Source organism: Helicoverpa armigera, chromosome 16 (assembly GCF_030705265.1).
Source record: "Helicoverpa armigera isolate CAAS_96S chromosome 16, ASM3070526v1, whole genome shotgun sequence".
In the NCBI taxonomy this organism is placed as follows: Eukaryota; Metazoa; Arthropoda; class Insecta; order Lepidoptera; family Noctuidae; genus Helicoverpa; species Helicoverpa armigera.
Window position 1 is genome coordinate 4,756,074 of NC_087135.1, and position 242,249 is coordinate 4,998,322.

The 242,249-nt window shown below is 36.0% G+C and overlaps 20 protein-coding genes across 34 annotated transcripts; 7 read left to right on the top strand and 13 right to left on the bottom strand.

Moving 5' to 3' along the window:
• Positions 1 to 3,690: 3,690 nt before the first annotated feature.
• On the top strand, positions 3,691 to 24,286 carry LOC110384509 (organic solute transporter alpha-like protein). Its single transcript, XM_064038444.1, has 7 exons — positions 3,691 to 4,201; positions 10,195 to 10,343; positions 15,781 to 15,929; positions 19,085 to 19,171; positions 22,244 to 22,340; positions 23,007 to 23,253; positions 23,616 to 24,286. Exons 1-7 carry the CDS (start codon positions 4,045 to 4,047, stop codon positions 23,831 to 23,833), a joined length of 1,104 nt encoding a protein of 367 aa, XP_063894514.1. The 5' UTR covers positions 3,691 to 4,044; the 3' UTR covers positions 23,834 to 24,286.
• A 44-nt stretch (positions 24,287 to 24,330) lies between these two features.
• On the bottom strand, positions 24,331 to 29,251 carry LOC110384508 (interaptin). Its single transcript, XM_021345816.3, has 6 exons — positions 28,350 to 29,251; positions 27,458 to 27,675; positions 27,227 to 27,371; positions 26,883 to 27,141; positions 26,513 to 26,718; positions 24,331 to 26,250 (listed from the first exon to the last, which is right to left on the bottom strand). Exons 1-6 carry the CDS (start codon positions 28,980 to 28,982, stop codon positions 24,436 to 24,438), a joined length of 3,276 nt encoding a protein of 1,091 aa, XP_021201491.3. The 5' UTR covers positions 28,983 to 29,251; the 3' UTR covers positions 24,331 to 24,435.
• A 1,053-nt stretch (positions 29,252 to 30,304) lies between these two features.
• Positions 30,305 to 38,612, top strand: LOC110384497 (uncharacterized protein). 3 transcript variants are annotated; one of them, XM_064038402.1, is made up of 6 exons: positions 30,305 to 30,713; positions 30,942 to 31,056; positions 32,824 to 33,000; positions 33,376 to 33,550; positions 33,628 to 33,711; positions 33,783 to 38,612. In XM_064038402.1, coding segments are annotated over exons 2-6 (2,907 nt in total). In that variant the 5' UTR covers positions 30,305 to 30,713; positions 30,942 to 31,054; the 3' UTR covers positions 36,252 to 38,612. The 3 variants fall into 3 exon arrangements, with proteins under 3 accessions (XP_063894472.1, XP_021201471.3, XP_021201469.3); XM_021345796.3 differs by lacking the exon at positions 30,942 to 31,056 and having other exon boundaries at positions 30,305 to 30,506; positions 32,825 to 33,000; XM_021345794.3 differs by lacking the exon at positions 30,942 to 31,056 and having other exon boundaries at positions 30,306 to 30,713; positions 32,825 to 33,000.
• Positions 38,613 to 42,566: 3,954 nt separating this feature from the next.
• On the top strand, positions 42,567 to 48,057 carry LOC135117983 (uncharacterized). Of its 2 annotated transcripts, none has more exons than XM_064038687.1 (5): positions 42,567 to 42,725; positions 43,015 to 43,274; positions 43,349 to 43,426; positions 46,868 to 47,034; positions 47,715 to 48,057. In XM_064038687.1, the coding sequence occupies exons 2-5, from the start codon at positions 43,020 to 43,022 to the stop codon at positions 47,812 to 47,814; spliced, it is 600 nt and encodes a 199-aa protein (XP_063894757.1). In that variant the 5' UTR covers positions 42,567 to 42,725; positions 43,015 to 43,019; the 3' UTR covers positions 47,815 to 48,057. The 2 variants fall into 2 exon arrangements, with proteins under 2 accessions (XP_063894757.1, XP_063894758.1); XM_064038688.1 differs by having other exon boundaries at positions 46,868 to 47,022; positions 47,715 to 48,051.
• Positions 48,058 to 48,234: 177 nt separating this feature from the next.
• On the top strand, positions 48,235 to 69,699 carry LOC110384592 (uncharacterized). 3 transcript variants are annotated; one of them, XM_064038686.1, is made up of 13 exons: positions 48,235 to 48,471; positions 54,307 to 54,343; positions 55,209 to 55,358; positions 55,871 to 55,918; positions 60,671 to 60,812; positions 61,618 to 61,701; positions 64,740 to 64,873; positions 65,967 to 66,100; positions 67,011 to 67,165; positions 67,970 to 68,048; positions 68,266 to 68,428; positions 68,831 to 69,011; positions 69,396 to 69,699. In XM_064038686.1, exons 1-13 carry the CDS (start codon positions 48,455 to 48,457, stop codon positions 69,572 to 69,574), a joined length of 1,503 nt encoding a protein of 500 aa, XP_063894756.1. In that variant the 5' UTR covers positions 48,235 to 48,454; the 3' UTR covers positions 69,575 to 69,699. The 3 variants fall into 3 exon arrangements, with proteins under 3 accessions (XP_063894756.1, XP_063894755.1, XP_063894754.1); XM_064038685.1 differs by having other exon boundaries at positions 48,238 to 48,471; positions 65,964 to 66,100; positions 69,399 to 69,699; XM_064038684.1 differs by having other exon boundaries at positions 48,239 to 48,471; positions 65,964 to 66,100.
• A 1,101-nt stretch (positions 69,700 to 70,800) lies between these two features.
• Positions 70,801 to 92,214, bottom strand: LOC110384555 (actin-histidine N-methyltransferase). The gene is made up of 9 exons (XM_021345870.3): positions 91,754 to 92,214; positions 91,311 to 91,532; positions 90,993 to 91,081; positions 90,746 to 90,885; positions 76,080 to 76,188; positions 74,474 to 74,601; positions 73,162 to 73,361; positions 71,712 to 71,895; positions 70,801 to 71,400 (listed from the first exon to the last, which is right to left on the bottom strand). The coding sequence occupies exons 1-9, from the start codon at positions 92,055 to 92,057 to the stop codon at positions 71,289 to 71,291; spliced, it is 1,488 nt and encodes a 495-aa protein (XP_021201545.3). The 5' UTR covers positions 92,058 to 92,214; the 3' UTR covers positions 70,801 to 71,288.
• Positions 80,416 to 90,715, top strand: LOC110384554 (titin). The gene is made up of 5 exons (XM_021345869.3): positions 80,416 to 81,071; positions 86,199 to 86,969; positions 87,654 to 88,854; positions 88,949 to 89,542; positions 89,627 to 90,715. Exons 1-5 carry the CDS (start codon positions 80,919 to 80,921, stop codon positions 90,136 to 90,138), a joined length of 3,231 nt encoding a protein of 1,076 aa, XP_021201544.3. The 5' UTR covers positions 80,416 to 80,918; the 3' UTR covers positions 90,139 to 90,715.
• Positions 92,215 to 118,356: 26,142 nt separating the features above from the next.
• Positions 118,357 to 166,505, top strand: LOC110384581 (transcription factor kayak). 2 transcript variants are annotated; one of them, XM_064038668.1, is made up of 6 exons: positions 118,357 to 118,857; positions 157,030 to 157,525; positions 159,170 to 159,259; positions 160,965 to 161,090; positions 162,577 to 162,735; positions 163,064 to 166,505. In XM_064038668.1, the coding sequence occupies exons 2-6, from the start codon at positions 157,256 to 157,258 to the stop codon at positions 163,607 to 163,609; spliced, it is 1,191 nt and encodes a 396-aa protein (XP_063894738.1). In that variant the 5' UTR covers positions 118,357 to 118,857; positions 157,030 to 157,255; the 3' UTR covers positions 163,610 to 166,505. The 2 variants fall into 2 exon arrangements, with proteins under 2 accessions (XP_063894738.1, XP_021201597.1); XM_021345922.3 differs by having other exon boundaries at positions 118,359 to 118,857; positions 160,932 to 161,090.
• A 150-nt stretch (positions 166,506 to 166,655) lies between these two features.
• Positions 166,656 to 177,042, bottom strand: LOC110384579 (histone acetyltransferase KAT5). 9 transcript variants are annotated; one of them, XM_049844268.2, is made up of 15 exons: positions 176,896 to 177,042; positions 176,690 to 176,816; positions 175,563 to 175,691; positions 174,721 to 174,879; positions 174,301 to 174,384; positions 173,530 to 173,687; positions 172,837 to 173,085; positions 172,433 to 172,516; positions 172,143 to 172,344; positions 171,791 to 171,913; positions 170,615 to 170,777; positions 170,117 to 170,225; positions 169,465 to 169,568; positions 168,924 to 168,979; positions 166,656 to 167,575 (listed from the first exon to the last, which is right to left on the bottom strand). In XM_049844268.2, exons 1-14 carry the CDS (start codon positions 176,938 to 176,940, stop codon positions 168,973 to 168,975), a joined length of 1,743 nt encoding a protein of 580 aa, XP_049700225.2. In that variant the 5' UTR covers positions 176,941 to 177,042; the 3' UTR covers positions 166,656 to 167,575; positions 168,924 to 168,972. The 9 variants fall into 9 exon arrangements, with proteins under 9 accessions (XP_049700225.2, XP_049700226.2, XP_049700223.2 ...); XM_049844269.2 differs by having other exon boundaries at positions 172,837 to 173,037; positions 175,539 to 175,691; XM_049844266.2 differs by having other exon boundaries at positions 172,837 to 173,070; positions 175,539 to 175,691.
• A 5,638-nt stretch (positions 177,043 to 182,680) lies between these two features.
• On the bottom strand, positions 182,681 to 184,164 carry LOC110384479 (brachyurin). Its single transcript, XM_021345778.3, has 5 exons — positions 183,912 to 184,164; positions 183,551 to 183,818; positions 183,239 to 183,337; positions 182,971 to 183,164; positions 182,681 to 182,865 (listed from the first exon to the last, which is right to left on the bottom strand). Exons 1-5 carry the CDS (start codon positions 184,131 to 184,133, stop codon positions 182,761 to 182,763), a joined length of 888 nt encoding a protein of 295 aa, XP_021201453.3. The 5' UTR covers positions 184,134 to 184,164; the 3' UTR covers positions 182,681 to 182,760.
• Positions 184,165 to 187,137: 2,973 nt separating this feature from the next.
• Positions 187,138 to 190,332, bottom strand: LOC110384488 (brachyurin). The gene is made up of 5 exons (XM_049844745.2): positions 190,064 to 190,332; positions 189,607 to 189,874; positions 189,312 to 189,410; positions 187,436 to 187,626; positions 187,138 to 187,277 (listed from the first exon to the last, which is right to left on the bottom strand). The coding sequence occupies exons 1-5, from the start codon at positions 190,289 to 190,291 to the stop codon at positions 187,179 to 187,181; spliced, it is 885 nt and encodes a 294-aa protein (XP_049700702.2). The 5' UTR covers positions 190,292 to 190,332; the 3' UTR covers positions 187,138 to 187,178.
• Positions 190,333 to 208,162: 17,830 nt separating this feature from the next.
• LOC135117938 (brachyurin-like) lies at positions 208,163 to 210,071 on the bottom strand. The gene is made up of 5 exons (XM_064038547.1): positions 209,803 to 210,071; positions 209,343 to 209,610; positions 208,817 to 208,915; positions 208,544 to 208,734; positions 208,163 to 208,386 (listed from the first exon to the last, which is right to left on the bottom strand). Exons 1-5 carry the CDS (start codon positions 210,028 to 210,030, stop codon positions 208,288 to 208,290), a joined length of 885 nt encoding a protein of 294 aa, XP_063894617.1. The 5' UTR covers positions 210,031 to 210,071; the 3' UTR covers positions 208,163 to 208,287.
• Positions 210,072 to 210,438: 367 nt separating this feature from the next.
• On the bottom strand, positions 210,439 to 212,141 carry LOC110384563 (brachyurin). Its single transcript, XM_021345879.3, has 5 exons — positions 211,875 to 212,141; positions 211,423 to 211,690; positions 211,254 to 211,352; positions 210,988 to 211,181; positions 210,439 to 210,586 (listed from the first exon to the last, which is right to left on the bottom strand). Exons 1-5 carry the CDS (start codon positions 212,100 to 212,102, stop codon positions 210,485 to 210,487), a joined length of 891 nt encoding a protein of 296 aa, XP_021201554.3. The 5' UTR covers positions 212,103 to 212,141; the 3' UTR covers positions 210,439 to 210,484.
• A 2,468-nt stretch (positions 212,142 to 214,609) lies between these two features.
• On the bottom strand, positions 214,610 to 224,018 carry LOC126055378 (transmembrane protease serine 3). Its single transcript, XM_049844291.2, has 9 exons — positions 223,757 to 224,018; positions 223,314 to 223,587; positions 223,048 to 223,146; positions 222,723 to 222,936; positions 216,273 to 216,546; positions 215,744 to 216,011; positions 215,558 to 215,656; positions 215,120 to 215,307; positions 214,610 to 214,768 (listed from the first exon to the last, which is right to left on the bottom strand). Exons 1-9 carry the CDS (start codon positions 223,994 to 223,996, stop codon positions 214,667 to 214,669), a joined length of 1,758 nt encoding a protein of 585 aa, XP_049700248.2. The 5' UTR covers positions 223,997 to 224,018; the 3' UTR covers positions 214,610 to 214,666.
• Positions 220,131 to 221,761, bottom strand: LOC110384492 (brachyurin). The gene is made up of 5 exons (XM_021345792.3): positions 221,481 to 221,761; positions 221,102 to 221,369; positions 220,922 to 221,020; positions 220,614 to 220,807; positions 220,131 to 220,309 (listed from the first exon to the last, which is right to left on the bottom strand). Exons 1-5 carry the CDS (start codon positions 221,718 to 221,720, stop codon positions 220,205 to 220,207), a joined length of 906 nt encoding a protein of 301 aa, XP_021201467.3. The 5' UTR covers positions 221,721 to 221,761; the 3' UTR covers positions 220,131 to 220,204.
• A 1,429-nt stretch (positions 224,019 to 225,447) lies between the features above and the next one.
• On the bottom strand, positions 225,448 to 226,849 carry LOC135117940 (collagenase-like). The gene is made up of 5 exons (XM_064038549.1): positions 226,601 to 226,849; positions 226,244 to 226,511; positions 226,006 to 226,104; positions 225,701 to 225,888; positions 225,448 to 225,622 (listed from the first exon to the last, which is right to left on the bottom strand). The coding sequence occupies exons 1-5, from the start codon at positions 226,826 to 226,828 to the stop codon at positions 225,518 to 225,520; spliced, it is 888 nt and encodes a 295-aa protein (XP_063894619.1). The 5' UTR covers positions 226,829 to 226,849; the 3' UTR covers positions 225,448 to 225,517.
• A 1,195-nt stretch (positions 226,850 to 228,044) lies between these two features.
• Positions 228,045 to 229,538, top strand: LOC110384562 (collagenase). The gene is made up of 5 exons (XM_049844289.2): positions 228,045 to 228,307; positions 228,398 to 228,665; positions 228,816 to 228,914; positions 229,042 to 229,229; positions 229,361 to 229,538. Exons 1-5 carry the CDS (start codon positions 228,080 to 228,082, stop codon positions 229,463 to 229,465), a joined length of 888 nt encoding a protein of 295 aa, XP_049700246.2. The 5' UTR covers positions 228,045 to 228,079; the 3' UTR covers positions 229,466 to 229,538.
• A 3,497-nt stretch (positions 229,539 to 233,035) lies between these two features.
• LOC110384483 (collagenase) lies at positions 233,036 to 234,463 on the bottom strand. The gene is made up of 5 exons (XM_021345782.3): positions 234,208 to 234,463; positions 233,836 to 234,103; positions 233,630 to 233,728; positions 233,311 to 233,498; positions 233,036 to 233,189 (listed from the first exon to the last, which is right to left on the bottom strand). Exons 1-5 carry the CDS (start codon positions 234,433 to 234,435, stop codon positions 233,085 to 233,087), a joined length of 888 nt encoding a protein of 295 aa, XP_021201457.2. The 5' UTR covers positions 234,436 to 234,463; the 3' UTR covers positions 233,036 to 233,084.
• A 2,914-nt stretch (positions 234,464 to 237,377) lies between these two features.
• LOC110384486 (collagenase) lies at positions 237,378 to 238,802 on the bottom strand. The gene is made up of 5 exons (XM_021345784.3): positions 238,543 to 238,802; positions 238,185 to 238,452; positions 237,979 to 238,077; positions 237,660 to 237,847; positions 237,378 to 237,538 (listed from the first exon to the last, which is right to left on the bottom strand). The coding sequence occupies exons 1-5, from the start codon at positions 238,768 to 238,770 to the stop codon at positions 237,434 to 237,436; spliced, it is 888 nt and encodes a 295-aa protein (XP_021201459.3). The 5' UTR covers positions 238,771 to 238,802; the 3' UTR covers positions 237,378 to 237,433.
• Positions 238,803 to 239,647: 845 nt separating this feature from the next.
• LOC110384487 (collagenase) lies at positions 239,648 to 241,014 on the bottom strand. Its single transcript, XM_021345785.3, has 5 exons — positions 240,748 to 241,014; positions 240,394 to 240,661; positions 240,207 to 240,305; positions 239,900 to 240,087; positions 239,648 to 239,784 (listed from the first exon to the last, which is right to left on the bottom strand). Exons 1-5 carry the CDS (start codon positions 240,973 to 240,975, stop codon positions 239,680 to 239,682), a joined length of 888 nt encoding a protein of 295 aa, XP_021201460.3. The 5' UTR covers positions 240,976 to 241,014; the 3' UTR covers positions 239,648 to 239,679.
• Between the last annotated feature and the right edge of the window lie 1,235 nt (positions 241,015 to 242,249).

Below are 242,249 nucleotides of genomic sequence, written 5' to 3' on the forward strand. Positions count from 1 at the left end.
TAATCAGTAACTAGTATGTTACTGACTAATCAGTCAATATTATTAAAATTAAAAGGATTTCCTGTTTATTAAACAGAATATATGAAGAAGATAGGTATTTGTTTTGTTTTGATGGCACCTAGATAAGAAGACTGATCGCTCAATTAGATAATTCTTATAAAAACAGTGGAATAGGTAGTAGGTACTACATCAAAAATGTTCCTACGTCGCTTGAACATGCGTTGGCGAATTGATATTAAATATATTATTTATCAGTTACTAATAATAACGTTAAAATTTAATCAGCCAACCCATGTGTAGTAGGCAATGTTTATTTGTATCTCGGCACTATCTACGTGTCTCGTGTGTTTGGGTGAAACAAAACTAAAAACGGGCAATGGCCTCGGCTTTTTCCAGACTACAATCACGTACTTACGTACTGCCTACAACGATTTTATTATAGGTATGACTGTTTAAAAACAGTCTTCATTATTAATAGCAAATTTTAACCTAACAAAATTTGGAGGTATTCAGTTAGTACTGTTTATTTTCATCTTCTGAATAAGGACGCAAGTTTATTTGTGACCCATGGAAGTAATTACCAAAGTAACATTAAACGTCTGCCTCACAAAGTCATTGACTCCTAAATAGTGCGACCGTTGCTTTCTGTAACCACGTTTTTATAACATTGCTTGATGTCATTATAAAAATATTGGCTTACTTGCTTTAAAATCATGAAACATATTTTGTTTATTATGAAAAACAGCAGGATAATATTACAGGTTTTCCTTGATTATGTTTATAACTGTAATAAATACGAGGAAATACGTATTTGTAAATAGTAAAGTAAAAATAAACACGCTTAAAAATGTTCAACATTGGGATATATAGTGACATTGTGTGCCACGTTAATAATTCCTAATTCTTATAGCACAATCCGACGCAAATAAGAAGCAGGCATAATAAAAAATAAGCAAAACAGTATACCGAATCACCTAGTCTTATGTAAATTTATTGGACGACGACAGCCACTAGTTTAACCTTGGAATAAAGATAACGTACTAATGCGTTTAATTTAATTTTGCTTACATACAACGGGATACATGTGGGATAATTTTATCCCAAACCATTTATTACAAAAACATATCAGTCTTTATAGATTTGTATTTGGTTATTACTGTAATTTGCGGTTCATAATAAGATAAAATATTATCATTTAAACAATTTTTATACACATTTATTACAACATTAGTATCTAGTGTGTGTTTGTTATCTTGATAAATTCTAGTCACAATAAGATAACTATAAGAAGTTTTAAATTAGTATTTTCAAGGAAAGAAGATTTTATTTTTGAAAAGAAAGAGAAAATGTGAGATGTAAGTGAGGACTTGAAACTCACATTAGCTTCCTCTTTTGCGGAGAGGTTAGTTAATTGTATGTAGGTAATCACAATTATTATTACGAAGTTATCTATTTATGATCAAAAAACATTACTATATCTAAAGAAAAAAGTAAAAAAAAAATATGTGCATTTTAAATAACATAAGAACTATATAAATTACCCGTATTATAATAGTTAACCTAAACTTTTATGATTTAAAATGATTCTATGTAAGCAAATACATAATTCGTAACTATCAACATTTCGAAATAAACATGTCTAATCGGCAAGGTATGTCCTCGTTTTGTTTTTGATTACATAAGTATATAATATAAACACGTTCAAAACAGTAACCTACATCTTTACGTAAGTACCTATTTAATTCTGAAGTCAGTATAAAATCAATTGAACAGGCTTCATTTGTATTTGCAAAAGTGCTGAATAATCATTATTCATCATAGGTGTACAAAATAGTTGTACCTGTTATTTTAATTTTATACGTTTGCTTTTACATAAAACGTATGTTTGTATTCGTTTTTTTAAACAACCGGTTGTCAAACATGTGCGAAAACTTGTCTTTCTTCTCTCAGTCTATTTAAAATAACATTCTTGTTTATATTTTTCAGTTCACATTTTAAACGAGGAGATATGTTTTAATTTGTTTAATAATAGTTGTTGTTAAAATACCACAGACAAAAAATACAGTTTTATCGAATCTAGCGCCATCTAGTGACTAGTAGCTGAAGTAAATCATAACTCAGTTGGCGCTGCGACCGACTGACGAAATAAATGAATCTATGGAAGGCACTTACTAATCTCGGAAACTGAGTCAAACAAAGTGCAGAATTTGAACTACGGAATTATTAAAAAAAATACTTATAGGTGTTTTTGTTTATGCGAAGATCATTCTTATGAGTCATTATCGAGATTTGTGTACTTAGGTCACTTTCTTACATTATTGCTTTTAAATGAAGTCTCTTAGCTCGATGAGTCTAGATAGTTAGTCTAGCCCAGAAGACAGTTAAAGCGACAAGACGATATAATCCATACGTAAGTATTTCACATAGGTATATGTTTGAGGAGATTGTTTATTCGTTTTTTTTTAATGCTCAATTTACAGAATTAGTTTTCGATCAATGAATTATAATACATGGATTTCTTCATTAAATGATACACATAGAGGAAGTTTAGACGCTACTTTTTATCATAGTAACTACTTACCTACCTACTTATTTTCACACTACTTACGTTGTGGATAGGGTTCCTTACATGAAAAGTGTCCGGGTTTTTCCCGGACACTTCTTGAAATCCCGCCCGGACGGCCCCCGGACGGCCTCCAAACGAGGACAAATCCGGGGAAACCCGGATGGATGGCAGCCCTAGTTGTGGATAAAGTATTCACTTAGGTATATGTAGGTACGCCTGACGATAAATGCAGAGCAAACGAACAAACGCACAACGTTGCAAGCTATATAAACAGTCAATTTGATGTAAAGGAACTTTTTAAAGTTGTTACCTATTTAATAAAAAATGCGAGAAGTTACTAAGATGCGTGGAGAGGGCATTTAGATATAGGTACCTATAGTCTCAGAAAATTATATAAAATTATATTATATACTATAGGTTAAGACGGCCCTGTAGGTAACTATTATGGTACTATAAGAATTTAAAATTAGGCAGCCGCCTGATTTTGCCGCCCCCTGAATTTGCCGCCCGGGGCAGGGGCCCCGGCTTGCCCCCCCCTAGATCCGGGGCTGAGTATCGCAAAATTATATTGTATAATCTGATTTATTATGTAAATATAAATAAATCGGATTATTTTTTTTGGTTATTCCATTGTTTTCAACAGGATGTCTTTAAAATATATTTATTCGGTATAATACCAATAATGTTAGCAATCTTTGCTTTAAGCGGACCATGAAGTTAGTCCGTTGTATGTAACCCAGTGATTTTTAATGTTACTGTGCTATTACCTCATCGGAAAGTAGTGAGGTGCTATGTCGATAGTTATGCTGTCGATAGCAAATAGGAGAAATGTACCTTCGTAGGAGTTCTGAAGTCTTGTGAAGTGCAGTTAGTAAATTATTGATTTTATAATAAATAATCGTGTATGTATGTGTTACCTTTACTAGTTCCCTAAGGACGCAGCCACACCGCGGGTGGAAGCCAGTATAAAACAGGTACAACAATTAAATACAAATATTTGGGTTCCCTGTAGAATATACGCACAGGTGACTTATCTTATCGAAAGTTTGGGTATGTTATCAGTTATCACTATTTACTTTCATTCAATAAACCGATAAATAGGAAACTTGACTGTGTTCGTCCAATATTTACTGGTGACGTGATAGAAAATTTTTATATTCGAAGAAAATAGGAGTTTCGAACGTCACTAGCAAACGCGTTGCGCAGACAAGTCACTAAAATGTCGAAAGAAAGTGAACGCAATATGCGGCGACAGCAGCAAGCTGCCAGTTCGGCTCTGGCAGTATGCTCAGATGCCTTTGCCTTGACGCCCGCATAAAACGTGGGACGCGGATGGCGCGCGAACTTTAATTTTCCACCAGTGAAATACCGTAACTAAATCTAAACAATAATGTTCCTGACTGAAAGTGAGGCTAAATATTAAAAATAAACAAAGTTTAAGTTTTATTTGTAAACGAGATTTAAGTGACTTGGATAAAATGAATTTGTCAGGCGAAGCTAGTAGTGGGCCGCGCATTCTCACAGCTCGTCACATAAGTGCAGACAAATCTTTACCAGAATCGAACAATGCAATTAATACAACGCTTTTGTGCCATAGCTATAGCCAGCATCCCGACTTTGCGTCCTACTTCTCAGGTAATTTAACAATCATTAATTGTAATTAAACCGACTTAAGATAACGTAGACTTTTTAAAGTTTTTTTTCTCAGTAAAATTCAATAGCCCCCCTCATGCTTACAGACATGTTGAAATGTAAAAATAAATAATTCTATCCCTTTTATTTTAAGCTAATTAGAAATAAACATAAATGAGAATCTTACAAGTTTGTTTGATTCATGTATAGTAGTAGTAGTATAGACGTAAGTATTTTTCGATCTTAGTATTAAATATATCTAAAAAATATTGAATAGTTACTTACCTAACTTAGTAAGTATCTATATTATGTTCCTACACCAATTACATATATAAAATAAACCATATCCTGCATTTATACCTTGTTAGTAAAATAGTTAGGTACCTATTTGTTAAAATTATATTTCAATTATTATGCCATGTAAAAATATTCTTAATTGTTTTTAAGAGGTACAGGGTCAAATAATTATTAAAATCTTATTTTCCTGTTTTATTAAATTATTTTAAATTTTAAATGTATCTCATTAAAGGACTGATAAAAACAATATCCTTGAAGATATGATGAAACAAAAGAAAGGATATTTTCTCCACGAAATATATTTATTAATATTGATTAAATTCTAACCTGAAAGAAAAAGCGTAAAGTAGATAAATAAAAAATCAGTTAATATTAATATCCTGGAATAGCTAAAATATATGTACTGTAGCGCGTGGCGCGCTAGTGACCGGGGATCTTCAGGTTATTTCAATTAAAAGATTGGAAAAAACTTTAACTTAGCGTTTATTGACTGACTCGGGGGTGAAGTGACATCCTTCATTATCAAAACTTATTCTATATCTATTTATATCATTGTCCGGCCAGTTATTAAAAATATAATAAATAAAACCTACTTCTAATCTACTTCAGTACTACATCTCTACAGTACCTACCTACCCGTACCTACTGTATATTGGTAGGTACATCCTCAGATCAAAGAAATACATCCAAAACTTTCAATGATTCATTATTCTGAACATAGTTACCATCATCCGATATCTGTTAGGAATCAATATTAGTTTGGTTATCCTTATCAGCTTATCTCAGCAAAACAACTAGGTATATAAGGTAAAATCAACATAATGAAGGTTTACAGGACTTCATTAAAGTAGGTTACTTACTTAAGTAAGTAGTCCTATGTGAATTCAAAACTCATCCGTACAAAAGAGTTTTAAGAGGAACGCCTGAATTCGGATCAATGAAACCGTTTATAAATGAAGTTATTTACACATAGGTACTTAAATACGAACTATATTTATAAACTTGCAATTACCTACCTTCTAATACTTACTAAAATTACAGCATCACCACGTTGAATGGCTAAGCATATCCTATGTTCGGAGAACAGTCAGTATTAAAGTTATTTTGCTTGCTGAGTTAAAAATGATAAAGGATATAACATCTCAGCATTTTCAGAGATCGAGTGAATCAAAAACTGAATGTACGGTCAGCAACAAAAGTCCAATTACACAAACAAAATGAACACTCAAATCTCCCATAAGCTCTTTGCCACAAGTACCATTGCAGCATTGTCACAAGTAACCTGGTCATTAGATATTTACAAAATAACATAGGTTTTCCAATTTTTAAGTTTTTATTCTGTTAATAGTCTTTCGTTACTGACAATACCTATTAAAATAATTATAAAATAAAAAAATGGCAGTGGTCGTACTTCCTGACTTGCAAAGGGTTGACTTAAGTTCAAGGGAATTCAAGCTTGACATTTACGAGATGTATAGTCCCGAGTTTAATGTTTCACTGCAAAACTTGCTCAACAAGATGCTTTCGAGAACATGCAAGAGTCAGCAGACTTATCATTATCCACGTCTATTTAAGTACAAAGAGTTAATTAATCGACTGTGATCGAAAAAAAATATTGTTCATCGATTATTTTAACTCCGAAAGAACATCATAAAGAGATTAATTAAGAACATCATAAAGGAACTAAATACCAATAATAGCGGATACAGCTAAAGCTTCACGACATAATATTACAATAATAAATAATATTTCTAAACATTATAATAGCATAATAAATCTAGAACACGAACGACATTGCGTGTTGTACCTAGTGCAATATAAATTACGGTTGCAATATATAGGTACGCAGATAATGATACTCTATTAAAAATAAGCTGCAAAGGTACTTGACTCATGCAATGTACGCTGCTTTTAGAATGGCGTAAAGTTGCCGGTGCAAAACCCGAACGTGATTAAGCTCTGTTAGTGACTGGCATTACAATCAAAGGCTGCATAGTGCAGGCTTTGTAATGAACGCATACATAATAAAACGCATTCGAGTTCTTCGGTTGCAAAGTCCTTTACAAATTCCAGCCAATAGTCAGTATCACAGTAAGCCCTAACACTCACTCCTCCGAGTTTTCCAATTTTTGCAAAATTAATTAACACATTTTAAAGCTCTCAAATTATACTTGGGGATTAACAAATAAAAACTTAAGAATAGAGGCTAGATACTGGTGGCTTTTTATTTAAATTAACACACACCATTATCATCACATTATTCAGATTTAATTTTGGTTAAAATAATAAGCTATTACCAAGTAATGGTGATAGAAATTATAAATAAAGTCTTTAAAAGAGTCCATCGCTTGCTTAGAATAGCTACACGAGTAACATGAGGTCTTCTTTTTCCTTTTCACTAGTCACAACACGTAGGTACTTATAACAGGCGTAATAACTTTCCATTCAAGTGATGATGGCGGAAATTAATCTCATGGCTATTGCTTCCTGAAGTGCTGCACTATTTACTATCTAGCAACATCATTATGCCATAACTTTTCTACAGAATATACGGCACTATGTGTGTAATTTTATGGTCTGTTTGGGGCGCAATTCCACGTTACACACAAACACATTAGGCATATTAAATTATCGGTACCACAATGATCATGTCTCTATTATGGTTACAATGCTATGGTTTCACCTGAGGATTCTATTTATATGAAATCTGGATAAAAAAGGTGTTCTATAAGGTCTTCCTCAGGCAAAGCGATTTCCATACAATTGTGTTATAATTTTGTTTTATCCTTAAAGAAAACAGACGAAATCATGTTTGCGTTTTATAACTTTGGTATAAATTATCTAGTTTTGTTTGATAATTCCAGTAGTTTATGGGCTAGATGTGAAAGGTGCGTAGAATGTGTTGCCTAAGCCATGGCATGGCTACATATATGAAAACTTGCATAAGATGCATGCACTTACTTACTTGTAATATTGCGTGCCTCTGATTTCTCATGCATACGTAAAAGATCTAAGATAGTTTCAAAGCGTCGCCGTCGAGTCAAAATTAGTGACTACTATGAGATCAGAAAAACTATGTCCTACAAACAAAAAGACAACGAATGCAATTAAGAATGTTATCATCGCGTGTTCCTTTTAATTACTTGTCTACAATAACTCACATCTTATTTTTATTCATAAATAGAACACGCATATCTAATTATTGCTTCAACCTCAGTTATGAATTAAGATTCTTCTCGTTAATTACGTGCCACTGTCATAGTTATTTCCTTCATAGATCCACGTGCCTTGCCCAATTAGACCAATTGTGGTGTTAATTGAGACATGACCAATGCCGAATTAAAAGCAGCACGCACACCCAGTCGAAACATCCCATGTTTCGAGATATTGGAATGAATCTATTGATGGCTTTTAAACAGTAAAAAAGCGATACTTCTTCTTCTTTTGAATAATCCAATTTCCAAGGATCTCTTTAGAAGATTAGTTCAGTCAGCAGTAAAACCACTTTTGGCAGACCGTAAAACATAATGAAACTTTGTATGAGAATTAATTGGGAATATTTTTTTATCAAAAATTATTAAGTATTTACCATACATGAGGGAGTTACCCTAACTCACAAGTTAGCACGTGAAGCAATGAATGAAAATTAATTACAGCTATTATGAACTACATATGAACATGGCGATAGTATAATAATCAAAATGAAATATGGAAGATTAATTCGTTGAAACAATTGGATAACCTAATTGTGTCTCCTCCCAGGGGTATAGTTTCGTGTGATATTCCTAAACTTGTGTTATTGCTACTAACATTTACTGACGCTACCGTATCATATAGATATGACTTTAGAAAATTGGTTATATTCCCCTTATAGACAGAATTCTACCTGAAGCTACAATTTTTGGTTAGATTTTTCTGTAGCAAGCTAGTATGATAGATTTCATAAATCAATTTGTATGGAAATTCCAAATGAATCGCAATGTTCTGTCGTAAATTATTACTCAACTGTACAACATATATTCGTGTTAAATGAAATGAAAGTAAGTAGGCATTACGCATTACGTATTGTGGATTATACGCCTTCAACCCGTTCATGCGTAAACCTAATTTTACGTTTTTTAGTCTTTCTGTAGTTGCATGACACATTGACCTTTGTTTTTGGGCACGCCCCATGATAAATATTATTTTTGTTAATGATACGGTTGTTTACATGAAATTCAGGGGAGTGAACATGGTGTGATCAAATTAATTGTGAATTGTAAGCACCATTTTTACGCCAAATAAATAGATCAAAATTTCCACATGTGCATTGCTCAAAGGGTTAATAAACTTTGAATTTTGGAAACAGGTCTCCGTTAACCTACATTTTAGTTCAAAATAAATTAAGAAAAGTGTGATAGCAATTACTTACGTTATTTTCTTATCTAAAGTCCCCAAATGTACGTAAGAAAGTACACCTAAGACATGCTGAACGTGCACTGCTAAGCGAAAAATTTACTTAGGTACTTAAGTGGTTTTGCATATTAATAAGTATCTAAAGTAAATAGTCGAATAGATTGTTTATTGAATTATGGAAATTTATTGAAGTAAGGCAACTGCTATAAGAAATTCCTTTCGTTTTAGCTAATTATTTTGTCTGTTATCTAAATGGAAATTATTTATTCTCGAATTATGAAAAGGAATCTAAATACTCGGGTTTGAAATAAAGTACCTAATTTATCACTGTATGTACCTAAGTAGCTTGGCTTAACATTCTATGCTATGAAATGAAGACTATTATTTGCTAAACATAGAGTAAATAAAATGGAAATTTTGGAACATGTTTATCTATTTGCGTCTATTGTGCTCGAATTTGTAATTAAGTATTTAAATAACATTCTATTACTGGCGATTAATTAACTTAGGTACCTAACTGTAATGTTATGTGTTTAAAGTAACATATTTTTAGTTGGTCACATTACGTTAAGGCAGTTTTCAGAAAGAAGTAAGAACTGAAAACTCATGGGCATGGGTGTTGGGCAAATACTGTTTTGAATATTTTCAATACTAGTTCTTATTAAAAGATTTTGCTACGTTGTTAATTTTTTGTATCTATATACCAAGAATTGAAAAATATATCTCACGACTACCACTAGTCAATTTAACACGGTATTGCTTTATGCTCTTGTGGAAGATTTTTTCCTTTTTTAGCCCATTACAGACTCTGCACTGGAACAAGTCTGGTTATAAATAGGTTTTGAAACCGCAGTCACGTTTTCTGAGCCTATATTTGTTAAGCTTAAGGCGACGGATGGGTATCATATGAAATAATTCTTTGATAGAACTTACGTTGTTTGTATAGTCTTTATGAAAATATATGTCTACGTTTTATTTGATGTGCCAGTTTCATTTGGCAAGATCTTTATTTGGTTGACGTAAATGAATCGGTTTAAATAATACGCAGATTATTGATCAAAATTATGTTGTTTTGTTAGATATACTTAGGTGTAATTAATATAAAATATTGCTGGCTAGCTGTAAAATATTTTTTACTCAGTGTCAATCATCAAAGGTACTAGGAATAGGGCAAGGTAAAGACGAAATAAATTATGAATAAATGCTCCTAACACCTGTTGTATTGTATAAAAGACCTTTTCAAAGAAGAAAAAATATATAATGTTGAATGAATAGTAATATATATATCCTATTGTTTTTTCCAGCTCTCCACGGATACGCCTGGGTACTCTGGGCCTGCAGTCTAGTGGTGCTTCTCGCAATATGCGCTCTCTACGTAATCACTCTGCGGTCGGCGCTCAGGCACTGGCGCGACAAAATCTCACACGTAGCCGTCTTATTAAGTATTTATCCTGTAAGTACTCATTTCTTGTTCATTGACCTACTAGAAATAGATATTCACACCTCGTCTCATAGCTTAGCTTTATCAAGGTGTATGTAGATGCAACCGTCATTCCCGCAGTCTTACTTGGAAACCTTTATATTCTTGTGAATAAAAAGTGCCTGCTAGTTTTTGTTACAAAATTAGAATTTATTATTACGCATATTTGTATTTATCGCCTTGTATAAATGGCGACCGGCCTGTATGTACTCACCGGAAAAAATCGGTGGCAGCATAACATTTTTTTGTTTAGCCTTGAAGGGCATGGATGCAGGAATTATTTCGAGTAACACGTTCATTCTGCAAGAATGGCTTCTAGCCAGTATGTAAGAAGGTGCATATTCCCCTTTTGGTATGATCGAGATTGGTAATAGAGGTCGTGGGGAGTCTTATAGGGTTGCCAAAGGGGGAGGTTTTTAGCTAACGATCTAACCTTGTGCGTCTGCTGCCTTTGGAGCATAGTAAAACTATGACTTCTCGTGAACGCCGACCATTAGCTTCCAAACATCTTTGGCTCGTGATTCATATTTCTTATTCGACATTCTATTAGTCAAAGGTCTTACAAGACGTGGTTGCGAGTTAACTTAATTTCAGCAAGTCATCGATACCAATTTTCGAAGTAATTTAAAAACGGCAGGTTTTTCGACGAGTAATTATTATTGTAATGTGTTGGGTTATGTCTGGTCAACTGTGACAGTGGAACTTTTTTTATTTGCAGTCACAATATCATTCCCAGAAGTTGCCGAATTTCCAGCTCTATGTCAATGTGAATAATGGCTAGGTTATGGTACCTATTATTGGTAAACCATTTTCGGTTATTCTGGCTGAATCGTGTTATTAATATAAATATGAGGTTAATGTGAACACGAGTTTGCACAAGGCATTCATAAAAATTGAAAGCTTTTTGTCCTTGTGTTACAAATGCAAATTTTTAAAACACTTTTACTTATTTAGTATTCACAAATTATTCTGCATTCAAATTGCCTCATGGAGAGTCGATATTTCAAAAAATATTTTTGGCTTTAGTAAAATAAATTAGAAATATAATACACCTATTCAAAGAAAGGAACTATGTAACTATGTAGCTTATTTCAGAAAAGTATTGATAACAAAATGTCTAGTTATCTTATGTCTACTAAAATTTCCAAGTCAGGAAGAGTTTTACAATTTTACTACCACTACGGGAGTGTTACTGATACGGAAAATGAGTAATAAGCGATAGTACGCACCTTCATTAAGGCTACTCTTAATGAAGAAGTTAAGTGGGTTGACTTACCTCTACCACTCTCGTTAATTAGGAAACTATGGGTTAATTATAATTGAGGGCTTTCATGACCGAACCCTAAGTAAACTGTCCTTCGATCGACTTGGCAAACATATCAATTTATTTACCATTAGACGAAGTCGGTGTAGAAGGTAGTACCTATAGAATTTGAAAGGAAATTGATCTTTTGTTTTGTTAGCTACGCATTTTTTTACTTTGTAATATTTCATATGTTAGAAATTTTTAAATCTTGTATATTACATACAATTTCTAAGAAACGTGTGTAATAATGTTAGCTTTAAAATAACTTGACTTCAGATTTTAAAAACTAACGTTACGTTACGTTACGAGAACTTTGGGTAAACATAATTTATCGATATTCTGCTGTGCCTAGAACAAATAATAGGTGTTAGGGAAAAACAAGGTCTATCCTCCTTCAACAAAATGATTGAATAAATCAGTCTCTACGTAAATATCCTTTGATTTACCTACTTATACAACCTTGCTATAACAATAAATATTGTGTACTTGACCGTTAAAATGTTATACTTGAACTTAATTCAATTTTACTCAGTTTTATTTAACAGTTTAAGTAAATATGTAGGTACTTATGAACAAATGTAATTTCATAAAATTCTGTAAAAAACATTTATTTTTTCCAGTTATTAAAACAGTTGCGTCTTTGCGTGGGAATGGGAACTCTTGCAAGACAAAACCGTTATATTTCCAAAAGGTTTTTTATATCTTGCTTTTCAGTGACTTGGTCCAAAATGAGCCTATGCTCGTTTCACACTTCATACCCTTAACGGCTGACATTACTTTTCCTTTCTCAACATTTCCACCTTCAGAGCCGATCAGTGGAAGTAATTGCAACGTATCAGAACCCTTGGCAAAAAAAGATACTAGTACAAATAGGTAAGTAGGTAAATGACGGAGCTACGTGCAAACAAATATAGAAAAAACCCCACACGAATATTGGAATTGTCCTTCTTTCAAAAGGCACTAAAATATAACTGCCTACAGTTCCTGTTTTAAACAATGAACACCATTATTTGTTTAACTCTCTGTAAAATGATAAAGTTATGAGTAAACAGGATTTATTTTACAAGGAAGAAGTACTTAATTACTATATTAAAACTTCATAAACACGTACCTAGGTAGTCATGTTCATAATAATAAATAACGCGATCTAATTAGCGATGTACCAACAAGTTTCATGGGACTTGTTATACGAGTATTATGGGAATAGATTTCTGATATATTGTGCCATATATCATGAAATCATTCCCATAATAGTCGTATAACAAGTCCCTTGAAATATAAATAGAAATTAATTAATACTATTGTGCATATATAATAGTAATTTCCTTATTCATATAATGGAAGTGTGGTTGTAATGTCTGACTGAATTGAATTAATGGTTGATAATTGTGGTTATCCATTTTATATCAAAACAATTAATATTAGGGATAGAAATATGTAGGTATATCTAATGAGTCTAATATAAAGACTTTCCCGCGGTTTTACACGCGTCCCGGGGGAACTGCTTTCTGTGCCCAGATAAAATACTTATAATCTATGTTACACGTTATTAGTGTAGGAAAGCTTCCCAGAAGTGAGAAAATTTTTCAAATCAGTTCAGCAGAAGAGCCTTTAGGGTACAAACAAACTAACAAAAAAAGTTTCCTTGTCATTATTTTATTATTAGTAAGTATAAGTATAGATAGATAAGTTTAAAATACTGTTAATCGATCCTTGTGGCAAGTAGGGTACGATTTGTTCGCGCGGCCCGTGGGTCATTATTGCGTAAAGTGGCTGTTGTTTTGCAATGCTCAAGCGACGAATACCGCTCTCTGATGACCGCCACAGACGAAACACTAACTTTCTTAGAAACGATTTTATTATATCTGACTCAGCTCATAATAGAAGGAAGAAATAACCTATACTTTTGGGTCAAAATCAAAATCTCTGTAGGTACTCGCATTTCAATAATTAAGTAAGCGTGTTTACCTAAAGCATTTAAAAAACTTGAAAGTCCTTGTCAATGATTCAGAATAAATGGAGTTGGTACGGAACTGCATCATTTTTTAATTATTTCTTTCAACAACAAAGATGTCGGCACTTAATAAGCGATATCAGTTAACTCTTGAGAAAAACAAAACAGTAATAATCTTAAAACTGCATGCTATTACGTTTTTATTTATAAAATAAATAGGGTTGTTGAATTTTTAATAAACTGAAGCGTTTAGATAATAGCATATAAATAGTTAATTCACACGAAAACAAAGGAATAGAAGAACTATTATGCAACTAAGTTTTTGTACATACCTAAACCTTTAATATTCATTACTTTAAACTTTAAATTACTTTTAAAATAGCATGACCAACTGATCATGGGAGTAGCAGTAAGTGAATAACGTCAGATATGAAAAAGATAATGCATAGTCAATGATAAATTATTGTGGAAGGCAGGCATGCTAAGACGCAAAGGTATCGCAATTGTCTAAGCCGCAAAAGAGGTTTAGCGTGTTGGCTTCGGCCCCACATTCACCTTCCAAAAAACTGGGACTCTATCGTTCAGTGGTGGAGACATACGAATTTCGGTTTTAAACTTGACTTCAATTAACAAAATTAATGCTTGTTTCATGAACATCCCAATAATAACAAGATTGCACAATCACTTGTAAAGAAAAGATAATATTTGTCAATTTACATAACAACAGTGACCCCGGAAAAATAACACAGATAGGGGATTCAAATACTCCTCCTGCTGTATAGGTATTCCGTATTGCTATGACGTATATACTGTGATAAAAATAGAAACTTTTCGGCTGTCGTATTGAAGTAGATTTGGAGTAGATAATAGCATACATTTAACCAGTTGAATAACTCACTGATAAGAAAGTGACAAATGGTTGACGCACGCAAGCAAGGAAATTACACCCTGACTTGATTATAGGACATTGTAAACCACCTCAGTAGGAGTAACTGTCAGTGCCCTGTAAAACTGTTTGTCAGACTTTCTATCTCCACACTTCCTGTAACGACTAGCAAAGGCAAAAAATAAATTAAATGACAGCCAGGACCCACCAATTAAGCGTGCCTATTGAACACTGAACTCTTTATGATATAGATAGTTGCTTAACCTTATGATCGATCAACACTTGAGGTTGTCACTTCGCCACGGTTTCGTTACGTAACATAAATAATGTCGTATTTCTGTTTACAAACAAGTCAAATAAAAGTAAGCACCTAATGTTTAAGTTAAAGGGGTGTTGTAGTGCCATCCTATCGTTACAGTATTTTCCATCAATTTGACATCAATGTTCAAATTCACTCGCTTGTTAAAAGTTTATTGGATATTGAAACCTTAATTGCTTGACAATCACTGTGGTTATGAATTAATGATTTGCGATGCTTTGTCACTTGTACTTGACCGATTTTTAATACTTTAGCAGTTTGCCGTGAGCTGTGGGAAAGACTTGCATAAAGTAATTGTAATTAAGAATACATTCAATTGTTGATGTTAATGGAGATTTAAGAAGAAAAAAATAAATAAAAGCTGTATTTAATTTAAAAGAAATTAAATTCAATAATTGTGAATGTATTTAGGGAAATTGGAAATTAAAAAAATTGGCATTGAATAAGTTACATCTATACTTCCTCCAGCAACCCACTTAATGAATATTATTGTGGTTGCTTTTTATTATAATAAAATAACATGTTTAATTTAATTGTTTCATAAATAATTAATTACTTAAACTTTGATGTTGAGGTTTCAGTTAGGTATACGAGTGATTCATGTAAGTTCTCACACTGTTGACGTAGTTTGGCATTTTATGTTATGTAGAAAATTCTGTTTTTTTTTTTTAAGTATAAATGTATGTACTAAGCTTTGACTAAACTGTTCATGAAAACCGGATGCCAAAAAGAACGTTATTTACGTATGGAGGTAAACTATCGTGGAAATTTAATTTTGATACCAACAAGATGATAAATTACTTGATAACGAATTATGTAATGAAAATTGCTGCAATATTTACGTAAGATTCACGTACCTAATTAAGTTTTTCTTCCCAAATTAATTTCTTACGTATGACTCGTCGTTTGTTTTAATTCTATCTATTTTTTTTTAACTTTTTCCAGATCGTGGCAGCGACATCGTTCGTCACACTAATAGTGCCGAGATCCAGGGTACCGACGGAGGCTATTGCACAAGAGACCGTCATGATAGCTTTGTACCAGTTATTCTGCTTAATCGTAGCCGAATGCGGTGGCATCGAACAGTTTGTCAGGTTCGTATTCAATTCCAGTTTCTAAAATAACCCTGAAAGCGATTTCGCAGCTCGGAGCCTGGAAGTTGGTGATGGATTCACCTGTGCATCGGAGATCACGTTAATGTTGATCCTGCGCCTGATCTCTCTTCGGTCGTGTCGGATTGCCGTCCCATCGGGCTATGAGAGTGAAGGAATAGAGAGTGCACCTGTGTCTGCGCAAATACTTGTGCACTAAATGTCCTGCGAAGCTGGCTAATTTCTTTAGTGAGAACAGCTGTTGACGTGGCCAACAATCGGCTAGGACGTCATTATTATTCAATCAATCAATCAATACAAAATCAACTTTTGTGTGTTGTTTTTTTTTGCACCAAATAAGGAAGCAATTTAATATCTTTAACAATAATAGCTCTGGCATTTGGAAATAGGTTTTGCTATTTCGAGTGCGTGGTTAATAATTTTAATTAAGTAAATTGTTATTTTATAAAAACTACTCGTATGGTATGAAATCGAAGTCGTTGTAGGCAGATCTGTAATTTAATATTTTTTTATTTGCACTGTGATGTCATTTACTTTGACATACTATTTTTAAATATTTAATTGAATAAAGAGCCTATTTTGGCCACCACCATCTTCAGTGTGACGCCGGAATATTGGCTATCAAAATAAATTGTCCAATCGCAAACATAAATGTAGGTATGGATAGCTAGATTAAATTGGTTAATAATTGGTGTCTATTTATAGAAAATATTCGATGAGTTATAAAATTTATTAAGCACTGGCATTTGCAGTTAAGGAGCCAATTATTGTATTCTATCTTTGGAAAACTAGTTTTCGTTCATATTAGAACCTAATTAGTGTACACTTATGATGGGCCTTACCTTAGAACAAAACTTAAACTGAATCTAGGAATAAACTTGCTAACAGAAGAAATTAATTCAATCCTTCTAAGCTTAACGGTGTCATTTATGCGTTTAGTGATGCTGGCATTCGATTTCTCTCGCCTATCTGTTACGATTTACGCAAGCAGATAACTAAAACGCTAAAACCATGTAAAAACTATAGCTGCTATATTATACTATAGGCGTTCGTTTATCTCGCGCTATTTCAATTTGCATTGATAACGAATAGGAAGCTTATGTAATTGTTTAATTGGTATAGTAAATAAAGCTTAGTAGATAAGAATTGCGCCGCAGTACACCGAAGAGATTAGTTATGTTACCTATTGCAAAGTTCTTAGGTAACATGAACTCTTGCATGTAGAGGCGTCCGCCACTTTATCCACGAAGGTTCGTGTTGAAAGAGGTGAAATTACTGAGTAACCACTCTTGAAGTAAGAGCATACTGCAGACTAAAAAGTAGGCCGACAGTTGACCCGACGTTTATAATTTTCTTTTAAATGAGTATCTTGATTCCTATCAAAGTTTTCATTCGGGGTAAAGTGCGTACTACCATTCATCTGCATACTGTTTTTATGAGTCCAAACGAACTATCGGCAGACTAAAAGTTTGCAGTGTGTGGGTCTCAAGAGGATGTGGTTACAAGTTAATGTTTACAGAATCTTTACGCAACATCCATGGGAAGATAAATATATTTTTTGTTTAAATACGTAGGTACCTACGCAGTTTTTTACTGTTTAGCCAGATTTGCTATGAAAACAAAGTACCTACAGCTTTTAACACATAGGTACGGCTAGTTATGTTATTTATGCACTGTGAATGTGAAAATTAAAACACCACTTGTAACACGCGCAGTTATTGATTTGCATAGCGCATGTTAAAGCGGGTTATGGTTATCGAATAATTATAAGCTGGGTGCATAAAATACGCGTTAATAGCTATTTGATATACATCAACAATCATTCTATTTCGGTTGCTGATAACCGAACTGACAATGACATTGTAGTTGACCAACAATGTACGTGTCATTTTAGGAAATATGCGGAAAATAACAACTTTTTTATAAACATTGATCCACAACTTCACGCTACAATGATTTTCTGGGTCGGTGCAAACAAACGTCTCAAATGCACTGACAAGTATTGAAGTTGTTTATAGATATTTATATGGATTATGTCACGATTTTATTATGAGTAATAAATCTACAATGATCAATATCGTTGTGATTGTTATAAAATAAATAATAGGTAGGTAGTTAAGTGTAGGAACTAATACAATGTATAACTATAGGCTACAAATTGGTATATTACCTTATTAACTAACATTACCTATATTGGGTTTGTCCCGCGATGGAAAGTACAGGCAAAAATGAGTTTACTACGAATCAGGGTGGCCTTCGCCAAAAGCGCAACAACAAACTTTCATGAGTCAGCATATCGTAATAAGTAATTTTAAGCACATTGTATTTGTGTAAAAATTACGCTTATGACTTGTTCTTGCGTCATGTCATGTACCTATGTGCTGGAGAGAAAAAAATATGGATTTAATTACAATATAATGGATTTAATTTTCAGGAATTTTGATGTTATATTTCCTACTTATTGTTATACTGATACCTATCATAAATATGGAACTTTCCGGTAACCGTTAAAGGTTCCACGATTATTTACCTATTTAATTGTATGTTATATTTAAATCCGGAAAGTTACCAAGTTTAAGCTCTATTATAGGTTTTATCCGCATGGGGCAGGCAGTATCGTCGTTGTAGAAATAACTAGCAATTCTCCGCGGTTCTAGCTTACTGCTTCCCGCCCCTGGATAAAATGTAAGTCTTCATCTATTTTCAGGCTAAACATATTTATGTGCCTCATTAGTAGGTACTACTCAATAGCCTATCGTACTCGTCTACTACTTGTTTGTTAAGTCGTCCTCCCATGTTTGTTATCGGTGTACAATAAAGAATATTCTATCTAACTACTACAACTAGTCTAGTGATCTGGCGCAGGACCGACATTAACGTGCCCTAGGCTCCGATGCACGGGCGAATCGCGCTTCTCTCCGGTCGTGTCGGATTGCCGTCCCATCGGGCTATGAGAGTTAAGGAATAGTGAGTGCACCTGTGTCTGCGCAATTGCTTGTGCATAATATGTCCTGCGCAGCTGGCTGACCTCTTTATATGAGAACAGCCGCAGTGGTCGAAATCTGCCATGGACGCCGTTATTAGTCAAGTAACTTGACAGAAAAATTCTAAAGATTACCTACTATGTTTATTTACAGAAGCGGAGGTGGAGCCGACCTAGAGACGAGGGTATTGCCATGCTGTTGCTGGCCGTGTTGCGTTATACCAAGGCCGAAGTTATGCAAGTTAGTTGTACTACTCATCATTATAATACTAATTTGTCCTATAGTCACTTCCAGGTTTTGCAATACTTAACAAGGTTGAGAATTCGTCTTCTTTATGTTGAAGAAAAAAAAACTTGGTTTCGCACCCCACAAGGCATATTGTCAGTAATGATAATGAACTTTAGTTGCAGTTGCTGAAACAAATATCTTATAATATTCTCTGTTTATTCTATTGATTTATTATTGAAATTCTTATTGATATTCTTGGTACCTTAAGAGTCTCAATAAAATAATAATAGGTATATGATACTTAATACGATTCGTATTACGTACCTTTATAATTGATCTTAGTTAGGTCATAAATTGAGCAGTTATTATGACTAGATACTGCGTGATAGAATATTAATCAATTATTCATGTTTTTTTATTGAAAACACGACAATCGTTATGTAGGTAATTAAAGCTGTTTACAATAAATCTAGATGTTCTATGTAGGTAGGGCTGCCATCCGTCCGGGTTTCCCCGGATTTGTCCTCGTTTGGAGGCCGTCCGGGGGACGTCCGGTCGGGGTTTCAAGAAGTGTCCGGGGAAAACCCGGACATTTTTCACGGGGCCGTCTTAACCTATGGTGCAGGGTATGCGAATAACCCGGGCGCCGCGGGCTCAGAGGCGCCGCAGAGCGCCCACGCCAACGCCATACAGGACTAGGGCCAGCAGATTTAAGAGGACGATCACTCGATTTGAGAGGTTAAGAAGTCAAACAGGCTTTTCAATAACAATCGTTAAATCCACCAACCAAGCCAATTCCTAGCCTGCCTCGCCTTCAACAACTACTAACTATAGGTACATGAGATTGCTTGCTTTGTATGGAAGTTTAACCTTGTAAAATTACAAATATTTGCTGAAAGCATTTGCTGCAGAAGTTGAAGTGTCCCAAAACTCAAAAATTTTCGCGCTCGCTTCGCTCGCGGCTTCTTTTCTTGACACGATTTTTTTTTCCTTTAGCTAATTTAATATCCCAATATTCTAAACATTTTGCGCTCGCTTCGCTTGCGGCTTCTTCACTTTGCGGGTTTTTTTTATTATACAAATTTAGGTGCTTTAGTGACCCAAAACTCAAAAGTTTTCGCACTCGCTACGCTCGCGGTAACTTCACTTTACAGTTGTTTGTGTTTTACAAAAAAAAATTGTCTAACCTATCAACAAGGTAGCGCCGTTTTAAAGTCCTATTACTAAAAAGAAGGCAACTCCTAGTTTAAATATGAGCTTTCTTATTTATGACCTTCGAAATACATTAAGTCACAATCTTTCAATACTAGGTACTACATGAGCTAGAGACTTTTCATGTAAGGAAGCACCTCATTTAAGGGTAATATTAAAAATTAGGTCCTGTTTTGTTTAAAAAAAATCGGACTCGTCCGGGGAAAAAATGCGATTTACGCCAAATGTCCGGGTTTTTTAAATGTTTTTCCGGGTTTGGCGAAATTCGAAATGGCAGCCCTATGCGTACCTACTACTACTTTAAGAAATAAAATGTAAACTATTAATAATTTGTAATTTGAACGAATATTTAAACACTACCAAAATAACTAATAGGTACCAACCTATTTTATAAAATAACAACAAAAGAAAGTTAAAAATAAATTATTTAAAACCTAAAAGTCGCGCAATAAGGTTGAACACTCTGAACGCCTATTCGCATCAATCGCACCAAGAGCCAAATATTGTATGAAACTCGCGCAGCCACCGCGCCGCGAGCCGCGTCGAGCGCGGCGACAGATGCACAAAAATGATCCTTATAGCGTGATTCAGTATTCACGCGCGATGGCTTATCCGTTTTTCGTGAATAACTTTGGTGTTTCTTCACCGATTTACATGAATCTTTTTTCAATGAATAGGTAATACTATTAACTATTTTTAATTCGTGTGAGTGAGAGTGTTATAAACGTAATAGTAGACAAATATAATCAGAAAACTCCGAACTGCTAAGCTACCGAGAGAGTTTTACGTGTTATTGTGAGTCAACCATAAAAGATAGATATATACTGTCATGGGACATTTTTTACATAATTTTATGAAGAACATTTCCGTCATACATGGTTTCTGTGTAGCTGTAACCATTAGGGTTGCACACGCGACGGAATCTTAAAAAATGGAGTAACTTCTCCCGTTTTCCCAACATTTACCTTCACTGCTCTGCTCCTATTGATCGTAGCGTGATGCAAAGTATCCTATAACCTGCCCAGGAGTATGAAGAATCATTGTACCAAGTTTCATTGAAATCCGTCGAGTAGTTTTTGTTTCCATAACGAACATACAGACTGACAGACAGACAGACAGAAAGACAAAAAATTTTCTGATTGCATTTTTGGCATCAGTATCGATCACTAATCACCCCCTAATAGTTATTTTGGAAATATATTCAATGTACAGAATTGACCTCTCTACAGATTTATTATAAGTATAGATTTGCGTATAACTTCAAATGTCATTTACTAAGCCGATAAATGAATGACCAAGTACTAAACGGAAAATGTGTCATTGTAATTGCTAAATAATTGGCCATTTTTGGAACATATGTATTGGGGTCACTGACCCTAATTACTTTTTAGGAAGCTACAATTATTATCCGCACTTTTATTATCTACAATGAATGAGAAATGTAGATAGAGAGGTAGGTACTTTTCCAAGTTAACAACTTGAAAAGGCCAATAAAAAGCAATTAAGTTATTTACAAAGCGCACTTAGGTTATCTATTTCGAGTAGATATGTTGAATTGTAGTCTATTAATTTATAAAAGTGCTAACAAGGACATTTCTTATATTTCTTAGTAAGTTATGGGAGTGGCTAAGTATTTAATTGCTTAAGAAATTATGGTAGAAAGCTGTTAGTTTATCTATTAAGTACCTACTAAGGAATTCCCAGCACATTTAAAACTTTCTCTGCACGCGAGTGCAATGCGATATGTTTTGATCTTTATACCTTTACCTTTATACCTACGTAAATATTTTTTTTGAGATTTTTCCATTTCCGAGGTGAAAAGAAAACAGTTTTCCCACGAGTTTGCTTTTAATATTGTGTTCCTTTTTGCAGGAAAAGTCTCACGTGGTTGCGGTATTTAATTCTTCAGGTGCCAATAGTTCAAGGAGTTATTTACTTCATCATCATTATTATTTGGGCAGAAGATTTCGTAAGTAAACTATCAATATTTAACAACAAATGTACAATTATGAACCTATTCTACAATAAAATTTTCAGGACTTACGTCATCCTCATCCTCATCCTCCGAGCCTTTTCCCAATCATGTTGGGGTCGGCTTCCAGTCTAACCGGATTCAGCTGAGTACCAGTGCTTTACAAGAAGCGACTGCCTATCTGACCTCCTCAACCCAGTTACCCGGGCAACCCGATACCCCTTGGTTAGACTGGTGTCAGACTTACTGGCTTCTGACTACCCGTAACGACTGCCAAGGATGTTCAATGACAGCCGGGACCTACAGTTTAACGTGCCATCCGAAACACACAAAAGAATCAAATATGTGGCGAAAACATTCGTAAGATAATTTGTTGGGCCAGAGACATTCATTTGAAAGACCCTTAGGAGGGCAAAGACATTGGTGTCAAAACCTTATATTATTATGCATCCTCTTAAGTTGAATATAGTGTACACTGCCACTATTTGGCATTATGGGCTAGCAAATCTCCCAGCTTTGTCTATCAGTAGACGTTTTTGTCTGTGATGATGACGACTAAAACATATAACAAACTAACAAAATATATATAAGTTTTTCCACCAGCAACAGTTCCTCCTGCGAAGTTTTTCTCACGTCTTACATTCTATTTATCTTTAATTCCAGATGCTATACCACCGTAACTTCGGTTACTTCCAACCCTTCGTAGCTGCTTCGATCCTGTCAGGCATGTGGGGTGTAGTGATGACCGTGAGGGCGGCGGCCGGCGTGGGTCACATGGCGCGGCCGCGGTTCTTCCTCGTACAACTCGTGCTCATCATTGTGAAGCTGCAGTGTGGACTCGCCAAGTCCCTGCCTGATATCGCCAACCTTCCCTGTGTGCTGAATTTGCACCCCGCTGTTTATGTTTATAGTGAGTTTTGATTGTAATGTAAAATGTACAAAATGGTTGGTTTATAGTTTGGGTGTAAATGAGGAAGTGGCTTAAAATCGGGGCTACGGACTCTAGGGAACAGAAAATTTGAAAATAAAATGAAATGCAGAATACGTTCTTGTAAAATAGATTTCTACCGATCTTAAGCCTGTATGAGAAACCCGAATGGTCATATTCTGACATCGTTCTTTTGTCAGATTTTTTGTATGTAGAAAATCACAAAGAAGTCCTTAGAAGACTTTATATTGAATCTTCAATTAATTTCTTTCTACTCTCTTCATTGCAGGACTAAAATGACCTACAGGTGGCAATGATATTAAAAGATTTATCTTTTGTTTCAGTGATACATAACATCATAATGATGTTAGAGATGCTATTGCTATCATTGTGGGCATATCGCGTCTACAGTTCGCCTCCAGGGAAGGACTTGGAGAAAGTGCAGAGAAACAGGGTCGTCGTCGCAGTATTAGAGGATAGCATTCGCTCTGCTGAAATAAAGAGCGTCAAAGACGGCATAGATAACAAATCCTTCAACAATAATGTTGTAGTTGATGATTGAGTATCCTCTCTTAATATAAGTTGATGTGTAAATGGTGTATTTTAAAGTATAATTGATGTACACGCATATCAAGAGACAGAAATTGATAAAGATGAAGTTTTCTTGAAAATGAAACTAGATGTTGCACGATATTTAGATTAGTTAGGTGTCGTGTCTGTGTTTTAGACAAACACGCTTTTTTGTAATTGTGATCTGTTTTCTCAGTATCGTAGGATCTAGGAAATAATGTACCTGATTGGGCTTGTGAAAACTGTCTATTATGCATCTTTTATATTTTGATGTCTATCTAGTACCCAAGATACGGAAAGTTAGTGTTAACTTCGGAGTGTTCGTAATCTCAATTTCTGGAATTTATTATGCTACTTTTGTATCCTCAATCAAGCCCATAGGTGTATAAAATTAATGTGATATTTAACACACTCGAATTAGTTTTAAATATACATTTATTATCGATTTGTGTTTTTTTTTTTTTAATTTTACATTTAGATACTTACATGAACACATTTTACAATTTTCATTCCAATAACATCAAAATTTATAGGTGCATGCAAAAATACATTTAGACACTTAACTGTGTGACAATACGAACTTAAAATTATTGTTTATTCCTCGGGGGATTCATTGTCACCATTGCTCCTATCTTCATTGTCTTCAGAAGGTGTACCTGCCCGAGAACTTTCTGACCCATAAATGTTATGCAATTCTTCCAATTTGTAATGTATTTTCACGCCTTTAGAATTTGTTTTGTTCACTTTATTCACGAGTGACTTGGTTTGTTCCTCTAATCTTTTCAATCGTAAATCACGCGCAGCAAATCGGGCTTCATGATCGATTTCATTGGATGTTGATGCCACAGAATCTTCTTTGTCAGAACTAGAATTATCATCTTTTGGTTCGTCAGCAGTTTCTGCACGGCTGCTACTGGGATTCTGATCGTTATGTAGAGTTTCAAGTCTCTCAATCATTTTGTCTCCTGTGTTTAGTGTGTTACTAATAGCCTTTACTACTTCAGAACAACTACTTTCTAAGTTATGCAGTCTTTCATCTTTTTTTGCAAGTCTTTCATTTTGTAGTCTAACATTTTCTAGTATAGTTTTAAAATCGGTGGTTGTACTTGTTCCTTGTGTATCACAACTTGGCCCATCCTTTGGAATATCATTGGATGATAATTTTTTATGTTCATCAGTAGTTTTAGCAAAATCGTCACATTCATTCTGTTGATCGTTGGTTTCTTTTCGCGTAGCGGTTAAATCTTCAGAATTATCAGTATATTTTGGGACCTTGGACACTTCATCTGAAGTTATCGGATCCTCGCTATCTACATCACCTTTAAGTTCATTGTCAACGACATTTTCAGATTCATCATAATTTTCGGTAGGAACACTTGTGGTGGGCCGATTAATAAGATGGTCTAAGGTGTTATTTATTTGCTCACTAATCCTTGCGGTAGTTTGCACCTTTTTTAGCAACGCGGCACTGTTTGCTTCAAGATTATTCATTTTTTTGTCCTTTTTAGCTAATCTTTCGTTTTGGAGTCGGACATTTCTCAAAATTTCAGCAGGATCAATTAGTGGCCTACTTGATGAAGATTCTTCTATAGTAGATGGTGCTGCACGTAATTTGCTTTGTTTATCATTGCCATCGTCAGGGATGGTTGGCTGAATGTTACAGATATCTTCTTCTATATTCGTTTCTTCAGGGCAAGAGTCATCATGTGTAATATCTCCAGCTTCATCTTCTGTTTCTTCACAAATGACTCCGTTTTTCGGAAACGGTTCACTTCGACTGGGTTCCGATATAAGGTCATGATTTTCCTCATTTTCTTGAGTGTCTAATGGTAAATCAGCGACATCCAACATATCACTAGCAGGATCTTCTCGTTCAGCATTATTAAAATCAGTGCTGGAGTCCAAAATAGTTTCGAATGATTTCTTTTGTTTCCTCTTGCATCTCATATGAGTCTCAGCTACATATTCACTTTCATCATTCGATTCAGATGATTCATCTGACGGTCTTTCGTCACTGTATCCGCTTTCTCCGGAATTATTAAATGACGGTGAAAATGACTTTGCTTTTCTACTGGAAAATTCCGCCCTAAGTGTTTTCCAGTCTCTTTCCGACTGTGTGTTCTTTTCACGGGCTTGTTCCCACTTTTCACGACAGTATTCAAGCTCTTCTTTAAGCTCGTTTAGTAGCTTTCTCTTTTGTTGCAATTCGTATTTAAGTATCTTTTCGTGAGTATGCAATTGATGATGATGTCTTCTCAACCGACCAACAACATGCCATGTTTTGCTCAATTCATTTGTAACAAGACATAGTCGCCGTTCTTGTTCTTCTAAACGTGTTTCTAAGTGCCCATTCAACTGTTTCATTCGATTGACCTCTTTTATAAGACCCAATTTTTCTAAGATTAGATCCTGAAAACAAACATTTGGCGTAAGTATAATAACAAGGAAAATAAAATATCTAGGTTCAAATTCAGAGAAAACATTATAACTGTTTTTGTTTTCGAATATTACCCAAAAAATTGGCTCTGTACCAAAATTAAAGCTGCGCATTTTTGAGTACTTACTGTAAAATAATGATCGCGAGTTGTTTATTTTTAAATTGTTGACTTCTGACCATGACTCAGTTTATCTAGAAAATTACAATAGCTGGTGCAATGATATAATCAATTACCTTTAATCTGATGTACGTCTGACTAACGCTTGGCACTAACACAGGTCCTGATTTTGTCTCAACAGATTTATAACAAGTGGTAACTTTTTCTGGAGAGTTCCCATCAGGTGCATTTTGATGACTGAGAAGTTCTATAAGTACTTTCCAAACTTTCGGTAGGTTTTCCACTATTTCTTCGGCGGTGGTGCTTGAAGGTTTTTGAGGTTCTGTAAAATCAAATTATATAAATATTAACCGGTGTATCAACGCGACGATGCCCAGCTACTATGTCTATGTGTAGGCTATTAAAACATTAATCAAATTGCAATAACTAAATCTAATCACCCAACTATCAGACTTATATCTAAATCAAAACTACAATGTTCGTTACCTGACTCTTGTTCTGTTGTCTCTACTGTCTCTTTTGATGATTCTTCTCCGTCCTTGGTAGTTTCAGCGTTGTATTTTTCTTCATTATCATCGACCTGACTGACTAGTTCCAGCAAAAGTTTGGGTAAAGCAGAGGAGACCTCTGATCCATTTTCTTTTTCCGCCATCTGTGTCAGTAGTCCATGATTTTCCTCAAGCCTTTGAACCAATGTATCCAAATCTTGTTTGGTTTTGTCTCCCAGCAATACTTGAGAGAAAAGCTGTAATTCAAACAGAGTATACACTGTAGGCAGCCCTAATATGTTTACACCAAATTCCTAAGTATCGTGCAGACGATAAACTTACCTTGTTAACGACTGCCATTTCGGCCTTCAATACGTTTGTTTCGATTTGGCATGAAGATATTTGTGAATTTTTGTTATCAATGGTTTCTATCAATGAATCTATTTTTGTTTCAAGTTCCTCAACTTTAGTATTGAGATCTTTGCACCTGAAATATAACAGTAAATTCGTGAGTAAATCGCAAAATATCTGAAATCTGTTGATAGTCGCTGTAGTAACTTAGTTGTATCTTACTTTTTGTTTTCCGTCTGATATAGTACTTTGTGCTCATCCAGCTCTCGCACCAGCCGTTGTCTAGAGACTTCAGCAAGTCGAGCTCGCTCTTCATAAAGTCCTCTTAATGTGCGGATGTTTTGTAATTGTCTCTCGTATTCTTGTCTCAGATCGGCAGACAGCAGATTAGTCTCTCTATCGGCTAGAGTACGTTCTATTTCGTTTAACTTATCTTTTAGCTGTAATGCAAATGAATTTCATGAGAAGGCAGCAAGTATAAAAATATATTTATCGTTTTTATAATGCATTTGTATTGTGTAACATATTTGCAGACACCTACATGTTAAATTCTTATGTTTCGACTTAGCAACAGAAATGTAGATATCCAACAATTTGCGTCAGTAAAAATATATTCATAATAATTAATAGCTCTATCAAATGTGTTATCAAGGATGGTTTGTAGCTACTATGGGAGTATATTGTAGAGTTGGCATTTTGTCAAAACGTAAGACGCCAAGTAGCAGATGATGCGTTTGGATCGCATGCCGTACATCGGCGGTCCCTGACCGGTGCAGCCATGCTGCCTCCAGGTCGTTGGCACTGGACTTGGTTCATCGTTTATTATTTCATTATGAAGCCCTAGGAAATGACTGGAGACAGTTACAGGATGAGAGGTCTCTAACTTAATTGTGTTGGTAAGTCTTAATATGTCTGCAACGCCTTATGAAATTTTAACAATTTCTATGAACGCGACATACGTAAGTATACTTTTCTTCTGAAGAAGATTGTTGGGGACACTAGTTAATTTATTATTGAGAAGACACTATTATATCATAAAGGAAAATAAGCAAAACATCACAGTATCCAACTTATTTATTCTATGGGTAGGTACATACTATAAGTGGGTACTCACATCATTTAATTGTTGTTCTCGTAGACTGATCATTGTTTTGCTGACTGATACTACTTCCTTCAGAGCACGGATCTGTTTAATGGATTCTGTGTTTTGAACATTCAAATCTGCAATATCCGAGTAGGCTTCCTGCAACGCTCGATTTGTTCCAGAGAGATCCTTTCTTAGTTTCAAATTGTTGGCTTTTAATTCATCAAATTCATCATTCATTTTTGCTAAAGCGTCTGAGAGTTCACTATTTCCCTTTAAATGCAAGAGATTATCAGGAATTTCAATGTTATTCCTCGATAACAATTCACAAAGTAACTTATTACTTTCATACAATTCCAGCTTTTCCGCCTTTTCATTTTGCAACGCCTTTTCTAATTCTTCTTTCTCGTTTCTGTGTCGAGCCAATATCTGTCTTCTTTGTTCACGTTTTATATCAAGCTGCTTTCTGAACTCGTTCATTTCTTCTTCTTTTGCCTTGGCTCGAGCTTCATTTTCGTCCTTGGTGGTACTACCGTCAAGTTCAACACTCATATTTCCTTCTTGTACACTAGAAATATTTGTGTTGTTCATTATTTCACTTTCACTTGTGACGTTACCAGTTTCTTGTTCCCTTGTTGGGGCACTACTGGCAATATTTCCCATTTTGGAATACTTTTATAAACAGATCGCACTTTCATCCGCGCAAAAACAGCGCGAGGATGCGTGTTTTTAAATAGGTAACGACCAATATGATTTTAATCAGACAAAGGACTGTCGAGTCGGTGTACTCACGCGTATGTTCGACGAAGCAGTCGTATCCCGAAATAGCTGCCTCGTCAGCTCCAGACGTGCGTCGGCACACACATATAGCACGCTTCATACTGCTGCTCACAGTTTAGTTAGTAAACGTGAATGTCTTTCTATGAAATTTCGACAACATTTTATTTTTACCAAGTATTTCAAACGACTGCGCAATAGTGTGCATTTTTGGGAACTTCGTTGGGAATGAATACCTACCTACGATAACTGGGTTGATGTATCGAGAGCTTTATTAAATAGGTACCTACCGTCCTTCCATACTATTTAAAGCTACACAATATTTATTTTACATTGCCCGTCGATGTAGACTGAACTCCGAGAAAGAATAAACTGGTTTGTTGTACATTATTGTATAGGCATTAAGCATTTTGGATTTAAGGGGAGGGTTTATAAGGTGATCGAGATGTTTGTGAAACTGCAGGACAAAGTGAAAAATAATAATTACACTTATTAATATTTTTATTGTAGATACTGTTGAGTATGGGTACAGAAAATTCGAAGTTTCTGAGTATCTAAAAATGAATCTAGATAGATCTCTCAATCTCATCAAACCCAACAGCACGCAAAGAAATTTGTCGCTGGGGCTCGGTCACCCGCTGATACCTAAATATGGTTTCTGCGCAACGACTTGCAGGTATGAATGTTAATTTAACAGATGTTTAGGTTTGCTGAAAGTGCAACTGTAAAACTGAATTGATTTCCTACCCACTATATTTTTCTGAATAAACTGAACTAAGTATTGCAATTATACAGGTCTAAAACATTTATCTTGACAAACGCTACAACTTGTTTAACTATAAGGGGCCAAAGTTGGAGCAATGGTTCAAAAATATTCCAGTATATTTTCAGATTATCTTTTAACATCGCAATATTTAATTCTTTTGTAACATATGCCTACATACCACCTGCCTATCTCTTAATGAAAAAGAAAAATCATTATAATTTCACGCATTTCTCACTTCTCTCAATGTTGATTGCTGTGTGGTATGTTTCAAGAAGAAAGAATAAATAAAACACGATGGACATCATCATCCTCCTGCCCTTATCCCACAACACGGTGAACATTGTAATGAAATTTAATTTTTGGGCAAAGACAATACAACGACCACAACGTGTACGTCAAAAGCCTAGGTTCCAAACGCTTAGTTATCACGAAAGAAAATTGCCAACTGTCAATCAAACGTCAGTTGAACTAGTTGGTTAATCAGCCACATAATCGAAATTCACATCATAGGACGAATTTTCTTTTGGGAAAACCCAATTTTAAGTCATATTCATATGTATATAACATTTCCAGTAATCTGTTTAGTCTAACTTGTTCATATGACTCATTAAAACATTGGCAGCTGGCAAAAGCGTAAAAAATAAGTAAATATTTCACGTTGTGTGTCAAGATTGATTTTATTTTATTTTGTTTTAACAGTGGCTTATTGGTAATAATAGCTAATAAATTCACTTTGTGTGTGACGTTGTACAATTTATTCGACAAATTGGACGTACCATAATCTGAAATGTGAAGTAGAGTTATAAGCTTGTTAAGCAATGGATGAGAGTACTAAGAATTCCCCTTGTAAGGTAAAAATTTACCAATGTTTTGCTGTTTAATCCTCTTCTGACTGTAGACAGTTCTAAGCTGACTTTTCTTGTGGTTGATAATTAAGTATTAATTCATTTTGCTTTAATTAGATATGCCATTAGTGCATACAGTTGTTTTAGATTGTGACAATGGCTATATATTTTTGTCTTCCAAATAGATAATTGTTTTTATTCTGATGTGTGTAAATACTACTGTTTGGAATTCAGATATCAAGGGGACAAACCGTTATCAAACTGTGTCATATTACTTTAGAGCATTTTGCTTGCTGATCTGGTAGTCTGTACCAATTTGGTGTGCAAGATTAATTTAGTTTGATAAAATGGGAAAAAACTTAAATTATCTATTTTTTATAAATAATATAATTAAAACTTACATCTATAATACTTCAGTAATTAAGATAGAATGCACATTGCTTTTCTTTTCTAATTTGCATTTACCTATTACACTTTATTGGAATTTTTCACTTATAGAATTAGTTTTGGTCTAATTTAGTATAGTAAGTTCAACTCAGTTGCGCGCCCTTGTACATATACAGTAACTTTGTGTGCGTGACAAGAGGTACAGTCGGGTACAATACAGTTATTTAGGGGTTGTATACGGGGGTTTAAAGAAAAACAGTTATTACGTAATTTAATGTTTATTTATTTATAATGATTATGAATCGCTATTTGAAAAATCAATTGATGAATTTTCGGATTCGCTACTCTCCAAGAAGAATTATAAATTCTGACTCCGATGTCAAAATGTCTATAGTATTCTTCTTTTTTCTTTTCTACATGTCGACAAGTATTACGCCACATCCCTTCATCAATTTGACTTAAACGTTCATTTATGAGTTTCATTATTTTGTTATTTTGGTCGACATTATACGAAGCAATATAACTTTTTAAAATTCCCCACACATTTTGTTTACATTATTATACTAGATTATACCTCTTTTTACATTCTTAGTCCACACTTTTATTTATTGTCCACGTACCCCGAGCTAGAAAATATGTACTTAAGGAGTATTCAATTCTTAGATACTGTCAATGTCAATTTGAAAAGACGTATGAAAAATAATGAAAACTATATTTAATAATAAAAGCTTTGAATGTCGTTTTATTTTTTGAAACGCTTTATCTGACTCCTTAATAATTTCTCCGCGAATAACTAGTATTTTCGTAAACGACTGTACCCATAAGAAAAAGTGATAAGAACACGTCATGCTCGGACGACGTCACTGTCACACGAATGAAAGTTGTATATTTACAAGCCGACGCACACATAGGGCCGCGCGCAAATCTGAGTTGAACTATCTATACAATTTTAAATTGACTGTTACAATCTGTGCAATTAGAGAAACATAAATGTGTTGATAAAATTTCATAGAAAGTGAGAGTTTAATGGATGTTCATAAAACACAGTTTTTACGACATTCCCTCATTATTTCTGTGTTATTGTTATTAAGATTGTGTTATTTCTTAGTATCCTATTTAATGTTGTTTACTCTCCACTTGCAAACATACAACTATATAAATCTTCATTGTTGTAGTTCTATTGAAATCCACCAGCTGTTCAGAATAATACTGTTTACCACACATATTGCACAATTGAATGTTTAGTATTCACATAGACAATTATTGTATGAAGTTATGGGTTTTATGGTGATCTACCACCTGTCTTTATATAAGGGCATTTTATAAAAAGGTGGCGTTCTAATCAATCAGAATCAAAATAAATAAGAATGATAGAAATTGCTTTAGTTCCTTTTGACTGAAAAATACAGAAACGCATATTTCATTAGTGTACATAAGAACTTATACAAGAACTCCTGTCCTGCCAATAATAAAAAAAAAATCAAGGTACAGTTGTTCCGAGTGGTGCACATACAACATAGCTGACAACTTTAACAAAAAACAAAACACAATTATAATTTGAATTATAATGAACTATATGTACATATTTACATGACCTAAAAATAAACTTATATATGTACAACTAAAAACAATTATAAAACACAATTTATGTTTCTCTAAATGAAACAAAGCACATATCCTCCAACATGTGGACACTCGCTTGTTTGTTTTGATGTTGCACAAATTGCTAGGAGTGTGACGGTGATGCGGACGATCTTCAGCTGCACGCTGAGGTGGAGCACTTGAGGCAGCACCTGGCGGAGCGGGACAGCCACATTGTAGCTCTTGAGGGGGAGTTCATCAAGTGTACAACCAGAGCTAACGATTTAGAAGAACAAGTCAGCACTTGGAGGGAGAAGTATGAAAGGTAAGTTGGGAAAGCTGATATTAGTCAGACGAAATGATTTATCGTAGGCACAAGTTCACGGATAACACGAACATCTGTTTTTTTTAAACAATTGTTTACTTTGCAACTTGAGAAGGAAAGTTTGTAGTTAATATTTGTTTTAAGAAAACTGATGTTTATTTGGTTGATGAACTTGAGCCATAGTCTGATTAATAAAATAAAATAATAAATAAATGGTACTTCACTTTGTACATAATTTAAAATATTTTGCTTATTTCTAAAGTTAGCTGATGTTTGATTTTATACATATAATGTTAGATAATTGATCCTATTGTGTACTGATTCTGGTTTCATAATAAAAATGTGTCCATACCTAAACATTTTCATTATTGCCAGGTTATATGATTCACATAAGAGGGTACAGAAACTGAATCAAGTGCTGGAAGATAAGCTTCTGCAAATGGTTGACAAAATGAAGGGAGAGAAAAGTCAACTTACCAAAGATATTGCCACTTTGTCTGTACGACTTGCCGAGTCTAAGCACAACTACAGTATGTTACAAAAGGAGAATGTATGTCTTTTTTTATATGTGCATAATTATTTTTTTTGGGTTATTCGGTTATTTTAAAGATCATATTTTGTTTTCAGGAGAGATATAAGAATGATATGAATCTAGCAATACAGTTGCTACAATGCAAACCTGATAACTTTGTGTCTCAAAAATTGGACAATGTAAGCTACAGTTTCTTATTACTATTGGTAGTTAGTTTAAAATATATTAAATTGAAATTATTTTTTCACAGCTTCCTGTAGATACGCAGGCGAGAGTGTCTCAGTACGTTATGTCCAAGACATCTTCGAAACCGTCAAGCTCAACTCAATCTAAAAACGGTAACGATATTGATACTTTTGATGCCAGTGAATACGAATTCAATATTTCCGCTTCCCTGATGTCAAAAATACTTGAAGACAGTATTCAAGATACTGTTACTAAACACTGTGATACTTGCACATGCAACAAATCTCAAAACAAACCGTTCTGCTACAATGAAAGCTATTATTCTGTAGCCACGCAAACTATGACGAGTGGAGAAATGAAAAATTCGCTTTGTCTCAATTGCAATGCTGATGTCAAGTCGCTACATTCCAACCTCAGTATTAGAAGTATATCGCCACACCCTGTCAAACTGATTAATGAGAAATCAATGAATAATGTAGTCACTCCTTTGTACATACTACCACAAAACACTGAACCTATCAAAGACATTCCACCACCAGCAGTACCACCAGTTATTGAGAGGCCAAAAAATAATGGTATAGTTATTGATACCATCAAAATCAATGATAAAAGCGTTTTAGAACCCATTGTACAAATGGACGCTAAAGTGGATGCTGTTGCTAAAGTCGACGACTTGAAACAGTATAGGAAGACTAATAGTGTGTCTATGGAACCTGCAGTACATCATAAACTGTGTGATCGCACAAAAAGTTCAATTTCAAGCAAGAAAAGTAGTATTCATAGTGCAGGGAATGGGAATGAAGAACCGCTCATTCCAAAAGAATTGCCTCATAAGGATGTACTAAACAAAGATATCCTAAATAAGGACATTCTCAACAAAGATTTGATGAATAAAGATATTCTTAACAAGGATATACTTAACAAAGACATTCTCAACAAGGATTTACTGAACAGTAAGGAAGCTAAATCCATAGCCGATAACATCAGTAAAACAGGTGATAATATCAGCCTCAGAAAGAATTCTCATAGTTCGATGGGTGCCGTGAGTCGGACATCGTCAATCGCCAAATCAACAGTAAGTACACACAAGTCTAATACTCAGGTCGGCCCGGGGCCTAGGTTCTGTCATTTACGTATGCAAGCGGGATCCAAAAATATCCTCCTTGACAATGCCGAACCCGATGTACCTCCTGTTCTATATAGGCGGCAAAGTAAATGCAATGAAAACTCCATCTTCAAAGATCTCGCAGATGATGTAGATAACTTTATCGATTTAGAGAAAACCGAAGATGATCTTACAATAAAAGAAGATATAAAAAATGACAACATCGTTGTTGAGAGCACGCTTATCGATGTCCACGTTGACAACAATAACAAAGATACTAATATTGCTGCAAAGAATACCACTATTAACCCCATCTTACTAAACGTTTCTTCTTCTCCACTGCAACCTCTGAAGACGCACACATTTTCTAACAGTTCAGAAAATAACAATAACAAATCGCAAAGCATTGCAAGTCAGCAAAACACAACTGAAATTGATAACCTGCTTAACGATTTCAATATTGATAATAACAATATTCAAAATCATAAAGAGCAAACTAACGACGACACCAAAACAGCTGATGTTTTCACTCCCACCGATAATCATGATGTAAAAATATTTAACTTTGATCGCTATGAACAAAACAAATTAACTAATCAATACAATAAACCTTTAAGGAAAATCGACATGTCGCAACTTCACTCCCTTGAAAATACTAAGATTTCTAAGGATCTGCCACCACAAGGTGACTTAGCGGTAACAGAGAAAAAGCCAGAGGTAGTGAAGCCATCGTTGCCGCCCATTGTAAATGTTTATCCAAACCTTACGCAAACCCATTTGAAAGTAAATGACAACAAAGTTTTTACTAATGAGCAGAGTACCAGTTCTTTGTCTAGTGACGATAGTGCGGCTATATTGCAAAAGCAGCAACTGCTTAGGGTCGCAGAGTGGGTAGAGAAGAACTTGGAGCAACAGAATAATTTTAACGATCCTCTGGAGGAGGATGTTAATTTTACCAATAGAACGCTGAGGCGAGACAGTAAACTGTCGAGGCTCACAGAAACTCTGAACGAGTTGGCGCTGAATATGCCTCATCCTGTTAGCAAGTATTCCAAGTCATATGGTCGTGATGGGCATAACTCGTGGGTTCACAATAACGTGACGGCGCAGAGTCAGGAGAAAATGCCAAAGCACCCGATTGGAATCGCGAAACTTGCTGGTCACGTGGTCAAAGAAACAATCTTTCCAGTAGAAAGTGGTGACGCGACCGTGACTGAAATAAGCGACACGACCAAAAATAGAGAAACAGTTGCCGATTTGGTGGCCGAAGGACTCAGAGCTAAAGGCAACAAAGAGATAACACCGGAAGATTTGGCGCGAATGGAATACAACGTGAAGAAGTTTTTGTTGAGTGGACCACATTGGGTGAACCCGGGGTCCGTGGGCAGGAGCCGGCGCACAAGCAGTAAGACTGAGACTGATGTATAATTCCACAGTAGGTAGCCACGGTAGAGATTCAACATGCATTCCATGTTAGGTCGGAAAGCGGTATGGCAGTCTTGCACTAACGATGTTTAAGCAGCTCTAGTGTAGCTACTTATTTAAATTGACAGTTTTATTTGTAAAAATATTTATCAATTTTTAAGTTGTTCTTGATCGTTCGTGTATGTTCGTTTTGCAAGATGTTCCTAATTGTAGATATTTGGCATCTAGTTAATCAAACTATCGGAGATTGTTTACCGCTCTTATAAACGGATTTATTCAAACTAGTCTTTCGTACGTGTGTTTATTATTGTGCTTAAGATATTTTTAATATAGGGTTTGTATTGTGTATTGTACGCGATTTTAAAGGCATTTATGTTATGAAAGTTAATCAGAAGTAATGTGTGTAAGAATGAAGTTGTAATGGTAACGAGTCGGGCGTAGGTACCTACGGAATGGTATAAGAAAGGCACAAATCATAAGTTTTGGAAGTTTTATAGCTTTTTGATTTGTTTTTATTAGATGGAAGTTCTAAAATTTCAATGTTAGTGTTGAAAGATCGATATTAATTAAAAAAGGCTGTCGTTTGCTAGAATAGCTTAGAATAGGGAAAAGCATCGCCAATATTAAAATAAGACAAGTGAAGAGATCTATTTGTAAACGTCATCACATAGCAAGCGCAGATATCAGAGCCACTTACTAGTTCACTATAGTTACTATGTCTTAAATAGTGTTTTTTGTTGTATTTTTATCTCAGACTTTTACTATCACAATATTAGTACGCTTTCGAATAAATGTGATAAATGCAAAGTATATGATAGTGGTTAAATTCGCCTAACGTACAAAATATTCTAGCAATGAATTAACTCAAATTATATCTAAAACAGGCGCAGAAATTATTTTCTTATAAACTGACATTGATGTTACCTTATAATGATGTATTTAGAAATACCTATGTGTTGTGTACTCTGGATCCTTTGTCGATATTGTGTACCCAATGATTCCAGTGTTGAGCAGTTGTGACAAATTCGAGTTTTGTGAATCGATTCATTATTATCAATTCGTATTGTCGACTTGCTTGGTTTTTGTGATTGGCTGTCTTTTGTGTTTCATGAAACCAAAAGTATTACACTTATTTTACTGAAGTGTGTGTTTGTGATAATATTTCGTCTTATACTAGTTTTTTAATAATGTATATGTGTGTAGGTATAATTTACGGCTGTTTTCACTTCGTCATTCACCTTCTTATTCATACTTTAATATATCAATAGAGTTAATCAAATATAAGAAATTCATGGTATGCATTATTACTATTTAGTTCAAAAATATTCATAATGCAGACCTTGAGAATATATTACCCTCATATTCCCTACATACACAATGTATCATGCCTCCGCTTACACGACATGTACAAGTTTTATAATGTAATAAAAAAGTATGTTAATAGATATCAAAATGGGTGTGTTTATGCATATTTTCCTATATCAATGGAATATATTTTTTAAATATTAGTTATGGTGGATCTGTATACAGTAGTTAGGAAAAGAAATGTTAGGATGTAGATCTTACCTGTTGGTATGATGTTTATGGATGGTGTTATGCGTATGAGCACAAGTTAGTGTCGTTCGTGTTAGTGATCGTCTACCCGACTAGCCAGCGCATTCCCTCGGCACTCCAATGTTTATCATTTGGACTGTAACATTTTGTATTCAGCTAGGTCATGTTTGAAAAAGATCTGTGATTTTTTGCTATGATCAATTGATCAGGGGTGTTGTGTATTTTCGCCAATGCAATGTTATTTTAAGTGAAAGAAAATGCAAATGTTATACGTAGTTTAACAATCAACTAATATTTTTTAAAGGAATATTTTCTGAATCGTTACTAAATTCAAACATAACAGTACAAATGCGTAGATAACTATTATTCTTGCCAAATTTTTGCATACACGTGACCCCTGATCTGATCGTTATTTATTTTAAGGGTCTTATTACTTGATACACTCCATTGATCACGAAGCTTGTCGCTGACCCTAGTAGTTAAATTAGATGTAGATGTGCCACAGTCTAACTTCGTGCAGTAGGTCAACACGAATTATGTTGTGCAATCATACTGAAAAAATATGCCGATTGAACTAGTTTATTTTGGAGATAATTAAAAATCAATTTATAGGTTTTATTTAAACATTGTTTTGTAACAAAGTGATCTCGATTATATTAAAAGTCGCGTTGTCTTACTGTATGAAGTGGATAGTCAAACTGTGGCTATGCTTTCGAAACAATATTCACACGAGGGCTACGGCTACTCTCACTGACTAGCTTCAGCAGCGTTAATGTAATATGTGTTTATTTATTAAACATTATTGTAAACTATACGAGTTTTATTGAGAAACCATAAAAAGCATTGAAACTTAACCACATTTCTGACAGATGTGTCGAAAAAAAATAATTCTTCCATGTAGAATTCAACAGCACAAACTTCGCAAAAAAAATACAAAACTTATAGCTACAGCAACAGAATTGAAATCAAAACAATTGAATGTAATAAGTCGAACTTATCAACTTTTTTACATGATGTAAACATAGGGTTGAGCGTGATCACAGTAGCGTGAAATAGGTTATCGTTGCTAACAAGGAGGAAGGGCTTATCGTGGATCGCGACACAGCTGACCTTCGCATTTTCAAAATACTTAACGCACCTCTATTGTATACATGACCTTGTATACCTCAGGCTATTGTTCATACCGTCTTCAATTTTCGCTTTAACATACAATTTCACCTTGGGTGATTAACAAGCGTAATTGTGTATTTTTATCTCGGGATGTTTGTTTATGTAAGCGACCCAGATGACTTGGCTATCAATTTAATGCTCCACTGTTTTTGTTGCCACTGGATTGAAAATAGTTGTATGACGGGACGTATAAAAATCTTGACTTTATAGACGCTGTCATCTGCGTTTGTCAGTGGCAAGTAGGCGGTAGGTACAATTAAGACTTTAGATCGACTCATTTCCCAACAATTCAGATTATCAGTGAGCTACAGTAAAGTACGCACATTATCAAAAGTCTTTAGCACAAAAAGCTTTGCTATTCGCACAAGGAACAACAGACAGACGTAATGGTAGCGATCATAACACTGGCAGGTGCGAGAGTGAACGACCGTTCGATTCGCCACCCACCGGGCGGTAAGCCCTACCCGAGACGGACATTACAACCTTACAAAGGCTCGCCATTCTATGGAGCCTCTTCCTGAAACGTCCTTTTGATTGATTGATTTGTGTACACGGATATAAGGAACTTAGCTTATGTGCTATGCTCTGACAATGTAAAAGAAACTAAGCTATTGATCCTTCCTTTTATTCTGTTAAGTATAAAGTGCCAAGTGTTCCGCGTGGCTTCACTTAAATGAAAGTTATTTCATTGCACCATTACACCCTCAGAGACTTTGTACCTCTTCTATTCTGAAAGGTCATTATTTCTTTACTACCAGACCGTGACCACGGTTTAGGTTTACGATCGATCTAAATGGAATCCGAATTTTCATCGAAAGCAATTTATTTAAACCAAAAGCTTCACGAACAACCTAGCACACGGAAGATTATTTTCTTGTGTTGGGAATTTTGCAATGTTTGCGAAGTGAACTTTTAATTTTATTGGCGTTATCCATATAAAGACAAGTGTAGCAAGATATTTCCTCCTATCTACAGTACAGATATAGGAAATTATGTACCTACTTTTAGAATGTTTTAATACTAATAACATCCATCTCAACATTTTGTGCTACCAGATAAGTGATTTTTTATTTACAAGGAAATCATCCAAATATGACTCATGTGCAGCGTGAGGAAGTGTAAGACTCATTCCAATTATGTTCCCTCTGGAGCCGTTTTCCAGGGTAACCCTTTCGAACAATATAGGTACATATTTCAGCGAAAATAAATGGTCAAGTGGCGATAGCGTCTAACATAGATATTCGAATATCACGGCTACGTGTTACACATAGTTACACGAATTTCGCACAGCTATCAATTCGTGTGCTCACGTTATTACAACAGTTATGTCAGAAATGCTCATAAAATCCGGTAACTTTGACACGACGTATCGCAAATGTCGTCACTATAACCGTCTTTTCGGCCTTCTCACGGTCGCGTAATGTGTTTTGCAGTGACAATGAGGGAAATGTATAGAATTATGATACACCGTTATGCCACATATAACTGTCTACGGAAATATGAATTAGCTGGGTTCACAGTGTCGGAAACACGCACGCGGGTAAACGCTTTAATTTGGTTGTGAGTGTGCATGCCCATTGACGAGAACTGTAAAGAACGAGATGGCTACGGAAAAGTTTGGATTTTATCGACTTATTTGGAGATTGTTTTATACTTTAAGGTCGGTTAAGATGCAGCTGTATTTAGTTAAAATGGAATGGAAGTAGTAGCCCACCTAATTTCCGAAGTTTCTGTATTTTGCAAAATTCCTGATTACTGAAATCCACGATCTTCTCAAGAGAATACATATATCTACTTAAAGTCCAAGTTTAAACGTTTATTTTACTTTAATTAGAATTGATGTGTTCAGTTAACGTTGTACCTGCGACTAAATGGAGATTCAGAGTTAACGGTAAACCACGGCAATCCCTAACATAAGCCTAATTATTCGGGCTGGACATAGCAGGTGCTTCTACGAGTGGCATCAATTTATTAACGTAAGTAGCTACTTAGGTGTATAAAAGAACCGGAGGGGCGGTTTAAAGTGCTGTATCTATAGAAGTAGTAACTAATAGGTAAAAGTTTGTAATTTGATTATTAATGAGGTATTTTTTATCAAATATGTAATATTATTAGTTAAGTATGTAACCGATAAGGCACGCCAGCATTGGGCAAATGTTTATTGAAAGATAACGTCTTACAATGAAAACCCACACATTACAAAGGCGCACATAGCTTGAATATCCATAAGAGCGCTAACAATAGCAGAACGGTTAAGCCACAGGTATGGCACCGCAGTAAATTAGGGCCATTTGACATCGGCTATTATCTCCGATATTCAATTAGTCTGCAATTAGGATGCATTAGCAAGTCTGTGGTCGTGGGCTTGTAGGTACGCTAATTAATAGATGGAATAGGATTATTGCGATAATAAGCTGGTAAAAGTATTCCTGTTCTTTTAAGTTTTTCATTACATAGGTCTAATATGTGTAGGTACCTAGATTTAGCATGTCAATACCCGTAGACGTAGCACCTGACATTTGACGAACTCCGAGGTATCTGACATAACATTCTAACAACTCCGACCGAAGACTAAAAGTGGTGAGAACTTCGTAAACTGCAGTCGCGTTTGTGCTTACCTGTACCAGTTACACGTTAGTATAAGATGCATGTTGGTGCTGCCCCGGAGTTATAGTAGGTATGGGCACTTTTGGGCAGGTAAAAATCTGGTAAAAATCTGGCAGGTAAGACTCTATGTACACTATATCTAGTATGCAACTTGCATACTTAGATATAGTAGTAGAAAACTTTAACTGTAGTTAGTCAGTCAAATCATCATCACTACATCATCATCACAAGCAGCACAAGCATCTCCAGAGTTTTTCAAGTAAGTACTAACTAAGGTAATCCAATTAAGGTAGTTTACTTATCCACATCCAATGAATTTTGTCTCCGTCGACTATGTAGGATAAGAGACATCGATGTTTGACATTCATAGATGAACTATGTTTGACATTCACTTCCTCCACAAACCACCTTACCCTTATCTTCTCACCTTTTACTAACGTCTTGTTTACAAATAAAGGTAAGTACAGTAAACAACGATAATTGGGTCAAAATTGAGTGTGAAATAATGTCTGTGTTGTTTCGCACGGCGGCTGCTACGTGCTCTGTCAACGTCGGTTAGTCGGCCAGGCGCAAGCAAACGCTATTCCGCGAAATGCATTTTTAGATCACAACGTTAATAGACTGTAAATTGAATTTCGCAGTTGTAAAATTGTTTTTTCACGTAATATAAAGAAAACTGTGTAGGTGTATTTTTGTCTGTTTAATTCTGAAAAACTATTCTGTTGACAAAGCAAGCGTAGAAATCGACTTCCCCTTTCTTTATTTGCAGATGTCAGAGAGAATCTCTATAAACATAATAATGTACCTACATATGTACTTCCCCCTACCAAAAGCTTGCTTGGCAGATCGTGCTGGTAAAAATACCTACCTACAATTTTCAGTGAAAATACAATTTTATACAGGAGTATGAATCAATGAAGGTAGAATATTATCTGAAATGAGAACTTAATGCGTATACTTCGTACCATAAAATTTATGATTAAAAAAATAAGTCATTTTGTAAAATTGCTCGGTACCCGTCAGATTGTATTTATGTCATATTTGTTGTTATATGTTGGTTTTATTTGTGTTACATTCAAAATCTCCAGTGCTATGTGAACTAATTGGTATATTCAATATTATATCATCAATTTTATATAAGAGAAGGTACGCATAATTGTTTGTACCTATCTTATACATAGAATTTTTCAGCTTTACCAGAATTGATTGATAAGAATGCAGGTTGACTTACCAAGTCGCAAACTATTTTCAGTGTTCTGAAAAACTAAGTTATAAGTACTTGCATATTTGATACATATAAAATTCTGCAGTATATTATTATCCAGAAAAGTATAACGATTTCAAGCCCTTCATTGCAGAAGTACATTTTCTGTTCCTCAATATTAGTATAATTTCTCTCTCATTTGACATGTAGGTAATTAACGTTCCATTACAGGCTTAATGTGTTCCACATGTTTGTCCGGACACGCAGCCGCAATGGCTGACAAAACTTGCGACCATGCGCGTATTCTCGTGCAAGATCCCAATACCCACGTTTGGAAGGGCCCAATACCACCTGGGTCCGGGATAGAAGAACTCAAGGATATTACCACTTGGCGAAGGAAATGTGGATGTATTCGCACCAGTGAGAAGCTTAAGAACATCTTATCTTCATTCCCTAATGCCCCACCTCCTACGCCCTCACCTTTGTTTGTGGTAAGATGACGTTCCTTTTTTCACTTCATAAACTCGCATTCTACCACCTAAAAAACTGCTATGATTGTTTTTAGGCAAACTGTTACAACGGCCGTGTCGACAAATCATATATGCAGTCGATTGAAAACTGTTGTACCTGGGGTGACAAACGGGTGAGTAATTTATAGTTTTTGAAAATTCTTTGAATATCTCTATTGTCTTAAAAACTGCAACAGGAAAAAACATAGTTTATAAATCAAGCATATTAAAACGAGTTGGTAAAAAAATTGACAATTGCTAAATGACTGTTTAGTTTAAAAAATACATAGGTAAGTAACTTCTGTTCTAAGAGACCACTCCAGATTTCCACACAGCAATATATCTTGCTATAGTGACGCGCTGCCTAATTAGTTGTCCGATATAATCGTCATAAGTAGTTTGGCGTTGGCGTCGGTTGGCGTCGTGAGCTCTGGTTGCTTCGTGCGCCCTCTATCGGCCATCGCTCTTGCTCGATGCATCGCCTGTCGTTATTCAGGAATGTCTTGCTCTTGTCTTGTAACAACACGGACACGCTGCGACCTGCCCTTTGACTAGCCGCGAGGAACCAGGAAACTGTGTAAATTGGATCTTGGTGTTCGTCCTTTTTGTGTATTTAGTTGTTCGAGGGATCCTGTTGGGGGTATTGTGTTTGTTGGTTCAAATGACTTTGCATTTTCAATTTTCTTTCAATGATGAAAAATATTCCCCTTTGAGAATTTACCAATGATTTCCTTATTACGCTTCAACATAATTGGATGCCCAAAATGCTCTCACCAAGATTTCCGCAGTAACTTGCAAACACATGTAGCTTTAACATCGAGCACCTTAACCCTTAAGTAGGCAAGGATTTATCCTGTAGTATCAAGTACGATCAGTGTAGTGATAACAATATACATAAACGTAGCGATTCGGTCAGCGTCGGCGTAGGAGTGTTGGTACGCGGTAATGGGTGCTCGTGCGCATAGATAGCATCGAGACTAGGATCGTGAGGCGGCGCGCCATGCGACACAGCCGCTTCCCACTACGAGGTGAAATGTTTTAAATCTTAGTTTTTAATGCTAACGTAATAAATAATTTTGTGGAATTTTAATTTTTATGTCTTTAGAAGTGACGTCACAGGTTACGGCGATAGCAATGGCCGAGTTTTAGGTTGCGTCTGTCATTTTGTCTTTTCAGCTTTCAGCAGAGGTTTTGTTGCTCGTTGTTATTACGTTCTGGATCTGTCAGAATTGAAACTCAAAATTTTCATGAACTTGATCGCTGATAACTGAAGATTTTATATCATAAGACGTGTTAATTAGTGAATTAATATTAATTACTGTATCCTACAATGCCGAATTTTTCTTCTGAAAAATCAAAAATATGCAAAGACTTGAAAGAACGTAATAACACAAGGAAGGAATTCAAAATATTATGATTAACATAAGAAACAAGTTAATTAGTATAAAACAATATATTGATAGACATTTACCGGATGGTGAAGCGGATGGGCCGAAGGTTTCCGACGTTTATATTACGTACCTACTATTAAATCTTATCTTTTCCACCAAAGTTTGTTTGTATTCGGGGACAGTACATTATATTGCACATTGTTTGGAAATAACGTGAATGTACTTTTGCTGTAGTTTTTTTTGGTTGTTGTTGGTCTTTTTATATTCAAGGTTAACCTTTGGATGTTTTTCCGTGAAAAGTACTTATAGGTTAAATGAAGGTTCATAAGGTTCAAGTGCCAAATCAAAAATCTCTTCTATTGAAGAGATTCTTTTTGAAGATTGTGATTCTTAAGCAGGTATATCATTCTTTTAATGAGAAAAAGACAGATTGAAGATAGGAGTATCAGACGTAAAACTGTTGTTTGCAAAATTTCATCATCACTTTCTATTTAGGCAAAAAATAATTTAACTAACTTTCGACTTCATTATTTGCGGTACACACGCGACTAATAAATCTACATTCACAAGAGGAAAAAGGAAGCACGTAGTTAATAGTTTTATTTACTTTACGTACTAAATGAAACCTTGTTTGATGAACCCAATTGAGGTTGCAGGCGGGTAATGTTTGTTTTAGTATAATTAATGCGCCTGATAGCGATCTCTCTAGGTTAAGACCAAGTACAGTAAAGTGTTCGTCTGTCGACCGCTAAATTGGGCTGGTCCGGCCATTCATTCACCCGATACGTTAGTGTAGGTAAAACATCTTTACACGAACTTCAAGTCTCTTAATGCAAATCGGAGCTACAGCTAATCGTTTGATCTGCTAACTGTTATGCCTAACAAAGTCAGGCCAAAGAAAAGAATTTAAGTGGTTATGCTATGGAGAATCATTTACATTTTAGATAAACTTTGAAAATCAGGTTTAAGGAAAATTCTAAACTTACTAGATGTTTTCGTATTTTTTACGTTCGCGGTGTTTATCTCAATGACCACGATTACAGTGGTTTCTTCCATTATTGTAACCGAACACAAAATGCTGTAAATATTTAAAATTCTAAATTGACTCGTGTGTTGGAATGTTGTATTTTTCGGTTATTTTTTATAGACATTGGTTTAAATTAGGATGTTCTAGATCATGCTATTTAGGATATACCTAATCTCCAAACTTTCTTTTAAATTAGAACACTTTAAAGACATTAGATAGTATTGAGGCTTGTCGATACTCAATGCGTTCAAATCCATGAAATTGAGTTTCCTTTCTTAATTTTAATTGCAGTGATCAGAAAGTTCGTAACAGCCTAAAAACAATTTAAACTAAACTAAACTCAAAGGTATGAAATCTCATCTAAATATATGAAAATGATGAAGTTATTGTGAAAACTTTTTTAAACAAAAAAAAAAAGAAAAACAGAAATCGACTGCACATTAAAAAATTTTGGCATGGCTCTATACCTAAGTTGGTACATTGACTGACTTTTTTTATTTTTCTTCTTGTTATTATTTCTTTTGTAATCTTCTTGAGTATTTTAAATTGTTGATAAAGAAAGCTGGATTAAAGAAAAAAAGCGAACGTGTGAGGAAAGGGGCGCGAGCGGCGCGACCGCGACGTACAAAGGGACATAGGGATGTAGGGATAGAAAAAGCGACTTTGTTTAATACTATGTAGAGATTTATGTATAACTAGCTGGTGCCCGCGACTTCGTCTGCGCAGGTTTAGTATTTCGAACAATATGTTTACAAATTGTAGCCTATGTGTTATTCTGATGTATAAGCTATATTATTGTAAAGTTTCATTAAAATCCATTCGGTAGTTTTTGCGTGAAAGAGTAACAAACATCCATACATCCATACATACAAACTTTCGCGTTTATAATATTAGTAGGATGTGACTTTATTAAATACTAGCCGTTTTCCCGCGGTTTCACCCGCGTCCCGTGGCAGCTACTGCCCGCACCGGGATAAAATATAGCCTATGTTACTCGCAGATAATATAGCTTTCTAATGGTGAAAGAATATTTAAAATCAAAAAGGTTTGAGTTTAGTTTATCCATTACAACCAAACAAACAAAGTTTTCCTCTTTATAATGTAAGTATAAATACATTTATAAAGTGACTTTATTAAATATGGTTGTCACTTGTCAGGTGAGCCGGTCGTGGCAGGTGATCGGCGAGCTGGTGCAACTGGTGCAGCTATCGGTGACGGCGACGGCGCTGGCTCTCTACTACCTCATCTACTGCTACATGCAGCTCGTGTACTACACGCTCAGGAGCGCCCTCTACTTCCACAACGCTGATGGGTATACCTTGAGGTTCCTTTACTCAGCTACCATTAATAATGGCGTCCAAGTCCGATTTCCACCACAACGGCTGTTCTCATGTAAGGAGATCAGCCAGCTTCGCAGGACATATTACAGTGCACAAGCATTTGCGCAAACACAAGTGCTCTCACTATTCCTTAGCCCGATGGAACGGAAATTCTGACACGACGAAAGAAATAAGGAATTAATTTCTTATAGATCAAACATGCTAATGAGCGAATTATTAACTGCCACATACATAGTGTGTATCTACACTGAAAAATTTCCTTTAGTAATTAATTAGATAATATAAGAAAACAAAACGCAAAACATCGTCGTTGTTTTTGACTGAACTGGTTGCCAAATAATGTTGGATGTCTGCCACAATGGTTCGTCTATGACTGATGTTTCCGTACTCACCGCGACTGACAGATTGATTTGTAGCCTTACGCGTCTAATTTCAAGACGTATGATAACACTTGACCAAGATTCGCCAGACATAGCTTTGGGGTTCTATGCATATTTAGCGTTCCCTTCCAGATATTCTAATGTTCTATGCCCTGTTTGTTTTTTTCGATCCAGTATTCTGTATTCAATGACCCCAGGCAAATTAATCAGGTTGATCATATTAGGCGTAGCTTAATTTCTGTCACACACATTTTACAGGAATAATGTTTAATTTTCCGTTGCAGGGCTATGAAAATTACGATTGGAGTGGTAACAGTGACGTCTTTGATAGTCGGGTTCAACTTGATGTTACGGATGGAGAGAATACTCGGAATAATATACTAAACTACTATTGTATATAGCAATTAATTCATCACAAATGTAAACTAAATATTGACTTAATACATAAAAGTAACGAAACAGAGTAAAGACAGTTGGTGATAAAAAAAGAAGTGAATATTTATTGAAACCGACGTTTAAAGTTAAAAAGTTTTGTACTAAACTATTAAGTCAAAACTGCTATTTTTAAATCCATTGTGTTGTAAATTAAATATGTCACAAAAATAAACCTAATGTATTAAACCGAGCTTTGAGTGACTTCATTAGTAGAGAGTAATTGCCTTTGAACTTAGTCATTAGTCGGGTCGGATTGAGCGTGACTGAGTTTGCACCTGGACGTTGTTTCTTCAAATGGTTTTGGAAGTGATTAAGGCCCCCCTCGCGCTTTTGTGCGGACTCACCGCAGCGGGAAGCATTATTCGGATGAGGAGGCACGCTGGAGGCTGAGCGACGACCAACACTTGATGGTCAGACGCCGCGAGAGGCAGCCGCGCAACACCTCCACAGTTCCTCTGTACCGCGAACTTACGCACGCAACACTCGCGCGAGTGATTCGATCAACTCGATTATCGATTGCAGCTGAATCGTAGTGCCAGTGTTATAGAATCGAATGAACCAGTGTGAAGCGTGAATCGCTTAGTGCAAAATGGTGCTAAGTGTCAGGTAAATAGAGTATGGAAATATGAACTTGACATGTTTTCTTATTGTTTATTGGGAATTATTGTTTTTTTGTAACTTTTAATTATGATGAGTGTAACTAAACACGGCAGGACTCCTACTTGAAAATTTCCCCTCGGCAAAAAAAAGTTCTATTTAGGGTGCTAATTCTACGATAACTATTAACTAACTATTGAAATAATAGAGAATTTTCCCAATTTTCCCTGAAGAAAAGCTTGTCAGACGGGTACTTTATAGTTAAATTCAAATACCAACGGCCAACAATGAATTTCATTGCCAAAGAATGTACAGTTGGTCAAATAAATCAATTGAAATAAGTAAATTCGCGACGCTACAACAAAATTATATTTGTACTAGTTCTGTGACCCGGCTACGCTTGAACGGAATAAAAGGCATAGCTTATTTGCATCGGAGCTTCTAAAGTAACAACTTAGCAGCTGCTGCAGGTTTAAGGCCGACATTTTTACCTATAGATTCGGCAGTTTACCGCAAGATAATTTATTGTGCTATTGTTCTCATTTCTAGTTAAGTCGCATTATTCAGGGCCTGTGTTACTTTTCAAACGCAACGGATTTATGCTTGTTTGATGTTTTGAAGAGGTTTTTTTTGAAGATGTTTTCAATTAAATTTTTGTACGGATAGCAAGAAACTGGACCGGTTTACATATTCCTGAAATGTTTATTTCAATTCTTAAGTTAAAGCTAAATAATTTTTGCGAACTACCTCTACATCGTGAGTAGGTATGATGATAGATTTTACCATCAAACAAGATTTAGCGAAGAATCAAGATTGGTCCTGCTAAAACGTCAGTCGTGTAGTCAGTAGAGGAATTTATCCTATCTGATACTAGCATTGTCGTGATGTGTCAATCTGATGATCTGATAGTTGGTTCAGTCATAAATGGGTATTTCTAAACTTTTTTTTCTATCTGTACAGTTTAAATGTAAACAACGATCAAGTTATTTACCCTTCATTTATCAATCGAATATTGAAATTTCTTTGCTGCTTGTATATAGGTAATAGTATGTTTCCCTGTGCTTGAAATGCTCAGGGATTCAGATCTACTCACATCATAGGAAATGAAAAGAATCCTAGGCTAAAGAGGTTACTCCTCGTGCGATACGAGAAGGAATGTTATTACTTGTACCACTGATTTAAATTTTAATAAACCACTTTGAAAAATGCTGAACTAAAATTTCTTCCATCAGTTTTCAAGTACACAAATCCTACGCGCAGGCACTGATGCACTCTCTATTTCCTCACCCTCACAGACATATGATGTGACGAGAATCCTCGGTACAACTAGAAATATACACGAATATGTATAACCGCAGGCAGGACTGACAGTTCTTATAGGTTTTAACTCGTAATTGGCAATCTTCAATTCTAGAATGATAGGATATTTCTATGCAAGCTTTTCGATCAGAGCAATGGAATCTAGTAAATATTACCTGCTGTCCTAACATTGAACCTCTCAGCATAGGAAGTGAAGTACATAATGTGTGACAGCTCAGGTCACGGCGCCTGATGGTGACGAGGTGTGGGCCGTATGTCACGCCAGCCGTACAGTAACGGTGCGTTCCGGACGCCGCCCTCACTTAGCACTCTCATGTGTTACCTTGTGTGCTACCCTTGGTTTCGTCTGCTTGGAAAAGATGTCGGTTGTATAGTAGCCGGCGCCTAAACCAAAAAGCGGCTGGTGCGAGTATATCGACTACGATAAACTGTAGTACAAACAATTATTGACAGTGTTGTTTCCATGCAATTGTCGGTGTACATGTCGACTCCTCGTTTTACAATTTCTTTATATTAGTTAGGTTTGGTTTTCAATAAGTACTGTAGGAACTGGACATAGTGCTGAAAATTGTTGTGATCGAGCATATAATGTTCAGCTTTTAGGAGTTTTAACCCTTATGCCTGCTTATGATTATTAAAAGTCTATTTCGTTAATAAACAATCTGAATAAGGAATTTATCTAAACGTTTAATTCTACAAAGTGATGATGTCAAAATTGCTCAATCCAGTAAAGCGGGATCATGAAGTAATTGCCATGCTAATTTAATGTAAAAAATCTCTCGCATGACAAAATGTAATCAAATTATCGAACGATTGCATCTGCATAATTTACTACCAAAGTAACAATTGACAAAACAATTTAGCATAAAATCAAGTAATCAGAAAGAGCATCAAAAGAAAATCGACTGAAATCATCCATGAAAGTCTGCTTTAAAATCAATCGTCTGAAATTACCTGAAAGCTATGCCTGAAACGGTTCGTCTTTAGATTCTGTAGCTGTATAGAGTTATTCAGGTACAAAAATGCAAAAATATTTAAATATTATTGATATTCGAGTTACTACACTAATTGACGAAATCTGAAGACCATAGGTAAAGCCTGGAAAAAAATTATAAGATCAGACTTTTTAATCTTTTTATAAGAAAGTGCGTCAATTAGGGTGAGTGTGTGTTTAAAGTCAGTTTGTAGAAAAACTAAGGCTAATAGCTAAGGGTTGAAGAACGTCCTTGAGCGCACATTATGACCTAGTTACCATATTAACTGCGCATGTTACTTAGGAAGAGGAAATGAGGCCATTACGATAGGAGATGGACGAGGAAGCCGACGAAGGCCGAACACTTCCGAACGGTTCCGACCGCCGCCGAACCGACGAGATTATGATGCGCGCGCGCTTACTTACTGAGGAAATTATGCAATAATTGAATTAATTTGATTCAGGAACTGACTTTGTTATGATGTAATACGAGTAGCATCCGTTTATGTTTTGTTATGGCCGTCACCTTTTGTTTGTATGTTTTAGTTTTGAGGTTTTGTTTATATTAACGAGTAGTCTATGTGAAAAGGTTTTTACATCTATCTGTTAAAGATTTTTTAAAGTGAAGCTCTTAAAGTAGGTACATGAAAAGGAATTTACAAAATATTGTTAAATCATCAACCTTATCGATATGTTATAAATATAAATATGCCACAATCGCACTTTTAGTTAAGTAAAACCGTAGCAATGTGTTATGCGAATGGCGCGTGAACAAAAGACATCAACGCTTGAAAGTGCTACGAACTCTGCGGTCTACGCGGTTCATGGGATTTTAATATAACTTACGCACGCTTGTGACGAACTTTATGGATACTTTCATCAAGATCGTAAGGTTATCTCAATTTCAAGTGTTCCATTTTTCCTTCTAGTTTGTATAAAAAATGCGAAAGTAACTCTGTCGGGATTTAACGTTAAAATTAATGAACCGATTTTAAGGAAATTAAGTACTAGAGCCAGAAAAAGGACTTTGAAGCTTCTTTTTACCGAGATGCGAAAAGACGTGTATGGCGCAACTCTAACTCGCAACATATACTATTAATAAATAGCTACGTCACAAAAACAATTATTCGTTGAATTACTAAAGCCCGCCCTAACAAAGCAGAGCGGTCTCCAACTAAATCAAATCAAATCAGTAGCGATCTCCGAGCCTAGTAGTGATCTCAAACCTGCAGGGCTTCATACAAAATGGACTGTTAAGCCATGTCGCCCCCTGGATGTGCACGAATAACTGACTCGATTATGATGATTTATATTACTTTAAAGAAATAGCTACGTAATAAAAACAATACTTTAAGTTGCCTTCACAAAGTAGTGGTCTCCAACTCGATTGCACTCGATCCCGCTATTCTTAACCCCGGGATCGAGTGACCCTTCGTGTCTCTCGAACTCAAACCTGCAGGGCTTCATACAAAACGGACTATTAAGCCATGTCGCCCCCTGGATGTGCACGAATAACGGACCCGATTCTCGATCACGAAATCAAGCGATTATGACGATTATAACTCGAGTAACGATGATCGGTTCGGTTATCGATTAATTGCGAGTGGAATCACGAACTGGTGGAATTTATGCGAATGAAATGGTATGGTTGTGATGTAATGCGATTGGGCATCGAGTGGTTTTTGTAATGCTGGGGATGTTGTTGTATGTACTAATGCAGGTTCCCTTTAATGTCTTTATTTGGTGTAGCGGTTCCTCGTTTGATTTTGTATGGTTGGTTTTCTTGTGAAAGAAAATTTTGCTATGTTTTTCGAGTCAACAATTTTCTCTAGTTTCAACAATATTTAACGTAGTTTTACAAACTATTGAAAGCTTCAGTGCATAGCCTGATTAAATACATTAAATGATTCAATCTAAGAGCTTATGTATGTATAAGTTACCCAATCAACAAGCATGCAGAATCATTTACTTAAAATACGATATAGTATGTACGAATTCCGTAAAAGCTACATATTTTACAAAAAATCATAGTAGGTACTCGGAGTTTTTGTTTCTAATTGAATTAAGTCATCAAAACTGGATTGAACCGGCCACAGTTTTTCTCATCGCTGATGACTATCAAGATATCACAGCATGATGTGCACAATCATTGGTTTTCCACTACTCTATCGAATCTGAAGGACACTTGAGGTCACGGTTGGATGCTGGGGTCACTGACCTCGGCACATTACCCCTAACATTATTAGAACTGTAACCATTTGGAAAACAATACGTATCAAAGAATGAAATAATTCTGTGAGACGAACTTACAATGTAACTGTTTATCTATCATTATAACTGAATTATTTATTAAAGTTATTTTTGGTAATTTAATTTGAGGTAGTTGAATGGTGAATACTCGGAACGCTGCTGTGGGTTTGTTGGTAATAATGACCCCATCTTATTTTGGCTAATCTTTAGGGAACATAGGTGCATTTTCGATCAACTCTGTAATGAGATTAAACTTAGAAGGAATAAGGAAGAAGGAAAATATTTTTTTTGCGAGAAAATGAGGCATAGCCAACATAAATATTAAATAAGATCAAGTAGGTAACGAAAAACGATGATTTGACACAAGAGAGAAGAAAAGCTTAGCCTAATGCAGTGACCGCCTACAAAAGACAAAGTCTTATTCCAGATTTATAGTGCCAAGCGCTGATTTTTCAGCGAGGTACATTCCTTTATCATTTTAAATTATTAAAGAAAAATAATCTCAGCATTAATTAATTTTCCCTATTTTTATATGAAACTACATAATAACCATCAAAATATTTCATTCCGTCCAGACAGGCAGTTATTTTATTTTTAGACTTAAAATACTAAAAGACTGCTAATGTTGCTTCTATTAATAATTCCACCAACAAAGACGATAATTTATGTAGGCTAGACTTGCAAAAAACTGCACTCGCGTCTATTGAATAACATGTCATTTAGTTAATGACGCAATAGCATAGTTTAGCTAAAATACACTAGATACTGACTAAGATTCGATGAAAGAAATTTGTTTTTCAATGAACTCGAATTTACAGTTTTCCGTTTAATAGAATTCTTACGCAGATTGTACCGCAAACATCACGAAAGGCGTTCACCTTTAACTTTTTAAAGCAATTCACAATACAAAGTGAAACGAAAATTGAAATTGTGTAATATATAATATTTACAAACAGTACGTGATTCAACAATTTTGTTGGCGAACTACGTAATTGATATTGATTCTCCGGGATCAATCCAATCCCGCGGTCTGTCATTACCCCGCCGTGTCTTTTGACCCGTCATTAGGCAGTAGCATTACCCGCACAATGCGCCCGCGCACACAATATAAGCGTATCACGAAACTAAGTTTAGCCGCGTTTAGTTACATTTGTTTGCGAATATAAGTGATCATTAGAATGTATCACGATTCAATTCCGACTGCGTACATACATGTTATTGAATACATTTCTTTATTTAATCTAGTGTTCGTAACATATTGAACTGAACATGTAAGGGTATAATTTTTAATTTTATTCCAGATTCCTGGTCGTGTGCAGTTATCTTATTATCTCCGCGGTAAGTTTTATTGTGTTTCTCTTATTGTAAAGCCATTCAATTTCAATAATCATGCCTAATGGATTTTTAAAATCACCGACCTTATTTCTTTTCTAAGAATACTTTGTTCAAGATTAACTGGATTTAGTTAACGGAGAGAATTTCTGCAAATTGAAATCTTCATTGTATATTTAGCTGCTGAGAAATTACCATCTCTTTAATGTCGTAAGGTTAAAGCAATCGTAATTGTATTACCTATGTAGTTAAGTCTGACTAATCTTAATTTTCTTTTATGTAACCTGAAATATTCTTTTATTTACTCTAACTGTATTTAACGAGTTTTCTCTCACTTTTTTATTAACTACCATTGATGACCACTAAGTTTTATAAATATTAACATGTCGGAAACTTTAGATAGGTGCTAAGAAGTGTATTTCGAGATACACTATGTGAACAATAATGTAACTTAATATTGCTGCCTTAAAGCTGTCGATATTTTGATGTTAGTTATCAGGGATGAGATTAGAAAGACAGTGGCGATCGTATGTCGACTTTCGATATTCAGATTACAGTAAAGTGCGCCAACTCATTTTTTGCATTAGAACGATAATTACACTACCAATTCACGCCTCTTAGCTTCACATGAAATATGGATCATTATTCTACTCCTTTTATCCCAATTCATTATTTGGGGTAGGCGCAGCATGTCTTCTCTTTTCATACCTTCTTATGTAATGTCATCTCCCAAGCAACACATTTATCAGTCATATCGTCATTCATAAGATCCGACCATCATTTCTTTGGTCATCCTCTTCTTCTGTGTCAAGCAATCGATAATATACATGTCGTTCAAAATCTTTTAATAACCGTATATTATTTCTACCAGGTAAATTCATCACCACAACACCTGGAGTCAGCAGAGTACTCAGAGTCCACGGAAGTTTCAGTGGTGTCAGTGTCATCATCAGCGTCCTCAGAGCTTCACGAGGGGTCGGGGGAAGATCCACCTGATCCTGTACTTCCTAATAATATTAAGGTTTGTAACTACATGAATCAAATTACTTCTACAGACTTTGAAGCGACAGTGAGAATGTACATATAATTTGAGATTTGTTTTTGTTCATCCTTTAGGAACAGTTTGTTTGTATGAACTCGCTTTTGCTTTTCTACTAGACTGATTTTAAAATATTTATAGCCTATTTATCGAGGAAGGTTATATGCTACTTTTATCTACTTTTATCCAGGTGCGCATTAGAGGTCCTATGAGACGTGGAATAAGCTAGATTTGTATATGAGATACTTGATTAAATAACCCGACATTTGGCAACTGATGTCACGTCTAGCGCATTTGCATTGTGTTTGGTTGAATGAACGCTTTTTGTGGTATGTCTGTTGCTTCATCAGACATCAATGGGATAGTCAGGCTGTCTAGTGCTATTTTTGGAAAAGTCTACTATGATAGTTAGACAACAAAAGGTTGCTTCGGATGATAGGAGTTTAAAGTCATACTTAGTTCATTTTGTAACAGAAACATTTTTCTTTTTTCAGAATGAAACGAGAGAGGCACTCAAAAGTGATGGCAGTGAACAAGATCCGGTGAGTAATGCACTTTATAAGCATTAACAACTCGTTCTTTTAATGCATGCTGATATTTGAAGTCTTTAGCCTATGTTATGACAGTACGTAGGTTCTGATAATGTTAACATAATTTTTTAAGAGCTACAAGCTTAAAAACCCTGTATCTGAATATGTAATGGGTGTATGTATATGTATCTGCATATACACATATCAGTTTCACTTTTTCACTTCCACTATTCGGCCTTGAAGTAGTAATATTTAATACATGAGAACGAGTACAGAAGTTATGTAGATTCCGCGAACAATGAGCTATTTCTTGATATAAAAGAATACGATGCACCAGTCAGCCCTGTCTCTTTCATCGTGCTTAATGGCTCCGAAAATAGCCAGATTTGTTAACTACGATTTATAACTCAATTATTTGCTAGATTTTTAGATTGCTGATTCTTTTTGTCTGCCAGAGTTGAATTGTGGCCAGTCGATGCGATTGTGTTTCTGTCTAACAAACGTCTTTGTCAATCTAAATGATGCGTACAATGATGATGGAAATGTACCTCATAAAATTGGTAGTCGAACTTTCTTTCACGGATATCGCAAAAAAAGTTTTCGCAAGTTAAATATTTTAACAGCGGGCGACTGAAAAAGAATTGCTTCCATCCATTGAGACGCACCATTCCATTATCTGTTTAATTATTTATTTTCACTTTTATATCTACATTGGCTGTCATCATGTTATTGACAATAGTTTGATAATGGGACGCAAAATAAAAGAGTGACTGTTCAAATAATCGTCACAGCCTTCGCCCAATTACCCGCGACTTGAACAGAAATGGGTGAAAGGTACGCCTTAATAGTCACCAATTTATACCCATTTGAACGACTATTGATGGATTGATTGAAAGAATTCTTCTAAGAATACACGATCCGACACGGTCTCTCTTTTCCTTTCGTTTTGCAGAATTGCTGCACTTATTTGTGACATTGGTTTTACGGTCAATTTGTATAGAACGCAGGAATGGTATGACGTTGCGCTGACATGTAGGCGGACCTACTTTAGAGGAGTGCAATTAAAATACAACAATGTGTATGCAACGGTTGCAGATTTAAGTTGTCAATTTGGTTTTTTTCACAGTTAAATTGTAACTGATTGTACCAAGTAATTCTTATAGTTATTTAGTTTTATGCGTGAAATGAATGTTTGTTGTGATGAAAGAGTGGATTGAAAGATCAAATAGAGTGGTTAGAGGAGCCATTATTTCTGTTTCACGCGTGAGTTCTCGTGCACTACGCGTACGGTGGCAGTGTTCGTTGCTCAACGCACTCGTACTCTAGTGACCAACTGAATGGAGGAGGCCAGGCCGCAGCCTCTGACGACTTGTGCAATATACAATATTCACGTTGCGAAGGGCTCCTCTAATCTGATTAGGTTATCATCTGTAGTTCCGCTCCCGATTTATGGAGTTTCACTCGCGTATTAAAATTATATACATACGTATACACTAACGATGGTTATCTTTAACAATATCAGCGTAATTAGGTTTTCCTGTAAAAAAAAAACTAAAAATCACGCTTTTTATAGAAAACCAAACTAAAAAAAATAGAAAATAAATTTTAATGAATTTAAATTAAGAAAATAGTGTTAAAAATTTCAATGAATATAAATTAATAATAGTGTGAATAAAAAAAATATTTAAAAAAGCGTGGGTTGCATCGTGTCAATAGTTATAAATATTTTATTGACGGATATGAGTAGAGTGTTATCATTTCGAGGATATCTTAAAAAGCACCCCACGCTTTTTTAAATATTTTTTTTTATTCACACTATCATTAATTTATATTCATTGAAATTTTTAACACTATTTTCTTAATTTAAATTCATTAAAATTTATTTTCTATTTTTTTAGTTTGGTTTTCTATAAAAAGCGTGATTTTTAGTTTTTTTAAAACTATTATTTATTTTCTACTTTTTAGTTTGGATTATTTATAATAGCTTTTTAATTTTAAACCTGCCTAACCTAGCCTTGTTAGTTAAAGGAATCAAGATATTTTGCATACTATTGTCGAGATAATTTAACGGAGATTAATTCTATACTTGCTAAAAATTAATTTAGTGCAATAGAAACGGAAATAACATGCGTAAAACATAAAACTTATTCAACTACGGGTAAAATACATATTTTGGATGTTGGTCTCTTGATGGTTGAGGATTTGGTGCGTAACGTGACGACACGGGTGATATTACGAATAGTTGTCAATATCCATACAAGTGGGAAGTTCTCATCAATACAAAGAATATAAGTCCAAACGAGGTATTTTACATATTCAGTTGTCGAGTTCCCTCGACTTTCTCTGGTCTCCATCATCAGGTCAGCTCCAAACCTTCACTGTTGCATAGGTCTTGTCAATACAAATAATTTAAGCCCAAACACGAGGTAATTTACATATTCAGTTGTCGAGTTCCCTGGACCCTCTCTGGTCTCCATCATCAGCTCAGCTCCAAATCTTCACAGTTGAATAGTGCTTTTAGGCGTACACCTGAGTGTCAAGTTTTTACCCTATGTATGCCTACAACTTTCGAAGGTTGCCCTCGATTTCTCAGGGTTTCCATCATCAGATTCTGACCTGATGACTATGGGACCAACTGGCAGCTATTCCGAGTCGAACAAAAAAAGAATCACGTAAATCGGTCTATAAACCTCGGAGTAATCGATGTGTATGTGTAACCTCCTCCTTTTTGGGAAGTCGGTTAAAAATGGAATAATTTTATCAAATTAGTGTATTGTCATCGGTCCTCAATAAATCTACAAAGTTTGAACGAAATCTGGCCGTTTAAAGTGGGTCAAAATCGCGCCCAAAGAAGTCGGTTACAAACATACAAACATACAGGTGAAGCTAATAAAAAGCGTGTAAAAATGGTTTGAACTTAATCATGGAAATCCTTATTACCTAAGTTATGTTCATTATCGCGTTGCTGCTATCCAAAAAGTCATCTCATTGAGAATACATCATTAACAAGCTACCAAGCTCTCATGTGCAGATTTAACCAGATAAACCCATTACACTTTCCAGTAAAAGCTTGAACCAATTGTCATCTCACCTCTTAAACAGACAAACAAATTAACATAATCGAATTAGCCGTGAGAAGCCGAGTCCGCTAGAGTTACGCGCATTGTCGACGTAGTAAGAAGGTCGCATATGTGTAGTTTCGCGATAGCCATCTCTGACCTGCCAGTGAGTGTCGGGGTAGCTGTAGTTTGACTCACATTGCATCTAAACCATGAACACTCACACACCGAGTGACCTACAAAGGAACATCCCTTGGAAGCGCGTTATTAATAGACTAACTAAAGGTATATTTTTTATGAAATAATTGTAATTAAATGAGCGTGTTCGTCGCTTTAATTAAATCATTGATCATACCTACTCAGTCTGAAATACATAGCTGTCTAAGCTGAACGACATCTAGTTAGTGGTGCCACTATTTTCAGGAAAATTAAGTAATTTTTCCATGAAAAAAAACTAGAAAAATCTGTGGTTGGAAATTTTTTTGTATGCTTGCCGGAATAGGAAGTCCGTTAGATTTGCTGGTAAGTAAATAAACTTAGAGGCTACTAAGCTTATCTGCGTAAACGCATCGGTAGCGATCGCGATGCTTGATCGTTAATATTTATTTTTAATTGTAATTGTGCCGTGAAATACAAACTTGTTACGGCCCGACCGACATTATTTAAATTGGATAACAGTTACGGAGATTCATCGAATTCTTTGTAACTTTGTACAATTGCGGACTTATTGACAGAGTTATAATCGAAAAACCATATAGCACTAACAAATCATGTGAAAACGGAATGAAAGTGTTCCCATTTCTTAGCTTTTCTATTTCTACGGATAATCTATGCTTTGATGCAGTATGATGTGGCCCCAATAGTTTTATTTGTTGTTTTATATTGGAATCAATTTGTCAAAGTGATGTGGCGTCGGCGCTTAGTCGGCCACTCCACTGGCCTAATTTTATAATGCGTAGGTACTGGCTGCGGCGTGCGAACTGCCCTGACACACTTACTGCCATTTACGCCTTTTTTGTGCAAAACCATCGAGGGGTCGTGACTGTGAAATGGTGAATTACCGGCGAGGCGCCATAATCCGATAGTTTGTTTTGAATTTTTTCTTTGGATAATGGTTGCAATCTAGTCGCAGTGCTCGATAAAGCTGCTAACGGTTTTACTTTCGTGAGTATTCTGTAGGTGCTTCAAACGTTAACAGGCGTTTAAGTTGCTAATTAGCGGAGGTTGTGTTATTTGTTGAAGGCAGTCAAAAGTCGCGTGTGCCGGAAGGTGGTAGTTAGGCTTATGTTATCTCAGGGCTATCAGATTGCAAAACCTCCACGGAGTGCTACCTCCTCAAATGCAACGCTCTTCATGTAAGGAATGTAACAAGTACAAAATGAGTCACTTCAATTAAATATTAAAACAATGTAAAGTACAGCATAACTATTGCGCCAGTTTAAACGTTTAAGGGTCAATTTCGTAACTTCCCAGCGATGATCAGCGATCTATGAACTATGAAATAGAATAATAGTGTTATTTAAACTAGCTTACGTTAAATAAACATTAAAACTAAGGCTTGTGAATTGAACCATGAAATTAATGAATACGAGAACACGAATCAGGACTCCAGGCTTTTTGAAATTATTCGCTCCATTCCTCAACTTACGTCTCATCTTATCACCTGCTTTTAAATTTTAAAGTAAAAATATTTCTGGTTGTCCAGGTGGTGTTCCTATCAGACAAGAACAGCTACATCCCGGTGAGCATCAAGCCGCGCTCGCCTGCAGTGGACACGACGTGGAGGGAGCCACCGGCCTGGGAGCGCGAGTACAGAAGACATCGCACCAATGGCAGTAGGGTGCAGTGTGAGTATATATGAATAAGAATAGGCTTTAATTAATGATCCTTTGGGAATAGGGTGGGTGGATGATGAATCCTTCTGTCTGATATAATACGTCCAAGGTCGATTTCGGTCACGGCGGCTGTGCTTATATAAGGAGATCAGCTTGAGGATTGTCTGTCCTGTAATAGGAAAGACTCAAGTGCTACTGAAAATTTTGTTAGATCATACCAATGAACGCTGCATATGTTGGCGAATACCTGTTCAATAATACTAAACCAGTGAATGCTAGCTATATAACAAAATATGTCATTTTCAACACAATTCCATTTAAACCGCTTTAGCAACTTTCCTGAGATAATGTAACAGACGGATTTATCTCCAGATCCGGACTATTTTTCCGGATAAGGATGCAGCTATAACACAGATTACATACAGCAATTGGAGGTTTAAATGGTGTTTCCTTCATAAAAGTATCATATACAACAAACATTGTCTATTAAATGTTGCGAAACAAGGCAAATTGAGATGGTATCACTCGGAGCGCGTGGCGCCGCGCTTGAGCAACCCTTTGTGTATTATATTAGTTTTTACTGAACCATTCATACTCTCATATATGCACAGGATACTGGCATTGTAATGGTTATGTGTCAAGATACCATCGTCCTTATAGAGTGAGATAGTTTTAGTTCTTTTGTTTGTTTCTAAAATTCAGTTGCTGTGTAGTTCCCAGCTTAGAAAAATATAAGGCCCATTCAACTACGCAATATTTTTTTTACAAGTGACAGAAGACGATCTATTTTCGAATTTCTTTTGTTTGTGATTACCAGATATTGAGGCGGAGTGTCAAGATGACTTCATGAAGATAAGGGTCGGGTTCAACGGATCTTTTGCTGGACTGGTGTATTCTGCAGGTAAACAATCACAAACTATAACTACAATATAAGCTTATTTAAGTACTGTATGACCTAGACATCAGAAAGGTAACGAACCGTTACTTCAGTTACCTAGGAAGCTCAAGTAATGTAATCAGTCATCGTCTAACCGTGGTATTGTGTAGATAGTCTAACAATTAGGCGTGTAGGCTAGACGAGTGTCATTACTACGTCTTTGTTACTACGTCTTGTCACCGTCAGTACTCCCACATTGTTTGAACAAGCACCCTTTTGTTCAGAAATATCGAATGAGGAGAATATAAAATCCTTGTCCCTAAAAGTTTCATTCATTATTTGATCAAAATGTTAAAGCTTTTACCAAAAATATATAAAGAGGTCACATCTAATCATTATCATCATAACTTTCATCACCATCGTGATCATCGGTTACCTACATCTCTTAATACATACCAGAGCACGTTCTTCTGTCAAAGTGACTAATGGAGAGTTTAATATAAATTTATACTCCAAATTATTCACTTAGCTGAGTAAGCACGTCTCAGCGTCGCACTACTTAAGCTCTTTCCCACATTAGCACTCCATTTGTTCATTACTCTGTGTTTGTGCTACATTCTTATCGTAGCTGTCAAAGGGCAGTGCGTTGGATGTGGGATTTGATAATTTCGCGAGTTGTGATGTTATTAGCTTTAATCAAGTGCACAGTTATGATGAGTTCTCATACCCTTCAACTGTTATATAAACTCATAGCCCTTTTAACTAAATCTTTGTCTTCTGTATGTGAGAACCTTATTCTATATACGACTTCGTTGATGTCGAAGTTTCAGTTACTTCATTCAAATAGGGTTTAAGTACAGTGGCGGCGTAGCATCGGATGGCACCCGGGGCGGCTACCTATAGAGCACCCCAAAATTGTTTGTATGGATTAATTTTAAATGCATACTACATATTCCTGCCATCAGGGCCGTGTGCAATATTTTTCAAGTTTTTGGGACACAAAAATACCCAAACAAATTCAAAGAAACCAGCGTACAGCGCAAAAGCCGCGAGCGCGAAACTTTTTGAGTTTAGGGCCACAAAAGTACCCTAGGCAGTTAAAAGAAAGCACTGCAAATGTAGGAAAGCCGCGAGCGTAGCGAGCGCGAAATTTTTCGAGTTTTGGGTTACAAAAATACCCAAAGCAGTTAAAAGAAAACATTGCAAATTTTGGAAAAGCCGCGAGCGTAGCGAGCGCGAAATTTTCTGAGTTACGGGACCCAAAGCAGTTCAAAGGAAGAACCGTAAAGTGGAGAAGTCGCGAGCGTAGCGAGCGCGAAAATTTTGAGTTTTGGGTCACAAAAGTAATCAGTCAATTTATTGTGATTTTGGCGCGAGTCGGGTGCGCCAAGGATGTGAGTGGAAAAGAGAGGGGTGACACTCGGACTGTGTCACCCCTCTCAGTCCCGTGGCGATGTCTCGGGCCGGGCTTGCACTCTGTGAACCTAGGCTTTGCAGATTACAAAAGCCCTCCGTGGATGGTCCCTTTTGCCCGCGCCATCCTGGTCATGCAGATATGTGCCGACCGAGATGGCACCCCCCCAGACGTGGTACCCGGGGCGGACCGCCCCCTCCGCCCCCCCCTTACGCCGCTACTGTTTAAGTAGTTAAATTGTCTTTTTTGGAGCTGTGCTCTAACTAGGACTTAAGATTCATCCCAATAAGATTGCAAGCTTTTTTTCATTCCTACATAGTTAGTTTAAAGTGAAGCTAATAGGTATAAGCGTGTTAAAAATTAACTAAATATTTCTCTGCTGATATGCACAACTACTTGGAATATATAAACAAGGACATAACAAAATCTAGTTTACGCAAAGTGATTAAAGTGTACAAAACCTAAGTGTATCACAAAGTCGCGGGAAAACGCTTACCATAAACCCATACTACGCTCCATTAGAAGATTACTAGATATTAAAATGTACAGTACGATAAGATTATACCATGTTCCCTCTTAGTGAGAGATTAGAGGCATTGTGTCGCTTTCGTGGGACACTTGAACTACCGTTAGCCGCTTGGGGGAGTCAAATTGACACCTTTTATCTAACCATGCAGAACTAAAGGGCTGTCAAGGAAAATTATTTTGTTTAAGTATATTGTAGACGTAAAAGGCAGTCTGAGTATTGCAAGTACTAACTGCAATGGCTAAGTCAACTTACATATAGGTAATACGCTATTTACGATATACCTACATTAAAATGAGATTCATGAAATTATTTTCCAAATTTTTGAAAGATTAAGGTATATCCATGCCAATATTTTATATGGATGACAGCCAGTCAGGACCTGATTTTGGGCGATCTGATATTTTGTAATACTAATCTGATCTGATATGATATAGTTAGTTCTCTAATATATATTCTTAACGTTGACCTGATACTACCCATATAGTCTGACATCATTGTACTATCAGACCCTTAATTTGTACTTGTGTATAATATCTCAAGTATTCTCTAGAAATAAGCCCGTTATTTAGAACGAACTACGAAGAATGTTAAGGGTAATTAAGTCATGCTAATGGCATAGTTTAGTTTCGGTGAACTATGTCACCCTTTTACCTAGATATTATTTGCATTTAGGAGTAATGGCGGTTATTTGACTGTTTGTGGCTAACCACTTTCTTTTTAACGAGGTTAGGTCAATTGTGCGATGTTATGTTTTATTTTGTCAATTACTATTTTGTTCATGGCAAGTGGGTACGTAGAGTACTTTATTTTCGCTTTAGGTACTCTTTTTACATACTTATAAAGTAGAGCAAATATTTAACTAAGTACTTAGTTCTAATTTCGGAGTCTAGCTAACTCCGATAAGCTAATTATTAATTAATATTTTAATGTTAATTGTTATTTGTGTATTGTATTTTCTATGGGCCCTAGTTGCCTGAATTAAAGGAATAAATAAATAAAATAATTACCTATTATGATGATGTAAAGGACGCTTTACTATTGCAAATATAAAAATAGTAACATCATTATAAAAAAAAAATGGTCAAAGTCAGCAGAAATGACATGTGTCTATATTTACAGGTTACTCATACGACCCGGACTGCATGTACATCAACGGCACGGGACGAGACTACTACGAGTTCTACATCCAGCTGAACAGATGCGGTACCCTCGGGAGGAACGGACAGCATGATGATAGCAGGAAACATCCCACTGTGAGTTGTTTGAAATTGTTTTTTTTTTCATTCCAGTCAGAAGAAATAAATATCTCACACTCGCCAAGCGTGGTGTGTCTGAACATAGCCCCCCAGCCTTTGTCATTTCGTCTTTTGAGGACTTGTTCAGCAGCGGTCGTTTTTCGATGACTTCGGGGGCGGGTTAAAACTTTGATATCTGGTGAAAAAATCCTGTACAGCATGTGAGAGGAACAACAAGAAGAGATGCACGGGAGTAATTTTAAAAGTACCTACTCCCGTGCGTTCTGAATGAAAAATCTTCCAAGTTCCAATATTCTTCCAAGTTTAAAACAGTATTCCTTAGTAGATAATTTGCCACCATACAAGCACATTTACCTACTGCTTATTGTCACCACGGAACATAAAGCTCCTTTATAGACCACTAAGAAATGATCCTAGGATGATATTAACTTTAAGTACACTATGTAAGATGGTCTGAGAACAGACGATTACAGGTCATCGTCAGGAGTATAAATAAGAGCAACTAGGTCTAGTACAGAACATTACCATATTATGAATATTATTGTTATGATAACATCTGCAGACTCCATAAGGCATCCTGTGATATTAAGATTCATAGATATTCGCATGACAGTTGCAATTTATCTTCATGTATGAATATTTCAAGGCAATTGACATTCTAAGTTTGAAAATAAGGGCTTATCTTAACTTTGTTTACGTAGCAAGCACCGAGGCTCTACGATTTTCATATCATTACAAGTCGCCATATCTTTCTTTTTTCCAACTATGTTGGGGTCGGCTTCCAGTCTAATCTGATGCCGCTGAGTACCAGTGTTTTACAATTAGCGGCTGTGTTCTTGACCCTGTGTTGTGTACCCGGGCAAACCAATACCCCTTAGTAGGATATAATGTGGTATTTTGTGGATTTAAATCTATTCTACATAAAGAAGAATCATTACCACTCATATAGAAAAAGTCGTACCATTCAATATCTAAGAGGATTTTTTCTGCAAAAAGTCTTTAGTAGCGTAGAAACACATTTGTCGAGAGGCCAATAAGATCTTTATATATAACAGGCACTTGATGTTGTTAACTATTTGTGTGACAGAAGAACCTGATGTGGAACACGATCACGGTGCAGTACAACTCACTGATTGAGGAGGAGCTGGACGAGCACTTCAAGGTCACCTGCGAGTATGGATACGACTTCTGGAAGACTGTCACCTTCCCTTTTTTAGACGTAGAGTGAGTATGATACTTTTTGATTAAGAAAAGGAATAACATTATTTGAATTGAATGCCTATTAGCTAACAAGCATAGGTATGTAATGGGCGTGATGTTCCATATATATGATGATTGTACCTAGTCGTGGAAGTTGTTACATCTAAATAGGCACCTGGTTAAATGGTGTCTTACTTATGAAGTTATGCGAAAACAAAACCACCTTTTATGTAGCACAGCTGTGGTTTGCTACAACTTTTGTTCTACTTTAAATCGATAAAATGCGTGAGATATTCTCAGAATTTTGTTTTCAGTTCAGTTCTTGACGAAAAGTGAAACTCCAAACATTTACTTATTTTGTTTTGCAAACCACAAAATATTCGCAAACCGTTGCTGATCGGATTTTCTGTCACAGAGGCGTCGCGCACGCATGATCTTGTTGACACAAATACAGAAGCGATTAGCTGTGACGATCGATGATAATCGCATTATCTTAACCATAACTGCATGTAATCGGGAAACTAGAATGCTTACCGGGCTCTAGATAATGCAAATGTACTTACATCTTGATTTTTTATATTTTGCATACGATTACGAGCAGGCAAGATCAAATGCAATCTAAAAACGTGATTCTTCGCATGTAGTTTAACCACCGTTTTTTTCTGTTTTTCTTGCTTAAGGCTTTTTTGCAGGATTTAGAAGTTTCTTAATGGTTATCATCCTCTCATCTACTTTCTGTGTAACACAGAAAAGGGTTAGAAAGGAGATGGTTTTTTGGAGATTTTTTTTGACGTATCACGGGAATCGGTACCTAAAATTTTACATAGGCGAGGAAGAAGGCTTTTCCAGTAGGCATATTTCGGTGTCATATTTTTCAGCCCATTCCACTATACCTACTTGTTATTTACTTACTCCTTATGTCTTTGTCCTTCAGAGTGGCCACAGGCAACCCGGTGGTGTTTACGCTGCAGCCCCCCGAGTGCTACATGGAGATTCGCTCGGGGTACGGCGCAAATGGAGCGCGGGTATCAGGCCCGGTGCGCGTAGGGGACCCACTTACGTTGCTCATTTATATGAGAAGCGCTTATGGTAAGATTTCTTACTGTTTTATATAAATTACTAGTACTAGTACTATTTATTCGATTGTAACATAAAAAAAAAAATATTCTGGGTGTGTCATACTTTTTGATTTAGTCACTATGGGTCAATTTTGACAAACATGTGTACCTTTTAATCACATGGACTGTTATCGTAATTATCTAAAATAAAAATTAAAAAAGCTAGTCGAAACACATATGTATCTGAAGACGTATCAAATGTATTATGAAATTCCAAATATCCACGTCCAACGCAAACCGCACCGTTTTCGTAACATGGGAAAAAACAAAAACAAAACAGTTACGAATAATTTAATTAAAACCTCCAATGATCCGGATTTGTCACAATGTAATTAATCCGCAGTTATTTTTACCGTAGTACAACTGAACTAAATATACCCATAACAATTAAATACCGTAAGTTTAAGGGCGAAAACGTAACGGTTGGACCGATCGCATGTCTACGAGCAATGGCGCTCCAGAAATATTTAAAATCAATTTTTACCTTATCACGGTCTAGCGTTTTTTGGTAAATTTTATTATATGGAACGGTATGGGAGCAATGACGTTGGATTAAGAATGTACAATGTACATGTTATGGAAGGTATGGTTGAGGAAATAGCAATTCAATGAAGTGGGTGCAAGGTAAAAACGCCGGCGTTTTAACCTAAGGCACAATAGTTAAGCCATTCCAGTACCTACCTACAACTAAATGTAACTATGCTTAGACAAGGTGCTATAGGAAGTATGAGCTCAGAGGAAAGTTAACTTACCAATGCAATGATATGTATTTCAGATGGTTTCGACATTGTCGTGAACGATTGCTTCGCACATAATGGTGCTACGAAAAGGATACAGCTTATTGATGAATATGGGTAAGCAAGCTTCTGTAGTCACACATACACAAACTTCATTTATAACTGGCATTTACCGAGTTAATATACTATCTTCATGATAAAGTTCATTTACAGAACTTTGCGTTCTGAGGTCGACTCCCAGGTCGGGAACAGCCTCTCTTTCTTCACTGTTGTCATCAATAACTTCAACCTTATTTCTACAATATAAGACTCATTTTCCTTTAACACGTTCCAGGTGTCCCGTAGATGACAAGCTGATATCGCGGTTCCGCGGCTCCTGGTCGGAGTCAGGCGTGTTCGAGACGCAAGTGTACGCGTATATGAAGACCTTCCGATTTACTGGATCCCCTGCGCTTTATATCGAGTGTGACGTCAGAATGTGCCATGGACGATGTCCGGTGAGTAGAAATAAGATTATTTATTAGAATTTCAATCATAGCTATATGTATAATGTTGGTGAAATGCAGTGCTTATCTGGAGTTGTGACATAAAGAAACCAAAAGTACATACGTCTACTGCGTACCTGACAATTACTAAAAGAAGTAAGAATCATCACCTCTGGGGTCATTTCATGGTATCTTACCATCAAAAGTGGGGTTTAACAAAAAGACTAAGACCTGGAGTCGATTTTCAGCAGATCTAAAAATCGAAGCTTCATGTTAAGATTAGTGGAAATGGTCTAATCAAATTATGTACCTTTATCCTAATAGGTACATTCATATTGTTTTCCGGTCTATACTTGATGCTACATATTTCTAATATCCGACGCCAACTATTAATATCTAAATATCCTTTCACAGTCGCAACCCTGCCACTGGCGCAACATGAAAAGCGTGAAGCGTCGTTCGATAGACTCGAAGCCGGGACTGGACCCCGCGTCTAGCGTGGCGCCGCGGCTCTCGGAGAACATCTCGCTGTTCCAGTCGCTGAGGGTGCTGCAGGAAGGCGAAGAGGATTCGGAGTTAGCTGCCAGTACTGGCGGTTAGTACCAATGTGTTTATTATATCACTATAACTCCCTGTTAGAAAAGATGCCAAGTCAGGTGCAGGTACAAGGAAGATTGAAAAAAAGTCGCAACTTTTGAGATGTGACTTTTTTTGCGAATGCTTTTAAATACGTGGGTAACAAAGTTTTTTGTTTTCGATATTAGTATCCCCAAAGGATACGACCAGTCTTGCACATGTATCAATGCCCTCGCTAAGCTTCCCTTCTACTTTTGTAAACCGTGCTGTTTGTTACATCTAGGACGAAGTTTTTAGAGACTTAAGGATACAAAAATCTCTCACAAGGCTAAAGAACTTGCCAAGCTTGTTTATCATGAATTTAACTGTCGTAATGTATAATATCTTTCACCTACATTTCCAGTAGCACCAGAAGGTCAAACCTGTATGAAGACATCAGCCCTATCAGCCATCATGGTCTCCTGCGGGGTGCTGATAGCAGCACTTTGTGGCGGAGTGTTAGCGGCCGCGAGAGGCTTCCGACGAGGGGAGGCGAGAACACCCCATCACGCTTACGTACCCCATAAAGGACGAATCAAATAAAGGATCAAGAAAATGCCTTTATTTTGTAAGTTGTGAAATGACTGTGTTTCCATAAGATATAGGTACCAATGATGGTCATCGCTAGAAGTAGTTACTCCTAGCATAGGATTAGTTGGATACGCTGATAGTGTCTGTAATGTTAGATTTTTTTATATAAGCCAATCTCGTGATTTTTACATGAGCAATCGCATCGACCGTCCAGAGAAGTTTTTTTTTTATCGAAGTCCAGACACAATTGTTGAAAAGTTCGGACTGTTATCAGATGAGCCTGATGCTGTTATTTTAAGAATACAATTTTTCAAGCTTACTAAATATTTTTTTTAAGAACACAATTTTTTTAAGCGGTACTCAGTAAATTAATTGAAAATGTTTATTCTATTATGACTAGACTCTGATTTCAAAGAATACCAAATCGCAAGGAAGTTTGTAATACTTCATCAAAAGTAAATTAAGATTGATATTACTCAGCTAAATACTTAGATGTATAAATTAGACTAAGTAGTTATTTAATTAATTTATGCTCGTTACAATACTGGGACAAATTGTGAGGATTTATATTTTTATACGAAAACAAAATATACCTCCTCCGTTTGTCTGTTATTTGATATTTGTGTATGCAGTTCTCAAAGTTGTGATAAAATAAGTATTAAATAGAATTAGCTACATGATAAATTAGTATTACAACGATGCTTATTTTTTTAAAAGTGATTTTAATTTATTTGTGCTTGCTTTAAATAAGCATTTTTTTGTAAACTCAAGACACATTCAAGAATAAACCATATCATAAGTGAATCACGTAACAATTGAAATAAGTTGTATTTCGTTAATTTATTTGCAGAATTACTTATTTCTAATGATGTAAATATTAATGTAAAGTCTATTTAATGTTCTTATTTAAGTAGTGTATGTTTAGTGTAATTATTTTCCTACTATTTATACCTACGGCGAATGAAATGTATCATATGAGTATTTTGGAAAGGTACATTTTGAAAGGAAAAATAAATAATTTTATAAACTGAAACTTGTTTATTTTAAGTATCCCTTTTTCCTCGAAATCAATTTTACCACGAATAAGTTATTGGAATACTTTAAGACTACCCTAATCCAGAGTTATCTGTCAGGAATGCGCCTTAATATCTATATTCTTTGCTATCACTTTGTACAAAGGTACCTTTTTAATACCACGAAATAAATATTGGAGAAAGGCGATCAAGAAAAAAAACGTATTAAAAGAACACATTAAGTATATTAAATAATAATAATTGCACACAAATCGTAAGTACATTACAACTAAAAAACAAGAATAAACACACGAACAATATAGTATAACAAAATCCCAGCAATTAAAATTCGATGTGTATTTAAAATAATTAAGTAAATTGTCGTTTACATGATATTATCGACGAGGTTATGCGAATACTGTCATGATTTGTTCTATATATTACTTATGCTTATTTACTTACATTATTTACACCTGAAGAAATATCCGTGTAGAGTCAGTCAGTGACTCGAGGTGTTAAAGTTCTATATACATACTTAACTCATTATCTCATTCAACTCGCCTTTTCCCAACTATGTTGTGGTCGGCTTCCAGTCTCACTAATACAGATGAGTACCAGTGTTTTATAGGGAACTATCTTTTGTCTACCTTTGCATTCCATGGCATCCTTTAGGTCGAATCGCGGATATTTCAATCAGATCGTACCCTTATGGTTTATTTAGATTTCTCCTCAACGGCGGGTAGTTTACGTAAAGTTTCTTCTAGATACTTCATGGCACCCTCTAAGATTTGTACTTCGCATTTCTTTAACAGCTTCACATTTTTCCTAAAAAAATAAGAATAATAAGTATTCATAAACAGCATATACATTAATTCTTCTTGTTTTTAAAGAGATTTAATAATGTTCATTTGTTGGGGTTCCCTTCAAAACTTGAATTTTGGGTTAACCCAGCCAGTCCCCAATTGTTACACTGTGTAGACCGAACCTAAGATTAAGAATCAAAGATATTAACTATGCTAGTTGTTATTAAAATTTAAGTAAGTCTAAGTCAAGAAGGGCTTTGAATTACCCGTAGTTTTTCCCTTTTCATCAATCAACTTCACTATCACGAGGTCAATAGACTACTCAATACATACCTATGCAGTGAATCATCAGCGTTATCAACAATGTCCTTATACGAGGCCGCAATAAGCTTACACCGTGTCAGCAAGTAAGTGTACGCGCGACGATCTATGTCAGCACCCACGGCTTCGGCACTAGATGCGTCAGATGATACCAGGTCCCCGGGCAAACCCTGACTTGACCATTTTGTTAGCTCCTCTGTAAAATAGAAAATAATATGTCCACATTACTTGTTTCTTTAGTACAAATAGTAGAGAGCACAACAATATTAAGGCCAGGCAATGCTCAGGGGCGTAGCTTTCGCCGTATCGATGATAGGTATGGATGGAGACTCGAGTTATAAAGGCCCCAAAGTGATAATTAAACACATGAATGGCAGGGGACGGCGCAGCTGCAGCCCAGCGATTAACTTGTCATTTGTATATTATAATAACATACAATATAAACATTTTATAACGTCAATATAAAAAGCCAACGACGGGGTGGTAGCGAGCTCACTTCTAGCTAACAAAAGCGTCATGCCGTTCCGTTCGTATGTGCTAAGACCTTTATACTGTGACTAGCTGAGATTTTTTGTCAACCAGTCACAGGCTTATTCAAGAGTTGTTTAATTTTAAGTTATTTAATATTCGAACAAAAGATAGCTATGAATGATTTTCTATATCTGATAAACAGCTCAAATTAAAATAAATAAACACTAAAAATACAGCAAAAATATTTACATGTATTGTGATCAAGTGAATATTTGATTGTCTAATTGAGATTCACGAATCGCATAATGCACGCAAAATTATAATGCGTATTGTTACTGGACCGAATAAATGCAATTTCAAAGGCAGTGAGCGTAATAATTTTAGATATCAATCGCCCATTGTGAATTTAGGTAAGTAGGTTTCCTTTGAGGTGTCGAAGGAAAAAGCAGTTTCCCACTGCATTAATTAAATATTCAGATAAAAGATAATGTCTTAGTTGGTAACTAGATCAGTAGAGACCAGAGTTAACAGGTTCCACGAATCAATGACTTTTCTGTACGAGTGCGTATAAATCTGATTATACCGCAAGAAAACGCCCATGGGCACTTTCGCATCGTAATGCTTTTTTATACAATTTCTATTGCAGCTTGTACTTTTTAGATCTTGTCATTGTTTTGCGTTTTTGACTGAACCGCAAGAAACACCTGGTCTTATGAAGTTGTACAGAACCACTCTTGAGCTTTGTATGGTGGATGATCAAAGAGGCTAGGGCTGTCACATACGTTGCTAGTCACTGGACCGAAGGACATAAGAAACCTACAGCGTCGAGAAAGATGTGAAAACAAAAATAGGCGACTGGACAACTTGGCTTGAATTTTCTGGTCGCCAATCCACTTCCAGAAAATATAGCACTTTTTACTTCTTCTCTATGAGAAGAAACCTGTGCCGTGTAGTAGTACAATGAAAAGGCTGACGATCATGATTTTCTTACCTTTATTCATATTGAATATCCTAATAAACGCCAGCAGTTCAGCACTGACAGGGTTTTCTCCTTGGTACAAAGAGAAGTGTGTCACTCCGGCTAGACCTAGCTTCGTGAGTAGTTCAATCTTGGTCTCCCGAAGCGGATCGCTTGAACTGACACCGAGAGTTAGGGATAGGCTGTCGTGTTGATTCTTGGGATAGACGAATCTGGAAATGAAGACGAGAAGAAAAATATAAAGTAAGCGTAATACGCTCTTTTGAATAAATAAAATATACATTTGAATAGAAAAAAACCTTGTTACTCAAATAGATAATTTTAATTGCATTTTCTTTTCGAATGAATCCTGTATGATCTGGGAATCTGTAAATGAATTATGGGAAAATGAAGATTTTGAAAAGAACTTAAGTATGGCATATGATGTCGCAAGCAAAAGCTCGTAGTCATACACAATAATTCACGCAACGCTCACATAGTGACCGATTATAATTATTTGAACAGAACATGTAAAGTCATGTCGATTTCAAACAACCTGACATTTGGACACAAACAAAATGGCATATTACGGGCGTTTCTTTTGAGATAGACACATATGTGATGTCTCTCTTAAACTCGGTCGAGTAAGTGCAAGTCACACTATAAGTAGCACAGTTCTGTGATATAACTTCAGGCGTAATGAGTGACGTAAGAGTTATGAATCAGGAACATCGGATAGCGTTGCATGCAGATTTGTTACTATTTCATTACAAATGCATGTAACACCTACGGTATTTCTTTGTGAATGAAATAACTTGTTTGCTTTTCCGTACATTTCGTATTTCCTTTTTTATGTTGCGACACGAAAATTAAACGATTAAGAATTCTACAGCTACAAATAGACATGTTGACAAATAAATAGAGGTATGAATGAACTTAGTCATCGGCACGCTGCGTACAACGCAAGTACAATTCTGGCACGGGAATATTGTGAATCTGGATCATAATTAAATACAAAGGTTTTTTTAATAATATAGAAGTGTAGAAAATAATTGGAAGCTACCTATGAGATTTTTTCACAATCTTTTTACTGCGCCGTTCTGCGTCATTGCACCCTATCTTTAAAACAAACACAGTCATGCAACAACTCTGTTTCACTAACGCATTTTCTGCTTGGATTTCTCACCCGGCAATACGCATGTACATAAGCATGACAGCAGTGCAACTGCGTTATAGGACATATTGTATCGTGTCGACAAAAATCCAGTACTTAGTGTAAAAGCGGTCTTAACAAACTAAAGCTTGTACGTCACAAGACACATATATCAAACGTTTACCAAATTACCCATTGTGCAGGAAGAGGTCAGCGTTGGGCCGCGCGCCGTAGAATATGAAGATCTGCTCTCCCGCCTTGAAGTCGCGCAGCGCGAAGCACTCTCCCTGGTTCAGGTCCTTGTTGAAGTCTGTTGTTATCTGGAAATGGGTATTAATATATAATTATAATATTGCCAACTTATATGCGTTGACCGTGTCACCGTGACCTTACTGTTATATAAGTAGCTCTTTCCCGACCGGAATTCCTTCCCGTACTCAGACAAACTATAGCCTATGTCACACGAGAACAGTGTAGCTTCCCAGCGGTGTATATTTTTTCTAATTGGTTGTCTCTCTGTGTAATATTTGTTTGACAATAATATATCTAGGTTTAAAGCCAACAGCACAGTCATAATAACTCGTGTTCCACAAAATGTCATCGTGGAGCCAAGACACCCAGTTTAAATTTTATTTTTTAATTTTTTTTATTTTATTGGGAAGAGACAACAAACAGTTACATTGTAAATAGTGAACACAGGCATTATAAACTAAAATAGAGGTAACAATGCAACCCACAACGTTATCTACAAATTAATAAAAATATATAGAGACATAAAAAATTAAGCTAAAGTTAGAAGACTAAAAAAAAATACAAAGACTAACTATACATACAAAAACATATCTGGGAATAAACTACGTGTTGATGTTAATATTATTACTAAGTGATTTACAAATAAGACTCTTGAACTGGCCCATGGTACAAGTAAATATGTATAATTTCACAAACCTAAGAATATTTTTTGTGTATGCTAAATGAATTACTTACCCTATTCTGTCTATTACTTATTTATTTACTTATAGTAGGTATTTACATTCTACTCATTTACGAATTCCTGCAACGAAAGCAGAGCCGCCAGTAGAAACTCCAGAAAACATATTTTCTTTCATTAGCAAAATGGCCAATTATTTTAAAAACATATCCAGTAATTAGTATTATCGATTCTTCTACGGCACATAAACCACGGGCTGGTAGATTGCCTTTGCTTATAGAATTTGTAACCAGCACTTGAGAATAGAAAGTCCATGTAATTTTAACTTTCAATCAATAATTTATTTATTACATAGTGTTGGTATTAACTTGACATGAATAATGAAAGGTGGATAAATAAGCGTGTTCAGCTTTGACGGGTGAGCAACAAATTATACGTTACATCTTAACTATGTGATTTATTACATGTTATACATAGCTTTTAATAATATGCTCTTGCTCATATGTAAGGATTTATAATTGAATATTTTGTCTAAAGAGCATGCCAAAATAGATGTGAAAATAAATGTAGAATGATTACACTGGTCAACAAATTATTATTATTTTTTTTGGTGCAAAGGTGAAATATACAATTTCTTGTAGAATATTTGATACGTAATCGAAGTCCAGAACATAAAGTTGCACTTTCACGTAGGGATTTAGAGATATACCCCTCTTAAAGTTGTAGCGGCTCAGTATTTGTTGTAGCGGCAAGGCATCTGTGACAACTGGCTAGATTACAGCCTGGTGAAAGATGGGCCCTTGGGCATGTAACCCTCAAAAACACCTTGCGCTTTTAATCATTTTGAAAATGCATTGCTGACTTTACCTTGCCATGCTCGTGGTTGCACATATCCCAGAGCGGGATGAAAGCTGTGACGTCATTACCAGCCAGTTGAATGTTGTTCTGTCTCGTCATCACAGTGGACACAGCCCATCTGGAACAACGTTGTTATTGCATAAAGATAACTTACAATACAGGGAGAAAATGTGGACAGAACTTCTACATAAAAAGTGAAAAATTCTCATTTGGCTCGAATACGTTCCGATGCTCCTTTTGTCTCAAGACAGACAGTAAATCTAGCTAAGTTTTACGTAATCAACACAAGCTAAATACATGAAACAAAACACCAATTAAGAGTTCCAGAGCTAGTGTCGAACAAATAAATCTTCATTAAAAATTCTTGCGACCAACATAACACTGCTGTTGCTAAAGACATTTGTTAGGGAAAAAGTGAAGAATTCCTTTGTAATTGCGGTATAGCTGCTGCGCCGGACTGAAAGATGCTATTTGTGATATTATCAGAACAAATCACGCGACATTGTTCGCGTTTGTAAATCACGCGCATTTCACCGGACTTGTCTTTGCAGATTTACAAATAAGGATACTGACTTGGTTGTCAATCAAATAGACCAATTTTTTTAAGATCGTATACATCATAAGAAAATACAGGACTTATTATTTTGTATGAGCACCACACATATTATTTGTTAAGTGCAACAAGATGTAAATAAAAAATAACGCCTATTTAATTTACATAATGATATCAGCCTGGCCTACGACCACCATATGCACGGTGTCGGACGTATACGGAAATGACGTTCATCAAGACCGGTACAAGCGACCTACTAATTGAAATTAAAATATGCATCCGATGACTAAAAGATTAGAAATAATTTTCATAAATTTTCCCCAGCTAGCATACTCCTCCTCATCTACAAATACGTAACAATTATTTACATATGCTTTACAAGTGTGACTACAAACAATAGTTGCTGATTGAAACTGACTCTTACTTTCAAACAATTACAATTTTCACTCTTACAGCAGCTGCCTACCTATTGTCTTACTCTTCGCAGTCTATGAGAAAAGACTTTCGGGTTATCTAACAACATCTCCACTTACTTCATTATGCCTGTGTATTTTCACATAGAATTATATTTATTATGGGTTTATTAGCGGACGGATAGACGCTCGCTACTTTCACAATACAACATTGTTAGTAGCGAAATATTTACAAACAAGCCGAATGCTCGCCGCAGAACAATGTGGAAGTCGTAATAAAACATCCACTGTAAATGCCTAATTGTTATTTAGAGAACGTGACGTTAAGTTTGTTTGTGACATGCTAGTTCAGAGGCTGAGAAAATATCGTATTTTCTTTTGACGTGGAATGTTATAAGTCCTATACTAAAAGTACAACTGGCAACATACATATTTATATACCTTCATCATACATAATGCAAGCTATTGAGTTAACTTTTTCAAAAAAGTAAAATGTTTTACGAACTTTCTAATTTATAAAATAAATTATTAATGACAAATTCTTAAATCAGAAAAGCATTAAGCTATTATATAATAGCTAGAATAAAAAATCAATAAGTAAATAAAACTTCTTGAACATCAATTCCTAAGCGCATATCAAAACATTAGCAAATTATTTTCGCAATATTATACCTAATGGAATGTTTTGCGGTTTACAAATAATAGGAAAACGTACGCAAAATGAAAGTGCCATCTTCCATCCAAGCTGAGATAATGTCATCAATTTATTATTTCGTCAAACAATCATTTTAAACTAATAGAATTAATGGCTTTGTGCTAATATTTAGTTCTTATGTAACTGGGCCTAAAGTCTGTCAAATTAAAGAAGGAATTAAAATGCTTGACAAAAAGCTAAAATATGAAAACTAAGTATTAGACGATGCAAGTATTGTATGGACGTTTAAACCTGAAAACAGGGTCATTGTTGGTCACTCAAGAAAAAGTTGGAAATGGGAGCAATCTTTATAGTGCGTGATTTATAAAAACGTTTGAAATACATTGCCCATTAGATGTCGTACTCGTTTGTGCACGTGAGTGAACGTTTAGCATATGATCATCATATAAACGCGTATGATGATCTGCACAGATCGCTCGACTTATCAGATGTAACGAGCTTTTTGTGTCGTCCCAACGATCTCACTAAATCAACGATATTATACGACTCATATGGAAAGTAAGAGCGGCGCGTGAGAAATCTTGTGACGTTAACAATGACCCATACAGCGGGTAATGAGATGAGATTATGTTGATCGATAAGCTTCGGATATTAATGATAAGCGTGATGTCAAATTAATTAACATCCTTGTTTGACTAATCGCTATTGTGACTATTGAAAATTCGTTCTTATTCACTGAAAACTTTTTAGATTACTCTATATTTCGATGTAAGCCCTTTATAAGTTTGGATTTTTGAACTTCATCGAAATTAATTAACTTCATAATAAAATGTAATAACGGATTAATTTAAGTACATAAACAATACTGTAATTATATTTTCAACTTAAATACTATCTAGGACTTTTCCCAAAATTTTACATTTTACCTGCATACCTGAAATCACAAGCTAACAACCATACTCTAACACAACACACACAGCTAACAACCATACACTAGAGAAACATAATTACGTGGAAAACGCAGAGGTGCAAAAACCAACCGCAACTCATCACTTTATCAAGAGTAGTTACGTAAACTGTGTCATTTATCTTTTATTTGCTATTACACAACCTTTGGTTTAGCAGATTATTGCTACAAAAGAGAACGAGAGAAATGCAGGCGTGCAAGTGGGCGTAAAACATCAAATTCTTTGTCACGACGGAAGGTACGCTAAAGTACGTAACAACATTGTATGAGTTGTAAAGTATAAAGCTAAAACGTTCGTTAAAGAAAACAGGTAAACAACGACATTTTCGTACGACACGGAAGTTTTCAACGGTCGATAAAGTGTGGACGGTAATCACTTTACACGTTTTTAACTAGCGTAGGCAGTTTTCTAAAATGGGTAGGTGTGGAGCGTGAGATATGTAAACTGTTAAAGATGAGTTAAAATGCAATTAAGTGTTATGCAGCGATTTATGTAACTATGTATATGCTTGTACAAATGTATATGAGCGTGTTAAAGATCACCGGATTGTAGACTTAACTCATTAAGCCGTTACGGTTGTTATGTTACTAGATCACGATCTTTTACTGCCGACAAGAGAGCTTTTAAGTTTAAGTATATGGGTGTTATGAGAGTGATCAAAGGTGATTGATGAGTAAATAACACGAGTGAAATACCTGTTGTAAGCACTAAGCATAAGTATGTAGAATTACCATAAAACACACAGCCAATTTCTTGGCAAACTATTCGTGTTTTGGCAGCAGTAAATACCCGACAGGCCACCGAACCCTAATTAGGCATACTTGAACACGATTTCAAGAATGAGTGAACAATAATTAAGAAGAATGTGATGAAGACCACGTGTAGCTAGATGACTAGGTATAATTAGTAGCTTTCAATAAGGCTGTAAATCAAAGTTGTAATTTATTTAAAAAAACAAGAAAACCATTAAAAGAAATGCCAACAATTTTAATACACATGCATATTATTAGATGCAAGTAATTGATTAACACACGACGCTAATTCGCGCATGTGATCGTCACGGGCTGCGCGCGCATTCCGCCGGGGAGGCGGCGCGGCGCGTGCGCACATTCCGTTTCACATAATACTGTGATTTGCCATCTTTGCCGCATGGAAATAAAGGGAGCTTGGAATCTGTTAGATGCTGGATACTCGAATTTTCTTTTAATTTATTGGACTTTTGGCATTTCAACAGGCAGCGGCAGATGAAGTTGTATTCCTTCATGAGCTTTCATTCCAAGAATTGTCAGTAATAGCGTCTTGAGGTAAGGACGTAAATGGTACTAATGGCAACCAAAAGATACATGTTTTAATGTCTCCGTATCTTTTTCGGTTGGATCAGTTCAGAGGTTTATGATGGAGTATTCAGTTTCAGCATTAACAGGTTCTTTACCTTTTGAGTAAAAGAATCCGCTAACGACCATTACCGGAATAGTGAAAATCTGTGGCAGGTGTAAACTATTGCTCGTTCTGTGGCAAAAAGAGGAGACAAATGGATATCAATCTTATGCAATATGCATACACGCATGCTGCAGAATGCTGCTTCATGGTAAAAATAACGGCGACACGCCTGAACAGGTTTTATCATTGTTTGATCGAACATTGCAAATGCGAATGAACAATGCTGAAAAAACACAAAATGGTGTTGTTATTGAAATACAAAAGAAAAGTAAAAATTGTAGGAGTGCAATGCCGGAGCGCTGCATGCTCGCCAAGCTGCGGAGCCACCACTTGAACGCGCCGAGCCGCCGCGGGCTAACGTGTACCGCCAACATCACTTTCACGTTTACAAATAAAAAAAGCGCGGGAAACTTATACGAGAAATCTCATAATTTTAAATAAGAAACCATCATTTAATAGCCTGCTTAAGATTCAAACAGCCGCGAGATCGAATTGTTTACAAATACAACCATGATGTGAAAATAAGTCAAATTCGAACGTCGAAATTACCGGAGCAACTGAGCAAACGTTTTTGAAAATCGAGAACCACCGCACGTGATCTTCGCGGACTTCTTTTTCTATTATTTCTCTTTCTTTATCTTTGACTCTTCTCGCTGGTTTCTGAGTCTCGAATTTCATTCGTTTGTCAATTGTGCCGTGACAATTGCGTGAGTTGACACTAAGTTTGGAACTTGTTATTAGTGCAGTGTGAGTGCATCAATACGTGTGGACGTACGGCTTCAGTGCGTTCGGAGCTTGCAGTTGCGATTTTGATATAATATGGGTATTATTTGGAAATCCGCCATGCCTTTATTGACCACGTTGGCCGCTTTGGTGATAATAGTACATTCGGCAGAAGAGGACTTGGAGGCGGAGTATCGACATGATTTGAGGCCTAGGATATTGGATACAGGAACACCTAGCTACGATCAGGTAAAATTATTATTTTGGATTTATTTCCAAATAACATTTAGGTGTATCCGGATCATTTTCTTGGTATTAATGTTTATTTAACAGAAACCTTTGCGAATTAAAAAATATATAATAGGATATAGAGGTAAAATATTATTGTATCGTTGTGTGTGTAAAATTGACACATGTACAAAATTCTTCTTCTAAATAAAGAGCAATTTTTTTTCAATGGTGTTCAATTTAAGTCTCGGGGAAAGAAACACGAACGAATATCAGGAAATTGATTTGTTTAAAACTACGCATTCTTTTTGCGGTGGTTTCATAACAATGGCAGTGTTCTTTCATCTAAGGTTTCTATTTTCACTCTTTTCACTTCACTTCAAGGTGTAAAATTGTATGCAAAACAAGGGTTTAGTAAACTGTTCGTTGTAAACATTTACGTTTTGATAGGTAAAATAAATGCCTTACATGAATATCCTAAGGACAGGTATTTTGTCTCTGAATATGTAATGTGCTTAGTCCTAGTCAGACTAAAAAAGGAAATAAAAATATGTCCAAATGCCAATTTTATAAACATTTATGTGGGCGTAGTCTCTGTCTGCATAATTTTGATGTAATATGTATAATTAACGATTTTTGAGAAAGTTGATAATGCCATAGTTGTGATTAGTTAATCGTAGATGTGACTAAAAATCGCCGCTACTTTCTGATTCAGGAAATTTGTATTCAAGATTCTTTAGTCAATAATTTGAAAGATGGAAGGAATCTGTAGGATTATGATCTATACAGTCTATAAACATAACGTAAGTACCTAATATCCTTTTATTAAAACCAAAGCGATCGCGAAAACAACACTTATCATTAAATCTGCAATTCGAACAATCCGATCTAATCATAAAGAGAAAACTCGCTACAAAGGGACAGGAAGCAAACGTAGTCTAGATCTACAGTAGGCAAGTCTAGAAACTGGTCTAGAAATCCGAGGGTGGTGCCTAGAGTAAGTGGAGCGTGGTCGGCTGTCCGCGCATCAATTAGACAATTGACGTGTACAGATGGCCACCTAGCTACCGAGAGACCACCTTCAAGCGTAAAAAGCATAGAAAATACATAACAAGCGGAGATGTCTTAACGGAAAATCTCCTTAGAAACTAGCGAGGCCAAAAGGCGTATGTTCAGGGGAACCTTATAAAATCTAAACATGGGTCATGGTATCTCCGCTCATCATTCCTTCCTCCGAGGTAACAAGACATACTGATTGATCGTCCAATGTATTGAAGCGATTGTGGCGTGTCGTCTGTACTTTTTTACTGAAGATTTAGAATTGGAAACGATGCAAGTCACTGGCTTGTTTTTGCTGTAGTTTCGTTTATGTTCGAAACTTTTCTAACCATATAAGGATGCGCAATTGTTTAGTGAAAAGCCTAACGTACCAGCAGACAGGTACCGTTTCATTTCTTACATGCCGCATTCAGACAAATAATTTTAAAATGTTACCAAATAGAAAAGTAACGTTCTCCAGAAAAATAAGTAATTTGGCTAATAAATCTTATTTAAAATGAAGATACTTTCGAATGCAAACCAAAAAAAATCCTTAATTGGACACTATTTAACAGACCTGAGTAAATTCTCATTTCGAGTTTCGTGCTTGCTTTATTCGTGTTCTAGAACACGAACCCGAGTCTAAACTAAAATTCATGAACATTATGTTATTGTAAGGTCCAGTGGGTACGGTACGTACCGGACCGTGATATTATGAGATCATAATTAAAATTCAACTTTTTTAAGAACTCTAACGTCACTGCTAATGTAATTTGTCTGATTAATAACAAGTAAGACCACAGTCAAACAAAAGAATGTCTGCTAAAAAGTATTTGGTCTTTATTATTATCCGATGACAGAGTGGCGGTCTGACAGTTTATGGGAACTTATGTCTCAAAAGGTAAACGACTTATGGTTTAGAGGTCACGAGGTCAAACGCAATGAACTATTGCGGTGAACCTACATCGGACCAGAACCAGTTTGCTCGTTATTTTATACTGAATAAGTCGCTTCATCAGCATTTAATAATGATGATTGTCCAACCGAAAAAGAAAGACTAAAATAACTTTAGTTTTTTGCTAAATTGAAAATTCATAACTCTACTTCCGTAGTTATGAAACAAGAATAATCTTTTATTTTATCTTCACAGTCATTAATTCAGCGCAAATAAAATAAAACCCACGGTTAAAACTCAAAAACCGACGTTACATCACCGATATCCTTAAACATTCCATATTTCGCAGCTTTCTAGTTTACATTATTACATACAGATTCATAATATCTTACGTATTGACGACCTGCATTAACATAAGTCACAGAGTCCGTAGCTGTGATTCAAGTTCGTGGACCGGTACCACGCGGCTTTCAACTTTCCTTGCTTACCTCGGTTATAACATCGTTTTGTAACCGCTTTCTTTATTCAAAGATGAGATAACTAAATCATATTTGAACAGATGTAGCTCGCGATGACTCGAAATTTTTTCGATATTTACGATTTATTTGTATTATGAATTGTTTGATTGATTCTTTATTTGTTGTTACTGGATGTCAAATTCGGTTTTATAATTTGCAAAATACGTAATATGTCTTGATCTGACGGTACATACAAAGACGTCTTTGTGAATTAATACATCATTCTGAATAATTGAAATGACTTCCTTTCATTCTAAGCTAGACGTAATATATTTAGTAAAACGTGACTCAGATGTTTAAATTGATCTATTGTAGCATAGGAAACTTATTCATATCGTGCCGGCACATCCTTATTTTATCTTGAAACAAATGAGTAATTTTCCCAAAGAAGGAATAACGGGACATCTATAATTCTTTTACATCGCTTTTCTATAAATCAGAAACAGTTATAGAGACAAGCTTAATTGTAATCGATTACTTAATATGGGCTTTATTACACGAGCTTTCCATATTAGGAAACTGGTGAAAAAGGCATAGCTACAGCATAGTACTTATCAATTATTCTTTAGCTTCCTTTCAAGGAATTATGTGTCGAATAACGGGCAGCTCTCATGAAAATGTATTTGAGTTTGCTGTCTGAAATACATCATTATCAATCCCATATAGGATTATATGGTACCATTAGGAAAAAATAAGGTGTATAATAATGATATTCGATAGATCAATGATGTGGAAAACGATTCTCACAAAAATGGGATAAAGTATTGGTGCATCCAGTCCAGCTACTCACGTAAAAAAAAAATTAAATACCATTTCCTAGCTAGAGCATACTTATGCAATTTTGGAACGATACGTCACTCTAGAAAATCTGTGAAAGAAATGCTAATTATGAACCTATTCTTTTTTTTTTGAGTCGTTTAAGTTGTTGATGTTGCGCATACCAAAACTGGGAGTTAGGTGTAGCATGAACTGGATTTAAGACGAGTTTTCCATTCTTGGTAAATGCTGCACCCATCGTAATTAAATTAAATGCACTTATCATGCTACCAAACTTAATCGTATGTGGACGCAAAAAGGAAAATTAAAGAAAAATCTACAGTAACTTAAACATACATATGAAAAATGTTAAGACTTAACTTATCTACTTTTTACGTGTGCAAAGATTGACGCCCAAATAGCTACTTCTCGTGTTCAAAACAAACATAATAGGAAATTAATGCTTAAATTGCAGTTGTACAACAATTTACGAATCAAACGTTATTTGATTATGCATTAGGTATATTCCCACGCCAGATTTCTCATTTTGGGATAATTACCCATATTGTTATGTAAGTATTACGCTCATGTTTAGTAGTATCCACTTTCTGAGAATATTTATTCTCATGTGAAATACACATACAAGAGTTCAAGTAAGCTCGTTTGTTTTTGTGTAACCATATCCCTGTGTGAACAAATAAAAGTGATTTTATAAGCCAAATATTTTTTGCAATATGGAACTAAATATAAATATCATTATACTTTTAATATTTTACATCTTTATTTATTCAGTCTAACCACAAATATTTTATAACTTTCGTAATATATCGCATTATCGTAACATGGTAGCATTTTTTCTGCATTTGGTTTTTATTTCCTATCAACACGGAAGAGTATTATGTAAAAAGATAAATAAACAAAACGTTAGAGTAAAACATAATTCACGCCTGTCTACTACGGAACCAAACATTTAATCAATTAAAGCGGAAAATTGCCCACAGTTTCAGTAAATTGATGTCTTAGGAGTCGATAGGCAACTAACTGCGCGATTACGGGGCAATCAAAAGACACTTTCTACGTACGTTCGGCGCGCACGCAACGCATCACCGTCTAGTCGACATCGATGGCTCAAAATAAACAATTACTTAACAACACGTTTGTTTTTAGCGAATATTCCAGTATTGTTCTTCAGTTTCACACGAGAATCGCGAATTTGTAAACATTTTTTTCGTTTTAATTCACCGGCGCGTTATTTAGAGCACGAAGAGTCGCATCTTGGATTTACGTAATGCGTGTGAGCATTCACAAGACAAACGTGTTAAAAACATGGTGAAAATAACTTCACGGTGTTTTGATTTTATATAACGTACGCGGTAATTATATTACAAGAATTAACCTAATTTCGTAGGGTTAACAACTTTAATGACTATGTAGCATTTATTGTTGTACTACAAGACATAAAAATATTACTTCATAATTATACTGATGTTAAGAGATTAGGATATGAGGACAATTATTACTTTTGCAAGTAAAATTGAAATACTAATTGCTTATGTCAATTCCGTAAGATCTGAGATAAGTAAAAGCTGCTTTGTTTTATGTTTACGAAGACAGTTGAATGAGTGAGATTTAAAAGTCAAGTCATTCACCTCTTCACTGACCTTTCACTATTTCAATTTCCAATCGCAGACGCAACCACCAATTAGTCTGGTTGAACAATAGTAATTAAAAAACAACCGCATTAGTAATTGTAAATTGAATTCATAGAATCATGAATAAACAGTTATGAAGATAAAACTTGGTCAGTCTTGCGATACTAGAATTTTTTTTACTGTAAAAATAGCTGAAACCAATATTATCAGTGCATTATTGAAAACAAACATTAAATTAATAAGTGATTTTAATATTTTTCCTCTAAAAATAATTAATTATGTTTTTCAGCCATGGAGAGCAATAGAAGCAGACCCACTAGTGCAAGAACCAAGAAATACGGAAAATTGGAATAACGAATCACCTGACGAGCCCCCAAAACGTCGCAGACCGGGACGTAAACGAAAACGTCGCCCACAAACTAGCTCAGCAGAAGATCTCGAACCACAAGACAGAATTGTATATCCTGACGAACCACCTCGACCCTACTTTGAGGTAGATTTCGAAAACATACACAAAACAACAGAAATGCCTAAAAGAAGACGAAAGATACCAGAAAATAGACCAATCCGTTGGACAGACGACGTTGTCGAGATTGAGAGACCGGTTAGAAGAAGAGGTCAGAGAAGGAAGCGACCTTCACTGGAGGCTTGGCCTGAATTAAACGAATTTAAAAACATCGAGCCCGCCAGCGAAGCTAAAGCAAAAACAGAAACACTTGACCAAGTAAACATCGACGATATTAGAGTGGAAATTCCACAAGCAGAGTTTGTACAAATGAATGAAAATATACAGGAAAAACCTGAACAAAAGCCTTCTAAACTGAAATTAGAACTGAAACAGCTGGCAACCGACGTCATAATTCCGCTACCAGTAGACGATTCTGATGGTATCCTTGCTCCTCAAAGAGTTCATGCAGCCGAAGATAAATCCTTGTCCGAGTTTTCTTCAGAATTTTTCATGACAGAACCAAGACCTACAAAACGAAGCAATAGTCTAAATAAACTAGAACATCAAAACAATAACAAATCTGAAATAAACGAAGGATTTGCTAAAGCACAGGTATGTTAAAAGTTTATAGTTCTTCCATTAAAAATATCTTAAAAATAATTTACCTCATTTTTTTTATTGATCTTTGAATTCTAATAATAAAGGAGTTTTAGTTTCACTTCTTTCTTTTTTAATTATTATTATTTTATAGGATACATACTCGGACCGTTACCGCAGAACAAACATACAGATAAGATATTTGCCATCCCTATTTTTCATAAACGATACACAAAACGCTGCTTTGTTAAGCTTACTTGAAAATCAAAAAGCGATCGAGAAAGTTCATGAGTCGAGTAACATAGTTACACTAGTTAAATTAAAGGGCCCTAAAAAGAAAGTTGAAAAGCCTATTGTAGGAAAGTGTAAAGATAAGCTGCGTCTAGTTAAAAGACGTACTTTTGAAGGATTACAGCCAGTTATGTGGATGGATAAGATTATAATGGTATTCGAAGGCACGATGACATTATTTATAAACGTGTCTAACCGCTCCTAGAATGAGTAGAATCGAATAATGTAACAACCGTGTTGAATAGATTATTGTCTCGTGAACTAATCAAAAGCAGCAAAATGTACGGTTTAATACTCGTGTAACGTTGTGCCAGTAGCTATTAGTATAACAATATCGTATTATGGTAACCATCAGTTTTACGTCTAACTTGTCACTAGAAAATTAAGGCGTTGTAATTATTTTTTCAGGATAGTTATCTAATGGATCCATTAACGTTAAAAGATATATTGAAGAGATCCAACGGTACAAGTTTAAGTGAAATCCTGCAACAACATAATCTATCGTTGACTGACTTGCTTCATGGAAAGCAACACGCAGTGTCAATATTTAAATCTCGTGACTCGATAGAAGTCCAAAATAGAAATCCGACGGAAACAAGAAATGAATTAGACACAAGACAGGAGTTACAAGATAAAGATAGATCAGAAGAGCAAACTCTAATTAATTTAGAAACAAAATATGAACCTGCTTCGGACCTTACACCTGAAACGCAAACAGAAGATGGCAAAAAAGATGAAGACCCAGTTACAACAACTATGAAACCTGTGGAAAAGACTCCGAAGATTTCTACAAGACGTCGGTTTCCGCAAGGCGTGCGTAAAAAGTTACGCATGAGACCGATGATGAACGATACATACAAGGGCCAACTGAGTAGGGATTTGGTAACATTAAATTCAAGAAAGTATTCACATTATAGGAGGAACATGACTAAGTCTAAAGAATGGAGGGATGTCTTACCGGCTATGATGCAGAACAATAGACCTGGCGAGAAAAATCCCACTGTTAAGGTAGAAACTACTACAATGGCGATTATACCAGAAGAAACTACCATAACATTTGAAGTTGCTTTTAATAACATTTCATCTGAAGAAATAAACTTACAAGATGATTTGAACATCAAACTTGATGACATCGATATGGAAACGACGGAGGCTGCCACAATACCGACGGAAGAAATAATTACCGAAACTCCAAAGCCGATAACAGAAAAGCCGATGGTTGTACCTATGATTAGACAATCAGTAAATTCATCGGGTTTACGAAGACAGGCATTTAACAATAGACTTAAAAGGAAACGCCTAAAGCATAAAAACGCCACGACCGAACCACCGCAAGATGACATTATAAAACACTTATTCGGACTGGGTACGTTAGTTTCATCTTCTGAGTTTATAGCAAGAACGGAAGATACGAAATCGGTAGAAAATGATGACAATGATCTGACTACATTGGAAGACTTTATTACAACCGAAAGCACGCACATGACTGAAAATGGTGCATTTAAATCTAGAACGACAGTGTCGATTGCCGAGACACCAATTCCAATATCCAGTACAACAGAAGAAACTGCCAAAATAGAGATTGAAGAAATTCTTAATGACACTCGAAGTAAGTCAATTGAAAAATGTGTTCATATCAAATCCTGTGCATACCATTTTATTTCTGACATTTCATTGAATAACTTATGTTTTTTTTCTTTCAGCGAGTGCCAAACTATCTAAGATATTGATGGAAAGAAATATGACACTAAGCGAACTTGTAGAACACAGGGAACGTGGATCCAGCCATGTGCATTTGGCTGACATATTCCACAACGCATCTCGAGAACCAAACCCACCAGAGCCGTTCTTATCTAAGTCTCTTTTAGAACCTATATCAAAAGAGACTTACCCATTGAGAGCTCTTTTAGATGCTAATTTGCATGATCCAAATGCAAGAACTACAACAGATGAGCCAGGTATGATAAGCAATGTAAATATTCCTGTTGTAATGGACTTCAGAAACAACGTGAATGAAAATGCAGAAAATATGGGTATCATGTCCTTATTCCATAATTTTACCAAGCTCGCAAATACAACTATACTGACTGACTCAGAGGGGAAAGCGTACAAGACGTCGATAGAGCCAGTTAATGTAACAAATGTAAATAACGTAAATAACGCTTCTGAACCTACCCGAGAGAGCCGAGTTTTAAGCGAAGGCCACGACATAGTCGATGATATAGTCAGCTGGAATGAAATATTTTCACTGATGGGAAGGAATCACAATAACGATACACCATCAAACTCTATAGAAGGTACGGATATATTTAGTTTATTATATCTTTGTGAAATCTTCACATTGTTGGTACTGAATACCAAATATGCTTATTTCTTTTCAGGGCTATCATTGCAACCATTTAAGAAAATCAGACTGGACGAGGACGCGGATGGCGACGGTTTAATAGTATTAGAGGACCTCCAACACCTTAAAGATTTTGAAAACAACATTGCTTCTGATTCTGATGAAAAAATAGAAGTCAACGGCTATGACAATAAAGAGGATTCACATAAAGCAGGTATTCTCGATACAATACCTGCCCAAACCAAATCCGTGACAGTGGCTACGGCTAGCATTGCCGGTTTGGCAATGGTATTATTCTTACTGACTTACGCAACATTCAAATGGAGGCAGCAGAGATCAGTGATAAGAAAGAAACGTAGTTTCGCCGACGAACGAATTCCAACACCTGTGTTCGAAAATAGAAAAGGTCATAAGCATAACAGCAGTACACGCAGTATTAGTCCCATGTTGCAGACATCTAATATTTACACACTGAATACATTAGATTCACAAAATGGTAAAGATTCACCTGACTACATGTGGGATACTTTAAGAAAACCATTCCAGTAGGCAATATTTAAGTTATGAACTAATTTCTGGACGAATTGGTTATATTAGATTAATTACTATGTAATATAAATAGTTAATATAAATAATGAGTGTTTTCTACAATACTGAAGTGTATAGATATTTGAAATCGATAATTGTGGAAAAGGCCTCATAATTTAAACTAGTGACCTGATATTGATTAAGATTTTTATAAAATAGATCAATATTAATTAAAGCACAAATAAATTACCACAATACTGTTCGTCTGCTGTTTCAGATATATTTCCTAGGTCTTAGCAAAATATTGCTCTTCAGAAGCAATATACATAGGTACCTACAATCTACATGTACTTTCTATGATTGTTTCTGGTACAATACAATTATTATATTTGCACCAACCCGCAAAACTTTTTATCTGTACATTAACTAAATTATGTCCTGCTTTAAAAATTGATATTGTAACAAATATCAATATGTTAAATATAATATTAATTTATTTGTTTCATTTCAGTATTATGCTTTAAGTGCAATGTGACATATCAAAGACATTTTTGAGTGTTTCTTATTTTTTATAGAGTTATCCTTAAAAAATAAAATAATGAGATTAATATTTTTTTATTTATCTTACCTGTAGCTGTCAAAAGTAAATATATCTTGAAGTTTCTTTAAGACAGGCAAATCCAGTGTGTGTATTTTGTTATAAAAGTATGCATACTGTCTTGCAATACTCCTATAGAGCTTTAGTGCTGACTCAAAAACTGGTGATGGCTGGAAAATAGAAGAAAATATGGTATATAAACTCATCATCAAACAATGGGGCAGAATAAACACTCATTTATTGATTACAGAACATAACCTTTTTTTTTATTAATTACCTTGAGTTCAGCCAGCTCTTCCAAGGAGAAATATAAAATGGTAGAATATTTCTCTGGCAATATATCAATGTACGGCTTCCAAAATGATTCTGAAAATAGTTAATGAAAATATGAATGTGGGGTAAATATAGTAATAATTTATTAATTAATGGTTCATTATTTACTACAATGCAACTTATAAATTTTAGGTAATGTACTGTATTGTACATAGTCAATATAGTCTAATGTAATCACCTATCCAGTACTTTAAACTTTTTTTTAAGCCGGCAGTTACGAAACAATAGAACATCAATAGTATCTACAAAAAAAGTTTCTTACCAGGATTATTTTTTTCTAGCAACAGGAACAAAGCTAATGTTATATTTGGCATGTTTTGCAACAGTGGGTCTACCGTTATAAAGCTTGCTAGCTCCGATTCTTTTGCATTCTGCTCCGTCATCATCACCTTTGAGGGAACAGTGAGGATAAGAGATCCTTCTTTGAACTCTTTGGTTGATTTGAGACCAAGCTCGTACCCTTCAAACTCCGAGATTTCAATACCTGTAATTTTCATTTGTTCATTAAGTACTAACACAATATTGGTGATGTAAACATTTTACACTAAGAGCATGAAATATTAAGTTGTGTCCGTAGTTACTGAACTCAGTTGTTTATAAGAGAACAATTTTCAAACATTGCATTGTATGAACTGCCACTGCAGGGCACACCTACTTTTCACTCAAGATATTTCTAAACAAAATTTACATGATTGTTCCACTTACCATCAAGTTGAACCTCATTTCCACTAAGCCACTTTAAATACTTATCAATATTCAATTGCCTTTGGTTCTGGCCACTTTTATGCTGAAAGCCTTCAAGATTCAATATTTCTTTAATCAATGCATCTATTTCTAAGTGATGTTCCCAACTTTTTATCACGCTATTAGAAGCCTGGAATATACTCGTCAGCCTCAACACTTTGTCCACTAGAACTGCTAGTTCTTTTCTTTTTTGCTGTATAAACTTGTTGTTTTCCTTGCCTGCATTCTTCTTAGAATTCTGTTTTGATTGTGATTTGCGGCCCATTTCGTATAAAAAAGTAGCACTTCGAAAGTAACTAACTAAAAATAATATGTAAAGTAACTTAATCTAAAACGTGGGAATAATATGCGCTAAAAATAGAACTTCAAAATTTTGAAATGTTTTCCTTCCTTTCAAAAGTGAAAGATGAAATGACATAAAGTCAGCTTTACACTATTCAGTTTTATCAGTTCATTAGTTCAATGAATAATATTATTTTGGCAAGTTAGAAATGTTTTTTGGATAACGATGTAAAGTAGAATATTGAAAATTTCCGATCGTGCCTATAATAATGTGAATAGTAATACATTTTCGATAATGACTTAAGTGTAGCCTGTGATTTCATTGTATGCTAATTACTTATTATAATCGAGCATACTTGCATGTTTAGATTGATGGTTGACAAAGTCTTGACAAAGTTGGAATCTATACATCGATTTACTATTTGCTCTTTAAATACTTATAAAAACACTATGTTTTTTATGTTGATCAATGCTAATCACGTAACAGATCAGAGATCAGATCTCTCTATTAAATACTCTATTTATCGTATTTTTGAAGTTAAAACATATTTTATTTTGATAATAGAGAAAATGAGATACCAAACCTATATATTTGTAACTGAAATGAATTACAGTAAAAACTTTTTGTTCAATACTAATGTTCTTTAGACGGATAAATGTACACTCTGCTTTATATTTGCGTTCCATAGCCACAAAAGTTATTTGTTTAATCTACATTTGAAGCATGACTTGTAAACCTTAATTACTAAAAAAATATCAATATAAATAAAACCTACAACAAGGAAAGTTTTCAAAATTAAGAATTTATTATTTTTAGTGTAGAAATAGATTAATAAAGTTAAGTCTTAAGACGTCCTCAACAAAACTGACCATGCTAAATTCAATTGTTTTTCACGATGGAACGCGCTTATTGGCGGGAATTTTAAAAGTTTGCATTATTGATGGCGGATTAAAAAAAAGTGTTTTGTGTTAATTTTAAGAGCAAAACTTTTGTTAAAAAATGTTAACATAAAAAGAATTTAGTAAGTTTAAGCAATAATTCTTGTGAACATAAAATTGTGTGTAAAGAAAACATCTGGATAGACAGATATTGGTAAGGACTCAAACTCAATAGATATTAAAATTGTCTGTTCACAACATGGGAAGTTAGTTGTACAAATGGAGATTAGAATGACGATTGTATATCAATAGGGAATAATTTATGTACCTAGTAATTTTTACACCGAAGTCGCACACGACTATGATATTAATTGGCAAATTGAGTTTTACCCGACGCACTCCCATGAAAGACGTGGCACTCATAAATCATACTTTCAGAAGCAGAGCAAAAAATATTGCCATCGATCGAGGGACCCTTGGGAAGTAGTACATAGAGGTACGTATGTAACTGTACCTTAGATTTTTACAGGGCTCTATGGATTATCGTCAACTGCTCAGAACGCTTTATTATTGTATGTCGTGTACGTACAAGCATTTGTACTGACTCAAGTGTACTATCCTCTCACAGGCAAGAAATCAGGGCGCAGGACCAATGTTATGCTCTCCGAGGGTCGGGTGTATCACCACTGAAGTCCAGACCCTGGGCTGCTTTGTTCAAGTTTTCGGCCCTTTCGGGAATTGTGACCAGACGCCCCATGCAAAGCAGTTGCACTTCGCGGCCATTAGATCAATGGTGCAATTTTTTAATATAAAGGTAAAAAGTAATTAAGTACCTACCTAATACCTACCTAAGAAATAAATATGCGGGTAGGTACCAACGTAAGTTTAAAAAACCTTCTGACTTTATCCTTTGCCTCGTCGGTTTATTTTTACACATAATTTCTAGAGGTACTTAAGCAAGTGCGAGATACCTAAAACCTACCTATATTTTTTACAACATTTTCTTAGGTACCGCCATATACTTAGGTATGTAGGTACCTCGTACTAACAAAAGCGTTTAATTGAAAGACAAAAATAAATACAACGAAAAGGTAGGTATCTTGTACAAAACAACATGTAGTAAAAAATATATGAAAATTCCAACAAAACGCCACGGTCGATTAGGCATTGATAACTAAACTTTGTCTGGCAATGACAGTGGTGCAGCGGGCACTTGGCAACGGACCGGCCAGTTCCCAGAAAAGTTATTTGAAACCGCCCCACTTTTGGGGCCAGAGAAAGAATTGTTCTGCATATTAATTGCGCTGCAGAATGTGGCATACTTGCAGTAAATTAAATACATAGCTCTAGTTGACACATGCGAGTGTTCCAAAATAATTCTATCAAAGGCAACAGCACCTGTTGGATTGTGCTATGGAAATCCGACATATTTTGCCTGCATACATAAGCAACCAGAATTTCTATGACGTTATGGATGCTCCAATAAATCATTTGCTTGGGATGAGGCACTCCACTTCCAGTGCTTACCTCAGGTTGAGATGTGGTCATTTAAGTATGATAAATTATCGTGAGTTTTGATTTCATTCTTTGACTATGGTCAATTGTCAACTGGAAATAGACTGATGATCTAGCGACGTTATCTACAGAATATTAAGGAGTGTTCTTAAAGAGAATTAGAATATATTCAATGCTGCAAGAATTGAAATGAAACTTTATTGTTTACTGATATTTGCCTGCTTCCTAGTGCGGCTCCTTTACAAACCACCGATCTATCAGTGAGCCATCATCTGGCATAACGCTATCGGAAATTAATATAAGCATCTACACCTCACCTATATTGTGTATTTGTAAATGAATCATTGCTGTAGCCTTCTAGCTATATGTATTAGTTATTCAAGAACTAAGATCAACGATATTTATGAGATGCTTGGAAATCTGTTGAATCTACACAAACAGACATGATGAATTACCTCCGAACCTGATGCTAAAGCTCATAATAGTACCTATGGTCTGTTTATAGTTCCGTAGCTAATAGATATGATGTTTATCAAAAATAAATAAAAATTTCTCTTGCACCTTTCCTTTGGTAGATGGGAAATCATCAAATAACTAATTCGTCTGGGGATGAAGCAAGGGGAGTGAAAAACTTGTACTGACATAATAGGTTTTTTATGTACTTCCATCTTCACAAATGCATTATTTGTATTGATAAAAAAAAAACCATATCGCAAGTTGTTTTCCAAGTACCAAGAATGGCCAAGATAACGAAGTAAGTAGACACTACATAGCTAATTGTTATCAATTGATCATATCCTGAAACTGAAAAGATGAAAATTCATTTACCTAACCCATACATATCTAATAGAATCATTTCTCACCTACCAAAATCAAAGATAAATTTATGTAAAAAAAGCAGTTCTTATAACGTGAAGATTATCTTGGTACTAATCTGAAGCCGAAATCGCAGGAAGGCATTGCAATTCATTAACCAGTACTTATCAAATCTTCCCACATTAGAATATAATCTTATAACTACATATAGGCATTGTAACATTCAATAACGCAGTTACTTAGCTTTCTAGAGTTAAATATTTTCAAAATAGTTTCAGTAGATCCAGAAATTTCCGCCAACACCTTCCAACAAACTACCACTAATTAAATGAATCGAAATACATTAAACTTATATTTCAATATATTATCCGAGTGACCCATTAACTTGTAGGTAATGAAAAACAACTTCAATTATGGCTTAATTTTTTGCTATAAATGTTACAATAAATACATAATTGCTATTTATAAAATTTTGACATCATACTCATATCTATTTATCATAAAAACAGTATGTATACCTAAGAACAATTTATCAAATGTTAAATGTTCATGAATTGTTTATACATACTATGTATACAGCTTACGTATCTACATATGTTTGTATTCATTGAAGATAATGAATCATTTTATATTAACTGGCATAATTATTAGGAATAATTATCTCCTTATAGGTATATAAATTAAGCTCTCTTGGTCGGAATGGTATAATTATTGTCAATATGTCTTTATCTTAATTGCGATAGGAATAAATTGTGACTATTTAAGGCAATAACGTAGGCTGATGGATCATTAACGGACGCTTTTTTTAAGATGCATTCATTTTAACTTATTTTATTAGGTATAGTGAGAAGAAAAGTTTAGTTTACGCCTACCTTAGCAAAAGTTTATTCGAAGGAAAATCTGTACGGGTTAACATCACACTCCTAGTAGGCCTGATTTCATATACCTAATATATTACCTAGGTACATTCCATGGATTTAAACAGACATGCTTAGTTAACAATAGGAATCAGATTCTAACGAACTCTCTAGAATCGAATGCCTAACCCCAGGCCCAGTGGACGTGAATAACGATGTAAGTAATTTAAAGATCGATACCTTACCTATAATAATGCCTGTCTTAGAATAGACTACAGGCAATAATAAATGCAGTTTAATTAGGAACATGACATCAGATTATCTAATTTACAACAGTTCTAACATAACAATGAAATTATTATTTATGACCTACAAATATTTCTAAGAACGCATTGTTTATCATGTTAAGTTATTCTAATCTATTCCTTCATGGAGTTATTAAACAACAACTGTCAACCGAAGCTAATATAGGTACTCCATGTCTAAGATCTTAGAGATGACCATAAATTATTTGAAAGGCTCGTTGTTATTGCTGTAACTTTATGTAAGTAAGTATTTAAAATCATCTATTGTGCAGGTATTCTGTACTATTATTTAGGTTCATAAATAGATTGATGTTTTGTAGTATGTAGATAAAGGGATAGGTACTACAAAGGTATGCCAAGAGGACTTCACAAATGCGTTGGTTCGTACTTGTTTACAAGCAGAAATATGTTACTTTAATCGTAGCACATTGGCTTATATTAGTCATGCCATACTTACATCCTTGTCTTAGCAAAAAATAAAGAACACGAACTTGACAAAAGTTAGATCATCTATTGCGTTAATATTTAGGTTCCACATGATCCTTTTATTTAGATTTATATGTCAGGTGACGTCCAAATGTCGTGTTAGTCATAAACCCCAGGCAACTATACAGCTAGGCTGTAGGAAGAAACGATATGATTCGAGACCATTATAAACGGTTAGTCGGGTCCAATCAGTTTCATAAGGCAACGTTACATTTGGGCAAAATTTATTCTTCGAAGGGAATAGGCAAATAAAATAAGCTCTGCCCTACGAGAAGGTGGTTATCAATAAGTCGAAAAAACAACACGGACGTTTAAAGCTATTTCTAGTATTTCAAGGGTAACAGTTTTCAAGAACGCTTGCAAAAATTACCATCGTGGTATCTATGTGGCAAGGATATCTTTGCATACAATCAGCACAGAAATGTTGCCAAGTCCGTTGTAACGGAACCTGGACATGTTTATTGTTTGAAGCATAAAATCATAGCTGTTTTTACGTATAAACTTTCAAAAACCTGACACCGAATCCTGATCAAATGTCGCAGAGCCGCGCCCTGAAGTAGCCGTTACAAGGAAATCTGGTACATCCAGTTTAAGCGAAGTCGTATACTAGTTTTACACCTAAGTGTACTCCGATAATAAATTTCAATTTTATGCACTAAAGTCAATTCCCTAATTTTGCGTAAAATAATTTATAAATAAGTGTCTGAACAACACTAAACTTTACATTTAACCACAGATTACAAGCCAAAGGTTAGCATAATGAAACTAATTATGTCCATCAGGATTGAGGAGCCACTTTTTGTATCTTAATGAAATTTTGTACTTATTTAGTAGTAAGTTAAAAAGTATTGTAGGCTCAATCTTGGAATTTGTAGTATAATAGTTCAAAAGTTATATGAACACAAAGGTGGCTCCTCAATCTAAATATTTGGACTGAGGAGCCACGTTGGAACACAGAAAGTATACGATGTACATTCTTGAAAATTTTGTATGATTTAGTAGTAATTGAGCGCAATGAGTACTAAAAATGTAATTCCAGTACCTTTAATATTTAAGAAGATACAATACTTTTAATGTGGCACCTTAACCCATACAATGAAAGTGTGAATTCCCATGAGTCGTAAGTGGCAAATTCAAATTACACCCCATAAACATTTAGTAGTAAGTGTGTCTGAATTTGTAGTACATAAACAAAGTAGTAAAACTGAGTGAATTTTGTAAAAAAAGGTATTTTAAGTGGCTCCTCAATCCTGACGTTTCTGAAATGAGAAAATGCTTGAGTTACCTGAAATCGAAACGGAATAAAAAAAATAAAGACACTAACATTTAGTATAAATTTCTACTAAATATACATGCACAAATGAAAATTGTATGTATTCAATATCTGATAAAAAATCATCTTTTCCATATTCCTTAGGACGTCGCCATTAAGGGTGACCATGTTATATGAATAAAAATCAGGATAAATAGGTAGTTCTCAGCTTTGCCGCCGATTTTTTATTAAACCTCTGTAGGCAAACACATTTATGGCTATTCCGCCTCTTGAATGACAAAATATTATTAAATACAAAAGTATTTAATAACCTCACTTAATAAAGTATTTGATAAACGTGCTTTGTCATTCAACATTAGTATTTCGTAGTGGCAATGGATTTGATTTTCATTGTCCGTAAATTCGATACTTCGCATTTTCAAGTCACTTGTTATTTTCTTTGTTACTCGCTATCTCGAAGACGCCTGGACCGATATAATCTTTTTTTCTTTCTACTCGCAGTTTTGTCCCATAGCTAACAGGTTATTCGTGATATGACTATGAAGGTTTGGATCTTACCTGATGATGGAGGCGACAGAAAATCAAGGGAAGTCCATATCGCTATATAGCAACTGCCAAGTGTTTGGGCTCATTGGCTTCGTATTGACGAGATCTTTACATCGAAATATGTTATGAGTACCATATCAGACCTGACAATGAAGACAAAGTGCGGTTAGGGAACTCCTTAACGGTTGATGGCAGCTACCTTGTGTTAGGCCATATTTTATTTATATTGGTAAAGAGTTTCCACAACTGCCACTAAGGTTACTTAAAATACACTCTTTTGCATAAAAAAATGTTAAATCTTGGTTTTAAGGACTTTATGTGTATTTCAAAAGTTTTAATGCCTGCGATATATTACTAGCATTAAAAGGTTTTGCCAAGCATGCTTATCTATTCTTAATTTTAATTTTGGAGTATTGCTAAGTAAGTTGTTAAAACCTTGTTCTGGACTAATTCCTAGTAGAAACTTTGTCGGTGTTTTGAATAGCAAGTTTTCCAAGTGATGTTCAGGAAACTGATACCGCAGTTTTAATAACTTATTGATGAACATTTTTGCTACATCAAAACATTTTTGAAAAATTATGCACATTTAGTAAAATTGACAGCTGTACTGAATGATAATAAGATCATACAGAGGAACTCAGCACGACGATTGACGACAAATTATTAGAGATAAAAAATAATAAAGAATATAAAAAAAATTGGCGGCAAAGCGTCTTCTTCTTTCATGTCGATGACATGTCATATATTGAGACTACACTATGTCAGCCCAATATGCCACCACAGCGAGAGCACGGCGGCAAAGCTGAGAACTATTTATCCTGACGTTATTCATATAACATGGTCACCCTTAATGGCGACGTCCTAAGGAATATGGAAAAGATGATTTTTTATCAGATATTGAATACATACAATTTTCATTTGTGCATGTATATTTAGTAGAAATTTATACTAAATGTTAGTGTCTTTATTTTTTTTATTCCGTTTCGATTTCAGGTAACTCAAGCATTTTCTCATTTCAGAAACGTCAGGATTGAGGAGCCACTTAAAATACCTTTTTTTACAAAATTCACTCAGTTTTACTACTTTGTTTATGTACTACAAATTCAGACACACTTACTACTAAATGTTTATGGGGTGTAATTTGAATTTGCCACTTACGACTCATGGGAATTCACACTTTCATTGTATGGGTTAAGGTGCCACATTAAAAGTATTGTATCTTCTTAAATATTAAAGGTACTGGAATTACATTTTTAGTACTCATTGCGCTCAATTACTACTAAATCATACAAAATTTTCAAGAATGTACATCGTATACTTTCTGTGTTCCAACGTGGCTCCTCAGTCCAAATATTTAGATTGAGGAGCCACCTTTGTGTTCATATAACTTTTGAACTATTATACTACAAATTCCAAGATTGAGCCTACAATACTTTTTAACTTACTACTAAATAAGTACAAAATTTCATTAAGATACAAAAAGTGGCTCCTCAATCCTGATGGACATAACTAATTCACACTTTAAATTCAAATTACACGTTTGCATAGGTTGACGCGTAAAATAATTGTAGAGTTTCTACTGGAATTCCTGAGCGACACACCTTTCATTACGAAGTCAGCGCTAGCCCTAGGTTCTGTTCGAAAGTTTCTCGCTCTTGTCTAATGTGTATAATACAGTCGAAACATTTATGTTGATTGAGAATTCTAATAAAGGCTATGAGCTCAGCGATCGTGGAATACATTAGCGAAGCGTGAACTTTATGCAAAGCTCGGTGCGTACCGTTTAACGCAGGAACGGCTTTAACTATTTAATTTATAATAGCTATCCTGATTTTCAATTAAGCTTAATATCCACCTTATCATGCACTTATTATCTAAGCAAATTGAATTTTGTCGAGTGACTAGCCTAACTATCGCTTGGGGCGCAGTAAGTATCTATAGTGTTTAGGGTCCTAGTATATATTTAGACATGATGTCAGACGTTGAACAATATGCTAAATATTGAACAACTGGTGGGTACGGGTTTTTTTCTGGATTAGTATACAAATACTCGAACGATGTAAGCATTTCACAAGTACCTAAGTAGGTAGGTACTAAATCTTCACGTTATAAAATGTGATAGGAGAAGTAGGTAATAACTGATTTCCCGGATATTAAGACCTGAAAAACGATTTCCTTGAAACTTAAAGACTAGTCGTGACCGATTACCAAAGTACCTATGTGCTTTGAACTATCAGAAGAAGTTGGAAAAGCCAAGCAGATTACTTACTGCGGAGGAAATTCCTACCTACAACTGAATATAAAAATGTAGGACACTGTTTTCTACCCACCTAGATTTTCTTGCAGATTCAGTTGAATTTTGAGGAAAATGCTTCTTGAATGTCTCATTAAAACACATAGGTAGGTATCTATGATAATAGAGGCAAGGAAGTGATTGTTTTAGTTTGTGGGCACCTAGCGTAAAAATATAACCAACGAATGTAATGGAAGCTATAAACAGGTACAGGTATTTAGGTACCTAGTCATTTACAAATTGAAAAACTTATATGCTGGTATAAGATAAATATTAGGTATCGTTTCCCAAATATTCAATAAATCAATTGAAATAATCACGCACTTTGAAGAAACCTCCAATTTCTGATTCGGAAGACTAAACAGTTAATTAGCGTACCTTGGCATTTTACAAAGATGTCCCTAGCATCATATTTATTATCCAATAGACGGACGCGGAACTTCTAAAAACATAATGACGCGCATTCTCAACGCGAATAAAATGACAAACATCATTTATTTATACGCTCAACATATGCAAATTATGCGTATTTGTAAGGAAGCTAAATTTCATTATTTAATCGATCGACTGATTCATTTCAGCCTTATTAATTACAGCTGCAGTTTGATTGGATGTTATCTTTATTAAATCTTCCTTCTGTTCCCTCCTTCTATGTCTAAGTAAGAGCACTTAGGTGTATCGTATAAGGGTGCGAAACAATAACTCATGTGGCAAGTTGCACAACGTGTGCGCTGCATAGTAATCATGAGTGACATTGTATTTTTGTTTTGTGCAATTCAACGTTTCGTTTCAGCTGTTTCATGTTATATAACTGACCTGTATCACCAAGGCCGTGTCGTCCATAAATAAAATGTTCTGTTAGGGAAGTAAATACAGGGTAACCCTACACCAAAATACGATATTAGCAAGTGCAATCCATACTTTCCTTTGTAGCTTTACTTATGTTATTGTATCAAGTTCCAGTTTAGCGCGTCAGTGAGGATTCATACATTTCTGTCGAGTGAACTTACGCATTACGATGTACCTACGTATTTAATATAACTCACTTTCCATGTCGTCTTCATTCGGTAACAGTCGTGATGTCATGAGTGACGAAGACACTCATTACTCCTGACGTGCTAACTGCGGTTAGCGATAAAGTGTTGTACCACGGTTTTATTGTATGTCGATATCGAGTTTCTCGTATGTTCTATGCGCAGGAGTCATAAACGTATGATGTGACTCAAAGTGCACTCTACGTAATTGATGTTAGTAATCACTTGTTTCATTCAATCTTTTCTAGTCTTCTTAACGATGTGTTCTCGGGTTTCAGGTGAGTCGATTTATCAGTTATATCTGAATTCCCGGGTAAAGGTTTAACGAGCGTGGGCCACAATATCTCACTGGTATATTTTATTTTCAACTAACAAAAAATTCCTTTGAATGTGCTTCGTACAACATGCGTTGTAATACAAACATAATGGAGAGGAGAATTTCATACCATTTCATACCGTCCAAGATATTTATAAATTTTGCATATGTATGATGGTTCCAAAAGCTTGTCACGCACATTTAATAACTTGTGGCGAAATCCCATGAATGAAGGACTATTTGCACACATGACCTAGTTTAAGACCTAGGAGGGCCAAAAGTCACAATAACGATAAAATCTTGTGTATAGTAAATCTGTGCGTTAATCTTGTGGACAATCAAATTGTTCACGTATTGAGTTACACAATCGTGAGCGTGCACCTACTCTCCTGTCAACAATAACTGAGATTGATGGAAACTTTGACAAATGAAAATAGCTTAAGTCCTATTGGCTATGCCTTACCTACATTTGACTAATAGGTAGTGATGCAACAGTCGTAATTAGCTAGGACATGAAGCCACAACATAGATTTTGATAAAGTAGCATCAAAAAAAGTGAAGGAGAAACTTTTGTATCGTCTTCTGATATTGACTTTGATCGGTAGCCAGCAAAACTTATGAAGCCAATTAATGTTTCTATCTAGGTTTGGTGATATGATAACCAAATCAACTCTGGGAAATAATTTTTTTATCTTATATCTTTCCTAGAAGGTATTATTTGAATGCCAGAAGTTTACCAAGACATTCAGCTTATAAAAATTGCTTGCAACTTCTGATGATCTGATAAAAACCAAATGCACAACTTTGTAGACTGTCATTCTATCGATAGATTGTAAAGCGACGTCCAAGCACTAAGCATGCGAATCATCGAATCAATTACGAAGAATTACATCATCGAAGGATTGAGTCACGGTCACGACCTGTTCCGACCAGGTCCTTTTGTCCGTGGGTTGGGTCCTTAGTCATCACGTGACTATCCACTACTGACCGCAATGTTGTAAACAATCATGTCGTTAGTGCGCTCTGACGTCCACTCTGATATTATAAGCGTTAAAGTTGAACTGCATTTGTGATGTCGACGTGCTGCCTCCGCAATTCTGGGAGATAATGTGTCGCTCACGATGTGGAGTAGTGTTAAAACTAATTTTAGCATTCGGCTTTATTGTAGCGCCATTTACATAGGTATTATGATTTCCGCCCGTATACTTACAACTTAATTTGAATCAGAAGAGGATCGGAAGAGGGGTTCTCTTCCTTTCAGTTGTAAGTATACAATTTAAGTAGAATTGTTCTGGAATCTTCCAGAATTTTTATCTCGATAATCCATATATCCAAAGGTTTACCTAAGATTTTATTGTTTTTATATCTAGAGAAGTACCTAACATCCAAGAGCGATCAAGTGATGTGATAACACATAACCTGGATCTTTGTAAACATACAGGTATTTAGTCCTCAATTGTATAGAGTAAATACTTTATTGAAGGCTTTTACTGCATGCTTAGCATTGAAGATGGCACGAAGTGTTTCTCGCGATTAATTTTTACGCTTAGGAAAACGACTAAGGTCTGTTATAGTATTAAATTATCATCATTTATACTTAGGTGCTTAGATATTGCGTTGTTTTGATAGGATAATTACAGTAGGAGATGGTTTACTTGATTTATGGCCTATGTCATGTTGTACTATCTGTTCGTATCGTTGTATCTCTATATATGGTTAAAATGCTTGTTAGGTAGGTGATGTCCTCCTAGCCGATTATCGGCTACAGCGGCTGTTCTCATGTAAGGAGATTAGCCAACTACGCAGGACATATTATAGTGCACGAGCATTTGCGCAGACACAGGTGCACTCACTATTCCTTAACTCTCATAGCCCGATGGGACGGTAATACGACACGACCGGAGAGAGATCAGGCGCAGGACCGACATTTACGTGCTCTCCGATGCACGGGTGTATCAATCACCAGCTTCCAGGCTCCGGGCTGCTTTGTGAAAGTCTTCTAAAACCCACAAAGCGATTTCGGCCCGACTCGGGAATCGAACCCGAGACCTCGTGCTCAGCAGCCGCACTTGCGACAGCTAGACCAACGAGGCAGTTAGGTAGGTACTGCGTATATGAAAGCGTAAGTGAGAGGATTATGTATGTATTTTCTGGAATAAGAAGCTGTAATTATCACGAATCAAGAAAACAATAGGTAGAATAAGCTAAAATCCTGAGTATTTTCTTTAATTTGAAACTTGATCAATAATTTTGTCAAACTTGTCGGAGCTTTAGAAATTATGTCAAAATGATATTTGTGAGTGGTCAATCATTCTCTATGTAAGATATAAAACGACGATAAACTGTAGAACCGTCTACGTATTTAAGTTTCTCTTGAATCGGCGTCCATTTTATACTGGTTTATTCCCTTCCAAAAGGCAGTTCATTCTACAATTAAATTGGTAGTCATAAAGTAGTCAACTTCAACTTAAATTAGAAACTAAGTAGAGCATTTACATAATTATGTAGGTATAATATTATTTATTGAACTGTCGATCTCTCTGAGGTCTATAAATAAATATGACATCACTATATTATCGTGTTTTGTATTGTGCAGATTTTATTATAACTAATCTTTCAAGTGTTGGAGCCTCTAATGATATCATCTCCTTAAAAGCACCAATGGTTCGTGCTGAAAAACAATCGAATTCCAGATTTCTCAAAAATATAAGTGAAAACATAATAAATATTGTAAGTTAAAAGGCTTTCTCAATAGGATTGTACTTACCAACTTTTTTTATTTTTATGTTATTTTATAGGACCCATGCAAAAAATGTTGAAATTATATTTTAAATGTCAATTACTTATCTAATATGATTAAACGGAACGAAAATAACAAAAACTCGTTAAATCATATTTTCGCCATCGCGTAGCCGCTGCTACGACGCTGGCTACGAATAACTTAAAAAGCCCATAAAACTAACAAATGTTAATGAAAGATAATTTCACTTTATTTAAATTATGTTAATTTTCTAGAACCTTCAAAAATGCTATATCTTTTATGAGTAAGTATAAATAATGTTCGCCTTTAGATAACATTGCGATTGCAGGCTACGAACACGATTTAATCCCTTTTAGGATATAGGAGTTGACTATTAATGCACGAATATAACGTAAGACTCAACACACATGAAATAAATTCGACTCATACAGTGTTGATACAAATTTCTATTTATAGAAACTTGGCAGCAAAATTAATTCTTAATAACCCTTCTATTGCCTCTTCTAAGCACCTGTTTTCAAATTTATAATAAATTAAAAGTAGCTGTTTAAAGGACACAAAACGCGTACACGTTTAACATAATTTGATAGGCCATTCATCTTTTTGTTGGTCAAAAACATTATTATTAAATTAGCAGTCGGATCCGGCTTATTCGTGTAAACTTACTTACGCTTATACATACTTAGCTCAAGTGCCTTACATTTACCAACGTTCGACGTTTATTTATGAATTTATTTCGTTTCGTAATTCTTAAATGGCTTATTGGCTTACAATTATTGCTTTTAACAGACGTTATAATCCTGTTTAGCCGTGCCTACCGCAGACCTAATGTGTCGTATCTTCATTCACTTTTAAATGCCAAGGCTTAACGCGTTGAAAAATCGTTTACAAGGTAATGCTAACTGAAAGTAAAAGTTTAGTTCCTTAATTTATGTTATTTTGGGATGCCGACATTTGGAATTGGTAATAGAAAAATATATAGGTATTTTACTGTCACTGGGATAGGTCCACCATTTTACGATTTCCAGGGATCAGTGGATGCATGGAAGTCGTAGTAATCGTACTGTTTGGGTAAGTATTTTTATTTCTTATTATTTATCTGAACGACGAAATAAAATGTAAGTACTAGTAAAATTATCAGCCATAGTAAAAAGATGCTTAAAACATTGTAGTACCTACCGAGCACAAAACTTCCTTGATGCAATAAAAGGCACGATTTAATTTATTTTTTCGATAAGCTTTTGCAAAGCTCCGAGCTTATACTTAACTGTTGCATTCATTTATAAGTCGAATAAATTCTTTGATTTGTATGTTAAAGGAATCTTAATGATGTAATTTATTTTTCTTAAGAGCAACCTTCTAAGTAGGTACCTACCTACTTGAAAATCATATTGACCTTATGATTCATAAAAGGATTTTTACTTAAATATTCTGACGAGTGATGGCACTTAAAACAAATTCAAAGAACAAGAAATTTAAGCAGTAGTTGTTTTCTGGTGTTAGTTTAATTAGATTCGTGATAAATGTAAATGAAATAATTAGTAATCAATCACTTTATTTGTAAGATATGGCAGTTTAAACACGATGTAGTATTTTACCCTTGCGTTTAGGTGTTTAACATTTTCCAAATAAGTCAAGTGACTACAGGTACCTACACTTAACATTTTACATTAAACTCTTGATTTCCTATTGACCACAACATTCCATTGTTGCATAGGTACATACAAATACGATGTAGGTATATGGCGTATGTATTAATCTACAAAGATAAAGTATAAAGCGCATAGATCTGTTAGCTCTTCAGGGGCGGTCGCTTTGATCAGTGAATAAGCACTGCGATACAAATCCAAGGCGATTCAATAATAACGTAACTATCTTAACTTTATTACGAGTGAAGCTAAGTGCTTAGGATTAATTATGATACTTTATAGTCTATTCGGTGTATTTTACTATCGCTACTAATTGATTTGCTCTTAGTGGATATTAGGTTAACAGTTTATTGATTTGTTAATGAAATTTTACTGATAGCCTCGTTCGTGTTCGTGGTCGCCAGTTCAATTACAGACACGATCGATTCGTGCTTCCTTTGACGCCTAAAAAGTACGTACTTGTAATAAGATCTTTTACTTCGGATAAGTGTTGTCTTGTTGTCTAAAAGAACCAGAACCTGTTTTTAGGTTTCTTCTGAATCTTACGATTTAGTCTTGAACCGTAAGTGGGTCACAACACTACATGGTTGAGGTAGATCACCTTTTAGGTACAGCACCTTATTTATTTATTTATTTATTGCAAAAATGTATACAGTTACAGAAATACATCCTTATCCTAGGTATACATTACCCTGTTAGGGCGCAGCAAATTAACTTAAAACTATCTCAACACAACATATATATACTGTTTAATTCTTAACTAGACTTACGTGCCTTTAAGCGTCGTATAAGTATTAACAACCCTTTTCTACTACATACAAGATCTCTTTATGATTTTTTCTTTGTCAATGTTTAGGAAAAATAAGAAACAAAACGTAAAATTTTCTTTACCATAAGTGTTTGTTCCATAAGTGGAGATCTAAGGGGAAGGCCTATGTTCAGCAGTGGACGTCCTATGGCTGAGATGATGATGATGATGATGAAGTGTTTGTTCCTAACAAGGTTGGTGGTTTGAATGATCCCTTTGAGACAAGGAATGGATAGAATTTTTGTTTCATACTGTCATCAGCCAGGATGTGAACTATGAGCTCACGAACACCTACCCAAGTACCTAAATAGCTAATACCTAAAGATATATAATTTGAATACCTACATGCGCACATGTGTGTCTCACATGGTCACGCCCATTGTGTCGTAAACACGCAAGATGTACGAATGTGTGCGTGCAACATGTTTGTGTGTGATTTAATTGTTTTGACGTTATTATTTTGTTAAGGTTATATCTTTAATGCGTCTTCATTTTTATCAATCTTTACAGGCTATAAATACATAAAAACTCTTTAAAACTATATAGACATTAGGTATACCAATAGTTTCAGCTGAAAAGCGCTGACATAGTAATATTAATTACATTTATCGGTAACGTCATTTACCTAAGTCCTTTACTGTTGGGTGATCACACCAAACAGTTCTTAGGTAGCAGTTAATTTACAATCATATAAATTAGTACTCGAACTCCTTGCAAGGCTACTAGATAGATTAGCCTATCAAAACAAAGTTTTACTTCAAATCAATCTTTACTTAGGTCAAGGCGTTAAGCATCATTCCAAATGTCACGCACCCGAAAAGTTTCCTCTCAATCAATAAAGTGTTAATTTCCTTACGATTACTAAATACGAACGTAAATAAATTTCAAATTAATCAAAGAAACTAGTCCAGTGTTTGTTGATCTATCACATCAAAAAGAAGTTTACTGGCAGAAGTTAAAATAATCTGGTCATTGAAGACACACCTTCTTACACAGTTTAAAGAATTAACACCTCCGTAAGATACTTGGGACATTTTGTCATAACTTGTTTACATACACATAAGGTGTGATGTGATTAGGCGATTAGCCAGAAAGTACAATGCTACTATCAGATTACGAGTATCAATTAATCATTGCATTATCAATTCATCGTGTCCAATTTCATTTTATGGGGCAATTCATTGACGTGGATATGAAATAGAAATTAGCTGAACAGAATCGGCTTACCTTTGCCTAATAAAATTTTGTCTTATCAAAGATGGCGTCGAAGAAGCCAAATGTGATTACATGTTTTGTTCTCTAAGTAGAAACATAATAAACAAGGATATACAGTGAAGTTATTGAAATAAAGTAAGAAATATTAATAATCAAAATACTTCACTGAGGTACCTAATAAGGTAATTTTAAATGAAGTGAAACAACAACGTCAAAAGCATGCATGAAGCAATGCCTTAAAATAACACACTGTTGTTTTATATTCATTTTCGTTGTTGTAGATAGAGCTACGGTATATCTAAGGTACCTACTTTGTTGTCCAGATGGACTTGAATTATAATATATCCAAAGTACAGGTTAACATTAATCTACGAAAATTTATAAATACTGATAAGCTATTCGCAGCTCATAGTGCACAATAGGTACCAAAAACTTTAATTTGTTACTTCTACTTGCGCAAATAGCTGAACGGATATTGATGAAACTTAGCAGTCCCTAAGGAAGCGGGCGAAACCGCTGGCGGAAGCGAGTATTTATGTTACTATATAAAATAACTAGGTAAACATACCTTATTTATAATATTTGATTTGCGTATTTTAGTAAGGATAATGTGTTGATCATATTATTAATAATGGTACCTACTTACGAAATAGAGGAATATACGCACATCCTTAATTTATGTCGTAAGTAGGAAGGAAGTTTTAGCTTTATGTGGCTTCTAAAATTAGTTATGGCAGGTACATAAACAGGTGATGAAGAACAATCATATTTTTTAGACACCTGCTTCTTCCGAGATCATCGATAAAGTAATGATACTCCAAAAATGTAAGTAATTTGGTATTTCAATGTTTGAAACCATAGGGAACACTGCCATTCAATTATCCTTTTTACTGAACAATTTACCTATATTTGATTTCCATCATTTTATATGGCTGTTAGGTACTCAATACAGCCTACGTGAATTATTATTGCACCTCCATACAGGTTTTACTTGTAAACATTTTGTTTTCATCAATACATTCATCCTGAAATAACTTAAGTGCACATAGTTTATACCTGTGTCTCAATATAACTTTTCCTTATAAATCGGTATGTCATTTTTATGTTGTGTGAATACTTAAAAAATATGCTTTTCAGCGTTAACTTTACCTTCTAAGTATTGTATCATAGCAACAATGAACTGTTAAATTGATTAATTGATTGTGAAAAACAATCAACTTTTACCTTATTTATCTGAAAATCAGCACATACCTACGTATGCAATTACTTACGTCAATTTATGCATATTGTTTACGCTAGGTGATATAATTTATTCATAAAAAGCAGTAATATATGAATGAACATTGTGCTTACTAAGTAGATATCTCTCTCCTTATATCTAAGTAGCCAACTTATCTTCTATGTAGAATGATGAAACATGCTCATTTCTTAGAACACATTTCATCTTCCACCAAATAAATTAAATACACAGTTGTTTCAGAAAACTTCATTACAAAAATCATTTATTAGTCTCACAGCTTGGTGGCGTCGTTACTCTAAAATGGCAGCTACTCATTAATATTTTCAAAGAGCATATAATCTTAATGTCTTCCCATTATCAATGGCGCAGCACGTGTTACGGTTCCAGTGAGAAATTCCCGACGTTTGTTAATGATAGTCGCAGTCTCAACCCTCTGTCTGCGCCAGATTTACTACTACAGAACAAAGGACATCAATTTTAATAGTGACATGTGAACTATGGGGTTTCAGTGATGTACTTTGTGAAAACAAAGCTTCAACGATGGAATAGAGTGAACATTACCTATAGAAAAGGTACCTAGCTACTAATTTGGTAGTTTGTACTAATTAATTAGTGCATAGGTTTTAGTCAACATTCATTTTGTATATCAATTTGGTTAGTTTACAGGTAAATAAATTGCATCAATATAGTATGTATTGATGAACTTTATTCATTTAAATTGTGCCTTAGGGATAAAGTTAATTATTTGCATAATAATTGAAGTTAGTTTGTCGAATTCATAACTCATGATCATGACCTTTAGAAGATATGTAGTTAGCTATAATAAGTCATTATTTTCCTCAGCTGACACATATTTCAGGTTGATAACTTATATTTCTTGCTTTGTTTATTTTATTCTGTCGAAATGGGAATACCAAATTACATATTTGTTTAATTTTAAGTTGTCAAAATAATAGGATCTGTTTTAAAACGTATAAAACGTTTTATCTATGTATTTATGAATGAATTAATTTGTGGCAAATGTTGACCACGTTGGGACTTATCTTAGAACAAACGAATTACATAATATACAGATAAAAAATTTTTCGTGATAAAATAATGTTCTTTAATGAGTTAGCAACATGATAGCGTGAAATAATTTATTAATTCTGACATACATAAAGGTTAGAGGCGTGGTCCAAGAGAAAACCTGCTTATGTTCTTAGTTAGATATATTATTCATTTATTATCTTTATAAAAGGAATATTAATTGTAAGTACTTGCTTTATTGTATGAATATGTATTTTTTCGTAGTAATCAAAAAAACTATCGCTGGATCAGTTCTTCTTCTTCTTCTTAGCGTTTATCCCGTCTTGTGACGGGGTCCGCTTTCCGTATCTTCTTCTTCCACTTCGCTCTATCCTGGACATCTTCCTCTTTGAGTTCGCAGATTTCCATGTCTTTCTTTACGACACTCAACCACCGCAGTTTTGGCCTGCCTCTGCGCCTTTGACCGGGTATATCGAGATTGAGTGTCGCATTGCCGATGTACTCAGGTGGTCTCCTTTTAACATGTCCGTACCATCGCAGCCGTTTTTCTTGTATTTTGTCGGCGACATCGCGTACTCCAAGGCTACCGCGTACGTACTCGTTACGGATCTTATCGAGCCTCGTTACTCCGCACATCCACCGCAACATCTTCATCTCGGCAACTTGGATGGTACTGACATGCTTTTTTGTTACGGCCCACGTCTCGCTTCCATAAATGAGAACTGGTCTTATCACAGACTTGTAAATAATCCCTTTCAGTTTAATGGGCATTCGACTGTCGCAGGTAACTCCTGTAAGCTCGCGCCACTTAAGCCAGGCGGCTGATATTCGGTTCTGAATGTTATTTTCCAGGCTTCCGGATTTGGCAATTATGCTACCCAGGTATTTATACTCTTCGCACTGTTGAACTACTTGTCCATCAACCACTATAGGGTCAGTACGGGGGATAGGCACATTGCACTCCATATACTGGGTCTTCGAAACGCTCAGAACTAGGCCACCTGCCTGCAACTGCCTCTTCCATGCCTCCAGAGCGTCTTCCAGAGCCTCACGAGTCGTTGTACAAATTGCTACATCATCCGCGTATACAAAAGTCCACGATGCTTTCTGTTGAGCGTCCTCGGTGAGCGTGTCCAGCACGAGGCTGAATAAGAATGGGCTCAAAACCGAACCTTGATGAACCCCTTCTGTGACAGGGATGGATTTTGTCACTCCTACATTAGTTCTTATGAACGAACGAACATTCCTGTACATGTCGGCAATTACTGAGACGTATGCTTCTGGGACATATCGCTGGATCAGTTATCATTTAAATTATTTTGTTTTCTCAGATTTTAGATTACTTACACCAGATTATATTACTTTCATCAATTAGCAAATATTATCTGTGTTTATTATAGATTATATAATTACTGATTACCAATTCAAGTATCACAAAGTACCTACATTATTATGGTGTGAGTTACCATAACACTTGACATTGTCCACCCACATGTACACAGAACTCAGAGAGGAATACCTTCACTATTCTCACGTTGCTTGGCGGCGGTAGATAAATTATGGACATGCGCCATCTCTTTGTCCTGTCAATATGTCAAGTGTGGGCCTCCTCACATCTAAAGGCGCTGACATAATAATACCTTTTACTCTGAGCTTTAATTACGACACAGGAATTTGGTCATTGGCATTCTTGTTTGTATGTAAAGGGTGATTTGTTGTTGCCCACGAATAGCGAAAGAGTTGATATTATATTACTATTTACAGATCTTGTGATGAGAGAGTATTGCATTGCATACTAAATTACGCCATAAAGAGTTATAAGAATATAAGAGCATATTGTTCAATGAGCTGAGGATTTGATAAAATATGACGCAACCAGTGCAGTGCAGGGTTTACGGTGACCCCATCTATACCAAGAATTATCATAGTACTATTTTCCTACTTATTTCTATAGAAATCAAATGCACTGAAAGGAAAATGTTAATATGTGAATGCGAGTTAATTGTGCATATTGCATAATTGTAATTTTTGTTGTTAGCTAGAACAAAAACTTGTGAAGTTGGTCACGAAGGATCAGTTAATCAGCTAACATGGATTAGTTCAAGACATTATCATGATATGAAACATGACATTTCCGTCGTCGAGAACAAAAGTTTGCTCACTAAAGCACTACACATAATCGAAGGTTAGACAAATTTAAACACGACACTACTAAATGAATCATCTAATGCAGTTATTGTTGGCAAAAACTAATGTACCTACTAACAACTTCTTTTGATTCTTGACATCTGTTGTGCGAATGACAAATGTGATGGGAAATATTTTATTTGGATGAAGTGGTTGGACCGCTTGATTTATTAACAAAGATACCTGTCTATTTGCGATTACATGACTGTATTATCAAAAGTGGATTCTCTCAGTTATTTCATTTTGGTTTGCCAATTTGCCATCGATTGTTCTAAGATATGACTACGAGTACTATAAAAAATCTTTCATTCAACTTTAAAATCGAGGTGATGTCATGTTCCCAAGTCAAACAGAGAAAACTATTTAAAAGATTAACTAAATAGCAAATAAAAATTCTAGAGAGAGTATATGGTCTCTACATATTTTGTATTCTTTCTGTGTTCATAAAATATGCTGTATCATTTAAATAGTTAGGATGTTTTGACTTGTGCTTTTACATGTACAACAACGATGAGTATTTTTTTCTTCTATTGTTCATAAAGCTCACATGATGTTTTACAAAGATCAGATAAGAATAAATTGTTTATTGAGATATGAAAACGAATCCTCTTACTATGGACTTTAATATCCTGTCTATTTGTTGATTTGGTTACTAAAGATAGGAACTTGACGTTATTCCGTAAGCAAATCCAGAAGTAAATACATTGAAATCCGTAGTTAGTTGACTTAAAAAAATGTTGAACAGGATATAAATCATCATGTAGCCATAATCTTACAACTAAAAGGTTTAGGTGCAAAAGATCACTCATCGGACAAAACGTGAATCAATGGGCGCTCAAGCCTTTGAACATAATGATTCATCTAATACAGAACTGAACAATTAGAAGTTCATAATTTTCCTATATTGAAATACCTGGAAAATACCATAATTCGTGTACCTACAGAAGTATTGTCAGACTTTGTGACTATATTTCCGTGTCATTTATGGGTAAGTAGATTTATGAATATGATGCTTTAGTAAGTACGGTACGTAGTAGCGTAGTGGCGTAGCAATATCGTAAATGTAGGTGAGTGTACTGAATGTCATAATAATTTACTTTTACTCGTAGTACTTTAGTAATTAGTGCTTATATTTAGATTTAAAGGGGTAATTCTTACGTAGGAAATTAAAAATGTTTTCAATTATATTTTAGGTAAGTTGATAGGTACAGTCTCACTTCTTGTAGTTTAAATACACTTTTAATTTATGCAACATGTTTAAATTTCGTTTTTGACAAAAAATAATAATTAAAAAGTCAATTATTATTAATAACGTAAATACACCAGTTTCAGTATTAAATAACAAAATAAGTACATAGTCTACACTTGCCTACAACTTATGTTAATCAAACGATACTTCAAACAGTATCTTGTCAAACTTGAACTTATTGATATTGTGGCTAGTAATTAATCATTCTATATCTAGCTTTATAACATACTACGTAAGTCTAAATCATCTTAATCAGCCATTTATTGCACAAGTTAAAGAAACATATGTATAGTCTCTACAAAATAAAGATTTTATTTTTTGATAAAAGTAGGTATACTGAATAAGGAGTCTTAAATGCAATAGGTACTTATTTTATTCAATAAAATGGTTGCTGTTTTTAGTTATTAAAAAAACGTATAATACTTACGCTTAAGCACATTTTTAATTTAACGATATATTTATTATTATACGGTCACTATGTACGTAATAAATACTAAACATTATGCAAGAACAAAGTATAATTAAAGTAAGACGATTTTCAGTGACATAAGCACCAAGTGAATCCAATTCAGTTAAACCACACACAAATTAACCACGCGTCATAATAGAAGGTATTCGATAAGAATATTATAACTTACGTTTTTACGTAAGTAATCAAATCTACGTCGAATTCAGTAAAAACACATATAAAAAACCGGCAAAGTGCGGACTCGCGCACGAAGGGTTCCGTACCGTTATTTATAAAACGGACAAAAAAATCACGTTTGTTCTGTGGGAGCCCCCCCAAAATACTTATTTAATTATAGTTTTCAGTATTTGTTGTGATAGCGGCAACAAAAATACAACTTCTGTGAAAATTTCAGCTCCCTAATTATCACGGTTCATGAGATACAGCCTGGTGACAGACGGACGGACGGACGGACAGAGGAGCGAAAACAATGGGGTCGCGTTTTACCCTTTGGGTACGAAACCCTAAAACGAAACTTTGTTTGGTTGATCGATGAAGTAATTATATACCTCTATTAAAAATATCTTCAGATTTTGAAGCGGATACATAAAGGTATTATGGCATTAAACATTAGATAGTTTCGGGTATTAGATCATGTAATAGATATGATTAGAATCTAGATAGGACAGTACAGATATAAGAGAATACGTAAAGAATAATAAATATCCGTAAATATTAATTAAAGACGAGGCTGTCAGGTCCCTATTGGCCGTTAGGTTGTATGATTGACTAGCTGTTTTCCCGCGGTTTCACTCGCGTCCCGGTGGAATTTCTGCCCGTACCTGGATAAAATATAGCATATGTTACTCGGAAATTGTGTAGCCTTCCAACAAGATTTTTTTTAAATTGGTTCAGTAGTTACGGAGCCTTTTACCCCAAAGCCACACAAACAAACTAAAACTGGTTTCTGTGTATTACGTTAGTATAGATAACAATTAATCGAATCCGGAAGCCTTATCAGAATTTATTGTTTTACGTATTACATTAAAGACTATACATTATATCATTTCATTAAGAACTTAGATACTGTGGTATCTTTAAAGTATGGGCGGGTTTGAAGTAATTTTGATTACATATTTTCTGAAACATGTAGTGCTAGCGTCCTTTCAGGCGAAGCGTAGTGAGAGAAAATATTTTCCCACTACCAAACTTCAGCCCACGCATAATTAAATGGTGACAGCATCCTCCGAGCCTTTTCCCCAACTATGTTGGGGTCGGCTTCCAGTCTAACCGGATGTAGCTGAGTACCAGTGCTTTACAAGAAGCGACTTCCCCGCCTGACCTCCTCAACCCAGTTACCCGGGCAACCCAATACCCCTTGGTTAGACTGGTATCATACTTACTGGCTTCTGACTACCTGTAACGACTGCCAATGATGTTCCAAGGATGTTCAATGACAGCCGGGACCTACTGGTGATAATACTAAAGTGGTGACACCATGACAGTAAATTAAACTAGTTTGATTAGAAATGTAACTAAGTATCAGAGTTTCTTTGGATACTAATATTAGTTAGGATAAAACGGATAAAATCCTATTGGTATGCGGCAATGCATGCGCGACCAACATCGGCGTAGGACGGCTGGCCTTACTTTTCCTACATTTATGTTATTAAGAAAAGGTAACTACGATAGACAATCAAGATTCTGATCAAGGATGTAAATTCCATGCATAATTATAATGTACCTAATTTTTTAAAGTAGAATTTAGCGTGATTATTTACAAATATACACCTAGTTCATTAATTGTCCAGGATTAGGAATCAATTAATTCTTGAGAGAGGATTCTTAGAGGAAATGCCATTTAGTATCTACGTCAGAAAAAGGCTTGATTTAGGCACAGAATTCGAAGAAGTCTACCTAATAGAAAAGTTGCCGTTAAGAGTAGATAGGTAGATACTTATCTAACAATACATTTAGATGCAACTGTTACGGAAATAACATTCAAAAAACAAATTTTATTTATAGACTTGTACCTAGTTTTAAAATTAGATCCTTTCTTTTTTCTAACTTTTGACTCTAACAATAGTGCATGACATCGCCGAAATAGTAGTAGATAGGTACAACATTCAAGTTTTTTACTGCTGTTAGGAAGAATAACTTAGGCAGTTTTATCTGGAAAAAGCTGTTACGTATTAGAAAAAGTTTCTATAGCATTTTTTGCAGTGTGTACCAAACAAATTGCTGTGAAGAGAAGTCCAAGTACTTACACGTGTACCTTAAACGTGTTGCGAATCCTATTCAGTTTTTGCCTTCGTTTTTAGGATTCTTAATAATCGACTGCATCGAAATGTGCACGAATGTTTAGTTAAGTCACGGACGAGACATTTGAGGAAAATGGAATGTCAATTGTTTCAATAAGTACAAACAATTTTAAACTTCGAATTAAAACGACTTTAAAAGCTCACGGAACCGAGTTAATAATCCTTCAACATTCAAAGCTGCGCACACATACACACACAATAGTCATAATAGTCTATTAGCCACCACACCATTACATAAGATTTTTAAATATTCTGACGTTTAAATGTCAACTCTATCTACTACAAGATAAAGATTGTTTTTCATTACCAAGGCCTAGTAAAGACGGGTGATCGTGACCCCTGATTTCAATATACAAGCAAAACACTGTTTCTACGTGTGTATTGCTCGAAACTTGATTCAAAACTACCTAAATTAGTGAAATAAAACGTCATAAACTTTTATTTGATTTTATAATTGAAACGGTATTATGAATGGATGAACTTGAAATTTTACAGCACTGGAAATATTGAACTTCCTGGAAGTGGAAGTTATTGCAATTTTTTATTAAATTGTCTCGTGACACGAAGAAGTTTAAACGCCGAAAATGCATTTTTTCATGAAGATTTTTTTCAGATACGTTATCATTAGGTAACAAACAAATCTCAACATAAACACGGAACAAACTCTCTTTGCTTTAGGTACATTCGCGCCAAAAATTAATACGATGAGCATTTCCGCGCAGGTGCTAAGATCTCTATATCTCTACTATCATCCAAGTGCACCAAAACATTTTTATGATTTCAAAGATTACGTCGATAATTCCAACCGTTAAGATTTCATATCACTTAAGTTTTATCAAAAACTTTCAGTTAATCGCGAATTGAAACGCCTTGTGGTAGCCAATCTATCAATGGAGCCTCAACCGATCACAAGTCGTTATGGCGTGATAGAGCACGCTCGTGATTGGTCGAAGTTGACGTGATATCTATTTCGGTCTCAAGCCAGAATGCGCGCGCTGTAGCCGCTGCGCATGTGTGCGAGCGATACGTGCGGCGTCGATGTGTGCGTGTGTTGTTGAGGCGCGCTCTCTGTTTACAGCGCGGTGGTGTGCCCGGCGAGCGCACGCATTCGACACTGTTTAACGTGCGAAATCGAGTTTTCCGGCGGCTCTCGAGCTGCAATCGCGTCTATGGTGTTTTCCTCACAGTTTATTGGTGCTAATACATGTCGGACGTAAAGAAAACATTCGGGATACGAGTCAACACTCAGTTCCGAGCGTACTTTCGGTGCAGCTCATAAAAATTATACGTGTTTTCGGCGGATGCGATGAATAAATTTTGCAAATCGAGTCTGTGTGTCGAAAAGGTTCGTGAGAGCTATGTTTTGATCGGTCGGCGTGTAGTGGAAGTGCCGGGCGGTGCGGACGCGATACGGCTTGCTGTCCTCATCCTGATCTCAGTGAGACTGAGGCTGTGCTGCAAGTTGTTCTCGCTACGAGCCCTGGGACTGGGAGCAGTGGCGGCCAGGGACATCCCGAAGGAGCTCCTGGAGTACACGGTGCCCGGCACGTGCTGAGGTAGGAAGAACAACGCGTGACCTTGGCTTTTTCGCTTTGCTTTTAAAACGTCAAAGTGGTACAAGATCCAGATGCTAATGTGTTGGATTTTCTTTTTATGTTGTATTCTCGCGTTGTATCTGCTAACCGCTTTAAAGCTATCCTCTTCTGATTAGCACCGCTGCCGCTGCGGTTCACCACAGACATGCTCCTTCGCACGTAGCCGCTAATCTTTGATATTTGTTGATCATTAAAGCATACTTGTATTCCAGTTTGAACATTATATTTCACTTTTCAGGAAAATGGTTACATAATTAAACTTTGAGCATAGACTGTAACTATTCGAGTTATTAGCTTTACCTAATGCAACTTCTCTAGATCATCTCTACATCTCTTAGTAGTTAGGTACCTTGCTGTAATATCAATTTCAGTTTCCAAATCCTTAAACAAAGTACTAACATTAACTAGGTAGATATTTAAAATTTGAGGAACTATCCCAATTTTCTAAATCTAAGCATTCTTCCAAAAAGTGGTCCAAAATCCGAAAAAAAAATCGCTTGTATTGAGGGATTTCCCGAAACGGCTGAGTGCTGAAATAAAATGCATTGGACAACTTCAGTTTCAGCTGATAACGACAAACACGTATAGGTATCTAGATTTGTATTAGATAAGCAAATTGTCACATTCCATAGATTTTTGCGTCCACATGGCACACCATTGATATCGAATGGAATGTTTGAATTGCATGCAATTAAATGTTTTTCTAACAACATGTTTCATTGTAGTTAGCACCTCATTGTTGATAAGGTTTTTCAACGCTCGCTATCGCACCTGTAACATTTAAACTTTTTCCTGCGTTTTTCCCTATTTTTTATATTTAAGTACTAAAATGTACGTTTCTAAACTTTTAAAACCTATCTACTCTGGAAGTTTAATATGACCATTGTACTTCGTACAAAAGTTGATGATTCAGGATTCCTTAAATAAAATAAAATCTTTAAACCACATTATCCACTAAGGATCTTTTTAGGATATAATGAATTGCCCAAAATGAAATAGGGTCCAGGACCCAAATAAACTGAGAGTAAGACTTTTTTTTTTTTAATTAGCCTATGCTGTCCCACTGCTGGGCAAAGGCCTCCCCCAAAGCCTTCCACTTTTCTTTATCCATCGCTGCTTGAGGCCAGTCCGAGAGGAAGCTGTCCAAGTCTTCCCTCCAGCGTTTCCTTGGTCTCCCTCTCGGTCGCCTTCCATCCTCCGGGATCCACTTTGTGGTAATATTGGCCCACTTGTCCGGGTGCATTCGACAGATGTGACCCGCCCAATCCCACTTCAACTTTGCAGACTTATTGCCCACATCGAGTATGCCCGTCTTGGACCGGATAATGGTGTTGCGTATCCGGTCGCTAAGCCGTATGTTGAGCAGGCTACGCTCCATGCTTCTTTGGCATACTTTTAGCCTGGACTTCTGAGATTCGGTCAAAGACCAAGTCTGAGCGCCGTAGGTTAGGATGGGCAGAATACACATGTCGACTAGTTTTCGCTTCAGCGATAAAGGGAGCTCACCCTTCATGAGCGACTTCATGGACCAGTAGCTCTTCCAGGCGTTTTCGATCCGTCGATCGATTTCCTTGTCTTGCCTGTTTTCGAAGGACACTAACTGGCCCAAGTAGATGTATTCGTCGACATGTTGTATTTCTTGCCCATCTACCTCGACCCTACGTTTCGCGCTATTAGTCATTACTTTAGTCTTTGACCGGTTCATCACAAGCCCGACTTTGAGGCTGGCGGAGCTCAGCTCTTGGAGCATCTGTTGCAGCTGTTCTGCCGACGGTGCGAATAGGACAATATCATCTGCAAGCGAAGGTTAGTGAGTGTTTTACTGCCGACTCGGATACCCTGCGATATCCAGGGGTCGGCCAGTTCCTTAAACACCTCTTCAAGCGTGCTGGTGAAAAGTTTTGGAGAGAGCGGATCACCCTGTTTGACTCCTTTGTTTATGTGGAATTTGGTGCCTGATGAATCTAGTTTTATGTTTGCGGTGCTATTGCTGTATATTGTTTTTAAGATGTCTATGTAGGTTTTTTCTATGCCTTGGTCTTGCAATGCTGAGAATATCGCTGGATGTTTAATGCTATCAAATGCTTTTGTGTAGTCTACGAATGCCAAGTACAATGGTTTCTGAAACTCAACGTATTTTTCGATAATTTGGTTAAGTGACTGGAGATGGTCTGTTGTGGAGAAATTAGGGCGGAATCCGGCTTGCTCGGGTGGTTGATGGGAGTCTAATTTGACATCGATCCGGTTGTGAAGAATTTTTATAAAAGCTTTGTAAATATGCGAGACTAAGCTAATGGGCCTGTAGTTGTTTATGTCAGATTTGTCTCCTTTTTTGTGAAGTAGTATGATGTTAGAGTGGCACATCGTATCTGGGATCTTGCCTGTTTTCAAGATGTTATTGAAAAGACTAGTAAGGTGTGGAACAAGTGTGGCTGAACCAAGTTTTAAGGCTTCAGTAGTAATACCATCCTCTCCAGGGCTTCTGCCATAATGCATACTCTTGAGGACTCTATGGACTTCGTAACTAGAGATAGGTGTAATGTCTTCTGGGTAGTGGTATGTAAGGTCATTACTTGTTTGTCCAGTATCGGAATATAGTGAACTATAAAACTTTGTACATATCTCTATAATTTTTGGTCTGCTATGTTGTTTTGTGCCAGTTTCGTCCCGTAGACTATTGATCCAGGGTTTGCTTTTCGAGATACCTTGTTTGGCAACTCTCAAGGATCGGTGTTTCTCTAGAGCGACCTTGACTAGTTGTGTATTTAGATTTCTAAGGTCTTTTCTAATGGCTCTTTTTACTTGTTTATCTAGAAGTCTATGTTGTTCTGTTCCTATTTCGTAAGCGTTTCTTTGTTCTATCAGTGTATTTGTATGTACACTGAATTTAGTATCCTTCTTTCTATTTATTGTCATGCTGTTGCAAGTTTTATTGATACGTGAAACTATGTTGCGATATTGTTCTTCTACGTCGGCGACATTTAGATCTAGGCTTTCAAAGTTATTTGTCAATGTGAGGTTAAATTGTTCGCTGCAGTTTGTTAGCATTTCTTTATTCAGTTTCTTAATGTTCTGTGCTTTAAATATTCTTGCCCTATGAATTTTAAAATTAAATTTGATCTTAGTACGAAGTGGTCTATGGTCCGAGCTATATTTTATCTTGTTGATAACACTTACATCTGTTAATATTTGTCTATCGGATGTTAATATATAGTCAATTTCATTTTTTGTACGGTTATTTGGTGATGTCCATGTCCAACGTCGCTGGTCTTTTTTAGGAAATAATGTATTAGCAATGATAAGATTTTGGCCGAAGGCAAATTGAATGAGTCGGGTTCCCCTATCGTTACGCATGCCTAAACCATGTGGTCCTAAAACGGTTTCGTTGTCGGATTCTTGTCTTGTGCCGATTTTTGCATTATAATCGCCCAGGATGATATTCCATGTCCCTCGGTTTTCTTCACAAGCTTTGTTAAGTAGGTCGTAAAAATTCTCCACTTCCTCGTCTGTATAAGTACTAGTAGGTGCATAAACTTGAATGATTGTGAGTGAAGACTACAATACTAAAATAATTTTCCAGTATATAAGTGCTCCAAATGATTTAAACTTACTGAAATCTTCAAACTTTAAGTTTTTTAAATAGTCTGGAAAAGAATAATAAAGATGTTAGGTATAATGCCGTCGGCAATGATGAGCCTAAAGAAACATAAGAAAAATGTTTTCCATGTTTCAATCGCAAATAAACTAATGTACCTACCTACTATAAATTCATGACTTGAACGTAGCTCATTCAATTTTAAAATTAACACTAATTAAACACTATTATTATAACTCTGAAATGTAATGAAAAGTTATTATACTATAAGTACTGACTGAGAAAAGCAGATAATAATGAAATTGATTAAAGCCAAAAGCATTTAAGTATAGAAAAAAAGTCATATCTATCCAAGTAAATATACTTACATATAGGTTTCTGTATAGTCCAAAATATAAAATGATTATTTTCCTATAAGAAAAAAAAAAAAAAAATTTACATAATACCTAAGATGCGCTAAATTCTATAGCTTGCTGAAATTGATTAGTTTTGCCTAATCTGGAAGATTTAAATATCACCAGAACACAAGTCAAAGTCAAAACGGTATAATATTTTCGCAGTATTTGGTTGCGTAAAATTCTTAAAAACCAAGATTGTATCACATACTGAAAAGGATAATAACATTAAATTAACTCCACTTTATAATTTCCAAATGTGGGCATAACCTTATTCTGTGAATTTGTTTCGTAGTTAAATTATATTTATTGATCGTTATGTAAAGTTAACCTAATATCAAGTTGCGTCGCGTGATTATTGGCGCCCGGCGGGCGACGAACAATACTCCACAGAACAATGAAGGAATAAACGAATTTTCATACTCATGATGAATTACATGAGCACGTGGTAACGTATGTAGCACGTCTCAAATATTCTATAGCCATACATCAGTCGTGTCGCCTGCATTTCAGATGTAGGTAATGTAACGCTTTGAACTAACTCCTTGGCACGCAAAACGTTTTGTATTTCTAAGAAATCATATTTTAAAGATATTAAATCAAATCATGATTTGTATTGTGCAGTTTATAATTTATTATCAATTTTATGCCGTCTTTAAGTGGTGTGGTAACGATTCGACCATATTGTACTAACATGATATTAAATATGAAATTAACTGTTGAAGCGGTATGATCAAACAATTTTAATAGCATTGCCATCAAATAGCAAATAAACGGTCTAATGAATAAAAGATGAATGTTCAAGTAAATGCCTTATTACAGTATTACATAAAAACTTGATAATATTATGGCATACAGTATTGTAAATAATAAATTATGAATTTAAAGTATCTGCATTGCAAAACTTTGCCATTTAAAATGTTTTTGACATTGAAGGTTGGCGTATGAATGTATGAATGAACACAGCATAAGGAGTGGAACGAAAGCTTAAAAGGGTCAGTTAAAAATAACTCGAATTACTTATTTATAAGTTGATTAATTATGTGAATTATGTTGATAATGTATGAAATGCATTAAATATAGTGGGAGGATTTATTAATGATACAATCCCAAATTAAGCTCACAATAAAAGACTGCCATAAAAATAGAAGACGTATTGACGCATTTAACAGAAAGAAGTATCGTTTCTCCTTATAAAGGCGATGAAGCACGGCATCATAAAATTATAATCCAATACGGAAATAATAACGTTTAGCTTTAAAAAGAAAACGCCAAATATGAACCCCCAGAAATTAACTTGGGAACCGAAGAAATAATGTTATTGGGGCGCGATAACAGCGTTTGTATTCGACTTGCAAAGCAATTTACAAGATAATGTGGAGAGTCCTCGAGATATACCACAAGAGTGTTATAAAGACGTTGCACAACGTCCACGCTTAAATATTATTTCTCACGTATGAAGCCTGGTAACCGTTGCTCGTTGGGATCATAAATCCAAACACTTGATCCATACACGGTATCCCATTTCGTAGATAGCTCAATTAAAACATGTTCCCTTTTCTTCCAGAAAAATCTAAACATCTGCTTTTGAGCTCCTTTACCGCAGCTTTACAATATCGCTTGCCACATTATGTAAAGTTTTCAGGCACTATTGTATAACATGATTTAATCATTATCTCTTTTTACCACAGTTATAACATACACACATAATATAGACGCATAAGTGCTATTACAAAACTGGACACTCATGAATGGTCCGCCCACGCGGCCAATGTTTTTTGTAGCGACGGTACATCGAAAATAATCGTTTTAACAATGCCCCAGCCTCTAAAGAGGTCACTAGATCTATTTTATCTTCCACTTCATTGTACAATGCACAAGACAAGTTTAATAAGAGAGCGCTACCAAATACACATTTATCCTAAATGCTATATCCAAAAACAAGATTGTTGTGACACAATTTCGGAACAAAGGAAAACATACCAACGTAGTTAGAATGGAATATTCGATGTTAAAACTTATTTCTAAGCAACAATACGGTGACTTGAATACCATATTGCACTTAACGCTAAGAGTGCACACATCCGTGATAAGAACATTCAAGCAGCACACATGAATCAACTTGGCCTCCACACATCTGAATGGATGTTAATTAGTACGTTTGTTTTAACACTTCAATATTCAAAGCGCACACATACATACGCTAGCACTGTACTCGCATCTACATAATGAACCTTCACAGTTAACTGCCGTTGATTGGAAAATACGTAAACAAATTAGACAGCCGAACGACCAAAAATATTTCTCTTAATACGTTGGGTAAATGTGCATCTAGCTGAGCTACCATACGTCGCACAAGATCAGTAGGTAGAGTAAACAAACGGGCAATGTGCAACAAATATTGATCAACACTTACCTATTAAGTTTATTTTACCTTCACACATCTATTTGGTTACTGCTGTTTGATCGTGAGAATATAATGTTCAAACTTTTGTAGGTTTTTTATATCGAAACAGTACTTAATCACTTCCTACAGCTCAAAGGGCGGAAGTCATGCGTTTACAGAAATAATAAATTAACACTTTTGTGTTTCAATTTGATGTTTCTTTAGGTTGCCCTTGATAGAAGGTCGATTCGGTTTCTACGCATGGGAGGAGCACTGTTGCGACACTCGCATTAAAAATTTAACATGAGCGAGTCTGTTTGTTTTTGTTTTGTGTATTCGGTAATTTTCGAGTGGACGTCGATCACTTGAAGTGGGCATCGAAGGACGAGCGTCGACACCCACGCATATTAATACATCAACAACGTCAAAATCTTTGATTGAAGTGTCTGACCCTACTAGTAGTTATCATTCTGTGAACATTTAATGAATGTTGATGTTATTACCGAGCTTCAACATTTTTTGTACAATCTAAGTACTTATTGAGAACAGACGTCTTAAGCATAATTATGGTTAAACCTGTCCAAGTTGCAACTCAAACAAAGTTACCATAACTCACGATTCCTTTTACCAATGCTGTATAAAAACGATGTAGCATTAAACATAATTAAGTATAAAAATAATACCAGGTTTCTTCTTAAGGAAAAATTGTGATCGTCTTAGACATAAAGGCTACTCATCCTGATGAACTTGAAAAAAATATTAATGATGCTTGGATTAAGCCCTTATAAAGCGAATTCAATAAACAATCGCGGCGTGACGCGTACATAAAGTTAATCGTTGTTAAAGTTTATCTTATAGCTATTCATTTTCATTACGGACTACAATTTATAGTTATTCGTTTTGAGTAACTATTAAATCAATAAATAATGTACTTGGAATAATTTTAAGCGTGGGCAGCGAAATCGATATCAAGCCTTCAGATTTTTATCGATGAATTTAATTCATTGATCTCTGTAGACAAGTTAACGAAAATAAATATTTGATTTGTAAATAGAATTATTCATATGCAGGTCGAAGGGCTGCCTACATCGTTACTTTTTATGGTGGCTCTATTATAAAATTTACATTATTTATTGGTTTATTAGATGTTGCCCAACGTTTTATCTGAATCTTTTGTGATCATGAAGGTCTCATACAAATCATTTTATTAGAGGTATATTTAAAGCAATATGTTATAACCAATTCCTTCAATCCCAGGTTCCTGAAAAGAGATATCATATTAATTAAATTTATAGGTAATAAACTTGACTGACAAGCCATTACCTTCTGCTACTTTTAAATCGAATTGATAAATTAATTCTTTTTAATACGGATATTGCATATCTTCTCACGTTTTGAAAGCCTTGAGACTCGCTATTCTAAGATCACTTTTCTTTAAACACTTTGATAAACTTCTTGCTGATCAAACAAAATTCAATACGCCTTTTAATTAACGTCCGGCAGTGTACATATACATAGCTAGTGATTCCACATACCCTATATGTAGAGCCAAGTAAACGGACGCACGGATAAGATTGTTTGCATCAAGCAAATATTTGACATCTCACAAACGGGTCAGGCGGAGACGACTCGGACGGCCATTTGCAATTGCAAATTTTCCGAGATAAAAATAATCTAGGAGGGCTTAATTAAGATTAAGTGATAAAGATACGACCAATAAATTAACTGCTTCGTGCAAGCTGGAGGTTTTATGTACGTACTTAAGTACTTAATGGTATATTACATGTAAAGTGATACTTATTGGAAAACAGATTCGAAATTGATGTCATTCGATAGATAAATCGGTTTAATCTTTGAATAATGATAAGATTTTTATCGTGATATTTGGTAATCCTGTAATGATTGGGCTAATTCCTGAAACAACAATTTACAACTTTGATTTTGTTATTAATTTTACAAGGTATCAATGCTATACAATACCGCTGCGCTTTTCTATACTCTACGTAAAATATTGTTTGCCAAAATTCCAAAGAAAATGCATTTTCGTTTTACTGCCGCAGAACAAGCTATCTAGTAACTACAGCACATTAACCGAAGAAAACACTTTTCCAAACTCCATTAATCATTATTTACGTTTACAACCTGCGTGCGTTATTTCCACCATTACACCGCGGAACGTTTCTGGTTCGCCGGCAGTAGCGACCGGCGCGCAAACAAACAATACCACTTTAATTTTACCACTGGCACGTAACACAGTGTTCGTGTTCCCTCAGATGATAATAATATGTTCAATTTGTTAATACCACTCCTTTATCCAAACTTATTTGCATTTTATGGTAATTTGATTAAACGAGCTAGCTTGTATGGTGATCTGTTTCAATTTACTTACCAGGCTAACGCACCGAGCCTCTCGCATTACTCTTCGGCAAATTATATTGCTGAACATTGCTTTGCAAATAAATTGAAATGCACCTACGAAGTTAAATCAGTACTGTTTGTATTAAGTGTGAGTATGATCAAAGACGCCGCATAGATAAAAAAAGGAGTGTCATTGCCACACGAGCCGAGACTGTGTCCAGTAATCAGGTTACAGGTCGCTCTAGGAATGTCAGCTTCTTATTGACGCCTTTAATATACTGCAACACATTAACCTTGCGTGCTATTTAGGCGTTCCATTTTTGCCTCGCAGATTACATCCAACTGTTTCTAATGAAAAACGAGGCTCTATTTGCTAAGTGGATATTTGCAACGTAAATAAAAAACAGGGCGAACTGAAGGTCCAATTAGAGTGATTAATGCCGCTTATGGATATCTGGAGCGGACGGACTCCATACGTTCACTTACTTTAGTTAGATCCTATTATCATTCAAAAGTGGATTTGGAATAAGAACGATAAAAAAATATACGTAGGTACCGTAGCTGTCTAATAAAAACTAATAAGTAATCCAGTAGCAAAGGATCATGCAGGAGTTGCAAAAAGTCTACGTAGCTCTTAATTAAATCAAATCTCGGTTTACTTTAAATGTCATTGTGGCAGTAAAACTTATATTAAAATAAAAAGTGGTGACAGCACATCGGAGATTGTGCGATTTTAGATTGCATTAGATTTATCTAAGCACAGTAATTTGCTTAGAGTTCTCTCGAAGGTTGGATAGTAGTGAATTAGTGCAGCGTTGTGGAGCGCAACTGGGTCGATCGATAGCGCACTCTTAATTGCGATAAAAACTGCTTCTCTGTATCAGGCCATTAATTCTGTAATTATCGCGCCGTCCGCACATCAAACGCGCCGGCGACGCGTGACGCCGCGCCGCGACAAATTTGTACAGGCTCTTGAAGAATGTAGCTAATGAGGTGAATATTGTACTCTAGTTCACTCTTATACATATTACCACCTCCACCCAGGGCGTTTTGTTTGCAGAACACTGCTTTATTTCAGTGCGTGAACTGAATTGTTTATTGCAAGTGTTATCAGAAATGTTTTATTTTTTTGCCCCTTGATAATTTTAACGACGGAGTTAACACTATCGTTCCAGTTCAGCCTAGTATTAAAAACTTAAGATACTTTTTGTGTCGTGTAGAAATAGTGTGTGCATTATGTATCGTAAAATGTAGGTCAGTGGAAGCAACGTCAAAGCGTCCATTGTTTTACAGCGGGTCATGTCCATTAAGCTTTGTGTTGACTCTGAGAGTCAAATGGGTTTTAATTGGAAAGTTAACGGGTAGGTATATTTGGGACGATAAGAAAGCTCCTTGTGTTGACCGTGGGGTCGCGGTATCGCGTCGGGTACAACTCAATAACAATTTGTCGACGAACGTCGGCCACCGGTGACTGATAGCGATAACGACGTCGTTTCCAACTAAACTCGAGTCGAAGGAAACTGTTTGAACCTGCTAACCTTCTGATACAGATACGATTTGTCAGGATGTCGGGTTTGCAGTCGCTTGAATTATTGTCATGAAGTACAAGAGCCATTCTTGAAAGAAAGAATATAGTGCGACAAATACAAGACTTGACTTCAAAACCTTTAACTTATCTCACAATTATTTAGAGCTGTACTTTTAAACTTTCATACAATGCCAGATAAGTTTCGACCACAAAAAATATACAATTTCAGCAACATTATTGTCTTAATAAACGCTTCAAAAACTGCAAGCTTTCCAAATCTTAAAAAAACACTGCACCGTCGTTTTTTGCATCCGTTTTAACAAGATATAAATAGTCGCGTTTTTATGTGTACTACGTTTTCTTACATTAATGTTACGCATAGCAGAACAAATTTTTAACAACGAAGAACGGAACGAATACCATTTATCTATTGTTAACGATCATTAGAACAAAGTGACGTGAAGACGTCACTCAAGAATGGTGTAAAAACTGTAAGATTAGACACTTCAAGTTAACGAGCAAAACTTTAAACTGTCAGTTCTTCGCGTGAGGTCGGAAATCTTCAGCTGATTGATAACTACTCACACTATTAAGTAATATAAAAATAAGAGGCTCATAAATTAGGAATATATTCATAAAAAGTTGACTGCTGTCCTCAACCTCTTGCGCAGGTGCGGCCAATCACGAGCTTGGCCTCATTTGTTAAGGCATACACATGTGTTATTACATGAACCGTTTAATTTGCTAACGTATATCTTGCAGCGATTTATGATATCCTGGTATCAATTTTATTATTTCTATGATTTCTGATTATGATAAGAAATCAGGATTTTTGAATGCCAAATAGAAATCAAGAGCATCAACACATGTACTTAATTGTTCAGATTAATTGCAACTTAAAAGCGGATTAATTTCAAAAAAGGCTAACTCTTGCACCCTGAATCAAAAAGTAAATATGAAACAACAACCGAGGCATGGAAAATTTACTGAAATTCAGTCGCATCTGGCTGAAAGCCGATTGCAGTAGTCGGCTTGCAAAAAAGTTAACGATGATGATAATTTGAGGGATAATGTTATACATAACTACCTACCTTTGACTTTCATAAACATCTGTCAGGCATAATTTGACATGCGTATAATTTCAGTTCCAGCTGATTTACGAAGGTTATTAGGCACACGTTTCTATTCAGTTTGAAAGTGCGAGCTGGTCTAGCTAATAGAAATGAAGGTTGCGAGTGGGCAGACATTGTTTTTGTTTTTATGATTCTTCTCATGTTGCTGTTGATTCAACGAGACGGGAGGAAAAGGTGGCCGCCGAAAATACGAATTGCATTTTAATTTCTTATTTCATTTGTTTTAGAATAGATACAATATTCTGTAGAACACATTTTCATAAAATTATTTTATATATTCGTAACATTTTTCATTTGAGGATATCTGATCAGAATATATGGGCCTGATGCACATAAGTATTATAAAGTTAATTTTGTTATAAAAAATACTGAAGCATCGGTAACTGTAACCCACAGTCAGATTCTATTGGATCTTAAATCAACCGAGTCATAAATTTTCTATAATCCTCATAATCCTTGATGCAGCTATAAAACATTTTTGACAACTCTATCTCTGCTATATCCATTTGATTAGCTTTCCTTCAAACTATAATAATAATTCGGTGAATGATGATTGAATTCTACAAATCTATTGAAAATGTGTGTGTCGTCGTTCCGTGGCGATATAAAACTAGCCGCGCCCTAAAGCCCATTATATTTTATATTTGGTCCGTAACTGTACCATTAGGATGAAAATAATGACCATAATGTGGGTATTCGAGAGTATAAGTTATTTTTATAGTCACTTTTGATATAAAATATGCAAATTCCTTCGTGTATTGAGCTGTTTTTCTTGAGTTATGATGTGTGGAACACGTCTATTAATTTAAAGGGACATATTTCAATTTAGAGCCGTAGATAGTTGAGAAATAATGTATGAGTTGGGAAATGTTATAGGTTTTGCGTCTTAGTGAAAATAAATTGAATATACCTTGGTACTTAGAAAATGTTATACCTATTAGAAGTTTCCTGAAGAACTTATTCATTGAGGTCAAGATAGCATTTGGCAGATTCTTATCGATATGCGTCAATGGAGATTAGGCTTAGTTTTTTACACTGCCAATTCATGGTGATAATAAAATGTAAAAGTTTATAGTTTTATCTAATTCGGAGCCATATTAAATGTTAATTGCTTATTCGACGTCGGTGTATTATTTGATTGGACAAAAAATATATTTAAACTGATAGTTAATATCTATGTCAAGATGGCAGATTTGTTATTTTCTATTTTTTTCAATAAAGTAGTGTTTACGTGACAACTAATAGCTGGTGTAGCTATGGTTAGCTGAAAAATGTGTGCCCTCGCAAAAAAATACAATCCAATCGCTCAAATCTAAAATTCACTGAAAAACATGCTTCTCAAAGCAAGCAAGTCTTCGTAGGCGTTAAAAAAATTGAGCAGTAAAATATGAAATTAGGTCGATTTTATTAAAAACGTATTTCAGCCTTAGTTATGACAGCTAACGAGCCCAATTCATTACCATCGGCCGTCTCTAGGGAGAGCCGGCGGCCTTTCACTAAGTACACACAAACACGCAATTATTTGCTATACTAATTATTACTCGTCATTAATTTCCATTTGTTTATAGGGAACTTTATTTGCAAATATACTGGGCCCTGAATTTTCATGGAGTCGAATCATGATAGGTACTGCGGTATCACTTTCTTCAAAACTTGTAGTAAAATAAATAAATGATTTTTTCATCATATTATCGCAGCAATGTTAGACTATCACTACATTATCAACACGAGATAATTTAAAGTAAACTAGGATAATGACTTGGAACAACATGTTGGTATTTCCTACATTTACTGGAGACTTGACAAGAATTAGTTAATAAGAGAAAATATGGTGAAACTTTTTCGTAAGATTGGTATACGTAGTTTGAAATCTGAGGATTTATAGGATAGTAAGTACATGGTTAGCCCGATATTGTACCATGAAACTGTTCGTGGAATCAACAAAATAAGCCATAAAGCACACGACACTGGTACACAGATTTTATTGCTCCAAATTACATGTTCCGAAACGTTGAACTCATTAACTAAATGTTACGTAATCATAGACCGCCCACAACACGTTCTGAAAAACTTCAATAGAATAAATGTTTCAATGAATGAATTCAAATTGGAGCATTCGTAAAATATAATACTGTTGAACCATGTCATAACATGTCAGCATATACCTACGCCGAACAATTTACGCGACGAATTAAAAATCTAGCGCCAATGAAAACGCCATCCCAATTTAAATTATTTTCGTTCAGATGAGAATAATTGTACATTCTGTTTATTTTGTGCACGTTCATGTTTATTGCTACGACCTCTACGCTGGCTGCAAAAAGAACAAAAAACCGTGTTTTTCAAAAACACATAAGAGTCAAGATTCGTCACATTGTATCTTAGGTCATTGTTTAAAATATTTAGAACATGACAGGCATATCCTGTGGCGTATAAATTCATTGCAAGAAAATTGGCCCAAATACATTGAAATAAACTTAAATAACAGATCTAATGTAATTTTTGTGGCAATTAATGTCTGGGCTGAAAAATATAATTGATTATTCAAAGATTAATTCTGACAGAACTAAGCCCAGGGTTCTTCTCTTTAAATTAATCATTGATACAATCTCTCAAGACTTCGTAGTTAGACAATGCGACTGTGAGATGAGTGTAGAATCCTTATACCAGCAGATGTTGCGTATGGCAAGTTGCCGGCTGATGTGAATAAAAATTGTGATCAACACCGCGTGGCGGAAAGCTGCTGTTGTATTAAAACGAAAATAACAGTAGGCCTTGAGCTATTATTTAATTTTAATGTGTATATTGGGTGTGAACGTTACCCGTGACACGCACGTGCGCCCATACACTAGTTATTGCTTATGTACACAGAAATAGCGAAAATTTTGCTAAATTGTGGCTTTGCCAGTGCTGGTTAAGCATGTCTAAAAATAAGTAATAAATATTTCGATGTTAGCAAATAAATTTGGCTGCCATGACTGTGAATCTATGATTGCAACTTGAGGCTAGAATTATTTATATCCTGTTTCACACGGTGCTGCAATTTTGATGATATGAGTAAATAATATTACTTACATCAGACATAAATAAATATCTTACCTGACAAGCTCGTTCCTAGTTTTCAAGGAGACGTCAGGATCGTTAAAAATCTATTTTTCTTTCGCTACTAATTCATCATTTTCTATACTGTTGTACTACGTAATCCTCCTCTTCAAGGTGTTAGAGTTTCTTACTTACCAAAACATTGGCTTTTGGCAACCAGCCAAGTGTCAAGCTCAGGTTGATTTAAAACTATCTATGCGATATGTACTTGCTATATATTGCTATAATATACAGTTTCATTTGTTTATTTTTTAGTACACTATACTAACCTATAAAGATTGATTAATTTCGGCTTGCTTTAATATTTTGCTGATATACGGGATATTGCTGCATATCTATTTTTAGATCGGTTCTACTTGATCGTTAATATTGGTTTAATTATCATAAACACTCTTAGGGTTTTATTATTTCTTAGACAAAATACAAAAAAAAAAACAGTATAGATATTACAGTACAGATATTTCCCTAAGCCAGTGGTAAGTATGTATTAGTGATTGTTCAGTTCAATAAAGGATTTGATTTGTTATATAGGCTTAAATATTTAGATCAACGTTTATGAAAAAACTCTCTAAATATTTACGTATCGCTACCGAAACTCGTAACTGTCTTAATAAATACTCGACAAATTGTTCTACAAATTTTAATTTCGAAATTCATTTGATGATGTACTTAAAGAAAATAACAATTTGGGTGGAATGTGCAAGAAAAACTCATATTTTAAGGATTTTGTCTTGATATTTTTAGGAAAATTCTGAATTTCTTGATTGTATTTCCACGAATTTTATCTAGTTCAGCTTTGTAACTGCAGACTTGCTCAATTAACTACAACCTTGCAGTATGTTCATTGGACTGTCAAAAATCTATGAAAATCAGTCATCAGTAAAGATATATCTTTACGTAGGTATCGTTTCTCCAAAGGCTTTTAAACTCGGGAAATATAAAATCATATGCTTTTTTTATTCGAAACAAAAATGTTTAAAATTGTTAACGATAGGAAAATGTTGGCTTAATCCTGTCACAAATACAAACTCAAGATTCGCTTCTAATCAGATTTTTCATATTGAATACAGATGTATCCGATCATAAATTATCGGCTTTTGGCAGTGTCCCATAATCAACAACGTAATAGCAAATGTGTATAAAATTATAATAAATTTATATAAACGGGGGACCCGTCGAGAAGAACAAGACGATTCTTATGAAACATACATACACACACGTGGACTATATTAGCATTATATCAGAAGTTCAATGATCATAGAGCGTCATATAGTTTGGGTGGTCCTGTTTGGCGCTCGTCCAATTAGTTAAGGTGCGAATGAGCAAAGCGTTCGAATTTGAAGAATTGAGACGCCAGCTAGACAGATTGATATAATATTTATTCCTGAGGTGGACAAATGAGAAATGAACAACATGACATAGATAAATAAAGGACAGAATTCTTGCTTGTGAGGTCACACCACTCAGATAGTACGGAGCGACACGAAAAATAGCAACAACACAACATGATTTGGCAAAGTAAACAAAAGTCGGCTTCATTATGAAAGGACGAAACACAAATATCCTACGTATAGGTCGGAGTCAGACGCAACGGAAACATTTGTTAAGTAAAGAATAGCAATGTATCAGTTTAAATCAGGTCAGATATAACAGATGAATTTGAAATTCTAAGAATAAAAGACAACATCATAAACCACTGAGTATCGCAGAAACTACAAAGGGACAATAAAATTGAAGTGAAAAGAACAATAATAAAATAGGTCGCGACGCAGAATGGATAAAAGTCGTTGAAGCGGGCGTTCCGAACGTTTGGGGGATGCGCAGTTACTGACAAAGCGTAGTTAGACGCAATGAATGTCCCCGACATCCTGAACAAATGGCTACTGTGAACAACTAACTAGGTCAATATTTATGCAATTCTCTTGAGATTTTTATTACCAACTTAACGTTAATGGTCTTATTGTTAGCGTGTTTGGTTCACGGAGACTTCATCAATGGTAAATGTAAACATGTAACTTTATCGTGAGCCATCAATTAAGAAATAATGATATTAAGTATCTACATCTAAAGCAATCTGAATAATTATTGTGCATGGAAAAAATAAATGACTGTATATTGAATGCTTGGAAGGTTTTACGGGTAGAACAAGCGAGGAGAATAACTTTGGCTAAAATTATGTAATTAAATTAACGTTACAGTTTTACAAATCCATTAACAAGAAATGGCTTCTGTTTTCGTTTGAGAACATAATAGGTACCCGGGCAATATGCCAAGCCCGAACACTACAAATAAATTGTAAAATATTGCCGTTAACACAGAATTTGTTTTTATTTACATTTGTTTTTTTTATGTATTTAAGTTTGCAAGTTAATCATTCTGTCACATTAATAGGTTATCTACACGTTGAGTTGATCAATGGGAATTCTCGAATCTTTTATGTAACTTTCGTTTTCTGTTGCTGTGCAAAATTGATTATATTTATCTCTTGTATACTTACCTCATATTTCTATTTATATCTTCACAGAGACAACATAAAATGTTGCACACACATTGTGCATCATTGTAAAGCAAAGCTATCGTATGTTTATGTAAAAGTGCACGCGTAATACCGTTTCAACTATTCTAAAAGTGGCAGGTCTGCATAATCTTGGAGAGGGTGAATGACCTGACGAGTCATCAAAATATAATATTTTGTTTAGTTCGCTGGTCAGGTAGTCATGTGCTGAGAATGCGTCCATATGCAGCTGCGGTTCGCCTTGTTTAGATTTCTATGGACGTTCTCAAGTTTCTCTGCATTGCTGAAAGTAAAGTTTCACGTAGCCTGAAGAATTCGCTGTGTCAATAAAACGTTTGTAAATAATATTTAATGTTGTGTCTCGTCGGTGAATTCGACGCTGTAGGTTTGATTTTATTCTGAGTACTTACAGGGAACAGCCTTGTAAGTAAATACACAGAAGTTTCAGTAGAAATGCTGAATAGCGAAAAGGAAATCTGGGGCGTAACCGAACAACGGTTGAACGGTCCAAGACTAAACGGTCCACGTTAGGTCTTTGAGGATGGCAAAGTCCTAAAATATGTAAATTAAAAGTAAATGGTTACCCTTGTTGGCAGCTTGGCAGGGGTATCGAACATAAATGTCATTGTCGTGAATCGGGCGTGAACCGGGCATGTTTTTCAAACGTGTGTGCATAATTTAGAAGCAACGAGCAAAAGGTGAAGGAAAATATTGTAAGGACATTATTGTTGGAGAATAATATTTTATAGTCAGTTTCATTTTGAATCTTACTTTTGCAGCTGCTAGGTTTATTGTTTTCAAAGTTATCAGTTGATTTTTGGTTGCCACATTATGTATATGTATCTTGTGATTGATATGGCGACTCCGTCGTTGGTTTGGTCCTTAGATACATCCTATCAGTGCCATAACACCTACCTCCTACAGGTAATCTTATCATCATAACGATGCAATTCATACAATAACTCATAAGTGTTTTTCTTCGTAATCAATCTAATCCATCGCAGTCTGGTTGTCATAAGCCCCTACAGCGAAAGTCAAAACAAATCAGTCGTTTGCTATATGTTTCAGGCTGCAAGGACTGACGTTTTTCTATGAAATCTTTAGAGGTGACGACGCGAAAATGAAGCAGATTTTTTTGCAATTAACGCTAGCGGTCATCATATCGCCATTAGTACAGCATTGCACGACTGCATATCGATTTACGTTTTCCAAGGTCACGTATAACAAATTCAGGGTCCTCTGCTGATATAAAAACTTGATAGGCATACAATGTTTACCTGCTAATGTGTTGATCACAAGTAACGATTGAACAAAGCATTAATAGCGTCATCTCGCGACTTTGTTGGTTTCTTAGTTGAGTAACAATTCACAACATTTGTTTAATCTATGTTTAATAACAGTTAATTATTTATGTCCTGCTTTGTTTATGCTTGGAGGTTTAATTTGTAAGTCGTTGAGTGATTTCCGTCAATGCGAAATGTACTTATGAAAATTGTAGTATCTCGGTGTACCTTTATACAATGTCGGTACAAATATTGAGGATGTCGAAGATTAGTCCCTAGTACCTAGTTGCTTGGCGAGCGATTCATATTTTAGCTGCGGCTACCGTTACATTAACTTTTCCTGTAACTGATTCCAAGACCAATTCATTTGCATATTTTGGAAATAACAAACATATCATCAGACAATTTTCCTACTAGGAAAACAACAAATACGAACCACATGATCTTTTTTTTATTGTAATTACGATTATCATCGGAACCTAAATAAAGCTCAATCCGTTGCCGACTAAAGGAAAAAAGGGAGGTTGTTTTAAAATAACACCATTCTAACTATACATGGGTGCTTGTCAATCGCAAGAGACCGTTGTTTAGACACGACTGAAAATATTCATAGCGAGTGTTTGTTTTGAATTTATTCTATTCTATTCTCTATTGAAACCCTTTGTTCTAGTCGTTTGTCTATGATTTGTCTCATTGTCAACCGAAAACATTGCTCTTGTATTTTTGTCGCCGCTCCGAACGTATTATATGTGGCCGTTGTTGTTATTTAGGCTTGTTAACCAAGGATCTATTCAGCAAGGTCCTCAGATATTATTTGTCATACCATTTTGAGCTCCCTCACGATTACAGTGCATTTATTATTATCTTTCTAACTTGTACATATCTCATCTTATATCTTATGCAGCGATAACATCTATAGAATATCCGTATTCTCTTGGTTGAGAATAGGTCATTTTAATTAGCGGTTTACAAGAAATATTGGCGTAATCAAAAAGTAAACATATGTAGGTCACGGTGTATAATTAGTGCATGGGGCGTTGCTGAAGTCCATCATTTAGTTCTAACCACAGTTTGAAAAATAAAAGAAGTAATACCATCAAAAGATTCTTCGTCAAAGTTAGAGTTGAAAGAGGTTAAAAGAGAATTAATACTAATATTAAACAAGTATGTTGAACGAGAGTGTTTTGCACGTGCTAGACTTCAGCGCTGTTTATAAAACCTTTCATGTAGTTATATAATTTCAGCTGCATTTTTTAGGGTTCCGTAGCCAAAATGGCAAAAACGGAACCCTTATAGTTTCGTCATGTCCGTCTGTCCGTCTGTCCGTCTGTCCGTCTGTCACAGCCGATTTACTCGGAAACTATAAGTACTACAGTGATGAAATTTGATGGGAATATGTGTTGTATGAACCGCTACAAAAATATGACACTAAATAGTAAAAAAAAGAATTGGGGGTGGGGCCCCCCATACATGTAACTGAGGGATGAATTTTTTTTTTTCGATGTACATACCCGTGTGGGGTATCAATGGAAAGGTCTTTTAAAATGATATAAAGTTTTCTAAAAAACATTTTTCTTAAAGTGAACGGTTTTTGAGATATCAGCTCTCAAAGTCGTAAAAAGTATGTCCCCCCCCCTCTATTTTTATAACTACGGGGTATAAAATTCTAAAAAAAATAGAGGTGATGCATGCTAATTAACTCTTTCAACGATTTTTGGTTTGATCAAAGTATCTCTTATAGTTTTTGAGATAGGTTGATTTAACTGTAATTTACGGAACCCTTCGTGCACGAGTCCGACTCGCACTTGGCCGGTTTTTCATTATACTGAAACCGTTAGGTGCGAACGGTAAATCTGTGCTGAGTATATTGCAGTGGCTTGAAACAGGATATTTGATTGAACGTCAGAAGAATCAATTTTCCTGGATTACACAATAATAATATACCTATGTAGTTTTAATTGCGTCAACTCCGTACGTGTGTACTTACGTCAATTATTTTGTGTATCTAATGTACCTACAATATTTTTGCTGTCAATGAATTGATAAGAACTGTATGTAGAGATTATAATCAAAGATAGTGACGGTCATTTTAAACACACTTAATAGATATGAGGATAGGTAAAATCATGCGTTCAAGCTTTGCAGATTACATAGATTATTCTGGTTAATAATTCCTTTATCATGTTTAATACATCTTTACGGATGAATCCATTGGTGTCTATAGATTTAGATTAGGTATAGATTTAGGTATGCCCCAAAGGGTTTAATTAATGTTAAAAAAAGTTGTTTGTATATGTTACCTACTTCTTATATGAAATGTATTAGTTATGTGAAATCAATTAAGTATAGTCATTCTCTTGTCTTCTAAAATGATCAGTACAAAGGTTAATTACTTAAGCTTTTGTGCTTTAATTAGACATGTTTTACGTTATTGCCCGCCCCTTTGATATGATAACAATCGAAGATTGCCAAGAATACGTCATGGATGATCTGGCTGACGTTTTCTCAGCTTGCCAATATTTGTATTGGTAGTTTTCAGTAGTGCGGAACCCGTACTAAAGTATGGAATAATAAATGTCTACGCCTTGATGATAGTTACGATAACGTGTGAATAAAATGTTACAACACCAGCTCGAAACTTATTCGATCAAAGAGATGGACGTAGGTACTTAATTTTTATTACCCTGATGAATTAGATTGGACCATATCTTTTATTGCTTATTCCTGTTCCGTTATGACTTTTCTAATAGTCAGATATACTAAATATTTAGTTATGTTTTCGATATAATACAGTATACTTAATTAAAGAGATATGATTGAAATCAGGACGAGGAAACCGACTTCTGCATGTGATATAGTTTTATCTCTCTCATTATTTCCAAAGCTTTGAAATCGCGTTGAAAATTCAGGTTTCGCAATAATAAGCGATGCACTAAACATGCTAATATTCGCGCAAAACGCATTATTTAACGAGCTATGCGTAATTCGAAAAATTAGCCTTTTAATTAGCATTCAGAACAAGTACGAAGTGAAATGCAACTGCCTTTTATGTTCCGCCAATCACAGAGCTAGTTCGCGAACCGAGGCCACGCCTACACTGGATGTGCACTGACCACGGCCACAGACTAGCACACGTTTAGAGGTAACGATCTAAACCTATGCCAGCGCGCTTATTACGTAACTGAATATCTATGAGTCTGTGCACTGAAGGCAAGCCGCCCGTCACGATCTATCAAAGCGGATTCGATTTTCACACGCATCCGCGATTTCTGTGTAAACGAAACTACTCAGCTACCACTAATTTATTTTTTAAATTTAATTTTATAGATACAAAAGGTCTCCGGAAGGTTTTCACACCAAGCCTATTAATTAGTGTCGAAGTTAATGCAAACACATTTTTAATGATATCAGAATCGTGAGCAATGTATTAGAACTTCCCATTAATCAATATCAGGCGAGGTGACTGCGGTGACCTTGTTGATTATTATTTTATCTGCGATTGCGTGGAGATGAAATAAGAACTTGTCGAATAATGTACAGCGTGGTGTTAAAAGATCATAAACATTGTTGATGTTTCCTGCGAGCGGGTTGTTTTATCTTTATGGTCGCAGTCGTGCGACCAAGACCGGTAGACCGCGACCAATTTCTGAACGAACGCACAGGAACTGTTGCAAAAACTTGAATACACGTGGCAATTCCTTATCCGACTCACAACGCGTTTAAATACTGCGCTAGAATTACTGCAAAAAACAATATAAAAGAGCTTACACCGCTCATGCTTTTGTAATTTTTTGTGCTTATTTTCACGCGAAATTGATCAGCGCTACACCTTATTTATTTCTCTGTTTATGCGTACAGTTAAGGTCACTCAATTAAATTCGCATTCCCCAATGATCACTTAACAGCGCCGAAACAATTATGTGCCATAAAATTAACGAGATTAACAAACCCTGTGCAATATGTCCGTGAATTTATTAAAGTCAAGTTACATAATGGAGCGTTTGACCCACATCCTCCTCGTGTAACGTGCCCTATATAAATCTGTAGACGACGTCGTGGGCGTGCGTTAATGGATTTCCATTACAATAAGCAAATATTACGAATTCATGGATAATAATTTTGTCATAAAAAGGGACATTGACAAAGTGGTATAAAAAAAAGAATGCCAACACCTACGCCTTGTGGGACCAAGATTATGTTGCATTTGCGTGGGTTTATTTGTAACGTAAAATATTGTATTGGATGATCATTTTTGTAAGCAAAAATAAACATATATTCTTACAAAAATATAATAAAACAAAGGAACTGGGAACTTTTGTAATTCTACCACGCCCATATTTGTATAAAAGAACAATTTCGAAATTCCATCATTGTAATGATACGCTTTTGCATGATCAAATGGAGATTATAATGTAAATCGTGTCACATTAAGGGTAACTTGAGTACCACTAAACTGTTTATGTATTTCATACAAGGTATCTAACTGGGAACATAAAGAAACATTGTTGCTAAAGTTTTATGGACCAGTATTGAATTTCAAGCTAATAACTTACAATGCAATGATCTGGTCTCTCGTATAGTTTTATTATGTAGGAATAATGCGTCTAAACGTAAAATGTTGTACTACCATGCAGGTTTTATACAGGAATATAAACTGTGCTTTAATCATCTTCATGAATAAGTAGGTAGGTAATATAAATTGAGTTTGTCTGTGTCTGTATTAATCGAAGACATTTTACATTCAGCTCCATGCCTCTTATCTTGTCTATATTCGGGGAAATCCTCGATCGTATTATAGAATCGAAACAGGTTTTCAATTAACAATTATCAGTCAAATTAAAGATATTCCTTACTGTATGATGTATATGTATGCTAAGTAAAACAGTATCAATAATACACTCTGACATAATGGTTACTTTAGGAAAAACATTTTCTTTCACTTAAATTAGAAAACTTAACACATCTCAATAATTTTTAATGAAATCAGTGAAACACTGTAATTAATAATATCGCATTTCAAGTACACAGATTCAGACCTACAGATTCCCCAAGGAATTTCCAATGTAGGTGTGAATAACCCACATAGCAGATTGAGTTGCTTTCAAGAGTCGACGGGAACTTAATACCGAGAGTGTGGTGGCCTATAAATCTTTGGGAACACATCATGGCGACGTAGACGGTCGTAAAGAGCCTTAATCGGGCTCTCGCAATTACTGTGTCTTCGCCGAGGCCACTTTATACTGTAAATATCCTAGTTTGTTAATACAATATACGGCGACCTCGAAAACTCTGATGCTACTTTATAATCCAAACAGATTTGTCTGCTGTGAGTCAAATTTTCTGGATAATATTTACATGGTACACAATTCTTTCCTAACATTAACAAAAGTTGTATGTATGAAAATATTAACCGGATATAAATTGCAAATTCGTAAATTTTCCACAAACGAAAGTTAGTCATCTATTTGCAACAAGTACCTTCTGGTTTGTCACAAAATCACATGACCATATAGATAAATAATCTACAACTTCATTCAATGTTCATATCGCATTTTCCCGGGGGAGCAGAACAATGCAAATATCATACAAGCATGCTAAATATGGTTCCTGCAACTATTCATCTATATATATTGATATCATTCATCATTCCTAGTTTATTCTTAAGAAATTGAAATCAAATTGACTTTGAAGTCTAAAATAAATAGGTGCCTTGTATTTGTTTTGGTTAAGCTTTGTAGGATAGCACAAGGTGAAACTGCGGTTTCATGCATAGGTACTTCACTATTATCCTGTATAAGAATAGGTAGACCTCTTTTATTTACAACGTTTAAATAAAAACACGCGCTAGATATCATTCTGAGCTCTATTTAAAACACTAGTTTCCTACAACGGTCACTGTTTTACCTATATTGAAAAATAAGGAAACAATAATTTTATCACAAACACAATAAATACGTTTGTCTGAATGCAAAGAGCCATGAAATTGCTGAATTCAATAACCAAATAGATTAGTACGTGAGTATTTCTGTCGAGGTTTCCTCAAGTTATCAAGCACTGACATTGGAGCACGCACTGCCAGTGGGCGCATAGATTAGGACTCGCAGCTATATGGGTCACAGTTTAGTGCCGCTACGTGAATACCGGATTCACAGCAAAACGAGTATTCAACCTATAATAAGAATATTTGAATAAAAGAGGAAAATTATCTATATGCGCTCGCAATTAATTATTAACAAATAATTAATCATGAAGATACAAGAAAAACAAGTTTTCATTTCTATTTACACATTTTATAAATTCCAACTTCAACATTGTTCTTCAGATTGTCGGTAGATATTCTTTTTTTCTATAATCTGATGAAATAACGGAAGCTCGCTAAAGATTATCATGCGCATGCTTTACAAGCGAAGTGGGAAGCGATGTTCGAGTTCTGTTTGATCTAATGCAAAATATTTACATAATTATTTATGTCAGAGTATTACTTTTCCATAATACTGAGTTTGTTTGAGCCATTATTTGGGATGAGCGATATGACTCAAGCCACATTTAAGAGGATTATGCTTCATCTTCTCTCAGATGTATTGATCTTTCCTTATGATATAGGTCAGTTTAATAATTGCTATACATAAATATCGAACATATACGTAATATCGAAACCGGGTGTTCCGCAAGAGAAAACATTGCAAGTTAAATAATCCATAAATCATGAGCTTAAAGCAATATTTACATTATACGAATCCTAAAATATCGGGCGACAGAATACCGAAACGAGGCGATCTGCCGGTCACGATTTTCTGTCTTATTTTTTCTTTTGTGACAACGAAACCGGTTGCACACCCACAAATTCTCGAGACATGAAGCTATATTCGCGAAAGTTTAAAGCTTCTCATATCTTTTCACTCGTATCTTAGATCATGGCGATTAACATGGATTAGCTTTGCAAAAGCAATATTTGTGCATAAATTGTAAATCAACTGCGCATTATGACACTTATTTAGGAAATAAATACGAATTTATATGGTAATGTTGTGTGAAACTTTTGGAAAGTTGATGATGATTGAAAAGTTTGTTATAAAAACATATTTCCGTTGCAAATTAATTTGTCGAAAATGCACTAATTTATTATGCACCAACTTTTACAAGCTCTTTATTAGGTAGGTAATCATTTTACCTTTGAGTCGTTGAAGGGCCATATTCAAAAAAATTGTATATTAAAACGTCCAACAGAGTTATTCTTTTTTAAAGAATAGCTACTAGCTAATTACTCTTAAAACAGAATAAACATTTATTTCAGCATTATGAAAAACAAAAATAACGCCCCATAATCCTCAATGAATGATTAATTTTAAAAGAAAACTACAACGTAGAACATTTGTTTTCATGTAAGCAATGCGTGTCCACATTCTTGGCGCGACATTTAGAAAACATTTTATTATTCAATATTAGTATTTTAACTGACAAATAATTGATTTCTTAGCAGAGCATTGTGGAACCTGAAGGAATTTGCTAAAATTATCATGAAATATAACACGCAGAATTCAGGAATAATTAATTAAAGCAAGTCTTGATTTCACTTCATTTCTGTTATTCCTGTCTGTTACATTAGTAATTTTAATATTTTTGTAGTAGTTATCAAAATTATTTTACCTAAAACATTAGCAACTGAACTGTCAAAAGAATCGACGAATCAAAAATGTTCGGTAATTTTGTTAAGCGCAACAAGCACGAAATATTGTGGTGCAGTGATTATTCGACAGTTAAAAGTTACTTATTACTGTGAGACTTTTAAAGTATCGGTAAGTACTTTTACTGTTTTATAACTCAGCTTAGAATAAATGTATATTGACACTATCACTGTACTATACAAGTTTCGTATAAAGTAAGAATTAGCATTGAAAAAGAGATTTTTTTAGATTAGACACAAGCAATTTATTCATATCGGTTATCATATCGATTACTTTTTTCTGTGACGTAACAGATATGAACGGTTAAGGTTTGTTCACAGTGTACGTACCGAGATAAAAACGTATTTAATCAAACCTACCACTTTTCTTTTTATTTTATAATTTTATAAAGATATCTTTACGAAAAGTCTACATGAACAGAGTAAATAAAAATCAATCCACTAATAAAATATAAAACTCAAAAATGTTTTCTATCGATATACATTTTTACAATTGATATTTGCAGGTAACATCATGTATTATAATGGGATAAGTTTGGGATAGTTACCTACCTACGAATGGCTTTAGTTCGGGTATAAGAATTGCTGTGGGGTTTGTTTTAGAATATTTAAAATTTATGTATTAAGGTTTTCTTTTCTTCACAGGCAATATGCCACTAACACCAGGTGGACGACAGCGAAATTATAGAGAACAATTCGAATACTACTATCTACTTATTTTCTTTTAAAAGTGCGTCGTTATATACTGACCCTAATAATTCGTCTCTGTTACTTTTCCGTTATAACAATATAGCTTTCCTATCTGTTTCATATCTGTTTTTTACAATTTTTTTGAAAACGACCCTGAATTCAATTCACAACAAAATTGAGGTTCGCTTTTTACGTTTCCCTTCAATAAAAGACAGTCATTTTTGTAAATTGTCTGGTTTAAAAGCTATTGTGGTCAGATGTGACCTACTCTAGAGTTTCTGCGGTTACAAACAAGTAATTTCAGAGCATTTCTTGAAATTATTCGTAGAAATATCATGTAGGTTATATCCTTTATGCTTAAACCTGAATTATAAATAAATAAAGTCGGCTCAAACAAGTAAACCAGAAACCAAGCTTGCGGCTAGCAAGAACCAATTAATTTGAAGCGTTTCAAGACTTAGGTACCCTGAATGTGCAGGTACTAATTTTCCATGCCAGTTACAACAAAAACAACAATGCACCCAAATTAAATGTCCATAAGTAAGTATTTGTTTTTGGCGATCCCAACGGGACACGGCCAAAAATGTTTTTCGAAAAGAAACATCAGTGCATCTGGGTCTCGTAAACATGGCATAATAATGACTCCCGCGCAGTTGGCGTCCTACATGGCGGAGCCTTACAAGTCCGTCCCGTTAGAGGACATTATGCGTTGCCTTCTACAATTCACATATTTAGAACTTGTTTACTTGTCTAGACTAGTGTTTTCACACTTAGCATTTGTGTAGTATGTAAGGTGATGAGTAGAGATCTCGTAGCCGACGCGAAGATGTCGCGTAGACGAAGCGTAGCCGCTGCGTAGCGGGTGCTGCGTAGGCTTCGAACTTTTAAGTTTGATATTTAAGGTACTTGCAATATAATCTTATGATGTAGAACCTAACACAGTAATTATTTCACAGCGGGTTTACATTTTGTTTATACAGATATCACATTTCACTTAATTCTGTGTCATTTTAAAATATTAAGCGGAATTGTAATAAATACGAGATTTCATTAAGATAGCTCTATTAAAACATGTTTTAAGCAGACACATAAAAGGAAGATTATTTCATTAAAAAAAAAACAGTCGTGATAATAACTCACATTCCCAGGTATTTAGACCTTATCAGCTGTTTCGTGTATAATTAAAATGAGTGTTGAGGTTTCGAAGAAGAAGTTAAGTACTTACCTGATGTTGAATATTAATACGTACAAAGACATTCGCTTTGTCTGTCTGTTTGCGATGAACCTAAAAACAGCTGAACAGATTTTCATGTGATTTTACATAGAGTGATTCATAGAGAAGGTGTACTTGGTAGATACATATATAATTAGCAATATATATTAAGCCGGGCGGGGTCGGCAAAGTTATAAAACTGATTACCATGGTGTGGAACGGCCTTCACAAGATGATGATGATTAACTTTAGTTGTGTTCCTCTAACAATAACGTACGGTCATAGGTAAGTAGCTGTATCTACTGTAGGCTGTCCATGAATTCAACAGGAAAGTCCTGCATTGCAACACTACCTACGATCCATGTTAATACTTCTCACGTGAATTTCTATACTTTTTTATGCCTCGAGCAAGTGTGGTTTTTACAAAAAATTGCAACTTTTTGGCACACTACCAGGCTTATGATTAACGAAGGTTTTGCTCACGTAGTGTCGGTTCTGTGGCTGAATTATATGCTCTGGTGAATTTACATTTAGATAAGACGTTTGAGAAACCCATCCCTTGCTTTGCTTCTATTTGGAATTTATTTATGGTGAAGCGGTGTTGAACATGTTATTTGGTTTAACCAAATTGTTTTTAACATCTTTGTATAGGTGGATTATAATCCAGAAGTACAACCACACTAGAGAAATAGATCACATGGGTAAATAATACGATGGATGATTGATGCATGTGCAAAGGCTTTCTTTTCCACAATAAAACCTACAAGTATTTTTTTCTCTTTGTCGCTATGTCCTGTAAAAACATCAACACATATTCACCACTTCGACATAATTAGCCTATGCTTTGTCAGTGTCCAAGCATTATCATTTTATTGGTTTCCTGTCGTAAAATGTTCGAGGTCGCGTAACAAAGTGCACCTCATAGTGCTCAATGTTGCAGTTTTCCGCATACAAATCGTGCGAGGGTGTAGCTTTGCTAGACCTTCCGATACAAGGCATTGCTTTTCGATTCGATACAATCGTTTACGTGGTTTATAAATAGTTTCAATATCAAATGCCACTTATTTAACATTGCTATTTATGCTAGTGGAATTTCAATTTAGAGATATTTTTATATGCCTAACAATTAATTTGGAAGAACAAAAAACTTCTTCAACTAAGAGGATGGTATCAACTAACTTAGTTTTAGGTGTCAATGAACGTTATGATAATCTATATTTTATTTCGATAATCATGAGCATCCTTCGTCAAGCTTTTAATACTGTAACTTAAATACGTTATTCAAGAGAGGCCTATATAGACTGCAAGAGGTTAAATTGATTGATTGACCTCATTTACATAAACAAAAATCCACCAAACATTGATTTAATGTGAATATAAATAATTTATATTATGTCAAATTAGATACATCAATCGTGAGTGAATACACGCGTATAAAATGTTAATATTAATGTGGTACAGCAAGGTATACAATATACATCGGTATATATAAAAAATAAATAAGTCGGTGAAGGTTATTTTGTGTGTTATATCTATGTATCTGCACGACACGAAGATGGATCACTTCTTGAAGATATATGAGGAAAATATTAATGTGTGAATTTAACAGCGCTGTTTGCTGCTTTATTTTATTAATTTAGGTGTGAAGTTTTATGTTAGGATTGCTCGAAAGTAATTTTTTTAAGTTGTTTTTTGATTTGGGTTGGGTAATAGTTAACTTTACTCAGGAAATCTTGGAGATAAAATTAAATATAAATAGAGATTAATGAAACCCGAGCCCAAGTACTATTTAGTTATCTATCTATGAACATAAAATTTAATATATGCCATTCATGTATCAGGTAGATTTAATAATATTATTTACAATTATATAAATCCTGTTTTTGCCGGAATGTTTCATAAATGATAATAAATACCCGCATTTACCTGTATAAACCATAAAATTACAGTAGGTATGCAATATTATATTGTAATGTGCATTTTAAGTAGGATTTATATACGTTTTATGCTTGTTTCTAATAAGTATAAATAAAATTAGCCTATTTATTTACCGACTGATTTGCATAGACTGTTCAATGCATCTTCTTTCTAAGGATCTACGGCTTGGCATCTAATTTAACAAAGCCATATAAATAATAACTCAAAAGCTACTAAATTAATGCAATTGGAATCGACAATCAACTTAGGTAGGTATTTTGTGCTTACCTATCTACATAGTATGCGCTCGTGACAAATGACACGAGATAAGAATAAAAAACCTTTCAATCGCGTTTACAAAAAATGTAATTCAACAAAGAATTTCAAGAACTTACGATCCATCGATTTTTAACATGTGGGCGTCAAAATGTGCCTACAGATGTTTGAATTGCAAATTTTCGTCTCCTGATCGCCAGACACGAAAACTGTATGAACAATACGTTGCCAAACTTCCTTTGTTCCTTATACGTGGACATACATGAGTAAGTAAGATGGCGCCGATGATGTAGTAGACGATAGCGCATAGACAGAACCGACAGTCCTTTCTATTCCCTTTTCCTCATAGAGGCTCGACAATAACATAAATCATTAATTTTCATAAATCTACACAGTTTGTACAACGAACAGCTGTTTGTAATCAATATTTATATTTCGTAGTAATGCGTGACTTTCAAATCAAGCATGAAGGATTTTATTAGCAATGTATGTCTACTTAGGCACGTTAAAATATATTGCTGTAAAATCAGTTTTTATTTAGGCAGGTGCTTAGTTCGTGTTTGCTGACGTTGCATTGAAATATTGATACTTAATTGACATGATGATAAAATTACAAATGATATGAATAGGCAGCCATTAAATGTTAAGCATTCGATCATTCACAATCAGTCACGCAGATGTATGCTACCTTATTTATTAAAAGCTCGGATGATGGGTGTGTGATAATTTTATTCAAGGCTCTTGCGTGTACGGTAATAGATGGTTTAACATAAACAAGAAGTTATGTTTTGACTAAATTGACGCTATTTTTTCTGTTATGGACGTAGAACGAATGTAAATTTTCCACGTTTATCTTTAAATTAGTAATATGTCAATAAGAATTTAATATTCATCGTAATTTAATTAAGTATTGCTGTTATGATGACACAATAAGTAATGAATACGCATTAGCTCTTCATACTGCTTATTTCTAAATACTAAATCATTCTACAATACTGGTACAGCAATGGACCATAATGTGTTAAAACGGCCAAGCAAAAGTCATAAAAAACAAATAAGGAACATTTCTTTTCTCAGCAAAAAATAAAGATGATTGAAAACACACACACACACACACGTCTACAAAGTATATCGTGGCTGGTTAAAAAAGGCGCGTCGATACAATTATAATCTATGGCATGGGATTAGGCTGAGCGTGTGTGCGTCGGATGGAACACACCCACTGGCCGACGCGCCGAAATTACGACCGATAGTTTTTGCCCGCGCCGTCGAGTGTCAAGGACGAAGTTCTGTTGCTACACGATGCCGACGAACACTTTGGACTAACTTTGCATTTGACTTTGTGCGAAAAAAGAAATACATAATTTGAATTTTAAGTCTGAGGGGTTTTGCACTTTGCGGTTAATGTTTTTTTTTTTTGTGTTTTTAGTCGCCTTTTGGTATTATTTGGGCATGAGTACCTAGGAGGTAGCTAATCATTTGCTATTGGAAGCGGAAAACGTTTTCCTTTTTCTTGTAGGAATTAGATAAGATTATTAGACTTTTTTGGTAAGTATTGAGAATAACAAAAAGCCTTTTTAAAGTGCAGTAGCCCTTTTGATATTAGTTATTTAGGTACTTACATGTTACTTGTGTATTATAATTGTATTCTAGTATTGTTGTTAATTGATTCACTAGTTCGCGTTAAGTCGGTGATAACTTCTCTGTTAATCGCTTCATATCTAAGGGCTATTTACAATTTTATTAGAGAATTTAGTTGAACGGATATTATAAGACAATACGAATATAATAGTCTGCATTTAATTTCCATGTCGTGAATAACTTTACAATCAAATGGCTTTTATTAACTCGTGGAATTAATTTTCTGTCTAACGAATTTTAATAATTAGACGATAATTATTATAAGTGGCATTGACCTTAATCAAGTCAAATTGTTCGGCCGGACATTACGTACAATTGGCAATTAAACCTTTAAAGGAATCGAAACCAAAATCAATTTATATTCAGTTGAGGATTACCATAACTAATCTTTAATTGCCGATATACTTTCTTGTTTTTTTGAACGTAGGCACAGTTATCTTCTTAAGGTTATATTTATGAGTTCTTAATTGGGCAGATATTTTTTATTTATTGATAGGTAGGTAAATGTTTATTTATTTTTATTACATAGATATTCAACGCTAAAGTATTGAGGCTAATGTAACCAATAACATTTAATTTAATTAGGTAGTTGTGTGCGTGCTTGTCTTACTTAAGTTGAATTACTAAATATTTATACGAAAATATGTTGTTGCTGTGTGTAAAAGAAACCTGCCAGGCTAAAGATTAATATCTTGTGTTAATAAACCATTGTTACTTTTTCTCCCTGTTTTAGCTCAAGTAATTAATTCCGGCAGCTATATAAAACATTAGTGCCGTAGGTAATTAAAGAGAGTATACCTACCTCATTAAATGCCTTCAAATGGCAGAAAAATTTTACCATTAAAGGATAAAATATAAATAAGTACTTATTACTTAATAGAACAGCTTTCAACTCGGTCCAAGAGCACAGCCACTTAGCCGATAACGTTATGATAAATGAATGAACATTACTTAATAAATAACAGCACATTATACAATACTGACAAGAAATATGACGCGGGTCCAGGCAGCCCATATGCTACCTATCTGAGGCATAAAGTAAATCAAAATTGATCGACTCATTCATTCTCGACAGTTGATAATATGCTCATTAAATTACGAAATAATGTGAGGTTCACTTATAACTAGAGGCAGACAGCTTTTGAAACAAAAGATGACGTTACTGCATTGATCAACAAGTTTAACTAAGGCCCTACCCTGATCATAGATTGAAAGCAATAACAATTCCGTTGCCCTCTTCTAAACAATGACAATAGAAACAGTTGATGGCACCGTCTTGGCGACAACAAACATTTATGGGAACATGGCTCTTAATTTATTTAAGAGGTGCTCAGTTAAACACTTCACATAAAACTAAGGTTTGTGAAATCTCTATTGTGCAAGCGGCATTAAGTTTCTGAAAAACCTTTAAACACGACATTAACATTTATTAAGATAGTTACGCCTGACCAATTTAGATAAACATCCGTAATTTAGTAGGTTAATTTTGATCAAACCATGAGATATCATTGAATTCTACAAATGTCCTTAGCCTACATAACGAGTCCCATCAAATAGAAAAACGTTGTTCCTACAATGAATTAAAATCATTAACATAATCATTGATATTCCAAGTCTATCCGCCATTGGATTCGATCGTCTATTCGATACAGTGTAGGTCTATTGTGTCTCTGTGGTAGATACATTCTACGTCCCGAACTATTTGACGGAGAGTTAAGAGGATAAAGACTCTCATATATTTATTATATTTAGATGGAGGTACCTAATTCACACTTAAGAGGTTTTTTATTATGGCAGTTTTACGATTCATAGTTACTTTCCTGTAGGATTCAAACACCTAAGAAAAGGGAAAAGCCATTATCGGTATTTTCTTCTTATGTCGAGATTATTATAAACCATAATGTTGCACAAGGTTCGCAGGTCACCCTAGAAATGTAATTACCACTAGATTATCACAGCTGGCACAGGTTTATATGCGTTATCAATATATTGACAAAGGCTCGGGCGAGCTGTTTGACAGTATAATTGATGAACGTGCTCAGTCGCCTTCGAGCCGACATTGTCCAACTAATCGTAGCTGGAACAAAGGCGCCACTTGTCTCGGATTAGGGTTCAGCCTTATATGTTACTGAATTAATGTATGTCTGTTTTTTTTTTCAATTTTTCGTTTGGGATTGAACGCTAGTTATTTGTACAATTATACAAGTACTTTTTGACTGTAACAGAGAATAAGATTATGCAGAAAGATTTTAAAAACGATAATTTAGTTACGGATTTTAAAACATATATGTACATATGAACCTACCTGAAGAGTAAAAGATAGGGTTTAAATAAACTTGATTTACCTTAACTAAGCTATTAAGAAGTCACTAGCGCAAAAAAGCACAGGACACGATTTATACATTATGTAAAAAGATTCATATAAAAGTAGAGAACCACAACGATTTCTGCATATTACGGGATAATTCATCCAATTAAAGTGTGCTTTGAACTCAATAAGTGTGAATAATTAGCGCGAAGCCACTATCACGTGTTCTAGTTGCACGTGACTTCTGCGGTTAATGCAAAAATGTGGACCATCTAGCTGCAACTATGCTCCAATGGTGTTAACGAATAAATACTACACATTCATACCATATGTAGAAATAAATATAGCATTTGCCTTTTGAATTTGACCTACATACAAGCATATCGTACCTATATCGGAGTGATATTATTACCTACACGCTTTTTTTTCCCATAACCTTACCAAAATTTCAATGTCATGCTATCGCTAGAAATACGGAACCACCATTAAAATTTTCCTACCAACCCGACGTATCTACTAATTTTAGTATGTGTACGTTAAAATTTGTTGTTTCCGCCTCACAGTTAAATGTAACTTGCATTGTTTTGTTACCTACCGCGATGGTAAAAAATAGCGTCCTCTACACTTGAATAACAATGAACTCAAAACATTGCAGACGGATTTATTTTATTACTTTATTGTACGTAGTATCATCAGTTACGCTTGTCAAAATTGTTGTACCTACCTATGTTAATCAAGTATTTCCTATACAAAGTACTCGTGTATTTTTTGTTCGATAATGATCAAGCCACAATAGCAACATCATATTCTAGCAGTGTTAATTTTTTTTCGGCAATTTTTTCGTAAGAATGAAATATGAAAGCCTACTTACAAATAGAGTAGCTAATAAAGAATCTTTTAGTAGATAATATGCCTCAGTAAGGCAATCTTTTAAATATTAGTCACATAGAGATATCATTTGTTAGTAAGTAGGTAAAACTAAGACGATTAAACAAACACGTACAAAGAATTGATAAATAAATTAATGATTTATGACGCGCACAATAAATATGCCTTATTTACAACTTATTAAAACAAGCACAAAGTGTACTTTACAGAAAGATAAAGTTCATATCAGTTGCATGCTGTGTGTCACACAGGTGTTTAGGTTAGTGGTCACTGAATAATATATGGGTGCATATTATCTCGACATCAACGTAAGTCATCCCACTTATTGACTAGTAGGTCATATAACTTGTCTTGTTCTTAGTATCTTAAGAATGGTCCTTGTTGCTTGCTTATGCCCTATATTTCTCTTTCTTTCTCAACTCTTTGTTATCAATCCATTTCGAAAAAAATATATATCCGGTGATGCTTCACCCCTGTATAAACCCATCATCTACTAGCTGGTAAATCAATTTGACAGTCGCACTTCCCTTGGCCAATATTAGTCTACCTTGCTCCAATTTTGCTGTAATTTTATTTATATTACTTAAGTAGTGACCAACGTTTTGCCACTACAAAGTAGGAACGTAATTGGAAACATCGTAAAAGTCCACAGAGAAGGACCGGTTAGACAGTTGCCAGTGTTCCAATGAGTTAGATTCATGTAGGTCGGTATATTGTCCGGCTGATACTTGGACATCCGATCCCAAAATAGGACAATGAGGATAGAACAGCTTGCTCTAAAAATAACTAATCGGATAAAACAAAGTGACATTGTTCTGTATGTAAATTATCAGTTTTTTTAATGAACACCTATTTGTTTTGATACTCATTAATTATGAGATGCATGTTTGTTTCAATTAAGCTGGCGTTTTTTCCAATAACACTATTCATAGGGAAGAGTTACTACAAAACCAGTTCTAATTAAAAATATGCTCGGAGAAATGCAATTAAGTTGACAGACATTAACGTAGTACGCAGCGGGTGCGGCCGAAACTAGGTTACCCATTTCTCGTTAAGTCAGTAGCACCCGGGACAAAGAGTCGTAACGACCCCGCCTTTATTGCTCTCCAACGATGTTTTAAACATATAGAACTCGACCCCTTTGCTTGCAAACCCATGGCAATATGATCCCCTCTCTCCTTTATCCGTATTTATGTCACTAGCGTAAGAAAGAGCGAGAATTTAAGTGCCCCCATACTTATAAAACTTTCGAGACGACAACGCGTTAAATGACGCTGAATTTGCGCAGTTATTTTTCTTTATGCGTAAAAAAATATAAGAAAACGATAAAAAAGTGATCGTAAAAATGTCTTTGGGTGTATAACATTATATGCGTTTTCAAAAACAAAGGGTGTGTATGTGTTGACAAAAGAATTTGAATACACGGCACGGCGGCTGATAAAACCACAAAACGTTCCTGGCGACACTATATAACACGCAACAAGCTAATCCGAAGCCTACGCAGCTCGGAGCGGATACATTTATATTATATTTCTTTCCCCTTTTCGGGTACGGACGTCCTACTACCTACCTAATGTAATTTGCATATTCACTTTGAAGCAGATATTGAAACCCACGCATAGGCACCTAGCTCGGCGACATTATGCAGCTGAGTACCAGTGACCCTTTGTTGGAAGTGTGTTTTACATAGCAATTGCAATTTCGCTCGTAAAGTTTTCCTTCAACTTTTCCGTGTTGTCGCTTTCTCCATTAGATTTGTATGTTTATTGTGTGAGCGTAAAATCTTTGGCAAGTAGCGTGCTCGTGTTTGCACAGATGTGTTCGTTTACTCATTAAACACAGTCATTGCTACTGATACATCCAAGATATTACGTAAAACATTCGATTTCGTCCCATTTTTTGCATCGAGTACTCAAGTTTGTGTTTGTTTTGTACAGCACTCATTATGGACAAGTGTTTTTGTTGGATTGTTAACTGAGGAGTTATGACGTTTTCCATAGACTGTTGCATAATATATTAAGAAATAAACAAATATTATATTTATAAATTAATTTTAATATCGATTCATAACTTTGACAGCTAAATTCAAGTATAACAAGACAAATACAGTTCACCTGTAGACCGCCAACCGCGAAGTCTCCACTCTTCTAGAGCTCAGACATCCGAATGATTCATCTGAAACAATATAAATTGAATTGGTACAATTATACAAATGGAAACATATTTCAACCCGAAAACAATACACGGTTGCGGTTACATGTTATTTTCCGAGAATGCCCGACGACCTTGGGGATGTCTGTCCATATCTGGCACCTCAATATTTCTGGCGTCGCGGCACATTTTCCTCTACTCCGCGAGTGGAATAAGCAAAACCGCCACAACTAGGTTACACAGACTCCGTGCTTTATTGTGTTTACGTGCCACAGATATGAGATATACAGATAGACGGTCCAGGTCAAGGCGCCAGACAGCTTTCGAGTCGACTAGCTATATATGGACTATCGTATTTAGCTTCTGTTTTGATCGTAGCACTGGTCCGAGTGTCACGATGCGTGTCCTAATTATGCGCTACACCCTAATCTCCACATAATGTAGGACTTACATGATACCAGCTCGTTAATTGCTTAATCCATGCATGTCCTTGCATTAGGTGGCCGGCGACTAATCCCCGCAGACGCCGGTACTGGCTACTCCACAGTTTGTTGAGCTACGAAACGAACAATAGGCGACACGCGGAAGAGCATTAAAATACGTCGTAAAAAGTGCGCGTAGTTTTAAATTTTATGGCTAGCGTTCAATTGGGGCCTGTAAAAACGCGTTTTATTGGAGTCGCATCCTGGCTGCGAGGTCGCGATGTTCAGATAGGTCTAATTAAAAACCCGCCGCGTGCACTCTTGCGAAAGCGGTGCCTCTCCGAATTGCCTCTTGCGAAACTCTTGCCCTTCAGACTACCAGATTTTTAGAACAGGATTTACAGGCTCTAGGCGTCTCGTTTAAGTGTTACACAACGCTATGTTACTGGAGATATATGCCTAATAATTACACCTTTACTCAGAAACGATTTGTCTGTGTAATTTAATTCATTTAATGACCCCCTTTTATTGAAATGATAATGTTTACCAACGGGTCATGGTTCAAGATCCGGTTTAATCGAAGTTATCTTTAAGTAATTTAAAATAATACTACATCATGAATTAATAGTTCCTCTTTTTTGTTCACAGATTGCACGAACAGTGAAACGAACGTTACCCGTGAAGACTTCTTGTTAAGAAGACTTAAGTGCCATTCATAACAAGTTTACCACTCGCAGTGATATTTAGTTATATGTTAGTGATAGTGTGTAACCGTGATATAGTCATACTTAATTTAGGTGCTAACCGCTATCGGTAGTTTTTAGTGCAGAAACGTTACCAAAAAGTTACGAAACTGGCTCCTTACAAGGATATAATGAATTCGACGAGCATGAGCTCTGCGGTGCCTACGATCAAGTGTGAGGACACGTCGCCGTCGCCGGCGGCGGCCGTGGCCACGGACGGCGACACCGCGAGCACCTACAACCTGAGCGTCAACGTGAACCTCAGCGCCGCCATGATCAACATGCTGACGGCCGAGACCGCGGGCCCGACCACCCTGCGGACCCCCGAGATCGTCAACGACGTCATCACCATGACCAACCCTCTAGACCAGTACAACTACGACAAGAATTCCAGTTTCAAGGTGAGCAACAAATTCAGTTTTTTCTTTTGTTCTCACATGTTATGGTAGCTCATTTTTTAGTACACGTTGTTTTAGGCACGTGCATGATTAATTACATTAATCCAATGAAAAATGAAATGTTGTATCTGAAGTTAATTAGATTATGTGCGTGCATGAAATCGTGTTGATGAAGTATCTAATAAGAGACGTCCTCCAGTCACTGCCTATTGTTCTACTTCGTCTAACTGCTCCAGGATCTAAGGCCTCCTTGCACAAATGAGTGAATACATAACGTGCAAAATACTGTACTTGAAGCTCTCATTGTTATTCGTGCTTTCACGAAGCGCCTGGACGCTCACAATGCACGTAGGATCCTTCCAGTACTTAGGTCACATCCATGCATGCTCGTTAGAATGTAAAATAAGTGTTACAAGTATTTTGAACGGTTGCCAAGTGTTAGGTGGCACGTAACTATGGCCACGTGACCGGCCATCACTCCCCCATTATAAACATTGGATAACACTGGCAACATGCAGTGAGGTCATGCACCTTATGCAGACTCCTTATTTACTGTGTTTAGCAGCAGACTCGATGGCGCCATGGTAACACTTCATATCGGGTTATCTATATTTAGTTATCGTGTTGTTTGGTATAGCTAGGCATTATTTGCAGTGTTGATTATCTCGACTCGTGCGCTGCCGTTTCATGAATGAGTTTCATTACACTGAATTATGTGAATGGCGGACAATTTAGAGCGTAAAAACAATGTGACGGCCGGACAATTATTTGATGCTAACCGCTTGATAAAACAATTTGGTAGCATGTGTCATTCAGTTCACATAGAATACGCACGTACGCACACATAAAAGCTACTGAAAATAAGCATTTTAAAATAGTCATTATTCTAGAAGTTTGTTTTTTCTTACAAAGATTGTCCCAAATGGTAAAGAAGCACAATATTCAGTTATTATAAATGGTGGCCAGTTCGAAATAAACCAAACACTGTTGTGTAAGCACAGTTTTGACTACTAATAACTTTGTTTAAATAGTTCCTATGTACCTTCTCAGTGTTGTCGACAAGCACACAATTTATTTTTTACTTCATACGTAATCTATTGGTACAAAGAATAATAACAGGAAAATTATATTTAAACTTTGCCTTTCTACAGAGAATATAAAAGTTCAGATAGAATATAAATAAAACGCTAACTATAACATTCAACCTATGGAAAGACTAGAGGCAGTTCTCAATACTGAGGTACCTACCCGGTCTTCTTCAAGGAATAATCCTAGGTCATACTAGCCTTACTGAGGGTCTATTAGCTATGAAGTAAGTAGCGTAGGGTCATATCTAATGAACTTAATTTGCCAGAGAAGCATGTTAAAGACCATATACTTGAACTAAGTACGGTAACGATGACACTTACAAGTAATTAAAAAAATATATAAATATGCAGGTTTGTATATATGTAGATCAAAATAAAAAAAGATAAACAAGGAACTTTCGTGACGGCCAACGTAGGTACTAATGGCTTTTGCGTGCAAACTGTCCCATTTAGTGTAGCGTCGACCTCTGACAAAAGGCATCGAGGTGGAAAATGTAACATTAGCGGTGTTCGGTCACCGTGCAACGATATGAGGTCTCACTTCCCCGTGTCGTTTCAGAATGCCAGCAATAATGACTCCAACTCTTCAATGTCCAACGGCTCGTCGGCCACCTCACCAGCTTCAAGCACCACACCGAGTATACAGAAGGTAAATATCATTTTAGTTAATTAATGCAAATGTTCTAAGAGATTTAAAGAGTCAATGACCAGAAATTGGTAAAATCTTAAAATGGTCAGACAAAAAGTTAAATTTTTTACAAAATTAATTCTAGATAGATTTTTATTGAGCAAATGAATACATAAAAATCTGTGCCCATTACAATTATTTATAATAACTCAATCTTATAAAATAACATTTTATGCATAGCACTAATTGCATATTCGTGTTTATCTCGAAAGCTCTCACGAAGTCGTTAAGTGTTAATTTATGAATAAGTGTTATTTTTTATCCTTGCACTTTTGATGTATTAAAAAGCAAACAAAAACAGTTTCACGGTCATTATCATTTTATTTTGGGCCCGCACTTATAGCGTACACATGCCTTAGCAGCCTCTTGTGGAATTCTAAGTTGCAAATCACTTTGTCTTGCTCACTCCTTACCAAGACATAACGACTTGTTAGGGCATTCTCGGTAGGTAAGGCACCTAATGCCTACCCAGAAACGGGTCTGGATGCCATTTAACAGCTATATTTAGACTAACGTCTCTAGTCCCAAATGCAGTCCTTATTCAAAAGTTTTGAAGGTTATAGCTGAGCATACAAAACGAAGCTCAGGATAGTTTGTAGATTTCCTTTGACCTCGTAATTATTCAAATTAACGTTATTAGTAACTACCTATTAAACGAATCGACCAGTTTTTTTCTTGCCTACGTCATTTATGTAGGCACAGTTCCAAAGGCTAGCTGAGCCCAGTCTAGACAATGGGCGGACGTTGAAAATGTGAGAAAAACAAACCACCTTGATAATTAATAATCGTAATATCAATCGTGTGTTTATTTTTTTCTCACAGTTCAATTGGAATTGCACAATTGTATAAAATCGTAATTGCACTTCAACATTCTCGTAATACTCAGGTATTGAGAATACATCTTCAATATTGACCTTGGGCTCGTAAAGAGTCGTGAATCATTTGTTGAACAGGTGATGCACATGACATATATTACAATTTACCACATGGTACACAATAACTCCTACCTTTAAATAACCTTCTATAAAACAAAATTGTAATTGTAAAGTCCTTGGAGTTCGTTAAGCTCCAGCAAAGTCGTTTCGGTCAAATTATTCGTTAAATAGTAGGAGTCTCCCCCTCTGGTAAAGTTAAGCGATTATAAATGTAAATTATCCACGTCTCCATTTAAGTAAACTTGTTACAATCTTGATGATAGATAAGTACGTTTGATAAATATAGTAAACCCGGTGGGTACATAACATTTAATCCATGCTAAAGTTCTTCAACCGTAAAAACGGTATTAATCCAATAGAACAATAGTTTTTTACACAAATACGATGATAACTCTGACCGAGCTAAAGGATAAATCGAGGACCTATTATTTTTATCTCGGCAGGAAAATGAGCATTTCCTTTGCATAATACAATAGAGAGACTAGAGGAATGCAAGTTTACTGCAAATTGCAGTATTATTGAAGTTTCGATTCATAAGCTCTTTACCTGAAAAGTAAGGTTGAACTATAATGGGCTTTACGCCTCACTACAGGTTTTGTTGCAAAACTGCAATCATAGCCTTGTAACCCTTTCTGTTTCACCATATCGAACGTTTATAGCCCTTCAAGATGTTTGAAAGAATAATTTTAATTTTCCAGACTTGTTCAGAACTAATAAAGGCTGGTCTGAAGTTGTCGATAGAGTCAAAACGGAAGATGTCTGGGAGCGACACGGATGCTGGAATGAAGAGGATGAAGAAAGAGGAGAGCGACGATGATTACGACAGCAGTCACACACTCACAAATAAATCTGATGGGGTAAGCGAATTTCCATTGCCTAAACTCTATAGTTTGATACAAATCATATCATCAAGACGATAAAGGCAGGTATTAGTAGATAGAAGATTTTTACTGACTTGTGGTAAAAGAAGAGGCTCAAGAATATTTTGAGCTTTAATTCAAGACGCTTACGAACAAAAAAAAGGTCACTTTATGCACCATACCTAATGTAGGATTTCTGAAAAAAAAAACCTGAGTTAATCCAAGATAATAAATTATACGAATAAGTAAATAATATAACGAATAGGTAAATAAGTAGTAAAACAATAAGACACGTCAAATAAAGTTAAATCCTACATAGATAGGCAAAGAAAACGTGAATCCCCGAATACTAAAGGGGGTAAAAACCCTAACACATTTCTAGAAGATTCTGAAAAGATAAATAAAATTCATTAAAAGGAAAACTGTTCTCCAAAGTCACGACCACTGCCGTCGAAGATTTAGATTTCCAAAGCGTGTATTATTTATGGTATTAGCGGTAATACTACTAACCGCAATGATACAGCGAAGTCGGATCCTAAGGAAACTGTATGTACCTACCTACCATTCAGTCACGTAGACACTCGCTAAGGAAAATGACGGATTCACGTGCTTCAGCACCATTAAGATTCATAATACTTAATTCAAATTTAGTTATTTAAAAAATATTGATTGTGTTATTCTTGTATGTATTTTTGCACAATGCGTACGCTGTTATGCATAATTATTTATTTATATTCGAATAAAAATATGAGTGCCACTCCTTGAACGGATTCTAGCGTTCAAGGGTCAAGCCATTACATTCGCAAACGTGATTCGACGTATCGTTAGATGCATTATTTTTATGATCGAATTTACGAGCGAGCCGCCCAACGGCTGCACTTCCCATGTACCAGCAATAAATAAAGATGTGTGCGGAAGATTGCAAATCGTATCTAAACTAACTTTTATTGCGACTGCGCAGCATTGTAATTCAACGGCTTCATTGAAGTTTTATGAGCTTACGAAGAAGGCATCGCAAATGCGGCGGCAGTCGTGACTTCACTTCCTGATTTTGAAAGGTAGCGTTATGGCAATGAGAAATGATCGGCGTATCGAGTAGCCTTACTTAATGGACCGGGCTTTGGATTGATTATTCTTTTGTTTAGCCATTGTAATATGCAGATTTTAGGGTACGTGGGCAGTATATCAGAATCAACTTACTTTGTTACCTTCATTATCTCCAGTTTGAAAGTCGCGATTAGGTATTTACATTATTTTGAAGCATAGAACTTAAAATATGTATGTTCAAGTTTAGCACTAAGATATCGGACATTGGACTTTTCTGGCAATTTCTTTTACCATAAGATCTGCTTAACTTGAAAATACAAACAAATAGAGTCCTCAATAGTTACTCCAGTTGATCATCCATTTCAGTCTTATTTATTTGGAGAAGTTAAGACTATGTCTGAATAACCAGAAGCTAACAAAACATCTTAATTTCCAGCTGACGCCAGAGGACGAGGAGCGCCGGCGGCGTAGGAGAGAGCGGAATAAAATCGCAGCGACTAAATGTCGGATGAAGAAACGCGAGAGAACCGTCAACCTGGTCACCGAGAGCGAAGTGTTGGAGAGCCAGAACATAGACCTTAAAGCTCAACTTAAGGTAAGTAAAGTGATCAAACTCAAAGAAAAGGGGCTTTAGATGATACCAGCAGAAAAAATATGGCAAAATTCACGAGGACACTATTGGGATTAGGAATAAGTGTGAAAAATAAATTAAGATAGGTGTAGTAGGATTAAAAGTTAATTACATTGTAAAAACCCATTTCTGTAAAGATGTCATTATCGGTTATGACTTCTCATGAGGATCGTAAGAGACGATAACGAAAGGACCCAGACAGCTATTAGTGTCAATTTGTAATGGCGACAAAAAGTATCAGCTAAGCTTTCAAAATACATAGGTGACCTCACATGGTGTTCTTTATTTCCAGGACTTGGAAGTTCAGAAGCGTCGGTTGATGGATATGTTGACAATCCACGCAGCATCGTGTGTGAAGTCGAACAATTCCAACACGAGACAGTCTCCAACAACGCCGTACAACATGATCGGGCCTTACGACTCTCCGTCAACATTCCCCGTGTCGTTCGACGCGCACTCGCCCTACATCCGACCCGAGTCCGCCAACATACTCACGTCCAGCTATACCTGCGTCACCCCGCTCAACGGGGACTCGTCCATCGACACGATATCGTCGCTCGACACCATCTATGTAGCCCCACAGCTCACCGACGCGGAGTACCCCCGAGCCGACAGTGTACTCAGCCTACCACCTACTTCGGAGCGCAGTTACGTCACCACAGACGGCTATCTCCCCAAGTCCACGAATCTTCTCGTCCCGATCGACTCCGAGCAGGACTACTATGACCCGGAGGCGAACTACAACCTGGGCAACCAACAGTGCCACACGTATCCCAACACCATGCCCGAGTCCTCGACCAAACTCAATAACGGTCTAAACGACGGCTGCCTCGTGTAGTTAGGAACGTCCACGTTATCAGTAACCATTTTTTGTCGGGTCCAAATTTATTTTCGACATGTATACGTATAATTTAAGCATTGGAGTTATTAAAATTCGAAATAGAATGTCACCGTTTATTATAATTATCTTTATTCATACCATCTTCCAGACTTAGCTTCCATTTTACATAAATGCTTACTCTTTTGAATGTTGTTATAAAAAAAACGTAAATTTTCAATTCGGTGGCAATTAAAACCAATATTTTTATAGTGTACGAATTACAAAAAACATAACAAAAAATATTTAAAAAATTATTCAATCATCTTCCATGAACCAAGTTTTGCCTATACAATTTGCAGTTGTGATAAAATATAATATTTTAAAATGACCTTTTGTATCTCATGATAAAGCTTCTTAAAGTGCCAGAAAATCAACAAAGGGCGGGGAAATTTATTTCGAAACGAAATCATATGTCTACTGTGTAGAACAACAACGTAGAGATAGTTTGGTGCCTGTATAACGTAGCTAGTATGTATGTATAAGAGATGGAGTGACATTACCATTCAGCAATGAGCAGGAAAAACATTTTAATACAAAACTTTATGCATTCTGACCTCCAGCACAAAAAAAAACGTTCTTTTACCACGAAAACAAAAAAAGGTTACATTTTCTTTTAGATATTGTGAATTTAGAATCCCCAATTTGATTGTATAATAATGACTACGTTAACACGAAACAGTAACTGTAAAACAGTTCTTTAGGTAGGTATTTCACATAATATTTTATTTTATCTAAGTGTCTAATTCTAACAATTACCATTCGTTTTAATTTTTTAAGTTCTATGATTTTGCTTTGATCTGTTTAAAATATTTATTTATTAAGATCTGATTTTACGGTGCAATGAGAAATGATTTGGTATTTACCGTTGGTGTCTAGTCTACATCGGTAAGTCCAAAATATGAAGAGTCCCAAATACATCACATAGCCTTTAACTTCCAGTACAATGATAGATATAGTAATACAGTAGATACCTCCTGTTGAAAATCCAAAATTATATATTTTTTGTTACAAAAGTATATTCACAGATTCTAATGAGATATATTCCACATAATATACCATGCGTTACAATTTGTCTAAGGTAATATTAGTTATAAGGTGCTTTAACTCAGAGTAAGTCGTGATATACCTAATATTATTGTTAAGTGCAACAAGCGTTACTTGTTACAGACGATAATCAATTAATTTTAAGTATTTGACATTTCTATAATTAAGAATGTACATGTAACGAATTGTATGTGCACACAAAGCAACATGACGAATTCTACCATTTGTCAAGTTCACGTGTCATGCAACTAAAAACCTTATTGCATATAACACAAAGACAAAATTAATAAAAAATAATGTCAGCATGTGACTTTGACAAATGGACCAAATGTATTTCGTGTACAAAGTCGCTTGAAGCGTTCACAAAACACCATTGTAAAGTGCCTCTGTATTTTAATTCCGGACTAAAGCGATTTTGTTATTCTGTTAATATTTTTATATGGAGTTAGTAAGCTATGATAGGAATAGACGTCTGGGCGAAATATTTGTAAAACTACAGCTGGAGTGGAATAGAAGCACAATTATAATATATTACGTAACAACCGGAGTTGTACTGTTGCATAATAATAGAATAATGTGCAGTTTCCGAAGCTGTGTGAAGCCCAGACATACGCAGATCTATGTAAAGACAGTGCCTTCTGCATACCAGTGATCCTAGTCTATGTGGCTGCCTTACCCAGCAGTCAGTCGCGTGAGCATTTATTTTTATATTGTTGGTAATATTGTGATAGCAAAAATCTATTTATTAACACAGAGCACAATTTGAACTAATGTTCATTGTTATTTCTTGTCTAACAAGAATGTAAAGTGTCCACATCGTAGTTTCTAGAAAAGCCGTCATTGTGCGAAATGTAATGAACTTTCTCTTAGATTTGTAGTTTTCTATACTTCTTTATATTTGGTCAATGTTAAATTATGAATTTGATTGTTTGAAAGTCTGTAGTCTTTTGTATTTCGCTTTCGTAGTGTGATGGTACCGTCGTAGTAATCTTGCTTATAAGATTAACTTTAGAAGGTATAGAGTAGTTATTGTGAATGGCCTGGTTGTCACGTTGAGATTGATCATCAATTTATTACATCTGCTAACGAGAGGAGTTCTCGCCAGCACATTATTGGAGATTTTTGTAATTAGACAAACCAGTTACAACGCCAGTTTCAATTATATCAAATTTCACCTCAGAGACTTTCTAAAGATTAAAATAATCAATAAATTATGATCACCGGTTCTGTTTTCGCATGGATGTAATAAAGTTGCTTGATCAATCGGTGACGTCATCTACTTCTTACTTTATAACTCAGTATCTCTGCTGATCACCCGCGTGGTCAGTTGTGATAGTACATTACTATTGCATAACATTCGGTTGTAAGTTATAAAACGACTAGTATTACATTTGTTTAACGATTTATTGTTGTTACAAAATAAGATTTAACTTTATAATTTATATATGAGTATTCGAATCAACTTTAAATCCGTTGTTATATCTCTTGCTATTTAAGTCTGCTATGTACTAATGCTTTGATATTCAAGTTTTATTAAATTTTCTATAGATTTACAAATAATTTGAACACTCATATTCGTTGAAAACTAAAATTTTAATTAAGTCACAAAGTGATTAAAATGTAATCATATTGTACCATATTCATTAAGGAACCGTTGTTTGTTATAATATCAAAAATAATAATTCGTACTAGTTTTTGTAAGTGTTGTAAACATCACTTGTACCTGCTTCATAAATATTAATATTTTGACAGTCAAAGCAAAATTATTGCGCTTATATATTGAAGAATAAATCATTATATTGCATACAAATATGTTTTGATTTCTTGCCTTCCATCTTCCTACACAACCTTCACATAATAGTAAAATTTTGAAAAGTTAGGCAATTTATTTGTCTGAGATCTACTACGCTATTTAAAAGGGGATATAGAAATCCGAATGAAATCAATAAAACAAATGATCTAAAACAATGATATTATTTAATATCACAATAAAGCTTACATTTCGAAATGTATTGAATATCTTACTTGGCTATTGTAGCGAGCATTTTGAACAATATTTCAATCATACCACACAATCTCACAGTTTTATTTCATTGAACATGAACCGGTCTTAACAGAGACTAGAAAATATTTATCTATTGCAGATCTCAAAAAGTGTACCCTCATGCGGGTGAAAAATTAAGCTTTGTAATTTTTTAAAGTTCTCAAACCGTCTAACTAGATTTTTTTAAACGATGTCTTGATCTACCACAATGAAATCGAATTATCAGTTCATTTTGAGACATTATTCAGGAATGATGTAAGATGTGCCCCATGTAATATTTAATTTGAAGATTTTTTTTAATTTCTTAAAGACCAAAAGAAATTAGATGCCTGAAGTTTGACTGCAACGTAACTTTTTGATTGAATTGGTTTTTGTTGCCAAGCTGTAATGGTAGAAAAGTCATGACAGTAGTAGAAAATAAAGTTCAGAGCTCTGAATTCAAAATATCAGTTTAGAAGTATTGGCCGAGCGAAATATTTTACTACAACGGCATGAGATCGAAACTTTGTTAAAACAAAGACAAAAGGTTTTTAGATCCTTAATCTATTGAGACCTATCCTGAAGCGTCTAGAAACGAAAATGATTGCTAGAAGCGTCATTAGGAAAAAAGTACAATTTGCTAAATGAAAGGCTTACTACTACACTACGAACGAGGTAGAATACAATACTTCAATACATTTGTACTACACTAATCATACAATTTATTCTAAAACATACACTTTTTGAGAAATGCCGAATGATTAATTTTATAAGATAACTACAGAGGACATACGTAGTATAACGATGCGTTGCCATTGTACGTAGGTCTTGATGCAGCGAACATAACTGGCCACTACCTAGAATTGTAGAAATAAATAATTAGAAAACAATCATCATTTAAAGCGTCTGTTTTAAGGATTGTATTATACAGGTGTGATAGCGTTTTGGATATGTGTAATAGCAATCATATGTAAATAGTAAATTGGTAATGGGATTGAAACGGAAAATGATTAAGGGTTTATCATTCTGCAAAAAATATGGGTGGGTATGGCAAAGCAACTCGGCGAACTTCGGTATAAGTCATAGCGAAGGTAAGAAGGTAAGTCTCAATAATAGATAACAGATTTTCGTCAAATTACAAATCTTGTGTAAAGATCTGTGTTAAACCGTCAAATGACTTTATTTTGTACTGATTTATTTTTGTGGTTCTGTATGAGTGAATGTGAAGTCTATGTTTGTGTAGTTAATTGAAATTTTAGTTTGTGCTTCCTATGTATATGATGATATTAAAGTGCGTGCGTGATAACTTGGTAAGTATGATGACAGTCTGTATACTTATAAAGATAAATTAAAAGGTTTTAGGAGTATAAAGAATGATAAGAATAATTACAAGTGTATGCTAGTCATAAAAAAAATCATACTTTGGAAAAACATATTTAACGCAGATATTGTGCAAGTTACATGCAATTTAGAATTCTATAAAAACACACATAAAAAAATTGCGTATTTATATCGTTTTTACAGTGTATCATTTTCTGATTCCAATCCCATTAATCTCAATTAACGTGTAAAGCATGAATGTAACGTTAAAGCTTTAATAATATTGAGCCAAAGCGTTGTAATACACCATGGTTAGTAATCCTCGCCAATTTCCCATTAATTCAATTCATTATTAAACGTAAAGTAATAATCGATTCTTCAAAACCTCCGATTCATTTACAAATTGAAATCAATCTCACGTCTAATCTTCATGTTACTTTTGATCAAATAACTTGAAGACTTTCAAAAGAACGCATACTTTTTGAGGTTAATTTCATAATTATTATGTTACAAAATAGTTTGTTAGTGTGCATCACTAGTTATAATAGTAAATAATATTTCGCACAAGCACCTTTGTTAATTTGTATCACCTCAACCTAAAAAATTATCTTTATGGAGACCACTCAAAAATGCAGTCAGGGCGTCAATGTAAGCAATAATTCCGCAAGGGTAATTTCAACACCCGTGTTAAAAGATGTTGTGTTCCTTAAACTTAAAGCCGTAAATGTAGCATGCAAAATTATGTCTAACATTACATAATGATGACGAATAATCTAAAAATGGATGATGATGTATGATACCCAAGCCTGTTAGCTGATGACTGACTAGAATGAATAAATGCGAGTATTAAAGTAATGTTAGGTACAAAATTAACAAACTGCGTACGTTTCAGAAGCCAGAGTTAGATAGCTCGCGTCTTCGTTACTCTATGCCTTCAAACGCTGGTGACAAAAGAAAATATATTCAGTTTCACTTCACATCAGAACCTCCTTTTTGGGAAGTCGGTTAAATATGGCGGTGATGGCAGTGAAGGTTCTTCTTAAAAACCTGAATGTTATTTATTAATGATGATATGATAAAGTGAGCTTACAGTGTATTTATGTTTAGTACCATACAGTCGTCAATGTAAGACCCAAGTTCTAACAGATCATGCCATTTTAATCAAATAACTTTGCTTCTCTGAAGAAAGTATTCGATCACACACACACATTCTTCTTCGTACATTTTTTTTTGTCTTTTTGGAAGGGCAAAGTTATTTTTCGCGAGCTGTTACGTCACAATATATACTATGACGATAAAAAAAATGATTTTGACTTGCTAATAAATAATGATAAATTGGTTTCCATAGATAGTAAAGATTGATCTACTGTATGGAGTACATAGATACACTGCGTTGATTAGCAACACCAGAAAAACATACGCTTACCATTTCGCGCGTTTCGACCAATCTTTGGGCGTCCAATGCAAGCACTTGGGGTCGATTCGCAAATTCCTCTTTTCCATAGCCTTTTCGTGTTGCTGCAATATTTCCTGTCATCGGTAAAAAAATATCAAATTCGGGAAGAAAACACTTTTTTATTCATGGCTGTTCCCAATATTCAAACATTGACTTGCTTACTACAGAATTACAGATGCTAGCCCCACATAGATAATTTCAAAGGAGCAGGGGCACTTTTGTCTAAACACTATATCTACCCAAAATTGCTCAACAGTCATAAGACCTAAGTCATATAAAAGCTCTTGACGACCACTTTATTTCATTCTATAGCAGACAAATCCGAATTCAGCGCGAAAAGGGGTTTTTCGACCATTTAAAACATGTTAGTTCAGTACAACGTGAACCATGTTCCCTCAATGGTGAAAAACCCACGTTCACGCTGGATTCAAACGTGGCTGCCATAGAATGAAATAAAGTGCTCAACAAGAGCTTTCAAATAACGTAAGTTTCATCACTGATGAACAATGTTAAAAAAATGGGTACAAATTGACGCATGGTCTTTCTATCGTTAGTAAGCAGAACAACCACGGATTGAATATTGGGAACAGCCGTAAGACTATGTATTTGAGTGATAGATCACCTCATTAACCGATATGATGTATTGTCCTTTGTAGTAGTTGATTAAGTTTAAGTTCTGCAGTGTGCTGATCACGTCTTCTTTCTTTATGCTGGTTAGCTCGCAGATTTCGCTGGAAAATACAGTGATTTTTATGTATATTATGGAATATTTATTATGTATAATTCAAGCGACTTTTTATATTAGCCGATTAGCATTTTCTATAATCAGATTATTTATTTATTTTAATTTTGAAAAAAAAAAAAAACAGATACATTACACCAAAGATGCAGTTGAGTATCAGTATTTACATGGAACGAGTTTTTATACAGGGCTTAGGGCGTAATAAGAGACTGCATCGCAACAGATATTTATGATGCAATTCTATTTTACTTGTCTTTTAAGCTAAAACCATCGCCTGTCTCGTAAGAAATTTAAAACTGTGATTCAAGTCCGAGTTGACTTGGCTTCTATATTATTCGTATATTATATTACTACAGTACCTAGTAATTAAAATCTTACTTGATAGTAATAATAGGTTTCTCATTATCCCCGACGGGTTTGATGTGCGTAAGTATGTCCAATATAGTCTGTGCCCAGTAACTTCGGTACGATAGAAGTCCGAGGTCCGATAGGGGTTTCTCCGGCGACCCTGTTTTGCCTTCAAACTTTGATAATTCGTAACCTGAAATATAAAAAATAATAATTTAGTATCTGAATAGCAAGGCGTCTCAGAATAATATTTAGGGCAAGGGTAAGCTAAAAACGTACACTTGAAAAGCATCTACTACGAAAGAAGAAAATATAATAAGACCACGACTGGTAGCTACCGAAAATAAGAGTGTGTTATTCTTTTCATTTTTATTAACCCTACTCAAAAAGAGGTTGTTAAAGTTCTATGTGGTCTTTTTGGCTGTCTGTGACACTATTGCTCTTATACGGATGAACCAATTTGGAATGAAAAGCTGCGGGTTTCCAGTGATAGTACTTAAACTTTTTTTTATAAAATCTATACCTCATCCTCCGAGCCTTTTTCCCAATCATGTTGGGGTCGGCTGCCAGTCTAACCGGATTCAGCTGAGTACCAGTGCTTTACAAGAAGCGACTGCCTATCTGACCTCCTCAACCCAGTTACCCGGGCAACCCGATAACCCCTTGGTTAGACTGGTGTCAGACTTACTGGCTTCTGACTACCGACGTAACGACTGCCAAGGATGTTCAATGACAGCCGGGACCTACAGTTTAACGTGCCATCCGAAACACAGTCAATGGTGTCTAAGATATACTTAGAAAGTACATACAAACTTAGAAAAGTTGTACTTTTATAAAATCTATACCATATAATAAAATGATAGGAAAGTCAAAACTGTACCTACACTGAATATTCTTTTAAAAGAATACTTGGGGGGTTATCCATAATCGATTCTGAACCCAAATATGTAGTTTTTAGATTTTTTTTCTGTATGTCTGTATGTTTGTCCCGGATAAACTCAAAAAGTACTGCATGGATGTAAATTCAAATTTTGCATGACTATTACCTAGAGGCCGGTTCAACACATAGGCTATATATTATCACGCTATCACCTACGGGGGATGAGCAATGAACGAAATTGGAAAATTGGAAATTCTATATTGCCCACGCAGACGAAGTCGCGGGCAACAGCTAGTAATAAATAACAGTATATGTGCTATACTTACTAAATTCTATAAGAAGTTTTCCATATCCTTTTCTTTGGTATGGAGGTAGTGTCAATATACATGCTACGTTGTAGTCTTCTGTACTCTCTTTCTCCTTTGAAAAGTATCCTACTATGTGAAATCCTGGAAAAATAGATGATGAAAAATATGAATGACTATTTAACCGACTTCAAAAAAAGGAGGTCATCAGTTTGACCTGTATGTATTTATGTATGTTTGTGCGCGATTATCTCACGTTTGGCCGAACCGACGTTGATGTGGTTTTCAGCAGATTGTTTTTTTTTGTTAAAAATATATAATTCAGAATATCCGAAACAGCCAAAATCGTATTTATATTAGAAAATGATCTTACCTCTGGCATCAAATTCGGTCATAACATAAAACAAAAAGGGGTCAGTATCGTAGTACAAAGTTTTGTGGTCTAAGAACAGTTTGGCTAGCAGGCACAGGTTTTGTGCGTAACATTTGTTTTTCCGTCCGTCTATCTCGAAGAACGATATGCTTCCTTTTCTGTATATTTCATTACCAGGCGGGTGTTTTAGTTTGCATTTGATCTGGAATTGAAAAATAAATAAACAATTAATAATTTCTCAATAAAAACTATGAATATTGTTTAAAAAAGTGTGTGGTTGGCCTACTTACCAAATGTCTTTCTAGGCACTTTTTACTCTTTCTGTACTTTAAACAGAATTCACAAATGTAAATACATGGTAGATTGACCATTTCCTGAAATTAAAAAATTGTTAAAATTAATATGACTTTACAAACTTGGGATGGCGCTTATGGACAATGGAGGAGAAAAAAAAATTGGGGGGTTTTATGGTATTCTATGGTTAAAAAAGAATAAAATCTGGGAGGATTTTGTTTGTAAATTCAAAAGTTTTTGGTTGTAGTCATTACATTAAGATATAATGTTGCTATTGCTTTACTGAAACTTAAAATTATCTATTATCTCCCAGTTAATTATACTATTTGGCAAAAAAATAAATGTCAAAAGAACAAAATCAATTCATCTAAAATCCAAGCACATCATTAAAATAACCCACCTGCGGATAAGGCGCAAAATACCACGGTCGTATCCTATTCCTTCCCAGTTCTATCATTTCTATATTCTTCATTCTAGTGACCAAGTCATCATGGCCATGTGCGACCATGCTCCCCGACTGTCGAGGCCTGGTCGTAGGCGTCGCCGTCCCACTAACATTGGTCTCACTGCCTTCGGTTTCAAGAGACGGAATACCTTCCGCCTGAAACGTTTTAGAATGTTTTTGCTTGGGTTCCTGTAATGAATTGTTCTGGAATATGATTATTTTGTTTAGGTATTCGCCGGTTGTGACGGTCAGCTCCTGAAATTTGTTGCTGAATTGGGAAGGTTAAGCTGAGTGCCTCCAGTATTTCAACTGATATGTTCGTTGGTAAATTGCTAATTGCGGTCATTTTAGCTGTGAGAAAGTAAATAAACAAAGCTGGTAAAAATCCTGAAGAAATAAATCAATCAAACTGTTGTCCAATTTTTCCTGATTGTCGAACTATTTATATCTTTTGAGAAGCACGTATGTGTAGTGTATTTATGTTTCAGGTAACTGTATCCTCTTATGCCGATATATTGGGGAAATATGTTGCTTGTCTGCATTTAAAATACAATTGGGGTACATGGAAGTACAGGACCCAGTTTTTACTAGGTTTGTCTGTATTTGAAATCCTTATTTTCTAATCTAAAAAAATCTACAAGAACATACTTCATTGTCTATAGAGGGTGCTTTCCGTTTCCTATTCATTTTCTTCTGCAAGGCGGCAGCCAGCACCGCGCCTCCGTTGACGAGCGATGACGAATCATTGCCGAGTGTCGGGCTCGCGGGACGGGAGACCAGTTGACGGGGCTCTCCGGCAATAACACCTTGTATCGAGTTTATATATAATGAGATGTGCACAAATATTTGTAGGGGAACAGAACCAGAATATTATGACCCTCTGGTCAATAAGGAATATTATAAGGATCTTAAAAAAGGTGTTAAGCGTTTGCAGCATAAATAATAGCTTCCAATGTCAATATGATGCTATTGATATTTCGAAAGGGTATTTTATTTTGATATTGTTCACAAACACATACTAAGGCATGCTAAACGGTGGGTACTGCGGAATAACTTTAAAACCAGCACCCGATTAATTTAATTTTGATTGCAAGCTGACGGTATCAATTTAAAATTCTACACAAAATTAAATATAGTCGACACTGAAACATGAGTCTTAAGCATTGAAATAAGGATTTAAAATGTGAACTTACAATCCTTGGCCAAAGTGTACCGAGTGAGAGCCAAACCTTCTAGAATAATAGTTACTACCTGTCATTATTGTAAAATCAGACATGGCACATGTGACAGATTTTTAATTGAACTTCGGTTACCTACCCCATGCACTGTCCTTGATACACACATTTCAAATAATCAGTATGTAGGTATCACATATACATACGATACATGGGACAGTCAACATGTTAAAACTAGTCATACCTGTGGTCACGCCTCTGCCTTTATCCACACCACCCTTGCCTGTTCGCAAGTCCTGAACGTTCACGTTCAGAGGTTTGAGGTAACCTGTTTGAATTGCATTGGGAACATAATCAGATACACAATCACTATAAGCATGCTTTGCTTCAAAAACTCATACTTTGGACATAACATGTTGCTTGATCCAGCTAATCCAACTAAGCATGGCATGTCAGCAGCAAAAATATGCATCTAAACATAAATCTTGCTATTTTCCACACACATGGTTCTAATTTTGTAAATACTATGTCAGAACAAGTGGTAAAACAAACAAGTCATTTTCTATTTCTAAACACATTTGCTATTCTATGCCAAATATTTGTATGAGGCTGGAAAACTGTAATGCGAAGCACACAAACAATTGTATCATAAGTTAGAACGTACCAAGTGAATTTTTTGGTGTGGAACCATTGAGTGCATTAAAGTGGGCTTTCTCATGAACTTTAGGTTGGGGTGGCTGAGTTGGCTGAACTTGTTGGTTCACAATAGTGGGTCTACTCGGAATCGTACTAGACTTCTGACTTTCATTGCAGACAGTATCATCTGCAGACAAAATGTTATAATTTTAATGGCCAATTGTGGTGATTATGAGTTTTAGTACATGTTATTACGATGGTACATTGTGTAGATGAAATTTTGTTAGTCAGCACACAGTTTTTTAATGAATGAAAAAGTTAATGAAGTATAGAATATTCTAAAGTTATCAACAATCAATACACATGCATTAATATTATTTCTACTTGTAACGAAAAGAAGAGCAGTAGAACAATCTACCATCATAACTAAAATAATTTTGAATCTTGGTAAGCCAATTGCAGTCAAAAGGCTAGTAAATGCATTCTTTAAATTGATGAACATTGAAAAATATAGTTTTTGAAATTACTCAAATTAAATTTACTCAGGACCAAAGACATAACTTGCCCATGAACCTAAAAGGAATTTCTGAAAAAAAAAAATTCTAAAGTGATGAACAAGTGATCACATTGAGATGATAGTCTACACACACAGTTCAACAGATTACTAATTAATTTCATAATAATTTAAAAAATGATGAATAATATACATATTTAGAATCATTTACTTATATGGCAACTGTTAAAACAATTGAACAATGTTTGTTAACTTAGTAATCTGTTGAAAAAGTTCAATGACAGTGATTTAAAAAATGAACATACGACTTCTAAAACATCAAAAACACATACTAATAAAATTAGGCATGACGCCACCTCCTGATCCAATATGTGTCTTCTTCGGCGTGGTTGTTCCTCCCGTTGAAACTCCATCTCTTCTTGGAAACTGTACCTTTCTGGTGTCCAGCCATGATTCTCCCACCCACTCGTCCAGACGCTTATTGACTGGATACAGAAATATAAAAAATATAGTAGGAATCAGCCATGTGTAGTTTAAAAACTCAAAACCATTTATTGAAACTTGGCTGTTAAACAGCACATTTGAATGTCAGAATATACAAAAGATAGTCCCCAAAATGTTTGTGCCCCGTTAGTTATTTGAATAGCACTAATATTCCAAATGCAAAAGTTTGTATGTATATTGTTACTTATACATGGATGGAACATAGCTCATATATCGGGTTCACATATTATGGGCTACTTGCAATTGGTGTACTTGAAGTGGTTCCATCGACAAGAGGGTGAAACCACCAGTGGAAGCTAGCATGACTTAATGTAATGATTTTTGTTCGGCAAAAATTGAATTGTGTGGCACAGCATTGTAAAAACAATGAATATCCTATCAATAACATAGACGAATATGAATAGTGAATACATTCAATTCCTGTGCACTCAGCTGTCAAAGTAATATCCAACATCCTAACTCTCGCAAACAAGCAGAAATTATTAAGTATACTGACTTCATTACAGCTCCATATATACAGTTAAATTGTAATATATAACGCACAAAAGTATTTTGTATACATATTGATACCAAATACCGATACCGAATTTTTTAATTAAGTACTGCACATCCACCAAGAACTGTAAATCAGTTTCAGTAGCAATTTTAAGGTTTAAACAGTCCCTAAATTACACTTATGCTGTATTTAATAGTAAATCAGCACCCAAATATACCATACAGGTCTAGTTTTAATACAAGAAGTTTACTTCAACACTTCTATTTCACTAGTTATGTTGTCCGGTTAACTACAAAAGTTTATTTCAGAGCTTTAAAAGTTTTAAATGTGGGATAAATTGCATTAAATAGTGTCCTTGTCTAGTGCTTTAATCTTTTTGAGTGAAGGAGTTCAAAAACCACAACATGTTTGGTGAATTTTGATGAATGTTAACAAACAAGGTCCGCTCCAACTTCTCAATTTGTTTTTATTTGTCATACTTACAATCAACATAGTGCACATAATATCCTCTTTGTCCACGTATTTCTTTTATACTAATAATTTCAGCTAGTGGCCAGTCATCTCCTCCTTGCATCCGCACTGGCAGGCGACATCCTTCGACAAGAGATGCCTAAAAAATACCACAATACCTTGTAAAAATTTTCGTCCCTTTTTATGGATTTTATAGTTTCAGCAGAAAATATAATTACCGCCGAGTCACAAAATGTGGTCAGCTCATCATCGTTGTCGTTCATTTTCTAGAAAAACGCAAATAAGTTTCCAGAAAATAGAAGCTTGTTTCTTGATCTGTCAATGTCAAAATGACTGCTGCTATGAAAGAAAACGACGCCATTGCTTGCGGTCCATAGAAGCAAAATAACATCTTTCGCCTAAGTCCGTGTGCTTCATCACTTTCTTTTACGATTTGGATGAGAGAGAAAGAAGATCGTAGGTGTTGCAATAAATAAAAAATGTTGGTTAGAATGATAATAGAATTTTATTATAAAAAACGTAACGTGTAATAAATAGTTTTTTTTTTTAAGTTATTGAGATAAAAATAGTTGTTTCTTTTTTTTTTTTTCTTGTCTTTTGGGTTGTAGGTCCACTTCTTCTTCTTCGCGAGTCGAGGCAAACTTAAATTTTTGTGGCCCAATATTTCCCTACGCATACGGCATTGTCAGTAGCGTTATACAGGTCATCCACTATGCAGCTGTCGGGGTATAGTGGGCAGCATAGAAGGTGCCGCATGGTTTGTGGTATGGAACCACACCCGCAGCTATTGTCGTCAGTGTAGCCCCACTTACATAGGTTTTCCCTGCACCTGCCAGGTCCACTGGCAGTGGTCAATTTTGGAAAGATATTTACGTAAGAGATTAGGTACATAATGATATAATACGCTTAACGTACCTATTATTATCGAAATATCAACGTCAACCATCAATCACCTTAATCACCTTATTTTAGACGTCTATCATTTTTATAAATAAATGTTTAGCCTAAACAGTTTAGGTAATTGCAGCTATAAGATCTATCTAATTGATATGACGTCATTAATTAGAAGGTAGACTAGATAACCGACAAAGATCACTGAACCTTGGATTTGAGTAGTCAGGTAAACCAATAGGTATACTTAGGTGCCTACTATTGGGAGAGAATGTACCTATGTAACGGGTGATTTTTTAAGAGGTATAGGATTTGATTTTCAAAAAAAGCACAAAAAACTTGAAAAATTTGATGAAATCTTTATTGGAATCGATGGAACGATCAATATAATTTAATTTTTGAAGATGATTTCATGCAAATGCTGGCCGCGGCTCCGGTTTAGATGGCCCATTCGCAAGGCCCAATTTCGGCACTCTCCAACATATCAGCCGGTATATTACGAATAAATGCTTCAATATTGGCTCCCAGTGCGTCAATCGTTGCTGGCTCCACAAGAAATAGTCCAAAGGCGTTAGATCACACGATCTAGGCGGCCAATTGACGGGCCCAAAACGTGAGTTAAACTGTTCACCGAAGCCTGCTCTCAATTAGGCCATTGTTTCGCGTGCCGTGTGGCATGTGGCACCGTCTTGTTGGTACCACATGTCAGGCATGTCCAATTCTTAAATTTTGGGCAAAAAAAAAATCGCCAATCATCACACGGTAACGCCCGCCATTCACAGTAACGTTTCGGCCATTGTCGTCTTTGATAGTAAAATTCAATAATTTGCAAGCGTTGTTCGTTCGTAAGTTGATTCATGGTTAAATTATAGACCATACTGAACAAGTTTTACAATGACACAAGACACGATTCACGCGTGATCTACCAAAAACAGTGTTGCCAAAAAGATACCAGCAAAAAAATCACCCTTTATATTGTAGGCACTCCTTTTATGTACCTATCTCACACTCCGCTATAGTAGGTAAATGGCTATGGCTAACCTTACCATGCAGGTAGTAGGTAAATGGCAGTCCATATAAAATAAATCAATAGATCGTAGGGTTGCCTAAGGTTTGAACCGCACGAAAAAATAAAGTCCCTGAATAATAGGTACATTAGAAGCAATGTGTACAAACTTCTTGGTCACTCCCTACTTTTTTTTTTTTTTGATGTCATAATAAAAACTTCTTGCCACGATGTTTCTGTCAAATATTCTTGTCGCCCGCGCGCGCGGTCCTCAAAAAATCCCCTAAAATGTCGCTAGAAGATAGCTCTCCGCTAGTGCCGTGGAATCAAAGACTTTACCAGCACGCGAGTGAAAGTGCGGAGGAAGCTTCCCGCGCGCTGGCAGGCCGGCATCGAGTGCCCCATCGTTGGCGGATTCTTCCCCGTCCAGTTCCCACTTCCCAGGTAAGTTTGCCTTTTTCACTCATTTAACACGGGATTTCAACGGGGAACTTCTCCAGAGAGAACTGTTCACGATGTGTTTCGATTAGTTATGTAAAGAAAGTTACAAGAGGTGAGACTATTTTTAAATTTTTTCCATAATTGTAAGTAATTGTTAATGGTTGTTAGTTGTATCATAGATTATCTAGGTACTTATTAGTTGCTTCGTGTTGTATCGTTGTATCACACGTCATAATAATTTTGACGATATTGATTTTCATAAATTTTATCAATACCAATCCATTCGTGATTACCTACTTATCTATGATAGAATTAGGCGCTTTGATGACGTTTTTTTTCGCGTCATGCATAAAGCATTCTTTGATGCCTAGGTATATACTTAGGTACCTACCCAACTACTATTCCTTTTAAACCATATAGGACACTATTAAACTTACCTCAGCTCACGCTTGAAAGGGAACGTAGCTAGGTAGGTACTGCAACCTGTAGCCCAAGCTAGATTATGAAAATCAGTTCAATGCCATAAAAGACTGATACGCAACAAATCAGCATAGTAGGTATAGGTAAGTAGATAATGTGGCTATTTACGTCAAACTAAATTTAGTGAACAATTGATACTGATTATAACTGAAAAACAAACAGAATGCCGTACCACTATATAATCTGTGGTACCACATAGAGTGCTTTTTAATAGGTATATGTAGTACCTATTCTTTGATTCACTTTATGGCTCCATGCTATATAATACATACATACAAGAGAAATAAAGTCGTTCAAAGGAATTAATGGCCTGCTTCAGGACGGTCTGAACTTGGTAGGTACGAGCACTTTGCAGAACTTAACTCCCTAACATAGCCACAAGTAGAACAACAACAAAGAGGTTTAAATGTATGGATACTACTTAGGTACTTGACTAAAGCTTGTAAAAATCCAAAAATAAAAACGCACTAAACTCAATAACTTATCTATCTATCCACGTCTCAGGATAGGCAGTACAGAAAATTTAATAAAGTAACGTTATTAAATAATGTTAAAGGAAGTCTAGAGTTCGTCTATTTCAGTCGCACTTATTGAAATTCCATATTGTTTCATCTCAATTTTCTACAGAACGCTAGTCGGAGCCGCATGCTACTGACATTTAATAAACTTGCACGCCGGATTATGGAGTTTACGGTGATACGTTTTTGTAGACTACGACTGAAGCGTTTTGGTACTTTAAGTTATAGTCCACACATGGTCCACACTAATCGGTTGTCTTGGTAAAAATATAAGGATATTAGGATTAGATATCTACATATACAACATATCTAAGCACTTGCCAGAAGACTGGTAGGTAGGTACTATTAATGCGCTTGCTCTGTAGATAATGCAATTATGGATACTTATACCATATTATTTTTAATTATGATGCTTGCATTATGTAATTATCGTATATTTATCATAATCCATTTGCTTTAGTTGCAATCTAAAAAGCGTTAAAGAATAATCCCTGATATTAAAGAGTATTAATGTGTACGTGATATCGTATTAGTATCACCATTCAATCCTGTTTGATATAAATAATTGTGCAATTAGACGTAAATCAATCGTATCCTATAATACCTACACTTTTAAGTATAAAATTAATCAGCCTTCATTTACGGTCTCGGACAGTAGTTTTTAATTATTCTGTGACACAATTTTGATTGTTCAGTGTTTCAGGAAAGAGTTGCAATCATATCGACCCATTTCCATTTATTTCTGCATTTATTATACCTTTCACTATTGTTATGCGACTTGATATTTTTTTTTGTCAAAATATTCACTTAGTACCTATCTGCCTGCAAGTATCAAGTAATTTCCACCAGCATCTAGTTGAACGCGTATGCGTCAAGTTCATGGGCGGGCGCGAAGGCTTTCGTTGTCTACAATTTACTTAGGTACAACACGACGCGCCCTGGCTGTTTGAAGTTTGACAAATAACTTGGTCATGATGAAATGACAACATACTATGAAAACTAAAAAAAAATGGATGTTAAAATCGTTTTGGTACGTAATACGAATTAATCTGATTGGGTTTTTACTCGTACATATATTTCAGAACTGAAATCCAATTACTTAAGATAAGAATAATTATTTTACAGGTGGTGAGCTAGCCTATTATGATCACAATCTTCTACATAACGATCACATTTATAAATTTTAAATGTGTCAGGATCGCCTCAGGCCCAAACTACAAAATATTGATAAGGGGGGATAGGTTCGACAACTGAGCAGTTCAAATAACAAATGAAAACCTGTTAAATCTACTCTATAAAGCACAAGAATAGCAACCAACTAAATCTCATTTCTGTATGCGCTAATGTGCATAAAGGCATAATACTAAAGACAGTGTGCGACGTGGGTAATCAATTTAATCTAGTCCAATGATTTTCTTTGAGAGGCTCCGACATCGACTCGGCATTAGTTGGCGATTAACCCCGGTGCGGCAATTATCACGGTAATTAAATTTACGCTGTGTTATGACTAATTTATTCCATAACAACAGCTCTCGACTCTACTAGACTTACTAGACTAAGAGTGCGCTTTTGGCAATCGCATTTTAATGTATTTGTAATCGTGATGGATATTTAATGATTAAAAATATATTAATCACATACATTATAAGATAAAGTGTAGTATCGGCTTACGATATAATTACTTAAATAGTCACCTATATGCGATATGATTGACGTTTTCCGTAGGTAGGTACCTACCTAAATCGTCATCATATTCTAGATTCCTCGCGTAACTCAAGTTCCATCACTACATTGGTATTATAAAAACAAAGCCGCATTTTCTGTCCCTATATCCGTGTGTACGCTTAAATCTTCAAAAATACGCAACCGCTTTTCATGCGTTTTAAATATATGAGTGATTGAAGAGGAAGGTTTACATGAATACTTAATAACATTCATTAAGTTGTGGGGAAATACTGATATTCCGTGCGAAGCCAGGGCGGGTCGCTAGTCTAGAATAAATAAAATTAAAGTGAATTCGATATTGGCACAATTTTAGCGGCCCAGGAAGTGTGACGTGGCAATGATGACGCCACGTCATACGCTGATTCTAATTGGCGTCGGTGTTCGGCGGCGTCGGGCCATGACTCGATTTGAGTTTCCCGAGTGCTAACGAACGCGCTCACGAGGACTTTGTTTACAGCCTTCAGGTGTGTAACGCACGCCAAATTATTTATAGTTTTTAGGTCTAAAGGTCCGGATTTGAAAACATTTTGTAGAAGAATAAGAAGTCAACGCGATGTAAATTGATAAGTTGGTCAATAATCATGTATCCACGTACCTATGCACGAGGACCTTCGTGGAGGAGAATCGCTCTGGTAAACTACACAAATATACAAGCAACGCTTAACTACGTATTCAAAACCATTACGTTGATGTATAGATAGGTATCTACATATTTTATCAAAGGATGTAGTATTCATATTACTCACTATTTTGGCACCTATTTATTTTATATAAGTTATTGCGTTTCTGTCTGATAGCGACTAATTAGCTGCTTTTATTGAGAACCGAATAAATTCATCAAAATAATCTTTCGTTATTAAGATAATGACAAAATATTGGAGTTTTTACAAATATTCATTGAGAACGATCTATCAAGTAAAAAGTAAGTAGAAAGAAAGTAACTTTAAATAAATAAAACATTTATTTAAATTAACGGATTTTAAAAATAGCTCTGTAGGTATGGCAAAATATTCTGCTGATATTTAGAGCTGGCCGTTGATCCAGCTGATGTAAGAGGTGACTCTGGCGAAGGCAGCGGGAGATCCAACCTGGCAACCACGGGCAGATCCGAAGGAGGTGATACCGATCTGTAGGAAAGAAAGAAATAGATGAGGAACAGAAAATACGAACAATGTAACTTGATTAAGTAGCTGCAGTTGGAATAATAATGAAGATCTTAAGCATCGTCTTACCAAGAGTGGTCTGCTGTTCCTGGTGACGACGAGAGGACCGCCGGAGTCACCGCGGCAAGTGCTCCTGCCGTTGGCACCGCTTGTGCAAATGTTGGAGTCCTGGATCAGGAGGGGGAATGAGGATCTGCACACAGCGTTGGTGATCACTGGCAGGTTGACGTGGCTCAGAGCCTGGTTGCTGGAGATGCTGCCGCCTATTAAAAAATAAGTGTTTTGAAATTGGAACTAAAGCTTTATGAATTAAAAGGCAATAAGAGGGATTCCTTACTGTCACTGGTGAGACCGAAGCCGGAGGCGAGGGCAGTTTCACCGGCGAAGTTCTCGTTGATCTGGCTGCCACTGGGCAGAGCGATGATGGCAATGGTGTCTGTGAAACAAAATTAATTAAACTCAGTATGAAGTGCCAAGACATTAGACAGTCAAGGCATTAGTGGGTATTGAATGCAATCATTAATAATGACTTACAAAAATAAAGTTTTATCACAAGATGAAAGTTGAAGTTCTATTCTATCAACGCTTAAATCAAAATTGTAAGTGCATATTCAACCTTAAATTCATCGGCTAAAATGTAGGTACTTACTTGAGGTGCCAACGTTGGTGCCCAATCTGATCACGGCAACATCGTTACGGATAAGGCTAGGAGTCCAGCTACCGTGCATAACAACATTGGATGTAGCGATTCTGGTACCGCCGGAGAACAATGTGGTGGAACCAAGAACAACGGTGAATCTCCAGGCCTGGTTTTGGCCGTCGAACCAGCAGTGAGCAGCGGTCAGTACACGGGAAGCGCTGATCAGGGAGCCTCCGCAGACAGCCTGGCCACCTGACAAGTCAATGACGAGACCAGCCTATACAGAAGGAAAATCAAAATTATTAACGTCAAAGTTTAAGAATCAATTTACGAATAAGTATTTGAGTTGACAGAGTAAAGCAAATCTTACCTGGTAAGGGATCTGTCCGAGACTGGACAATGAACCACCGACGATCCTGCTAGCAGAGCTAGCTTCTTCAGCGCTGCGGATTTTCTCAGCCTCTGGAATACCGAATTTGGTGAGGTATCCCCAAGCGGTAATATCTTCCAGATCAATAGAATCCTCGAGGTGGACGTTCCTTGCGGAGGCCACCGCCGCGAGCGCCAGGAGTGTCAGTGCCACGAACTTCATTTTGCCGATATTGAAGAACTATTAAGTTAACAAACTCTCGCTCTCTACGTATTTATAGTACAGATTTCCGATTATTTTTAAGATTAAATCGTTAATAATGTGATATCATTTGTTTTATCAACAAAGACCTGGTACTTCAAATCCTGAGATTACAGATTAGGTGACTTTTATGTACATGCATTGTACATAAAAATTGATTGATTCCTTCCATTCATAGCCTAGATTTTGGACAACATCGTTGAAATCAGCTACTCAATACCTTAATGTGTTTTTATAACAAAAGGGAAATCAATAGTTTATAATTATTCATTTAACTGGCCTGTCGTTGTCCACCAAACCGTTTTTTAGCTATTACTCCCGCACGATCTGTCGCCAAGCTCGCATGATGGGGGAAAATCAAGGTACCTTATTAAAATAGAATTTTCACATATTAAGTACTGTGTTTTAACTAATCCAAGCTCGTGATGAATAAATGGAGAAATGACCCAATCTCATTTTTACCTTTTATTACATATTCATTACATATTTCTTTAACACATTTCATTGCGGATGTTGAAATAGTTAAATTGTGTTTAAGTAGTAAGTGATAAGTTTGACCAACGAAAATATGTTTAAGTAAGGTATGCTAGGTTAAGGGTTAAAGGTATCTTTCGTTTATAGGTACTTACGGAATTTTCATATTTTGATTAAGTGGAATTTGAATATCGGTATACCTACATTCAGAATAGGTGATTCTATTAGCGAAGGTGAGTTGCTATGCCTAAAATGTAACAAATTAGGTAGTTATGTACATACATACGCAAGTGCAAAGTTTGGCATAGCATGAATATACAAACATTAACGATAAGAGCTTACCTATTTCAAAACATGAGTGTTAATTCGCTGATAAACCCAATACGAAAAGGTTTTTCCTAAATACTGATAAATACAGTGAAAGGTACCTATTATTGATCAATGAAAATGTATTGATTAATTATATATTAACTACTAGCTGTTCTCCGCGGATTGACCTGTGTTTGTGTCTAACAGGAACTAAATCCTGCATCTGGCTATAAAGCCATGGTTTCTGCCAGTGAAAGTGCCGTTAAAATCGGTCCAGCCATGACATAAATGAAGTAGTTGAATCAAATAGATAGACAGTCAAAAATAAAATTGTTTTGATACATAAAATAGTAGGTAGCTCTTTGCAAGGTTTCACTCGCACTATAAGGGATAATTTAGCTTCCCAACAGAGTAAGAATTTTTTTAAGAAATCGGATCATGGTTTTCAGTTTTGAGGATAGATACAAAAAAAGTTTCCTCTTTATTGTATGAGTAAGAGGATGATGTCCGTATTAACAACTAAGCCCTAATGCATCATTTCAAGCGGATTTTTTTATTTACAGCAAACAGACGCACCCATGTTATTTATATAATAATATCTTTAAACACTTTTACACGATGACTAGCACTTCAATGTAATAGCTTGGATTAATATGTAATTAATTGTTAGATAGGCAAATAAAGATAAATTATTTCCTGTACTTGTTTTTTATGGTCCTGGCTAAGTAACAGCCGCACGGTTCGACCGATCATAAGGTCAAGAAACGTTTGGCGAGGTCAATCCGTGGATGGGTGCCCAGTACCCATCTTGTCATGACCTGCTGTCATTTGGACATCTTTGGCAGTTGCTAAGGGTAGTCAGGAGCCAGAAAGTCTGACAACTAACCTTGCTAAGTGGTATCGGATAACCTGTCTACTGGGTTTGGGGTTGTTGTGGAGGTTAGATAGGCAGTGACTCCATGTAAAACAAACTTAGCTTCCTCTCAGCTGAAAGCCGATCCTAACACGGGAAAAGGCTAGGCAGATTATAATGATGTTGATGTATTTTATTACAGTGTTGCTTTGCGTTTACTTCTTCAAGATTGGAAAGAATGAAAACCTTTGATATACGAGAAAAATCGGATATTTTATATACGATCGGAAAACTTAAAAGTTTGTCATAGTTAACATTAATTACTTGAAGGGAGGATACACTCTAAGAACTCCCCTATGTATTTCCTTATGTACACTCTATGAACTCTATGTATTTCCTTATGTACACTCTATGAACTCTATGTATTTCCTTATGTACACTCTGTGAACTCCCCTATGATTTGCCTTATATACACTCTATGAACTCCCCTATGTATTTCCTTATGTACACTCTATGAACACCCCTATGTATTTCCTTATGTACACTCTATGAATTCCCCTTTTTATTTCCTTATGTACATTTTATGAATTCTCCTATGTATTTCGGCGGCTGAAACCGAGTGGAACATTCAGTAATAATAAGACCTAAATTTGATGTTTATCTGTTCTGGTTTCTTTGTACCTACCTGTATGACTATTCTTATCGTTAAAATTATATTCTAAAACCAAAGACTGTTATTGGGTCCCTATAATTATGATTAGCACTAATAGGTAGCATCATTTTCTATCTACCTAATCATGACTAATATTGCACACTGTTTATCATGAACCATCAGGTGCTATTATTGAGTTCAAATTCAGTAACGACTTTTGTAATTATTTTGATGAATTCTACGAAACTTTGTACATCTGCTAAACCGCATCATCCTAATGATTGCGCTAAGGACATTCGACGCTTGGCCCCAATACATGTGCGTTCACTATATGCGATTAGTCTACAAAAACAATGTCCAGGGGAGCAATGTAGGCAGTAACTGTAGGACCGGTAAAACTACCTTCTACTCAAATGAAAAATGTTATAATTTAAGTTGTTTATTGGATGGGCTCGTTGGCAGGACTGACAATTTATTGTAAAACACCTACTCTGTCTTAATTAAAAGAAAATAATTTCAATTGTAATCGTCGGATTACAATTGAAATTACAGTATTAAATAATATAACCAATAAATAAAAACTATTATTATACAGCCTCTACAGCACCAATTGAAAGTTGAAATTAATGACAATTGCTAAATTATTGATTTAATGAACGGAATAATAAAAATGTTAATGTATTTACAGTTTTAATAGATATTTATTACATTAAACAGTTCAAAGGCGGTTGTTGATCCAGGTCATGAAAGAAGTTACTCTGGCGAATCCAGAGGGACTACTGCTTCCACACCCTCCTCCAAACGATGAAATACCAATCTGTAAAAAAAGGGAGAAATTAGAAAATCATTACTCTGTATTTGATGTTTGTCTCAACTGCTTCACTAGATAGCTTTTCGAGGTAATCTAACTCTCCCCATTGCGGAAAGTATACAAAATAGATAAATACTGGTACTGGTGCATTAGGTCCTACTTACCAAGAGTGGTCTGTTGTTTCGGACAACAATAAGAGGACCACCGGAGTCACCACTGCAGATGCCCTTGTTACCAGCACCGCTGGTGCATACGTTAGATGGTTGGATGATAGTGGGCCAGAGCGCGGCACACTCAGCATTGGGGATCACAGGTACGGCCACGAAGCTCAGCTGTTGATTAGCGGTTACTCCAGCTGTTTCGTCATAGACATATACACTCTTTTGCAAAAAAAACGGGCACCTATGTGAAATCTTAGTTTTAAGGACTTTAAGTGTATTTCAAAGGGTTTTAATGATTGTAATATGTTTCTAGCATCAAAAGAGTTAGCCGAGCATGCGTGTGAGTGTATTCTAAATTTGAATTTTGTACAATTGCTAAGAAATTGATTAAACCTTGTTTTGGACGAATTGCTGGCAGAAAGTTCGTCGGTGTTTTGAAATGTTTTTGAAGTGATTTTCAGGAAAATGATAATGCAGTTTTAATTAATGATTAATGTACTTTTTTGTTACATCAAAACATTTTTGAAAAACTATGCGTATTTGATAAAATGTTCACCCGCTTTAAATGGGCTAAACTGATGGTTGATGGCAATGTTAAGAGTTTCGGTATTTTAGTGTAAAGCGTTCTATTGTTTAGATATTGTACCCACGTGTTTTAAAATATCGCTTTTTCATAATTAAACACTATTTAGAAGAGTATCAGTACCTTTGGCTGCGACAAAACCAATTTAAAGTTAGCAGTGCCGATCACAACTCGTCTCCTATCGGACTTTAACATTTTTAAAAGTCTTGAAATTCTACAAAATACAGAAAATAGCGCATAGACTGTGAGCACGAGGTCTTAAGGTCTCGTAATCACTGATTTTTAAACAACCTCGTCTCTTGGGAAACTCCGTAGATCACTGAAGACCTATGAGTCTGAGCGTTCAAATAGCGTATCTTCATCCCATGGACATTTTAATAAATAAACTTGCCTACAATGAGATTTTCTGGCATCTACAGCACTTTCCTGATTAAATCATAACAATAATTGGCTATCTGCTCATTTCTTAAGAAACATACGTTTGGCCAATAATTTTGAATTTTTGACTCCCTTTCAGCTAAATCGTCGTTTAGTAAACCGATACCTATGGAGTTATAGAGAGCTTCAACGCGGCAATAATTTGACTTTTCAGATAGCTTCAACCCTCCGCACCATTTTTCATGTGGTTAATTTTAACATTTATCACAAAATTTTGTATTTTTAAATGTCAAAGTCCGATAGGAGGCGAGTTGTGATCGGCACTGCTTACTTTAAATTGGTTTTGTCGCAGCCAAAGGTACTGATACTCTTCTAAATAGTGTTTAATTATGAAAAAGCGATATTTTAAAATACGTGGGTACAATATCTAAACAATAGAACGCTTTACACTAAAATACCGAAACTCTTAACATTGCCATCAACCATCAGTATAGCACATTTAGAGCGGGTGAACATTTTATCAAATACGCATAGTTTTTCAAAAATGTTTTGATCTAACAAAAAGTACATTAATCATTAATTAAAACTGCATTATCATTTTCCTGAAAATCATTCCAAAAACTTTTCAAAACACCGACGAACTTTCTGCCAGCAATTAGTCCAAAACAAGGTTTAACCAATTTCATAGCAATTGTACAAAATTCAAATTTAGAATACACTCTCACGCATGCTCGGCTAACTCTTTTGATGCTAGAAACATATTACAATCATTAAAACCCTTTGAAATACACGTAAAGTCCTTAAAACTAAGATTTCGCATAGGTGCCCGCTTTTTTTGCAAAAGAGTTTATTTTAATTTGTAAACCCAAACTCTATTAAGTAAGAAATATAATACAATTATGAATAAAAATCACTTACACGACGGGGTAAACCCAAAACCTGATACAATCGCTGTGTCACCAACAAAGTTTTCATTGAGCTGATTTCCAGAAGGTAGAGCGATAGGAGCGAGGATGCCTGGTGACAAATTGTTAGAAAATTAATGTGAGTCACAATCATGAAAGCTTTTGCACGTAACACGGTAAAAAAAAAGCTGTTAATTATGTAGCTTAACAATTACAGATATAAATTTTTAACACAAAGCTAAGGGATTTTTGGGTTAAAGAAGTATTTTTCGAAATTTAAACTTTTGTAATTTGTTTCCAATACTCACTGGAACTGCTTACGGCCGATGGTAAGTTGATCATAGCTACGTCATTTAAGATGATAGAGGGTGTCCAATTCTCATGCAGAACGAAGTTAGAGGTAACAATTCTAGTGCCACCGGTGAAAATAGTGATTGACCCAAGCACGACATTAATTCTTGTCACGAATGCAACGCCATCATCCAAGTTGTGAGCCGCGGTAAGTACTCTCGTTGGAGATACTAGAACAGCACTCGACAAAGAGACACGATTTGGCAGCTCAACGAGAAGACCAACCTAAAAATTTAAAATATTATGAAAAATGTTTTTCAAAACCAACGTAAATATATGAAACATGACAATAACAATGCAGGTTCTGTAATAGACTTGAGATACATGAATAATTACACCACGCAAAGATAAAGGAAGAAGCGTAAGTGAATCAGAAAATGATTAAAACTTCAAAATATCTTTGTAAACTCATACCTGATATGGGAATTGTCCAAGAAAAGCAAGAGAACCTCCGGCGATTCTGCTGGGATTACGTTGAGCTTCTTCCTCAGCTTTACGTACTTTCTCAGCTAAAGGAACCCCGATTCTGTCAATGTATCCATACGCGGTGTTCTTTTCTAAATCGATGACATCTTCGAGGGTGATATGCCTCGCGCAGGCAACCGCTAGAAGACAGAACAGAGACAATGCCGAGAACTTCATGTTGTCACTGCTCGTAAACTAATAGTTAGAAAAATTAAGGATGACACGTTTATATTGGTTATTCCATATAAGATGTGAATCCATGATAAGATTAATTGATTTGATAATGGTTTTAGAATATCCCAGGGTTTTCTGTAATCGTTAGGTATCTGAAATGTAGACAACATAAAAATAATTTCTTCAGTTACTTGAAGAATGATGATATCCTAACGATGATGCAAATGATCTTAGGGGTTAAAGTATGAAATTTCCGTTTTATTCTAGCAGGTTTTTGAATTGCCATAGAGTCTTCATGGTTTGAGGTTTTCGAATGAAACTTGGTTTCTGTGATGTTCTTCTTTTAAAAAACGTGAAACATTTGATTATCGATGTTCAATTGTTTTTGTTATTCAACTTAAACAGGAAAGATGGATACTGCAAAAAGGACATTGTTCCGGTTCCATACATGTTCTGCCTAAGAACCGTTCGAATGGAAAGTGACTTCTATAAACTCTTTAAATTATATGGAATCCTATGAAATAAGTTTTCACGAACGGACACTTCAGGAAACTAAAATAATTACGAAAAAAGTTAATATTTTGAGGTTATAAATAAAAAATAACCAAGCTTGCGTGAAATATCAGAGTAGTATTAATTAAAAATCAAACTACACTATACAAAATATCAACAATACTATGTACAGCTCGATATGTTCTCTTCTAGATCTAGGGAAAGACTACTCTACTAGATACTAGGAAAAGAGATAGTACCTAGTCAAGTTTAAGATAATTCTTTGACAATGATCATTTTATAAAGTTGCATTTTCTGTCTGTCCCTATGAATGCTTTAGATCTTTAAAACTACGCAATGAATTTGGGTGCGATTTTTTTAAATAGATAGAGTAGGTCAAGAGGAAGGTTTACACCAAGGTTTTACATTGCCACCGTGCGAAGACGGGGCGTGTGACTAGTTTTCATAAATGCTTAGAATTTGTATGAAAAACAACTACCTAAACGCTTTTGCTTTCAACGTTACGTTTCTTAATTTATAGTGAATCCACTTTGGATTTGTGATAAAACGCATAAGTATCCAAAATGGAAGAGTTCCATTCACCACAATTCATAAAATATCGATGTTATTACGATGGAGAATTATTTATTTAAATGATTGTTACTACTTTTATATTAGACAGTTACCTAGCTATCTACATGCCATAAGGCGGGAATCGAACCCGCGGTCTATTACCAAAAAGGCACAGACCATACTAAAAATGTCATTGTAGTGTACTGTATTATCACCGATATCTGTCGTCTCGTTGTCGCATAGACGCGGAGAGTGCACACTATACTCTATGGCCAGTTGGCGGGAAACGGGGAGAGTGTGTGGCACGGGAGTAAGACGTTGTGTGGGCAAGCGGGCCGATATCCTAATTGTCGGATGGTAATTGCGGAGACACAGGTAGGGCGAACACTACATTTGGCGACGAGTGAAAGTGTGATATTGGCGGCGTGTCTGTAAGTAGCGAACAATATTTCTTTTGAATTGAAAAGAAAGGAAGGGGCAGGTATGGTAAGTTCGGTTTGCGGATTAGAAGTCCCCCTAAACGGCCGAAGTCTGAACGGATTGGCCGTCTGTCCAGGGAACGTGCAAGTTAAAGTTTCTGGTAAGGATGCTAGTATGGTATCCAGTCACCGACTCGACTACAAATTATTGTATGAGACTTTGAGGAGTCTCACACCAATGCTCATGTCTGGGTTTTGCTTGGAAGGTTTGATTGTGTGTTCTTTGAAGCATATGAGTGTTAGACTAATATTATCCTGTGTTGTTCTGTATGTTATATTCTCTTTTCATACATTAAGGAACTATACTATATTTACCGAAGTATACTAAATCATTTTAGTTTTATACGGACAACACTACCTCTACTGTGAGGACAACACTAAAAAGAGATTTTGACAGTTAGAGCGCGCGCTTCCCTTGCGCTTCCTTCGTGGACTGATAAACTATGTTTTCTTACGATTGATATTAAATTGTGTTTTAAAAGTGAATACAAGAAGTTATTGTGATACGAATTGACGTTTTATTTCTGATTAAGGCTAGGAGATCATACCCTAGCTTATATCAGAAGCGGGAAGAACAGAAAACGCCTAATTACCAATGGGGCGCGAATGCTCCGAATACAATAAAATTAATGATCACGCCACACTATGCGAAACACTTAAACGAAGACGAGATGACCACAGCACTGATTGCTCAACCGCAATAATGTATCAAGGACTTATCTACTCAAGGAAAACAAAGCGACATGGTCAACAACTTGTGGAGCCTATAATGACGACGACCAGACAAGATTCTTGTGTGTAGATTACTGCTTGACACACACTACGCCTGATGGCGATTAGACACCTTCTCCGCCGCGATGCAACAGGTACCCAAGACATTGGACAATCAGGTATAAGCATTAATATATTTTTTTTTCTCATTCCAATTAATCCATGGAATAGAAAACAATCATTTAATTGCCCAAACATGTGTATACATGCATACACACGCAGGTGCATGCATGTAGGATAATACAATTATTAAAGGTATGTGCTTAAAACATGTTTGCCACTTGTCATGGCATACAAATATAAAACCAGAAACATAAATCATAAATCATTTATTTTGCTTGAAATATGGTTTTACATAAGGTGTTAACAATTATGTAAGTTGTGTACAAAACATATTTCACCCGTATTACGGGTATGCAAAATATGGTTCTTTAAAGCTAATAGAATTATACAATTATCTGTTTAATTAATATATTAATCAATTAAATTAATTTTTAAATTGAATTATTGGTTAAAAAAAAAGGTACGGCATTTAGTGCTCAACATTTATCTCTATATACTAAAAACTATTTGAGCTGACATTTCAGAGCTTCGGTACTGAGTTTTCTCTAGGTTATAGATATTTTGTTGTACATAATGGGTGCCATTCAAAATATAATTTAGCACATAAGTGCAGTTTTACATGGATGTGAACAGAGTTTGCTATTGATCCATTTGATGCATACATTTTTAAGGTGAGTAAATGTACAACAATATATTTCATTAGACATCCATAAACCAGCTGGGAACATGACAGATACTCTGAGGTAAACATTTATACCCTGAGTAATTATGTATGGTGTTATTTTTGCTACACATTGAATACATAAAATATTCATGAGAAAAGAGTAAATAAAGCAAGTAAAGCTAATTGCATAGTTCATGGGGATGATGGCCAAACGATTTGGTGTTAATGCATTATTTACATACATTACTGAAATAGACAAAGGAAGTACCTATAAAAATAAGTAAATAGGATATAACAATAGGATATTCATGATATAAAGCCAATATTACAATAATCAAAATTGAAATAATCACTTACAAATAGAGGTAGAAAATAAAGTGGTTAATTGACAACCAACAAAAACCGTGCGACACAGCTCTTGACTATTCTATGTACATCCAAAGCGGTGATAACAGGTATTAATAATGGATAATCAAATACTTTAAAGTGCTATAAACACTAAACTGGTTTTTATTAATAAAGTAACTATGAAACTAAATGCTTCAAGCCAGTATGTTTCAGACAGTAAGTATGTTTTACCAATATCTTGGTACTGCCAATAGCATACATCATTGTTAAGTAAAACTTCATTCCAAGCAAATATCATTGCTTGTTATTATTTTAAAGAGTATCTAAAGTGAAAATTATAAAAATGGTAATCTTTTTAAATGATCTTTTCCATATTATTAACTGTAAATTGCCTCACCTAGAAAAAGTTAAACTGCTTATTCTATCTGAATGTTGGATGATTTATTTATTTATTTTATTTTATTTTTATTTATTTATTCATCTACATACATTTACCATTACAGGTTACCCCAATGCGATAAATGCGCCTTAATTACATATAAATTATTTATACTTAAAACTACAGTCTTTACTATCTATAACTAATAATAAATAATGCATTCCTTGTGAATTCACTCCGAGAACAATAAAATAGGTCCGTTTCACTCGCTATGAGGTTGAGCATGCGGAGTGCACGCGTCAGCGGCGCCTCCCTTAACAAGTTAGTCCGAGCGCGCGGCACCACCAGCAGTGGCGGCCGCCGCCGGCGCCACACGTACCTGTCCGGCACACACAGACCCAACTGGCCGAGAACGACTGCATTATGCACCTTGCCTCTCAATAATTGAAATAAATATGAGGTCAGTGCCAGATCTCTCCTCACCCTTAACTCGTTGTATCCCACCATACCCAGAATAAATAGGGTGGGATACATCAATGGGTAAAAGGGATATACTCCATAGTACCGCATATATAAATATCTAATAAATTTATTTTGAACCTTCTCCAGCATGAGACTATATTTAGCTTCATGTGGGGCCCAGATGACTGCATTACACTCTAACTGGCTCCTCACCAATGCATTATATAGTGCTATAATGGCTTTCACATTTGTGAATCCTCGGACCGTACGAAGTACAAACCCCAAATTTCTATAAGCCCTTTTACAGCTACGCATGATGTGGTCACGAAAAGTCAGACTTGTGTTAAATTCCACCCCTAAATCTTTAACTACAGCGACCCGTTCCAAAGGTAGCCCGTCAATGTAGTAGGTATGCAAGATGGGCTTGTGTGCGCGGGAAAAGGTGATGGTCACACACTTTGAGCTATTGAATTGTAGTACGTTATCCTTGCTCCAGCTCACCACCCTATCAATGTCATCCTGTAGCCTGACACAGTCATCCTTGCTTTTAACCGTGAGGGACAATTTGAGGTCGTCAGCGAACAACAGACAATACGCGTCTTGAACTACTTCTGGCAGGTCGTTTACCACCAGAAGGAAGCATAAAGGGCCAAGATTACTCCCTTGACTTACCCCAGACCTCGTGAAATATGGATCTGACACGTGACCCGCATATTCTACATATTGTTGCCGATCCCTCAAATAACTGGCAAAAAAGTGGAGAGTGTGTGGGGTAAAACCAACACCTGCTAATTTTCTAAGCAACATGTCTTTGTCGACTAAATCAAATGCCTTTCGAAAGTCAAAATACGCAGAATCAGTTTGTCCCCCACTATCCACCGTCGGCACCAGATGGGTCATATGGCAGAGCAGATTACTGGTGGTGCTTCTTCCTGGTCGAAACCCATGCTGAGCATCTGATAGATGTGCTTTAACCTGAAGGTAAATGCTCCTATGTATAGCCGTTTCCAATACCTTTGCCGGCGTCGATAATACTGCCACTGGTCTGTACCCATCTACTGACCCTGCTAACCCCGCCTTCGGAACTGGGACAACGCGGGTCACTCTCCACCTCTCTGGAAAGACGGCAGCTTTAATACATTGGTTAAAAATGTGGAGCAGTGGCTTGGATAACGCTACTCGACAGTCCTTAAATATGTACGGTGGAATGCCGTCAGGCCCTGCGGACCGTTTCGGTTTAAGTTCTTTTAGTGCCCGACACACGTCTACCAATTGTAATTGGTCCAAGTGCACTCGCGCCGCTCCATTTCGACTACCTGCGCTAGCTATGGCTGAGTCCACATCCAACTCCGGTCGCTCCTCCCTATATACCGAATAAAAATACTTCGCAAACTCTTCTACAGACTGCTGATTGGATAATGCCACTCCCCCTTTCATGATCACTTGTGGAGTTCTTCTACCTCTCTTGGACTTGACGTAACTCCAAAAAGATTTCGGATCACTCAACAGTTGACCCTGAACGCGGTTCCTATAGTGTTCCTGTGCCACTTCTAACTTATTTTTTATGTCGGTTCTACACCTAGCAAAAGCTTCGTAATCGACCCTTGACCCGGTTGCCTTGTACTTTTTATGCAAAAAAGCCTTCAACCTTATGTCGCGAATTACTTCAACAGTGTACCACTCAGGATAACTATATCTTGAGTTTACACTACTTCGCTTTTTTTTCGGTACACAGTCATCTATAATAGAATTAATAATATTATAAAAATAATTTAAAGAAATTAATTTAAGATATTACAGCTAACAGGTACATTATAGGACTGTAACACATTAAGGATAGTTTAATCACAGTAAAGATGCAGCAATTGTAGTAAATATTATTTACTTAAAGGATTTTACAGACTGAAGCATAATAAATAAATATAAATCAGTAGTGTCAATTAATCAGAAGAAAATATAACTCAGTAGTGTCAGTAATCTGAGTAGCCAGATCAGATATGTTCTTTTTGAAAGATGTCATTTTAATTTGGAATCCACCACTTGATGCTGAGACCAGTTTTCTCAACCATTAAAAATAACCCGAAGTGCTTAAAGATATGTATACTAGAATCAAATAAATACAAAATAAAGAAATTTCGGCTTTGAAATCTGAATCGAAAGCAGTCTAGATATTATTAACTTAATAAATGAATATGGCAATTGGGTCAATAAGAGATAGGTTTGAGTTGGAACAAAACAACATTAGTTATACATAAAATTGTCTGATACTACACAGGAGCTATACCATCAGAATACATTATACCATACTGAAAAAGAAGTATGTGAGACAGTTAAAGAATAAAAGACTAGGCAATTAATAAGTAATTTGTCCTAGCCCATTAAAAAGTTGAATGCATACCAGGGCACTCAGTAAAACATATAGATTATTATAAATAAACTGAACCTGAACTTTTATGGATGGTAACGATACGAGTTAACATTTCTCTCTATACTCTCTTTATGACAGGAAATCTTGTAATTTCCTGAGAGGTAAGACATTTTATTCTGAGACTAAATTTCAGCACATATTGTATGTTAGACCTTCTCTCACAGAAAATTACATGTACAGTTTATGATGATTTTCTTGATTGATGTTGTGAGTCTATTCTGACCACTTATAAAATAGGAACCAAGATTGTGGAGGATCAGAGGAGTGAATTCAGTGGGGTGTCAACAACATCTTTAACAAGTCAGTAAGTACAACCACAAGTGTTTTACAGTCAACAACTAAGAAAGAGCATTGCTTAGTATTTATTAGTTTTGAACCATTAATTGAAAAAAAAAAAAACTGACTGATAAAGAACAATTTATATGGTGATTGGAACTTATATTTAAAGATGATGACATCTGGTTATGTTTATATTCATATATATTTATTTGCATTCCATAATGTTACAATAGATGTTGAAGAGGCTTAAAACTAAGTAGGTACCATTATAGGCCCTGTTAGGGCACAGCTAAAGAATCCCTCGTATCCCTCATCAGGGATATAGTTCCGAAGGAGCAGAAAGCTTTTCCACTCACGCTTTACAACTTGTAGAGTTATAATTTGATTAAATGGTATTAACTAAAAAGAAAAAAGCTTAAATTGAGAAGTGTAGTGATTTTAATGAATTGTTAATTAATAAAACAATACCAGACGAAGAAAATTGAATGAATAAATTAAAGATTTGTACAATTTTTACCTTGATTATCTGTTATTAATTCTTACGAGCCTCTGTATTGAGATGTGAAATGTATTGAAAGATTCATACTAATTCAGTTTGGTTGTATTGTTGAATTATTGAAATAAGACTACATAAATAAACTTTTGATAAGTTCATAGGTTGGAAGGTTGGCACGATCGTGAAGCCTTGTTGGTGGACATCCTCTTGGCTTTGCGGTGAGGGGTCAAATGCAGATGTCGTGAGTTGAGATTGGCTGGAAGGCGTGGATGGCTCCAGTTGGAGTGAAGGCCACGATGCAGTCCGTCCTAGTTAAAGATACGACTCTGGAAGGTTGGCACGATCGTGAAGCCTTGTTGGTGGACATCCTCTTGGCTTTGCGGTGAGGGGTCAAATGCAGATGTCGTGAGTTGAGATTGGCTGGAAGGCGTGGATGGCTCTAGTTGGAGTGAAGGCCACGATGCAGTCCGTCCTAGTTAAAGATACGACTCTGGAAGGTTGGCACGATCGTGAAGCCTTGTTGGTGGACATCCTCTTGGCTTTGCGGTGAGGGGTCAAATGCAGATGTCGTGAGTTGAGATTGGCTGGAAGGCGTGGATGGCTCCAGTTGGAGTGAAGGCCACGATGCAGTCCGTCCTAGTTAAAGATACGACTCTGGAAGGTTGGCACGATCGCGAAGCCTTGTTGGTGGACATCCTCTTGGCTTTGCGGTGAGGGGTCAAATGCAGATGTCGTGAGTTTAGATTGGCTGGAAGGCGTGGATGGCTCCAGTTGGAGTGAAGGCCACGATGCAGTCCGTCCTAGTTAAAGATACGACTCTGGAAGGTTGGCACGATCGTGAAGCCTTGTTGGTGGACATCCTCTTGGCTTTGCGGTGAGGGGTCAAATGCAGATGTCGTGAGTTGAGATTGGCTGGAAGGCGTGGATGGCTCCAGTTGGAGTGAAGGCCACGATGCAGTCCGTCCTAGTTAAAGATACGACTCTGGAAGGTTGGCACGATCGCGAAGCCTTGTTGGTGGACATCCTCTTGGCTTTGCGGTGAGGGGTCAAATGCAGATGTCGTGAGTTGAGATTGGCTGGAAGGCGTGGATGGCTCCAGTTGGAGTGAAGGCCACGATGCAGTCCGTCCTAGTTAAAGATACGACTCTGGAAGGTTGGCACGATCGTGAAGCCTTGTTGGTGGACATCCTCTTGGCTTTGCGGTGAGGGGTCAAATGCAGATGTCGTGAGTTGAGATTGGCTGGAAGGCGTGGATGGCTCCAGTTGGAGTGAAGGCCACGATGCAGTCCGTCCTAGTTAAAGATACGACTCTGGAAGGTTGGCACGATCGTGAAGCCTTGTTGGTGGACATCCTCTTGGCTTTGCGGTGAGGGGTCAAATGCAGATGTCGTGAGTTGAGATTGGCTGGAAGGCGTGGATGGCTCCAGTTGGAGTGAAGGCCACGATGCAGTCCGTCCTAGTTAAAGATACGACTCTGGAAGGTTGGCACGATCGTGAAGCCTTGTTGGTGGACATCCTCTTGGCTTTGCGGTGAGGGGTCAAATGCAGATGTCGTGAGTTGAGATTGGCTGGAAGGCGTGGATGGCTCCAGTTGGAGTGAAGGCCACGATGCAGTCCGTCCTAGTTAAAGATACGACTCTGGAAGGTTGGCACGATCGTGAAGCCTTGTTGGTGGACATCCTCTTGGCTTTGCGGTGAGGGGTCAAATGCAGATGTCGTGAGTTTAGATTGGCTGGAAGGCGTGGATGGCTCCAGTAAGAGTGAAGGCCTCGAGGCAGTCCTAGGAACGCAGCTCTGTAAAGGTGGCACAGTCATGAATTCTTGCTGGCGAATAACCTCTTGACTTTGACCTTTAACTTTGTACCAAAATATAAACCAATTTGTAAATGTGAACACCATGTAGCATTTTAATTGTCACTTTACTCTCATTTATCTTTGCGATTCTACATGATCTTCGCATGCTTTTACTGTATGTATCAATACATACAAATTGTAATACTATATTATTTTTAAAAAGAGTAACCATGGAGTTTCTTGCCCGTTCTTCTCCATAGGAAGCTACTTTTGGAATGGGCAACTAGAATCAAACTTAGTTATAATTTTGACGTCCATAAGTGCTTGTAAAGGCCTAAATGAAATAAATGATTTGACTTTGACTTTGAGAAGTTTGAGGACAAACTTAGTGGTCAGAATGGCCGAATGTTAGACTAATATTATCCTGTGTTGTTCTGTATGTTATATTCTCTTTTCATACATTAAGGAACTATACTATATTTACCGAAGTATACTAAATCATTTTAGTTTTATACGGACAACACTACCTCTACTGTGAGGACAACACTAAAAAGAGATTTTGACAGTTAGAGCGCGCGCTTCCCTTGCGCTTCCTTCGTGGACTGATAAACTATGTTTTCTTACGATTGATATTAAATTGTGTTTTAAAAGTGAATACAAGAAGTTATTGTGATACGAATTGACGTTTTATTTCTGATTAAGGCTAGGAGATCATACCCTAGCTTATATGAGTAAGTTGTACGTTGGTGATTGTACTGTATATTCATCACATAAGGGTTTTCCAGAAAGCCTGTATCATAATATCGCATTGCGTATGAAATTCATGTATTTTTCACCAATTGAACATGGAACATTCGTTTGTTTTGAGATTGGTGCGAATCAGTAAATCGTTTTAATGCTGTGATGCTACATGATGGCTATGATTGCAGCATACAGTCAAACATCTGTTGTGGGAGTAATTTCCTTTATGAAAGATAAGTTACATTGTGTTCCTAGTTCCTATCATAAAGTAAATAATCTTTGGTTCCCATTGACTATAAAAGTGTGAAAGGTAATCAAATCAAATCAAATCATTTATTTCATGTAGGCCTTTACAAGCACTTATGAACGTCAAAATTATAAATGGGTTTGCTTCTAGTTGCCCATTCCAAAAGTAGCTTCCTATGGAGAAGAACGGGCAAGAAACTCCATGGTTGCTCTTTTTAAAAACATAATAGGTGTTACAATTTGTATGTATTGATACATACGATAATAACATGAAAAAGAAATGTTTACAATATTTTTTGGGTTGACTTTGAGAAAGTTATACAATGCAAGTTGAACTAGGAAGTTATAAGAGAAAATTATTATACAAACTATTTTAAGAAGTTAATAAATTAAACAAACCAAGTTATATAAAGCAAAAGAAATGCAATTATGACTGAAAGTTTCAAATTAATTTGTAACTTGTAATATAGTGAAATATTTGGTGAACTGAGTGCATAATATTATAAGTACCTTGAGTTTGTAAGCGACTCCCTACTACAATAATTAAGTAGTTATTTCTACTAAATAATCTGTTTTGAATTGAGTAATTTTAAGTATTTGAAAGTTAATCTGGACGAGTACCTTCTTTAAATCTTGATTAATTTCAGATTTTCTGTGCTGGTGGTTTGGATAATATAAGCTTCCAAACCTAGCTTCCCTCCCAGAGTCTAGTTAACTACTTACTTGCTACATTGTTCTGGTACCAACTTACTTCAAGAGACTTGCTTACAATATAGTGGATATTACAAGAACAAACTGGTAGTTTTGTACCTTTAGTCAATTGTTCTATAAATGACAAACATGTGCTAGGTATTTAGTTAAACAAATAGCACACTGAAGGACCATTGTAAGTTGGACTATGTATGTTGAAGTACTTACCCAGCTATACTGGTATGTATGCACATATGTACAACATTCCAACCCGTCAACGCTTCCAGTGGGTTGCCTATCTAGTTAATGTTAATTATAACGGTTGCTCAGTCACCCTGAATATAATTCTAATCCTTTTAATTTAGTTTGTTTTGCAGTATTGAAGAGGTTGTTATGTTACAACAGAGATATCTCAGAAGATGTAGAACAGGAAAACAGTACCAAACAGCAATATTAGATGGAAAATGTGGATCAAAACTTTTGGTATTCAATAGATAGAATCTTTGGTAAATATCCTAACTCATAATCCTAATTTGAGTATTTTAGGTGAATATGAAACTCTTAGACCAAAAGTTTAAGGAACTAAGCAATGGAGCATTTTTGTACTTTAATTAATTCCCATTAAGATTTGTTGGGACAATGCTGCTTTATTTACCTAACTGGGGTTTCACATCTGTGACAAAATCTTATAAGAATGAAACATGGAAGGAGTTTCAATATAGATACTTACTCTGGTAAAGGTACTGTCTAATGATTTAGATTTCATAATTTGGTGATTGCTTGTGCTTCTAAAATATAACCTTCCAGATTCAGGCTTGAGTGGATTTTAATTGGTATCACAATTGACTGACATTGGTGCAGTTTAACAGAGTAGCCCTCATTGTAATATTGCTATTTATTTGTAAATTATACTTTACAGTATTGCAGTGCCCAACAAGAATTATAAGTGTAAACTAAATAAACTTACATAGAAAGTTGTTGGGAGAATAACATAACCAAGACATGAAAAAGAATCCATTTATTGATTTGAGATTAATACATCTATATTTTGAAGTAGGTACAATGTGTAGCCTTCTCAGTTGTTGGCTACAAATGTTCTTGGCATACTAATTGTTGTTGTTGCTTTGCCACCCACTTGTGAAACCTGGAGATGCCTGCTGACCGAACAGTTTCTTGAAATTTTCAAAGCAGCGGCACCGAGCTGCCTGGGTCCTGTGGCATCTGCATTTTATCTGCGGCGCTTGGTTGTTCACTAAGTAGGTACCTACTTCATAGGTTCTAGGTTTCTATTCGGCGTTGGTGGGCGCATGAATTGGGAATCCTGCGGCCAATCTATAGGTGGACGGACGTTGTAGAGGGGTCGGCGATCGTTTCTACAGGGGGAATCGTGCATCGACGGGAGCGCTGTTTGTGAGTTGCTGTTCACTTTGATGAAAGGAGGAGGAACAGTAGTTGAGAGTCTCTATTGATGGATTCTATTCTATGTTAAGGTGTTTGTTTGTGTTTTGTAGTTTCACTGAATGTCACAGCTACAGATTACCAAGCCGATGACACCTGTCAAAGCGCGTTTCGTTGCACGACGTAGTTGTTAACTAAAATCCTAAAATCTGATAAGTTAAACGTAACTATAAAGCAACGGCTTTATAGGTGCCTACGTTATAATCGTAACGTACACATAGCACTAAAGTTAAAGGAGATGGCCAAATTTTCATAGAAAAAAAACCCAGAATCGACAGCAACGAAATGGGTACCAATGGGTTCATTATTATTGACCTTTGATGGTGCCAAAAAATGCAGCCTGAAATCCATGGGGTATGGGAGCTATATCATATTTGCACAAAAATAAGTTCTGTTGAATTTATGTTGATTTATAAGATTATTGACATCAAGGCATATAAAAAACAAGGTACACTAACATTATACAAGCCAATGGTAATATCCCCATAGTTACAGAGTTTGCCTGGAGATTAAAAGGTCTTGTATTTAATCATTCCAGATACGATTAAGCACCGACCTTACCTACTTGGAGAGGTTTCGCAGTTACATGCAACCTTCACAACTGGCTATGAAATGTTTTTGGAGAAATTGTCTTTGAAAATCGCGCCATGTGACATTGTCAAATATAACAAATGTCTTAGCAATGCAAAACGGTCCAATCACGAGTCTGCATTCAACTTCTAACGTACATCAAATAGTAAAAGGAAACTTTTTTGTGGACTAAAATCTTGATCGAAAAAACGTTATAAAAAGAGAACCCCATGGTTTTTAGATGATTTGAAATACTTTTTAAAATCCAAAAATTATACTGAATCCAATCATACATATGAAGTTCCTGTCGATTCTGGGTGTTTTTTTGGCCATCTCCTTTGTAGAATTGCGCCCCTGGACACTCATTGATGTAGAACGCTCGAAGCTTAGGTATATCAGAATTCTTTTAGAGAGTGTATCTGCAGAAGCATGCAAGTGCCAGCGCTGATCCATACGGTTGAAAACCAGATTACTTGTTGCAATGCTGAGATAAGGAATTAAGCTTTGAAATATTCCACTCTCAATTAATAAAAGGAAACTGTTACCAAAATTAGTTGAGTTTGATTCATATTATGCTTTAAGCATTTGCTATTAATTTCATTTGTAATAATTTAAATAATTTTGCAATGGGGTGTCAAATTAGATGTGAACGGTGGCTGGTCCAAGCGATCTGTAACTATGTAAACATGATTGCTAGGTAGGTTGGTTCCGAGTCTAATAGGAATACCTACCTTTACTTAACACATTAGTAATGCACTAAACTGTTAGTGCTCTGTTGTCATCCAGATTAAATGTAATTCCCCTAGTAGTACAATTTTTAGAATAGTTAACGATACAACATGAGTAAACGAGATATCTTTTCCGTCAGGAGAGCTGCGTTTCGACCGTTTAAGTTTTGAACATTGTACCTATAATAGGTATACTGGCACCTAGACACTTTGAAAAGCAGATTGGAAATACAAAGGTATTTCATTTGTAGACACAATTTACCACTTAGGTACAACCGTATAAATTATTGTGTTATGTTGTTATCAATAAAAAAAAACTTCTGAACTATAATTCTACTTTTAGTCATTATGTATGTGTAGGTACTGGCAGAAATCTGCTAGTTCACGGGCCCACTGCGGAAGTCAACCGGGTACGTACGTTTGTGTGATCATAATTACTATGTATTTATGTACATGTTTGAAAAACTAGAGATCGTACGGCAGTTCTAAATAGTAGAACTATTATATTTATATTCGTAAAGCTTTGCGAGGCACGTTCCACAGTTGCTAACAGTAAGGTCCGTGAGAAATCGTAAAGTTGCGCGAAAGTATTAAATAGTAGAACTATTATATTTATATTCGTAAAGCTTTGCGAGGCACGTTCCACTGTTGCTAACAGTAAGGTCCGTGAGAAATCGTAAGGTTGCGCGAAAGTATTAGATAGTAGAACTATCATATGTACCTATAGACCTATATGCCTGAGAGGCGAGAACTTGTACAGCTTTACGAGGTGTGAACAGCTAGGTTCGCGAGGATTCGTATATGTCGTGTGCAAGTCTTGTACAGCTTTACGAGGTGTGAACAGCTAGGTTCGCGAGGATTCGTATATGTTGTGTGCAAGTCTTGTACAGCTTTACGAGGTGTGACCAGCAAGGTTCGCGAGGATTCGTATATGTTGTGTGCAAGTCTTGTACAGCTTTACGAGGTGCGACCAGCAAGGTTCGCGAGGATTCGTATATGTTGTGTGCAAGTCTTGTACAGCTTTACGAGGTGCGACCAGCAAGGTTCGCGAGGATTCGTATATGTTGTGTGCAAGTATAAAATGGCAGGGCCTGGCATGGACTTGAAAGTCACGTTCCACTGTCGTGGAGTCCTTGAGTAACACTCAAAGGTTTGCTTTAAACGGCGCGGCGGTAACTTGTTGGTAAGGTTATTGAAAGTGGTAATGGTAAGGTAATGTGTGAGTAAAAGGTAAAGGTAATAATTTCCATAAATCGTCAGTGTAAAACGATTCGACTGTAATAACATTTCAAAGTTGTTCGGTTGTTTATAAAACACTAGCAAACGCTACGCTAGTAAAAGGCACGTAAAAGTCATTACGGGGCTTTAATCGCAAGTACGAAGCGTCAGGAAAAACTTCATTTCATCATTATTGTTTCAACTCTGAAGCTAGAAATAAAATTCTTACATTGGGACAATGCATTCTGAAACTGTTTTTCAAGTAAGTGAAGTAAAATTATTCAGTCAAAGCCCGACAAGGGCAAAGGCAATACTTGGTCATTTGAAGGAAAAGGGAAAGGAGTAGGTAACTAGAGTAAAATGTGAGGTAACCACTGGGAGTATGAAGATTTATTATATTCCATTAATAGGCAGGTACAGTTTGGTTTTATCTATTTTTATATTCATTTTGATTTTGCCGCTAGTGGATCTCAAGTGTTCGTAATTGTTTCGAGCATGAGATACCTACCTGAATATGTCATTGCCTAGATATATAAGTAGGTAGATGATTTCGATAATAAACTGTTTGAATCGGACCAAGCAAGATGAGTGCTCGTTGGCTGAACGTGCAGCAATATTTGAGACTGTTTGATTCCACATGGACTAACAGGCAGGATATCGGTGTCCATCGACTGATCACCAGACTTGTTATTGATGTCGGCAAAGTGACCGGAGTTTAATTTGTTTTTACTAAACAAAGGAAGGGATGTAGTGTACTGTATTATCACCGATATCTGTCGTCTCGTTGTCGCATAGACGCGGAGAGTGCACACTATACTCTATGGCCAGTTGGCGGGAAACGGGGAGAGTGTGTGGCACGGGAGTAAGACGTTGTGTGGGCAAGCGGGCCGATATCCTAATTGTCGGATGGTAATTGCGGAGACACAGGTAGGGCGAACACTACAGTCATTACCACACAAAATAATTTAACAGTTAAAGTAAGGTTTACCAATAACAATGAAAGAGGTTTTCGAGGATGTGCAATAAAAACAATATTTATATTCAATTAAAGGTTTTTAATCATCAATATTTCTCAATAATATATTATCTAAGAACTGAGCAGGGGGTTCAATTGAATTTTGGTATCTCGCCCAGCTTAAATACCAAATTATAGTCATTATGTGGGCACAACAGCCCACTGTTCTACGCCCAAAGATACAATTGCAACAGTAATGCCTGATGGTAGGAGCTTCTTACAAAGTACACAATTGCGTCCAACAGTGCATTGCATCTTATTATGCTCGACTGCTTCAGACCAACACGTCGTACATATAAGGTCATGAGCTTCAACCTGTAATAAATAAATACAATAAACATTAGTATTAGTATAAAATGTCAAGTAACTTGCAATTGTGGCAATTAATTTGAAAACCGAGAAATTGTGTGCTTATGAAAACATAAGTAGGTAGTAACATTCTTATCGAAATTAGAAAAACACTTTCGTAGACCACTTACCATACGGGGAACAGTCCATTGTTGTATGCAACGAAGTATATCTTCGTTTTCTAATACCAAAGAACCTCCAGCAGATCCACAATTTATACAATATACTATATTCTGCATCCATTGTTGTAATTATAATACAACTAAATTCGATCACAGACAGAGCAATATCCGAAAATGCCAGGAAAATCCAGTCCTTTACACACAGCCGAGTCTACCAAGTACGCAATCTAATCGGAGTCCGTAATCAAGCCAAAGTTGTTAGAATAAAACCATGAAACGCATAGAAAATCACAAAAGAAACGATAGTCGCAAAGCAATCAAACCGTTGACATTTATTCTAATCAAACTGACTTCTAGCAAACTGACTGAAGTACACCAGTGTTGCCAATTACGAAAACTATAATCCTACTCGAATGCCAAGCTAGAAATTCGCGATTTCGCTTAAAACATATAGAATACTAGTTTTTTTCTAGCTAGTCAATTTAGGTATACAAATGAATAAAGTGTTAGCAACTAATTTTAATAACCGACTTCGGAAAGGAGGTTCTCAATTCGGTCCGTATTTACTGAAATCGCGAAAACTTCCGAAACTGGCAGCACTGGCTGACGGAAACATTTTATAAGGCATCAATAATTGTGACCCAACTTTTTATTTGGAATTTATTTATTTGAAGTGTCCGTGGAAAACTAAAATATGTTTCAAACAATAAAAAATCAAATGAAAATTATAGTATAATTTATATTCACATCGGTTCTTAGGCCAAAATTGAACAATGTCCTTTGAGTAATCTTTGAATATGAGTTCCGACGCGGAAGTAAACGGCAGAAACAACCCGCAATATCCATGCTGCATTTGAAGAGGTGTCTGCTAATGAACGCACCGTGCGATTTTGGATTAAATGCTTTCGTGGTGGAATCTTCGATTTGAAGAACGAGCCACGAGCTCAGTGTTCTATTGTAAAGGCATAAAATATGACCTTCCTATTAGATGGCCGCAATGTATAGATAATAATGGGAACTATTTTGATTAAATTTGTAAAAAATTTAAAAAAAGTACAATTTAGATTTTCAGTACAAATCGGCAATTTCATACTTCAACGCCTATTATTTTTAATCAAAAATTCGTGTAAAAATCAACGCAACGAGAACAAAACTAATGTCTTCTCCTACCTTACCTTACTCCTGCATATTGTTATTAGTGTTGCTGAATTCTCGACTAATTTACTTTACTCGCTGTCGGTTAGGCTGTAGAAAATGCCAATAGGTAATACTTAGTAGTAAAATAAACCCATATGTGACTGAATTCAGTGATCCATGCAACAAAACGGTTACACGGATAGCATGATGTGAAACCTGTGAAAGCTTTGTTATGAGAAAAACTAAATATGTTACTTTCAGACAGCTTTATTCGTTTTTCGATGAGCATTCATTTTAAGGTGGTTGCTGATCACAGGCAAGTCAAATAAATGTGCGTTTATTGAAAGCAAACAATCCAAAAAAAAAATAATTGCATTATATCCATAACAGTATATCTATTGAAAGTATGACAACAGTTCCAGTATCTATTTAACAAAAAGAATAAAATATAAAATATTTACAGGTTGACATGATCGTTTAATATGTAAACAGATCATTTCAAAGGTGGTTATTGATCCAGTTCATGAAATAAGTAACTCTGGCGAATCCAGAAGGACTATTGCTTCCACACGCTGCAAAAAACGAAGTAATACCAATCTGTAAAAAAGGCAAAAATTAGAAAATGATTAGTCTGTATTTGATGTTTGTTTCGACTGCTTTGCTAGATAGCTTTTCGAGGTAAACTAACTCTCCCCTATGTGGAAAGTTAAGCAAATTGGTAAATATTAGTACTGGTGCATTAGGTCCTACTTACCAAGAGTGGACGGTTGTTTCTGACAACAACAAGAGGACCACCGGAGTCACCACTGCAGATGCCCTTGTTACCAGCACCGCTGGTGCATACGTTAGAAGGTTGGATGGTCGAGCCGAACATCTGAGCACACTCAGCATTGGGGATCACAGGCACATCCACGAAGCTCAGCTGGTGATTAGCGGTTATGCCAGCTGTTTCATCATATACATATATTTTAATTTATAAACCCAAATTCTATTGAGTAAAAATATAATTATGACTAAAATCACTTACATGTTGGGGTTAATCCAAAACCTGATACAATTGCTGTGTCACCAACAAAGTTTTCATTGAGCTGATTTCCAGAAGGCAGAGCGATAGGAGCGAGGATGCCTGGTGATAAATTATTAGAAAATTAATGTGAGTCTAACAGCCAGTTTCTTCATCAAAAGTTAAAGCCAAAGTAAATGTCAAAGTAATGTCTAAAGTAAAAGTTACGGTCAAATTCAATTTTTCTATTAGTTTTGCTGTCACTTTAGCCTTGAAAAAACGTATTTGACCGTTACTTTTACTTTAGACATTACTTTAACTTTTACTTTTGATGAAGAAACTGGCCGATAATCATAAAAGCTTTTGCATGTGACACGGTAGAAACAGGTCTTAATTTTGTCGATTCATAATTACAGATATAAAAAATGTTAATAAAAATCTAAGGGACTTTTGGGTTAAAGCTTGGTGGTTTGGCTTCATCTACAGTGAAGCTACATTAGCTTTTCATTTTTCATAATTTAAAATATTGCAATTGGTTTTCAATACTCACTGGAAGTGCTTACGGCTAATGGTAAGTTGATCATAGCTACGTCATTTAAAATGATGGAGGGTGTCCAATTCTCATGCAGAACGAAGTTATAGGTAACAATTCTAGTACCACCGGTGAAAATAGTGACTGAGCCAAGCACGACATTAATTCTTGTCACGAATACAATGCCGTCATCCAAGTTATGAGCCGCGGTAAGTACTCTCGTTGGAGATACTAGAACAGCACTCGACAAAGAGACGCGATTTGGCAGCTCAACGAGAAGACCAACCTAAAAATTTAAAATATTATGATTTTTTTTTCAAAACCAACGTAAATATATGAAACATGACAATAACAATGCAGGTACTGTACCTCTATAGACTTGAGATACATGAATAATTATACCACGCAAAGATAAAGGAAGAAACGTAAGTGAATCAGAAAATGATTAACACTTCAATATATCTTTGTAAACTCATACCTGATATGGGAATTGTCCAAGAAAAGCAAGAGAACCTCCGGCGATTCTGCTGGGATTACGTTGAGCTTCTTCCTCAGCTTTACGTACTCTTTCAGCCAACGGAACCCCGATTCTGTCAATGTATCCATACGCGGTGTTCTTTTCTAAATCGATGACATCTTCGAGGGTGATATGCCTCGCGCAGGCAACCGCTAGAAGACAGAACAGAGACAATGCCGAGAACTTCATGTTGTCACTGCTCGTAAACTAATACAATAGAAAATTTATGGATGACACGTTTATATTGGTTATTCCATATAAGATGTGAAACTAGGATAAGATTTATTAATTTGATAATGCTTTTAGAATATCCCAGGGTTTTCTGAAATTGTTATCTGAAATGTAGACAGCATAAAAGTGCTTTCGACAGCTACCTGAAGAATGAAGATATCCTACCGACGATGCAAATTATCTTAATGTTTAATAAGAAAGCTACATGTAAAATCAACACAACGAAAATAAAAATAATAACCTCTCCTACCTATTACGTATCTAGCTCTTGCATATTGCTATAGGCGTTGCTGAATACTCGACATCGGCACGGAATTGTGTGGGAGTGAAAGGGTAAATTAATTACATTCGTAAAAAAACTCAAAATATATTATATTTAAACTGTTTATTTGTTTAACCATAGGCGTTTATTTTAGAGATGGTTGTTGATCCAGTCCATATAGTAGGTGACTCTGGCAAAACCAGCGGGCATACTGCTCTCACAACTGAATGCTCCGAATGAAGTGATACCGATCTGTAGAGAAAGTAAATCGACAATTTAGAAATGTTAAAAATTTACCTCAATCTACTGTGTGTCGACCCCCCGCAAACGGCAAACTTATGCGGCTGATAGTTTAATCGGGTTCTTGATCAGAATGACGATGGATGATAATTATTATAATTGCGTTCACATTACAAATATTAGATAACCAATATCTTTAATCCGTCATAAAATATTTTGGTCAGCCGATACCCAATCCTTGTATACTTAGAGGTTTAGAAAGTAGAAAATAATAATTCTTCTGATGAAACATAAGTTTGCGAGTAGCAGTACTTAGTTGTAGTACAAGAATGTGTATTCAATATCGCGTTACTTCCACGTTGCAGCAGGTGAAAATTGTAGACAAAATGAGACACAGTTTGTTAAATACTCACTAAGAGTGGGCTATTGTTCCTGACCACGGCCAGAGGGCCACCGGAGTCACCGGTGCAGATATTCTTGTTTCCAACGCCGCTAGTGCATACGTTAGATTCGTGGATGATAGTGGGCCAGACAGCAGCACACTCAGCGTTGGTCATCACAGGCAAGTCCACAAAGCTCAACTGTTGATTAGCAGGGATACCGCCAACTGTGTGATTATAACCAAAATGTAATGAAGTGAGTAGTCATAAGAACTTCAATAGTAAACAATATTACTTACAGTCTGAAGTAAGTCCGTAGCCAGATGCAATCGCTATGTCTCCAGCGAAATCTTCATTGAGTTGATTACCAGAAGGTAAAGCGATTGGAGCGAGGATATCTGGTGATAAATTGATAAAATAAATAAAATGCATTTAAGGTAAAAGCAAAACCGTTACATTAATACTCACTAGAAATACTGACTGCAGACGGTAAGTTGATCATAGCTACATCGTTTCTGATGATAGAAGGTGTCCAATTTTCGTGTAAAATGAAATCAGATGAGACTAGTCTAGTGCCACCAGTGAATATAGTGATTGAGCCAAGCACGACATTGATTCTTGTCACGAACACTATGCCATCGTTCAAGTTGTGAGCCGCTGTAAGTACCCTTGTTGGAGACACTAGAACTGCACTGGACAACGAAGTACCCGTCGGCAGCTCAGTGAGAAGACCAACCTATGGGATCCACAAATCAATTTTCAGTTAATGTTTTATATAGAAAATATTCATAGACGAAGACCGTTACTTCATGTTAACTTGATTATTGGTGAGATTAGGTTAAAGATAAAGCAACATAAGGAGGTTATCTACTCATATTTGTTAACCATGGTCACAGAGTTTTGGAAAGAGTGTTACTTACCTGGTACGGGAATTGTCCGAGAATAGCGTGAGAACCGCCAATGATCCTACTGGGATTACGGTGAGCTTCCTCCTCAGCTTTACGTACTTTCTCAGCTAACGGAATTCCGATTTTGCTGATGTATCCATAAGCAGTGTTCTTTTCTAAATCGATGACATCTTCGAGGGTGATATGCCTCGCACAGGCAGCCGCTACTAGACACAACAGAGACAATGCCGAGAACTTCATGTTGTCGCTGCTCGTAAACCAATGATTAGAAAATTGGTGAATATCATATTTATATTCATATTAAATGTGATGTGAAATCATGATAAGATTCAATTAATCTGATAATGGATATGGAAGACCCTAGGGTTTGCTGTGATCGCTTTACAAAATGTAGGTACCACAAAAATGTTTTCGCCAGTACTCTGTAGGTACTTATGCGGCAAATTTTATATTTATATCCGTAGGCAATACACATGTTTGTATTGGGTTAATTCTTGATAAGATTTAATTAACTTGATAATGTCATATTTAAAAATCTAAAACTGTGAGAGTTTTAGATTATTGCTCATAAATGTTATTTGATGGTATCAGTGAAATATGCTACTAACCTAAGTGGTAAATCCGGTTACCTCTATGATTGCAAACAATTGGAATAGGTAGCAATCATTTATCTAAGTTTTAACGAATAAGCTTAATGGCACAATTTCATTAGTCGATAGAGCCCGCATGCCGGGTGCGAGAGATTTCTGGAACGCGTGCCACAGAGTTCGCATTCGGGGAACCGTTTTCATTAGTTAATAGGGCCCGCATACCAGGTGCGAGAGATTTCTGGAACGCATGCCACAGGGCCCACATTCGGGGAACCGTTTTCATTAGTCGATAGGGTCCGCGTGCGGGGTATAGGAGAACCTCTACGTTCGTCGCCAGTTATTAACAAAGGTGGCACTGAAACAGACGTTCTTGTCATGGATCAACAATTAATGTTATGTGGAGCAATTTTGAATGTCTGTGTCTTATTGAAGAAGAAACTATTAGCCTATTAGAAAACGTATTGACTCACGAGTCACGACCCGCAAGCTGTATATCGACCGATGAATTTCAGCGGTCGATATCACGATCGGTACAAAGCAAGCGGGGAATCCCTGCAGACTCATAACAACTTACTTTCATAGATTGTTATGATGCCTGCGGGGACTCCCCGTATGCTGTATACCGAACGAGTTAACGACCAATGAAATTTCGCCATAATGCCTATTGCTATACAATAACATCTCCTCTGATAACTACCACTAATTCTTTCAAATTATGGCCTATGTCATGGTCAACCGTGATCAAGGGTGTAAGAAAAGTTCATAGTTAATGTTCATAGAAAAGTTAAATAAACTACTGATTAATTGTTCAGTGTAACCTATTTTGAAGTGTTTAGTTTTCATTCGTAATAAAGAATGTTAGTAAGATTATTACTCAAATATTGTTATCAGGGAAATATACATACAACTAACTTAGTCGTATATCCGGAAACCTGTAATAATACCTATAACCTGTATTAATGAGAATAGGTATTTTTTATCATAATTTTAAGATTAAGCGCTATCCGGTAACATCTCTGTTAATGCAATAATAAGCAACCCTTTTTATTCTGGCCAGTAGGAACCAGTGACCTACTCGCAAGTACATATACTGATATTGCAGTCATATACTACTTGCAAGAACATAATACTGAGGTTTGGGCCTGGTGGGTCCCGCTGGAGTTTGCTGACCTCTTGCATCAACATTTATGAAGCCTCTTGCAAACTTCCACTGTCTATTTCTAAGGAATTCGGTTTATGGATTAAAGTCCTTATTTATAGAATTTATTTTCTTGTTTATCTGGCTAGTAAAAGCCTTTGATTATATAAATGTCTAGTTGTAGCGTCAAGTGCGCGCAAGTGGTCAGATAGGCAGTCGCTTCGTGTAAAGCACTGGTACTCAGCTGAATCCGGTTACACTGCAAGCCGACCCTAACATAGTTGGGAAAAAGGTTCGGAGGATGATGATGATTTCATTTGTAAATTATAGTCGTCAACGTAACATCTTAGTTTTTTAGAATTCCAAGTAATCTTAGATTTTTTTTACTCCTAGATTAACTGAGTCGATTTAGCTACAACATACTAAGTACCGCCTGACTCTTATTTAATTAGGGTTTTTTATGTATTAAAAATAGTAACAACTAAATGAAGAGACACTAAAACCGAATAATACTACGTACACATATAAACGTTTTTATTTAATTAGTCTATTTTTACATTATGTATGCGACCTGGTAGCATTATTTACGTCGACGCGCAGTATAAAATTGCACCTACGCACACATGCATAACATTTTTGCCTCATTGTCTTTGTTGTGATAGTAAGGCGACGCTCTATCTAGACATTCATACAATCAAAGGTAAAAGACTTAATGAGCGCATCCGGCCGTGCTCTCGCTGAGGCGGCATATTGGGCTGACATAGTGTAGTCTCAATAAATGACATGTCATCGACACGAAAGAAGAAGAAGAAGAAAGGTAAAAGCTTATGAAAGCAAAAATTGTAGACTACCGAAGTGCATCGAGGAAAGGTAAGTGTCGTATAAAGTCTCGACTGATTTAGTTTGGGTTATGGAAGAAAGAATATACGTATTTTGGGCATCGCAGTACTCCAAATATGACACAAGTCTTATATTCTACATCCAAAGCAGTTTACCCCACGTTATAAAGAAAAACTAAATTACTTATTAATTTATTTATTTACAGTCAATATATGGCCTGATGTTAATGATGAATTTTACAGGTGGCTGTTTATCCAGTTCATGAAGTAAGTGACTCGTGCATATCCTGAGGGAAATCCGCTTTCGCAACTGCCGGCCCCGAATGAAGTAATTCCAATCTGAAAAAGCAATTAAACATAAAGTTAGAAAAAATTGAATATTTGCCCAATCTCTAAGTATTTTAGGAAGTCTTTTTGATGTTTTTTGGGATGATTGTTTATTCTCTGTTTGGAGAACTTGATTGATGTCCAACTGATGTCCAACTGCGGTCCCTGTATGTGTCACCATCTTGTTATGACGAGAGGTAATCGAAGTAAGAAAGACTGACAAACAGCCTTACGAAGGGGGCAGTCGCTCCATGAGAACACTGGTTTTTAGATGAATCAGGTTAAACTGGAAGCCGACCCCAAAAGGCTGGGCAAATGATGACTAGCATGCGAGTTCATCTTAGAGAACAAAGATATACTTACTAAGAGTGGGCTGTTGTTCCTTACAACAGCGAGAGGACCGCCAGAGTCACCAGTGCAGATGCCCTTGTTACCAGCGCCGCTGGTGCAAACGTTAGAAGGTTGGACGAACGAGCCGAAGACCTGAGCGCAATCATCATTGCTGATCACAGGCAAGTCCACGTAGAGCAAATTTTCACTCGGGAACCCAACTACATAATCATAAAAAAATATTCCTTTACTATTGCAATCAAAATAAACGCAATCAAACAAACCTAATAAATATGAAATAATGTCAGCATTTGGCATCGAGAGAGGAAGATCAATATTGTCCATCAATATTATACCCCATGGAGGCTACAGACGGAATTGGCCCCGCATGAGTTTTGGTGACGAAATGAGAAGGCTTTTGTCGAGCAATACCAGTAGCAGTTTGGGTAAGGAAAAAAAATAAGTTCTTACCATCTGCAATTTTGCCATAACCAGATGCAATAGCTATGTCACCAGCGAAGTCTTCATTCAGCTGCTCACCAGTTGGCAGAGCGATTGGAGCGAGGATACCTGAAAATCGAAAGAAGAACAGTTTTAGAGATCTACTCGATAAATTATTTACATTAAAATGTTTTTGGATTTGAATCTAATACTCACTTGAAGTAGTGACGGCAGAAGGTAAGTTGATCATAGCTACGTCATTTCTGATGGTAGCTGCTATGTAATTTTCATGGAGAACAAAGTCACTGCTAACCACTCGGGTGCCACCACTGAATAACGTGACAGAGCCAAGAACAACGTTGATCCTCGTCACGACTGCTACAGCATCAGCCAAGTTGTGAGCTGCAGTGAGTACTCTCGTTGGAGATACTAGAACTGCACTGGCCACAGACATACCCATCGGTACTTCTGTTATTAGACCAACCTGGGGAAATAAAAATACTTATTATAATAGCTTATTTGTGATAGCTTAAGGCATGTTTTTTGAAAAATAAGTTTAAGGATATTATGTTCTTAGGGACCGTTTGTATTAAAATAAGTCCATTTAGATATTATTCTTTAAACTCGTATTATTATTGTTTCGTTACATATTGAAACCTAAATAGATACTAACAACAACAATTTTATTGCATGTAAGTACACTTAGAGTGTCATTAGTAGTTAATTATAAAATATAAAAAGGTACCTGGTATGGGAATTGTCCAAGAATAGCGTGAGATCCGCCAATGATCCTGCTTGGGTTACGTTGAGCTTCCTCCTCAGCTTTGCGGATCTTCTCAGCTAACGGAATTCCGACTCTTCCAATGTATCCATACGCTGTTCTTTGCTCAAAATCGATGACATCTTCGAGGGTGATATGCCTCGCGCAGGCAGCCGCTACTAGACACAACAGAGTCAATGCCGAGAACTTCATGTTGTCACTGCTAAGTAAAATAAAATCTGTGATATCGATGTTTATAATTTATATAATAGAACTGTTACACGATAAGACATTTCATTGATAATAATGTTTATAATAAGACTGCAGGGTTTTCCTATACATTATCTTTATCCATTTAATGTGTTATAAAAATCTCGGTAGGATGGACGATAACTTATTCGAACGTGTTGTTTGTAGTAATGTTCCCAGATTGCTGAAAAGAAGAGTTTGTCGTATTAATAGAGCATTTCTAAAAACTTGATTAACTTGTTTAATAGTAATCCCATTAGTGATATTTATAACACTTTTAATTTAAGGCTTGATAATGACACAATAATTGATGATTCAATTACCTACTGAAAGCTGATTCATTAGTCCTCGTAACATATTTTTTAATTTAACCGATATTTGATGAGTACATAGATTATAAACACTCAGATAATGTTTATTATTTATTTAATTATATGTATTCTATAGCCTGTAATAGTTGTAAAAAAGGCTCTAGCTTAGCTATAGAGACAATGAAACTTTCAGTAGGGACATATTCAGAGTATTATTCAACAAGATTACCTTATTTTAAAAAAATATTTCCAAAATGATTGGCGAATAAGATACCACATGAAATACAGTAAAAGCTAACTTAGCCTTTATCTTACATAGTAGCTAAAAGCCAGCTTAGTTAACTAAAATTATGCCGTCGCGTTGCGAATAAAATAGAAGTTTATTCGGTGCAGTTAAAAACCTGCGTCTGCATAGTAATCCTTAGGGACGAAATAGGACTTTTTTCAATCATATCTTAGTAAGGTTACCTACATTTATTAAACAAGTATTACTAATAATTATCGATAAAAAGATAAGCACTAGATTAAAACCCTTGACAATCCGGAGTCGGATTGATGCTTTTAAGGTTCCGTATATTAAACCGACTTCCAGAAAAAGAGGTACTCGATTTGGTTGGTGATGAAAAAAATAAATGCAAGTAATTATATTATCGATGACGGCTAATCCGGTTGAAATTATTAAGAAGATTTTTTTGATGTTCCTAAAGGTGTTGCTTGTACCTATAAAAATTGTGGTCCATTTCAAAAATCAAGATCTATCTAGGAAAATCAAAGTCACCTGAAATACATCACTCTTTGAACGTCAAAATTACATTACTCATTTAGACAGCCCCCAAAAACGCCCACCCTTAACTACTTCCCATATGTTTTTGCTGGGAAGAAGAAGTGGCATACGGTTAGTAGATCATTCGACAATCCCAACATATTTGGGAACAGGCTGAATAGTGAATAGTTTTATTTAAAGCTGTGGAAGTGCTGCAGTACCCTTCAGTATGAATAATCTAGCAATCACAATTCCTAATTATGGAAATACCTGTTCATTGTTTACCTATAATAAAAATTGGATATCCCCAAAAATCTGCGTTTTATCGGATTGCTTATGGTTTGATAAAAATGTAGATACATTATCACGAAGATAAAAATAAAATTTAATTATTATAATCGCAACCAGCGCTTGCGTATGACCTGTGCCTCAAGAACAAAAAAAAAACAAGTATGCGAATGCGTTGAATTCCTTGTTGATAATAGGAATATTGTTTTGTTGGATATTTTGATTTTCTCTTTCTATAAAAAAATAAAGTGAATAAAATAGATTTTAATAATTTTGGTAAAATATATTTTGGCCATTGTATTTACTTCATAAAGTCATGTCTGTCATCTTTGTACTTTCTTAATTTTTAGTATGTTCTGCGCACTGATTTATGTAATACAAATGGCGATGCAGGTTTTCACAGTATTAATTTTTTGGTATCTTTATCCTGTACCTATATATTTTTGTATTATATCAACATATAATATTGGAGCACCTACTGTATTAGAGGTAGTATTTACGCGGGTTCTTGCCTATTCTTCGCCACATTTTTAATGATGATTTCCTCCTAGCCGATTTATCGTCCCCGGTGCGGTGGCCGTTCTCATACAAGGAGTCAAGCTAACTGCGCAGGCCATTTAATGGTGCACAAGCATTTGCACAGACACAGGTGCACTCACTATTCCTTCACTCTCATAACCCAATGGGACGGCAATCCGACACAACCGGAAAGAGATCAGGCGCAGGACCGACATTTACGTGCTCTCCGATGCACGGGTGTATCAATCACCAACTTCCAGGCTCCGGGCTGCTTTGTGAAAGTTATTAAAACCCGTAAACCCATCCGATTTTAAATATTGAAGTAATATAACGTATGTCTTAATAACACACATTTTAAGACCTGTCCGTTGCAACTTGATGTAAACAGATTGAGCACAAATTGCATTACCTTTGTAAGTTAAGTAGACTTAAGTGAAGTACCTACAGTTTTGTAAGTGTGTCAAGCAGACGTTATATCATACTTTTAAGAAAAGATTGCAGATAAATATCTTCTGAATGTTCATTGGAATTTGTAATAGCCTGGAGCTTATGATTTGACAAAACCAAAAGAGGTAACCTACTTATTTATGATGATTTAGGTAAGTTAAAAAAACCTACAAAACATAAATAATATATTTTAATTAATTTCTTAGCAAGCAGTTGTTTTATAAATTCTTTAATTTTAATTTTACACTTCAAGCTAATGATGTCGTATAAAAAAGATAATTACATTTCAAAGATAACAAACTAATTTATCTTTAAATAACATAATCACTTATAATCACACGATTAACGATTATGAATTAGGTATTGTTTTGTGACGTTTTTACTATAATCATCTGCATTGGCCTATGTGAAACAAATAAGTAGATACTATCATCGATCCTTAATAATATTTTATTTAATAATATTGTGTTATTTCTTGTTTACACTTCTTAATTAAGCAATTAAATTAACAAAACTATTATACCATATTCTATCACTTAGATATCTAGACATAATGTTTTTTCCTTTTATTTTTTAAGTCGATAAATCCTTTGACGTTAGTCTCTATTAATTCCATGTATATTCCAGTATTTATACTATGTACCTACACAGCATAAAAACCCGTGAAAATCATCTACTTTGCTTTACATTATTTTGTTTCTTACTATTCAGTACTTAACGTCATATCAATGTACTAATTATTGTTTTTCAGCAGATAACAATATAAGCTATGAAAGGATTTAAATTTGATATATGGAAAACCCCAAATTATCTTCGACTCATCGTAGTTGCGCACCGAGTTTGTATGTTTTTTGAGTGTTTTAAAATTGTTAGTGTCTCTATTGAATTCAAAAACATTGGAAAGTTTTTCTTATCATTCAATTTAATGTTCTACATTATGATTAGTCATTTGAAATTTTATTTAATGCGGTGTAAATAAAAAAAGGCATAACTAAAATGTTTCACAAAATTGAGTTAGGTATAACACATATTTGGAATCAGATTGAAATGGTCTAAATCTATGTATAATGTGAAGAAAATAATGAACATGGATGTGAATGAATATAGAAGAAGGGGACGACCATAAAAACGATGGATGGATTGTATGAAAGTCGACATGGCCTGAATAGTATGATGGAAGAAAACATGCTGTGCCGACCCCTAATTATAAAATGGGATAAGAGCAGGAGAATTAAATGAAATAGAAATAAATAAAATACCAATCTCGGTTTTTTGTTATGCTATGCATGTATAATAAATCAGATTTTCTATATTATTGTATATTTTGTTACAAAGTTATTTCAAAGGTATCTTTGAATCCAGCTCATGAACGATGTAACTCTTGCGTAAACTGACGGATAACCTGCCTCACAACCTCGCGGGCTTCCAAATGAAACAACACCAATCTGTTGAAGATAATAAATTAATAAGAAACAAGCTTCCATTACCGATTGTAGGTACTACTTTTCGCATCCGCATAAAAAGTACTTGTTCCTGAGATTAGTGCGTCGAAGCATACTCAGCAGCCACGACTGCAGCTTCAACGTATTATAATATTTGTGTAAATAAAAACGTTCACCCCGTAACACCTTGATGTAAAAAGGAATATATTCAAATACGCGTTTTGAAGAAAACTGGTAATCTAGATGCTTACTTAAAAATAATTGGGAACAATAGTAGTTTCTGGAATGATTCTTCTGTTATACTTGCCAATAGAGGTCTGTTGTTCCAGGAGACAGCGAGTGGACCACCGGAGTCACCAGTGCAGATGTTCCTACCACCAGCACCGCTCGTGCATATGTTGGAGGATTGCAAGTTCAAAGGATACGTGGGGAGACAGGCCGCGTTTGAAATCACTTGCACGTTCACGAAGCTCAGACGCTGATTAGCGACGACACCTCCGACTAAAATGAAAGAAAAAAGTGTATATTTACAAATTGTGGAGCCTATAATATAAATATTAGTGTAAGTAGCAGAACTGTTCTGTTATATTTTGTGCAGAAAAAATAAGTACATACTGTCAGACGTTTTTCCAAAGCCTGATGCCACAGCGGTAAGACCGACGAAATTTTCATTCAATAGAGATCCAGAAGGCAGGGCGATAGGAGCGATTACACCTGGTAATGAAAGTAATTTTCCGTGAGATGATCGGCCAGCACGATCGCAGTATACACATTCAACGGTTTAAATATACTTACTAGAAGCGCCAACGGCTGAAGGTAAGTTGATAATAGCCACATCGTTTCTGACAGTTGCTGCGTGGTAATTTTCGTGTATTACGAAGCTATTGGCGGTCAGTCTAGTGCCTCCAGCAAATATAGTAATGGAGCCGAGCACGACTGTGATTAGTGTGACGGATGACACGGCGTCGGCTAAGTTGTGAGCAGCAGTTAGGATTCGTCTGTTGTTGACAAGAATGCCTCCGCCAAACGGAGTACTGCCTGGAAGATGAAGGAGAAGCCCAGCCTGTAAAGAAAATAAGGATTTGTGAATCCGTATGTGTAAAATTACATTGAGAAATGCATGGAAATATTTTTTGTCAAGTCGTAGAATACAGAATAACAATAAAAAAGTTACCTGATAAGGGAACTGCTCCAGACTAGCAAGTTGACCACCTACTATCCTGGATGGATCCCGTATGCCTTCTTCTTCAGCCTTACGAAGCTTTTCAGCTAAAGGAACACCGACTTTATTCAGATAGCCGTATGCGGAGTTATTTTCTAATTCGATGACATCTTCAAGAGTAATATGCCTCGCTGAGACTACTGTCAGGGCCAAAATGGTCACAACCAGTGACTTCATGTCAAAGGATTTCATTCAACAACTGGGTGACAAAATTTTCCCCCATTCATATTTATAAGCATATGATCACCAGAATTCCCAGCTCAGAATCAAATTATCGATACATTAGATAATGATAAAAATAAATATGTTATGTGTGATAAACAAAAATATTGGGGGGTTCTTATGATGGTTACATGACTATCAATTAAGAGATTAAATAATCATGTCTTAGGTTTTTTGAAATGATTGAATATCGTCTTACTTTATCTTGTAATGTAAGTAATATTACCAGTCCTTCTCTTTCCCTCCTTCCCTCTGTTTTGTATCAGTACACCTGTTGCATCTGCGCTTTAGACCTTTTTGACTGATTACATATTTAGCTGATAAATCTTGTTTGAGGATCGGAAGATTTTGCGCAATGTGGTTATTTCTACACTCCCGAGCAAAAAACTGGAATCGCCCCCTTGCGCTATACAAATACAACGATTGCCCATGGTACAATATTTACAGTTAAAAATTTATGGTCTCATTTGAAAGCTTTTAGCTTTAAATGAAGGGTAGGTAGAAACAAACAAAAATTATGTATTTTTATGTCTGTAATATTTTTGATATTGGTGAGTAAAAATTGATGTTTTCGGGTAACAAAAAGAAATAAAAGACCTCGGTATATTGTTATTCTGTTCATTTAAAATAAAATATTTTAAAGATATAATTTACGTTCAGTTTTTCAAAGTCGTCTTTGAATCCAGCTCATGAAGGATGTAACTCTTGCATAAGCTGAAGGGAATCCAGCTTGACAACCTCGCGGGCTTCCGAATGAAACAACTCCAATCTGTTGAAGAGAGATAATAAATTATTAAAAACTTGTTTGGAATCGCGCGAAGATAAAAGGTTGGTATCTAGCCTATAGCCCCGATTTGATAAATGGGCAATTTGTAAACATCTTTAGTTAAAGGAGCAAGTTCGAACACCAACCGTTTTGGTAGAAACTGGACTAAACATTATTGGAATAGATGATTCTTCTTCTTTATAGACTATAAGAAAAGTATACGTGCCAACAAAGGTCGGTTGTTCCTGATAACGGCGAGTGGACCACCGGAGTCACCGGTGCAGATGTTCCTACCGCCAGCACCACTCGTGCATATGTTGGAGTCCTGCAAGCTTCCACCGAACGTGGAGCGACAGTCCGCGTTTGAAATCACTGGCACGTTTACGAAGCTCAGACGCTGGTTAGCGACTACACCTCCGCCTAAAATATAAAAATAAAACTTTATGTTTACAATTACAAAGCCTACAATATAATTACTGTAGGTAGCAGAAGCATTCTCCTATAATTTTTGCAGAAGAAATTAATACATACTGTCAGAAGTTCTTCCGAAGCCTGATGCCACAGCGGTAACACCAACGAAATTTTCGTTCAGCTGAGATCCAGAAGGTAGCGCGATAGGAGCAATTATACCTGATAATGATAATAATATTGATTACGTAATAATGACATGTTAAAGGTTTAATTGCAGAACAGAGAATAAATGAGTAAATTAACTCTTTAAGTCCCGTAAGGTGACCGATCACTGCAATTTGCGTCATAGATACTACGCCATTCAATTCATTCATAAACATACTTACTAGAAGTCGAAACTGCTGACCGTAAGTTGATCATAGCCACATCGTTTCTGATAGTTGCTGCGTTGTAATTTTCGTGTAGTACAAAACTGTTGGTGGTTAGTCTGGTACCCCCAGTAAATATAGTAGTAGAGCCGAGTACAACAGTGATCTGTGTGACGGATGATACGGCGTCCACTAAGTTGTGAGCAGCAGTGAGGATCCGTCTATTGTTGACAAGAATACCTCCACAAAATGGTGGAGTACTAAAGCCCGGAAGATGAAGGAGAAGCCCAGCCTGAAGAGAAAACGATAATTTATGAATATGTAATCTAAATATGTGACTTTCTATCCACTTGTATAACATAGATCAATCTGTAAAGTGCTTACTCTATTTTTGTCCGTACTATATAGACGTAAGTATTTATTTAAACAACCATATATTAACAGAACAATCAAAAAGTTACCTGATAAGGGAATTGCCCCAGACTGGCAAGTTGACCACCTACTATCCTGGATGGATCCTGTATGCCTTCTTCTTCAGCCTTACGGAGCTGTTCAGCTAAAGGAACAGCGATTTTATTCAAATAGTTGTATGCAGAGTTATTTTCTAGTTCGATGACATCTTCAAGAGTAATATGCCTCGCTGAGACTACTGTCAGGGCCAAAACAGTCACAATCAGTAACTTCATGTCAAAGAATTTCATTCAACAACTGGGTGACAATACTTCCTGCTATTCATATTTATAAGCATGATCACCCCACTCGAAAAAAAATTATGTAGGTATAGATAAAAACCAAAACAAATATAAGATGTTAAGCATGATAAACAAAAATATTAGGCGGTTCTTATGATGCTCACATGACTTTTAATTAAGAGATAAAATAATAATGTCAAAGCGGATTTTCAATCATTGAATATCATTTTACCATCTTTTCCTTATATTATTTCCAAACTTCAGTAAATTATTCAATATTATTCAAACAGGGATTGAGGAAAGAAGATTTTTCAAAATATAGTCATTTTAATAGGGGATAATTTAGCGACTGAGCAATAAATAAAATATTATGAACTTAGACTAAAATCGTCTGTAAGTCGAGTGGAAGTGAAAGTAAAAAGTGAAGAAAATCGCAGTGCCTACTATCGGGTGAATCTCAATTTTGCATCAGCTTATTACTGCAATGTCATTGTCATAAAATGCTGATTCCTTCAGCACGTCCTATGTATACAGCCAATGCATGCCAATTGCCAATTTTATTTGACGAGCAACGAGCGGCTCGTTGCTCGCTGGTTTCCCTGTGACAAGACCGACGTAGGTACTGACTGTACGAATGCTCGCGGTGTAACACGTTACATTACGCCCCGTAACGCCGGTACCCACCTTTACAATTTACATTATTTTTAGCCATATCGACTTTCAGGTAAGTACCTATCCTTTTTTTCCTTATTTGTTACTCGTAGATGATGACTTAATCATCCGTAAATGGATATGAGCTGTATGCAAAGCAGCTGTCGGGGTCTTATTTCATGAAATAAAAAAATCTTATATTCTTTTACTTTTTGTCACTACAGCAATATTTTAGACTGTGTACAAAACTTATGTGAAAGATGACTAGGCAATAATTTGATAGCGTCGGTGTTTTTTTATCTACATGAAATTAAACTACTTACTTGTGTGATTGCTTATAAAGATGACAGTTTTGATGAATGGATAATAAAGTTAATCATTCATATTGCCTATTTGGAATTACCTAAGTTAATTTCATTGGCTTGTGCAATGCAGTAGGTAAGTAATAATGTAGATAAACGCTAATCTTTGCAGTGGGAAATACCACAACCTAAGTGTAGTTTACTATGATTTTTTTATAAATATTTCCTTATCTGAACGGATTCGCCAAACCAAGTTTTGCCTTGAACACAAGGTCACAAATAGCTTAGTAAAGTTGCCTTTGCGCATCGTAGGAGTATTTATATAAGGACCTAGCAACTAGAGCGTCTATTTTCAAGATGCCACTTTGCTTTGAAGCTTTGATGAAAAGCTTTGCGACTCATGAGGTTGACGTCAAGCCAAATGAATGAAATAATCATTTTGGGTCAACTCTTTTCGTGGTCATATAACTGTTATTTCTCAATGCTATAGAAAAAGTAAACACACTCTTTATTTTAAATATTCCGCTTTAATTTATAAATATTATGTTATAACGATAGCCAAAACTGCGTCACATTTTTAAAGACGTTGGTTGATCCAGCTGATGTATGAGGTGACTCTAGCGAAGGCAGAAGGTGCTCCGACTTGACAACCACGGCCGGATCCGAATGAGGTAACACCAATCTGGTAAAAAAAAAATAATGTTAATAAACTAGTTTGATACCTAATATACGTATCGATTAAAATAAACATTTTAATTACCAAGATGCGTCTGTTGTTGCTGGTTACGACAAGAGGGCCGCCGGAGTCACCCTGGCAAGTGCCTCTGCCGTTGGCGCCGCTGGTGCAAATGTTTGAAGACTGGAGGATGAAGGGGAAGGACACACTGCATACGCTGTTCGTAATCACAGGCAAGTTGACGTGGTTCAAGGTTGGGCTGACGCTTCCACCTAAAATCAATGTATAATAACTTATTCAAATATTTTAATAAAATAAGCAGGTATGTTAGGTAGATATTTGAACATTTAGAAACATTATGGTCGCTAAATAATATATTATTAACTTACCGTCAACAGTGCGACCGAAACCAGACGCAGTGGCGGTGAATCCGGCAAACTGGTTGTTGAGCTCATTACCAGAGGGCAGCGCGATTGGGGCGATGTTGCCTGTTAAGATGATAACTTTGTCAATAAAAAATAATACTTTTTGTAAAAAAAATACATTAGCCCTTCAAACTTGTTTCGTTAGATATACAATAGTAGCATGTGTAAAATGACAGTACTTAATAAAGTTTTTAAAACTCACCAGAAGAAGCAACGTTCGATGGCAAGTTGATGATGGCAATATCGTTACGGATCAGGCTAGGGGTCCAGCTGCCGTGCATGACGACGTTATTGGTGAAAAGTCTGGTACCACCGCTGAAAAAGGTGATGGAGCCGAGTACGACTGTCAAACTAGTTGCTTGGTTGATGCCATCAAACCAGCAGTGAGCGGCAGTGAGCACCCTCCTCTGGTTGAGCAAAGAACCACCGCAAGCGCTCTGACCGAGAGGTAAATTAATGACAAGACCAGCCTGGAAAATAATGTTCGAAAAAAGTTAGTAATTACCCACAAGATGATGTTTTAAATACAGCATTTTGATATATAATAAGGTTATATGACCTGGTACGGGAATTGTCCGAGGCTAGCAGAGGATCCGCCGACAATTCTGGATGGGTTACGGGAAGCTTTCAACTCGGCTATGCGAATCTCTTCGGCCAGAGGGATACCAACTTTAGTGTGGTACCCGTAGGCGGTGATGTCGTCAAGATCGATGACATCCTCCTGGTTGATGTTCCTCGCGGACGCCACCGCCGCCAGAGCCAATACCGTCACAGCTAAGAGTTTCATGGTCCGTATGCAAAAAACTAATACCTACTACTTCCATTCTGTTGTGAATATTTATATGATTCGCCAAGGAGATAACTCTAAGATTAAGATAACTCTAAGATAACTATACTATACTCTAAGATAACTCTAAGATTGTAGAATAAAATCTATCCTATTTATCTTAATCTATAAGGAGATTATAATTTGATTTTACAATTACTTATGATCGGATAATCTTAAATTGTCTTTTATGTTTAATTACGTAGTCTTAGCAGATAGTTGGAGATACGGTGATAATCAATGTCTTATGATTGTTTATTTCATGTCTGTTAGCTGAATTTGTGTCTCTTGCATCGGCATGCCTTCCTTTATTCACGTGCGAAGTGCCATGTTTGTCTTTGAGATGTTTTGATTCCAGTCCCTATATACGTACCTATATGGTATAGTGAAAGGCACAATTAGGTAATGAGTTCACGAATTTGGATAAGGCGTTTGATTTGGAGAACATGTAGAAAGTTTTAATTTATCTCTTTCAGCCTAATTCAGTACATTATTTTTAAACAAAAGATTACTTTCTTGCTTTCAGTGCTATTTTTGTTCATGACCGCGACAGTTTTCGATTTACGGAAAAGCTTTGAAAATTGTAAAAGGAATCTTTACTTAATGGGTTTGTTTAATCAGAGTCAAACTTCTAAGAAATATCGAATTATATCGCTGTTGTCTGAAACGATATTATTTATCGTTTTAACGTGTAAATCAATATAATTTAAACGGGTTTAATGGAGTCTGGAGATTTCACATTCTAGACGTAAAAGTGCAACCCTGATTTTTTTTTCTGTACCGGCTTTTTGCGAGCATGTTAAAGCAATTAAGGGCATATAGATTCATCAAGACAATTTTTAGCAACCAAAATGATGTCACCCACCCAGGCATCATAAAAGAACTTTCGGCACCATTAACACATACGGCACAAAAAGCTGTATACATTTTTATTAATGCAAAATCGGCATAATTAGTGAAAATTGACGTTTAAACGGATATTGTACTATTACTGAAATATTAAATATGCTTCGGTATCAACGAGACACAACATGAATATGTATAATCGATAGTAATATAGTAATTGTGAAATCAAATTATAATCTTCATATTAGATTAAGATAAATAGGATAGATTTTGTTCTATAATCAATATCTTGGAGTTATCTCTCTAGCGAATCATATAAATATTCACAGCAGAATGAATTAGTTATTAGTTTTTTGAATTCGAACCATGAAACTCTTGGCAGTGATTGTATTGGCTCTGGCGGCGGTGGCGTCCGCGAGGAACATCAACCAGGAGGATGTCATCGATCTTGACGACATCACCGCCTACGGGTACCACACTAAAGTTGGTATTCCTCTGGCCGAAGAGATTCGCGTAGCCGAGTTGGAAGCTTCCCGCAACCCATCCAGAATTGTCGGCGGATCCTCTGCCAGCCTCGGACAATTCCCATACCAGGTCATACAACCTTCTTATACATCAAAATTTTACATCAAATCAGTCATCTTGTAGGTAATTTCTAACTTAAAAAAAAATGTTTTTTTACAGGCCGGTCTTCTCATTAATTTACCTCTTGGCCAGAGCGCTTGCGGTGGTTCTTTGCTCAACCAGAGGAGAGTGCTCACTGCCGCTCACTGCTGGTTTGACGGCATCAACCAAGCAACTAGTTTGACAGTCGTACTCGGCTCCATCACCTTTTTCAGCGGTGGCACCAGACTGAACACCAATAACGTCGTCATGCACGGCAGCTGGACCCCCAGCCTGATCCGTAACGATATTGCCATTATCAACTTGCCATCGAACGTTGCTACTTCAGGTGAGTTTTAAAACCTAATTAGGTACTAACATTTTACACAATGCTACTATTGTCATATACCTAACAAAACAAGTTCGAAGTGATAATGTCGTACTGACTTTTTTTAACAAAATTTTTTGATGTTTATTTATCACGTTATCATCTCAACAGGCAACATCGCTCCAATTGCGCTGCCCTCTGGTAATGAGCTCAACAACCAGTTTGCCGGGTTCACCGCCACTGCGTCTGGTTTCGGTCGCACCGTCGATGGTAAGTTAAAAATATATTATTTAACGATCAAAATGTTACTAAATGTTAAAATTTGTACCTAACATACTTGCAAATATTATTATAATATTTGAATAAGTAGGTAAAGTAATATTTTCTTTGATTTTAGGCGGAAGCGTCAGCCCAACCTTGAACCACGTCAACTTGCCTGTGATTACGAACACCGTGTGCAGTGTGTCCTTCCCCTTCATCCTCCAGTCTTCAAACATTTGCACCAGCGGCGCCAACGGCAGAGGCACTTGCCAGGGTGACTCCGGCGGTCCTCTTGTCGTAACCAGCAACAACAGACGCATCTTGGTAATTGAAATATTTACTATAATCTATTATTATTTGTATTTAAGAAAAAAAAACATAATAAATGAAGAAAACTTAAAGCATATGAGACGAGTCTTTAAACTAGTTCATTAACATATTTTTTTATTTCACAGATCGGTGTGACCTCATTCGGATCCGGCCGTGGTTGCCAAGTCGGAGCTCCTGCTGCTTTCGCTAGAGTCACCTCATTCATCAGCTGGATCAATCAACGTCTTTAAAAATTTCAGACTGACTTTGGAAATAGTTAAAACATGATATTTTAAAATTAAAGGATATATAAAAAGATAGAAATGTATTTACTTTTTTTAACGCGTCAATAACACTCACTCAAGAACAGCAAAATCTAGTTAACTTAAATGAAAGACTCCAAAGTCGTCCAAACCAGCCCACAAATTAATATTTTATTTATTTGGCTTTCGCCAACCTCATGGGAAAAACTGGCTACCCGAAGAGTATATTGCCGCAAACATTTCATCAAAGCGTACAAGATTATTATTACTTGAAGACCAAGGCACCAAACGCCAGCATATCTACAGTGCTTGAGGGCAACTTCAGTGAGCTATTTGTAAGCGCGTGTTTAGTATGTCACCGTCATCGGAAATATATTATTACCACTAGGCCCACTAGGCACACCCACTAGGCCAGTGGGTAAAGCACCTATCTTTTTGATGTCCTTTTTTAAGTCCAAAAATGCAATTCGATATATTGTTATACTTTGCATTTAAACTTTAAGAACTTCCGGAGTTAAAAAAGGACATTCAAAATTACTATGAAGTGTCCTATTACCACAATCGTTAAGATCACGCAACATATCGAATGTTAACTTAAGTAAATGATCAAAAAACTATTTAATATTTGAATCCTGCTGATGCAGTCAGGAGACCAGTTGATGCAATCAGGTTAAACGTCAGTTTTCATCAATAATGCTGAGTTTATATCTAACAGAGTTCCAGAAGAGGTTTGAATTTTTTGATACACTTACATTTCGTCAGGACATGGAATAATACCACAGTAGTCGTCCACATCACCTATAATCGTTTTAGTATCTACTTCAATAATCACGATAACTACCATACATCGGATAGTACTGATGCACACCGCCTGAACTTGGTTTCTCTTCAAGGTTCCATCAAGCGACGTTCTCATCTCTCGTCACCGTTACTACCACATACAAGCAACCAGCCGACCATATTGCCGTATCCGACATAATAATATGTCGGAGGCGAACATCAAGGATGGCACTATCGTCCGACATCAGTTAGGGTAATGAAGCAAAGAGATAACTCAAAGAAACTCAAAACTCAAACGAACTCAAAAGTCAAACGTTTATTCAAATTAGTCAGAACAAAAGACAGCCCCCAAAACGCCCGCCCTTCGCCACTTCCTATGTGTTTTGGCTTGGGGAGAAGAAGTGGCGGAACAAACTCCCCAGCAACACATGTCTGTCTGTTAGGTTAGAAGAACCTTTACACTTTAATTTCAAAAGACACTTTACACACTTTACAATATGGATCTACAACAGTACTACAACACTAGGCAATAACACTAGGTACACTACACGTAACGAAAGGCAGTATCGAGATGTGCGCAGCACGACGACTCGACCAAGACTGAGCTCCGCGGACGCCACGCCGACCACCACTACTCTTCCAAGCGCGCCAAAATGTTGTTTCACCGGAAACGCCACCAGAGGGCGCGCTTGCGTGACGTTTAGTGTCCGTACTATTGACAGTCTCCGACACGGCCATCCTGCGTAGACCCACGTCCTCGTGGGTTAATCTGCAACAACACAAACACAGCACAGTATGCACAGTACAACCTCGGCCACTCCTGACCACTATGTAGCACACAGGCTACCAACTGCCACACAGGCTCCTAACTGCCACACAGACTCCTAACTGCCACACAGGCTCCTAACTGCCACACAGGCTCCTAGCTGCCACACAGGCTCCTAGCTGCCACACAGGCTCCTAGCTGCCACACAGGCTCCTAGCTGCCACACAGGCTCCTAGCTGCCACACAGGCTCCTAGCTGCCACACAGGCTCCTAGCTGCCACACAGGCTCCTAGCTGCCACACAGGCTCCTAGCTGCCACACAGGCTCCTAGCTGCCACACAGGCTCCTAGCTGCCACACAGGCTAGTCATTGTCAAGTTTGTCTGATCAATCTAAACATTTTCAATGCAATAGAATGCTTTCACCTTGTGCGATGACATGCGATGTCCTGGCCTGCCGCAACTCATACGGCCTCCACGACGAATCCGGGGGAGGATGACGCTCCAAACAGCAACTGCAGCGCACCTCGCGCGCCGCTTGACTAGTGGACCTCGTCCTGTTCTCCAGGCTCGGTTCACCTTAGATGTTATCTCAACGCGCATGACGATGCGCACATCGCTATGGCGCGCAGTACAGCAAGGCTTTCGCGGACGTGAAGCCACGGAGATGCACGAGCACCAACACTCCGACCTCACGATGACACGTCAGGGTCCTGGCAGCTGGGATGCTCCGCAGTAATTTTGTCGCCATATTGCACAATAACGACCGTCATTGTTGAAACATGAAAAAAGACAAATTCGGTTAATTTTCTAGCATACCCTCAATAACTAACTTGACATGTAACAATGGAAACCGATACACCATTACCGTAACCGTGGTTACCATACTTGTACCTTCGCTGAAATTCTCAATAAATCTTCTACTACAAACTCACATTTGAAATTATCGACGTTCTATTTTTTTTTTGTCAATGGGCAGAATTTTATCTTCGCATGGCGAATTCTTAACACATGTGGGCATTCGGATTACATCCCACTTCTGATGTCGGAGGCGAACATCAAGGATGGCACTATCGTCCGACATCAGTTAGGGTAATGAAGCAAAGAGATAACTCAAAGAAACTCAAAACTCAAACGAACTCAAAAGTCAAACGTTTATTCAAATTAGTCAGAACAAAAGACAGCCCCCAAAACGCCCGCCCTTCGCCACTTCCTATGTGTTTTGGCTTGGGGAGAAGAAGTGGCGGAACAAACTCCCCAGCAACACATGTCTGTCTGTTAGGTTAGAAGAACCTTTACACTTTAATTTCAAAAGACACTTTACACACTTTACAATATGGATCTACAACAGTACTACAACACTAGGCAATAACACTAGGTACACTACACGTAACGAAAGGCAGTATCGAGATGTGCGCAGCACGACGACTCGACCAAGACTGAGCTCCGCGGACGCCACGCCGACCACCACTACTCTTCCAAGCGCGCCAAAATGTTGTTTCACCGGAAACGCCACCAGAGGGCGCGCTTGCGTGACGTTTAGTGTCCGTACTATTGACAGTCTCCGACAAATATATTTGTGTAATAGCTTTTTTTCCGTGTGATAATGATATAAAACTGTTTATATGATGCCTTAGAGGAGCGATAATTTAGGTGGCTAAAAATAGTCTTTCTACTCTCCGTAAGATATTGCTTTAACTGGGCCGCAAAAAGTCTGCTTTCTTGAAAGAATATAGAAAACATTTAAGAGAGATTTAGAATTTGTTTAGAGTAGGAACCGCACACTGTAATCTTTTGGTCAACCGATTGTTTGGGCTCATAAATCAATATGAAGATAAAGTAACAAATCGACTGAAAACTTTGAGATTGGAATAAAGCTCTTCTTTAAAACAATTTTTTGTAACCACTGCATCGGGTCAACTGTCGGCCGACTGTCTGCAGTGTGCTCTTAAGTAGGGTACTCTTAGACGCAAATATATACTTTCATAGGTCAATTAAATTATATTCTTTTATATTTTGAGACGTTTATTTATTTACAAAGAAAGTCCACAATATATTGATATTTATAGACGTTGGTTGATCCAGCTGATGTACGAGGTAACTCTGGCGAAGGCAGCTGGCGCTCCGACTTGACAACCACGGTCGGATCCAAATGAGGTAACACCGATCTGTTAAAAAGAAGAATACATGTACTGATGAATCTTAAACTTTGCTCAAACCTTTGTAGCGCATTTTTTATGTTTATCTGAAAAACAAATTGTTGAGATAAATAATAATATGTTTATTTACCAAGATGCGTCTGTTGTTACTGGTTACGACAAGAGGACCGCCGGAGTCACCCTGGCAAGTGCTTCTGCCGTTGGCGCCGCTGGTGCAGATGTTGGAAGACTGGATGTACAGAGGGAAAGACTGCCAGCATACGTTGTTCGCGATCACAGGCAAGTTGACGTGGTTCAAAGTTGGGCTGACACTTCCACCTAAAAGCAGAGCAAAATACATATTGTAATAACATTCAAAAATCAAATATGAGCAATGATAAGGATTATACAACACCCATGCATGACATACGATTTGGTATAAAAATAAAATTGTGGGTTTTGTCTCTTACCATCCCTGGTGCGACCGAAACCAGACGCAGTTGCAGTGAATCCGGCAAATTGGTTGTTGAGCTCATTGCCAGAGGGTAGAGCAATGGGAGCAATGTTGTCTGTTGACAAAAACGTTATAAATAAATACATCTGTGTATTGGTTCATTAAAATTAGTTTAACTTAATCTCAATATTACATAACTTCCTTATAGATCTTTTTACTTACTTGAGGTACCTACGTTGGAAGGTAGGTTTATAATAGCGATGTCGTTACGAATAAGGTTAGGGTTCCAACTGCCGTGCATGACGACGCTATTGGAGTTCAGTCTGGTGCCTCCAAAGTACAAGTTTATTGAGCCGAGTATGACTGTCAAACTGTTAGCCTGGTTGCGACCATCGAACCAGCAGTGAGCGGCAGTGAGCACTCTCCTTTGATTGAGCAAAGAACCACCGCAAACGCTCTGGCCAAGGGGTAAATTAATGAGAAGACCGGCCTGAAAATAGATTTTGAAAAAAGTTAGTAATTACTAGACGACATAATATTTTACAATATAACAAATTAGGTTTGTTTTGTGATTATACAAGAAGGTTGTATGACCTGGTAAGGGAATTGTCCGAGGCTAGCAGAGGATCCGCCGACAATTCTGGATGGGTTGCGGGAAGCTTCCAACTCGGCTATGCGAATCTCTTCGGCCAGAGGAATACCAATTTTAGTGTGGTATCCGTAGGCGGTGATGTCTTCAAGATCGACAACTGCCTCGTGGTTGATGTTCCTCGCGGACACCACCGCCACCAAAGCCAACAGAGTCACAGCCAAGAGTTTCATGGTTCCGATGCAAAAAACGAATAATACTTACATTCTGCTGCAACTTTTTATATGGTTCGCCAGAAAGATAATTCTTTGGATTAAATCTATCCTTTTAATCTTAATCTATAAAAAGATAACAATTAATTGGATTTCCCAATTACTCATAATCGGTTAGTCTTTTCTTTCATTCTTAATTAGGTAGCTTCGTTAGACAGTCAGCTTCACATATATTGCAGTACACTCTTTGCTCATTGGAAATTACCATTTACCTATAAAACATAGACCTTAACAAAATTATGTCTGCCTTGAATATGTAAGGTTAGCAAGAATTGCAACTGAGGATTTTTTTTTAAATTTCGTCCGTCTCATTTTAATTTAGTTTACCTAGGACTATCGTTTTTAAATAAGATTATAATATTTTCAGTGTACCTTGAAATAAACTCCGAGTGTGACCGTTAGACATAGCAGAAAATTACTTATGTATGTGCAGAGTTGACAATAAGAACAATTTTGAAATCTGTAAGTGCTGTGCTGTCTTTAACTACTCAATTAACCGCCATGAAAGATTGAAGAGTTGCATTCAACCTACTACAAAGTATAACAGCGCATGACGAAGTTTAGGTCTTGTTCTGCTTGAAAACCGTGATTTTCGCTCTGGACGCTTCATCATGTACGCCATGATGTGTTCAAAATCACCTTATATTATTAATCATTATCATAAGGCCCTTCTTTAATATATATTTTTCAAGACGTTTTTGTTTTTATTGTGTACAATATGTTATTTTAAAATAAACTAGATCCTATTCAATTTCAATCCGATTTATTTGCGATAAGTGTTGGTAAAATTTGGGTCTTAAATAATAAATAACATAGGTATTTATAATCCGCAACTCTTAGTCATAATAATGTGACATGCAAACAGTTTACTCAATTATTATTACACCATTATTTTAAATTTTGATCATAATTGAGTCATAAATCCTTATTGACAATATATATGATACTATTATATATCTTTAATAATTATGTCATTAGGTACTTTGTTTTTGTAAAGTAGTAAGTTTGCAAAATTCTCCTTGGTACGTACTACTGAGGTGGTAAATCCATCTGTTGCGCTGCTGCACCCGGTAATTACTGCTGGACTTACAAATTAAAATTCCAAGGATATAATGAAATAGGACTTGACTAGAAAAAACTTTTTTTTGGAATTGGGTCTTTTCTTTCAGTAGTTACTCCAAAGTACAGAATTCAACCAAAATTCTCTGTGTCATCATCTTTTACTCTGAAAGTCGTGGTGGCCTCTCGAGTATCGATTCCAGCGTGGGTTCGATGCCAGGTCAGGAAAGTACCGATGAAACTTTTCTAAGTTTGTATGTACTTTCTTGGACACCAATGACTGTGTTTTAGATGGCACGTTAAACTGTAAGTCCTGGCTGTCATTGAATATCCTTGGCAGTCGTTATGGTTTGTCAGAAGCCAGTAAGTCTGACGCCAGTCTAACAAAGGACTCTCGGGTTGCACGGGTTGAGGAGGTCAGATAGGCAATCGCTCCGGTTAGTCTGGAAGCAGACCCCAAACCAGTTGGCTCGGGAGATAATGTTGATGATCATCTTTTACTCTGGGAGACGTATAAAACAATAGATCGTATTCAATGCATTCCCATGGCATCTACTTCCATATCCAGAGGAAGATGGCAAAATGATGGAAGATGGAAGTGTTTGTCCGCGAAGGAATTTTTGTATCGCAGATCGTTTTATAAAGTCAACAATCTTTACTCATAGAGAGAGGCGACTGTACGAATTAAATAGTCTAGTCTAGTTGTATCCATTTTTGTAACACCATAGGAATCGATAGTTTGACTACCCAGCACAGAAATGCACGAGAAAATGTTGTATTCTATACTCACTTTTAAGTAAATGCATAATTCTGCTTGTTTAGGAGAAGGTATAGGAGTGATAGTTATGTAGCAGAATAATGTTATTATACTTGTTTGAAATTAGTATTCGAATTAGGTATTTAGGCACTTGTCTCACCGGCAACGATTAACGAGTAACGAGTAGAGCTAGAACTAGAAACGAGTTAGCGAGACGCGGGGAGCGAGTGCGTAGTTCCGATATTTGTGTAGCTCGGCTATAAGCGAGTGTGCGAGTTAGGCGGGCGATTACTCGCATCACTCGCTCGCTAGATACGCACTGTAGAGAAATGACTGGTTGCTCTCTCGGCGTGAGTTCTGAATGCTTGGCGAGTGTCGCCGAGCGAGTGTTATCTTCCATAGCTTTTGTCGCTCAGCGACAAACTAGTGAAGCGAGTGCTCGCCGGCAGTGTGAACAGTCAGCGATCAACTATTTGTATATGCATCTCTTTTATTCACACGGAAAGTATATCTATTGTACGTTTCTTGAGCGAGAAAATAGCCGATAGTTAGTCGTTTTCTCGTCTTTGGTGGGACAACTGCCATAAAGGCAGTTGTCCCACCGGCAACGATTAACGAGTAACGAGTAGAGCTAGAACTAGAAACGAGTTAGCGAGGCGCGGGGAGCGAGTGCGTAGTTCCGATATTTGTGTAGCTCGGCTATAAGCGAGTGTGCAAGTGAGGCGGGCGATTACTCGCATCACTCGCTCGCTAGATACGCACCGTAGAGAAATGACCACAGGTTGCTCTCTCGGCGTGAGTTCTAAACGCTTGGCGAGTGTCGCCGAGCGAGTGTTATCTTTCATAGCTCTTGTCGCTCAGCGACAAACTAGTGAAGCGAGTGCTCGCCGGCAGTGTGAACAGTCAGCGATCAACTATTTGTATATGCATCTCTTTTGATCACTTGGAAAGTATATCTATTGTACGTTTCTTGAGCGAGAAAATAGCCGATAGTTAGTCGTTTTCTCGTCGTTGGTGGGACAACTGCCTCACTCTGAAAACACAGTCGGTAGGTACATAATAAGATTGGTCAATTAAATTACAATCATTTATATTTACAATCGTTTATTTTATTTACAAAGAGAGTCCACGATATATTGATGTTTATAGACGTTGGTTGATCCAGCTGATGAAGGATGTCACTCTGGCGTATGCAGCAGGGGCACCAACTTCGCAACCACGGTCGGATCCAAATGAGGTTACACCAATCTGTTACGAAGCAAAATATATTCATGAATAACGAACTTTGATCAGTCCTTTTGTGTTTTTTTTTAATGTTTATCTGAAAAACAACAAAAATAAGACGATAAATAATGATATGGTTATTTACCAAGATGCGTCTGTTGTTGCTGGTTACGACAAGAGGACCGCCGGAGTCACCCTGGCAAGTGCTTCTGCCGTTGGCACCGCTGGTGCAAATGTTAGTAGACTGGAGGACTGGAGGGAAGGACTGCCAGCACAGATTGTTCGCGATCACAGGCAAGTTGACGTGGTTCAAAGTTGGGCTGACACTTCCACCTAAAAGCAGAGCAAAATACATATTGTAATAACATTCAAAAATCAAATATGAGCAATGATAAGGATTATACAACACCCATGCATGACGTACGATTTGGTATAAAAATAAAATTGTGGGTTTTGTCTCTTACCATCCCTGGTGCGACCGAAACCAGACGCAGTTGCAGTGAATCCGGCAAATTGGTTGTTGAGCTCATTGCCAGAGGGTAGAGCAATGGGAGCAATGTTGTCTGTTGACAAAAACGTTATAAATAAATACATCTGTGTATTGGTTCATTAAAATTAGTTTAGCTTAATCTCAATATTACATAACTTCCTTATAGATCTTTTTACTTACTTGAGGTACCTACGTTGGAAGGTAGGTTTATAATAGCGATGTCGTTACGAATAAGGTTAGGGTTCCAACTGCCGTGCATGACGACGCTATTGGAGTTCAGTCTGGTGCCTCCGAAGAACAAGTTGATTGAACCGAGTATGACTGTCAAACTAGTAGCTTGGTTGCGACCATCAAACCAGCAGTGAGCGGCAGTGAGCACTCTCCTTTGATTGAGCAAAGAACCACCGCAAACGCTCTGACCAAGTGGTAAATTAACGAGCAGACCAGCCTGGAAGATTAAGTTTGAACAAAGTTAGTTAGACTGTTTTACAATATAACAAATAAGTTTGTTTTGTGAGGTACGAGAAGATTGTACAACCTGGTAAGGGAATTGTCCGAGGCTAGCAGAGGATCCGCCGACAATTCTGGATGGGTTGCGGGAAGCTTCCAACTCGGCTATGCGAATCTCTTCGGCCAGAGGAATACCAACTTTAGTGTGGTACCCGTAGGCGGTGATGTCTTCAAGATCGACAACTGCCTCGTGGTTGATGTTCCTCGCGGACACCACCGCTGCCAAAGCCAATAGAGTCACAGCCAAGAGTTTCATGGTTCCGATGCAAAAAACGAATAATACTTACATTCTGCTGCAACTTTTTATATGGTTCGCCAGAAAGATAATTCTTTGGATTAAATCTTTCCTATTAATCTAAATCTATAAAAAGATAACAATTAATTGGATTTCCCAATTACTTATAATCGGATAGTATTGTCTTTTATTCTTAATTTCGTAGTCTTAGCAGACAGTCAGCTTTGGATAAACGTTTTGCTCATTAGAAATTACCGACTGCCTTTAAAATCTGGACTTGAATTCTTTCTGCCTTGAATATAAATTGAGTATTGCTAGATAACAAGTGAGGCCATTTTTTTTTATTTCATCATCATCATCATCATCATCTCAGCCATAGGACGTCCACTTCTAAACATAGGCCTCCCCCTTAGATTTTTTATTTATTTAAGCGAATTTGTCGTTTTTAATCTTCTCTGTGTTGTACACATGATGTATGTATGTTCAGTTTACCTCGAATCTAACTCCGAGTGTGACTGTTTGATATAGCAAATAAATACTTATGTAAGTGAAGGGTTAAAAATATGAAAAAAATTTACACCTTCTATTTGTCACTCATTCGATTTTCGCCATCACTACTTTCTTCTACATTATTATTTCCTTCTTATTTCTACATTCATCATCATAAAATTGTATGCAATTATTTCTATAGAAGTAACTGCTAGCCCTTCTATAATAATTTTGTGTAAGTTTTTAAGATTCTCCTTGATTTTTGATTTGTCTGCTGTGCTGTACTGGCTCATTTGTACTCTATAATTACTGCAGGATCAGCAAATTAAAACTCCAAGAATATCATGAAATAGGACTGGGTAGGTATTATGACTGGTCAATTAAATTATGATACTATATTTATTGATACGTTTACTTTATTTGCAAAGAGTCCAAGAATATTTATAGACGCTGGTTGATCCAGCTGATGTAAGAGGTAACTCGGGCGAAGGCAGCTGGCGCTCCGACTTGGCAACCACGACCGGAACCAAATGAGGTCACACCAATCTGTTTAGAAGAAAAAATATTCATAAGCCTCAACCTTTGTTCAATCCTTTCACAGTTTAATAAGCGAATTTTGTGTTTTACTAAAAAAGAAAGAATTAATGATATGTTTATTTACCAAGATGCGTCTGTTGTTGCTGGTTACGACAAGGGGACCACCAGAGTCACCATCGCAAGTACTCCTACCGTTGGCGCCGCTGGTGCAAATGTGAGAAGACTGGATAATTCCAGGGAAGGACAGCCAGCAAACACTGTTCGTGATCACAGACAAGTTGACGTGGTTCAAAGTTTGGCTGACACTACCACCTAAAATCACAGCAATAGAACATAAATATTCAAACTTTAAATTAAGTCAATTGTAAAATGAAAGTATGGATATCAAGTACGGTTGTTATTCAAACAAAATTATAAGTTATGGCTCTTACCATCCCTGGTGAGGCCGAAACCAGATGCAGTCGCGGTGGCACCAGCGAACTGATTGTTGAGTTCATTACCAGAAGGCAGGGCTATAGGAGCGATGTTGCCTGTTGATAAATATTACAATGTAAACATTTATGTCATTTGTTTCATCTAGAAATAATACATGACTTCCATTAAGATCTTTTCACTTACCTGAAGTAGCTACGTTAGAAGGTAGGTTTATAATGGCGATGTCGTTACTAGCAAGGTTATGGTTCCAGCTGCCGTGCATGACGACGCTATTGGTGTTCAGTCTGGTACCTCCGAAAAACAAGTTGATTGAGCCGAGTACGACTGTCAAACTAAAAGCTTGGGTTTCACCATCAAACCAGCAGTGAGCGGCAGTGAGCACTCTTCTCTGATTTAGCAAAGAACCGCCGCAAGCGCTCTGTCCAAGGGGTACATTAATTAGCAGACCGGCCTGAAAAATATTTTCAAAAAGTTAGCAATTACCTACAAGATGGCTGACTTTATGGCGTATCGTGATATAGAAGAATGTTGTATGACCTGGTACGGGAATTGTCCGAGGCTGGCAGAGGATCCGCCGACAATTCTAGATGGGTTACGGGAAGCTTCCAACTCTGCTACGCGAATCTCTTCGGCCAGAGGAATACCAACTTTACGGTGGTATCCGTAGGCGGTGATGTCTTCAAGATCGACAACTGCCTCGTGGTTGATGTTCCTCGCGGACACCACCGCTGCCAAAGCCAATAGAGTCACAGCCAAGAGTTTCATGGTTCCGATTTGAAAACAGAATGCTACTACATATTATTTTTCCGTGGATATTTATATGATTCTCCCAGAAGATAACTCTTACAAGACCTTATTCTTTTTATCTTTATCATTATAATATGATTAATTTTTGAATTCCCAATTACTCATACCATAACAGGGCAGATATTATGTAGTTTTTTCTTTTATTCTTACTTGAGTTGTCGTAAAAGATAGTTAGCTTCCGACGTTATTTATTGAAAGTAACTTGCTTGTGGAAATCGAATTAAAAAAATAATATCTGTTTTAAATACGATTTTTCTACGAATTGCGGTATATAAATATTCTATCCTTTCAATATAATAAAGTCGAATCAATTATTTGAAAGTCGTTTAAACATGATAGTGTTTTAATATGCACATCTCGAAATTAGTTAGTATATCTAAGTGGAGCGTTGACAATAACCTGGATTATAACATCGCCAAGTTCTTCGCTACGTGTTTCATTGGATTGCAATATACTGCAGTTATATCAGGCCTCTGTCACTCGACGTACTTGCGCGCGATAAATGCCTACCGCTCGCTGGGTTACCGGTAGCCCCACGCGGCACAGGGCTTTCGACAGCCGCTCGCGACGCGCGCGTTTTATGTTTATTATTTTTATTTTTGAACATGACGACCTCTGGCCAGTTATGTGCTGTGCTTGGTTGCAGATCAAGTAAAAGAAAAACATATAAAGCTTTCGTTTTTCCCTTTACCTAGAGATGTGTCTACATCTCTCAGTTATTGTTTATTTTTTGTTTGGTTTTTAAAATTATCTAATAAACTAAAGAACTATTTTGATTTGTGTAGGTGTATATGTGACTATTGTAGGAAAATATAAAGGTTTCCTATTATATATGTATAGGCATTTAGAAATATTTTACATACAATACATAGAATACATAGGTATGAAATACATATTCATACATAGGTTTCTATTTTTAAGTAAAAATACTTATCTTCTTTGTCATTTTAAAAATAAGCGACTTATACTTTAGATACTTGTACCGTATACTTAGTTATACACGCAATGATTACCGAGTTTTGTAGCTAAAAACATTCCGAGTATAAGTAGGTATAGTTCTCGTCCAACTAAATGGTGGCTTGGAACATTGCATATGTATATCGCTGCGCAGAAACCAATTTTGGGTAAGTAGGTATGTATGAGCGGTCAGCGGTGTTGTGCCAGGGGTAATAGGTAAGTATAGAATACTTGCGTGTTCTGTGCTCGAAAAGTAGTTACGCGCCTCCATTGAT

Excerpts from the sequence above, each read along its gene's own strand:
- LOC110384509 (XM_064038444.1), top strand. The coding sequence starts at position 4,045 with ATGAATTTGTCAGGCGAAGCTAGTAGTGGGCCGCGCATTCTCACAGCT. Across the intron at positions 4,202-10,194 it reads CTTTGCGTCCTACTTCTCAG|CTCTCCACGGATACGCCTGG; the intron begins GTAATTTAACAA and ends TGTTTTTTCCAG. Across the intron at positions 15,930-19,084 it reads GGCATCGAACAGTTTGTCAG|AAGCGGAGGTGGAGCCGACC; the intron begins GTTCGTATTCAA and ends GTTTATTTACAG.
- LOC110384508 (XM_021345816.3), bottom strand. The coding sequence starts at position 28,982 with ATGGGAAATATTGCCAGTAGTGCCCCAACAAGGGAACAAGAAACTGGT. Across the intron at positions 27,676-28,349 it reads GAGAACAACAATTAAATGAT|CTAAAAGATAAGTTAAACGA; the intron begins GTGAGTACCCAC and ends TTTGCATTACAG. Across the intron at positions 27,372-27,457 it reads TATCAGACGGAAAACAAAAA|GTGCAAAGATCTCAATACTA; the intron begins GTAAGATACAAC and ends GTTATATTTCAG.
- LOC110384497 (XM_021345794.3), top strand. The coding sequence starts at position 30,681 with ATGGATGAGAGTACTAAGAATTCCCCTTGTAAG. Across the intron at positions 33,001-33,375 it reads TGGAGGGAGAAGTATGAAAG|GTTATATGATTCACATAAGA; the intron begins GTAAGTTGGGAA and ends CATTATTGCCAG. Across the intron at positions 33,551-33,627 it reads GTATGTTACAAAAGGAGAAT|GAGAGATATAAGAATGATAT; the intron begins GTATGTCTTTTT and ends TTTTGTTTTCAG.
- LOC135117983 (XM_064038687.1), top strand. The coding sequence starts at position 43,020 with ATGTGTTCCACATGTTTGTCCGGACACGCAGCCGCAATGGCTGACAAA. Across the intron at positions 43,427-46,867 it reads GTACCTGGGGTGACAAACGG|GTGAGCCGGTCGTGGCAGGT; the intron begins GTGAGTAATTTA and ends GTCACTTGTCAG. Across the intron at positions 47,035-47,714 it reads GCTGATGGGTATACCTTGAG|GGCTATGAAAATTACGATTG; the intron begins GTTCCTTTACTC and ends TTTCCGTTGCAG.
- LOC110384592 (XM_064038684.1), top strand. Across the intron at positions 54,344-55,208 it reads GTTATCTTATTATCTCCGCG|GTAAATTCATCACCACAACA; the intron begins GTAAGTTTTATT and ends TATTTCTACCAG. Across the intron at positions 69,012-69,395 it reads GTTAGCTGCCAGTACTGGCG|TAGCACCAGAAGGTCAAACC; the intron begins GTTAGTACCAAT and ends CTACATTTCCAG.
- LOC110384554 (XM_021345869.3), top strand. The coding sequence starts at position 80,919 with ATGGGTATTATTTGGAAATCCGCCATGCCTTTATTGACCACGTTGGCC. Across the intron at positions 81,072-86,198 it reads GAACACCTAGCTACGATCAG|CCATGGAGAGCAATAGAAGC; the intron begins GTAAAATTATTA and ends TATGTTTTTCAG. Across the intron at positions 86,970-87,653 it reads AAGGATTTGCTAAAGCACAG|GATAGTTATCTAATGGATCC; the intron begins GTATGTTAAAAG and ends TTATTTTTTCAG.
- LOC110384555 (XM_021345870.3), bottom strand. The coding sequence starts at position 92,057 with ATGGGCCGCAAATCACAATCAAAACAGAATTCTAAGAAGAATGCAGGC. Across the intron at positions 91,533-91,753 it reads AAATGAGGTTCAACTTGATG|GTATTGAAATCTCGGAGTTT; the intron begins GTAAGTGGAACA and ends TGAAAATTACAG. Across the intron at positions 76,189-90,745 it reads TTTACTTTTGACAGCTACAG|ATGGGCTGTGTCCACTGTGA; the intron begins GTAAGATAAATA and ends ACGTTGTTCCAG.
- LOC110384581 (XM_021345922.3), top strand. The coding sequence starts at position 157,256 with ATGAATTCGACGAGCATGAGCTCTGCGGTGCCTACGATCAAGTGTGAG. Across the intron at positions 157,526-159,169 it reads ACAAGAATTCCAGTTTCAAG|AATGCCAGCAATAATGACTC; the intron begins GTGAGCAACAAA and ends GTGTCGTTTCAG. Across the intron at positions 161,091-162,576 it reads TCACAAATAAATCTGATGGG|CTGACGCCAGAGGACGAGGA; the intron begins GTAAGCGAATTT and ends CTTAATTTCCAG.
- LOC110384579 (XM_049844262.2), bottom strand. The coding sequence starts at position 176,940 with ATGAACGACAACGATGATGAGCTGACCACATTTTGTGACTCGGCG. Across the intron at positions 173,086-173,529 it reads CACCCTCTATAGACAATGAA|AACAATTCATTACAGGAACC; the intron begins GTATGTTCTTGT and ends ATCATATTCCAG. Across the intron at positions 171,914-172,142 it reads GACCGAATTTGATGCCAGAG|GATTTCACATAGTAGGATAC; the intron begins GTAAGATCATTT and ends CTATTTTTCCAG.
- LOC110384479 (XM_021345778.3), bottom strand. The coding sequence starts at position 184,133 with ATGAAGTTCGTGGCACTGACACTCCTGGCGCTCGCGGCGGTGGCCTCC. Across the intron at positions 183,819-183,911 it reads TCGGACAGATCCCTTACCAG|GCTGGTCTCGTCATTGACTT; the intron begins GTAAGATTTGCT and ends CCTTCTGTATAG. Across the intron at positions 183,338-183,550 it reads CACCAACGTTGGCACCTCAA|ACACCATTGCCATCATCGCT; the intron begins GTAAGTACCTAC and ends TTTGTTTCACAG.
- LOC110384488 (XM_049844745.2), bottom strand. The coding sequence starts at position 190,291 with ATGAAGTTCTCGGCATTGTCTCTGTTCTGTCTTCTAGCGGTTGCCTGC. Across the intron at positions 189,875-190,063 it reads TTGGACAATTCCCATATCAG|GTTGGTCTTCTCGTTGAGCT; the intron begins GTATGAGTTTAC and ends TTAAATTTTTAG. Across the intron at positions 187,278-187,435 it reads GAAACAACAGACCACTCTTG|ATTGGTATTTCATCGTTTGG; the intron begins GTAAGTAGGACC and ends CTTTTTTTACAG.
- LOC135117938 (XM_064038547.1), bottom strand. The coding sequence starts at position 210,030 with ATGAAGTTCTCGGCATTGTCTCTGTTCTGTCTTCTAGCGGTTGCCTGC. Across the intron at positions 208,735-208,816 it reads TTTTGGATTAACCCCAACAT|CTGGCATAACCGCTAATCAC; the intron begins GTAAGTGATTTT and ends ATGATGAAACAG. Across the intron at positions 208,387-208,543 it reads GAAACAACCGTCCACTCTTG|ATTGGTATTACTTCGTTTTT; the intron begins GTAAGTAGGACC and ends CCTTTTTTACAG.
- LOC110384563 (XM_021345879.3), bottom strand. The coding sequence starts at position 212,102 with ATGAAGTTCTCGGCATTGTCTCTGTTGTGTCTAGTAGCGGCTGCCTGT. Across the intron at positions 211,691-211,874 it reads TCGGACAATTCCCGTACCAG|GTTGGTCTTCTCACTGAGCT; the intron begins GTAAGTAACACT and ends TGGATCCCATAG. Across the intron at positions 211,353-211,422 it reads GTCTGCAGTCAGTATTTCTA|ATATCCTCGCTCCAATCGCT; the intron begins GTGAGTATTAAT and ends ATTTATCACCAG.
- LOC110384492 (XM_021345792.3), bottom strand. The coding sequence starts at position 221,720 with ATGAAATCCTTTGACATGAAGTCACTGGTTGTGACCATTTTGGCCCTG. Across the intron at positions 221,370-221,480 it reads TGGAGCAGTTCCCTTATCAG|GCTGGGCTTCTCCTTCATCT; the intron begins GTAACTTTTTTA and ends TTTTCTTTACAG. Across the intron at positions 221,021-221,101 it reads TTCAGCCGTTGGCGCTTCTA|GTGTAATCGCTCCTATCGCC; the intron begins GTAAGTATATTT and ends TTTCATTACCAG.
- LOC126055378 (XM_049844291.2), bottom strand. The coding sequence starts at position 223,996 with ATGAAATTCTTTGACATGAAGTTACTGATTGTGACTGTTTTGGCCCTG. Across the intron at positions 215,657-215,743 it reads TTCTGCCGTCACTACTTCAA|GTATCCTCGCTCCAATCGCT; the intron begins GTGAGTATTAGA and ends TTCGATTTTCAG. Across the intron at positions 215,308-215,557 it reads TTATGGCAAAATTGCAGATG|TTGGGTTCCCGAGTGAAAAT; the intron begins GTAAGAACTTAT and ends ATGATTATGTAG.
- LOC135117940 (XM_064038549.1), bottom strand. The coding sequence starts at position 226,828 with ATGAAACTCTTAGCTGTGACGGTATTGGCTCTGGCGGCGGTGGCGTCC. Across the intron at positions 226,105-226,243 it reads ATCGAACGTTGCTTCTTCTG|GCAACATCGCCCCAATCGCG; the intron begins GTGAGTTTTAAA and ends TCATCTTAACAG. Across the intron at positions 225,889-226,005 it reads TTTCGGTCGCACTGTTGACG|GTGGAAGCGTCAGCCCAACC; the intron begins GTAAGTTAATAA and ends CATTGATTTTAG.
- LOC110384562 (XM_049844289.2), top strand. The coding sequence starts at position 228,080 with ATGAAACTCTTGGCAGTGATTGTATTGGCTCTGGCGGCGGTGGCGTCC. Across the intron at positions 228,308-228,397 it reads TCGGACAATTCCCATACCAG|GCCGGTCTTCTCATTAATTT; the intron begins GTCATACAACCT and ends GTTTTTTTACAG. Across the intron at positions 229,230-229,360 it reads GCAACAACAGACGCATCTTG|ATCGGTGTGACCTCATTCGG; the intron begins GTAATTGAAATA and ends TTTATTTCACAG.
- LOC110384483 (XM_021345782.3), bottom strand. The coding sequence starts at position 234,435 with ATGAAACTCTTGGCTGTGACTCTGTTGGCTTTGGTGGCGGTGGTGTCC. Across the intron at positions 234,104-234,207 it reads TCGGACAATTCCCTTACCAG|GCCGGTCTTCTCATTAATTT; the intron begins GTCATACAACCT and ends ATCTATTTTCAG. Across the intron at positions 233,499-233,629 it reads TTTCGGTCGCACCAGGGATG|GTGGAAGTGTCAGCCCAACT; the intron begins GTAAGAGACAAA and ends CTCTGCTTTTAG.
- LOC110384486 (XM_021345784.3), bottom strand. The coding sequence starts at position 238,770 with ATGAAACTCTTGGCTGTGACTCTATTGGCTTTGGCAGCGGTGGTGTCC. Across the intron at positions 238,453-238,542 it reads TCGGACAATTCCCTTACCAG|GCTGGTCTGCTCGTTAATTT; the intron begins GTTGTACAATCT and ends TTAATCTTCCAG. Across the intron at positions 237,848-237,978 it reads TTTCGGTCGCACCAGGGATG|GTGGAAGTGTCAGCCCAACT; the intron begins GTAAGAGACAAA and ends CTCTGCTTTTAG.
- LOC110384487 (XM_021345785.3), bottom strand. The coding sequence starts at position 240,975 with ATGAAACTCTTGGCTGTGACTCTATTGGCTTTGGCAGCGGTGGTGTCC. Across the intron at positions 240,662-240,747 it reads TCGGACAATTCCCGTACCAG|GCCGGTCTGCTAATTAATGT; the intron begins GTCATACAACAT and ends AATATTTTTCAG. Across the intron at positions 240,088-240,206 it reads TTTCGGCCTCACCAGGGATG|GTGGTAGTGTCAGCCAAACT; the intron begins GTAAGAGCCATA and ends CTGTGATTTTAG.